This window comes from Anser anser (assembly GCF_964211835.1).
Source record: "Anser anser genome assembly, chromosome: 2".
NCBI classification, from domain to species: domain Eukaryota; kingdom Metazoa; phylum Chordata; class Aves; order Anseriformes; family Anatidae; genus Anser; species Anser anser.
Window position 1 is genome coordinate 135,113,878 of NC_139721.1, and position 251,540 is coordinate 135,365,417.

Below are 251,540 nucleotides of genomic sequence, written 5' to 3' on the forward strand. Positions count from 1 at the left end.
GGAAAATATTTTGTATATTCATTGCAATCTGACTGAAAGCAGGTTCTAGTTAAATACTGCCAAAAGAAAAGTATGAGAAACATTTAAGTATTATTATACTTAAATGTTTTTGTCAGACAGAAAATATTTGGCCATATTGGTTTCTTTTATACAGATGCAGACTTTTCATAGTTTTTGTCTGTTTGTTTGTTTGTTTGTTTGTTGTTCCCCCCCCCCCCCCCCCCCCCTTTCTTTTGGTTTTGGTTTTGGTTTTCTTTTGGTAAAATTTAAACACAATTTTACTATAAATCCATTGCAGACAGAAAAACCATACCCTGAAATCAGCTGAAGCTTTTCCTAAAACAAAAACAAACAGAAACAAACAAACAAAAAAAAGCCTGCAGGTGAACAAATGTAAGGGGTAAGGTTATGAAGATATTTGCAAGGACACAAAAATATGAATCATAAATAAGAGGTCTGAAGGGTTACTGTTCTGTCCAGGAAAAATTGAGGAAACAAGGAGCTGTGCATACAGTCTGTGCTGTGGAAGAAAGGAGTATAGTTTATCCACTTTATAAACTTCCGAACTAACAACTGGAACTTTTAGGCATCCATCATCCCAAAATAATGCATTGCAAACAGCTGAGAATATCTAATCCTCAAAAGAATCCTTGGTGATCTCCCACTTGCAATCCCATTGGTTCCATGGATCCATCCCATCAGTTGCATGGTATACTTGGGACTGGTGCCTGGTAACACAGGGAATATTCACAACTTACAGCTGCCCATGGACTTTGAACTGCTGTAGAAGGGATATTTTAGTGGCAACACCTGCATCCACAAATTGCAGTATATTTCAGATTTATACTTTTCATTCAAAGACTTATCTTTGCAAGTATTTTGTAGTTCTCCGTAGAGCATCAGAACTAATAGATCAGGGAATGAGTGATTTGTTAAAAATATTCTTCCACTGAGCTTTATTAGTTGTCCAAGTGAACCTATTTTGACACACGGTGACTGCTTTGCTTCATCTTCATAGTTTCAGTGTGGTTCTGGGCACAGCGACTGAAGTTCCATTGAAAGGAAGTATATGTTTGATTCATGAATTTTGATGTTACCTTTTAGAAAGGGTGAAAAAGGTGTTAACTGTACTACCTTCAATGGCCAGGTTTGCCAGCTGTTATTCTGATAAGGTCTGGTTCCATATGACATCAGCTTGCTGGATGTTTGGCTCAAAAAGAACCAAAGATTTTTTTTTTTTGGGGGGTGGGAGGGGAGTAATAAGTGGAAGAACGAATTTAAAGATACTGCCTTCCAGTATCGATTATTATAATTTAATGTTTTTTATATAGATTTTTTTTTATGTGGCAATGTGTGAAAGTTAGAACTGTATAATTTGTGGTGTTTGGAATTTTTTGTATTCTATTTATTTTCTGTTTTAAATTTGTACATAATATTAAGGTACAGGAGAGAAACAGGAAAATACATACATTGAGTTTGTTAGCTAGTGTATTGCTTTATGTTTTATGATGATGTCCTTAATTGCTTGACCACTTTTGAAAATTCATGGTAATTTGATATCTTTTTCACAACATGCACACAAACACAAATGTTCACAGAGGTCTTTCTAGAAGGAGACACCAAGGTGAAAGCTTTCTTTTTAAATAACAGCTAGAGTGAGGATTCATTGACAGTTTCATTTGGGAGATTCTAGACTGGCCTATAAACAGTCACTGTCCTGAAGATGGAACAAGGATTGCTTGTGTAGACATAAATTGTAACATTAATTTAGCTTGTAGAAGAATTGGAATCAAGTTCCCAACTCTTTTATTCTTCCACTTTTATATCCGATTATTTTTGTTGGCTAAAATATAATTAATTTTGATTGAATATCATATTTAGAGCCAAACAATCTTTCTGTTCATTTCTCAAAAGACACCCTATACTTTTACAGCCCTGCAAAGCAGTTCATGTCTGATGGAAATTTTTCTAGCCATCTCTGGTCAGGGACATCTGGGGGGGAAGAGTTATCTAATCTGTTGAGAGTAGGTGGGTATCTTAAAATAGAGATTTTTGAAGATTCTAATGAAAAAAAAAAAATGTCTTCCACTGATATATGCCTTCCTTTGTAGGTTCAGAGGGAGAAAGATGAAGATTCAGGGAACAGTTAATCGTATTAGCAGTTCTTATAAATGTAGCTTGAGTTTTCCTGAGCAAGGCTGTAGTGACCACAGTAAGTTGTATTTGTTTCTAACAGTATATTACTTTACCACTATTTGCAAATTTACTGTTTCATACTTTAAAGGCTGCCACTTGGTTCATCATGAGACTTACTCATGCATGGAAAATAGTGTTATGTTTCTACCAGTTACTAGACTAATCTTTTGCAGACCATTCAACAAATATATATATATATAATCAAGAGCTGTTTTTCCCCATCTTTAATTTGTATGTATTGCAATAGTTTTTATAATAAACTATTCTATATATTTTCAAAGCTGATATGATAAAGATAAGCTTTAAAAAAAAAAAAGAGGCAAAACACAGAATATTTGAAACATATAAATATTCCAAAACATATACTTTCTCTTCTGTCTTTTCCTGTTTCTAAAAAGGCACCAAATTTATAACAGCACATGCTAAGCCACAGTTACATTTGCAAACTTTGAGGGAGAAAAGTGGTCAATAGCAAGGTACAAAATTGTCTTGACGTGGATAACATCGAATATCAACAAAATAATGACCCTTCATGATGTCAAATATTTTGGTAACTGAAAACAGTATAAAAGCTTGTCCATTTAAGTGAACAACAACAACAGCAACAACAGCAACAACAACAACAAAACATTGATGTTCCTGTGCTTTGTATATTTTAAATAAATAAATAAATGCTTTACTTTGTGACTGTACCTCATGCTTTTAATGAAAACTTCTGAATTACATTTGGAACCTGTTTAGAAAAAGGCAACTATTCACCCAGCTAATTTCAAACATGAAAACTATTGACAATAATAAGAAGAAAATTTCATTTGAGCATGACAACTATCTTAAATAGAGAAAAAATAATAAAACTTTTCTATTTGGAATATTTCTAGTTTTCCTATTAAACATTATCCACATTCTCTAATGGAGGATTCAATTTCTAGGACAAAAGAGATAAAACATTGATACTAGTAATGGATTTTAATCTGAAATGGAATGAAGAAAAAATAGAAGCATGCATTAAAATATATTAATGTTAGTGTTTGCATAATATCCATAATATCATAATATGTTTTTAATGTATTTAGGAAAACTGGAAACAACTGACATTAACAGCAGATAATAAATCCTTTTATTTTGTACGTCCAGATATAATTTACATGCTGTGATCATTATGTTCCTTGTCATGCATTTGCAATGAAAATAACAATGAAATAAATTAATCTAACACTCCTGAAGTGGGCACTACAGTACAGTCTCTCAGTGGTTTTGATCCTAAAAAGTACATCACACATCTAGCCAACAAATAGGACACAGTATCATAAATACTAGCTTATACCTATGAATTCTCTTAACACGTAGAGAAACTGCCAATATGCCCTTGGAAAATATATTGTATTAAACATGTCGATAACCAACTCTATCAACTTAATGAAACAGATGTTCAGGATTTCAAGTGGATTGAATGACACTGATAACTTCATTCACAAGTAATAGTCAATATAAAATATGATTTTCTTAATAGAGTAGAGCACTGTATTGATAATTAAATAAACTTTTAATAATGAATCTGTCACAGAGCAAGAAGTGCTATGAATCATTCATAGTTACATGCTTGAGGCAAAAAGTGAAAAATGGATGATTTTTTTCATTTTATTTTCTGCCAGATTTGCTCTTCCAAATTAGCTAGTCAAACCAGCTGAATAATGAGGTCAAATTTTGACAAGGTTGAAACATCATGGGTTAGGGGTAATAAAAAATAAATTATTTAAACAAGAAACATTAATACTCAGTAAATTATTCAAGATTCTTTTCTTGTTTGTTTGTTTGTTTTTGTTTTAAGGAAACTGTGATAGAGTCTACAAAAGTTTTCCATTGCAAAGTTGGAGTAAATATCTCTTAGTATATCACTGTATCTGGTTCCTCTGACTATTCAATCTTTCCACAGTCCAGTTCTCACTCTGTTTGGCATCAATGCTTGGGCTAAGAACTAAAATGCAGTACAACTCTATTATGATCCATCCACAGAGTTTTCATTTGGGAATATTGTAAGTAGGCATAGGTGCTGCATCAAATATATTGTGATTGTTGATATAACAGGAAAGCCCTGAGGCTTTTGACAAGTTGGCCCTCTAAGATCCTTCAGCCAAGCACCTCAAACAATTCCATGCAAGAGACAGCCCTTTCCCTGAAAGTTCAGTCAAAACAAAGCATACTGAAAGAAGAAAAATGTAACGCCAAGTTTGCAGATAACACCAAACTGGGGGAGACAGCAAACAGGATCAAAGCCAGAGCTGCTATTCAGAGGGACCTATACATTGTAGACAAATGGGCCACAAGGACCTGATGAAATCCAGCAAGGGCAAATGCTGAGTCCCAGTCATGGGAAAGGAGACTGCCTTACGATGATACATTCTAGGGAAGGGGTCTCCTGTAGGGCCTGAGGGTTAGCAGAGAGTGAGCTGCGCATGAGCCCACAGTGAGTCCTTGGAGAAAAGCAGACCAACAGAATCCTGAATCATACGGACAAGACCATAGCCAGTAGCTTGAAGTCTTGAGGAGAGTGATTATTCCCCTCTAATCAGCATTCGTTACAACACATCTGGATTCTGTGTCCAGTTTGGGCCCCTGGTATAAAGCATTGATCAACTGGAGCAAGTTTAGAGGACAAGGTCAGGTCTTGAGAATGTACCATGTGAGGAGAGGCTGAAAGAGATGGGCTTGTTCATCCTGGAGAAGAGATGACATGGGGGCAACTAACAGCAGCCTGTCAGGGCCTATGAGGCAGTTACCAAGAAAGCTGAGACATTTTCCACAGTGGTGCATGGTGGCTGAATGAAAAATGAGAATAGTTGAACAAGAACAAGTTGAACAAGAGAGGTCCAGCTTGGACATATGGAAAAACCTGTCAGTCTGACAGGGAAGTCAGTTTCAGGGAGGCTGTGCAGTGTCTAACCCTGGAGGTTTTTTTCAAGACCTGGCAGGATCCTGAGCTACCACATCTGACTTCATATGGGACTACGCTTTGAGCTGCAGATTAGACTACAGATGTGCAGATGTCCCTTCCAGCCTGAATTTTCTTACAATTTTATATGACTTTGCCAGAACCGTGGAATCAGTTAAAAAATAAATTAAGATGTTAATCCATCCCTTGAGTCTACAACTAGATCTTTACCATCTTTTGTGTCATATTCACTGGACTCACTGTTTCTATCCTGCCTGGACTGATTACATCCATAGATCAGCAACAGATGAGAGTTGTCTGTGCTATTGGTGAGAGCACAATAGAGTTACACTGGATGAATGAAGGGACTAGTTACCAAACTCCTTGATGCTCTGAATAGTTGTGCTGTCATCCTCCACAACTACACCACATGGGTTAGTTTATATCTTAATTTGGATAACCTTCAATTTATCAAGTATCATGGTTATTATTTTAGTTAATGGCACTGCATGGTTATAAACATTCTCATATTTCATTGTCCTGTCAGACTCTGTTTTACTAGATGAAAATAAACTTCCATCAATAAGCCAATGAAGACTGAAAACAGTCCTAGAGACTTCTTTGGAGAAGGCACTTCTCCAAAGGAGCTCAAGAGCTCCAGACTCTACTCTTCCATGTTCCCATCTTCATCTTCTTTAGAGACAGCCAAGAGCAGAAAGCATTTCTATGTTGTAGCCTGCATACAGTATAGATGTATATATTTTATAATATTTTAAAACTAGTTTAAATTACAAAGACAGATAAATTATTTTATGTTATGCTTCATATTACTATGGCTAGTCTTCTTCCAGTTAACTCACTGACAGATGACTTTACCATACTTACACAATACTGCAAACTGCAGGATAGGAACAACTTTGTAGATAATTGGCGCTGATGATCACTAGTATTGGTTCATCAATGAAGCGTCAATTAACATTGTTGCACAGCACTGCTTTTTGTATGTTCCTGGAGGTTTTATACTTAGTTTTCCCTGGAAGTGCAAGGCAGGGTTGATAATTTGACACAGATATACTCTAGTCTGTCTCACATCTTTTCTCTGCTATGATATATTTCTTCAGTGTCTTTATTCAACAGAATTTTCTTTCTTACAATCAGGTACATATGGTGAGCAATGCAAGCAATTCTTTATTATACTCATGTTCTCAATTAGTTCTTCCTTACTGAAGAAGTAGATCCAGGACAGTTTTTCCTCTAGATGGATTTTCTACTTTCTGGATCATAAAGCTGTCTTCTCTGTATTCTAATAACTACTTCCATGCTTTACTGTCTTCATTACCTAATGGGCTTCAAAATGGTTATTGTTAAGTCCCTCATGAATATAGTATCTTCTGGTTTTTAACACTTCAGTGTCGATGTAGGAATTTTCCATTTCAAGTCCAATGACCTATAACAAATGCACATGATCATTTCTTCATTGTACACATTTATTTTTTCCAAATCATCCAGTAACAATAACTGGTACTGTTCTGTTTTTATTATTTTTTTTTCTAAATAATAATTCAAATATTTTATTTCAGCCTTTGTTATATATACATAATATATATATTTTTTAATTTTCACCTAATTATATGTTCTCTTCTGTTTCTTCCTCGGTTGCTGTCTTAGCACTTTTCTTTATACATATTAAACCTTTATTTTCTTCTATTATTTCCAAATAGCATAGGGTGTGTGCAGCTAAAAGTTTTTTGTTGTTGTTTTGTTTTGTTTTGTTTTTCCTTTCACCTGAAAATTAATGATTTTACTTTATGGGCTTTGCCAGAAAAGATAAAGATCTTTGCCATCCATTTGTATTAGTATTTTCTTTTAGGAAAGCATGTTCTGTGTATTAACTAAAAGATACAGTAAGACACGGTAGTTGCTAGGAGATTTTTTTCACTACAACAGCAGAACAAATAGTGATTTGTCTGAAAATAATTTAGAGCTACCCTGAGGCTGCAGTAAATTATGCATCTTCTTTTATTCACAGAATGTCTTCGAAAGTCTTACAAATATCTACTGAAGATACTTTTTTCCACCTGATTTTTTTTCCTGTAGTGTTGCATATCTTTAATATAGAGTAGTAATGTGTTCATAAGAAAAAATAGCACACTTTACTTTTCTCTAAGCTAACTTCTACAATACGTATGATATCTTCATAAACACACTCTATAAAGTAGCCAGCTTCTTGTCATACATAACAACTGCTAATGTGTAATCATTGTTTACGGACAAGGTGAATGTTGTAGGATGTCTATTCCTTCTTCCTCCTCATCAAGAGTGTAAGGGACATTTTACAGAATCACAGAATCATCTAAGCTGGAAGAGACCTCCAAGATCACCGAGTCCAACCTCTGACCTAACACTAACAAGTCCTCCACTAAACCATATCACTAAGCTCTACATCTAAACATCTTTTAAAGACCTCTCAACCACTTCCCTGGGCAGGCTATTCCAATGCCTAACAACCCTTTCAGTAAAGTTCTTCCTAATATCCAACCTAAACCTCCCCTGGAGCAACTTTCGCCCATTCCCCCTCATCCTGTCACCACGCACATGGGAGAATAGACCAACCCCCACCTCACTACAGCCTCCTTTAAAGTACCTGTAGAGTGTAATAAGGTCGCCCCTGAGCCTCCTCTTCTCCAAACTGAACAATCCCAGCGCCCCCAGCCGCTCCTCCTAAAACTCGTTCTCCAGACCCTTCACCAGCTTTGTTGCCCTTCTCTGGACTTGCTCAAGCACCTCAATGTCCTTCTAGTAGTGAGGGGCCCAAAACTGAACACAGTACTCAAGGTGCGGCCTCACCAGAGCCGAGTAAAGGGGGACAATCACTTCCATAGACCTGCTGGCCACACTGTTTCTTATACAAGCCAGGATGCTGTTGATCTTCTTGGCCACCTGAGCACACTGCTGGCTCACATTCAGCTGACTATCAACCAATACTCCCAGGTCCTTCTCTGCCAGGTAGCTTTCCAACCACTCATCTCCCAGCCTGTAGCGCTGCTTGGGGTTGTTACGCCCCAGATGCAGGACCCGGCACTTGGCCTTGTTGAACTTCATCCAGTTGGCCTCAGCCCATCAGTCCAGCCTATCCAGGTCATCCCGCAGAGCCTTCCTACCCTCGAGCAGATCAACACACGCATCTAACTTGGTGTCATCTGCAAACTCACTGAGGGCGCACTCGATCCCCTCATCCAGATCATTGATAAAGAGAATTGGCCCTAGTACTGAGCCCGGGAAGAATGAGGGTTAGTTTTCAGAATTTTTACTTTTAAATTACTTGTTTATTTTTAAAACCTGTGCTGTGAAGTGTGGAAAACTGGAGTAAATTTTCATTTTTGTGTTCATTAGGTCCTTTCCCAGGGAATAATTCTAGTGAACTCCCTGTGTCTTTGTTTCTTATTATCCAAAAAGCAACTTCTTCAAAGAGAATTCTGAATCAATGTCTTGTTGTTCATGTTGGTCATAGAGTGGAACATCCAAAACTGATCCAAAACTATCAGAACTGGTTTACTGACATTGTAGGCCTCTACTAAATTTTCCGGAAATCTTCTTATCCTAAAGTTTATAAAATGCTTTTTTTTTTTTTTTTTTTAAGTATAATATTGTCATGTGCACATGGAATCAATTTAAACTGGTTCAAAAGGAATGGCAAACAATCAGAACACTTGCATCGGATGAAAGTGTAGCTTCACTGACACAATGAGAAGACTGAACATGTATTTTTGATGCATGTGGGCTATGAAGTCTAAGAGACTGAGTATCCAGACGGACACTCTAAAAACTGTGTTAAAGATGGTAAAGACTTACAGTAAGAAACCACCTCACTTAAATGATCAAAGGATATATCAGTTATGGAAAAATGCTCTTTTCACCTCATACTCACTAGCTCATATTATCCTCAAGCTCATGACAAGGCATAGAAGACTGGACAAAACCAAAAATTTAACTAAAACAAATTATTTATTTCAGTCATAGATTAAGTCCAGTAAATGATACTTGACACAGAGCAAGACAGTAGAAGACAAAGGAGATAGCTTTGGGAACTCCAATTTCAGAGGGCAAAAAGATCTTAAACTAGTTCAGCAAACCTTGGAGAAAATTCAAACCCGTAGGCTGGTTAGAGGATTCCAGTATAAGACTTCTTTGTAATTTTTTTTTATTTAAAGGGAGGAGACAATCATTACAGCTAAAGCATTCAGATTTTTTCCCCTGCTGGTTTGATCTTCTCAATTGACCTTATTTAGATTCTTCAGCAAGATCATCAGTTCCAACACATATAAGGTTGGTGATAACACAGCTTCAATGAATGTGGATGAAGAAGATGTAAATATAGAGCATTGTCACAGATTGGCTTCTCTCCTAGAGGAAAATAAATAAATAAATAAATATATAGATAAATAAAAGTCATCTATGTATGGAGAAAGAAATCCTGATCTATGTCTTCAGGACTTGCTTAACTTCTTAGGCTTGTGGTATTGGTTTCTAAATCCAAGAAAACTTCCTCTGACCCTGGGAGTTCAGTCTTGCCGTGAAAGAAGTTCGTAAATATTAGCTATTTTTAAGGGAAAAGTTCTGGTAAATATCACTCAAAGACCTGAGCACTGAAGAATTGAGCAGGAAATTAGAATCTTAGCCTGTGGTCACTCTGCATCAAGAAAAAACTGAGATTTCTCAAGGGCTTTTGTGGAGAAAATAGAATCTCCTCAGAAGAACCTGAAGTAGCTAAGTATTACTCTTTTGGAACAACGCAGTTGCGAGTTCAAGTCCTTCTCATGAAATAAATAAGAGCAAAGATCTGAAATCTGCTTTTTCATACTGCCAGTACATGGCTATCTGCTGGCAGTGACAGGTTTACTTTTTTCTAGTTTTGACAGAAGTTAAACACTGAAGAAGAGAACTCTTCCATGTTAAAAAACAGACAAAAAAAAAAACCAAGGAAGCAACAACAACAGCAAAACATATATATTCATGTGGAAAATTCCCTTTCAATGTATAAGCATTTTCTTAAAAAATAAAAATAAAAAATAAGAAAATAAAAGAAAAAAATCTCCTTTTCTAGTATAATTTTTATACACTGTGTTACTTAGTTTCTGGATTTTAAGACCAATAAAAGCTGTCATAGTATGTTATAAAGTTCCTCTTTAATACGAATCCTTAACACAAATAAAGTCTAGAGCTAGCAATAAAAGATACTTCATCTATAGCTTATTAGAGGAAAGTAAAATCAGTCATAACTCCAATTTTCCTACATATTCAAACTAACCCATTACGTGGACTCAACATGAACATTAACTTTTAGCTTTTCCTAAGCAAAACTGTATCATCTATTGTTCTTTCTGTATTTCTAGGTTATAGAAATAGGTCTTGTTTGCTTCATGTATTTTGTGATAATGTTTTACTGAATTTTGTTTGTCCTTTATTGTATCTAAGAACATGTTTTCTGGAATGTAAATTTTTCATGTTTCACACAACTAAGAAACTTCGCAGGCTCAGAGGGGCTTATAGCAGCAGCTGTTTTGTGATATGTTTTTCTTGCAATTTTTACAAATTTGAAATTTAAGAGAAGGGCTAAGTTGATCCAAGGAAAAAAATTCAGGCAGTGTCAGGAGTTTTCCAAGTTAGTGGAAGACCTGCCTCTGTGAAATAAAAAGTTTTGAGCATGGGCTGAGACATCCTTCACCTTGATTTCCGACACTCAAAGAAAACAAGAAAGGTTTTGGTTGTTAGCTGCTGACAAATGTAAATGAAGTTTGGTGTTTTGTTATTAACTGGATTGATATATCCTGGGTAAAAGCACTCTTGAGCACTCCTGTTAGGTAGTGATATTGGGTGAAATAGCTGTTTTGCATCTCCCCAGTTATCATTATGTTAATTAAGTTAATAAAGTTACAGCCTCTAGCTGTAATCATATTCCTGTGTGTATATCTTATTTGCCTGAGGTGTTTGAATCAACATACTAGTCTTATCAAGTCTGTCAAAATCCATATTTTGTTACACAAAATTACCAGTTTAAAAAGAAAGTTTGGAGGATTGGGATGTATTCAGTTACTGACACCTTGAAACATTAATTTTTAGGAAATATACCAAACAGAAACTTACACAACTTTCTAAGTACAATTGCTGTCCCCACATGTAAACTCCAGTTATAATGATGAAAATTTTTTTACCATACACAGGAGACTGCAGAAATTCATATTTCTTTCTAAATAATGTTTCATAAGTTTTTATCACATAGTCATCACAGTATCAAATTTTCATCATAGTAGTTCATCAAATGGAGTCATCTCCACTTATTTAAATGAGATTTTACTTTTCTATATCTTGGTGATGTTTTGCCAAATTTTCTAAAATCTCTCATAGTTTTCAGAACATTTTTCTCAATTTAAAATATTTGTTCATCAAATAATAAATTTCAGACCTTATCTGAGATCTGCTAAGGTAAACGGAAAAGCTAGGGTGGGTTAGAATCAAATAGAATCTAAATGAATCAATCAAATTGAATAGTTTAGCTTGGTTCAGTTCAGCTGCAAAGGACCTACAATGATAATCAAATCCAACTCTCTGACCCCTTCAGGGCTAACCAAAAGCTAAAGCATATTATTAAGTGCATTATTCAAATGCCTCTTAAACACTGACAGGCATTTGTCATCAACCACCTTACTAAAAAGCTTGTTCCGGTGTTTGACCACCCTCACAGTAAAGATTTTTTTGCTAATATCCAGTCTGAACCTCCCCTGCTGCAATATTGTGATGATCCCTCATGTTTTATGGTTTACCAGGGAAAAGAGACTGGCACCTCCCTGTCCACTCCCCTCCCACCCACACCCAACCCCCTGTCCCCTGGAGGTTCTAGAGAACAATGAGGTCACCTCTTAGCCTTAGCTCTCAGTCTACTTTTCTCCAAACTAGACAACTGAAGTGTCCTCAGCCTCTCCTCACGTGGCATGACTAACAGGTCATTACAGGTCAAAGCTTACTTATAAGCTTTGTTACCCTCCTCTGGACACTGATAAGTACCTTAACCTACTTTCTACATTCTGGAGCCCAGATCTGTACCCAATATTCAAGGTGAGGTTATACAAATGCTAAATATAGTGGGAGAATCATCTTTTATTATCAGCTGGCTATGCTGCATGTAATGCACCCCAAAATGCAATTTGCACACTTGGCTGCCAGGGCACACTGCTGGCTCATGTTCAGCCTACTGTAGACCAGCTCCCCCGGATCCCTTTCCACAGAGCTGCTCTCCAGCCATGCATCTCACAGCCTGTGCCTGAGTCCATCATTGTTACTCCATCTCAGGTGCAGAACCCAGCATTTATCCATCTTCACATCTTTCCAGGGTGTCAACAGCACCTCCCAGTTTACTGTCACCAGCAAACTTGTGGAAGCTGCATTCAATATCTCCATGTAGATCACTGATAAAAACGTTGAATAGGACTGGCCGTAGAATTCCACCCTGAGAAACACCATTAGTGACCAGCTACCAGCCAGATGTAGCCCCATTCACTACAACCCTTTGAGCTCTACATTGGAGCCTGTTCATCACCCAGCATATCATGAGCCTATTCATATCTCAATTGAGAATTTGTTTAGAAGGGTGTTGTGAGGGAAAGTATCAAAGGCCTTACTGAAATCCAGAAAGATTATACCACTGCCTTCATGAGCCCATATTGACTACCCCTGATAACAGCTTTTTTCTTTAAACGTCTTTTGATAGCACCCAGGACAATCTTCTCTGTAACTTTTCCAGGTAACTGAGACTAGACTGACATGTATACAGTTTCCTGGGTCTTCTTTCATGATCTTGTTGTAGATAGGCATAACATTGGTTAGTTTCCAGTCGGCAGAGACCTCCTAAGACCTTTAGTAAACTGTTGAGAGGGATCCAGATATAACATCTGCTTTTGATCAGACTTATAAGCATTTTGGGTTTTTCTTGAAAGAGAAATGGCATCATATTTTTCCCTGAAATATGCTCATTGAAGATAACAGTTACACCAAGCTTGATGATGTATTAAAAACTTTGGCACAGATATATATATATATATTTTTGCAGCTAATGCTTTCCTTTTCCAGTGTGTATCTGCAGACAGTTTAACTATATGCTAAAATTTAAAGATTCTCCAAACTACTATATCATCCAAATTTTGCCCAATAATTTCATTCTCAAAATAAATTTTATTTACTAGTCCACAAAAATGTATGATGATTTTATCAGACTGGATCTGTTTAATTTCAACCAGAAATGCTAGTATATCAGGAAATTTTAGCTCAGTCCAACCCACTTTCAAAGCTGTCACTGACTTGGAAGTTCTCTGTTGGGTTGACACAAAGTGCATGAAGTCAACAGGCATTTTCACTTGAATGGTAGCTAGGACACTGCATGTATAATGATGGTATCAGCACTCCCATAGTGTTCAGACTGTTTTTTAACAAATTTTTAACAAATTTTAACAATTTAACAAACTTTTAACAATTTTTAACAAACTCATCAAGGATACCAATTTACAGATGTTCTCATGCTCTTTAGCTTTTAAAGAACATAATTATGGTGTGACTGTGATGTTTATTTTTAGTTCTCACTTTTGATTTTCTTTGGGTTTGAGATTTTTGAAGGGGTTCTTTTTCCCTCTGGTTCAGCCAAATTAACAATGTGAGTTCTAGTACAAATCACAAAGTTTTGGTATTTATTTCACAGGCACCTCAAACAAGATTTTAAAAAGGAAAACCTATTAGGAAACTTAATCATTTGTAGTAAAATTATGTTAGCTACTACTCGGCAAGATTGTTTTAGAACTAAGGCTTTGAAGCCTGTCACAGGTCTTAAAACTAAAATTGCTTGAGTAGTTGAGGAGAATTGTATTAAAATGCAAATTTCCAGCTGTTAATATTTCTTCAAAAACCAATAATCCCTCAAGGCCACCGATATGTCAAATACTTAATGGAAAAATATCCCTTAGGCAGAATGGCCTTTTTAAGTTGACTTTTGATTAAACTTAAAATACTATATAGAAAAAAAAATTAAAATCAAAAAGGGCTATAAATATAGTACTAGACTAAAATGTCATAGAGAATGCAATTGGAGGGGCAAATTTAAGGTCACTAATTTTTAAGTAATTGTCTACCCTTTATGAGGATTAGCCAAGGAAATAATTGCTAATATAAGGTACACCTTATAGCACACGTTTACAAATGGGCTTTGGAGAAACAGGGAAAGTAGAAACTAATACTTTTTCAAAGTAATACTTATGTCTACATGAATTTAAGGTATATTTGGCATGTATACTACTGTTGAACACTTCTGCTTCTATACTGCTGTACGAAATCTGGAACTTGAAGATCAAAATTATCAAGTAAAAATACAACAACAGGTCTCTTTCCCTTGCATCAGCTTTGAGGACTCTTTGTGTCTCTGTCAAACACAGGAGTCAAATTTCCTTTGAAAAAGAAAGACTAGATCGAAAGTCCAAATCTGCTTCTATGAAAAGCAGTGATAAAACAATAATGTAGACAAGAGATCCTGTTTTGCATACATTGAGGTACACTGTGACTGAGTACACCAGAATTTTGTGGAAGATAAATTGTCATTTAAATACTGAATCAACCTTAGGATGACTAGCTGTTAACAACTTGAAGTACATAATTCCTAAGTACTGTCCTATAAAAAGTATTTATGGAAAAGAAATCACAAAATATCTTTTTATTGATGAGCATACTCTGTGACATCTGTGCTACTGCAATATCAAATTTTGTGATGGAATCTGTGGCAGTAAGGTGAAAAAACATGACAGATCCACATTGCTTGCAGTGTCAATGGCTAAATAGATTTTTTAGTAACAAGAAAAGGCAAATCTAGATGCCTGAAGTACAATCCAGTCTCAATTAATCTCTAGTGTACATTTGTTTTTAAATAGGAATTAGACAAGTGTTTTTCAGATAACAAAATCATATATGATCATGAGAAAACAGCAGCTATATTCTCAGCTAATGTGAACCAGAATAGTAATACTGATATATCTTGAAGATATGAAGAGCTACATCAGCTAAGAACATGACATTATATTTGGTCTTTAGAAGATGTGGTATGATGTTCTTAGTTTGTAATATAATTCCAGAGAACATGCTTTCAGTACTACATCTGTTTTACAGTCCTTCAAAATATAATCATCTGTAGAGCTTTGCTTTAACTTTTGAGACTCCAGTCACCTGTGCATTACTCTGGTGATTGTGAGTTACCTAACTGCAGTGAAATTACTCAGGAAAACAAAGCATGAGGCAGGGGCAATATCAGGCCCCTGTTTTTAAACAGAAGGAATGTTAAAATCTGTAGTTTGCACAGAGAAAAAATGTCAAACATAAGCTTCCTTCCTCTTCTGCAACAAGCCCTGAAGAGAAAATTAATTACTGGAGATGGTTTACCTGATATTCTAAACAGAATGGGTTTGTTTCAGCTCTAGAAGATGCCAGAATGCATGAATATACTCCAGAACCGCAAGACTCAGGCACCAAGTTGAAATCTGGATTTCACAGTTTTTCTTAGAATTCTGTAGTTTCTGGATTTCATTTGTCACTTACTAAGGAACATTAGCAGCATAAGACTCCATGTTCAAATGGAGATGCAAGCATCTGAGAAGGACGTTTGACAATTTATATATCCAACTCCAGATTTTATGTGCATCTCTGTATTGAGAACTAGAGCTTCCTAAAATGGCTGGGGAAGGAAGAAGATGAAGTTATAACAGCAGGTGTGGAAAAAAAAAAAAAAAAAAGAGTAAGATATAAGCACCTATCTTTACTAGAGGGCTACAGGATCTGTATATCAAATCAGAAGGGGCTCTAGTTCTTAGCAACCCTGGTCTTTAACATCCCAGAAGAATTACAAAGGTACCCTGAATCCTGTACTATCCCTGATCATTTCTCAGTTGCTAAGGAAGCCAGGAGTCCTAGATCTCATCTTAAAATGTCTGACCATCTTCCTGTATAATCTCAGATCCTCATACAGGATTTTGGATTTTAGTTTCAGTTTAAAGACTATACATTTTCTCTCAGTATATAATCTAGTCACTTAGAGAGGTACTTCAAAAAGAGCACCCCTACTTTTGAAAACCCAAGGATTTAGTTTTGATGAGCACTCAGAGCAAATAAAGTAGAATCAGATAAGAACAGTCAATGTGATCAGCAGGCTTCCAATTTGCTAAGTGCCAAGCTATTGTCTGGGAAAACAAATTGAAGTCTAAAGAAACAAGAAATTATATTTTAATTTTTCATGTCCTTTATAAATTCTTGCTCTTTTTGCCACAAAGAAGTTTCTTACTGGGTGCTGAGGATGCCATGTTAAACACAATGACTGGTCTTGATTATGACCAATGATCACATTCAAATCTGGGCTGTGACCAACAACCAAAATGTAGTTGCTGACATAGTGTATCAAAGCAGTAGAACTCAGAGCATCAAAATAGCTATACAAGCAGTTTCATATATAGCAGCTGCAGGATGAATAGTAGCACATTTTCAGTTTAACAAGTCTGTGCTAAAGAAAGGGTAGAAAATGAAATATAATTAGAATGACAATAAACAAAGTTTATTTCACTTACAGTATTTACTTTGGAGTTTGTTTTATGAAAAATGTCAAGTGCATTTTGACCTAATTCTCTGACCTTGTCTTAGAAATTAATTTTACCAATTTATGTTGAAGTCTTAGCTCTATATCCAGCCAAAGTACATGTACCAATACCATATAACTACAGTCATTTTTATCCCAGCTTCTCGTGGCATTTAATGATGGTTTGCTATAAATTCATTTTCAGTTGTTTGTGAGTCAGACTTAGCAGCAAAAAAATAGTTGTTATGAGCATTGTGAAGCTAAAGATGGAACCACATTGTGTTCTGTATTCAGTTCAGGGAGTTTTATATTCCTTTCTCTCCACTATTTCAGGACAGAAGCAAAGAAGGTCTCTTTCAGGGTTGGATGCATTCGTAATTAACAGTTGTCACACTTTCATTCATTAAACTCTTTTTTATGTTGTCTTGTTAATCATTTAAACTCATGAATAGGTGCTCTAATACAGCATATGTAGTGGGGTTACAGTTTTATTTCACAGTCACAATCATTTTGCCTTTGTTTATCTGGCAGGAAGTTCTGACAATCTTTTTAAAGTCAGAGGTCTTGCACATTTATTTAGTCCATTTTCTGATATTTCCCTTTATTTTCCCCAGGGCCCATTAGGAGATGAAATTCTGTTTCAGCTAAGTCCAAACACCTTTATTTCTCTGTTCTCCAAATAGTGGTAAAATTTAATTATTATTTAGGGGCCTTCTTACACTTAAACAGACAATTGAGCAGTCATTCTTATTTTATTTTTTTTTCTCATTTACTTTTCATCTTTGAAAGGTGGATCAAGGTGGATCTTGTCTTTTTTTTTTTTTTTTTAAGTTTACTAAGAAAGGTGCTTGACCATTCATTGACAGATTTCTAATTATTTCTCCAAAGAATAGTCTTGTTTGGGGTTTTGGTTTTGCTTGTTTTGGCTTTGTTGCTGTTGTGTTTTTTTTCTGTTTTTGTTTTGTTTTACATTTAAATGTCTATTTAATTTGTTATCCAGTCATAGTATCAGATGAATTTTTCATATTTTGCCTTTTTTTTTTTCTTTTTCTTTTTACTATTCACATCACAAAGGAATCAGGAAGTTGTTACACAGTGGTGTACATTTAGACACATGGTATTTTAAACCACAAATTTCAAAAGAGACTTGTTATCTTAAATAGTTTAAAAACAATTAAGGTTTTTATCAGAGAAGCAGAGAAGGAACATGAATAATTAAAAAAATATAACTTTCTGTAAAGCATATCCCAATAATGTATTGTATAAAATTTAAACCCTTTAGTGTTCTTACAAAAATTCTTTAAAATAAGAATTGTATGGACTTCTAACTTGAGGTTTTATCATCAAAGAAAGATAAAAGTAAGAAAGAAAAAGCCTAGTAACAGATTTGTATTTAGTACCACAAAATAATACTTCTTCTAAATATCCCTTTTGAATTATTGGAAGTAAAGGAGTTTTTCATATTTGGTCTGTTGAGTCATTTTCAGTTTGTTGTGTGGGTGATGTTATACTTATCTGTGAGACCAAGTATTGTCTTAATAGATGAATTCTTTTCTTTTATATAAACTTATTATTTACTTATCTTTTAACAAAGGTTGTAAATAGATTTATAACCTGTTATTGCTGACTGCCACAGTTTTACCTTGGTCAGACAGCCACCAAGCTGCTCTCTCACTTCCCCTCCTCAACTGAACAGGGAGAGAAAATAACATGCAAAAAAGTTTGTAGGTCAACATAATGACAGGGAGATCACTTGAAAGTTTATGTCATAGGCAAAACAGACTTGACTTGTGGAAAATTAATATATTGTCAATTGAAACAGATCTGGATGATGAGAAATACAGGTAATTAAAGCAACACCATCTTCCCACACCCCGTTTTTCTCATGCTCAACTTCACTCATTCATTCCTGACTCCTCTACTTCCTCCCTACATCAAGGGATGCAAGCAAATGGGGAACGAGGTTTACAGACAGTCCATAACAATTTTTTTCTGCCATTCCTTGTTCCTTACTTTTTCCCTGCTACAGCACGATCATCTACATGGGCTGCAGTCTTTCAGGATAAACGTGCTCTGGCACAGGCTACAGTTCCTTCAAGAAATATCCAAATGCTTCAGTATGAGGTCCTCCATGAGCAGCAATATGGCTATCTGCTTCAACATGGTTCCCTCCATGTGCTGCAGGGAAATACATACTCCACTGTGGGCTCTTCCATGGACTGCAGGTAAGTCTTTGCTCTGTTGCCTGGAGTGCCTCTTTCCCTCTGACTGGTGTTTGCTCTGACATTTCTCACTTATTTTTTCACTCTCTTCTGCCTGCCTCCTCTGCCTGCTTGGTGTTTATGCCTTTTTTTAAATACATTTTTCCAGAGGCAACACCACCTTGATTGGTGGGCTCAGCTGTTTCCCAGGTGGGTCCACTGCAGCTGGCTGGAACTGGCTGTATCTACCACAGGACAGACCCTGGCTTCCTACCACAGAGGTCTCCTGCTGCCAATAATTTGCCACCATCACACCATACACCAGTTTATCAGAGCTGGTTACTAGATACTTTTGATATTTTATTCAATATACATGTTTAAAAAATAAATTATATTTTATATAAATTTTCCTGAAACAAAACTGTGTGATTTATAAAATTAAATCAGGAAAGGAGTTATAATAGAAGTGTTTCACATCTGTAGAAATATGGGCAAGTTTAGTAAAACTTTTGTGAACAACAAAGTACTATCTTCCTGGGCGTTTTGTTTTTACATAGGTGGCAAAGTATAAGTCTTTCAGCATTCCCCTATTTAGGCTGTATATCTCAATAGAGAAAAGACTGAACAATATTTTTATATCATGATATTTATATTCTTCAAGTATTATTTGTAAAACTGAGTGTCTCTTCAAGTCAGTAACTACACAAGCAAGAGCTTAATAACATAATTTTCCCCAAATAAATTAGAATTATTTTATTAATAAGTGTTTTTGTATCTCTGTTAAGATTTACTTTCTATATTGGTTTCACACCAACATGCTAAAACAAGCAGCAGCTTCTTGCTGGTAATGAAAATAGAGGCAATGATATTGGATGGAGGAGGTTACAGAGGGTCATATTCACCATAAACAGATGTGTCAGAAGAAATCTGATTCATTTTCAACTTGTTGGTAAATGAAGAACACCCTTTCATACAATTTGCAGACTAAACAGCAGATTTAAAACTGCGGTGTCATAGGCAGACACTCTATATATGCATTTTACTTGAGCATGTGAACAATGTGGCACCAAAGGGGCAAAGATGTTCACTATTGCATGTATGAGGTATCCAGGTAACAAGAAATTTAAAGAAAAAGGTGAGCACAAAAGACTGTAAATACATATGATATATCCAAGAAGGATACTCATAGCTGTTTATGAAACAATTGTTAAAGACTAACAGTTATGTAGATGCAGTCATAATAACTTGTAATATGTCAGAACCAGCGACCAGCATATAACGGGGGGGGGGGGGGAAGGTGGGGGGGGAAGGTGGAGGTATGATCGATTTCAGTAAGTTTCACTTTAAAGCCCAGAAAAGGTCTGTTTTTTCAGTAGGTTAAGCACTCACATCATATCGATCTTCCATTATATAAAGACTATATGAATATAAGAATAATATATTATATGAATATATTATATTGTATATACCTATATGTAGATATATTCACTTGTAATAAACTTCATGAAATTTCTCCATCAACATATTTGAACATGAAAATTTTAAAATTTTAACATCCAACTATTTTCAAAATGCCAAAGAATTACCTAAGCGTCAATATACAAACTCATAACAAGTCTGCTGAAATATGGGAAAAAAAAAAAAAAAAAAGTGTTTCAGAACTATTTTCTTACCCCTCCTACTGAGAGCAGAGAGAGAGCTCTTCAAGCTAAGTTAATCTACCAACTGTGCAAGATGCTTAGTCAGCAAGAGTAACTTATTTAAGTTCCTCTTACATTATATATAATAATAAATGTTTCATTTCTCTCTTTACTCGAACACAGTGTTATCCCCTGCACTACATAATCTTGGGCCTTCAGAGAGAGAAACAAGAGATACCCTCTCCTCTGAGTGTTCCTTCTGTGCTGGGAGATGAAAAATATCTTGGAGAGGAGAAAAGAAAGTTCAGACATACAAAATTTCACATAACATAATCAAAAGTGAAAAACTTGAGGCATGAGGCTGGCAATAGGAAATCTCTTTTAGGAAGCATGGTATGATAAAGGCATGTTTACCAGCACCAGAGGTCCATCCAGACCTCTCCATTGCTAACTGAAGGGCCTGTTTTCAGAGTGCTCTTCAAGAACCAGTTGTGACAGAAAATTCCTCTCAGTCCCACTGATCCACCTTCAATTTCCATGATCACATTGTCAGTTCTGATGATGATCAAGACTGTATCCTGTATCTTGCATCCTGTATCTGTACCTATATCCTGCATCCAGGAAAAAAAAAAAAAAAAAAGTGCACTCCCAACATCTTCTCCTTTGTATTCTTCATATAGTCAGCCCTCTCTGAAAAAAAAAAAAAAAAAAAAAAAAAACAGGCATCTGACTAGGGATAAGTTGTGTTACATGGGCAGGGATACATCCAGTATCTTGGGACTTGCCTATGTGAGTTTTATCAGCTTTATATTGTTTCATAAAGCAGTCACAATGCACAGAGACAGAACCTCATTACTGTTCCCCGCAAATCAGAGGCACAGATGGTTTTGTTATTCTCATGTTATGTGCAGCATTTGGGAAGAAATAAATTGGCAGTGTAAGAATGTATTTCTACAGTATGTAACAAATTATGTAGAGAAATTCTCATATAACAAAATTCCGCAACCTTAATATTCTTTTTAAAATAACTTTTTTACTTGCTTTTCATTCCAGTTACTCAAAGATTCTTCTAAGAGAATTTCAACCAAAAAAAAAAAAGAGGAAAAAAAGAATTAAAAAGAAAGCTAATGAATATGATGTTTAGTATGTTGTCAGACATTTAAGGTTCATGCTGCCACAACTCCCGTTAGCTGAGAACAGCAGTAGTTATGAGAAGTAATGAGTTTGCCAGACATTTTGAAAATCTCTCCTGCTGTGTGCTATCAATTGAAAAAGAGGGAAACAGCGATGGCCAACAATTTAAACACAATGGATTGACCATAACTGGCACCTAAACAACAATAAAGCAAATACCAATGTCAGGATCTGGCCAACTATCTTGTAAGTACCCTGAGAATGACAAAAGCTGTTGTATTTTAACTTTTGCTCAAAAATAAAAGTTCAGCTATGGATTCAGAAATCACCAAATAATTCATTAGAAATAAACATATTTTATTAGAAATGTAAGATAATTTATGGCAGAATGATAAATATTAAAGATTGTGAAGCATATTTTCATTTTTTTTTACTGCCTAATTGAAAGCAGAGATTGCATTTCTGCTGTGAAAGGTTGCAACCAGGATTAGGAAAAAAAAAAAAAAAGTCATAACAAAGTAGAACTTCATAGCTGCCGCCATGCTGCACAGTTTGGTCATCTGATATTTTCTGGTAAAAGAGGTATTGGACATCAGAATTTCCGCTCCAGAAGAAGCCCCCGCTTTTTGAAGTTAATTAGATATGGAAAAGTTATTTTGCTATAACTTTATTTTTAAAATAATCCTTTAGTTTTGCCAAAAAGGTAAAAAAATGAAGTCACAACAAATCTTATGTGTCATTTTTTCCCTCCTTTCCAATGAATAACATTTAATATAATGCTTCACCATTATGGAATTGACCAAATAAGTGTCACTTGAGTTCAGTTCTACTATTCAGCAAGAGCAAGTGAGCCTGGAGAGGGCTATGAATCTGTTCTTTATTCAGGGAATAAGGCTCATTCAGGGTGCAGGGCTCATCCATGATAGATAGGAAGGGCTCATGCACCCCACTAAGATAGACAAAGCTCAGTGTCTGAGGCTAAGCAAGTCACCCCAACATCCTGATATAGCCAATGGAGAGAAAAAAGCCACCTCTAGACAATAATTTAGCTCCCTAAAATGGGCATAGATGGATCAGATTAATCTGGGGTACCTATTTTTTTTTATAGTGCCTATAAAGAGTCTCAAGTGTTTAATTCTGATTTAAACATCCAATTTTGAGTCATCTAAATTCTGTGCAAATTACTTTTTCATCATAATTCAATCTCAAGTATTTTGCTACAGATATTCTTTTTCATTTCCTTTGAGATAAAAAGGTAGAGTTTCTTCCTAAAATCCAATTCTGTAAGATTATGCAACAGCCTGCATTTTCAGACAGAAGAATCAGGCCTAAATATATGTTATTTGTTTCTTGTTATATCAGTTAAGTTATGCAATAAAAATAAATGTAATATTGATTAAGTTTGACAATGCATCTCTGCTTATCTGGGTTAAGAGAAATAACAAGTTTCTGGCTTATTTGGAGACTACAACAATGAGTTGTTGCAAAATATCTTTGGGGAACTGGAAGTCCACAGTCCACAGCTGATCCTCTGGTAGCCCCCCAGAAGCCACTGGAACTCATCAGAACAATGCTACTAGGAGAGTTTTTAGTTCACAGAATACTATCTTGACCAAATATTGAAATATATATTGAATATCTGAAATATTTAGCTATTTATTTTTTATTTTAAACTATTAAAAAATAATGGAACAAATTTATTTCAAACTATGAAAACAAGAATTCATCTGTTCTGTGCTCATCATGTCTGTAGAAAAGCTGTGCAAAGAAGCCTCTAGACTACATGGATAATGCATATAGCTTGCTCAAGGAGGCCATGATGGATCACAGGGTTGAAATGTCTGTCTAACAGAAAGAAGCACAGAGATCCAAAGTCAATACAATGGGTAAAACTCACCATTGGATGTAACTGTAATCCCAGTCTGGTCATACAATGAGAAAACATAAAACATGGTTTTGTCTTGTCACATCACTTTGGTTGACACATACCTTCCTGTTACATCGTATAAAGATGTGAGCTTTCATCACCCAAGAAGCAGTACCTGTTGTGCTTATGTGCGCAGGAAGAAGGAAACTGCAGCTCTATACAGGCCACAAGGAAGCTCCTTGTGTTGCAGCACTGGAATGAAACCTGGGGTCTGACATTCCCAGATAATTCTCTGCCTCCTTAGCACACTGTCTAAGCACCACAGAAAGACTGCAGCTTTTACCACTGGAAAAGGAGGGCAACTTACAGCAGGAATGTCAATAGGCTTAGGTAACACAGTGCCACAATACACAGCCATGGCTATAACCTAAACAGTGTGCTCAGAGGGGTAATTACGTGAATCTACTCTGTTAGATCCTTAACAGGATCCTGTTAAATCCTTATTCAGTTTCATCTATGCGATTTTTTTTTCTCTGATACTGAAATGCTTCCATAAAATAAACGTATTTATTAAATATCTATCCAAAATTCCACAATGATATTATCTGGAAAGACTTATCATCTACCATTTTAAAGTGAACAGAAATACAAACTTCTGAAGTAGGTGTATTGCTGTCAAAAGAACACAAGAACGAGACAGAAAATCAAGAAAAAGAGAATGATCTGTGTTTAGAGAAGCAAGCAAGCAGAAGACTTTGGAGTCAATTCCTTAATCTGCCACTGACTGTCTTTACGTCTTTATATCCTTAGAAACACCAAATAGCATTTCTTTATATTTGTTGGTCTTTTCTGAGGGGTTAATAATGTTTTCTCCCTATCTTACAACATTATTTCACAAATAATCCGTGTGAGGCTGAAGCACTTGTATAAAAATTCAAAGAAATAAAACAATTAACTGTCCATTCTAAACATTCTAAACTTCTCCCTCAACTCTCTTTCTACTGGAAAATAATAATAATAATAATAATAATAATAATAATACAATAATTAATAATAATAATAATAATACAAACATGTCTATGAAAAGCATAGTCTATGAAAGAGCATTCAATGTAGACTCAACACCATATTACTCTTATGGGTTCCTCTTTTCACTGCCATAACGCCTAACTTTTCATTTACGTCTGTCCAATCCCCACACTGCACAAAGCATAACCACTCAGTGATCAAAATCTTCTGAACCAGCTTTAACATTTCTGTTTCACACAACTGATTATACCAACGTTGAAGCTTTTCAGATTGTTTTGGTCTCAAATTCCTCTTCTACATTTTTGCTTCTTTTCTTTTTCCTCCTCCCACCTTTATATCCCATTTCTGAGCCTGAACTATATTCAGATACCTCTTGCAATTCAGGCTTCACAGTCCTCTCCTAATTGGCAAAAGCCTCCTGGGAGGATGACTTTCTAGCATTCTAACATCTTATGATATTGCTGTGATCTTTTCTGTATAAGAGCTGCCAGATACAAATGATTCACGTTGAGTTTGCCAAATGAGATGACTAATGGGAATGGACAATGATCTGCAGATGGACCATTTTGTCTCATTCTACCCCATGCATGTGCAGATATATCACCATTTAGTTTACTGCTATTTTGTGGGGGTGGCAGGAGTTATTTATAACAATTTTGTACATTCAAACTAGGAAATAATCCTCCTATTTTCAAAACCATTGTCTCCCAGAGATTACATATCCTCAAAGTCATATTAAATCCTTGTGTAGGGTGTAAAGGTTTTTTCTAATTAATTCAATTTGGTTATGCAGATTTGGTTCTGTCTACGTAATTTTTTCACATAGCATTTTAATCTTACTTCTTTTACAAAGAGATTAGACCAGAAATTAAAATAAAATCTATGTGAAAAATAGGATGGTATCAGTCTTGCTTTAACCCTAACAACTACATCCTCTGTAAGCTAACAGGTGCTGAGCACACTAAAGTTCTTAAGTTGAAAAGTGACTGCATAAATTATGCAAAACAATTCAAAGTTTCTAGACATCAAGAGGCTTGCAGACTTGAGGTGTGATTGAAGTGTTATAATGATCTTTTGTCAGTGGGTTAGCCTGGGTCTGAAAAATAGACTAGCTGATTGAAGGACTTGACCTAATGATCTCATTCTTTTATCACTACTCTGTCCTTGTTTCCAGTCCACTCTAGATCTTTGTTCTCCAGTTCTTACTGGATGAAATTTTTCCCTCAACTCCACTTATGTAAATGTATTTCACTGAGCCTGTCAGTTTGGGTGAGATCACTTTTTACAGTACTTTACAATGTTCAGCTGACATGACAAAGCTAGCTATAAGTAACACAAATGCCTTTGGCACAGAGATGACATGGAAAATTCCAGATGAGTTAGATAAAAAAATGTTTGACTTAAATAACAAATCTTTAAGCAAGTTTAGACAAGATTCCAGGAAAGAAAATATGTCTCAAAAACTGAGAATTAAAAATTTGGCTAAATATGGCTATTTAGATTTATCTTGATTTTGTTATCTGATAGAAAGTTTCATGTGCTTTAGATGTCTCAGATCAATCCAGTATAGAAATAATTCTTATGGGATTGGTAGGATTTTTCACAGACTCTATCAATTATTTTACAAATAGACACTGTTACTATTTAAAATCTGTGCTAAAGGAACAACTGAGATTCCTGTTTATGACCTAGACCATGTTGTACTTGCCTTGTGAGAGATCTTGTGTGAGACCCTCACACCTGGGGAAAAAAATAAAATAAAATAAAATAAAATAAAATAAAATAAAATAAAATAAAATAAAATAAAATAAAATAAAATAAAATAAAATAAAATAAAATAAATAAAAAACCCACAATGCTTTATTTCAGAAAACCAGCAAACATTCTGTATATTTACAGGGTAGGTAAAGAAGAATTAGTATCCAAATCAAAACTATAAATAAAAGCTAATTTTAATGAACCAAAATACAATACACCTTTTACCTTTTGTAAATTAGTCTATCCATAGTTGTTAGCTTTGTTATCAGAACAGAAGGCTATTCTGATTTTCACAAAATATATGTGAATGGCTTTATAATAATATGCATGTGATTCTAGATTTTGGTGTTCTTGCAGAAAATGTAGGCTTGATTTTAAATGATTAACAGGAAAGTTAGTGAAGACACATGATTTAATTTAGATATAACTGAAAATGGCTTCTAAGTATTATTATTTATTGTTCCTAGGGATTTAATCAAAGTTTCCCCATGAAGCCTAATATTTGAAACCAATTTACAACTTACTAGCTCTTCTAAAATAAAATTAATCAGCAGAAGACCCATTTTTATATTTATTTATTTTTTTAGCTGAGAGGGGGATTTTTTAAGGGAAAATTCATCCAATACCAAAAAGGTTTGCAAAAGTTCTGCATTTGCTATTTATGCCCTGTGTTCATGATAAAAGTGAAACTCTCAATGGTGCTTGCTCAGGAGACTTTAACCCAATTAAAAAACCCTTGACAAAACAGGCTACTGCATTTCAGACTCAGCCTCTGGAGAAAACATCAGGGGTAGGGACAGGACGACATGGTCAATTAACACAACTCCAAATGTGTTAGCCTGGATCTAGAATGAATAAACTCAAGTGAACTAACACAATTAAAGAGCAGAGACTCTTTATTCTTTCAAATTCTTCCCAAAGACTAAGAAGATGACCTACTGCCCAGCAGATCTTTTCAAGGAAGACAACATAAAAACTCCATCCCATTTTTATCCATTTATTCAAGTCAAATCTGAAATCAGTTCTTCAGTGCTGCACTAATCCATTGAATCTCATGTTTCTTTTGCATAACTTTTTATTATTCAAATTATTTATATATGTAGTGAAATGTAATGCCTGTCCTGATCTCTTCAACAGGCTAGCATTGTACAGAAACCATATAACTCTTATGGTGTTGCTAGACACCTGTTATAATGAAACTTGTTATAATGAAACAAAGGAAAGAAAGGATTTTGACTTAAGTTCTCTTTTTCCTTAAATCATGTTTAATCCCTGTCTTGTTTTCAGTCCTCCAAAATAAATACAGAAGACATGTATGTGCCTCTTTAGTCTTTGAGGCCAAATTAGCCAACCTCTGTTAATCTTCTGTAAGGTAAACTTTTGATATATTTGCTCATACTGTCTTCTCTGTACCTTTTCCAATATGATTTTATCTTTCACAAACATTAAGAATTTAAATGGTATTCTTCGATTAGAGATGTTGATTCTTCTATGAGGTTTTCTGCATTAAACAACTTCACTAATATTCTTAACTACTCAAAGTTCAACCTATGCAAGTCAAAACTTCTGAATTTTATCCAGTTTTCGTCTATATTCACAAACCTCAATAAAGTTCATTTCAATCTTTTCCTGTTTTCTGTTTTCCTTTGTCTTTATTCTTTTATTATTCTTTATTATTCTTCTTTATTTTTATTCCATATATGATTATATAATAGTCTTTATAATTATTATTCTTTATTCTTTTATTTTTCTTTATTTCTTTAAAATAGTCTGAAAATCTTTTATAAAACATACTACCAAGACTGTATCAACAAGTCAGTAGTTTTTTTCATAATTATGGTACTATGCTTGGAAATATATTCTCAATTGTCCAGCCAATTTTTATGGATTTATTTTATGCTTGGAACTGAAAATTTTCTTGTGTTGTTGTACAAAACACACTTTCTCCATCTCTCAGCAATTAAGACCTGGATTCAGCCTTTTCCTGTGTTTTTTCCCTTATTTGAGCTATGGATACAAGAGAGTTTTTGCAGATGGAGACTCCTCTGAATGTCAGGCTCCTCTGAGACTTTTGTCCAGACTGTTTCCAGAAAAGAGTGTGCTCCTTTAAAATTATAAATCATAAAAGCATTTTTGTTTATCTTTCTGTTATTATTGAATCATCTTCTTTCAATAACTCTCCTAAAATATCTCCATTATTTACCAAAAATAAATAACATGTCACTTTATTGGTTTTGTTATTACTTGGTTAAGAAATCTGTTATATCACACACAAAAGTGAGTGGGTCCTACTACCATCATCAGCACTTTTTCTACACTCTATAACTGGAAAGTTAACCTTTCCTAATGTTGCCATTGAAGGTTCTACCTTTAGCCTAATTTGGACTATTCTTTGTAGGTACTTTACTCTTCACTATCTGAACTTACATCCAACCATCTGATTAAAAGTCATAACTCACTTTGAAAATTTCTTTGACCACAATTTCATTGAAATTCTAGATTTCCAAACACAAGTGGAATATTTTTTAAAAGGTATTCACAGACCAAAGAAGCAACAATAACTTAATATTCTTTGAATGGTAAAGCCTCATACCTTGTACAATTTGAAGAATCAGCCTCAGCAAATTTCAAATGTGAAAAGAGTGACCAACACAAGAACTGCATTAAACAGTGGGTTTGCACAATATGATACTGGTGACGTCAAAAACAAAGTTGCCCCGTGTAACGCAAGGATAGAATAATGCAGATGGAAAGAGACATAAATGCAAGTACACTTTTATAGCATTAAGTAAATGTTATAACTTGTACTGGATGTTAATACACAGCAGCTTTACAGGGATTCATTTAGTCAGGTGTTTTATCAACCTGTTAAGTGCAAAAAAACTGTAACTGCCCAGTGCTTGTGAGGAAACACCTTTCTCACTGCTGAAATCTGGCACCTCTGGATTGGCACAGAGCATTTTTACGTGTTTGTTTGTTTACATACTGAAATGAAATGAACTGTCTAGACATACACACACACACACACACACACACACACACAAAAAAGCTGAAACTTCCAAATTATTTGTAACTACAGATTCACAGATTCACAGATTTCTCTAGGTTGGAAGAGACCTCAAGATCATCGAGTCCAACCTCCGACCTAACACTAAGTACTCCACTAAACCATATCCCTAAGCTCTACATCTAAACGTCTTTTAAAGACCTCCAGGGATGGTGACTCCACCACCTCCCTGGGCAGCCCGTTCCAATGCTTAATAACCCTTTCGGTAAAGAAGTACTTCCTAACATCCAACCTAAAACTCCCCTGTCGCAACTTTAGCCCATTCCCCCTCGTCCTGTCACCAGGCACGTGGGAGAATAGACCAACCCCCACCTCTCTACAGCCTCCTTTCAGGTAACTGTAGAGAGCGATGAGGTCTCCCCTGAGCCTCCTCTTCTCCAGGCTGAACAAGCCCAGCTCCCTCAGCCGCTCCTCGTAAGACTTGTTCTCCAGACCCCTCACCAGCTTGGTCGCCCTTCTCTGGACTCGCTCGAGCACGTCCATGTCCTTCCTGTAGCGAGGGGCCCAAAACTGAACACAGTACTCGAGGTGCGGCCTCACCAGAGCCGAGTACAGGGGCACAATCACTTCCCTCGACCTGCTGGCCACACTGCTTCTTATACAGGCCAGGATGCCGTTGGCCTTCTTGGCCACCTGAGCACACTGCTGGCTTATATTCAGCCGACTATCCACCAATACTCCCAGGTCCTTCTCGGCCAGGCAGCTTTCCAGCCACTCATCTCCCAGCCTGTAGCTCTGCTTGGGGTTGTTGCAGCCCAGGTGCAGGACCCGGCACTTGGCCTTGTTGAACTTCATGCAGTTGACACCAGCCCATCGCTCCAGCCTATCCAGATCCTCCTGCAGAGCCTTCCTGCCCTCGAGCAGATCGACACACGCACTTAGCTTGGTGTCATCTGCAAACTTACTGAGGGTGCACTGGACGCCCTCATCCAGGTCATCGATAAAGATATTAAAGAGGACCGGCCCCAGTACCGAGCCCTGGGGGACTCCACTAGTGACCGGCCTCCAACCAGATTTGACTCCATTCACCACAACTCTCTGGGCCCGGCCATCCAGCCAGTTTCTAACCCAGCGAAGCGTACGCCAGTCCAAGCCCCGAGCAGCCAGTTTCTCGAGGAGAATGTTGTGGGGAACGGTGTCAAAAGCCTTACTGAGGTCAAGGTAGACCACGTCCACAGCCTTTCCCTCATCCACCAAGCGCGTCACTTGGTCATAGAAGGAGATCAGGTTCGTCAAGCAGGACCTGCCTTTCATAAACCCATGCTGACTGGGCCTGATCGCCTGCTGGCCCTGCAAGTGCCGCGTGATGACCCTCAAGATAATCTGCTCCATGAGCTTCCCCGGCACTGAGGTCAAACTGACAGGCCTATAGTTCCCCGGGTCTGCCCTGCGGCCCTTCTTATAGATAGGCGTCACATTGGCTAGCCGCCAGTCAACCGGGACCTCCCCCGATAGCCAGGACTGCCGATAAATGATGGAAAGCGGCTCAGCCAGCTCCTCCGCCAGTTCTCTCAGTACCCTTGGGTGGATCCCATCCGGCCCCATCGACTTGCGCACATCCAAGCTCCGTAGCAGGTCGCCAACCATTTCCTCATGGATAGCGAAGGCCACATCCAGCTCCCCATCCCCTTCCACCAGCTCAGGGCACTGGGTGTCCGGAGAACAACCGGTATTGCCGCTAAAGACTGAGGCAAAGGCGGCATTAAGCACCTCAGCCTTTTCCTCATCCTTAGTAACTAGGTTTCCCCTCGCATCCAGTAAAGGATGGAGATTCTCCCTAGTCCTCCGTTTCGCGTTGATGTATTTGTAAAAGGATTTTTTGTTGTCTTTAACGGCAGTAGCCAGATTGAGCTCCAGATGAGCTTTGGCCTTTCTAATTTTCTCCCTGCACAGCCTCGCTACATCCTTGTAGTCCTCCTCAGTGGCCCGCCCTTTTTTCCAAAGATTATAAACCCTCTTTTTTCTGCTAAGCTCCAGCCGCAATTCTCTGTTGAGCCAGGCCGGTCTTCTTCCACGCCGGCTCATCTTTGGGCACGTGGGGACGGACCGCTCCTGTGCCATCACGATTTCCTTCTTGAGGAGCGCCCAGCCTTCCTGGACTCCTCTGCCCTTCAGAACCGCCTCCCAAGGGACTCGGCCAACCAGCGTCCTGAGCAGCTCAAAGTCAGCCCTCCGGAAGTCCAAGACAGCAGTTTTACTGGTCCCCTTCCTGGCCTCGCCAAGAATAGAGAACTCTACCATTTCGTGGTCACTCTGCCCCAGACAGCTTCCAACCACCACATCTCCCACCAGTCCTTCTCTGTTTGTGAAGAGAAGGTCTAGCGGGGCATCACCCCTGGTAGGTTCACTGACCAGCTGCGTCAGGAAGCTATCTCCCACGCTCTCCAGAAACCTCCTAGACTGCTTTCTCTGTGCCGTGTTGTGTTTCCAGGATATGTCCGGGAAGTTGAAGTCCCCCACGAGGACAAACGCCGACGATTTTGTAACTTCTGTCAGTTGCCTATAAAACTCCTCATCCATCTCCTCATCCTGGTTCGGCGGTCTATAACAGACCCCCACCAGGATGCTAGCCTTGCCGGCCTTCCCGCGGATCCTAACCCACAGGGATTCAACCTTATCATTCCCAGCCTGGAGTTCCACAACATCAAAAGGTTCTCTAATGTAGAGAGCCACGCCACCACCCCTTCTGTGCTGCCTGTCCCTCCTGAAGAGCCGATAGCCAGGCATTGCAGCACTCCAGTCGTGGGAGCGGTCCCACCACGTCTCCGTGATGGCAACCAAGTCGTAGCCTGCCTGCTGCACAATGGCTTCCAGCTCCTCCTGTTTGTTACCCATGCTGCGTGCATTAGTGTAGATGCACTTCAGCTGGGCCATCGCCTTCTTCCCCGGCCTAGCCATTGTTTCCCCCGGCACAGCTCCGACAAGCCTTGTTTGAGCCCCGTCCCCCTTCTTACCTAGTTTAAAGCTCTCTCTATGAGCCCCGCCAGCTCCTGGCCTAGGATCCGTTTTCCCCTTGGAGATAGAGACCCATCTGGGGCCATCAGGCCGGGTGCCGAGTAAAGCTCCCCATGGTGAAAAAACCCAAAATTTCTATGCTGGCACCAGCCTCTGAGCCACCTATTAACCACATGAGCTTTCCATGTCCTCTCCGTGCCTCTCCCTTCCCCCGTAGGGATGGACGAAAACACCACCTGCACTCCCGCTCCCTCCACCAATCGTCCCAGCCCCCTATAGTCCTGTTTGATGGCCCTGAGGCTTCTCTTTTCAACATCATCGCTGCCAGCCTGGACTATCAAAAGCGGGTAATAGTCAGAGGGGTGAACCAGGTTTGGAAGCTTCCTGGTAACGTCTCTGACCCTGGCCCCAGGGAGGCAGCAGACTTCCCTATGTGTGGGGTCAGGCCGACAAATAGGGCCCTCCGTTCCCCTGAGGAGGGAGTCGCCTACAACAATCACCCTTCTTTCTTTCTTGGTGGAGGCAGTCCTGAGGCGTGGAGTCAACTTCCTCACCTCAGGCATCCTCCCGGGTAGGCTTCCTACCTCATCCTCACCCACCAGTCTCTCCAGCTCCAGGGCCTCAAACCTATTGTTCAAGGGCACCTGGGAAGGCGGCGCCGGAAGGGGAGGGCATCTCCTGCGAGGTCGAGCAGGGACCTGTCTCCATTCCTCCTCAACTCGCAGGTCCCCTCCCTCTGCCCGATGGCAACAGGGCAGGGGGTCCACCCCCCTTTGGGGCGTCTCACCCTGGTCCCTCTCGCTCCGGTCCTGCAGGGAGTCACTCCACCAGTCTATCTCCCGCTCGCACTCCCTGATATCCCTCAGCCTCTGCACCTCCTCCTTGAGCTCTGCCACCATGCGGACCAGGTCGTCCACCTGCTCGCACCTCACGCAAGCAGTCTCCCTGCCTCCCGCCGATGGCAGCAAGAGGCTCATACACTCCCCGCATCCGGAGACCTGAACTGCCGCATGTTTGGACGGGCAGTCGGTCTGGGTGTGCACTGACTTCCTAGAGAAAGCACCGTGCCTGGTGGAGACCATTACAGCCCAGCTGACAGGAGAGTGCCGTTAGAGGAGTTGTCCCTATGGGCGGGTGTGAGCGCTCCGCCCTGCCTGCCCGCGCCAACTGCCTCGCTAACTGCCGCGTCACTCCCACCGCGTCACTCCCTGTTTGCCGGCCCTGTTCGCCGCGCTCCTGGTCGCTCGCGCTCCCTAAGGGATGCCTTTGAACGGCCGGGGGGAGGAGCTGTCGCTGACGCTGCTGGCCCCGCCTACGCCTCGTCAGCCTCCCTCACGAGGGCTGCCGGTGCCTGGCGGCTCCCTCACGTAGGCTCGATGCCCGAAAAATAGCCCTGCCTGTCCCGATCCCGCGCTCCGCTGCAGCACGCGTCTGCCCCGGAGCCGGTCGCCTCGGCAAGTCCAAGCTATGTGTGTGTGGCAAGCCATAAAGCTGTTGAACTTCTTCACCTTTATCCTTCAGTTTTTCTTCTCCCTGTCTTGTTGCTTATTGCACTCATTACGATCCATCTCAGAGCTGATCCTGACCTCTTCAAGACAGAGACTGTTTTCTCTGTGTATTTTCTACAAAGTGAAAATTGTTTTGGACATCAAATAATTTGTTTCAAATAATACTTGAAAGAACTATGAATTGATTTGGATAATCAGCTTGTCTCTTAGTGGATCAGAAAGGAATAGCTACATTTGCTGAATTATCATTTTAGATTAAAATCTGAAAAGATTTGACTAGGAATCTGACGTACTCTAGTAGTTTGCAATTTGTCTTGCAATGCTCCTGGAGAAGTCTCATAAAGGAACTGTGGTGAATGCTGCCTCTTGCATCTAAAGGTTTTCCAACATGGAGGCTGTAGGTCTTTACAGACCTGCGATGGTTGTCATCTCTTCGGGTATGGATTTCACCTCTTTCCAATGACTCAGAATAATATTATAATGATCTCTTTGTTGCTTCTCTGTGGCAATCATAGCTGTCAGTTATGCTACTCTTTGTAATTTCATGGTTTTCATGACCATAAGTAGCAATAAAACAACGAATTCTCCATTATAACTAACCTAAACTTCTTCCGCAACTCTCTTTTCACTGAAAATAAATAAATAAATAAACAAATAAATAAATTTTAGTAGTATTTGACCTTTCACTTTCATCTTTCAGCACAGTACGTCCAATGTAATTATGGAGATGATATGTAATCTCTTAGCAATCAGGCATACTTAGACTCTACAATAACAAATGATTTTTTTAGTCAGATAATACTAAATGTTTTAACAGGTTCCCCTAAAAAAATGTCATGACTATTCATGAAAATTCAGTTTATTGTCATTAAAGGAACTGGGTTTGTTCAGCCTGGAGAAGAGATGGCTTCAAGAGTAACCTGAATACCAGAACCTACAAGGAAGGCATCATGGAGGGCTTGTTGTTTCAATAAGTTGAAGCAAAAGAAGTTCAGCCCGGATGAAAAGGTTTTTTACCATGAGGAAAGCTAAATAACTGAGTAGTTTGCCCAGAGATGTTGGTCAGTCTCTGTCTTTGAAAATTTCATTACCTGACTGGATAATGTCCTAAATATCCTGGACTAATTTCATAGCTAACAAAGAGCAAGACTCTTTCCATCCCAAATTTTCCAATGATCCTCTAATCCTATGAGTAACACAAGCAGGGAAAAAGATATTGAACTATTCATGTGCTTGTATTGCACTCATAATTCCATGTAGATACATTGAACACATATTCCTCTTTTCATCCATGGAGAAACATCACTGACAGTATATGTGAACCAATGAAATTCTTATTCTGCTGACTGAATATCTTGTACAATACCTAATATAGCAGAGGGCCAGGGATCAGGGAGTTTAAGTGCTCAAGTGGCACAGGTCATAAATAGTGATATTAAGCGTACTTTACCAAGGTATTTAAATATTTTGGCTTATTTACAATAATATAGGACATTTAATCATTGTAAATGTACTACTAATCAAAGATAACCTACAAAATTTCACTGTGTTTACACATATTTCCTTGTGCTCTACACATGCACCAACACACAGCATATGACATACAGAAAACAATTAAAGCAACCATCTCATAACCTATAACATAGTGACTTGTCAGGATGCAGCCACAGGGATTTTAACATAAACATACAGCTAGAACTACTCATAAATATAAATTTCAACCTTTCAATGGCTGCATTAGAGAGATTTAGAATAAACAGTATCTGCAGAAAGTGTCAGTACTGTTGAAAGTTATTTCGTAAACCTTCTTATCACTTCTTAGCACGGTGCAGAGGAAAAGCTCTTCACCCTCTTCCTTATATTCACTTATCCAAGTATCCATGTTTTAGTGAAGAAAGAGATGTCACCCCTTGCGTGTGAGCATGTGTGAATAATTTCTGTAGGTATCTATGTTACTATCTAGTTACTGGAGAAACAGTAACTGGAAACCAACAGGCTGAAGAGATTAGAAGGATGTACGGAGAGATAACGTGATGGTCTCTCAAGAACTGGTATGCTTCGGTGACCAGAGGTCCTGTTGAATCTATACAAACTTAGAAACCAAGAACACCAAGGACTGGCCAAATCTACAAGACCAGCAGTACACGCTGGCATTATCAACAGCTTGTGTATCTTGGAACATATTCATGAATTTGATGGCTGCAAAGACTATAGAACTGTGCGCATACCTCATAAAAGAAGGGACCCATTAAGGGGCTTTCCAAACACCTACCTAGAAGTCACCAATGTAAGAGATTTTAAAATTTTTAAATGGATTGATCTTGGAAATCTAGCCCAGATGAAAAAGTAGCAGGTGATTAAACTTAATGGAATGGAATGATTTCAAATAAAGGCGATGATGAAATATAAATATCTTGATTCCACTGTGATTGGTAATGCCCAAGGACACATTTGTGGAAACATTTTTGGTCCAGCTTTTCTTCACAGGTCTATTAAGATTAATCGATTACACAAAGAAGGAAAACATTTTTCAACATCTTCAAAAATTGAATATGTCATTTTATGTTGTCCCAGATGTCTCAATTTACTTACTGTTTCCATAAACAAGAGATGACATTTCTTGTCACTTAGAGACAAATTATAACTTTTAAGGTGCAAGATATGCACAAATTGCCATTTTGTTTTACTCTATGATTTTTATACTATTGCTTTGATTTGTAATGTACTGCAACTTCATTTGCAGTTTGTACTATCTTTCTAGGGAGATCAATTAAAGATAACCAGACAAATTCTTGATTATATTCAGAGAGTCAATTTTAATATTACTTACATAAGGGGATTGTAATCTTATCACAGATGTAATCTCTCCAGTTCTTTCGCTTACTGGGAGGTTTAAGCACTGTAATTCAAACCAATGTGATATGGAATATGAGCAAAGTCCAATTTATCAGTGTTCAATCATATAAACTGAATAAATATCAGTGCAATGAAGAAAAATCAAAACTACAAAAAAAAGATTTCCATTAAGTTTTCCAGAAATACAATGACATTTCTGAGAGTATATTCTGAGGCAGTACATCCCAAAGCCAAAGCAGAGAGTGAGAGAGGAATCAAAATAATACCGGTTTCAGACAGAGGAATATACAATAGCCTGTTAGATTCAGAATGACTTTATGTTGTCTTTATATTCAAAAGACAGAATGACATCCTTGAAAGAGCAGAACAATAAAGTAACTTGACTTCACTAACTGCACCCTTCACTGAACATGGAAATGTCAGCTACTTGCCTTTTGTATAGCACTTCATGAATGGTCAACATCAATAACTCCCAGCACTGGCCACAATGTGGATAAGACCCTCACCTTACTGAAAGTCAGGCCTCTTATCTAATGTATAATTTTAGATGTATACCTTGAGACTTTGACTGAGTGTAAGACCTAGTTCAGCTTGTGTGAATTTAAAAATAAATAAATAAATAAATAGTTAATTATTTGGGTTTGATTTGGGGTTGGATGACTGGGCAGGGAGTGAAATAACACCATTTTCTGTGCCTTTGGCTACATTTTTGTAAGAGAGTAAGTGACTTTGCCCTTGCAATAAAGAAGCCTATTGATGTCCTGGGCAGTATTGCCAGCAGGCCAATTGACCTGATCCTTCTTCCCCTCTACTAAGCACTGGTGAGGCCATACCTGGAGTGCTGTGTCCAGTTCTAAGCTCCCCAATACAAAATAGATATGGAGCTACAGGGGTCCACTGAAAGACCACAGAGATGACTAAGGGCACTAAGGCATCCCTGTGGAGGGACTGTTTGGACTATTCAGCCTAGAGAAGAGAAGGCTCAGGATGAGTTCATCAGTGCATATAAATATCTGTAGGGAGGCTGTGGAGAAGGTGGAACCAGGTTCTTTTCAGTGCTGCCCAGTGACAAGACAAGAAGCAAAGGGCACAAACTGAAACACAAGATGTTCCGTCTGAACATAAGAAAAAAAGTATTTTTACATTGAGGGTGACCAAGAACTGGCAGAGGTTGCCCAGAGAAGTTGTGAATTCTATATTCATAGAGATATTCAGAATTTGCCTGGACCTGGTCCTACGTAACCTACTGTAGGTGGCCCTTCTTCAACAGAGGGGTTAGGCAAGATGACCTCCAGGATTCCCTTCTAACCTCAATCGTTCTGTGATTCTAAGTCTGTGACTTAGGTATCTCACATCTCTTTTGGAAAGTAACTGAAACATATAAGGGCTTTCAAGACCAATTTTGGCAAATATGGGACTTGTGAAACCAGGGAAGTGGGAAGAATGGCATGGTGAGAGTCACAAGGAAGTGAACTCACAGAATCACAGAATGGACAATGTTGGAAGGGACCTCTGAAGATCATCTAGTCCAAAACCCCTGCCGAGCAGTATCACCTAGAGCACATTGCCTGGGTTGACATCCAGGTGGATTTGAATATCTCCAGAGAAGGAGATTCCACAGCCTCTGTAGGCAACCTGTGCCAGTGCTCTGTCACTCTCACAGTAAAAAAGTGCCCTCTCATATCCAGCCAAAACCTCCTGTGCTTCAGTTTGTGCCCATTGCCTCTCATTCTGTTGCTGGGCACAACTGAAAAGAGACCGGCTCCGTCTTCTCGACACCCTCCCCTCATACATTTATACACATTGATGAGGTCTCCCCTCATTCTTCTCTTTTCCAGGCTAAACAGGCCCGGTTCTCTCAGCTTGTCCTCGTACAACAGGTGCTCCAGTCCTCTAATCATCTTAGTAGCCCTCCTCTTAACTTGCTCCAGTAGTTCTATGTCCCTCTTGTACTGAATACTGTTACTCACAGGTCAGTAACACCATACTTTGGTGGGCCTGCAGTGCTTGAGTTCAGTTGCATTCCAGCTGACAGGTGTAAGTTGGCCTCTTGGAACCTCATAAAGTTACGAGGTCTGTGTTCACTGAGAACAGCTTCTGTGAGCTGCAATGATCTGAAAGCCAAGTGGTGCTGCAGGCCACAGGCAACTTCATACTTACCCCAAAAGGAATCTGAACTGCCTCCTAAGAGCATATTCCTCTGTGGCAGCATAAGATTTTATATGAATATTTGGGCACAATTTTAAAAGGATTTTGGACATTTTTTAATTGATCAGACATACTTCCACTGGTTCTAGGTAGAATAGTGCCTTGTGAAACGCTCAAATTTGAATAAGCTACTATATAGGCCTTCTTTATTCATCACATAGAGGTCATGGGAAGACCAGGTGCAGGGAGTGGAAGGACTAAGAAGCTGAATCTGGTAGCACCCAGACAGATAGCTTGTGCCACTGTGGATCCCAGACGAAGTCAGTCTTCTCAATCTCTCTTCCCATGTTCAATACTTCTTTAAGAAAAAGCTGGTGCCACTTTGTTGTTTGTGTAGATGTTCCAGGTTTTGGAGACTTTAGTCAGGCCCTCCAGCTACAGAGTTTACAGGATGGCAAGCATTAGGCACTTTATATGATTATATATAACTCACAAACTAGACATTCCCAGCTTCTACAGTAGTCTATCTCCAAAGCTTTAAGGATGGAGCTAGTGCTCTGAGCAGCCCAGCAGGGAAAGTTGCAGCAGTACTTTGGTTGCTTTGATGAAGCCAGTTGCAAGGGACTATACACGTAACTGAATTAGACACCTGGGAGATTAGGCTGTAGTTATAGCTGAGAAGGCAACAGCAGTGCCAATACAATGAATCTAAGCAACAATCTGTTGTTCAGGGAGTCTGAATTATTTTGAAGGCCCTAGGAAAATGGCTCAAGGAGACTGAGGGCTACAGCTACACAAACATTACTTGTGATAGGATGTTTCATAGAGGTACTATGCCAGGTCTTGAGGTAGTCAAGTGGGTTCACGTCAACGCTAGTAAGTGTATCTTCCCTCTCAAAATGTGATGTTTACCTGAACTAAGAACCCCACTGAGACTGGCATAGCTGCTTCTAATAGGAAAGAGAGAGATCTTTTTTGCTCACAGCTGTTCAAAACCCCTATGTCTCTCAGCAACTTATGAAAATTGGACATTAGGTTCCCAAGTCATTTCATGTGGATAAACATGTCATAACATGTGGATTCATGTCATAACATGTGGATTCTAACTCATCATTCCCAATTTCTAGAACAAAAATAATAATTATTCGACCAGTAAGGAACACGTGGCACTGTCAACTAGTGCATTCACTAACTTATGTTCCTGTGAGACGTGTCTCACAAGACTTCAGGTCTCTCACTTCCCCAAGCTACAACTCCAGAAATATCTTTTTTAAAGAGTTTTGCAAAATGGTTCCAAAACAATCTCATTAGATACTGTGGAATTACCTTCTGACACTTGCATGTGTTCTTCCTGCTTGTAGGAAAATCGTGAGATGCTACCACCCAATATAAGATTTTAAAATTGTAACAGTACTTCAGAAAAAAAAAAATATACATATATATATATATTTCTAAATTACAGTAAAAACTAATTTTGCTTACATGTTCTCCATTTAGAAAATCTGACATGGTTTAAATTAGTCTTGAAGTAATACTAAATGCCCCATATTTATTTAGTAGTTTTAAATAAAATTTGCCACCCAGCAGGGCTAGCTGCAAAACATAAGGCTTACTGGCTTTTTTTTTTTCTTCCTAAAATGAGATTTGTAATTCAATTATATACTCATAGGGGGAGAAAATGGTGTATGTTCCAGGCTGCAGCCCCCATTGTCCACATGTGCATTCTCAGATCAAACAGATCTAATAATTCCTTGTTAAAGTCATCATTTCCCATTACATGAGCAACTGTGGCTGGTAAAAGGTAATAGTTACAGTGTGTTACACAATTAACACAGTGTGAAATGAACTGAAATATATTTTCTAAAGAATATTTTCAATGGAAATGGAGTATTTAGACTCTATGTATCAAAAGTACAGATCCAAATGTTGGTTGTGGTGAATGTTTTTACAAAATTGACAGCGTGCTTACTCACAGCAGTCTTCTACACATTACACAGTCTTCTTCTACACATTAACATTAGTATGTTGTCTAAAGCTCATCAAACATTCTTTAGGGCTATGAAAAAGAAAGCTTGCATTAGATGAAAATCACTTGAAGTTGTCTGGATATACATAAATGACAGAAATGTCTTCAGGCTTTGTAATGGCTTCAGCCACACACACACACACACAAAGTGCTAAAAATTCAGATAACCACAAGGACTGAGATGTATAATAATGGCAAGTTTAGTGTAACTAAAATGAATTTTGAAAAGAAATAACACGGGAAGGGAAGGGAAGGGAAGGGAAGGGAAGGGAAGGGAAGGGAAGGGAAGGGAAGGGAAGGGAAGGGAAGGGAAGGGAAGGGAAGGGAAGGGAAGGGAAGGGAAGGGAAGGGAAGGGAAGGGAAGGGAAGGGAAGGGAAGGGAAGGGAAGGGAAGGGAAGGGAAGGGAAGGGAAGGGAAGGGAAGGGAAGGGAAGGGAAGGGAAGGGAAGGGAAGGGAAGGGAAGGGAAGGGAAGGGAAGGGAAGGGAAGGGAAGGGAAGGGAAGGGAAGGGAAGGGAAGGGAAGGGAAGGGAAGGGAAGGGAAGGGAAGGGAAGGGAAGGGAAGGGAAGGGAAGGGAAGGGAAGGGAAGGGAAGGGAAGGGAAGGGAAGGGAAGGGATGATGAAAAACCATGGTTGAGCAGTTTTCTGAGTTTTCTACACGATATGTGCCAAATTAACCAAGTATAACTCAAGTAGTCAGTGAACCACAATATCCAGCAGTTCATAGATGCAGAAGTTTCATATCAATTCATGAAGAATCCATCTATCTTAATAAATAAACAGAGCAGGTCTGGTGACAGATATCTGATCTGATGAAAAGTTCCATAATTCGTTTAATGTTGTGGAGTATTTTTCACTCCTTATTGGCTAAATGCAACTCCATGGAATTTAAGGCAATGCAAAAATTTGATATCTCATCTGGGCAATGACACATTGCTGGGAAATGGCAGAACGTGCTCTGGAAGAGTGTTTCAAGTTCTGTTCTTCAACTGCACAAATCTTTAGAACCAACTTTCTAACGAGATTTATGGCCAGTGTACATTGTCAAGTGGTGACTGTTATGCACCAGCTCCAAGCGTGCTCCAAGCCAGAGGAGATGAAGCTAGCTGAGATTCCCAAGTCATTTAGACTGTGTGCTTGCTGACTATTCTAGCTTCTCATACAAATGTATTGGTATGAGCCAGTATGACTAGCTTAGAGCACCAGCAAGTTTATGTCCAAGTGACAGCCTCTGACCATGAAGACAAGTCCCACATATTGTTTTGCTCAACAGAGCAAATATCTACCCTTGAGGCAGCCTGACAGGGTCTTAGATGCTAAGAAGCACCATGTTAGCAAGGTGCAGAAATATCACTAAACTTCTCAGAAAGGTATTTCAGAAGACACCCATATACTATGGCTGAAAGAATCAGGCTGAATCTGTAATATGGGCAGTAGAGCTTTTCAGGATCCCTTAGTGCAACAAAACTAAGTTCACCTTCCGGTATGGGTGAGATGAGGCCAACTGACAGACCAGAAAGACCTGTCACATGAAGGGGTACAGAAAATTGATGTGGAAGCCGAAAGAGAGGGTCTACCTGTACTGTGTAATGGAGCACAGTATAGAAATTCTCCATGTAGCTATTGGAATAAGATGGTGGGCTTTACCTATTTTACTATCTTGCTCTTGTGCTGCATTTCTTTCTCATTGTTGTTCTTCTATTTTTCTCAAGTGTTGTTTTACTATATACCCCTATGTTTGTCCCTAAGGTTCTTATTTTACAAGCCTACAAGTTATCATGTTTGATAACACCAGTTTAGCGCGTCCTTATTGTACACATTTTCCCATAGCAATAGTGTGGCAGAACTTAGATGGTTTTGAGACACTAACCAGTATCTCTATATCTTATTTTCCTCCTCTTCCTCTCTAGTCTTCCTTTTTATCATCCACGATACCTGCTTTCAATCTTCTATATCAGTTTACCTTGTTTTTCTGACAGGGACTGTCTGTGTTTGTGGCTGACAATGGCTAAGATCACAGATCTCATTATGCAAATATTAAGTAATAAATAGTAAGTAATAAATAAAATTACATAAGGAAAATGTCAAAAAACAACAATTCAATTCTTCTTTTTGCAATGGTCTTGAAAAGACACAGAACCTTTTGTAGGAATATTTTTCTTGAAGCATCAAGACCACTTTCTTTATGTTTCTTGGGAGTGAGATAAAGAGATGTTTTGTTTTCAAGACGAAAAATATCAGCCATGAAGTAATCTACTGACTAGATCTTGCCTTTCAAAGATAAGAAAGACTGATTAAATTGTCTCTTCCATCTCATTGGGAAGATTCAGTAACGTTACTCTATAAGACACACCATTACATAGCCTGTGACATCTTTGGGTTGTGTCAGTATTCAGTAAAATCTGGACAGAAAATCCACTGACTGCAATGTGAATCTTATCTTGTCGCAGATTTCAGTGGGCTTGAAGTTAGGTATCACATGAATAGTGAAACTTACATTTAAGACTGCCCCAAAACTGAGTACTTCAAATCATGTCAGTGGTTTTATTTAAGCAACGAATGGCAGGAAATACAGACCAAAAAATGACATAATGGGACAACTGTAAATACTTAGAAGAGTTAAGTCCTTCAATGCTTTAAAGTGACTTTGTAACTATGACCTTTGCAGAAATGATGCAGTATAATGTTCCTGGACAGTGAAATGCTAGAGCATGATTTCTTATTCCAGAGTTGAAAATGCACACAACAGAAAATATCACTCTTAAATCAAGCAGACTGCACCCATTTGTGTATGATGTCCAGCTAAGTTACTTCAAATGATTGGCAGACAGAGTTTACAGCCAAATCTCTTATAACCAGCAATTTATTTTCAGTCCACAGAACTTCCAAACTGCTCTGTGATTCAGATTGTCCACACATGATTTCTTTCAATACAAGTGCATTTGATAGTTCAAACTTACAAAGAAAAGATTGGCAATAATGATGTTCTTCAGTAGCTCTTTTGAGAAACTTCAAAACAATGACCTGTAATTGTAGATGAAGAAATGTTGTGATTTCTCAGCAGAAGGGCATTTCTTCAAGTGGAATATCTGCAACAAAAGCCTTTATATAATTCTTTAGAGTAGTGGTGAAGGAGATGGTAGGAAGTATAAGAATCTTCATGCAGGGCATGCAAAAACAGCTACCGGTAGGAAAAGGAGACATCTATCTTCTCTCCTTGAACAGCAGGAAGCAACGTGAGTGAGAAGAAATTGGATGGCTGCAAGAGTTGATTCGGTGCCACACAAAGGAGCTGTGTGGAGTTCACTGTCTCCTTCCAGTATCATAGCCCTTGGAAAGGTGAGGTTCCATTCTATACCCTACTTAGGAAGATGATTAGCAAGACTAATAATAACAGAAATATAAATAATGAAGTAGTGGAAGGACCCACCTCTGACAGCATGTCTGCAGGAAATGAGCCAATTTATTTGGGTCAGGCTGTGAAGCAATAGAGAATAATTGGTATTTCAGTTCTAATAGTGAGCAACACTGCAAATAAACTCTGAGGATATTGACTAATCAGTAAATGAGGAAATGGGGGAAGACACTGTCCTCCTTTGCAGTTTAAATAGTCTTTCCTTTGTTTAATTAAGCTGTAGAGGTTAGGTTCACAGAAGCACCTTGAAGCCCGTCAAGTTTGCCCTAATGACCACTGAATCCAAAATTTCACAAAATTCTTGCTTAGCCAATGTCTGGTCATACAGTCATAAGATAAGATTGAATGGTTGGAAAAAAAACAGGCCAGGAGAACAAGAAACAGAAAACTTTTTTCAGAAGCACTCTGCAGAAACTGGTCCAGTGTTAAAAAAAAAAAATTGCTTCCCCAGTTCCAGTCCAGGCTCCGCAAATTTGTAAATACATTTTGTTTTGTTTTATTTTTTAACAGCAAAGCTTGAACAGACTTCACTTATGCTGCAAGATTACCATACCTCCCTCCAACCCAAAAATGTGCAATTGCATTACCTCAGTAACGTTCTTACATTTATACCTAGCACAGACTTATATTAGCACAAGAGAGTGTGTTAATGACGTGACATTGATTCATCCTCATATCTGTTATGGTGAGAACACTGGTAAAGTTTGTCTCTGCAGGCAACGAACCAAAAAGACCTGCCCATTTGTTTCCACATGAACATACTCTATATGTTATAATAGCCACTTTGGAACCAGAGGTAAACACAGAGCTAACAATTAACAGTAAAATAGTGTAAACAGTAGCTTTAGGTGGGTTTTGTCTTCCAAATATTTGCATTTTAAGGTTTTATAGATGAAGATCAAACTCAAGCTAAATGACCTACATTTAATGTTCAAAATTAAACAATATTTGTAAAGGTTCAAATCCTTGTTTTGATTTAAAGGTTAACTTATAATGCAAACTTGCATAGCTTCTGTTAATCATATGATGCATATTAAAATGTAGGAGCTTGTCTAAGAATGACGTAAAAGCCATTTCCCCAGACTGGAAATTCTGGTCCAGGCAATGCTTGTATTTGTAATACAAACATACTAACGGGCCAGAAATAAGGACTACTTCTAATTCATTAGGAACTGTCAGCGTAAATCCCCAAAAGACTACAGATACCCTCCTTTGGAGAATTACTTCATTTGTTAATATGAGCAAGAACTAGGCCTTTATTAAGTGTAGATAGGTCCAAGAGAGACAGTTTTCTGCCTTGACTTTACACATGAAAATCTACTTAAAGTTTAAAGTTGCTGATCTACTTTCCTCCCAAAAGAAGATAAGTGATAGAAGTATTTCATTCCCTTAACACATGAAGTCATCTCTTCTGGTAAGTAATCTGGTGAGTTTCCTGTTTAGTGCCCAAATAATCATTTATTTAAACTTGTGTGATTGCAGTCTAAAAACTCTAAAATTGCCAGCTTGGTTATTCTGGCAATGTTAAGACCCCACCTGTACCATCTGGTAATCATTTACAGTATCATTAAAGACTACGAAGAGCTGATGTTGTAACTTTGAAAGAAAACAAAAAAAAAAAAAAAAAGGAGGGGGTGCATCACTGAAAACAAACAAACAAACAAAAAAATCATGTTGATAAATGGGAAGAATGGTCTGAAATCAATAACAGGAAATTCAATAGAGACAAGTGTGAAGTACTACACTCGAGACTTGTCTACACAAGCAGGTTAGTACAGCAAGCTAAAGCATGAATTTGCAGTATACTTGCTGCTACATACTAACTTCGTGCTGACACTTGCTAAGCACTAAATACAGCACTGTGTGATGCTGTTTACTCCACATGTTGCACAGAGCTGGCATTAGTGCAGGCTACAAGTATCCACAGGGGAATCTGGCAGAGAGAAGCCAGTATGCTGTAGATTTGTACCCCATCCTACTGTGATTTACCAGTGTAAATAATCCCTTAGACAGAAAAGTCAAATGCACAAATACAAAATGTGGATTTACAGGTTAGACCACATTACCGCATAAGAAAGTTATATTATAGTCAGTGTAGAAAGAACAGCAAGCAGTCAGTGACAAATGATGAAAAATAACTGTGGTTTTAGTATTACACACAACACTACTGCTAGTAAATAGATAGAAGTAGAAAAGAATTTTTCATATTGTGTTTTCCTTACTGTTGGTAAGACTTCAGCCAGAATAGACTGGTTTCTTTGGTCAACCTAACAAAGGGAAACCTTTGAGTTGACTGCATTTCTCTTCCACAAAGACAGCAGATGGAAAAGACCTAAAACTGGAAGATGAAGAATCAATGTCCGCTAAGAAAAATGTGGAGAGCAGGATTAAATTATGCTTACCCAAATATTTAACCCAAATAAATTAAAAGTTCTGTTTATTTGCAAATTTGAAATGTGAAAGTGGAAATTATGATAACAAAGTTAATTGCCTTATCTTGGCAACTAGTTATCAGATGTTTAATGACATATAAGAAAAGCAAAGGAAAGGCAATATAAGGACTTTTTGAAAACATTAGTATTTGGTGGAGAATGAGAGATAGTAGAAGGAAGAGAATAAGCCTACAGGTTAGCATTGCAACTGTATGTTAGTCTGCTAAATAGAAACATAGAAAAATAGGAGGAAAATAAATGGAAATAGTGTGTATTTACTATAAATGGTGTGAGATTATTTTACTGATTTGTTCTACCTCCAAACAAATCAGTCTGCCTTCCAGTGGTATTTAGACATTTAAAAGCATCATTCTATACTGTAGTTCCCAGCCCCCTGAATAAAATGCCCATTTATTTTTAACGCAAACTTAAATCTTTACCTAAGGATTAATTACAAGTACCACTACAGTTTGTTAATTTGCATTTCTAAATAAGTTAATACAATCATGTCTTTAGCTCAACTTTAGTAAAATACATAACTGTATCTCATCTGATCCTATGTGCAAAACAAAGTAACATGGACCACTATTTGCATGTGATCTAAAACAAGCAAAATAACTGAACAAAAGGTAGAGTAAGAAAAAACACAGGTGAAGAGGAAGGGTAATATAATAGGCACACACACACGCAAAAAAAAAAAAAAAAAAAAAAAAAACATTCAGGAGTGTTAACCATAAACCATTATAATTTGACAACACAACAGCAATCTAAAAATAGGTCTAAGTAATTTCTAAGTTCACTGGGTGGTTCATGCACTTGTGAGGTTAAAAATGTGTTAGAAAGAGGCCTAAAGAGGTAAAGCAGCAGAAAATAGCATAAGAAAGAAGCTACTTAGGCATCTGAAGACTACTAGTTCAAAACTCAAATGGTGACTGAGAAAGACCACTGGAAAGCAATATAACTAAGGCTTGCCATTTTTATTAGAATTAATGGTGGAAAACTCATTAGAAGTCATTTTTTACAGTTTGAGACTTGAGAGAGACCGTTGAAACTATGCACATGGAGGAATTTCTTTAAAAAATAAAAGATGAGGCCCTCTATCTTTGGGATTCTAACTGACGTCCTGAATTCATTTGTAGTGTTTAACTGCAAGAGATGTTGAGGAAATAAGATTTGTTCTAAAAAGATGAACAGAGTTATTTTGGAATGGTTAATGAAAGACAACCGTACAGATAATATTTATGCAAGCTAGATTGAGAAAATTTGTGTGATTCCTATGAACAAAAGAAATGAATGCTTTTAACTCAAAATGAGCAAAAGCTTTCTGCAGGGATCTAAATTAAATACTAGCTTAATCTGTGGGGAAAAAAGTAAAGACTTGCTTTATACTTCCAGAGAAATGTTAGAAAATTAGAAAATAATACTTCCCATGCTACAGAGAGATATTATGTAAAAAAATGTTTTTTCACTGTAAGAGTTTTGATCATGGCCAATACGTAAGATGTTGGTATGCAGAGAAGAGAGTATTATCCCAAAATAGGGGTGGAGTTACTACTGAAAAACACTATTGATCTCTGAGAAAAACACAGTCCAAAGTTTGCAACAAATCGAGTTAATTACTCTTGTTTTCTGAAGGACTAGAACTAACATTAAATTTCATTAACTAAAGGTTTCCATTAATTGCTTTCAAGTCATGGAAGACCCATTCAGGAATTTCCTTGTTAAAGTCTCATTGACACACAGATTGTGGCTACTGAATGTCTGCATTTTTAACCAAGAATAACTTACATGTCATTAAGAAAATAAAGACAAGTGCACTTAATATCACATACCTATATACCAGTCCCTTTCAAACAGTTATGAATGAACATCACACTTGGAGGGTTAAAATGAAAAACTGCTAGGTAAATGCCTTTCCTAGAGCTTTGCATTAAAAATGAATTTTTATTATTATTATTAATAATAATAATAATAATAACAATATAATTTCATAGAATCATAGAATATCCCAAGTTGGAAGGGACCCATAAGGATCATATTGTTATTATTATGATGAAGAAGAAGACGAAGAAGAAGAAGAAGAAGAAGAAGAAGAAGAAGAAGAACAAGAACAAGAACAAGAACAAGAACAAGAACAAGAACAAGAAGAACAAGAACAAGAAGAACAAGAACAAGAAGAAGAAGAACAAGAACAAGAAGAACAAGAACAAGAACAAGAAGAACAAGAACAAACTATCATGACATCAAGATCACCACAGTCCCTATGAGTCAAACTTTATTATTTCTGTTTTTTTCACCATCAGCAATAATTGTTCTGTAATCTAAGTGTAGGTGGCAAAATGGAACTTAGTCTGTTGTCTGTTGACGATAAAACCCACTTGATTTCAGGAGGAGTATTACATATGTCTTAAAACTCCTATATAGATTTCTGCTCAAAAGTGGTGTTATTAGACATTTTTCTCACTATAATTATTGAAAATATATCTCTCAAAACTAGAGAGGGACTTATCATATATCTAAACAGAATATCCCCACACATAATAGTGGGCAGAGAAACTGAGCAAAATAATGTTTTATGTATAGATTCAGTATATTTGAGGTAAAGACATACTTTATAACTTGATTTTTGAATGTTTGCATTTTTATACCATAGCTTTATTAGTACTAATTTAGTACTAGGTGTTATAAATCACTTACCTTAAACAATTTCTCACTACTGAACAAAACACAATTATGTCCCCGTGGTATAAAATACTTTTTTGTTTGTTTTTGTTTTTGCTTTTGTTTTCTTCAGCAGTGTTTAAAGTACTAACAGAAGTGAAAGATTGTTGTTACATCTAAAGATTCACTGGCACCAAATTGTCTCCTTGTGTTATAGCCTCAGTCTTGGCAAGGTTCAGATCTTCTTAAGAAGAGCAGGGTTGGAAGGCTGAGGCCATTCGTGAGTACCTGATAACAAAGCAGTAATATTATCTTCACTGGTCTACATGCAACCCCCCTACACAAAGTTAAATACAATGTTTAGCAAAATTTACCATCCGATCAGTCCAGAATATTTGGAGGGAGCATGTTGCAATTGTTGGAACTTCTTTGCAAAAATTTCCATCTTTATTTCCAGGACCTCCCTGCTCTATGACTAAACAAAGTACTTACTTCCACCCAAGAAATTCAAAGATACTTCATAAATATGGCATGATAAAAATCACCACACTATTGGACATTGTAAGAATTAATATGACTTTTTATTCATTTTCCATATCTTACCTCATTTAGGTTGCCTGTTTCTTATAGTCTTTTGCATCTTATTTTAAATTTGCAGTGACCTAAATGAGGAATTGAATGTCTCATGCTATTTATGCATTTGCCAATTCTAGATTAACTTAACTCTCTAGGATGAACAGATTTGTAAGTACACTGGTCTTTCCCCAGGAATGCAGTAGTTCTTCCATAAAAATGGACAAAGTATCTTACTTTTTGGAATGGCTAATTTTCACAACTTCACCAGTGTATTTCACCTTTATGAATTTTTTTGGTCCCTCTACTTCCCATTACCAACAGACAGAAATTCATTTCAAAGATCACTAAAGCCTTCCTCATAGCAATACCTCTACTTGCTATAGGGCTGAGGTACACTTTGAACAAGGAATAGACCTCACACAGGCTCCACCTTCTCAAATCTTATCTTTGACAATGGGACTGAAGCTCTCAGAAATAAATTTCATGTGAGTCATTGGTTTGCTCCTGATCTAAAGTGCACCTTAAAAAACAAACAAATGGTTTAAAATGTGTACCATGCAGTGTACATCAGCCTAAGCTGAAGTAGGGACCTAAGCCCTTTGAACAGAATTAAAATATAAACAAAATTTAAAAAAAATAAAAAATAAAATTAAAATCACAGAAATATTAACATTCCAATGAGAAAACAAACTTCACAAAACAAAGTGATCTCTTAGTTTGGGTAATGACAGAATTTCAGCCAATTCATAGGGATTTTACAAATTAAAAAAAAAAAAAAAGAAAACAATGTAAAGATTTTATTTTACCTATATGGTTCACCAACCCTTTTTGAGAGATCATGCTATGTATATTAGACTATATTACCAGGTGTGTACTACCTAAGTGAACGTAATATTTCCAAAGTCCTGCAACTTATTGCACTATTTAAAGTGATTTTAATCTTAATGAGAGCTCCTTTCACAATCAGCAACAAGTGTTAAACTTATCCATAGATACTGACTTTCTCAAATTTATCTAGAAAAATAATTCATATGTGAATTTTAGCATAGGTTCAGTAAGACTGCCAATTCCTTATTAATAGGAAAAAAAAAGTTTTATTAGGCAGTAGTCTGTGCTTCCAGTGTCAGATACTTATGGGTATAGTACTTATACATTAAAGCAGTAACAGGGAAAATCACCAAAGGACTTTATTATGCATTATAATCAAGGTTTCAGCTTTTGAATACTCGTACAAAGTGATCCTGTTACTTCACTTCTCATGAATTTCAGACAGATATATTGGGATCAGAAGTTTTGAAAAGGGTCAAGAATGCTTATATTTCATTGACATATACAGAAGCATTGAAAAATAGTACTTTTTTTGAGAACTGTTCATACTTTTTAAAAAACTAATTTCATAAATTTATACACATATGATTTACAAGACATCTGCAGTACACTGTTTTGAAAATTGGGAGTTCTTTGCATCAAAACTCTTTCTGAGTATGTAAAGTAGCTACATATTTCTGTATTATAACGAAGTTCTTTGATGCCGCCATTTAAGGTCTTTGGAATGGTAGACACATAGTTACATATGGTTCAGGTGGTGAAGAGTAATTCTTTAGATAAGATGCCTAAGCTTTAGGTAGCTCTTGCTGTCCAAGTAAAAGCGGCTGTAACCCTTGTTTTCATCCACAGTCTTTGAACACACAGTTTTCAGATCAGTCTGTGAAATTGCTATAGGATTCTATGTTACAGCATAGGAGTCAGAGAATGTATGAAGATGCAATGATTTAATCACAGTAACACTGCACTCCAAGTAAACACCTTAGTGTAGCATTACTTAAATCTCTAGGCCAATTTATACCAGAACACTGCAAGACTTCCATTCTGATCTCCTACAGATGGAGTCTGAATATTACTTAGTTCAAAGGTATAGTGAATTTCAGCAGTTTCTGGCATCATACTTTTTATGTAAGGGAAACTTTGAAAGATAAGAGTTTTTGTAAACATGAACTTACTATTTTGTTTACTATCCATGCAAACGTGGGGAAAAAGGGAGAAAGGGATAATACATTATGAGTGACTTCATACGGAGGGAAGTATTTTCTGTCCTGTGCTGAACTATTTTGATATAATTAACAAGTTAATGTCTTTCAGCTTTTTAGCACTGTTTAGAACTTTGATCTGGGATAACTGCAGTGTAAAACCACCTGTTTCTTGTATCCCAGATTCCTTGTCTCAAAACACAGATGACGATACATAAGTTCTATTACTGATCCACCCAAGGCAAGTTTAATATATTGATCTTTACTCAAATGACTGATCCATGTACTTTTGCAACATGAATAATTGGTTTCATTAAAATATCCACATTTGTGACCTCTCTATGCAGTGAAAATAAGACACAAAGCATGCTTTAAATTAAAAATAAAAAGCACTTTTTTCATCTCTTAAAAATTACTACCTCAACCTTCTTTAATCCTAAAAATATACCTTTAGAGCTATACATCTTTATTATGTCTAGAAATGGTGAGCTATAGTGAGGCAACATTTGCCTGACCTAGGGTTCTATTAAGGCATTGTTCATGTACAAGACCCAGATACCCTTATGTACATTGTTTAAGTGAATTAAATACATTTATGCTTACTGAATTCCTTTCTCACCTAGAAAAAACAATTTCTTTCAAACAGAAAATATTTCCCAAAGAGACTGAAAGAACTGTAATGAACTAACAGCTAATACCACGTTATATGTTATGATATTAGATCACTGTTTCACAGATAACCAAAAAAACTCTTCCAAGTTCAAGCTCAAGAGGATTTATGAGGAACAGCAAGTTATTCTAAGGCTTAAGACTAAAAAATATCATGAGTGGCTGTGACAGAGGCAGATAAAGTACCAGCTACCATAATCGGAAGAATCAGAACCATTACATGATGAATGATCCCATTGTGTATTGATGCTTCTGGAAATGTTGGTATACATATATATAATTATATATATATATATTTATATATATGATCACAATATAAATACTTCATGTTTTTTATGTTTTTTTTAAATAATAATAATAACAAAGCTGTACCAGTAGTAGTCATTCACATCCACTTTTCAGAAATATAAATGAGAAATCACACGCGTAATGCTCAGTCGTAATATAGATTGCTAATCATATTTAGCACTGGAATTCTTATACTATTAAATGAAAATTAGCACCCTATTGAACTAAATAGTAAAATCCCAGTGATTTCAATGGAGCCAAGATTTTACTCTTAGTCATAGCACAAATTACTTGTGTGTTTTATGTCCAGAATAATTACTTTCCATACAGCACAAATGAGGAAACATTACTCATATAATCACAGAGCCTGTCAAAGAAAAATAAATAAATAAATATACTGTAGCTCAGCATATTCCTGAATGAGATCAGAATCTGGACTGTATGGCTTGGACCATTTCTTTCTCCAAATCTAAATAAGATCCAGCATCACAAGGTTGTTTTGGGAAAAGTCACAAATAATGAAGAAATAATTCCCACAAGCATATTGGTTCGAAGGAGCCAAAGCATTAATAATATGTAAGTCTCCTCTCCTACTTGTACATCATTGGAAAATATATACTTGTCAGTAAAGTTATCCATTTGCTTTGTTTCATTCTCATGTTCAAGTTCTGCATGTTTCAGCAACAGAGGTCCACAACTGGAAGTTGTTTCAACTTCTTACTTCTTGAAATATTGATAGAGTGTTTATTGGGACTTTGGAGAAGTTGCTCATGATATTGTGCATATTTGGAAGCTGACCCATATCTGCTTTCACAGCTTTGACAGAAGAGCAGAACCAGGGGACAAGGATGGGTGGGGGAAGGAAGCATTGCCAGGAAGGATAATTCTGAAATGCTGAGTTCTTCTTTGGGCAGCCTTCTTTTAGGGATGGACTTGTTATAGTTGCTGGTTATCTGGATGGTGGGGGTAAAGTATGCAACCATACACACTAAAAATATAATAAAGACATGAGCTTTTTGTTCATAGGAAGAACATTCCCTCATTCCATAAAAAGGGATCTCTTCATTCCATAAAGAGAGAGCAGTGCCTCAGAGGAGGCTAAATTAAGGCAAAGTTTCCCCACTTCTAAGCAATAATGAATCATTTTAAAAAATGCCCTGCTCCGGTAATTTCTCATCTGAGTGGGGTTTTCCACTCAAGTTATCTAGACCCTTCACAGTAATGATATCTGCTTGATAGGAAAAGGGCCTGAGAAGTTTTTATATCTTCTTCATATATGTCTACATGTATTCACACACACACGCACTCACGTGTATATGTACCCACACAAACATGCCCTCACACAGAGTTATAAATATATATATGTACATATGCAAAGAGACAAGACTGAAAACCATGTCAAATGTGGAGTATTACCCACTTTTCAGAACCATTTATACTACTATCTACACAATACATATTGAAACTCAACTTTAAGATGTTTTATTTTTATGTACATTTTTTTGTTTGTTTGTTTTTTGTCTGGAAATAAAATATCTAAATACAGACAGACTGTAATGTTGTATATGTATAGCTTTCAACAATACTTTAGCTGAATAAATGCTTTGTACATAGTTCTGTCTTTTAATGGAGTTTACAGCTACATTGATAAAATGGATTCCTCATTTCCTTGATTGTTTTTAACCAATAACAAGCAGAGAGACAATTACAAGTTAATATTAATAAGCAGCTCAAATAACACTGGTTAAATTATGTACAATACAAACCATTCATACAAATGAAGACTAGGATATTGAATTTGTTACAATATTTTATAATAAAGATAAGACAGCCACTTATAACTTACATGTTCTCCTCCAGGCATCTTCCTTCCTAGTGATCAGTTGAAGGGTTTTAAAACAGCTTAGCTTGCCTAAACTCAACCAGGTTTAAAGAATCAGAGCATAAAGAGTCAGAGAAACATGAAACCAGAATGTCTGCCCACATGTAAATTCCAAATGTTTGCCCATCTTTACTAGTAACAGGCTCGTTCCATGGAAAAAGAGCCACCTAACGCCACCTCGAATGTGCCTACTGTATGCTGGAAAAAAGTCACGATGTTTTGTTGTGTTCATATAATAAGGAATACTGAACGCTAGACACACATTTCTCCCATTTTAACAAGTATTTACTCCTACAGTATTATTTACCAGTACAGCTACTCCAAGCAGTAGAATGTGTGAGTGGGGATTATTGGTTGGCATGTATTCAAAGGACTTTCAAAGAGATTTCCATAACAGTCTGTGTTAGAAACCATTCTCTGTCTAGTTAATCCATTTTACTTGATGATAGGTTATCTTGAAACCTTAGATATCAGACAATGAAATCTCCCTTAACAGGAATCTCAATAGATGTGAGCTGAAAAGAGTGTGTGTCTCTGTGTACGTGTATGGTTTTATTTTAAATCCATAGTGATTTACAACTAGATTGATACATGGAGCTGACTGGGTAAAAATTACATTAGATTGTTTTCCACTAACATATTTGCAGCCATTTGACATCATCAGCAGCAGGTAGACACATTCCAGGCAATAGATGTGGCCTTCCTCCTTGAGGTTACAGCCCTGTCATATGACCTTTTTTATTCCTCAGGCTTCAGTCTCAGATACGTGTTCATCCTCACCCTGAAGGGAAGTAGGGTGTGTCACTGTGGTAGTTGTAATCAGGACACACCTTCTGTACTAGTTTATAATCTGTACTATAAAAGGAAATGTAAATACAGATTACTTTAAAGGGCTTGGAGCAGAGCCATGACACATGGCTCTGGGTCTGCTCCTGATAACAGGTTTTTGAAGGGTCATAGTTGCAGAGTGTGTTCTTGGTAGCCTTGTCAACCTTTTCGTACTCAATTCGACAGTTAAAGGACTTGGAATCTTTGGCATCAATCACTGTCTGTTGTGCCAAGTCAAATTCCACTATTTTTGTAGGGGGCACTAGGCTCACAGATACATTCCCTTGACCAGTAGAGTTATGCCTGAAGTAAACGCTAAACGTCCCATTGCCATGGTCAACAATTTTCCCCGTTATTAACAGATTTAGCTTCACAGTCTTGATGTTGGAATGAAAATCTCCCCAGCCAAACATTTTCTTAAATTTCCCAGTCTTGACAATGGGCCGTCTCTTTGCTCTGGGCCGAGGCTCTTGCAGGTCTGTGGAGTTCCTCAGCCAGTCCCAGAGATCTTGCTCAGAATAAGTTTCTGGGGCATCATATCGCAGGTCCAAATCTGTATCATTTTCCTTTCCACGAAAAGTCTGTGACAGCAGTCGGCTGATGGACAAGTCTTTGTTACTTTCTGTCCATATGTGCTTTAGTGTGGATTTGGAGCTTCCTGATTTTAGAAGTTCTGTTTTTCCTCCGTTTGTTAAATTTGCACAGGTAACCTGAAAAATAATGAAGAGAAGAAGAAAGAAAGGATATGTTGAGATATGTAATACAAAATCCATCATTTCCACATGATACAATGAGCAAATTTCAAAATCATAAGAATTTATGGGGGGGAAATAATTATATTCTCTGTACTCGGGTAAAACAAAACATAAATGTCTCTTATCCACTTCTTTCCAAGTAGTTATTATTTAATTCTTTTTTGGCAATCTTTTACACTGGTCTTCAGAATTAATTCTGACCATTCATTTAATTCTTCAGCCTGTAAGTCACCTCTGTTATGATGCCTTTAAGTGATGAGTAAGTAATGAAATACTGCAAAAACTAAGATACACAGCCATGTCATCCTCCACTGTGTATGGGGCTTTCACTGGCCACTTCTCATCTCAGAGTGAAGTACTCTTGCTTGAATGTTCTCTCTGCAAGTGGATGTGTTTTCCACCATCAGAGGCACATCCATTTTTCTTTGCTGCCCCTGGAGTTCACTGTCAAGGTCCTGTCTTGCTGGTGCCAACTTGACCATGCTCAGAGTCCATGTTATTATAAAACAAGTAATAGCAATATAATTTTCCTCCTTTTATAAGAACACATTGGTCTGTAGCCTTGACTGGGACCTTCAGTAACAACTGAAGAATAAATAATGGGATGAAAGTTTTAATGAGTTGCTTTGACAGCAATAAACATACTGTAAGTTTTACCTCAATTAATGCAAGAGGAGTCACACTCATGCTCCTTTACAGATTAACTACTGATTTGCCTTGTCTGTATCTAGTATGACATGTATTTCTCCTTCCTCACTCGACTTCTTTCTTCACACCTTCCTCCCCAAACCAGTGGTCTCTGCAAGACAGAGAGCCATTTGCATATTTTCAAGAAAAATATGGCCACCTATCTGAAAGTAGTAATAAAAAGAAATCTTAAAAATCACATTTTTATTTTGAGAGAGAGAGAGAGAGAGAGAAAACCCTGCACCGAGATCCTAAAAATCATAAACCTCAGAGACTGTTTTTCACAGAATTCAGTGTCAGAACAATTTTACCTTATTTATTTTCTATTTGCCTTGTTTGTGTGGAAAACAGAGAACAGATGCAGCTTTACACCTGTCTGACGCAGCACTGATGGAGAGCTCTGATGGAAGGTAGAAGGGATAGCTAGAATTGGCTGGGGACGGCAGGTTGACAGGAAGGAACCTACAAACTTTTCCCTTAAAAACACACAAGACATGCTGCCACATTTTTTAATATTTGAACTGGTCTGAAGAAGCCATTGAGTTTCTTATTTCCCTTTTCAAGGCTACATAGCACATTCTGAAAATGTCTGCTTTATGACTCTTGTGTTCTGGCACTGAGTTACACGCTTCTTTCATATCTTCAGTTATATCTTTCTCTTCACTTAAAAATGAATTAGGTGTATTCCCAATCCAAGAAACACAATGGAAAACAGCTAGTATTTAAATTATTTAAGCCATGGCCCCTTCTTACTGGTACAACTGCAAGTATATGTCACAGAGGTTATCTATTACATGGCCTTTTCATTTCTTAACAATCATGGAATTGAAGCATATTTTCAACACTCTTTCAAGGTCAGTTGAAGGCATACACATAAAATCAGTTTAAGCTTTCTCAACACCCTAATCAGATATGAGGTATGCCTCCAAACTTTTACAGTAAACAAGTAGGTAAACAATTCTGTCACATCCCTTACTATACCTCCTCAGTGCACTTCAGGTTGAGGGGACAGTAACAATAATAGATAAAATATGGGTTTTCTATAAGATCTCGCCAAAGGGATGACTTTCTCCTCCTTTGTACTGAAGGAAGGATAAACATACTCTAGAATTTTGATAGACAGTTTGTAGATGCATTTTAGCATCAACACAGTGAGCCAGGAGAGAAGCTGTAATGAAATGCACTGATTGTGTGATGGTTAATGAAGCAGCAATGAAGATGTCACAGGGAGAGAGAAAGAGACTCAGAATGTAATTTTGCAGTGGCATATGGGGAAGGAGTGCAAAATAAGAGGAGAAATGTGGTTAAAAGAAAAAATGTGCCTCTCTAGTAAGAATCTGTCAACCTGGTACGAGTCTAGCAGTTAGCTAGCAGAGCTAATATACCTGCAATCTGTAGGTAGGACACAGATTGCTAGCCACTGTATATTTCTTTCCTTAGAGCTTGCTTTTCCTTTGTTTTGCTTTCTGCATCCAAGGATTTACATTTCATAGGATTATACTACAAGTTCCATGTAACAAGATGTAACAGTATAAAAACTACTTAAAAAGAAGGTCTGCTTTTTTCAGCTGTGTAAAACTTAATGCTGAGGAAAAGAAGTATTTTCTGAAAGAGTTGCTGACTGATCCAATATATTTGTGTTCTTGAAAGGCAGTATATTTGATGGAAATGGATGATTCAAATCCCATGCATGCTGTACTGCTTCATACCTGACCTAACAAATACAATTGATTGTTACTGTCATTGATTTTGTAATACCTAAAAGGCTTCTGGTCATGCAGTTAGCCCTGAGACCTCTACGATTTTCAGTGTGGGTAACTGTCTGCTTCCATGATTAAAGGCCTGAACCTGCCCTCCCTAGTCAAGTGTGTATGTAAGCACTGGAAAAAAACAGCCCATGAGGGTTAATAAAAAAGCTCTAGAATTCATTGCTCTTCACTAACATTTTCCAGCCAACTGCATTTTCATATACTGTTAGTCTACTATGTACTATAGAAAGTAGCTATATGTATCCTCAGAGACTTGCATACCCAATAATACAGAGCATTGCTGCGTAATAGAATTTCTGCAAATACAGCAGTTATTTTCACATGAACTAATCTACGATTTTCTTCTCTCTCTCTTCTTTCCAACCATAAGTCGGCAATAATACAAGAAAGATTGTACAGATCCATGAGATTTTGCACTTACTCATACAAAAAACAGCTTAGACCCATTTTAGCAAGGCATGAAAAAAAGTGTTGATTGAAAATGTCTGATAGAGTTGAAACACTGAGCATCCAAAATTCTATGGTGGCTTTTGTGTTCTTCTTTGAGTATACATGTATATAATTCAGAAACATGCAGCTGCTCCCTTACCAACTAATTCACCGTAACAAGAGTTGTCTTCTCTTCCAAAGCCAACTGTCACTCCCAAACTGAAATGCCTTGCCCTGGATTATTTACCTTCTTTACAATAACAGTTCACTGGAACTGTTCAAGTCTATACAGGATTGGGATGAGTATGGGTATTTTTCTCTATATTTAGATTATATAAATTTATGGAGTTGACAAGTAACACATTTCACTGTACAAAAATAAGTGCTATTTCAGTTTCTGTTGGTTGAAGTGTTCGGGGTCCAGACTTTTACAATGTATATGGAACTTTCTATGGTAGTCTCCCAGTCTTCATTGGTAGCTTTAAGATTTATTCTGATGAAGTAACAATGATAAAATACACATGAACGTTGAAAAATTTAGCCCAGTACAGTGCAATATATCAATGTTGTAAAAGGGCTGAGGAGGGGTATTTCCTGTGCCAGCATACCTAGAAGTGAGTGATTATGATGTCAGCAGTGTACATATAGAACAAGAGTAAGGACAAAAAAATATGGGAATACTTGGCCAATACTACAGATGTCACTGGAAAAGCACTCACTAAGACTAGGAGACTGACCTTTTGTTCCAGTCTTGTATTTTTAATGGAAAGTACAAATTTCCACTGCCTAGTAACGCTTACTGATCTCAAAAAAAAAAGGCACAGGAAACTGATCGTCTGGTAACTTTTTCAATGAATGACAAATTGCTATCCCATTCTTCTTGTGTTTCTAGGCAAAAGCAAAGACACTGGGCTCAATATACCAAAGCATCAGTAAAAAAAAAAAAAATTGATCCATAATTTAGTTTATGTCCCATTAAAATAGAATATTCCATTCATTCTGTATCCTCCTTTTTGAGGCTGAAGAAATTTTCATGATGAACTTTAGCTTCATTAGATGTGTTTTAACGAATATGTGTAGCTCATTTAGGACTTCCTAAAGGATAGGTAGTTGTCTCAAAAAGCTTGATGTTCTCTTTCAAGACTAAACTCTGAATGTTTAGTCAGGTCAAATTTAAATATTTGAAACAGAGAAAACAAAGTTGGAAAGTCATATCAGGAAGCCATCAAGGTCTCAAGTGGTGATTTAGTCCTTCTTCTCATCCGAGGTTAAAATATACCATAGCTGTATTAACATTAATTTAGACTGATAAATCTGAGATTAAAAAAAATAATAATAATTCAAAGAGGTACAGAATGCCACTTGATTTCTCACTCTTTTCTTTTTATTCTAGCTCTATTACAGTTCATTACCTATAATTACAGTATTGGCTTAGAAATTATGTATTTATTCCTCTGAATGTATGACTACTTGAGGGCAAATGAAAATGTAAACAAACAATCTAATACTCAAGGTAGAAAATCTCTCTCTTCAGGTAAATAACTAATCAAAACCAAGATCATTTTTGCTGGCATAGCACTGTAAGAATTTGGCATCACTGTGTTTGTATGTGCTCTGTATACAAGAATTTGGAATTTTCTTTCTTCTGTCAGATATCTCTGCATTGATAGAACAGTAGTGATGTACATAGCTGTAAGCTGGACGATTATCAAGGCAGGATGGCACTCAGAATTTTTTTGCTGAATCTAGTTTTCCTACTTTAATCTTGTTTTATCCTGTTTCTTCCTGTTAGGTGGAGGAAAATCTGGACCTAGTTTACTACACTGCTTTGACCAATTTTTATTCCTATACTTGTGTACATACCATACAAAGTCACTAGTGGCATGGATCTATTTTATCTAATGAATAATTTCCAGATAAGTCAAAGCCAATATTCTACAGATATTTGACCATTCACATAGAAACTGAGAATTAATTTTGATAGAGAAATGTTTGTAACAGAGGGAAATAAAACACAGTGATGGACTTGCAGCTGTTACAAATGATTACAAAAATGATATGTGAGAAAGGGAGGACGAAAGCAGAATACCACACACAGTACTACTTCATATAAACAGAACTCTCTGTTTCTAACTTTCAATTCTTTTTGCTATATGACCAGCAGAGAATAAGCATGTGGACTGGTTGATCAAAATGTGCAAACTCAAATGAATCTGACAAAAGGGGCAGTATGTCTTAATTTACTGTGTCAAAAGAGAACACAGAAATGACTATGCAGGATCAGACCAAAAAGTCATTTAGAAGTGTTCTGCCTCCAAAAACAGCAATGAGAAGCCTCAAGAAGAGCAAGAACAGGTCAAACATATGATAGTCCCTTAGATTCTCCCAAGCTACCAAATATTTTTAGTTTCCTCAGCTATATATTATTTCTCTGTTTTCTTTTTCAGTAACTTTCAGTAGTCCTTTTCTGCACTTTCATGGTAATTTTGAGTAGATTTACCCGAGTTTTCAGAAAAGCTTGCTTCGTGCTATTTCAATTCTGCATATTTCTTGTTTTACTTTTGATATATTCTGTTTGTTTCAAATGACTCTTGCTAGAAAGAAAACATGGCTACCTGACCACAGCTCTTTCACACAACAGAGGTTATGCAGGACCAGAAGCTGATATAAATTCACCTAATGACAGCTGATATAAATTCAGTGAAATTTAATACCATTAAATTTGAGTGCCCGTATCAGTTGATGTCTGATTTGGATCTGACATACAAATAATCAGAGGGTAGTTAGAAAATTCATACCCACAGAAAGATGAGGGCACTAATAAACCAGTGGAGACACTTCTTTATTTGGGGATATTATAATTCTTAAAATATGTTAATCATTAAGTATTAAGATATTGCAATGGGTTGTTCTGCAAAAGAAAAATACTTAAAATAAATTACAGCTTTACAGTGCTCTTTTACACAATGTAAGTTATCTGTTGTAAATAAGTCTGAAAACTAATAAATTTCAAATAATTTTCAATAAATGTAAAGGTGACGGAACACCTTCAGTGGTTGGTTTCCAATAAGAATACCTCAGAACCATGATTTTGTTTTAGTTTCATTTCCTCTCCCTTGCATTCATGTTGACTATAGTCACTGCCACAAGCTCTGCGAATGTTAAGAAACAGACTGAAGAAAGGAAGTGGCAGACTGCCACCATAGTTTACAAAAGTCTCAGAACATATTCTGTACTAGCCCAGTTCATGATCTAGAGTGGGAATCATCTCACTTACCACCTCACTTGTATGGAATTTAGGTGGTAGGTACAAGGTATTCTTCTGGGCTTATTGCACAACTAATACAGAGAGAGACACAGAATGAACTACATCATCTACCTCAATTAGCTATTGATGGACCCTCAAGGATTGAATAAATGTCCATCATCTTGTATGCCTCAGGGTATGCAAGAAAACACTGACCTACAGGTCATATTACTTATGAGTTTGCCATGGAGAGAACACAAAGGCTGCAGGCTGGAAGAAGGTCAATGATTGCTCTGTCAGTACCCTTTATGAAATGCTCTAGTCATGTCCAAGTCCACTGCTCCCTACACCATTAAGGAGGGAGGCTAGTGCTATGCTACTTGTACAGCAAGGTGTGCAGGCTTAGAATCATAGAATTATTTACATAGATTTTTTTTTACATAGATTTACATAGATTACATAGATTACATAGATATTTACATAGAAACATAGAATCATTAATGTTGGAAAAGACCTCACAGATCATCTGGTACAACTATCCCCCTACTAACAATATTACCCACTAAAACACATCCCTAAGTACCACATCTAACCTTTCCTTAAACATGCCCAAAGACCGTGACTCCGCCACCTCCCTGGGCAACCCATTCCAGTGTTTAACTACTTTTTCTGAGAAGAAATTTCTCATAATTTCCAACCTGAACCTCCCCTGGTGCAACTTGAGTCCATTCCCTCTTGTTCTATTGATAGTTACCTGTGAGAAGAGGCCAACGCCCAGCTCCCCACAGCTTCCTTTCAGGTAGAATCATAGAATCAGAATCATAGAATGGTTTGGGTTGGAAGGGACTTTAAAGATCATCTAGTTCTGAGCCCCCTGTCATGGGCAGGGATGTCACTCACTAGATCAGGCTGCCCAAAGTTCCATCCAACTTGGCCTTAAATACTTTCCATATTCCAATTGAATGTTTGCTAGTATTGTTCCTCCTTTTAGATACAAAAAATTTCCTATACAGAAGTTCCATTTTGGAGGGAGTATAGCTATGTATTATTCTGTTATCTTTGGGGTTTTATTTGACAAAACAAATAATTTTCACTGGTGTTTAAGTCTAAAACATAACTCTCCTTGTGTCTTTTTTGTAGACTAGTGACTAGAACAAATGTTTTATACACAGGATTTTTAAAAGTGTTTGGTGATTTAAAGACACAGATTGGCACCTGAAATCCATCAGACAGGCTGTGATTATGAAAACATTTCTTCTAACAGCAGTGCCCTAACACATTTTTCTCTTTCTCCTTTCTCTCTGCTTTGCTTTGGCAGTGCTGTCCTCTCAGCTGTGGCAGCACAGCTCATTGTATACTCTTTGTAATGACTTTCTATTTCCTTTCACAAAATTCCAGAGTGGAAATCAAACTTGAAGTTAAACATTAAGGATTTTCTAAGTGGATGGAGAAACCTGGACACGTTGAACCAGGAACCAAATCCACAGAGTCACAACAGGAAGCCATTAGATATCAGCCCTAAGAAATGTTCTTCCCTTTTTCTGGAAAGCAGAGGTGAATACAGGCACTGCTGTCACTCTTGTCTTTCAGAGATGAGATCTCACTCTTTTTCTTTAAAAATGTAGCTCCCAGAGGAAAAAAATAAAATAAATAAATGCCATTGTCAATTTAAGAGCTTGAGAACACCAGAGTCAAACCAAAAGTCCATCTTGTCTTGTACCATGCATCCAACATTGGTCAAAAGGTGATTTTGTTGGCAAAGAAAACAAAGAGGAAAATATATTAATTCTATCAGAAAATCTTCTCAATCTTAAAATACTTGAAGATCACAGACTTCTGAAGTTGGAATGGTGGTTAAGAATTCAATAACCTTCAACAAATATTACTTATAGGAACTGGCCTGTCTCTCTCTGAAACTCTGAACATCTGAAACAATCTGTGACCAGCAGTTCCACATCTCAAATTCCAATTGTCTGAGGAACCCTCTCCTGGATGCTAAGGACAGGGAGAGCTGTAGAAGTTTAAGGATGGCACTAGGGGAGCTTCCAGGTAAAGAAAATGAAGTGTTGTCTGAGTTAGAGGTACTTCCAGAACTAGGAAGCTCCAAAGGCGATAGTCAACAGAGAGTATAAAAACATGTTGTAACTGTGTTACTTAAATACATTGAAAATGTATGAACTCTCTCTCTCTTTATCAGCCAAATCCTGACCACCACTAAAGTCAACTATAAAACAAGAGTTTTACGGGAAGAACAGAAGGATGAATATAGCAAGATAATATGTAGTTTGCTTTCATTTTCTTGCCTAGTAATATAATTAAGGCAGATTGGATGCTGTTTAGCATGTAAAGCATCGTTTCTCTTTCAAATTAGAAAACATTAAATTATCCCATATAGTAGTCTGTAAACTGAAGGACCAACTGAGTTACAATACCCTGTGAAAATCTTCACATTACCATTTTACAGCTGCTTTTTGCCTTAGAATTGCAAGAATTCAGCCCAAATATTTCTAATGGTGGAGATGCAAGTGAAATTATAAAGATTTGGAAAATGATTGAAATATAACTGTATGAAATATCCTATTAACTCTTGCCCTACGTTTTACATTTTTAGAAAGAATTTAAACTAAACTCTTGAAGCCTGCTGCCTATGTTGTCATTAAAGATTTTTTACTTCAGTGGATTATGACTTTTGAAAATTCACCCCAGCTCTGTTCAGCAGGGGATTAAACTTCCATGGAATAAATTAAAGTAGGTTGAAAATGTCTAACAGAGTTTTAAGACCCCTGTATTATACCAGTATCACAGACTGCTGCTAACTTTGAAATGAAAGTCTAGCTAGGTAAATAAATTTTGTCAAGGATCTATTTCTCTCATTCCACATTCCTATAAGCCTTCTTTTATTAATATTGGTTTGCCATTTTCTGAATACATGTAGAAAGTAATATTAAATAAAATTAGATTTAATATGAAAGGCCACAGAGCAACATTTTAATCAAAATTTGCATTGTATTTTTCTTTACATATAACACACTGAAGAAAACGTCCATTTCCATATTGTTACACATATCTTCTAAAGAGAGTGAAAAAGACTGTAATGTGTTCTTCACTAGTTAAATGGAGGATATCCCAGTACTATATCATGTTGTCAAGGTTTTGGCTGGGATGAAGTTAATTTTCTTCGTAGAGGCTCACACAATGCTAAGATTTGGATTTTTGATGAAAAGAGTTGTGATTATACACCAACGCTTTTAGTTGCAGAGCAGTGCTTGCACTGAACCAAGGACTTTTCAGCTTCTCATGCTGCTCTGCCAGCAGGTAGGTTGGGGGTGCATAAGGAGCTGGGAGGGGACACAGCCAGGACAGCTGACCCAAACTGTCCACAACATATGGTATTACACTCAGCAATAAAAGCTGAGGAAGAAGGAGAAAGGGAGGGACATTCAGAGTAAAGGCATTTGTCTTCCCAAGTAACCATTACACGTGATGTACCCTGTTTTCCTGGAAGTGGCTGAATATCTGCCTGCCAAGGGGAAGTAATGAACAAATTCCTTGTTTTGCTTTGTTTGCATGTGCAGCTTTTTCTTTACATAGTAAACTGTCCTTGTTCCAACCCATGAGTTCTCACACTTTCACCTTTCTGATTCTCTCCCTCTTCCTACCTGGGTAGAATGAGCGAGTGACTGTGTGGTGCTGAGCTGCCTGATGGCATTAACCCATAACAAAACGGGCAAAGCCACTTTGCACTATCAAGATGTTCTATTAATATTATTTATTTTCTACATCCAGTTTCCAATAATTTACTGCTAATATAAAAGTTTAATAAAATTAAAATTCTCCCACGTTAATATTACCCAAATAGTTTATTACTGCAGACATCATATTGTTCAAAGAAAAGTGCTAGAATTATGATATAATTGAGCCATGTAGATATTTGTGGGTGCATTCTGGAAACTCATATTTGAACAAAGATGTCTCACAAGATTCCTCTGAGTGCAAGTACACACTCTGCCAACATCAGTGAATTTGTAAGAGGTTCTCGTGCAGTACAAAAAAGGGATTGCACAAATATGTGAAATTCTACTGCAAAACTATAGTTTCCGGTCATAAAAATTGCCTTTTGTTCATTCATTTATAAAAAAAGCTCTGTACTTTGGTAAGGGTATTTATGAAAGTACAGGAGCTGTTCCACAGTCCAACAGGAGTTTGGCATATCCCTGCTAACATTCATGCCTTCATCTTCAGCTTAAATCCTTACCAGAGATGCATAATATCTCTCCAGAAGTCCTCTGTAATCACAAAGACAATGTTTTCTTCTCTTTGAATTTCAGCCAGAAATAGCAACATATTCCCTTTCTAAGTGTGTTTGTTTAATAAGCATTGATCATTCATTCATTCTGTCAGTGGATATGAAAATTTTCTAAAATCCATCTCCAAGAAGAGAGGTGAGTTCCTTTGATGATTTTCTGATAAGGAAGGGAAAGACTAAACAGCTATTCTATTGCAAGGGTACTCAATTATTTTTATTGAGACGTACATATCTCAATATACATTCTCTTTACATTCACTTTACAAATCTCTCTTACAGAGATTTGCTCAGCAGGAAACAGCATGTGGTCAATGTCTCTACTGGACAAGACAAGTGCTGCACATTGTTTTCCTGGCTATGACCTATGCAAACATGTTCCAGTGTTCCCAAAATGCAGAAGTGTGGAAGAAATATGGAAATATAAAATTGGCAAAAATTGTCTAGATCCAAATCTGATCAGGACTCCTCCATCAGTGTACATTTGCTCAGCTGGGATGCAAGAAGACCAAGTAGCCTCAGAAAAAGTACTACTTCTTTTTGCATATATTGCTGGCTTTTCTGTTACTCTGGACACAGGTAACATGCAACTCATTCCATTAAGAGGAATAAAGTTACAGACCACTAGAAGGAGATACCATATACCAATTTTTCTACTTTCTGTAAACTAGTAATACTTTGTTAAGTATTTCTTTGCAGTGATTATCTCTGAACTTTTGGAGGCCAGTTTTTAGGTCTATGGTATTTTTGAGTTGATCTAAACAGACATTGTGAGGGAGCTCAGCACAGCCAAACAAAACTGAATACCCAACAGAAAATCAATATTGCCTATGCCTACTAGTTGTCTTTTATTTTCTTCCTACAATAGTATCATACCTAATTAAAAGTGAAAACTAATATCCAGCAGGATTAATCAAATTCCATATGCAAATATCTGGCTCATGTGAGGCTTGGTCCAATTGCTAGTATCATCACTAAGGTCATTAATTTAAATTGAGATGAGTTAAGAGTCCTATGGGGATTGACATATAAGTTGAAGGAGGTTATTCATTGCTAAGTTTTTCATACTGAAATGAAAACCTAGGAAGAAAATATGTGAACAGTGCTTTAGCACATCGATTCCTAGGATAATGAGCAGTGCTGTGAGTTTGTCTGTGGAGGACCATGAGTCCTCTCCTGCAATATAGAGTGGTTCTGATACATTGCTTTAAATTCACTTTAAGATGTACTGAAGCAAGTTCAATGCAGATAGTTCAAGGTCTACTAGGCTGATATCTCTGGGATTCTTTTATCCTTGCTGACTTCTGCCAAGCACCTTCAAATAACACAGAGACATTTTTAATCAAAACTTGAGTGCAAGTTTCATAGACCCTTCAGAGACTCTTTCACAGTCTTTAGAAAAGGACCAAATATTTCCAATTAACAGAAAATATACACTCAATTTCCAAACAGAAATACGGGAGCTCTAGAGCACCGGTTATACTAGTGCAATATACTGCATTCTCAGCTCATCCCCTCAAGCTAGCTACCTCAGCTAGCTCCAGTGTCTTGATCCATAACTGCATTTCTAGGCAGGGTGACTAGAAGAAATGTAGTCTTTTAAGGCAAGTTATTATGGTGTGCTCAACATCTATGAACTTTCTCTAAATGCTGATGGCTGAAATATTTTGAGTAGTAACAAAAAGACTGCAGAGTAATAAAGTAATGATGGCATTATATTACTTTTCATACATAAAGAATAAAAGTATAAAATTTATTATTCTGTCCTTGTACCACAAGGACTTCTCAGATATGTAAAATAATTAAATTGGCCAATCAAAATGGACTTAAAATAAAGGGAACCTGCAACATGTGTGGCATTCAGAAACTTTTTGAGTAATAATTAAAAAAAAAAAAAAAAAGAGTCCAAAAATTAGGCTGTAATCCTTACATGTTTGGGCTTTAATGTTTAATCAAAAGGGTGTTTTCATATTAAAGTATAAGAAACTCAGGTTTCAGCAAAAATCAGGCATTAATGATCCCAAATCTGGATGAGTAGAGAAATGCAGAGGTTCTAGAAAAGAGCAGAGTAACAGGAACTTTTCAAACCAAGTTCCAGAGCCTTCATCTAATTAGACTGACACTTGGAATCCATTCTGCTTTGACCTCAGACTGTTCTGAGCATCACCACCTTGACAACACTGAATTCCTCAGGCCAGTTCTGCCTGCAGCTCCATTTGTACAGACTCTTGCATGAGATTTCAATGGAGTGACTTAGACAGGAATTAAGTTCTTTGACTTCCAGAGAATAAACGTTTCTTCAAAGGCAGGTCAAGATCACAGTATATTAATATATTCCTATGTCTGTCTCCTCCTCTCCCGCCAGCCCGAAAAAAAAAAAATAAATAACTTTCTTCTATTGTCGCATTTTTTATATCTGTGCAGCTGAACAACATCAAAAAACAGTTTAACCTTAGCAAGCAAATTTCATTTGTTACCTGCCAAATGCCGATACAAAAGATAACTATGAAAACGCAATAAAATCCTCATTCTAAGGCAATAGGTAACATGCCTTTGCTATAATATACTTGCTAAATAACATTCAATGAACTCATAAAAGCATTTAATTTAAATATAAATGCTTTGCAGTTCCATTTTTCAGGGAGTAAATGACACTTTTGCTTGTTTCTTTGAAATGCATTTGCAGAAAAGACATTCTCTCAAAATCCACAGTTAGTGTTATATATTATCCCTATTACTGCAATACTCATGGACTGCCCTGTGGTTAGAGCTGGGATGTACTAGAAACTGTAAAAATATATAGTCCCTGCCCTAGACAGCTTTCTCACTGAAACAGTATTGGCAATGGCAAGGCTAAAAGAAGAAATACTGGTGATGTCTTATCAATTGCAGAGCTAAGAGCTAATACAAATCTCTGCACGTTTCTTTCAAGTATCACATCCAGGATGTCCCCCCAAAAATGTTGATTTCAGTAAGTGGTAGAAATATAAAATGCCACCAGATGTTTTAAACAGGATACAAGTTCTGGGAAAAAAGTCATTTCAGAGGGTATTGTGTTATTGAATTCACTAGGTCCATGTCATTAAGAAGCCTGAAACCCACTCATAGGGCATTAAGAAGCCCCATTTTTTTTCCAGGAGCAGGGACACCTGCCCTCAATAGTGAGACATTTGACTTGTTGCTCTAATAAGAACTGCAATAAAAGTGATCATTTAAATAAAATCTGTACTCCAAGATGTGAATCCCTCAATTCCCCCTTCATCCTTCAGCTGTCAGTCAACAGCACTTCTGGATAGTTCATAAACTACCTAGTGAATGAGAAGAATATTTCCAATTTTTTTAAATGCACTTAATCACATTCTAATGATATATTACCCATAAATTTACTGAAAACCAGGAACATCTTATTCACCTGGTTCAAGCAATTAGTTTTTTAAGGTGTTTTCTTTCTTATTTTGCTGTACAGTTAACAAAGACATGGGACTGTTGGACAGCAAGAAAAGTCCAACTTATACTTATTACAGTACTTGCACACTGAAAAATTTTTGTGCACTTATCTTAGGGATATTGTTGCTAACATACGTTTATAAAATAGTGAAATCCATTAATACCCTGGATGAATTAATAAAACAGATGTTCTAGTAATTTCAGAATAGTTTTTTTTCTATGGAGCACAGTATATATATGTATTTGGTCTAAAGATATCATGTTTACAAAAAAAAAAAAAAAGACATTCTGTCTTTTTTATTTGCAGGATAATATGAGAAAGCCAAGCTTTTTAATTCATAGTGTCTATATCACGGTAGTAACCCTAACCAAATACCGGAAGCCTAAGCCCCAAACCAAAGCCATAACCCCTTCATTCTAAACCTGTAACATTGAAACCCTCACTTAAACATAAATCTAACCTGTTTGGTGCACAGGAGGTAAAAGAAGAGCACAGGCTGTGAGGTTCTGGAGTGAACACACACACATATGTATGCACATAATTTATCTATGATACACTTTGTCTAAAATTACTAATGCATTTCCAAGTATCATCATGTACTTTGAGTAATACAGAAACAGATCCTTTGCCAACATTGACTACCACTTAATTAATTTTTCAGCAGATTCATGCCTGATAAATCCAGCTGAGGATCTGACCACACATATTTAAAATTATCAAAAATATGTCATTAAGTTGCAGGTCCTTCTACATTCACATCACTTAAAATAATATTCAACTATATTTGTGGTCCAAAATTTTATTTAATATCACTCAGGATAAAAGATTCCCAAATACACCAACAGAATATAAAAGGCTCAGGCAGATACAGCAATTTTCCGTCACGTCCTTCAGTCATGAAAAAGACGGCGTTTTTTGTTATGGGGAACTGCAGTAAGGGCTGAGTGGCAGTCTCTGTGCCTGTTCAAGTACTGCTCATTCTAATCAGACTGCCAGCAAGGAATTATTAGGTATTTGGTGTTTATGACGTAAAATATCTACTAGGAATTGGATTTTGATCATAACTTCATTTTATATCTGTTTCACAATAACCAGTAGAATAAAAAGTGTTAATCACTGTTGACCTTTGCTGGATTTGAACTAGTATTTTGATTGCTAATCCCTACTGAGGGACTCTGAAGTACACCATAGAGCCCCTAAGGCATGCAGCTTGACCCCTTCTGTTCAAGTTGGTTTTAACCAACAGCATCATCAAGAATATGCTTAGACTTGCCAAGGCTAATTACAGATTTGGCCATAGTTTTCAGCTGAAGTACAGATGAAACTGTCTAACTAGAAATATTAAAAAAGTATGCTGGGCTCTAGGTGATTCTAAATGAATCAAAAAGTAGCTCCAGCAAGAAGATCCTGCAGCCAAGAAGATTTAGATTTTGCAGACTCATGCAACTGCACTATCAGTTTGCTCCAAAGAAATGCCCAGCTCCTGGCAATTAGTATTCTTAAGGGGCTGGATTGAAATCTGTTAGTTTGGGCTTCTATCAAGATCTTCCCCCAGATGGTAATACAATTCCAAACCAGCTGAGATTCACTTTGTTTTGAATTTCATTGTAAGAAAGAATTATACAGCAAAGAGATGAACAAAGGTTTTCCTTCCTCAAATTTCAAACTACAACATGAAGAGAATTTCTTTGATTTTTTTTTTTCTTTTCTGAATACGATTAGCTTATTCTAAGTTCCTTATCTTCAGATCTAATCTTTTTCCTTGGTTATTTTCAAATTTACATTCAATTATGTTTCAGATGAATGATTACTGAGAGAAGTATAGAGACAATATGGCCTACCTTGCACTCAGCAACCAAACAGGTATTTTAGTAGTAGAGCATGTAGGCCTTCTTTCAAAGCTTAAAACTGGAAGAACATGGTCCACATTGTATTTGTTGTACAGTACTGACAGAGCCCTCATTTCCTGCACTGTGATCCACTAAATAAATAAATAAATAAATAAATATATTCCAGGCTAAATACAGATCACAATATTTGTATGTCTTCACTGCAGTGAATCATTTTCTGTATGAATAGAGTTCAGGCCAGTGCTTTGCAAATCCATTTGGAGTTGAGTAAGGACTTCAGCAGATACTAGGTAGTTCACACAGAGGGACACATTAAAAAATACTTCCTAGTTTGATGGGCTACCAGCCACTCAGGTTGCACTTCAAGAGACAAAAAGAGAACACTTGTTTTGCAATGTGCAAATAAAAGCATTTTATATTATGAGCTGACTACATTTCAGTGGAGTTATTCTGGAAATACACCAACATCACTGAAGTTCTAATCTGCTCCAGGTAGTTACTGAATAGTCCAGTGAATATCAGCTTACTGAAATGGGTAATTAATGTTTGTCAAGACTGATAATATTTTCCCTTTTTTGATATCTTGGTAATACAGGTAATACAGATATCTTGGTAATACTTGGTAATACTAACAAAAATATTTTTAAATTAATATTTTGGGCAATTTAAGTCAGGAAAATAAAAAAAAAACTCCTTTTCTCTTAATTCCTGCCCTAAGGTCTCAGCAAGAAACGTAAGTGAGTTCCTAAAATGGAAAGCTGACTGGGAAAATGTGTTTTGTGCTGTATTGGAAATATTTCCTCAACTAGGATTTTTCAAACTTTCATACAAATTGCACACCCATCTCTCTCAGACCCTTCAAAGGACAAACAAAACACAGCAAGAGCCATGAAAAAGACTCAGGACTTTTGAACCATTCCCAGCTCTCCTCCTGTTGCCACAGCTCGTCCAGGAAGGCAGCTCGCCAGCTTCCACAAAAAAATCCCCCGCACAAGGGAACTAAGATATTGGATTGACTCAGTCAACAGGAACTTGTGACCAGCATGCCAGGCCACCTGTTCTAAGGGGGATCAAGCCATGGAGGGGGCTGAATTCAATTTCCTTAACAATTCTCTTTACATGGCTTCGCAGCATTTATCAAATCTCTGCCACCTGAAGGAACTCTCATTGTGTCTAACAGACAGAGGGAACAAAGCAGCAGAATGTGCGTTCTCCCTTCCCCATACAAGAATGACACTGGAAACCCCTAAGTAACAACTACAGATCTTGAGATGGAAATGCAGGTTTCCAGCAAATAAGATGAGGACACTTCTGGCAGATTTAAAAGAACTATTATAACAATTCCTTATTAATTTTCTGTGAAAATCAATGAAAACTTCAGGGGACTGAAAAAGTGAAACATCTATAGTTATTCCAGGGGAAAATTTCTATCCATTACTCTCATATTATTTACCACAATCAGGCTCAGATATTTTCAGGAAAATAAAACCATTCACCAGAAAACCCTCTGTTTCTTACTTATCAATATATTCAAAAGACAAAGATCTCAGCAATGTATCAACAGGAAATTATACCACATACAAACACATATGAATACTTTTTTTCCTTTACTTTGCAACTAGAAAACAACAAATATTTATTTCAGTATTTGGGGAAAATATTTAAGTAATTAATTGTTACTATTGACCATTTATAAAATGTAACATGAAAAATATATTGTGAGATGAAGTTTATAATACTGTGGGAACACAATATACAAATAATATTATGCTCAGATACATCACTTTTCCTTGAAGATGTCAAAGTATTTTACAGTAGAATCAAGTCTGTCTACAACATAAGAATTATTATAATCATTAAAAATTATAAATGGTAAAAAGAAAGTACTTAAAGTTACACAACTTGCTCAAGGGAATCCAAAACTACTCTAAATGTCACTTTGACTGCAAAATTGCGTCAACAAAAATCAACCTAAGAATAAGCAAGGCCAGTTAAGTTGAATATTTGGTGAGGATATTAATGTAAATGTGATCTTAGCTGAAAAGAACAGACAGTAGAATCTCTGTAGCTGGAATCAATTTTAAGCTAATAAATATCTGCTTTGATCAGAGATTCAGGAAATAATTGAAAGGTTAAAAACAGAAAATACAAATGACTAATAGCATATTTTGAAAGGAAATGTGAACAATGAAATCTAAACGATGCAAAATTTTTTGTTGTTGTTTGTTTTTGGGTTTTGTATTTTTTTTTTCTCCAATAATCTACCTGAATTGAGTATAATGAAAAATGAGACAAGATAGACAAGAGGACAAAGCTGCCCAGTGCTGGTCCATCACTGGCAAAGTCATAGAGAGAAAGGAAGGTCTATAGCTGGTTTGGGCCCATGTGACACTTTCTGGAGAAGGAAGCTTTTTATTCAGAAAAGAAACAGATGTTTCGGCAGATAGCATAGAAAGAATCCTGTAAGAGACTATAAACTAGCCTTGAAGGGAAGAAAAGAGTGTGGAAAAAATGTGAAGTATAAAACAAAAGAACAAAAATGACATGGATAAAATAGAAATGCAGAAAAAAGACAGGGCCTTTGTTATAACTGAAAGGAGAAAGTAAATGTGCTAAACTCCTTGTAATTTTTGTAGAAGTTTTAAGGAAAAAAAAAAAAAAAGAAAGAAAGAAAGAAAGAAAGAAAGAAAGAAAGAAAGAAAGAAAGAAAGAAAGAAAGAAAGAAAGAAAAAGAAAGAAAGAAAGAAAGAAAGAAAGAAAGAAAGAAAGAAAGAAAGAAAGAAAGAAAGAAAGAAAGAAAGAAAGAAAAAGAAAGAAAGAAAGAAAGAAAGAGAAAAAGAAACCGATTTCTCATCCACTGACACAGTTCATTGCAGCACGAGGCTGGGAGATTAATTTTATAACCACAGACAGAAATCAAATAAAAGGAACAGTCAATGCCCTTTTTAAGCATCAGTAGAAAAAAATCACAAGCACACAGCCAATATTAAAATGCAGCCAACGTTTATGGCCAACATTTAAGTAGGTTTGTCCTGGAAAAACAGAAAATAACCAACCGTGTAAATGGAGACAGGCATACTACCATCACCTTCCCCTCCACCCAAAAGTTTTCCTCTTTCATTTGTTTGTGGTAAAGAAGTTTCTTCTGAGCCAAACAAACGTGCTAGAGAAGACTTTAAACTGAAACTTACCAAGCCAGTTTCTGTGAATACCCTCTGCCTTGACAAAGAGCTTTATCAAGAAACTCCCAGCCTGTTCCATTCTGAAATCTACTGCTGATGGACAATTACCTTTAACCACCTTAAAAAATATCTTCTTTAACTCCTAAGAATAGCCTTTTCTGCAAGATTTGAAGGAAGCTGCTATCAGAGTAGCAAAAACAGTTAGTCCCATCATTTGCTAAGAGACAGGTACCAGCTGAAGATATTATGGCATGTCTTGGTATAAATATTTAAATTGCAATGCAGCGTAGCCTTCATGCAAGGTGCACTCCGAGCTGTGTATCTCCTGTGCTCACACTGGTACTTAAACAAATGGTCAAAAAGGATTCAGATCATTTGTATGTCAGCTCCTCCAGGGTAAGAGCCTTATACGCTTGTCCTTAGCACATAATAAATTCAACATATATCGAAGACATTTATGCATAAAGAACAACAAAAAATAATCACAGGGAAAAAGCAGGAGTATGGGTTGTTATTGCAGAATATTCAAGGTCACACATTAGCTTCCACTGCAATAAGTATCCAACATCCTAAAATAATGCTAGTCAGCCAGCAGGGATGCAGCTTAAGGTACAGTTCCTGAAGATGTCTTTAAGTCAGAGTCTAGACTTAGTGTTTAAATATTGTCCTGAATAGCTGTTTCTATGAGGAGAGACTGCAAAATTTAATAATGCCCTACAGTTCTCATATGCTGTACAAGAGAAAGAATTAAAAAGGTACTATTTCAATGAAAGTGTTACACAATTTAATCCTTTTGATGGTAACCCCTGCATCAAGTCATTAAGATGTGCCATTTCTTGAACAGCAAGAGGTAGAATATGTATATAAAAACAGGAAACCATGAGAAAAACTATACTGAAAGGAATGTACAAGGAAAAGCAGCAAGGAAATGAATATAAAGTCCCAGTGAAGCTGACAGAAAGAAATAAGAAGGTTCATCTGGACAGAAAATTGACCATACCATTTTTTGCATTCCATATGTGTTTCCGTCAGTGGCTCCTATTTGAAAAGTTCTTAGTTTCAAGTCAAACCCAGATTTTCCTGTCTGATGGGCATGAAAGCTCAAATTCACATCTGCAAATTAACTATGTTCTCTATGCTTCATACATCAGCTGTTATGTGCAACATTATTTCTGGAATTGTATCTTAGCTTACAATTTGACTATTATGGTACATCAGGGAGAAGAAAGTGCACCTTGGTCTGCCACAGCTATATTTTTATTGACTTCACAGTCCTGAATGAGGAAATCTCTTTTTGTTAGCAAACTAAGCAGGTCTGACTTGGAAGATTTAAAGGGCACAGATATGCATCAGTGATCAGGTGATGTTTGCAATGAATATGGGATGGCAAAAAGTATCTACTTATACATCTAGGAAGGTACTGCGACTATTTAATAGCAGCAGGAGGAATTTTTATGCCAGAAATTTTAAGGGGTAGCAGATTTTTACTTGCTTTTTGTCTGGAAAGACTTTTTTGCACTCTCACCATCACCCCACCCCAGCATTTCCAGACTGTTATTCATAACTGAGAAATCGTACGAAGTAGTCTTGTCAATGGTTTCCACTGAGTCTGTTGTTTTCAGGTATTCTGATATGATCGGTCCTCCCTAGGAAAGTCTATGACATACCAGTTTATTTCTTCCAATTCCAATACTATGAAATAGACAATAAAGCAGGATCTTTCAGCTTGCTCTCTCTCACTCATTCTCTGAGGCATTTAGCAAGGTCTTTCCTCTTCCTCCCCCAGACTTCTCAAAATCTTCTTTGACACTGAAAACTGGGTTTGTGTCTTCTGAGAAACAAATCCTTTCCTGGTCTGATTAAAAATCTGATGAAAAGTAAATCTCCCTTGTTCTGTAAAAAGGAAACAACTGAAGTCAGTTCTTACTGATGGAAAAGCCACAAGTCCAAAATGCCAGAAGACAGATGGACTGATCAAAAAGACAATGAAGTCTTTCCATTAACTTTGATAGACTTTGGGCTTAGGTCATTAATCAGCTCTGTTAAGAATTTGTAGGGTCTTGTAGGGAGTTTCTGTACTAGAAAAACAGAGGCAGAAAATACAACCTTGACATTTCTGTTAAACAAGAAAAACTCAGGAGATATACTCACAAGCATACTACACTTGCTAGACTATAATAATAAGTTTTATATTTAAATACAGCAGATCAATGACAAATTAAGTATGGAACTAATGTCATTTGGTCAGTCAACAATTTTTTTTTTTGACTGGTTGTGGTCCTGAGCAATGATAAACACATTTTTTAGAAATAAGTGCTGTGGTTACAATAAACAAAGGTATGTATGTTTTTCTTTGCAGAATTATTAGCCCATGCTTATTGATATTTACCTTCTCAATGCACCAAAACAGTTGAGATATTTTCATCTCAGATTTAGTGATTTTTTTAATAGCATACTAAAATAATTTATATTCCATCATTATACTTATGTATCCACATTGCTTTCTTTGCTTGTTCTTATTACACATAATGTAGGAAAAATGTCTACCATTCCTTTGTCTTGATCTTCCTCCTGATTAATGTTGATTTGTTTGTGGCTATGGTGAATTAACAATTTTTACATGTTATTTTACATCTTCCTCCTACAATTCTCTTACATTTTTCTAGCTGGTATGTACAAGTCAGTTCACTGAACTATGTTCCTGAGTTATCCCAGGCAAGCGTGAATTATTTTGCTTACTTCCATTATAATGCCAGATTCTTCACAGCTGCAAATCATTACCAATTCTCATCATTTTACTCACCTATGCTTCTCCTTCTTTGTATTGCTCTAGTAAACAAAAATTACCATTATGCTGATCCTTGCAAAATGGCTGAAGTCATTTGCTTTCATTAATGTTTGCCATTATCTGCTAACTCCAAAGCTCTTTCATCTCCTGAAGTTAATCATCTTCCCTTATCCAAATAATCTGAACATTTCAATGGCTGCTGCAGTTGACACTGGTATATTTATTCCAAACTGGCACCAATCATATTGTGGTTCTGATGGGTGCAGAACCTTTGTAGCACCACTGAACCCTGAGAACATATTTCAAGGAATCACAGACTCTGAAAAGGAGGCCCCTGGGATTTTTACATGCAAAAAGATGTTTTCTGGTCAGAAAAGCTTTTAAAAATCTGGTCTCTGTTTTAGATCATTCTGTAACCAACACTTCTTAGAATCAATTGCATTTATGTCAAAGAAGCATAGAATCATAGAATGGTTTGGATTGTAAGGGAGATTAAAGATCATCTAATTCCAGTCCCCCTGCCATGTCTCTTGTCTCCCTCCCTTAGTTAACTTTTAAGCTAGCTGAGGTAACAAGACAACTACTTGAAATAGTTAAATATCTTCCTTTTAAGATTTTGTTATGACTTTAATCAAATTAATACTTTTCTGAAAGTGAATGTTCAGATCTCACTATCCTCAAGAGCAGAACTGATGTTTAAATATCAATAATTTTCTGTTGCAGTTTCTAGTCACCACTTTTAAGTCTGCCAAAATCCTCCCTCTGTTAAAAGATGGGTTTGATTATGCCTGCTCAGGTGCTTGTGTTTTGGATCTCCAGGACAGACTCTTTCTGGTCCTGGAGCTTTGGTAATCTTTAGACATTTTAATATCCTGATCATCTGTTCAGGTATGGCCTTGATTTCCCTCAGCATTTCTTCTTCCTCTCCTAGGAAATTTACATCAATGTTTAGCATCTGTCACCCTCTTTTGAATGTTAAGGCAAATAACTAATTTAATGCCTAGAATTTCTGTCTATTAATTATACTGTTTTTATTTCCACTACCATTATAGACTTTTTGTGCAAAGTACTTTAAAATGACTTCACAAAAGAGCTCAGTACATCATCTCTCATGTTGACTCTTTCTATAGGCTTAGGCTTAGACACAAAAGGCACATATTTGACACTTTTTTCTAAAAAAGCTACAAAAAGAAACCTATTGTGTGTAATTTTTTTTCCCAAATCTTCCATTAACTACGTGGTCTCAACTATAGCATGTTGTAATGGCCTCCATCGCCTGTATTAATTCCCTGATTTTCAGGAAACCTATCTTTTTTTGCAAGCATTTAGGTAGTATAACTGGTCTTGCAACAGAACTACTAATGGCAAGGACTATGTAAAATTCAAATTAATCAGCTAAAGTTTTTGGGAAAAAAATAAAAAATAAAAATCCCAGGATAGCATAAGTATTTGGCCAATAAAAATAGACAGAATTGAGTTTCTGTCACTAGTACCATTGCTCACACTGTATTTTTGTATGGATGTGCATGCATTTGTATAAACATGTATGATTTAACTCCTTAAACTTCTTTCATTGCCTTCATTCAGACAAAGTATTTAGTTTTCCACATTAGAAAAGAGGGGCAGACTGCATCCTTGACACAACTTCTTCTCAACACCAGACAGTGCTTCCCTTTTACCTGTAAAAAACTATCTCACATACTTCTAGAAACTGATATCACATAGTTTCCTTTATAAATGTCAATGTTGTAACTAATGTTAAATAATTTCTCCCACTGTTCAGTGTAAATTTCATAGATGTTTCCACATAACATCTTTAAAGAACGCCCATTACTATTCACCCCTATAACCAAAGGTCTTATCCAGCCCATCATAATCCACCTCATATCTCCACTATTTTAACATTCATTCCTTTGCTGAACTCTGATCCCCTCACGGAGAAGCAAATGCAACAAAAGAATCGGCTTCTTTGACCAACCTCTGCATATAATTTTTTAAATAATCAGAAATGAACTGTTTGTCTTAATCTTCAAATTCTTTCTAATTTTTATCCTGCCTATCATCTCCAGTGTGTTCTGTCTCCAGCTAGACCATAATGTTGGCTTCCATTACCCATGGAATTGACAGATATTTTTAAACAAAATCCTCTGTGATTTTTTTCCAAGCATCTGCCACATAACCTCATTATCTTCCTTCAAATCCCTCATTAAAACTCTCTTGCTGTGATGCCTACAAAAACATGAGAGAATGTTTAAGCTAATAATGAATTGAGACACTTTCTCTCATACTGACCAATGTTGCTTCATTGTCCTTGTGCTCCTTTGGCTGTCTGGATCCATGTGTTTTTTCTTATATTTGAATCACAGGCTCCCCATGAGGTCCTAGTTTATGACTTAGGGATCTTTGGTACTGATAATATAAATAATAATCAGAAGAAAAGATTTTTCCTTCTCATTATACATTGTTAGCTCCTGAAAACACGTTCACACTTCCTTTTTGTGTTAGTTTCTAGCAAGTAATTGCAGAAAGTAATATAATCTCAAAGTCCTCTCTCCCTTTTTGCAAGGGAACTCACAAGTGAAGGACCAATTCATCCTTTATTCAGAAAAAAAAAAAAAAATCTTTGAAAAGGAGAACTATGGGTTAGAAGAAAAAGCTCGTGTTTAAACATTTTTTTTTCTATAGATGACAGAGAATTTCAACACAATTTTTTCTCCACTGTGTTTCTGCCCCTTAGAACAGAACAGATAGGATTCTCTTCATGGAAAGGATGATATCTTTTCTTTGAATTAGCAATTTCCTTGCTTCCTTCCCTGAACACCATTGGCTGCTGGGTACATTCCAAGTCCTGATGTTCATGAAGTTACACACTCTTGCTCTATCTCTTCCCATGGAAAGGCAAATGTTTTCCTTTGGGAAGGAAGAGAACCATTTATTTTTCACTGATGATAGAGAACAGAATGAAAAGCAAATTATTTTTTTCATTACACATTTCACAGCCCATCATTTCACAGCTCATCATTATTTCCATGCTCAGGTATTGAAGGTTTTTTTTAATCCTCTGAAATAAACACACCCAAAGCTGATCTGCACCTACATTAAAAGGAACCATTCTTCTGAATGGGCCTCAGAGTGACAGCAAGGGCTGATGTTCCTAGTTTAGTTTTTAAGTCTTCTACCAATATGAAATGCCCTTAACCACTTCATTTTCCCTTTTACACTTCGTCTCTTTCTTTCCTTTTTACCAGACTTCATTTAACACTCATGCATTGCTCAGGGAATGACCCCTGTTCACAGGCAGGATAGTTATTTTTTTGGTCTGACACATTGTTATTGTTGGCAGTATACAGAGTTGTATACTTTTTATATATAAATATATTTATATATTTATATTATATATATATTTATATATATATATTTATATAAAAATATTTATATATAAATACATTTATACAACTCATTAATGTTGTTCAGTTGATAATTGTCTATCACCTGCAGAAAAAACTTCAGCATTTTTCTAACAAGAGATACATAGTGTTCAAAGACAAAGCATATTTCTACCTATGAAAAAAATGTAAACATTTATACACCTATAAAATATCCACAGACATCAATAAATGATACAGCAATTACTAATTTTTGCATGTAAATAATCAGTTTTGATGCGTATTTTTACATGTAGACAAAGACACAAGAAGTCAGACTTCATGTTGCTTAGGTGAGACAGTTCTCAAATCCATAGGATGTTTTTTTCCTCCATCGTATTTTGTAAACAAAAATCACTAACAATAAAATTGACAATTTATATTAGTTATGTTCATGAAGGATTAAACTCAAAGTTCTGTCCTTTTAGTCAATCTGAGACCTCAGAAAATGGTTCAATTATGAGAATTTAAGCAGTCATAGCGATTTAGTAGCACATTAATTCCATAGCACTTCCATGGGTTGCAAACCTGAAACTGCAGCTCAAGTGCTAGGCATGGCCAGAGCTATACAACTCTGATGAATATATGTTATAAAAGAATAGATTTTCACTCCAAACAATGTACACAAAAAAGTTTGCGTGTTACAAACACAGCTGAGCTTTGACAAGTTGAAGGCCTTCATTTTCACTCAAACACTTCTAGCAAACTTTTTGTCTTAGTCTGCATAGAATAAGAAAGCTACACAAAGTGAACTGTTCTACCTTAAAATGTTGAGCCACTTTAAGAAGAAACTCAGATGCTCTTGGGAAACAAAATGAAACAACAACAACAACAACAAAAGATTGAAAAAAAAAGAAAATGAAAAAGAAAAGAAAAAGAAAAAGAAAAAGAAAAAGAAAAAGAAAAAGAAAAAGAAAAAGAAAAAGAAAAAGAAAAAGAAAAAGAAAAAGAAAAAGAAAAAGAAAAAGAAAAAGAAAAAGAAAAAGAAAAAGAAAAAGAAAAAGAAAAAGAAAAAGAAAAAGAAAAAGAAAAAGAAAAAGAAAAAGAAAAAGAAAAAGAAAAAGAAAAAGAAAAAGAAAAAGAAAAAGAAAAAGAAAAAGAAAAAGAAAAAGAAAAAAGAAAAAGAAAAAGAAAAAGAAAAAGAAAAGAAAAAGAAAAAGAAAAAGAAAAAGAAAAAGAAAAAGAAAAAGAAAAAGAAAAAGAAAAAGAAAAAGAAAAAGAAAAAGAAAAAGAAAAAGAAAAAGAAAAAGAAAAAGAAAAAGAAAAAAAAGAAAAAGAAAAAGAAAAAGAAAAAGAAAAAGAAAAAGAAAAAGAAAAAGAAAAAGAAAAAGAAAAAGAAAAAGAAAAAGAAAAAGAAAAAGAAAAAGAAAAAGAAAAAGAAAAAGAAAAAGAAAGAAAAAGAAAAAGAAAAAGAAAAAGAAAAAGAAAAAGAAAAAGAAAGAAAAAGAAAAAGAAAAAGAAAAAGAAAAAGAAAAAGAAAAAGAAAAAGAAAAAGAAAAAGAAAAAGAAAAAGAAAAAGAAAAAGAAAAAGAAAAAGAAAAAGAAAAAGAAAAAGAAAAAGAAAAAGAAAAAGAAAAAGAAAAAGAAAAAGAAAAAAACATAAACAAGAAACATAATCTTCCAGAATTTCCCCTTTTGTTTTTTCTGATTTTCCTCGGTGAGTTTTGATCATTTTCCTAATATCACTTTCAATGTGTCTTATATCAATATCAATTTCAATCTGTCCCTAAATTCGAATAGACATCTTCACCTGCAATTGTGTTCTGATTCAGCAGGAAATGACCTTGTAAAACATCACGAAGGGTAATTTAAGTGAGCAGAAGAAATATAAGGTAACAGTATATTAAGATATTAAACACTGGTTTATATTATTTGCATAATAATACCAATACCAAAAAAAAAATACTGAAAAAGGAAAAGCTATACTGTGGATCATATAACAGATGAAGTTAAGGAGGAGAAACAATTATATGATCTACAGTCTATGGACCAGATTTAAAGTTATGCACCATTTACGAAGTTCTTTTGAATAATTCACTCAGGGGAGAAAAAAAAAATGCTGTCCAATAAAGCACAAAGCTTTACAGTTCATTTAAGCTATGTTTCTTTATGCACAAGTGGCCATATCTCCATTTTGCATCCAAGGGTGCACAATCACAAAACAAGGTGGACTGTGACAGAAGGGGACATGACCTGTTCCAGTACACAAAATATATGCATTACCAGTGCTCATTTAGAAAAGGAAAAGTAAAATAGGTGTAAAATGACAGACTGCCTGATGTATCTTTAACTTAAAATAAATGCTCGTTACCTTTGAAGGTTTTATTCTTAGATTTGCTGCAATGGAGACTCTTCTAAAAGTCTAAAATCTAAATGAAAATATTTTTAGTCTAAAAACTAAATGAAAATATTAATTTTATGAACAAAGAATTGGCAGAATCTTACCATGTGCTTGAAACCACTGAGTAGAGAGGAGAGTGAATCAGCTGATAGATGCCATGACAGTGGCATCCTTATTAATTTTCAAGAAAAAGGAAATTTCAAGGAAAAGTGTAGTGATATTTGTATATTGTAGTACGTATGTATATGTATATATGTATATGTAGTATATTTGACAATGGCCTAAATATTGCCGAAACACTCCATTCCAAACTGCTGTCTACATTTTAAGAGGACTGCTGATACAATGTAGTCAGTTCACAGAAGAGCCTTGAGCATGCTTAGCAGAACAGATCTGTTCATAGCTAAATACTTCAGGAACTCAATATTTTTACAGAAGATTAAGAATGATTTGATCTACAGCTTAAAAGGATGCATACAGGAAACAAAAAAAAAAATTAAATGGCTTCTTTGATCTACACTAAAGCACAATTTTAAGCACACATCTGAAAAAAAAATCAGACAAAAAAAATGCAGATAATATGAATAATATCCTTCAGCTTCTGAAAAGACTAGGGATTAGAAACATGGAACTTTTGATCTTATTTAGGCCAAAAATCCCCAAACTGCTATAGAGCAACTACATTGGAATTGTGCACACTTCATAGCCTTCTCAGACATAGGATACAGTGAAAAACAGAAGAATATACATTCACAATGGATGAAAGACTACAAGACGTGAAATGGGAATAGTTAAATATGTTACCAACAGAAATAGCTTTAAGGCCATTAGTATATGCAATTAAGATTAAAAGGAGATAGCTCAGCAGTGACTTCACCACTATATCTACTTTAAAGGAAGAAAAATAAAGATTAATAGATGATCAGTGCTTTGAGTATTTTCAACATCTGTATGGTGTCTTAACGTTTTTACAGTCTTAGCATGGGAAATGAACATGTAAGAAAGAAAATGAAATAATATATGTTTTTGTGACATTTTAACTCTGTTAACTTAAACAGACTTTGTAAAGGACCTTTATAGAACTGTTTTCTCCTCAGACTGTTCAAAAACATTAAATAGTACAGATTGGGGTTACTATCAGCTAGACCTGTCTTACTCTTACTAGGTCAATCAAGTCTTTGTCTCTTGGCATCAAAAACCTGGAGGGAGGTAAATGTGAGTCATACCACTGTCTTATAAGAGAAATGTCTCTTAGAAATGTCTCATAATGTCTTGCAAGGAAAAAATGACACAGTAGAGAAAATGTGAATGATGAGTGCATATACAAGACATTGTCTTAGATAATCCAATTTGTGGACACAGATGTGATGTATTAATTCAGACTATATTATTTTTTTTCTGGAGTCCACTATATTAAATCATAAAAGTGTTGATACCAAAAAGAAAGACATAAGAAAAAAATGAAGGACAGTACAAAAACACAACTTCCAGAAGTACATCTGCATCCTGAAGACTGCAAATGAGTAGCTTAAAACTATTACTCAATGTGGGCATCGTGCTACTATAATCAGTGTGATATTGCAGAATATGTCAGGGCTCAAAGAAAAGCTGCAGGTCTACAAAGACAATACAAAACTTCAGGGAGAGAATGAATTGAAATGAATTTTTTAAAAAACTTGGGTATCCTTCATGGCTTTAGTACATAATTAACTACATCTGGAATCCTATGTATACTTTTGGACCCCTTGGTACAGGAGAGATGACAGCAAATGAGGGAATCTGGTGGAGTGCTCTGAAGATGGTTAAGGGGCAGAAGCATATGATGTATGAGGCTGAAAGACTTGAGTTCAGTATGGACATGAGTCTAAAGAAGGATCTAATCCCCAGATTTCTATTGCTTAAAAGGGAGATACAGAGAGGATGGAGACAGATTTTCCTCAAAAATGTTGTTCAAGGACAAGAAACAACAATCACAGAGAAATTCCTGTCAAAGATTAGAATAAAATTCCTCACCACAGGAGTAGTCAAGCACAGACTACAGTCTCTGCAGTCAGAAAGACTGTAACATCTCAGTTTACAATATGGGACTGAACATTGCCCTGATCAACCTGATTAACAACAAAATATTCCTTGCTTCAAACAAGAGGTTGGACTAAGTTAAAAACAAAAGAACAAACTGTGGTTATACAAGGCCTCCTTCACATCAGAAATAGGAATACAAAGTTAAACACAGTTTGAAAACAATTAGATACATTAACAATCAGCTAAAAAATTGACCAAAAAAAAAAAAAAACTTAATTGACATTAGTTTTAGTAACAGTTTAGATGATAAGGTGAAAGACAGAGGTAATTGTTACCTGATTATTATCTAAGAAGCACGATGGAACAGTTGGTGTAAAAAGGTGACAATTAATATTTCATTAAATCTGTATCTTTAAGTCCTGGCTTTTTAGTATCCAATTACATTAGGAATTTTTCTTCCCAAAAATTTCTTTTGAATGTCAGAGAAGGAAGAATTATGTTTTGAGAAGTATTCCCCCATCGGAAAATAAGTGTTTATACCCCCTCTTTATTTATTTATTTATTTATTTTATTTATTTATTTGGTAGGAGTTCATTTGAGTATAGATTTGTTGTTCAGCTTTACCACTCATTTCCATGAAGGCATTTGGTGCGCTAGGTAAAATATATTCTATTCTGGGAAATTCAGATACAAGATCTAGTGCTTTTTGTGGTTCCTTTGGATGAGATATTTACTATGGTATGATGGACAGCATTGGCAAATTGTACATTTGTTCCTCAGACAAGTCTAGACTGATTCACAGCATTAAAATTTGCAGAGAAATTTCTTCTGATGGTTGAGTTTAGGGAGGCTTAGACTGTGCAAGAATTTTACAAGGGTATCAATGCATGAAGGAAAGAATATCAATAATGAGAAAGTCTGATAAAAGATAAAAATGGAAATGATTTTATTACAAGGAATGAAACTACAGAAATATGGTGTGAATACTTAGACAAGCTCCATAAACAGAATGAAAAGGCTAACAACAAATGGACATTTTCCAGACAGCTGAGCCAAATTTTTGAAGAAGAGATTCAAGAGGCAATCAGAACTCTTAGGAATAACAAGCACCAGGTGTCAACAGTGTTGCTGCTGAAATGTTAAAAAAGCAGAAGCTATAATCTTAGATATCTCATCCAATATTTTTTTTATAGGAAGGTTGGTGAAAATGCCAAAAAAAAATGAAGAAATCAGACGTATTTCTAATTTCAAAAAAGGAGACAAAATGTAAAGAGACAGTCTGCTTTCCCTACTCATTATGATTCATAGAATTCTAGCTTTAATGCTTTTATATAGATTTTGCCCTTACAGACAACAAACAATAGGAAAATGCCAGTGTTTCCAGGCATATATAACATTTCATAAATCTCATCTCCATGTATCAGATATTTTTAATGCTTCAATGACAAAGAAAGATTTTAGTCTGTTCAGCATACATATTTAAATAAATTTCAAGAACTGTGTGGTAGTATTTTTCCAACCCGATTTTTGTACTGAAGTGAAAGAAGTGCCTAATAAAATTATTAGGGTGGTACAATTCTTTGTCATATGATTGAAAATAAAACTGTGGCATGGGAAAGCTCTATGCAATTTGCCAGCAGTATGGGATTAAAACAGGCAAAACTAAGCATGGAAAAAGTCTGGTGAGAACCTACAGGAAGTTTATGAAGAACCTAGGATTAAATAAATAAATGAGGCTTAGGCATATTCAGCAGCAAAGCAGACAGTCAGAATTCTGGGAAGACATAACAGTCACAAATCTTTTGGAAAACGATGCTTAAACTGTGATTGTATAAGCATGCAGAATGCTGACCTAGGAGGAGGCAGAAAACTATGACAAGCACCGCTAGGTATCTTTAATGTCAAGGTGACGAAAGAGGAGAAACAAGAATCTGAGCTTGATTCATCACAGTGATATTCAAGTTTTATCACTGTTGGCCTTCACTGAAATTGATAGTTTCATGAGTGTAATTTCAATAGTGAGTCAGGCCGAGTATGAATTCAGTATTAAGTTGTGTTTATTCATTGAGTTAGAGCTTGTTATGGTTGTTATTTATGGCCTGCCCTTGGAGTCATACCTTGTTTGAGGTATGTTTCTGAATTATTGTCAGACTTGATATTGTATTTCATTACATTAAAATTTTGCTGATGGACGATTTTAATATTCACGTGAATGATGCAACTGTACTTTGCCTTTATTCTGTTTTGATTTAATTAAAGTTACCTACCTGAATAATTTTTGCCTTCCCTTTTGCTTTCAATGACCATTTAATGTCCCTCTTGTTTATTTAATAATTATCGCTCTAGGCAGACTTTAGATCCAGTTAGACTGAGTACTTTTGTTATCAGTTTTGATTTGACAAATCATATTGTTATTTCAAAATCAGCAGATGGGGCACCAGATCTCTTATTGGAGATTAGCATATCTCTAGATATAGACAATTACTTATTCTTATTCCTTTTTAATAAACAAGTTTTTAAGTTGAAGAAAGCTGCAAATTGGAGTCTTTAAGGTAAATAGGTTATTGGCCCTGGAAAAGACTTATATGTAGAAATCAGAGTTATCTTGTAACATTTCATTGTTATGAGAAGTTCTGCAAGGTAAAATCTGCCCCTGCTCTCCTTTCAGAGATCATTAATAGCTTTTTAATCAAGAAAAATTAGCTGAACATAGTGTCATTTATCTAAGGCTATATGATGATCTTTACAAATGTTTCCTGAATAGTGTCTTCACTGAAATAACTCTCTGCTGGTTATTTTATTTATTTGCTAATTTCTGCCTGTCTTAATGTCTGTCTACTGTGTTATGAAAATTATAACTGAATATTACAGCTAAATTGAGAGGCCGTTAGGAGCAGCAGAATAAAACTCATCTCTCTAGTCCCTTCCTAAAACAATTGTTGACTGTACAGGTCAACTTACAGAATACTATAACAGTCAACAATTGTAGTTTTTCTTGGGCCAAAAGGAAAGAAAAATTACAGAAACCAATTGTGCACCAAAAAGATTTTTCTAATCCTTCAGTATTTAGATCAGGAATTGATCAATTAAATCTCTTATTATTCAGGATATATTTTAAGAAATATTGTTTTAAATACACATCTAAAAACACAGGTGTTTTTTTTTTTTTTATATATAGACAAAGTCAACTGCACCTGTAAATGAATGGTTTATGAATGCTTAAATGTATCTCATGAGAATCAGCTCACTGGAAACAGGAAACTGTTTAAACATGGTATTCCCAGATATGCCAAAAAAAAAAAAAAAAAAAAGTGTGGCTTACAGGATACTTGTTCAAACTGCCAGAGCACAGCGATGAGGCTAAGATGGAAGGAATTCAATGCTTTAAACAAAATCCTTACAATCATTCAGGGATTTATTTGTTTTGATTTGATTTTTTTTTTTTTTGGATGATTTGAAGAGTAGAACTCTTCCTTTACCCAAAGATTAGAAATTCAAAGGTATAATTCAAACGTATAAACAAACACAATACAAATTATGTAAATGTGTTGTTTGCTTAACCTAAATAGATATCATCACTGTCTTATTACTCTAACTTGAACTTTAGGAAAGACTTGATAGTTTTCACTTTTTTCTTTACTTGAATTAAATAAAAAAAAAAAAAAAAGAGACAAGACTGATTCTACAGCTTTTTCTATCCTTACATGTATCTCTATGGCACCACTTTCCATTATTTCTTTGTTACCACTATGCATTTTCATTATAGTGTTGGATATTTATGGCTGGGTAGTAACTCTAGTTATAGCTAAGGACAATTGCAGCTGAGCTATTAGGAGTAACTACTTGTTTGTTAGAGTTTAATATTTGATTTTCACCCATATACTTCATATTTAGATCATGACTGCCTCTTCATTGATTTTTTATTCTTTCTTTATAATTATATTGCACTCATATCTCCACATCATAAGATCATATCACCTGAAGGTATAACTTCCCTAGAGAGACAGAAACACAAGATATCTCATGAATATACTTACATATTACTGTACACCCACATATGCATATGCAAACCAAATAAAATAAGTATAATGTACAAACAATATTGTTTCAGAAGCAGTATTGTACCTGATCCCAAAAAAATATACTCCCAAGAAAAAATAATATCGTTGGTTTGGCTATACATAATAGTCCCTATATTTAGGGAGATACAGAAGTTCTTTAGTGTCGGACTTTGAAATAAATAACAAGTAGGCAACTCAGGTGAGTTAGGAACACAACACACCTCTGCTCTCACGCTAATCATGGAGTGAGCCAGGTACAAACAGATACTCTGGATCATGCATCCGAGGAAATGACACACTAGACATTTTCTTACCACATGCCAGAGAACACAGGGACACAGCACCTTGCAATGGCTCACTAACTTTGGACAGGCTCCAAACATTAAGCTTGTTTTAGCTTGTCATCAAAATGTCAGCTGAACTTCCAATGAAACTTTCTTTCCAGTCCAAAATTTTGCAAGACTCCTCTCATTGAAAAAAAGGATGGCACAGCACACTGTTCCCCTATGAGCTCAGCCAGCTTTGCAGCTCATTACAGAGTGTTTAAATGTCCTAGCCGTCCTGGGCTGATTTAGCAAATAGAGGGAGCAGTGCTTGGACTCTCTGAGCACATGCTGTAATTTCTGGCTATGGTTGCAGTAGAGGACTGGAGTGAAACAAAACAGATCATTTCTATGTTCCATGTAGCAGGCACTACTTATAATCTGATCCTACTAGAATTTCACTAAAATGATAAAAAAAAACTCATATATGATTGAGTTCCACAGGTTTCAGTTAGGTTTTTACACTGAAGTGCTTTGGGGTTTGGACAGTGAGATTCAGCTTGGGATTTCAAAGCTGTTACACAAGGGAAATGCATGCATGAATCCCAAGAAAGAGAAAAGACTAAATTCTAAGGGTACAATTCTGAATCATTTATAATGCATTTTCAAATCCTGGAAAGGAAAATATTCCAGCAGATTAAGTTAACTATATAAAATACAGCACTTCAATATCCAGTAGTCTTTCAGGGCACAGCTCTTTTCTATTTCTAAATCTGATATAGAGGTTAAAGTTGTTGCGTGACAAATATAACACTGATATGGTCATACAGATAATTATATAGAACCACACCCTAGCGTTCTAATATTGATGTCCCTCCCCCACTTTGCAAAGATCCCAAAATCTTCAGTAGATTTCACTTCACAGCACCTCCAAGATATACAAAGTGCTCTTAACTTGCATGCACAAAATTGCACAGAGAATGATGCACAAAGTTTGTCCAGCTATTGAGACATCTAAAGAAGTAGATTCTGGCTTCCCAGAATTTTTAAAAATTTCTAAAGCCTCTGTACACTAAGATGTGGAGAAGGTGTGTCTTCAGAAAGTAAAAAAATATGAACACCTACACATCTCTGAGAATTCCACTGTACTTAACCATATCTTTAACCACATAAAAAACATTTCCTTGATTTGAAAATCGTTTTCAAGACTTCATGGAAAGAAATCCTCATTAAACAAGAGATAGAAGATGTAATTTTATGGATATTTGGATAGTGTCCTTTTCTTGAGATGCTTTTCCTTCATAGAGTTTGCAAATGATAGTTTGCAAAGACAGGCTCACACTAGAACTATGTAATCAGGAATGTGGAGCTAACAGAAAGTCATCATATATATTTGAGATACTGCAAAAGTGTCAAGCAGATTCGTTATGTGTTTAAACATAAGCATCTTGTGCCATTTTAGACACACTAAATTATTCAAGTTATCAGATACCCTAAAGTGACAAAAAATGTCTCTATGTAATTAAATTTAGACACTTGAATATTTCTCAGTGTGACTACCTGGACAACAAGCTCCATTTACCCCATATTTGTCTGCATTCTATCTGTTGAGGTACCTAAGCTAATCAGCTAGCTAGGCTGTGACTTTCATCTAAACTATAGATATTTCCAAAATAATCAAAATAACTATGAACTGATAAGACTTTCTGCTCTGATTCTTGTGATTCTTGTCTTTTCAAATGTTTTTATCCTAATCTGGGTCCTGATCTTGCAACTATGACAGACTGTATTTCCATTCTTATGGAGATATACAGCAGCTTAATTACATCTCTGCACAGTCATTCAGTCACAGACTTGGTCTTCTCAGCTTTATAAATTCTTATGTGTGAGGAACAGATTTAAGGGCTTTTAGATTTAACAATTAAGAAATCAACAGTTCTAATGATACTGTTTTTCTGCCCCCTTCTACTCCTCCTCTGTCCCCCAAGAAAGGATAAAATTATATTGAAAATTCATTCAATGTTATTTTATGTCACTATTTCAGCTGAAGAAATTCATTTTATTATATTCTGGATGTTGCCTCAATAATAAATCAATTGTAAATATGTTACTATCAGTTTCTGGCACCAGTATATATTTTGACTTGTCACTACACATTTTACCTGGTAGAAACAGTTTCATCCACTGAAGGAAAAATAAATAAATAAATAAATAAATAAATAAATAAATAAATAAAAATGAATAGATAAAGTAGGTTGACCTGCTAACAAAAGACTGAACATACATCTGGCAATGCATCTATCTTATGAGCTCACTAAAGCTCTTCTCTAGATTCAAGATCAAACTCTATAGAGGAACATATTACAGCTAAAGAAGAACCACAGTGCTAAGATGAAACTGGAGTAAACCCTGGAAATTTATGCTGAATGCCTAGAAATTTATGCTGAATGCCATTCCTAGCCAGACTGCCCAACAGCCCAGTTGTAAGGAACATTCATCACAGAAACCATTTTTAATTATTTCAGCCTCTAGGAATGTCAGTACTACTGTTTGATTTCCTGCAGAGACAGTGCACCACTCTGTAACATAAACAAAACCCTCAAATCTTGGGATTAGTGCTACTGTCACTTAGCTTTTTAACTCACACTGAAGAAGATGTACAGAAAAGTCTTACTTGAAGGTATCAGCTGCATAACTCAATCGGTGCATAGCTTTAAGTAACCAACCCCTATACACCTATTATCAAAGGCAAGAAGGAAAAGAACATTTTTCTATGAAACAAGGCAAAAAGATGTTTCAATAGCTAATTAGATGACAAAAAGTATTTGTCAATGGGTGCTCCTAGGAGAATCCCTCACTAGCACAGTCTTTGTTAGGTGTCTGGAGACCCCTACTGAACCAAGGAGGCATCTGAACCAAACGATCTCAGGATTTAGAGTTGCAGCCTATGCAGAAGGGAAGGCCAATTGTCATAGCGATAACTGAATTACAGATAAACTTCATATAGATATGTAAAATAAGAGGAAACAGAAAATGCAGAGGGTACATGTTATGGCAGGGCCACTGTCTCCAAAAATCTTTTCCCCCAACCCTGTTTTACTGTCCTCTAAGAAACATTTACACAAGATGAAGCGACTCTATGCAGAACACTGTTCTTTACTGGGTAGGCTCACTTGAGATCCCCATGTAGTCTTTCATCCATCTGTTTCTGCCCAAAACCACTTCATTAGTTCAGCTGTCTGAAGCAGCCATTTGCAAAATTTCTTTTAAATTCAGGGCATACATCAGAAACAGAAATGAGCAAATGTTTAATAAAACACTTGGGTTGAGGTATACAAGATAAGAAACTGACTAAGGCCTTGATGGTGGGTATCAGAGGTATGCCGCTGCACTGAGAGATTGGTTGGGAATCAGAAGAGTCTGGATGAAAAGGGAAGGTACCTGCTCCCATAGGTAAAGCTCCAGGGTGGCTTTGAAGACACTTAATCACAGTCCTAGATTTGCAGCTAACTTCATGCCCTCAGGCAATTCATTTTGTTTCTTTGTGCTTCTGTTTCCATTCCTGTCTTCCCTGGAATCTATTTTGGGTTGTATGCTATTTAGGATAGCAGCTGTTCTTATATACTTACTAAACAATGAGGCTCTGATCTCACAGGAGGCTTCTAGGCACTTCTAGAATACAAATAACAAAAAATCTTAATTTAGTAAATATTTATTGAGTTCTCTCAGGTATTATAACTAATTACTGCCTTTTTCCTTTAAAGAACTAATCCATCACTCTGCTGATGATAAAAGACCTTTTCAAACAATGGATTTATAATCTATCTATTTGGAGAAATAATTTGTTCTTATTTCTTTCACATCTTTTTATGCAAATTGTTTGCTTCCTTGTGGGACAACTCTAAAGTCTCTAAATTGTCTGAACCAAATAAGTATTGAGCAGATTCAAATTCTGTACAATATAAAGATGCAGAGAGAGATTTTCTATTTCTAAAGAAATTATGTACATACAGAGTCTACATTCCACTCGTAAGTCATTAATAAAAGAGCTGAACTACACAGGATAAGACTATCCAACCAATTAATTTGTCAGTGATATATTCATAGTAAAATTTTTCTATTTCTGAACTTTGTGATTATAGTCCAGCAATTCTATACAATCCATTTCTATCCAATCTGTTTTTCAGTGCTATACCATAAAGTCTAACACACTTTTGGTAGACTGACACACTTTTAGGAGTAGTTCCTCATTTCAACTGGATCACTTTGAGAAGCTAAAGTGAGATATTCAAGGACTCGTTTGCAGAGTTAAATGAGACCTCACAGAGCACTCTCCAGAAAGATCCAGAAGTTTGGCACTCTACAAAAGAGGTTTGCCTACCTCGACACTGTTTACTTCAGCTAGTTTGAAAGGGCTTACTCTTAAGCACTGGAAATATTCCCATGAACTTCAGCACTATTCATCACAGACAGATGGATAAAAAGCAGACATTATCCATTCTACTAGAAATCATAGACTAGCCAAACAGCAAGAAATGTTTACCTTTTGTCTACACATTTTTAACCTTTGCCAAACATGGGATACACCTATATAAAAACACAGAAACTGATCTCAAGTTTCAGTTCTACAAAAATAATCTCTTGCAATGTGACTGAAAAGGAAATGCTATAAATAAATTATTTCAATATCAATTTGTCTTGCAGAGGCTTAAAAACCTATTCTGTCTATATGCAGCAATTTGAAATAGATATTATTCTGATATTAACATGCTGGTATACCTTTGGTAACTGGAATGAAACTTTGATCGATTCTCATAATTAAAAATTCCTTTAGGGTAAAAGTTTAAGGTAAAATTTAAGTTTAAAGTTTAGGGTAAAAAACATTAGTGTAACAAAGGCTGATGGCAATTCTAGTTTGAATTTTAAAATGTTAGCAATCTTTTGTAGACACCTCTATATCAGTCCCACTGGTAAACCAGGCCAGTCTGCAGAAGTTGTTGAAAAGATAAAATATTGGAAAGTTTACTTCGTTATTAGTTTATCCTGTTCCACAGATATCATTCTTCTCGGGGACCATTATGGATATTATTCTAATGACAGAGGACCGCAAAACCCTCTTTGCTTGGCATATGCTGTGGTCTAATCATGAACACATGGCTAGTAATCACAGGTCAGCTTATAAAATATAAGATTTCGCTAACTGTTTCAGTCCTTGGACTATCAAATAACCAATGTTCCCAACACCTTATCCATTGATTCCATATAAAACTGCTCTTAGTGAGCAAGGGAGTGTGTAGTAGTGGACTGAATCTCACGGATTATGAAACTAAACACAATTTGGCTACTCTGAGTTGTGTGACTTTCATCATTTCATGGTATTACTTTCTTTCCCATTCTGGCCATAGGTAGCCCAGACTGCAAGCTGTGTGTGGCAGGTACTCTCTCTTACTCTTTTTGTACGTACTTTCTAGTATGTTGTGACCTCAATTTCATGTGAAGCTCTTGGGAATGTCTAAAACTCAAAATGTACAGAAACAGTAGCTCCATCAAAGCAACTCACAATACCTCCAGAGACGGGTTGCATAAACATAAACCTAAGGGACTCATTCACCTCCCAAAATTATATGGAGATGAAACTGATAAAAGTGATGAAACTCCATCCAGTCACTGGACTAAGTATCTGGATCAATTACAGTGTTTTGTCACCGCTGAAGTCCATGTGAAGAAGATTTAAGGGAAAAAGAAAAGGCAATAGGAAAAGAAAGAAAATAGGCATGGAGAACGGAGATAAAAGTCAGTGGAGGTCCTCCAATGTCCAGGAATATGTGTACTGGAAATGTGGGAGAGGATTAGTCTTGGTCAAAAAGTTCAAGCACCACCGGAGAAGGGCTGTAGTACTGAATCATAGAATGGCTTGGATTGGAAGGGACCTTAAAGATCACCTAGTTCCAAATACTTCTCGTGCAACACTTGCTTTGGCTACATAAGATATCTAAAGACTGAGACTTCTACATTCTCATCTTGCTTTAGGGAAATTACAGGTTTTGGTCTTATGCGTAGTGTTGGTATTTGGTTTCAGATGATCAGTTTTTGAAGCTCAGAGTCAAATAGAATCATAGAACGGTTTGGGTTGGAAGGGACCTTAAAGGCCATCTAGTTCCAAACCCCCTGCCATGGGCAGGTACGCCACCCACTAGATCAGGTTCCTCACAGCCCCATCCAACCTGGCTTTGAACACCTTCAGGAATCCACAGCTTCTTGGGACAACCTGTTCCAGTGCCTCACCACCTTCATAGTGGTGCTATCTAACCCTAACATCTAATCTAAATCTCTCCTCTTTTAGTTTAAAATCATTTCCCTTTGTTCTGTCACTATCTGTCCTTGTAAAATGTCACCCTCCATCCATTTTATGAGCCCCCTTTAAGTACTGAAAGGCCACAATAAGGTCTCCCCAGAGCCTTCTCTTTTTTAGGCTGAACAACTCCTGCTCTCTCAGTTTCCTCATAGGAGAGGTGCTCCAGTCCTCTAATTATCTTTGTGGCCCTCCTCTGGATCCGCTCTAACAGATCCACATCCTTCTTGTGCTGAGGGCCCCAGACCTGGATGAAGTATTCTAAGTGGGCCTCATGAGGGCAGAGTAGAGTGGGATGCTCACCTCCATTGACCTGCTGGTCTTGCTTCTCTTGATGCAGCTGAGGACACAGTTCACCTTGTGGGCTTCAAGCCCACACTGCTGGCTCATGTTGAGCTTTTTGTCTGCCAGAAACCCCAAGTCTTTCTCCACAGTGCTGCTCTCTGTGAGTTCTTCTCTCAGTCTGCACTCATGTCTGGGATTGCCCCAGGACAGGTGCAGCACCTTGCACTTAGACTTGTTGAACTTCATTAAAATCAAGTGTTCTCAGGCTTGTCCAAGTCCCTCTGGATGGCATCCCTTCTTTCTGTTGTATCAACTGCACCAATCGGTTGCTCTTCCCTTGTCAACTGATGCAGTCACACCATCATAGGCCACCAGACTGGTCAGGCACAATTTGCCCTTGGTGAAGCCATGCTAACTGTCTCAGACCACCTCCTTGTCTTGCATGTAGCCTTGCATTGCTTCCAGGAGGATCTGTTGCATGATCTTCCCAGGCACAAAGTTGAGGTGCACTGGTCTGTGGTTCTCCGGGTCTTCCTTTCTACCCTTTTTAAAAATGGGAGTGATGTTTCCCTTTCTCCAATCACTGGGGACTTCACCTGACTTCCATGACTTTTCAAATATGATGGACAGTTGTTTAGCAGTTACATCAGCCAGTTCCCTCAGAACCTTTGGATGCATGTCATTGGGCCTCATAGACATGTACCTGTAAAAACGTCCAATTAATCAGTTCCACTACAGTGCTCCAATCTCCTGAACTCCTGTTGATTGCAGTGAGTGTGCAATCACTAAAACAAGTCTTAGAGCTCCTAAGAGTATACCTTTGGGAATCCAAACCGATACCTCTGAATCAGTTTAGCATAGTTCCCATGCAAATCTAATATTTATCCTATTCAAAAATACAAATTCAAAAGATAGACAGGATTGCTCTTTTAGCCACGTGTGTTCCTGTATCAGCATGGCAATTACTTGTGCTTTTAGTTCTGTGCCTACTATTACAGGGAGTCTGCAATTATGTCAATCTATTAAAAACTAGGACCAAAGGTCAGAGGGTTTTCCATGACAATAGTATTAAAGTTTAAAAAGATATAGAATTTTTATGCATCTTCCCAAGTAGTACAAAAACATTCAGTTTAACAGAGACAACAACAGATAGTAATAGGTATAGTCTTAACGGCTTAATGACCACTTCTAATTGCTATTGGACCTGTATAATATAAAACTGTTCTTCCAAAATGATGCAAGACCAGCAGAGTATGAAACAAAAATAAGTCCTACCATTTCAGCATGAAGCTTGCTTAAAATATCTTTTTTTCCTCATTTGTACAGAAGCCATCACCAGGTGGAATGTTTTCTTGACTGCAATGCTCAAAGGTACTCATTAAGTCCAGGGAAAAAAAAAGAGATCAGATGAAATCTGGACATAACCTTCACCCAAAACACTTCTAAAGTTCAGGCTTATTCAGATAAGTTGGGAGGAGGGATTGTTTAAACAACTAGCTGGTGTTTTTGTGATTATACTACTCTGTTTCAGGTTGGCTGGCTGGCTGTGTATTTAACATAGACCACTCAAGCAATTTGTAATTTTTTGTTTATCTTCAGAATATTTTAAAATTAAGATGGTGTCATTTGTCCTATTGTATAGCTAAAGGATGGAGACACACAAGACTTGATACTAACTTAAGTTCAGTAATGACTTATAATTTAGCTTCTGTAATTGATTGCAGAATCACAAACCATCAAGAGTGGAACCTCTCAGACTGAGTAAAGGTGGCAGAACTGAATCCAGATTTGTCAAGACTAAAACATGGAATATAGAGTTCTTAGTGTTTTAAAAGAAGAAAGAATATTCTCCAAAATCTTGAGTAAATTATTTCAATTGAGCAGATGAAACCCACCCACTAAGGTCCTCTCAGACCTGGGTTAGTTGGGTCTTTGTACCTTTGTTTTACAATAGGTATCCTAATTTTCCCATCAACAAAAAGATTCCCTCTCCACCTTTGGAGCAAGCAGGACATTGCTCCAGGACAAGGACTGTGAGAGCCTGTTCTCTACCTCTGAAGCACAGCATCTCAGAGCTACTCCTCAATTGCTGCAGGTACTTAAAATTTTAAATTTAGAGTTAAATTACTTTCCACAGTGTACATAGGACATCCGAGAAACAAATTCTAAATTCCTGAGTCCTGATGATTTGGTTGTGAGATCGTCTTTTCTGATTGACTCCAATTCAGCATTGAAAGAAACTCTTAGATGACGTCCAGCTGAATTTATTTAAGGCCTCTGCAGAATTTAAGCAGCCTGATTTAAGATGCATTGAAAACAGTGGGGAGTGATTTCCTACAGATCTCAGTGGCCTTGATATTTCAGAGCACGTGTGCTCAAACAGCCTGTTTGCAAAAATACAAAAGTACTTTCCAGATGCATGTGCTCCATATACTTTTTTAAGGTTATATGTTAACTTGAAAAAAAAATAGGATATTTGTAGAAGTCTTGTTGTAATTTCAAATTCCCATTCAGGCTGATCTATGGAATTCCCCTCTTGTTTATGGCTCTTTTAATGCTCCTCTTTATGGAAGCCATGAATACATATGGATTTGCACCAAGGACCTCATGTAAGTAGCTCGACGTCAGCTGACAAAACAGCAGTCTGGTTTAATAATATTTTTTTCTGCAGGTTTTCTCCATCTGCTTTGCACCAGTTACAGAATATCAGGTCAGAAAGAAGGCTTTACCTAGATTTTTTTTGCAGAGATTTTATCAATGCCGTGTTCAGAACAGTTTTCCTGATCTTTATTATGTTGTTAGCCCATCATACAAAAGAAACAGTTTAAAATATGTCACAGTAGGAGCTGTCTTAATATAAAGTGTTAGATCACTGATGGTAGGTGTGAAATATTCCAGAGTTGTAATGTTTGAAGGCTTGGTATAGAATTGTTAAATAAAGCAACATGATTTTATTTTTTTATTTTGTTTTTTAAGAAATAAACAAACATGAAGGAAGGGATTACTGCACGTCCCTGTTAATACAAACTAAGCCAAAGCCCATGAACATATTATGAGGGTAGGTGCTATAATGACTACCTTAGAAAAAGGTCTGCTTTGTGCTTTTGGTTGTTTGTTTGTTTTAAAATTGGGTCATAAGATGTCAATCCTAAATCTCCAGGCAATTAACAAGAATAATTTTTACACAGATAAGGAGCAATATGAATATTCAAATATGATCTATTAGAATTACCCAAAAAAAATGTATTCACAGATTACTGTAATCTTATCTTTCAAATTTGAAAAAGAAAATCATAAAAATCAAAATCATTCATAAAGCTTCCAATGATGAAATAGAAGTCCCTTCAAAGGATAATAACAAACAGTTCACAGGTTTCTTAAGCTATACAGATAAAAATACCTTTAACCTTGCAAAAATTTGAGATATAATATTCTGATGCTTTTCGTTCCCTACACTGTTATGATATATATCAGGACCACACAGAAAAACTTCTGATCTATTTTTTTTTTTTAATGCTTCAGGTTTTTTAAATATTTTGATCTTCATGTTGAAAAATTTGCACACTAAATTTGTACATATGGTGATAGTACACAGCCACATCAGCAATATAAATTAATTTCCCTACATACAATATATGTCAATTTCTATTTTTGTTGTTAATGATGTTTCTGGTTATTGCAGAAAGGCAAAATGTGTATGACAGCAAGCACTGTGGCTTCTAGTCCTCTGCAGTAAATATACCTGGAATACAGACAGAAGTGGCACTCAGCCTAAACATCCATCACTACTGTGATAGTTTGAAATGCATCTGGTCCTTTGGAGTATATTTGCTGTGATTACCCAGTTCAAGTATTTTCCAACTATTGTATGTGTCATCAAATGACAGTAATGAAAATAACCACAGCCATTATTGTACGGTTTAAGACTTTGCCATCTGTTGAATATTAGCCTTTGCCTTTCCCAAACTGGCATGCTGTTGTGCCAAAATCGGCACATAAAGAGTGTCACCGTACTACACTTGTACACATTTGTATAACTCTTTTGTTTTTACATATCCTAAGAAGTTCCACAAAATAGTGTTAATAGAGTCAGCAATCAACAAGGGAAAAAGTCAGACAGAATAAATGCAGTTCAAGTACTGACGCCCAGTCACAAGGGAATGTAGAACTGGGAGCTGAGTCGGTATTCACCATTGTAAGCTATGGATGCATGAAAAGTTAGTGCAACTCTGTCAAGCATGTGTTAAGATCTGGTAGGATCAAAGAGATCCTAACAGAATTTTTTTACCTTACAATCAACATAACTTGATACACTGTAAAGTATCCTAGCTAAAAGGTAAGGTAGAGTACAAGCATAACATACTGCAGAACAGTTAATAGACTATTCATAGAGCTATCCTTATAAAATATTAATACTTGCCCTCATATACAAGATATCAGTTCTGTCCTGGTATCTGAATGCCAGGTATGACTGCCTAGACCTCAGACTATAAAAGTTTCTCAAGTCTTTGGAAGACTTAAGTCTCTTTGAAGATAAAAATGGACAGAAATATTCTGATACCAGTATCTCCTTCCCATGTCCAGTCTAGAGAGTTCATCAGTCACAAGACTGATGGATTAGGCTATATCTTCCATAAAAATATGTACGTTCCTACTGCATATGTCATGCAAGAGATCATTCTAAACAAAATCCTCATGTATGCATTATCACTTGCTCCGTCACAGATGATTAGGATTATTTTGTAAAATTCACATAGTATTTCCTAGTAAATGTGAAGTTTTAATGTTGACTACTTCAAAGATGGTATACAACCATTATTTTGAAAAAAAAATAATAATAAGTCAAGAAAAAGCACTGCACTAAAAAATTTCAAGAGGAAATCCAATCAGTGGAAATGAAATCTATGAAATATAAAAAAACAAGCACCAAAGAACTTGTGAGTATTTCTTGTCTGGGTTAGATTTACAAGAAAGGGAGACAAGAAAGAGAGACTTTTCTTAGGATTAAAAGATCTTTGGGAACATTTATAATAGTCAGTTCCTGCCCACTTTCTGCCTAGAATGTATCATCTGCATTACATTCAATTTCAGAGGTTATTATTTTGGAAAAGATGTGACATTATGCTTTCATTCTCCAATCTGTAAACACAAGATGAATGGAAGATAATGTCTTAATCCATTGTCTTCGGCCAATGAGGCCATCTTAACCACTGTAAGCCATCTTAACCACTTAATTATTTTGCCACTGTAATGAATTTGATTAAAGAAAGAAAAAAAAACGTGTGAAGGAGGTTCTTACATAACTTTTAATATCAAAAGTTCTTATTCATTTCTGAGAAGTCAGGTGAGACATGAACAGGCACAGAAAAAAGAAAAAAAAGTATCAGCTACAACAACAAAAATAATGAGGAAAACAAACATAATTCCACAGTTTGCAGGGCACAAAACACAACCTGACTTTTCCTGAAAAATGGCTTCCTGTTCTGTACTCAGCTAATCAGAGTTGTTAGTCTTTTATTAAAATAAAAATGTAGTAGTTTAGAATGCATAACCCCATGAAGAACCTATTATTGCTAGAACTGTTGAAAAACAAAATAATATAGTATTCCAGTAAGCACTGTGGTCATTAAATACTTAGAATTGTTCTTTCAGAAGCAAAGCTTACATTACTCTACAGTTTTATCTATAGAGGAAACGTACCTTGAAGTGCAAATGCTGTCCCTGTGTTTGGAGACCTGTTGATCTAGCAGTATATTGACTGCCTATAGAGGAAGAAGGTTTACAGCAACAGAAATCAATTTCTGTAGATCTAATTCAGTTTGCTTAATTCAAGGCACTAGATGACTCTCCTGTCATCTTCATAACCCTGAGTTCTTAAATTACATAGACTGAACATCAGAAAATGGATGCATTAAAACTTATGGAACCACTTCCATTTTTTCCTCTTGATTTTTTTCCCAGTTTCTTCTCAGCTTGCCACTATGTCCACACATTTCATCGGTGTTTTCCCTATTATCATTAGATGAATTTTTCATTTCAAAAAACAGATGAAAAGTCTAGAAGATGGGAGAGGGTAGCATGGTTCCTTCAGTGCATCATTTATGGAACACACGACTTTCCATAATGTGGGAGAAGGTTCCTCTGTCCATTGGGGAGGTTACAAGAGAAAATGAGCGAGAAAACAACATTCAGAAGAGCTGATATCCTGAGGAGTAACATGCTCAGCCACTAATATGGTGAAGACTCACTTTTGGTTTCTTTTCATACTCTCACCACGTTAATTAACATACTATGAGATAGTAGATGTGAGTAAAAGCTCTTCCTCCATCTATCTTACAGTTTATAATCAGAACTTCCACTACTGTAGGGAAAAAAAAAAAAAAGAAAAAAAAAAACTTCTCAGTTAGACTTACTGAAATATTTAGCTTACTGTGAAAAAAATTTTGGATTCTGTATATTGGCATGTTTTTAAGTACCACTTTAACAAAATATGCCTGAGTAGTGTAATTCTTTGGAATTAGATGGATCAGAAAAAAGAAAAAAAAATGCAGGATAAACTCAGACCCTATAATGGAAGCAGGACAACATACATCTTGCACTTCACCATAGCTCTGTAGGAACTGTAATCAGGCTAAGTGCTCTAAAATGTAGCTGCAATTATTTGCAGATGAAAAATTCCACCTACAGATATTTCTTGAATCAAAATTGAGGATGAAGAATTAGAGGTCACTGTTAAACTAAGAGCATTTTAATGTAATGTTTGTCAAGGTTGTGTCACTCAGGATTTTTGTAGTTGCTTTTATAAGATAGGGTAAAAATAAATTCTAACATTCTGCACACAATTTCTTCATATTCAAATGCAAAGCCATTGACAACTCAAAATGTTGCCAAGCAAAATAATGCTTCAGGCCATCTTCACTGATAGAAGCACAGCTGGAATGAGAACCTTCACTGAGAACTCCTCTGGAGCATAGGAGTACAAAGATTGGAGTAACGGCCACATAAATGGGCAATGGGCAATCTGCTGTGGTTTCTAAGGATACAAAATTGGACCAAATTATAGAAAATTATAAATCCAGACTATTCAACCATCTGTGGAGTCAAAATGCAGAGTACTAGGATTAGACAAAAAAGTTCTAATAGTTTCATTAGATTTTGAAGATGATTTATGTTTTGCTATTTCCCGCAATTCATATGGGAATAACCTAGAGCTTTTATCTCAGGTGGAAGGACACCAGGCTCTAAGGCAGAGGGGAAATATGATAGAAGCTACAAAGTAGAAAACAGGAAGCAATGAGAGAAGTCCATCTGGAGAATGAATGCAGGAGGTGTGGGGGAGTTATTTAAATTATTTATACTGCTATTCTGAAGAAGCCCATACTCAATGTTTTCATAAGCAAAATTCAGTTTTGTGTTATTCCAACTGTCTCAGCTGGTTACTAACCAAAAGACTAGTCCCCTAATACAGACCCAGACTTTCTGGAGACCAAATTAACTCCTGTTAACTGAGCCTGATCAGCATCCATACCCTCATTTGAGTGCAAACACACAATATGTGCAAGACAACCAGGGGATCAGGCCCAGCCAGCGTGAGTTCATGAAAGCCAAGTCCTGCCTGACCAACCTCATCTCCTTTTATGACCAGGTAACCTGCCTGGTGGATGAGGGAAAGGCTGTTGACGTAACCTACTTAGATTTCAGCAAAGTCTTTGACACGGTCTCCCACAGTATTTTCCTGGAGAAGCTGGCAGCTCATGGCTTGGACAGGTACACTCTTTGCTGGGTTAAAAACTGTCTGGACGGCCAGGCCCAGAGAGTGGTGGTGAATGGAGTGAAATCCAGCTGGCGACCAGTCACCAGTGGTTTTCCCCAGGTTTCAGTGTTGGGGCCCATCCTCTTTAATGTCTTTATTGATGATTTGGATGAGGGAATTGAGTGCACCCTCAGTAAGTTTGCAGATACCAAGCTGGTGGAAAGTGTCAATCTGTTGGAGGGTAGTAAGGCCCTGCAGAGAGACCTGGACAGGTTGGATCAATGGGGAGAGGTCAATGGGATGAGGTTCAACATGGCTAAGTGCCAGGTCCTGCACTTTGGTCACAACAACCTCCGTGCAACGCTACAGGTTTGAGGCAGAGTGGCTGGAAAGCTGTGCAGAGGGAAAAGATCTGGGGGTGTTGGTCGATGTTCGCCTGAACATGAGCCAGCAGTGAGCCCAGTTGGCCAAGAAGACCAACGGCATCCTGGCTTGTGTCAGGAATAGCATAGCTTGCAGGACCAGGGAGGTGATCGTCCCCTTGTATTCTGCTCTGGTGAGGCTGCACTTCGAGTACCGTGTTCAGTTTTGGGCCCCTCACTACAAGAAGGACATCAAGGCCCTGGAGCATGTCCAGAAAAGGGCTACAAAGCTGGTGAAGGGCCTGGAACACAAGTTCTATGAAAAGCGGCTGAGGGAACTGGGATTGTTTAGTCTGGAGAAGAGGAGGCTCAGGGGAGACCTTATTGCTCTCTACTACTATCTGAAAGGAAGTTGTGAGAAGCTGGGGGTCAGCCTCTTCTCACAAATAACTAGTGATAGGACTAGAGGGAATGGCCTCAAGTTTCACCAGGGGAAGTTCAGTTTGGAAATTAGGAGACATTTCTTCTCAGAAAGAGTAGTCAGGCATTGGAATGTGTTGCCCAGGGAGATGGTGGAGTCACAACCCCGGGAGCATTTAAGGAAAGGTTAGACATGGTGCTTTGGGAAATAGTTTAGTGGGTGATATTTGTGGTAGGGGGACATTTGGACCAGATGATCTTTGAGGTCTTTTCCTACCTTAATGATTCTATGATTCTGACTTGATTATTTCCTCATTTCACACCAAAATCATTTTTACCAACATATAAATAAATGAATAAATAAATAAATAAATACTGATTTCACTATAACTTCTTGAATAAAAAAGCAAAGCTTCTATCAAATAATCACTGTGATCCCTATTCATTAGAAGTAAACCAAAAACCCATAAAACAATCCAACAAATCTGCCATACAGTAGGACTATGTGAAAACAGGTAAAAATCTGAACACCTTATTAGCATTAATTCAACGGCCATGAGCAGTGACACGAAACCAGACACACCTACAGCAACTGTTGCAAAAATTATCCCTACTTGCTTAGTAAATGCAGAGTTATTAAAAATAAATATAATAATAAAAAATAAAGATAAATATGCTTCTTAATTGTGAAAGATCCTGAGGCCCTAAGAGACTCAATAAATCAATCACTTAATCCATACAATCAGTAGGTATGGTAGTTATTGCTCATTATGATGTAGCCTTCTCTAAAGCCAAATTAAGAGAATGGGAGTAAGATATTAAGAAAGGAGATGTGTCTAGTAGATTGACACATGCCATTGTGCTACACTAGATATATTAAACCATTCAGATAGTCCTTTAAGGATAAACTGGTAGATGTTCAGAAAAAATATCTACACAATCTGATGAAGATTTTGAAACAGCAATCATTGATTTCAGTATGAATGGTAATAAAGACTGAACATATGACCGATGTTCTATACAAAGTCAGCCACTGTAGAAGAATGCAAGAGGTAAGGCACTTTAACTCTTTCCAATAATGACTGAGAAAAAAATAAATAAATAAAACACCAAAATTCCTTATAGAAATACCATTCATCTAAAAGTAAATAAATAAATATCTTCTAACATTAAAATGGCTCAGTCTGTTCTGCCAAACTGGCCTGAGCACACAAACTTGCCATAAACAGACTAATAACTATTTTTTACTAGCAACAGGCCTTGCAGTAATGACTTAACAAAAGTCATTATTTGATTAAAGAGGAATGTAATGAAGCACAAGAGCCACAGCTTCACTAGAACTGAGTACAAAGAGTAAGGAATGTGTAGTTTATCCACCGGCCTAATTTAAGAGGCTGCTGAAGTTTGCGCAAGTCAGTCTCAGGTTATCACTAATTCTACAAGCAATTCTCAATGAGGCAGTAAACCACCCATGTCTTCTGAGCCACTCTTGCATTTTTCCTTTTAATCCTGTCACATCCACTCCTTCAACTCTGCTCTAAAACTGCAAGTTCTGTATCCTTTGAGAGACAAGAAATGATTCAGAGAGGGGTCACAAGGTACGAAGGAGTCATTTAATATGGCTTAAGCCAGTCCAAGACTGTCCTGCTTTTAAAAAGAAAGATCCCTTTTCCCATGGACACAGACTGTTGTTCCATCCTTTTCATCAACTCTAACACCGGGCTGATACAGCCATGCAAAGAACCACATCAGTCTACTGGTCCAAAGGAAAACTACTTTTTGAAGGACTGTTTTTCAGTGTAAGTCATCACAGTCACATACTCACTAGTGCCAACACAACAAGCGGAAAGGATGGAGGGAAGGGCAAGTCCACCTTTTCTTTGTACTAGTCTTAGACTAGCATAAGCTGAACACAGCTGCCTTAGAAGAAGCACTGTTATTTAGAAACAGCTCAGTTCTCAGCAGAGCAGGGAAGTTAGAAGACACTGTTAATTGGTAGCTGCAAGCGTTTACACTAGCCAGGGGACATTTTCTGGCAGAAGCTCAGATTCTCCAGGACAGAGTCTATATTCACAACATCAGCCAATTATTAGAATTTTGTCATTCCCTAACCTTACGGAACTGTGATCTGTGGGTTTAGCAGCAGTTCATATGCACGGGAACGCAAGAGGTTCTCCCAACTTCAGAAAGCTTCAAATAAGGGTGCTTCCATCATACCAGAACAGTCCTTCTTTCCAGAAATGAGGATCCAGAAAGAGGCAGAAATTGCGTGCTCCTACAAACTGTGGAATGTCAGCAATTTTCCTTCTCTGAATAGTTCTGGCAAATTGTCAATAATTTGAATGTAAGAGACTTGTTGGTGTTTCAGCAGTCAGGGTCAGTCATCTCTTCGAAAAACTTGGACAACCTCCAGTAACACCATCCAGAGCAAAAAGGAGTAGTGTGTAAGCTAGAGACTTGAACTTTCTGGGAGGGGAAGCTATTAGGTCACTCTGTGCCTCATATCACATCTGCAATGGGAGGACAAGTATCTAAATGGCTAACTGAAAGCCATTCAAACTCCTTGCACAGTTATGAACTTGAGCTTTTCAGGTAAAGTCTGAAGGAAAATGAAGAGCACAGCTATGGCAAGCAATAAGACTTTTGCATGTTTCATTACAAATGGCAAAATTCCTATGCTTTAATATGGAAGCTACTGCTGGAGCTAGTCGAGGAGTAATGGAAATAAAATATCCAAAATGAGTGAACATCTGGGCACCCCCAATCAATCAGTCTCAAGCCAGTGTCAAGAAAGCTTTCAGTGCAGCAGTTATCTTGTTTATGCAAAACATCAGTATCTTCCAAAACAAACTCTTCTTGCAAAAGAACACAAAAATGTTTGACTTCCTTTAATTATCCTAGCAATTAAAAAGTAAAATATTGAAATTAACAAGAGAACATTTTGTGCTTTCTCTGTTCCCAAATATTTCCCTGCTTCTCAATCGTTTGGCTTTCTTTCCCCCCCCCCCCACAGGTATGTAAAGTAATCCTTCAGACATACCCCTCGACAGAGATCCTTTTAAGTGTCAAGATTTTCAAAATCTCATTTTCCAGAAACTTTATAGGAATACGTTTTAACACTTGGCTATATCACCTCAGATTAGAAATTTGGTAGAGATGGACCTTAATTAATATTTAAATGGAGTATTACACAATAAAGTTGTCAGTTTTAGTCTACAAAACAGTCTGCTACATTGGGACTTACCAGAGATGAGGCTTCTTTTTTAGCCAAGCCAGCAGTTGAAATTTCCACATTCCACATTTCTCCTAATTGTGCATTGTGTTTGTAGAATGACAGTCTAAAAAACTGTCAATATAGGATGAATAGAATGCTATGGTCAACAGAATAGAATGCTATGGTCAACACACGATACTAAAGTAGTGTCTGCTTAATATGCTAAAGATACAACCAATGGAAAGAAACATAAACTATTGATTTTGAAGTTTTTCATCTATTCAAATTGGTCTTTGGCTAAATATAAAATTGTTGTTCCTCCCTGCCCCCCAAACTGCTTGTTTTGTTTTAAAAACATGCTTAAGATAGGACATTTTAGACTTTATTGTTAGGCTATTTATCATATATAACAATGGTGATAATGTGCAATGAGTTAGAATTTTCACCATCCTAAATCCCATGTTGCAGAAATTATTTGAAGTCAGACGTTTTGGCCAATTGCTCATCATCTCCACCACCCATGTGGAAGATTCATTCACCTCACAGGTTCTAGCTCTGTCCCTGTATCATAAACCTGCATTTTGTAATCCTCTGTCAGAGGTAGTTCATGAACTCCAAACTGTTGGAGACTGAAGATGTTTTCTGAGGAGGCATCCCTGTATGCTTTTTTTCTAGGCATCTGCTTTTGGTCACTGTCTATATGGGCAAACGTTACAGATACAGGTGTACTTTAAGATGTCCAGCTTATGTCATTTTGTGTCAAATCTAATAATTCACACTAATGCCTGTTCTTTGCAGCAATCTTCACTGCACCATAGCTGAAAGATCACAAACAGAGCTGTTTCAGTAGTAGAAAAAAAAAATTATATATATATATATAGAAAAAATCCCAAGAGCAGCCAACCTGTGCCAGCAACTATCAGTAGAAATAGACAGGTTAAATATCTAAAGCCTATCCCAAATGTCACATCAAGAGTTAATCTTATTTTTTTCACTGAAGTGTGACATCACTGCAAGATGAGGGATTTCTAGGAATTTTTTCTCAGTTTACCTCACTTTGGTCTCATCACACTTATAGCATATTAGCAACTAAAAATTCTTTATTTTCAGAAATGGAATACATTTAATTATAAAGACTACATAATGATTTGTCTTTCTGTTGCAGATTTGTGAGGCAACTTGCAAAAAGCAGACATTGGAGAGTTCAGGCTCAAAGACTGGTGCAGGCCAAAGATAAAATGGGAGCTATGCAGAAGCTGTGCTAATGCTTTCTGCTCTATAAGGGGAAGGCTCTTTCATGTTCCCATGTCCCCCCTCTGAAGTACCACAGAAAATTTGTCCATAAAGCCTGCTTCATTATGTTTTGCACTGAGATAGCTGAAACTTATTTTTATTTCTACTCACCATTAGTTGTCTTCAAATATATTTTATAAATGAGAAGTTTCTGACAGTCAAAGCATATGTTTCTTTTATGGTCTGTTTTTATTTACTTCAAGGTTTTGCTATGACAACCCTATTGAAAGATTTTCCTACCTTCCTAATGTTGTAAATGTGAAAAGAAAAGCATACTCAGAATATTAATCAAGCCCTAATTCTGTCTTTAAGGTCAAACAGAATATTTGAAGTTGGTATACCTGACAAGGGATTATGAGTCACATCTGCACCTTAAAAACAGATTTGAGAAATGCCAAATTATTCCAGTTCTAGCTGCAAAGCCAGGAGAAAACACCTTCACACAGAACATCTCATTTGTTTTAAATAGTTTACTCAGGTATTAATTTTCCAGTATGGACACAGGGTATACAATGAGTCTAACAGTTTCGACTTCATTGCCATAAGTCTTGTGTTATCATAACTAAGGTCATCTACCATTACCTACCAGTAAGCAACATCTGAGAATGTATGAAACGCTACAAGCAAAAAATAATAATAAAAAAAGCACTATCCCTCCCTCAGCACAGCATGCGAGAACCTGCCTTGCCTACTTGTGACACTCAACAGCTTTAGGGAAGGTATAGCACAATACATTAATATTTCATTATCTCTGTTTAGCTTCATTTTGGGGAAAGAAAAATTCTGCATGTTGTTGCCCTGCTAGTCTGTTACTCTACTTGTACCATTCATTCATTTTACATGAATTCTATAGAATCAAGGTGTTCTCCTTCAGAGAAGGAGAAGCCAGATCATTAAAGCAGAACGTCACTGGATTACCCATTCATATCATTGTGGTGGAGGTTCCTTGACAAACAAGAGCATCTGATACCAACTGATACTGGGAACTAAGAGTAGAGAATGTCATTTGTAGAGAAACTGTTCCCAAAAATTCGATGTCCAAACTTCACTTGAGAAATTAGGCAATACTTGTACCATGCAGTTTATTAGTGTATGCTCTGCAGCCTACTTTTCTTTCCATTTCCTCACTGAGATTCCTGCACTGGGGAGCAAAGAACATACTTGTTTCTCCCTCTGTTCAGCTGGTAGCATGGTACCACCATATTGATCAGTGAAGGAACAAATTATGACTGGTCCTTCTATTGGCTTCTTTCAGGAGAAGGATGCATTAGTACTAATGCTCTAATCTCTTTTGGAAAGGAAACAGGAGATAAGAGCCTCCTGCAAGGAGAAAACATAGGAAAGGTCATATTTTTATAGCAAACTGAAGAGCAAATATAAGCATAGAGGCAATTTTGTGCCAAATCCTATTTTGAGGGATTTTTTTTTTTTCTCAAGCAAAAATATTATCTGATTTTTTTCTTCATTTTTGTTCTCAGTCCAAAACTTACCACCTTTCATTATGAATAAAGTAAAACATGGCTGCTTTTCACGAAAAACTGCCTTTTGTGCTTTAAAGAAAATGTCCTTGTCATTTTTCGCATACTGCTTAGTCCACAAAGAGTTATTTTGAAAACTTAAAATGCTGTATATGTATAGTCAAAGGGGAATATTTCACACTTGACTGACTTTAGAAGTAGTGGATAAAAAACAAATTCACTAATACATAAAAAACAAATGTTTGATAATGCAAGTCACTATGGGCCACATCTGGCTTTGTGGCTAGGTCTATATGGAACATAAGATTTATAAAAACCCCAATTTAATGCCTGAACGCCATAGGACTACAAGTATGCTTAAGGTAATAAAAAGTCAAGGCTTCACGTACTGATCCAGTCCTGAGAAGTCAACAAGAGGTCTCAGAATATTCCTTTAGGTGACAAACAGATAGAAAATGCATCCTAGGAAAGCATTATGCATAACATAATCAAGATAATTTCCCTGTCTTTTCAGCCCTTGTGATCGAACCTCACCAGTACACATTATGACAAACACAGATGTAGTCAGTTTAAAGGAAGGAAAGCACTCTTTGAAAGAATACTTTTGCGATGTTAGGTTAAGAAATTCACTCTCACCAAAACGTCAAGCAATTAAAATTTGCATCCTTAGCAAATGTAACATCCACACTGCATGTAGGCTTGCAAATAGCTGCCAAAGGAAGTGTTAGAAAAATCTCTGCAAGATAAAAGGGGACTAAGTTAAAATTCCTGTGGGAATTATCATTTTAAATTCTTGACTCCTTTATGCATGTACATTCTTATCATGACATTGCCCAGACACACTTTTTTGCATTTCATACTACATTTCCACTACATTTGTAACACTCTAGAATATTTCACCATGAATGTAAAGCACTGGAATTCTAATACCTTGTTCTTATGGAAAAGGCTTACCGGAGCAGAAGCCGAGCTGTATTAATTTATTGTCATGATGAAGGGGCTAGTGAGAATCAGAACTGACACTAACTCTTTCTATTTTCTCCACTACTTTTTGATTGCAATCATTGTGATGTCTACAGATGTCATATCCATAACAGGCACACCAGAATTTGAAGCAGTTTACTGAGGCTAGAAAACAATTCTGATAAAAATGTGCTGCTCCCAGAACTTGGCATATTAGAGTGTCTGAAAAGATGACCAAGGCTGGCATTTTGCCTGTGTTGCCCAGGGCTATAGAAGATTGGCACAAACTAAAAATAGTTGAAAAATGATCAACTGTGTTTGGTTTTATGAGTCACGTTTCTTTTAAAACACAACTTGCCTGTCAGACCACAAAGGCCTAATGTGACAAGGTGATGATGATTTGAGAAATGGTGTTGCAGATCATATGGGTTTTATATGGTTTGAAAAAACTCTGCAGAACTGGACTTATAATGTCTGTTGCTATGTAAAATGTCATGAACAAGGTGGAATTTTGAAAAGACCCAAAGGAGTCAGAAGATCAAATCTCACTGAAAATCCTACAGATCATCTAAACGGTCACGGAGGAAAACTAAAAACAGATAGGAGATTAGTAATTGATCAAGTATTGTAAATGCTGTGGTCTTCCTATACTCAGAAAATTCAAAACTCAAGATACAAGCAGGCCGAGTAATAGTACAATACATAATTTTCCCCAGTTTTTTGAAGACTCTATCCAGCCTTTTGAAAAGATGGAAATGAATTTGCCCCAAAACTCGCAGAACCATTTGGAAGGATGCACACAAACATACACAAGGTTATTCATTTACTGTGGAATTTTTAAATCATCTTGCTTCTAGTTTTTATGCTTCTGTAAGTCATCACGGACCAAAGGCGTACAGGCAAAAATGTGTGCAAAATGTTTACTACCAAATTAATTACAATTGTCTAACCAGTCAAATGCAATAAGTTCATGGCCAGTATCAAACACAGCATTTTTCAGAAGACTATGTTTTAATTAATTATTCTAGGATATCAGGGAAAGGTAAGCACAGGGCAGATTTCTATCTGATGTTTTATAAATAGAAAAAGATGTTTTCTCTGAGTTTAAATGATTACTAATTGAGAAATGTTTACAAACTTTAGATCTTACTACAGAAGGAAGAACTTAAACTGTACACAGAAAGCAGTAGGTTAATCTATCTTCCAACATTTGCAGTTTCTGCTAGTTTCTTGCCCAGATTTTTACCTAAATTCCTTTGAAGCAGACGATCAAATTCATACTGTATAATCCCCAAAATTCAGGGTAATTTTAGTTATCTTCATGTGGATTTTCATAAAACTGCCAGAAGCTCCTTTCAGGTTCTGTACATACAGATGGTGTAATTGCTTTGAACTAGAATCTGATGATCTCTGGCACCTGAAGGAACTAAAAGTATAGCAAAGCTTTCAGGGACTTCAGAGGGGTAGAATCACAACCAAATTCCCTATCTATTCCGATAGGATTTTACATGGAATTAATTCAAAATGAAGACTGTAGACTACATAATCTCCCCTTTGGAAGGTTACTGTATGTTTGAGGAGGAAGCAAGCCATACACGGTAAAAAGCTGCTTCTATAAACCAATTATAACAGGAGCAGGACTATATCCGATGGACGTTATTTTCAAGGCCTTTGCTACTCAGCTGTGGAAGATTGGGGGTTCAATTTTTTTATTATTATTATTATTTATTTTTTAATCTGATACAGATGAAGTACTGACTTTCTCAAAGAAAGTAAACAAGAAATCTATTTTGGCAAGATGAATTTTTCTGAGGAGCCAATAAAACTTCATTTCACAAGCTTCTTTCAAATGCTGATACCCACATTTCTAGTTGCTGGTAGTTGGGCAGCTGCCGAGTCATCACAGTGACTGACATCTTTTTCTTTTCCCCATATACTTTTGACTTTAAAAAATGCTTATTTGGTGCATCACTAGCAGTTTTCAATACACTGGTTACTGTGCCCTACAGACCTCAGAGTGGAATTAGACCTTCTCCTGGCCTATAGAGATAGAACCTCCGATTATTATTTCTGCTGTATCGGTTTCCCCTGTTTCTTCCAGAACAATATGGTGTTGGATGCTGCAAAACACAGACCCCACTGAATTGACTCCTACAGATTTTTTCCCTGCTTTCTGCAGACTTTGTGGCACATAACGATAACAAATAGTGTACTACAGTATTGAGAGAGAAATAGTTCTCCAAAACTTTTCATTCATATTAGCCTTCTCTCTTTTTTTCCCCTTCCTCTCACTCTCTAAAGGATACAGTTGATATGTACATCAACCTTTCTTTTTCATTATGATAATAGTAACAAAAAAGCCACAGAAATTTATAAATTTAGCAGCTCTCACCTGAATCATCATAACACTCTATGTACACACTCTACTTTAAATCCAACATAGCAATACTTAGCTTAGACTTTCCTCTGAGTTTTACTGTAAATCCCATTATCTTGCAATTGATGTAGATTAAGAACACACACATCAGCTGTGCCTATTGATCAGATGATTTCAGTGACTTCTGATCATTACAGCACATAGGATCAGGACTGGGTCCCCAGGACTCAGTACAAAGCCTCCAGACAATTGTCAGAACTTTATTATTAACTGAGATAGGACCTAAGAGAATAAGAATAATTAAGTATGAAATGAACATGACAGTTTTTTCAATGAAAATCTTTCTGCCATCTTGTTCTCTTGTTTTATGAAAAGCCCGCCGGCTGCATTTATCAACACAAGTGTTAAGGTTATTGCCTCCTAAACCTTCAGGCTGGGGCCCAAAGGACTAGCTCAAAAATTTCAGCAGTCAGATTCCTGCTACACCTTTCCTTGCTTCACAGATTATACCATGCCTTCAAGTATGTTTGCTGAGATATCACTCTCAAACACTGGAAGGAAGAATTTTGAAAGGCTTTTGAGAAGGCTGTGAAATCATTATAGAGAAGTTCTCCTGATGTTGTTGGCAAATCTAATGTGTTTAGATCTTTAGATCTTTTGACACAATCTTTATGTGTTACATAGCTGCAGGCACTGAAGGTGAAACTTGATCTAACTAGAAGAGCAGTCAGATAGGTCTGTTAAAACACACTTTTGCTGAAATCAGCTCAAATAAAGCAGTTGCCTGATCTCTTGAGTGTAGTGGATTGGTCTCTTGAGAAAGGGCTACTTTTCAGTCCAAGTGTCAAGTATCACAACTGTTCCTTTCTATAACTTGTTGTTGTGGCTGGACTTTAACTCTTTGCTTTTGTAAATGATGAATGAAGTCATGCACTAATGTTCTCCTTAACAGGTCTCTTTGTAAACCTCTTTTACCTAATATAAAAAGAAAATATGAGAGCATTTGATCCCGCTTTACCTCAGTCCTTTAACAGCTTGTGAAACATTCCATTAATAAATTAGAGTCCCATTAATTGCTGTAGAATGGATTCATCAAAAAGGAAAATCCTTTTAAAGGCTCTAACCTCAGGAAAAAAAATGCAGATATCTGTAATAATGATTTACATGCCTTAGCATTAGACAATGTATAAAGTATGTGATTCAACATGAAATATCCATAGCCTTATGGACCATGCAAGCTCTGGATGCTGGTTCCTCAGCAGGCAAGCTGACACATTCAGATGAAAGGTCAAACTGAAGTAGAAAGCAAATACCAAAAATACCTCAAGTGTGAGTTGTGAATGAACTCCTTGCTTCCATCTGCCACCACCCCTGGTCTCTAGACAGTCTCCCCACTGAGAGCCATGTGAATTAAATGACTTTCATTTTCCCTGCTTCCCTCCTCCTCTCTTATTTCTTTGTTCTCTTTCCCAGTACTATAACCTATACTCTGCTTCTTCACTGGTTTCTTCTGATTCCTTGCCCCTTAAATATGCATAGATGATGATAAACAAATCCACCCAAACTGTAGTTTCAAAGCAGAAAATCAAACTCAGTATAATTCATGCTGATTCCTGTTTGTCCTTGTTGACAATAACTGCATATTTCTGCACATCAAATAAATTTTAAATATTTGGTTTTTCACTATCATTATTTGGTTAATCAGCAGAGGTTATATTTGTCTACCCATCCATTCATATCCATGTAAACTACTTAGCAAGAAAACTGACAACATTTATGTTTTTAGCACGTTTCCTGTACAGTACCTATACCAGCATCTCATTCATATTTAGCAGGAAGACTTCAAAAAGGATTGAGAGTAGTTGATCTCAGCTTAGAGGAGTGCCCATTAGCCACATGCTCATGTAGAATATGTTAGAATGATCCAAATCTACTGTGCCTGCAAAAGTGGACTAAAAAATGTTCAGGGCAGTTCATCCTTTAAGATGCTTTAGAAGTATTTAAAAAATAGCAGATTTCAGGTAGCATTTCGTCTGTCCTAGGTCCTAGGTGAAAAAAGGAAAACTGAAGGCAGTAAAAACTAAAGTAATACAAACCACAGCTCATGAGAGATATTAAATATTTGCCATAGATTCAGTTGCAATTTTTGGTGGAGGTTGGTTCATATCTAGCTCTGTTTGTCAAAATCTGATTTTACAGGAAGGATTTCCAAAAATAAATGCAAGAAAATATTACTTTTCTCCGAATACACACAAACATTTAATGTATTTGTTCTAACTAGCTACTGTGCATAAATGTGCCTGATTATTGTGCACACAGTTGCATCTGTACAGGTGATATCAAAAATCTGGTCATGTACAAGGCATGCTTTAAAACAGATGATTAATTACTTTTAGAAGTGGGGTTCTCTTTCTAAGATTAAAGGAAATATTTAAGTTAGTTGAGATATCTTATTACTTCTCCATAATATACAGAGCTTTAGGGAAAGATTAGGTTTATTAAGTCAGACTCACAATGCAGGCTTTCAACACTGCCATTTCCAATAAGTACACATTTGTTTAATATTAAAGTTCCTTTTCAAAACAAAGTAGTTAAGCCTACCCTCACATTTATACATCTGCAGTTTGTTTGATAACTTACAACATAATTACAGGCTGTCCTCCCACTAAATGCTGTATTCAGACTTATGAAACAAGGTGGTAAAATATGCACTGGAGTCTGAGTACTAAGCCCGTAATTTACCACAAGCACTAGGAAGAAAAGAAACAGAGGGGAACCCTGCTATTTAAACTGCTCAGTTATCATGTTTCCCTCCCCCACATATACAGTAGAGTATAACCCATTCATATTTCAATTTTACATTTCCTAAACTGTCATCTTCTTATGTTTCAAGTTCATTTGAAATGCAATCTGTTTATCAGAGTGGCAGTGAATGCTTTTGCAGATCAAGAGAGAGATGTCTCTCCCCACTAACAAATAGGTCTGTAGCAAATGGGTTGGTGAAATAATGCAGGCATTGTGGGGTTAAGCAAACTGCCCAGAGAATTATGGAAGGGTGAGTTTCGCAGCCCCTTTCTTACCTCCTGTGTTCAAGCAGTGAGAGTGTATCCTCCCTCTCTGCTGGAGATGCAGCTAAAATAACTAAGTAAATTCTCAGGTAGAACTAGAACACGAGGAAAAGGAGCTTTGGATGGCTGAGAGTAACCTTATTTCAACAAGGTTTCTTACAGACGGTGACCAGCCCAGGAGACATGCAGAAGTGGTCAGGCTCCAGCATCCTGGGGTGCTCACCGGCAGATGCCTCACCACCACCCTCCTTTCTTCAGGGCTGCTTGCTCAGGCAGACAGCAGGACTAACCTGGCACCTGGGCTTTGCCCTGCCTTGCTTTCCAGCCCCAGTTTGCAGGGCTCTTGGAGAAGGAAGCTCTTGCACTCCCTTTCCCTCAGGAACTGTGAGCCTTTAGCCAGGAACATTGCTTTCACACAATCACATTCTCTTTCTATTTTATTTTTCCTTTTTTTTTTTTTAATCCTTTTTGTTATCCCATCATACTTAACCAGCAATCAGGGTTCTGAATGGTGATTTTTCAGTGATATGTATATGTACAGCTCACTGCGCAGCAAAGTGTTCTCAGCACAACTCTGTTCTGTAAATATGCCAGCTCACTTGGTGCCGCTCCAAAATACATTTTTCTCAGCCACAACCTGCAGTTCTAGAAAATTATCCTTGTTTTAGATTTTAAAAAATGAAAGTCACATCTTCACATACACTATTTACTAAACACATCCTGTACTATACAAAAAAAAAAAAAGAATGACTATTAAAAGTCATATTTATTTTTCACTGTTTTTCCCACCTTCCCTCCAAACCTGCACCATAAATATCAATGAAAACGTATTCACCTCTGATTCCATTTAAAAATCTCTAAGCTATATTTGGCAAGTTGCAAACATGAAAAAGTTCATCTGCTGTGAGAAAATATGTTGTACCAGAATAACATTTTAAAAGTAGGTGTCTGACTTTCATAACTGTAGCAGATTTAACAAGGAAGGGAGATGTAAGATACCAAAAGCTGGGTGCTTTATTGTCATTTGTTTGCTAAAGCACCTCCATAAAGTGAGCCTAGGAAACCTAGGTCCACCCCCAATCATTCTGAGGTATTGTGAAAGGCCAGGAACATTAAAAAAACAGTCTAACCCATTTGCTTACTAAGATTCTTCTTAATACTATCATATTGCTTTCCTCAGGATACTCACCTCAGATTTTGCCTGAGCTTTCAAAGACAGAGAAAAGGTGTTTTTCTCATGCCAGAATCCAGACTAGTTTTGTTAACATGCTGGACAAGCAGAAAAAGATGCTAAAGACACAAACTACCAAGAAGCTATTGAAATCTGTTGAAACCATCTCCACCAATTACACCTAAAGTTGCAGCCTTAAGGAGACTTCAGCACTGCTGTAAGAGAAAGGATATGGAGGAGCCTGTCAAAGTAATTTATTCTTAAAAAATAAATTAGACTTATTTTTGAAACAAAGTTCCTATATAAAGTACACTAAATCTAGAAAAGTGTACCTTGTTGTTATGTGTGGAAGCTGGCCACTTGCATGTCTGAGTGCATATATAATCTTAATCATTACAGGTACCATTTATGCTTCTTTCCCTAAACTTTTCCCTAGCAAAATGTCTCCCTGAGCATACTGTCAAATATTCCAGCTGTTCTCTTCTTTCCCCATCTATCAATTATCCATAAAATATTCTTCAGTGAAGTGGTGAAACAGATGCTGTTATTTATAAAACCCACCTAGCTTTATAGAGACGTTTATAGATGCTGTCTATGACACAGGTTTCTATATGGGTACCTAATTCCTTTAGGCTTTATATCATTGCCTAATTAGCATTTGCCAATAGTCCAAATAGCAATAATATAAGAATGTGATTGGTGATATCCAGAAAAGGAAAGGAAACATTATAACTAACTTCTGAAGACATTTCCCATCTGTGAACTGACCTACCTGGCATGAAAATAAGAACAGGAAGGTACACAAAACACTTCATTTTATGATCGGTCTTATTATCAAACTGTTCATTTTGTCCCATATAATTGAGTTTGCTATGAGGGAGAGAATGATGCCTACTGCTGGATTCACAGGAAGGTCTACTGAAGTGCTTTGATGACGGGCAGTATTTTTTTTTCCAGTTCCTGCCAGCAATAGCAATCAACTACTGACAGATGCACTATGAATCAGAGTTAAATTACTAGGTGGCTGGGCACTATATTGCCTGTTGCTTCTTCAAAGTTCAACAGCAATGATCTTTGGCATAAGAGCTCTCATTTCCACAGCTAATGCACTTATTTGGGGTTTACTCACACTGCTCTGTTTCATAGCAGCAGCATCAGTGCTCCATCAAGGTGAATTCCTTGAAAAAAATGTGATGTGACAACAAAAGTGAAGCTAACTTCCCATTGCAGTTCTTTGATCTGGGAGCATGAAATTAAGAGGTCTGGTCCTATCATAGCACTCCTCTCCACTCCCAACCTCAAGCACCCTAGCTGGGCACAGCAGCACTTCTTTCACAGCCCTTCTCTCCAGACATGGCTCTTTGCCAGAAAGATGGTAGATGAATTCCTACAGACCAGAGAGATTGCTCAATTATTTACAGCTAATGATCACGGCAAGGGTGGATGTTATCTCCATGGAACAGCCATATGTAAGGCAGAAGAGGTCAAAAGAACACTGCTGCAAAGGTAGCTAATGGGAGGACAATGTTACCTCACAGCACCCTGGGACAAAAACTTGACCCAGAGTAGGTAGGGAAGCCAAGATCCTACGTGGCCTCTATGTACGGAGAGGGAATTGCAGTGCTGGTGAGAGAAAGGCATTGAAATCCTGCACCAAGCTTCAGTAAACTAGTCAGCTACCAACACATTAACAAACTGGATTCAAGATTAGGGAAACTGCAACACTGGGGAATTACATATTACTTGTCCTATTCCAAATCCTCTCTTTTGCCATTAGGAAAGACTTCCTTCTTTTAATGTCATTATAATAAATAAATCTGTATCTCATGCAGAATGGGATCATGTTCTTGAAAGTGATATTTTTACATAGTCACTTCTCAAAACAGAACTGCACTAGAAAAGAGACCCTATAGTTATATACTCACACTAATAAAAAGCAATATTTGCAACCCACCTACTGACTTGCCTGCTCACGATGTGCATCTCATAAAGAATTAAATTGGGTTAAGAACATCATAATACTCAAGAGAGAGTTTTCAATAATTTCAGATTCTATCAGTTACAGTAGAAGCCTGAATGCAGTTAGACCTACAAAAATACATGCACAGGCTACATCCAGTAATACTGAAGTTTTTCATTCAACATTAAGTTACGATTGAGGGTGTTAAAGAGCTGTTAGGGAAGGAAGCACCACCACAAAGTATTAGTGTTGAAAGCAGACTTCAAATGGATTACAACAATTGTGAGAAATAATAGAACATACCAGTCAACAAGACAAGGATAAAGACAATAATCTACACTACAAATGCTCATTCAAAACAAGACTAATCAGACCATTGCCAATACTTAACAACCAAACTATTTCAGGCAGTGTCAGCTTCCCAGACAGTCACTAATGCTGACTGACATGCAAAGTGATTGTGGAAATATCAGACAATAGTCCAATTCCTGAGGTCGTTACTCATACATTTAACTCTGTTGTTACTAGGGCAATTTTTTTTATTGAAATCAATCCATTCTGACACCTTGTTCTGAATGCTTGTTGGACTTGGCAATAATAATTCCTTCTGCTTCTTTTCATGTGTTATCCCTTCAGTCTCGATCCTTTCATCTGTGTCCCCTGTAGGAATGATGTGAAATTGGTACCCTATTTCCAATTACTGAGACATCTGGAGATGGCAGTGAAGAGTCACAGCAATGAAAATATAACAAAGGACCTTAAATTTAAACTGCAGTTTGACCTAATAATTACAGGGAAGGCAGAATATTATGATTATAAATGTATAGTCCAATAATCTAGTAGTTGTTTTTTTTCTATCTGATGTATGTTTAATTCAACTAAATGCAATATGTTCATTCTTACATAAGTTTTGTATTTAAGTAGTAAGATTTAAATATTTATGGAAACTCAGGATTTGAGGGGGATGTAAACATATCTACCACTTGAGGAACGAGTTAAAAAAAATCCAGGTCTCCATTAAACTGCTCCTGCAGAAATTTTACATCAATTGAAATTTTAGTCAAGTAAAGATGAGTTACAAAATATAGATGTATAGATTTTAGAACTCTTTTTATTATTATTATTTTTTCTGCAGAGAAGGAAAATGGCTTATTATTTTTAAACTCTTATGTAAACAACTCCTGCAGTGTGGTTGTAAGAAATGAATCATGGAACTTTTAAATGATGTTTAAATTCAGGATGATAGAGAAATACTGACCACAAATACTTTGGTATGTTGTGTCATGTATTATAGTGAATGCCACAGTCCCAGCAACTTGGCAGAACATTTATGTTCTGTGTGCAAGACGGGAAGATCAAGCACATTTTCTCATGCCTCTGAGATAAACTCTCTGTAAATCTGTATATGAGCTATATTGATTTCTACTAGCAGAAGATAATATCCTGGGTGTTTCTGGTTTGTAGGCAGCCCATTGTTTGTAGGTAGCTTTCCTTTCTTCTAGCCCACCTGGTCACACACTATTGCTGAGTGTCATCAAATGAGTGCTTTGCTCTGCCACTTGTCAGCTGCAACCTACTAGGCGTGCAAGATACCCTGCCTAAATTCTCAGCAACTGTTTCCCTTCAGAGTGAATGATTTGAAGGTTCTTCGAAGGAGGGAAGAAAGACTGTTTTATAAACCCATATCATGCTGTGCGACAAGCTCACAGTTTTGTGTCATGCAAGCCTTAATCTCTTCACAACCCGTCTAGTTGCATCTTAGTCTGTTCTCAATATCATCACTCTGCTGAGGGATCTGGATTTCTCATGATTTAATCATATTTCCTGTCATCTCAGTACAGGTTATTTCCCCTACATGTTTATCATAGATGCATACTTCAAAACGTCTGCTAAAAACAAAGTGACAACATCGGCAAAAGGTTTTGCTTTACTGAGTGCAAACAAACTGCCCTGATGGGCATTCTAGCAAAATGACACAGTCTTTTTTCTAATCTTTAATCCTAATGTTTGCCTTTTCAGTGTGGATAGTTGTTTCCTCCCTGCTTATCTTCTGAATCAGATACTGACAGTATGTTTTTATACTACATTACATTTTCATAAACCATGTAAGCTGAAAAGTTGTTTGTGTCAAGATTTTTTTTTGTCATCGATTATTATAAATTATCATCCACTGATATTCACAAAGCATTTTTTGTGTGTATCCTTGAATATACCTTCAAAAGCAATCATTCTCTCTTGTTCAGAAGTATGAAAGTCTTTCAAGTACATTACCACCAAAAGAGCACACATCCTTGGCTCTGTGTGTGGTTCCTTCTTTGTTTTTCATTGTGGTTTTATTTGAATGTTTTATTGATTTTTTCCCCACAGATCCAAAACCATAAAAACAGGAAAGAACGTGTACTTGCAAGTGACAGAAAAGGAAAGGGGTATTGAGAGCCCATAACAAAGTCTGAAAGTTGGAAGGAAGAATCCTAATGCAATGCCATGATACAGCTACTGAGTCTCTGCTTGTACACAGGGCAATACAGATGAGAATGTACCTTCCTCAAATTTAACCTCACTTGTAGGAGGAAGAGCAAAGGCCAGGTCAACCAGTAAGCAAAAAGCAAGAGGAAAGGAAGGGAGACAAAACCAAGCACATCACTGAGAGCAAGCTGGCCCCTGAGAAACAAAAAAAGCTCATCCTTTCCTCCAAATAGGAGGGAAACAGGTGAAATATTGCCCTAAGGTCTGCTTGAGAAGGGGTGCAGCTACACAATGTTTACTCAGACATTTCACAGGTACACAGTGCTGCCTTCAGTAGTTCATTGCTGTGAAAGCATTATAGCACAGCTATCAGCCTAACATAACCATTCACAACCAGGCAGACTAAGTACTTCATACATCACTCTGTCCAGGGCTTTGCCTTTAAAACCCATTATTCACCACCTCGAAGGCACCTCAGTGTGTCCTAGTCAAACTGGTTCCAACATTTATCAATAAAAGCAGCAGCTGCTGCCACGTCTTGCAGTTACTTGGAACTGTAGCAATCCACCTGTAAGGAAACAGTGAGAAAAAAAAAAAAACAAGATTGCCTCAGATCTGCACTGCTAACAAAGGCAAGGCCGTGGTTTAGTGAGGCCAATAGCAGGCTCGAATATACCAAATCTAAATGAATGTGACATTAATTTCTCCTGTAGCTCTGTTCCATAGTTAAAGCTATAAGCAAAGGTTCTTATTCATTGTTTTACTCAAGCAAATTCTCACTGCAGTCAGAGGAATCTATCCAATGAAAGACCAGGAAAATGTGAGTAGTAGCCCAGAGGTTTAACTCTACTTGGTTTATTTCTAATCAGTCTCTTTTAAAAGGATAATTAAAGCCACTTGACATGTGACTGGTGTATATGTGCACCAATCCAGTATGAGAAAGAAACAAGATAACCTCCTCTGTTAGAAAACAAAAATCATGAACCAGAAGCCGTGATCTCATCAGTGTGCCCCGATTATAAAGAAAGTCTTTCTTCTCTCCACAAAACTAGACTAATCCACAGAGCAGCATTCAAAGCCCACAGCCACAGCGGCAACGTGCGCAGACCCTGCACCCACCTCCTGACTCAGACCTCCTCATCCGCTGTCTCTGTAACCCATCTTCCCTATCCACACATCTGCAGACACCCCTCATTGCTCTCCCCACCTGCCCACTGACCCCCTCCCCTCCTTCCATACACATGCACAGCCATTTCCTCCACCACTGAGACTTGGATTCTTACCCTTATTTATTCGGTTCCCTTTTTCTGAGCACTGGAGATGACCACATAGGATTGGCTTTATCACATTGTTACTGCTGCTTTTTATAGTTACGGGACGCTGGTCTCCTTGTGTAATGTCAAATGCAGTTTAAGGATTAATGGTATTACATTTCCTTTTCTCTTGACGGTGCTAGACTGTTTTCTCTGTATTGTTACATATTTACAATAATCTCTGAAGTTTCTGCTGTGGAAAGTACAGCACCATCAGAAGCAATCACCAGTTAGTAGCATGACTTTTATACTGTGATATCAAATGTGACTTTAAAATAATGATAAAATTTTAATGTTTAAATCTTTTTTTTTTTTAATAAACATTCAGAGGGCATTTAATACAGCTTAAAAATAATGGAATAGGTCACCTGGAGGCAAAACAGTCTGAGAAGCTATCCACCTATACAGCAAAATGTTAATGCCCTTTGAAATACAAAGGCAAGGGAGTTGTTCTCTTTATTGCCTAATGTTTTGCACATTTTCAGACCCAGGTCCAGAAGTATTTATCTTTCACCTCAAAATCTGATTGCTGTGCTAATGCTATTTAAAACTAAATGGAAGAAAATTATATTCTCCACAAGAATTCAATTGATTCTTTTCTTTGGACAGAAAAAGAAATAGTAGTCATTTTTATTCACATAAAGTCCTGTACAGAAACCTCTGTGTGTAAATCACATTGGTCCTCTATAATTTATTAACTATTGGTTACAGCTGAGATAAATGCATGGGAACACTATGTATGTAGTTGTAAGCAATGTCACATTTGGATTTAGGACTCAGACCTCCTGCAGCATTCTAGAAATCATTACTCTTTCTCCAGTTCACTCTTTTTCCTGCAAGTCTTTGAGTTTAAATGAAACAGGAGTACTGTTCTCAGGCACAGGAAGAGTCAAATTAATTCTTGGAGTGAGCAAAAAAAAAGAGAATGCACTACGCAGCTGTATCAACCTTATGCACAATGTTTAAAGTGGCATTTGAGGAATTAAATGTGCTGAAAAATTCAAGAACTATTCAAGTATTCAGTGACCCATAGGATGCCTGGGTCAACATGAACACTCTTGACATAGAAGTCCAGCATGTTCTCCTGACTTCTGAGAACCAGCAGTCCAAAGGAGATAGTTTGATACCACAGACCACACTAATTCTCAATTTTTTCTCATACACTATCTTGTGATCTTCCCCATTGTGCTGATACGATGCGCAACATAATACAGGACAATATGATCGATGTACTGATGCACAGCTACAGAGGACCTCAATGAAAAATGTTAATATTCGTGTATGATGCTCAGATATCACCTTCCCAGATGAAGCAGGAAAGTGATTGAATGCAAATATCTCATTCTATTGTGCCCTTTTGATCATTATCAATAGTGCATTTTGAAATCCAGAAAGCAATTTGCAAGATTTCTTTTCAGAGAATTGTTAAAATTCTCTGGACAAAAATCATGGACAAATATTTTAAGCTTTAGCACATTATTGAGATCCAAAACCATATTTGCTTTCATGAAATATGGGCATAGAGCAATAAGCTTTATTTTTATATGCAGGTACCACCACTATAGTTCATATAGTTTATAAGTAAATAGCTAGCTGAACACCTATTTGTGAGTTAAGTTTACATGCCCCAGTTACAAAAAATGTTGCATTGAAATTAGGTACTTAATCGCATACTCAAAGCCTTGACTTTCTGTTTGTAAATCTGGTCTTTATTGGATTTTCCCTGGATAACAGATTCCCAAAGTACCTCAGCCTTTGTATTGCATAAATTTTCTTTCCCTTCCCAATCTCTAACTTTTATTACACCTTCTCTGGGGTAAATCTATCATTTGCTATCTCAAAGCATGTTGCAGCTCTCCTGATCTTTCTATTTGCAAAAGCACAAAAATCATTTTGTAGAAGGAAGAGTCCCTTGATCCCCTGATGTGGAAGAAATTAGAGCCTGCTCTCATGCCCAAGATATTTAAAGTGGGACATGTATGTGAAAAAAAAATACCTTGCTCTCTCACTTCCTGGATACACATGCAAACAATAGACATAATGCAAGCTGCAGTGACTTTTTTCAAAGCAACAGTAGAAGTTACTGGCTGAATCTGGACCACAACACAGGCTATCCAATTTCCTCAATCAGAAAAAGTCCGTGTCTCTCTGGACTCATCACTTTACACATGCATTCAGAATTGGGCTTCCAGAACTAAGAATACCAAACTGCCTCACATATTTTCCCACCTGATGATAAATGCTACAGCCCCCTAGGAACAGATCTAGAATAATTATATTTCATTTCACCTCACGTCAGACAACACGTTAGCTTAGCACATTTTAATGGAGTGGTGCACAGTGTCTCTTTTTCTTAATGAGCCCACATTTTGATGAGAGACTCTAGTGGTTTAAGGAATCATAACCATAATGAAATCCAAGGTTTTGGGTTTTGGTTCATTAGGCAACAAGGATAGCTCTTCAGAATACTTGCTTCCAAAAAGGAATACAGATGCCAAGATTTTATATTCCTCTGGAGAGTTTTTCTGTGAACTGTCATTACTGAAGAAATGTACTGAGGGGGAGTGGGAAGGGAAGAAGGATTAAAGAATTCATCTATGCCACAACGCATTTATCCATCAAACAGGATGAAAAGTTGGTTTTTCAGTCATGGAAAGAAAAAAATAGTTCATGAATTGTTTTTGATAATCTTACACTGTCTAAAGAGCAGTTTCTGTTTCCAGAATAGTAGATATCTTACATAAATTCAAGGTGCACACACCAGCTGACAGTTAAGTGCACACCTTTCCACAATGTATCCAAAAAATACAAGCACCAGATATGGCCTGCATGCATATCACCAACCTTTGACAGATGTTTTCCCAGAAGAAATGAGAACTGTAACTGCACTAGGAGCAGACAGCAAGAAAAAGGGGAAAAATCAGTAATTTTGCCATATATGAACCCACAGAAACTGTATTTCCACCTCGGAAGGAAAATATGATTAGAAAACATTGAAGGGACATTTAATGCATGTTCATATCAATTCTCCTTACCATTATAATTTGCATAAACTAGCAACAATCCTGGTAAAAGAAGAGGATGGAAAGGTTATGGATTATCTTGCCCAGAGATGGTCTCTCTGGGAAGGTAAGCCAAAAAGCCGTACATTTTTAAGGAAGGTCAAAGCAAATCAGACAAATGAAGGCAGGATTTTATCCTCCAATGTGCTCATATCCATATTGTTCCCAGGAGGTAAGCCATACACTTACCAAATAAATGCTTATTTGAAAATTATTAAGTAACGTAGGAGAAGAAGAAAGGGGAATTTATATACTGCAAAATAAGCAATATGTCTTCCATTAGCAGTAAAGGAATATTATGAAATCAGAAGGAGAACTAGAAGTCCTGGACATATTTTACTATTGCAGAAGGTAAAAAGTTTGATCATTGAGTCTTTAAGAGTATCTTTGGGAGCTCTGTTCCTCCTTACACGTGCATGTCATGGACTGCACAAAAATCTCACAGAAAGGAATATGCTAATACCTTCAATTTGTGAAGAACTGAAAATGAAATACAATAGATGTAGTCAAAGCATTCATTTCAAAGGTTAACATTCAGACCGTACTAGTCCTCCCAGACGTAATCACTGAGCAGAAATGATGATTAAAAGTCATAATACATACTTTTTTTTTCCCAAATCCCACATTTGACTTTGATCAGAGTATCAGATTACAAGGCATGCATAATCAACAATATTGTAATTAAATTGCATCAAAGACTGCTGACCTTTTGGTGCAATCTTTAGGGTAAAATTCACAGTACACAAACGTGCTTTAATCTATGTAAAACATTTATCATGCACAAAGAAAGGTAACTTTTTGACATCAACATAATTAGCCCTGGCGTATTGACTCTGCATGTCAGCCCTTGGCTGTGAGCTAACTTGTGTGAGATCTTGACATAATCATGTTAAGTGCTGCCAGTTTGCGTAGCTGCCATGGATTAAACAAGAAAAATGGTATCAACAATGTAGGCGTATGTTCTGTGCCGCATTTTAATGAAGCCATTTGCACTAAAATTGTTGATATTTAGAATTTGCTTTGTTTTAATTATGTAAACAATCAATATTATAGAATCTTTGTATTTTTTTTAATAGACCATTAATTAACCTATTGATTATTGTGGAGAGTGGAAGAAACATTCTTCCTGAAAATGCCTTCACTTTTCTAAGCTTTTCTTCATTCCTTCCAAAATGCTGTGATCTACTGACAGAAAAATGTTTGCCATTTTATCATATGAATAAATAGCCATAATAGCTACAGCATAATTTACAGATAATTTCAGTTCTCCTTGAACCAAGGTCTGAAAGCTGCTAAAGCCACCTAATAAAAGAAACTTACCATCAGACAAAATTTGGATTTATGTACATAGGAAACACGTTTTAATTCCTCTCAACTTTATCCAGAAGTTACACACTGACAGCAGGAACCTCTAAAGAGCTTTCAGCTTGGCCTGTCCCCCACATTTTAATTTGCATATTTGATATCCTACAATCACCTTCTGAGATCTTAGTGTCATTTCTGCTAGCAATGAGAGATAAAAGGATGTACCTTTTACATTCTTTATGTTTGATAGAATTAAAATATTGTATCTTGGCATCAGTAGAAAATTCTTTTAAATACAATACTGTGGTTTTTAACACATGCAATGTTTTAACTTTCCAATTTTGATTTATTTTATTATTATTATTATTATTCTAAATAACACAACATTAATTCTTATTTCAGCATAGGTCTTGGAGATTTGATGATCTGGTGTAAGGCAGCAAATTTTACCACATAAAAAATAATGATGAGACACTATTCTAAGGCACTAAGACAAAACTTCAAGCTTGTCCACTATTTATATCATACAAACACCAAAGTCTGACAGCTGAAGACAGTTATAACGTAATCATAAGATACAACCTCAGTATCAGCAATAACAATGTGAAAAAAACTATTGTTATCTGTTATTGTTATAAAATACACTTACACATGTAGATTGTTTCTAAAATGAGTTAGGAATTGGCCAGCACTAGAATTTTAAATATGCCCACATCCCAGTGCATTGTAGGGTGACTAGTTTTGATTTCCTAGATCTGAGCCTACTCTAGGGTCCTCAACCAAGCATTAATTTGGACATGAATTAATTTTCCTTCTGTTTAGGACCTCATTAAAGTGAAACCATATGTTTGCCAAGATTTAAGCACAGGAGAATAGAATATTTTTTTTTCCCATAAGAACAGCTGCTTTCTCATTTCTTCCCCCATTTGTAAAACAAGACTTATAAGGGGCGACTGTGGGAAATGGGGTTGTTTAGTCTGGAGAAAAGGAGGCTGAGGGAAGACCTCATCAGTCTCCCTGAAGGGAAGCTGCAGCTAGGAGTGTGTTGGTATCCTTTCTCAGGTGACAAGTGATAGGACCCAAGGAAACGGTCTCAAGTTGTGCCAGGGGAAGTTTAGACAGATTATCATGAAGAGTTTCTCCATTGAGAGGGTGGTCAAGCATTAGAATGGGCTTCCTAGGGATGTAGTGGGGTCCCCATCCCTGGAGGTATTTAAGAGACATGTGCATGGCACTTAGGGACATGGTTTAGTGACAGGACTCAGCAGGTCAGGTTGAAGGCTGGGCTTGATGATCTTGAAGGTCTTTTGCAACCTAGATGATTCTATTATCCTAAAAAATCTAATTCTGAATCCCTTCAAGTAGGTGGGTTCTGGTAATCCAAATGCATCTCTAGCCTTGACTGGCTGAGCCTCTGCTGTTCAGGTTACAGACCTCTGGATCTGAATCCTGTCATAGCAATAGTCTTTAGAGTTCTTTTCCATATAGATTGAAACTACATGTATACAAAATACTCTTATTATGATATTAATTTTCTTCCTTTAATACTAGATATGAAAGTCAGTTAAATATTTCAACAAGAAAGCTGCCCAGCAGTGTTGGGGACGATAAAAAAAAAGTTTGTTTAAAGTATGTTAATAGGAAAAGGAGGAACAGAGCAAACACCAGCCTGATACTCCATAAGGATGGTCACCTAACAAACAGGGACATAGAAAAAGCAGAGATATTTGATGTATTTTTTGCCTCCACCTTCAACACCAGTGATGGGCTCTGGGACCCTAGCTGGCCTGAGTTGGAGGACTGTGACTGTGAGAGTGATAAAAATCCAGTTAATCCGAAACTTGTGCAGGATTTGCTGCTCCACCTGGGTGCATATAAGTCTGTTGGGTATGATGGGATTCATCCCAGAGTACTCAGAGAGCTGGCTGATGTCATTGTGGGACCTTTCTCAATTATTTTTCCATGGTCTTGAGAACCCGGAGAGGTCCCAGTTGACTGGAAGCTGGCAAATGGGGTCCCAATTTCCAAGAAGGGCAAGAAAGAAGATCCTGACAATTACAGGCCTGTCAGACTCAATTCAGTGCCTGGTAAAATTATGAAGATTATCCTGGGAGTTATTGAAGAACACCTAAAGGGCAACACAGTCATTGGTCAGAGCCAACACGAGTTCTCTAGGGGAAGGTCATGTCTAACAAACTAAATTCCCTTCTATGACAAGATCACCCTGCTAGTTGACCAAAGAAAGCCAGCCGATGTAATCTTTCTGGATCTCAGTAAAGTTTTTGACACTGTCTCTCATAGTATCCTTATGGGCAAAATGACCAGAATACAATTAGATAAAAGAATAATAAGATGAATGAAAAATTGTCTATTGGGTCCCAGATGGTTCTTGTAAATGGGGTTACATGAGTCTGGTGACCTGTCATCAGTGGGGTTCCCCAGGGCCTCTTCCGAGGGAATGGCTTGAAGCTGTGACAGGGGAGGTTCAGGGTGGATATCAGGAAAAGGTTTTTCAGCAAGAGGGTGATTGGGCGCTGAACAGGCTCCCTAGGGAAGTGGTCACAGCACCAAGCCTGCGAGATTTCAAGAAGCATTTAAACTACATTCTCAAACATGTGATCTTTTTTTTTTTTATTTTTTTGGGGGGTGGTCCTTTGGGGACCCAGGAGTTGGACTTGATGATCCTTGTGGATCCCTTCCTACTTGGATATTCTATGATCCCACGAACAAAACTGATCTTTTTAAAAAGGAGAAGCAGATCATCTTAATAACCTGCCTGTGCTCTGGAACATGTGAAAGGGGGAAACTGTATAGCTCTCTATCACAGAACATTTTTATAGAAATTTGTTGTGATCTTCACATATAAAACAGTATTCATTTACCTAAAAATTGGTATTTACTGCCATTGGGACAGCCTAGGGTAGCCTGCCTTGCATCCAGCTGCCCCCCCTAGAAAGGCACAGGTATATTGTGCCACCTCTGCCAAACCCAAGCTGATATCACAGACATCTACAGTGTTTCAAATAACACTTAGGTGTGTTGGGTTCAGCAACTGAGACCCTCAGCACAGTTCCAGTCATATAAGGTAGGATTCAGCTCAAGATTAGTATGTATATGTGTTTGGGTGTCTACATGCATACTAGATGCCCAGGCTCCTATTGCAGTCTATGGAGAACTAGTGAATATAGGCAGTTGAGTCCAGGCATTTTCTAGATGATCAGCTCAATGCATCTTCAGGCTCCAGTAGCCATGACCACTTTGTGCTCAATTCATTTGTCTAAAATTGATACATTTGGCTGTCCAGATGCACAAATGTGGTAAAGGTGACATAAGACATGGGAAATCCAAGCCCTTCTAGACCTAGAGCTTGCAGCCAGGGCAATATGAGTTTCCAATGGCACTAGATCACCATGTTTAAACAACTGAATCAAGCTCTGTTGATTATACTGTGAATGGAGACTTCCAGCTCATATACAGACACATACATTTAGATATCTTATCTGGAACTAAAGATAAAAATGTTGTCCTAATGACAAATTCCTCTTCTAGGGCACATTTTTCCTGTTACTCTCACCAGTTTAAATTAGAATGAGCACAAAACATAAATTAAACTATTTTGATGTACATCTGAGAGAAAAATCATTTGTTTGACTTCTTTTTCTATTACTTTCCAGTAATAGTATAGATTTTGCAATTCTGCAAATCATAGGCTTAGTTTTGCCAATCCAAGCATCAAATCAAACCCAATGCCTGATTAAGACTCGAACTTCGGAGACGTACTTCTACTACTCCTCCTCCTTCCTGCACAGTATCTTGCTCTGCTGTTTAGGGCATTATCTGAACAGTCTACATACCCTTAACCAAGTATCTGCAGTGAAACATTTTTGTTCTGCTTCTCCCATTTAGTGTACTTCTGCTTATTCCTTAGCAGAAACGAATTTTTCAGGAGGAGCTGTAATGTGTCTTCCTATTTTGTATTATGTTTAAAAAAAACACTTGTTTAGCAATCTTCACAGTACCAAAATTTAGTCAAATTTGTTTCATTTACTTTTTGCATTACTGCACATGTTATTGGTTCTGAGAACTAAATTTAATTTGTTTTCAAGTATCTTAGACATTTCATCACTTTAGTATTCCTTTCTTTCATCATGAACACCAGACGTATTTGTACTTGCAGGCCTTACAATGTATCATGGAAATAAAAAACAGTAATTCTTTCTGCTCCATAGAGAGAATGTAATGCTTAAAAAGAAAAACCACTGTGAAAATGCTTATTCACCTTCTATGCACAGATGTCAATTTTTAAAATGCGTATTAAGTTATATATAAATAAATATTATTTGTCAGTTTATCCTGAGGTTCTCTGTTTGTTTCTGGCTATACCTTATACACCAATTTCTTCAGATTCTCTGATGAGACATGCAATCCCTTGCTCTTCCTTCTCCAAGGTTTCAATGAGCTCTAAATAACACAAATAGCTGACAAGAAACAACACGTATAGGTTTCAAAAACAAGGCTAGGCAATCCATTTATTTTTTCTGGCAATGTATTCTGTAGCAGAATGAAAGGCATCACTAATGAGCAAAAGCTAAAAAATCATCCTGATTGATCAGCTCCACAAAAAAAAAAAAAATCATTTGAGTTGTGATACCACTGTGATGTGTTTTAGGGGATTCCTGTAACTTTCAGAATTTCTCATGCATCAATAGCTGAATCTCTTGAAGTACAATAACACGAGGAAGTTTTCCAGAATGGTGTCTTACCCAACCCTCTTTTTTCCCAGTTACTTTGCTTAACTGGAAAATACTGAATGTTCAAGAAATTTCTAAGTCTCCTCTGTGTTAACCCCATTTTTCCTTAACTCTGTGATCTGTACTAGAAAAACAGTAGCATCATCGGGAACCATAGCTTTATATTAGTGGTTCATATCCAGTATTCCAGACTAATTTTAATTTCCAAGAGGCTGATTTTCATATCTGACTTCAAAACATTCTTCATAAATTGCTGATTCCTCCCTCCCTACTGTTGTGAATCTCATGGTATCTTCTTTTTGGAAAGCTTAGATATCAAGCCCTAATTGTTTGTGACTTGTGACTTTTTACCACTCAGTCATTTTTTCTGACTTGTGTTCAAACAGGGAGAAATCAACAACCCAAAATTTCAGTTTTTATAAACCTCATCTGCACTTTAGGCACCTATTAGTTTTGCTCCTGAGTGATCACGGAGAGGTCTTTTTCATATGATAGTTGCTTAATACCTTATGAAAGTTTTAAATATTCCTTCTCAGTTTGCCAGTGCAGATGGGTGTTTTTGTGTCTGTGGTTCAATCTTGGAGTCACTGATTTAATTAAGATCACAGTTTTCCCCCACACTCCAGTATCTGATGCTTAAACAAAGACATTGATTAACGACTGATGCATGTACCAAAAAGTATTCACTTGAGATTTTCCAACTTTTTCCTGATTACCATTTTGTATATGCTCCATTAATAACTGGTCTACTGCACACTCTTATTCTACAAAATTGATTATCCAAATATCTAAATATTTTAAAGCAGATATTTCTCAGTGTTTTATATATGTATGCTTTATGGTCTTTATAATCGTGTAGACTTTACTACAACCTGCATCAGATTTGCCAAAATTTCTGGTCTTCTATACATTCCCATTCAAACTTGCCTAATGTGTTCATTTTGACACAAGCATGCCAGCTATACGTTATGATTTTATAGATCAGGTTATTTCTGATACACTGCCGAATGCTTATCAGAAATGCAGTTAAACAGCATGTATGGCCACATCTTTATCTATTGATTCAGTAATTCACTGAAGACTGCAGGCAAATATGTCAGATGTTGCTCTTTTTATCATCATTCCTAGCCACCTCTGTTAGACTGTGAATTCTTCTAAAAATTTCAACCTGCTTTCAACATGCTTGATACACTCTTTTGGAGGCTTATGATTAAATCCTGCATAGCAACTGTTCCCTATATATTCACTCACTGTCAGGAGGTTAACTGGTAGATCTGCATTCACCGTATTTTCTCCCAGTCCCTAAAGCCTTCATTCCCTCTGCAACAATAAACAGAGACCTCAAGAGAACCACAGTAAGTACACATGACCCTCACTTCCATCTCTGTATGAGCTTTCTGTTGACTGTTCCCTAACCACTACATGCAGCAAAGCCACATGTGTTTTGCTGTTATTCAGACACTGTATGCCTGCTGAGGGAATGGAAATGATTGGGCTGCCTTTATAATAGTTATTGTCAGGCAAAGCCCACTGGACAAAGCACAATAATTTCACCTTATAAAGAATAAACACTACTATTTGTGTAGAGAGAGGAAAGGCAGCTATCCCTGAATGTTTTTTTGTATTCAAAATTCATAGCAAACCTTGTACCAAAAAATTGTATCAAATCTGAAACTTCTTGTAACTAACCCTTGTTTTATGAGGTTTTCAGTCATCTGTCACAACCTTCAGAAAATTGGTTTACCTATATTTATTTTCAGACATGAAGGAAAAGAGGATTTAATTTTAACAAGTTTTAAAGAAAAACTTGTGAAGACAAAAATAGTTTGCCAGCAAATAGTATGCTGTAACTCAGAAATACTTTATGTTAAATCCTTAAAATACTAGATGGCAAGTTTTACTATTTTAGAAGTTTATTTTTACTATTTATATGGGGTATATATCTGCATGAGAGTACTGTGGTCTCCATGAGCATATTGTTGCAAAAGTCAATTTCAAACTTATGAGCAGCCACATTGGGAAAATATCTCATTTTGATATGTATGATATTTAATACTTTATTGATAAATGATTATTTCTAGAAAGCATATTACAAGACCTCCAGCATTCAAGGTTAATTTGTTTCATTATTCCTGTGGTCAGTAAAGATAAGTGGATACACATATTCTAATGCACAGGAGGTGTTCCTGTCTGCATTATCTTTTTCAGTTACTTATGTCTGAAAATTCATTTTCACTAATATTTATTCACTATTATTTTTCATGTTTCTTTTCTTTTACTTTGATTAAATATGATTCATTCCTGATGGGAAAAGAAAAGAAAAAAAAAAAGAAAAAAAAAAGTAAATCTCAGTGTGGTGAAATAATGTACATTGAAAGATATTCAATTTGTGTAATACAGTTTTGGACTAGAGTGCTGACAAATTTAGCTCCTCAACAGAATTCTTCAAAATTGGCTCATTCTTTCCATGAGATTTCCACTAGATCTAAGAAAGTATATTTCCTCTTCCTACACTGAACACAGTACAGTACAATTCTCTATTGAAGAATAAGAAGAAAGTGTGAAGAAAAAAAAAATGGATAGCAATGAAAGTTTTAAAATTGAATATCATGCATTTTGACAAGGTCTGTAGACCAGGGATAGCTGCTGAAATGAATATGAAGCTCACTTCAGAAAATTCAGAATTTGAACAGTACTTTAACATTAAGTAAATTCCATTCCATTGAGTAAAGTCAATTTTAAAATTTGAATAATTATTTTTTTTCTTCTGACATGTCTTATTTTGTCACCTCAAGAAAACTTAAAGGAATCTCCAGCTGAAGACCATCTAAACTGCAGTATGTTCTACTGCAGTTTACTGAAACATATTATAAAAGCAGAAGGTCTTCTAAAGTGTATATACAGTCTGATATTTCCTACCAGTCTGAAGGGATGATTTTTCAACCTTAATAATCCTTGATATACATCACTTCTCCAGAATGCATGAAAAGAAATCCCTTTTATACCAACAGCTAGTAACTTCCACGGAAAGATTTATGTGCATTCTTCTAAAGCAATATCTTGTTTCACACTCATAAACTAATGTTTGTCTTCTAAGTAATATATGATTAGTAGATATTATGCCAAGAACAAATGTACTGCATGATACTATCATAAATCTGTAAACTTCAATCCTTGCAGAGTACTCTACCAGAATACCTTGCAGCAATCAATAATATGTTTCACACTATCTTCACACTATCAATGAACAGCATAACACAGTGAAAGATGCATGGAAGTTTTCCCTATACCCAATAAATTATGTTTCATAGACAAATATTGTTTGTAGAATGGGCTGCATCACAAACAACTCCTGGGAACTATAAGTTCAGGATCATTCCTATAATATCTGCAGATATATTTATGTCAAACCTGGAACATAAGGTTCCAAACCAATATGATACCTAGACAAATTCGAACAAATGCTGTACCAAGAGCATTTTCTTCAGCATCAACAAACCTGACTTACAGCACACCACAGAGTTATACTAACAAATATATTTTCAAGAATGATCCTAACTGCAAGTAATAGTACAGCTCTTGAATGTAAATGCTCTAATGCAGTGGCAACAGCAAACTTATACACACTCTATGGCATTTATACTCTCTATCCAAGTTAAATATAACTTTTCCTAAACTTTAAGTGACTACTGGTGGCAAGGTTTCTTTATAGCACAAGTTAACAAAACATTTGTAGCTGTGTAGGTAGTTCAGTTGAGAAACATCACTTATCTCAGCTACTGATAACATATCTAAATCACCATGCCTGTTTTTTTTAGAAGTTACAAAACACAGCCTGATATAAGCTCCTGTTAATTTTTTCAGCTGTTTTCCACTGCATACAGGCAATAGTTACACTTACAGAAGATCAATAAGCTACTGACAATAGCACGGAAAGGGAAAGGGAAAGGGAAGGGGAAAGGGAAAGGGAAAGGGAAAGGGAAAGGGAAAGGGAAAGGGAAAGGGAAAGGGAAAGGGAAAGGGAAAGGGAAAGGGAAAGGGAAAGGGAAAGGGAAAGGGAAAGGGAAAGGGAAAGGGAAAGGGAAAGGGAAAGGGAAAGGGAAAGGGAAAGGGAAAACAAGGGCAGGAAATAACTTACTAAAATATCACCGCTGAAATGCATGCAACATTAAAACATTTCTTGCTCTTTGTAAAGCTACATGAAGGAATCAGTTCCAAAATATCAACTTCATTTTCAGTACTTAATGTGATTTATTCTCTATGAGGCATCAACCAAGTTGTTAAGATCAGGCCTAAAGGTTGATCTATTGTTCTTTCTGCTTGGTTCAGCCTTTAATCATGTTCAGATCTCCAACTGTGGTCAAGAAAGAAAAGGAAAATATATTTGTTTATTGTTTTTCAGACAATTTCCTCCAGCACAGCTGCCTGAACACTTTACAAGATTCTGGTTTCATTTCAAGTGGCTTAAATATTTAAACCACCAGACCAAAACTTAATATTTTTTACTTAATTTTGCACAATAAAATCAGGAGAAGAATAAGAAATATTGGCCACTATGAAAACTATTGCAAGATTTTAAAGTTTTTGTTGTCTCAAATTGAAATAAGGAATCAAATTTTTGAAATGTTTCTGAAACGGATTTGTTTTTCAATTGTATTCATGAATCATATTTATTCACAAAAATGTTTAAGATAACAATCAGAATTTAAACACCTTTACTTGATATGTGAAAAATTTCTAAGCAAAAGTTCTTTCAAAGTAGAAATTGTAATGCTGTGTTTCAGATGTGTATCAAAACAGGACTTGTGAAAAATTTTGGAGAAATTATTTCCATTTTTTTCCATTTAAAAATTTATCAGAATTACTACACACGTGGGAAAATAAAGTGCTCAAACAGTATTGTTATGCAGCAAGAGCTTCAGCATGTTTTTCAGACTGGTCCTAATTCCTAGGCATACTTTTAAAGAGTGAGCATTACCCTCCAAAACAATCACATTTTGGACGCATTTTCATTTTCAAATCAATAAATGTATTACTATGTCGAAGGAAGGCTTGCTTTAGATAAAAGCCACTACCTCCCTATCTACTTTGTTGACAGAAGAGCCCTGGAAACCCAAGCTATATGTCACTGTTGCAAAAGGGCAAGTAGGAATGCACCGGTCAGTAGTACTGTTAGTTGGTGGAAGAGGAGGCTTCATCATGGCAGCAGTTACTTGTGACAGCAAGATTGGTAAACCCAGTTCTCTGTAGCTCAACTTCCCTCTTGCTCTGTCCCTTTTAACTCATCCACTGTCCCTCTACTTCCTGAAGAAACAGGAAGAGCCAGAGTTTCAATCTTGATGCCTAAAATCTCAGTTTTGCTTAGGCCTCTGAGAACTATTCACACAGCTCACATGTTTTGTGTCTTTCCTGAGATAGACTGTGATAAACAGAACATTAACTTTTGATGGAATATGGGCAGACTTCCATCAAATCTGAAATACACCATAGATGAAATTTAAATTACTCAAATCAGGAAAGCCATAGAGAAAACCTGACCTAACCCACATAGGTTTCAGGGAAAAGTCTCTGGTAATTATATATGTATTATTGAGGAAACTCAGAAGTATCCTTTTTACTGAGCTGACTGCCTAGATAAGTCACCTCCTATTAACAATTCAGACAGATGCACTAATGTCTGAAACCTCAGAGGAACCTAGATTTCTATCCATACTCTTACAAAACTTAATTCATTTGTACTGTTTTGAGTTGTGTGAAAAGTCTCCTACACACTAGATGGATGTTTGAAACATTTGCCTCACAAACAGAAGCCCAGCTTCAACAGAAGAGGCACAGAGCACTTTTATTCAAAAAGGTGGTGTTGAAGCCCCTAGCTAGAATGCAAAAATCCATGTAGATAATGCAAGTGAGAGCTCTCATGTCCCCATTAACAGCAAAGGAATATACTTTTTTATTAAATATGACTCTGCAAATGAGAGTTCACTGTTTTGCATCACAGAGATACCTAAGTGCACACAGCGGTGCCAGGCTGAGATTCCTGGTTTCATGCAGGAGTGTAACTTTTGACATCCCTCTTTTTGGCATATCCTACCGAGTAACTTAACAGTAACAACTACCCCAGTGTTTGCCACATAATCTTTTGTGACTTCCAGACTCAATACCAAATCTGGGTCACTGTATGTGTGGCCAACTTTAGCTTTATGAATTAAATGGTCTCAAAAAAAAAAAAAAAAAAAAAAGCAAATACCAAGGAGTGCAGAAGCTAGGACTTGGATAACAACTTGTCCTACATGGTGAAAAAGGTATTACAGCCCAGGAATGTCTGGGACATGTAAATTGTATTAACTTATATATTGGCCTGGTGCTAGACTGTTGAACAGAGAAAATACATTTTCTATAAGAAGGGGAGAGCAGATAATGGAGATACTCTGCATGTTTTCTTTTCTACTGAAAAGTATTATTTATCTGAGCATATTTATTGTACATTTAATTCCATTTTTGTTTGCACTTCACAGATATTGCCTACCAGCACAGATGTCCTATGTTGAAAAACATGACAATTTTGAAACGCAATTACTCGGCATATATAATGTCAACAGATGTTTTGGAAATATGTCCCATTTCCACACTCAGCAGGCTTTCACTACTGTCTCCCACAAAATAGCAGAAGCTTCATGAGGTTTATTATGGTTTTGGAGCAGCCATCAGCCATCTTGGAGGACTGTTGTCTATGAATTGTTGTAGTAGACTCAAAGATCTTCAGAACAAATCCCTTTGACAACCAGGCTGTCAATGCCAACATGACAACTACTTTCGGGCACTATAAAACTACTTTGTTGGGACTGATACAAGAATAAGTGCCATCTAAAACTTATTTAATCACTTCCCTTTGTGGGAAAACTCATTTACACTAGGACTCTTTATGCTACCTTAGCACAGTAGAGCAGTAATACAACGTATGCAAATGTGGAAAAAAAAAGTCTTTCATGTTGTGTCCATGCCATCTCTGAATAATCTCCCTAACTTAAGTTCTCTGACCTTCCATATCTCACTGTTTTGTTGTCCCTCTTAAACTATCTTGTGTGAAATCAAATTATTAGATTCTTACAGCATGACAAGTAATTTTTGGTGCTGAAGGCATCCAGAGAATGCACTGTAAAAAAGGTATTCATAAGAATGATACTCTGTTAAGGAATAAACTGAGAATTTCCTCTCTTTCCCTGCAAACTGGAAACTTTTGCGTGATTTATCTTTACTATGGTGTAGTCTGAGAGTTAAAACTCCTTTCTAATCCCTCCTCCACATCAGAGATTACATGAATTACAAAATACAGATTATTTCCTCCTCTTTTCCTTGCTTTCATCCCATAAACATCTATCATGTCAGTTTTGTTGCCTGATTCTCTCTGAGGAAGGACTAAGGCTTCCCCACCTCCAGATCATTACCACCCAGGCAGCAGTCTCTGGTGCTTGACACTTATGTTAGGTGGGCATGGGCTCCTGTATCTCCCTGGTCTTCTGAGTATCCTGATGTAGCCAAATGATGACCTATACTAACGTGATTTTAAAGCTTGTGTGAACTCTGAAATTAGTTTGTAGAGTGTAAACCAAGAACAGTCTGAAAGAACAGTTGTTAAAACAATATATTTTTTACATATGAAAATGGCAATCTGTTTTTGGATGTGGAAAAATAATATGATTTTTTTTTAAACTCATTAAAAATGCATTCTTAACAGTAACTGTAATTAAGTAATACACAAATAAGCTATGGACAGCAGATAATGTGTAGACATTACCAAGAATTTAATCATGGGGCATAAAAGCAGAGTAGTTAGAGAGTCCTCATATTGTGCTTGAAATGAGTCAACTTCCTTATGGACTAGTGCTGTAATCTCATCTGCCTTTCCCCCAATATACATTCCCCAGCCACTCTGTGTGAATGCAGACAAGGTCACAGGAGTAGGGAATTCAAGGACAGACAGATAAGATACTAATCACATCACCTTCCTGCCTCTTATTGGTATGCTTCAACCATTCCAGCTCAGCAAGCCATCCTTAACAGGAGCTGCAGCCTCAAGCCTGAAACAATGCTCATTCAGTGATGATAGTTGAGGCCCATCACTTGCTTTCTTTTTCATAGTTGCACATTTCCAACAAAAATCAAAAAATACATATAGGGCTTTCTCTTTTCATCCCATGCCTCACTCACATACACAAATGATGTATACAGATATGAACCAACATGTGCCTATTTTTACTGTCCCTTACTTTAGGACGGTAAATAATTTTCTGATTTTAATATCTCTGATATCTCTCCCCAAATATGAATTTACAAGAGCTTTTAAAATATTCTACCTATAACATTTGGAATCTGAGATTTCAGAGCACGTCTGGCAAGTCAAAGTATTTACTGCAACATTTGCAGGGGTGTAAGAGCATCTAATTTTTCACTGCTTCTCTAAAACCGATGATCTACAGATACACCATTAAGCTGGCTTCAGCAGTATACAGCATCCAGTACAGGTGAGAAAGTGAGAAAAAAAAATCATAAGTGGCAATTTTTAAAATAACCTGCCCACAGAGGTGATGTTTTCCCAGGTTGGCAAACATGCTGGCATCTGAGGGCTTAAATCTCTGATTATTTTTGTGTTTGTTGTTCCCTATTTAATGCACTATGTATGTTAGCATTGTCTGCACAAATGTCACAAGTTAATTATGTTTAAAAGTTTTTCCTTGTATTGGTTTTAATTGTTGGCTTTAAATTTCAAACCAAAGTCCTTTTCTGATGAAATCTTTAAAAAGTAAATAGAAGCCTCAGATTTAGCTTCTTATTAAGAAGCTAAATTAGAATTCTTATTAATATCTGCTATCTTGTATCATTGTGTCCTTTTTCTTTTCTAATGTTCAGTACTTCATCTCTTTTCTCAGATTAAAATTGTTTTATGTTTCTAACCATTTTCACAGTGTACTTATGGGCCTATTCTAGTTTATATGTATATGGCTTCAGCAGGAGCATAGAGTTAATAAAGTGATGACATTATATCTTTCTATTTCTTCCATGCTCTATTATTTCTCTTCTGCTGATTATTGTGAAGATTTATAGGGAGCTGTCCAAAGTAGTTTCCAATACTTTGCTTCCAACTCCATGGTCCTTAATAAATCGGGCCTAATTGTATCAATGTCACATCTGGCATCTCAGCTGTTCTTTCCAATTGGACTAAGTCTCACCTGCAAGAAAAGGAGTATGCTTTATTCTTTGGAGTTTAGAGACATACCCCAAATCACCCTTTTTTTTGGACTTAAGGCAAGTAATATATTATTGATCTCTTTCGTTTTCTCATATGAAATACCTTGGTCAAGGTGCTGGTAATGCAATAAATGTAATAATCTGTGATCTAAAGCTAGTATTTCTGTGGGCATGTCTATGTATTAAGAAATTATATGTCCCCAAAGATTAAAGAATAATTCTGGTGTAGCACTACTCAATGATTTGATGTCTTAATCTATTAATTTTGAACATTTTTTTTTAACATTGTATTGGTACATGCCATTCCTCTATGTTTCAGGAGTCTCATTACCAAAATACCCAAGCAATCAAGTCCACCTATTTATACTTCTCAGCTATGCACAAAGATGTATATGTTTTATTTATTTTTTTGGCTCTTTTTTATTTGTGTTTTGACATGCCATTAACTTTCCAGGATATTCCTTTGTGAGCAGCACCTGTTCCTCCTCCAGTTCAATTGTAATTTTCCTTATCTCATATGACTGATGTCTTTGGCAGATGTCTTTGTCTGACCTGAATACTCCTTAGCACTTGTCAGGCTTCTCCCGCTCCTGCTTTATATAATCTCCCTAAACACTGCCAGTTTCTGTGGTAGCACTTTATCTCTGTTGTGGCAAAGATGAAGCAACACTTTCTGCAGATACTTTTTGTTCTTCAAAACGTTCTGTGGTTCTACGTTGATTTAAGTCCCTCGTTATTACATCAGTTCTCCCACCACAGATCTGAGATTTTGAATACTTCCTCTACCCTGCATGTGTTGCTAAACTTAAATATATTTCATGAAAGAGTAGCTTACTGGCATACTTTTTTTCTTGTTAATTTAATTTTAATTTCTGAAAAACATATGTCCCTTCCCAATCCTGACATAGGTACAAGTTCTGTCTCTGGTCAGAATAACTTCCTAGGTCTTGCAATAAATTTATTGACATATTGGAAAATCATCCCTCTTGATACCTGTCACAAAAAACTTCCCTATTCATCACCTAATCAGTAAGTGAATGATTCAAACAAATAACTGATTTTTCCACTGCCTAGCACATCTCCTAGTAATTGCATGAGTGACAATTTCACCACTTTTTGAGAGTCCGGTCTGAAAACTGTTATGACCATTGAAATCTTCCACAGAAAACAAATTATAAGAAACAAATGAAATGTGAAAATTTTCCTTCAAAAATCTTTTTTTAGGAAGTCCCAATGTATTATGACTGATATGGATTTTTTTTATTATTTTTTTTTAATATTTGGCATCATTAAAATATTTTGAAACCATCATACATAAGGAACTGAATTTTTACTGATTGTGCCATAATTGTCCATTTGCATTCTTTTGTTTTTGTACAATTTTCCTGTGTGGTAGTTTCCCTCAGGCTAGAGCACAGGCAGCTAATCATCCCAGTAGAAAAACTCTAGATTAAAAGATTTTCAAGTCCATTAAAGAAGTCATAATGAAAGTGTTTACATTCAAAGTCAGATCATAGAATTATAGAAAGGCTTGGGCTGGAAGGGACCTTGAAGACCACCTGCTTCCAACTCCCCTGCTATGGGCAAGGATGCTGCCCACTAGATCAGGTTGCCCAGGGCCTCATCCAACCTGGCCTTGAACGCCTCCAAGGATGGGACATCCACAACTTCTCTGGGCAACCCATTCCAGTGTTTCACTACCCTCTGAGTGAAGAATTTCTTCCTAATATGTAATCTAAATCTCCCTTCTTTTAACTTAAAACCATTCCCCTTTGTCCTGTCATTGTCTGCTTGAGTGGGAAAAAAAAAAAAAAAAAAAAGTTGCTCTCTGTCTTTTTTATAAGCCTCCTTCAAGTATTGAAAAGCTGTAATAAGGTCACCTCGGAGCCTTCTATTCTCCACGATGAACAACCCCAGCTTTCTCAGCCTGTCTTCATAGGAGAGGTTCTCCAGTCCTCCGATCAACTTCATAACCCTCCTCTGTACCTTCTCTAACAGATCAACATCCTTCTTGTACTGGGGGCCCCAGACCTGGACGCAGCACTCCAATTGGGTCCTCACAAGAGCAGAGTAGAAGGGGGACAGTCACCTCCCTCAACCTGCTGACCACTCCTCTGTTGATCCAGCCCAGGATGCAGTTGGCCTTCTGGGCTTCAAGCATGTACTGCTGGCTCTTGTTGAGCTTTTTGTTCACCAGAACCCCCAAGTTCTTCTCTGTAAGGCTGCTCTCCATGAGTGCTCTTCAGGTCCTACCATTACAAGACCTAGCTTAATGCTTAATACTCAAAATTGCATCTCTCAGCCTCTCAAGCGTTTTCTCAGGGACTGTCTTTGAACAGACAGTGAAATGGGAAAAAAATAAATAAAAATAAAAAATAAGAAAGTTGCTCTGGAGTCAAAGACACCATTAAAATTAGACTAAATTGGTTTACTATTCCAAGTTACGCTGACATTTGATGCTGTAATTTGTAAAAATGAGAGAAGAGGTATCATTGACAGGAAAAGGGATGAGGGGTACTGAAGGAGAAAGAAAAGTGTGAATTGAAGCTGGGGTAAAGAGTCTGTAAAAGACAACATTACCAGATTTCCCCTATAGCAGTAATCTTATAATATATAAATCACTGGATTGTTTCTCCTGTAGAGATAATCCTGATTTTTTTCTTCCTCTGTAAAGGCTATATAAAGATTCAATAAAAGTAACTCTCAGATAAACTGTAAGTGCTTTTCTTCACAGGTCATTTTTTAAAATTTCAATTTCTGATCCTTTTTATTTTCTGTCAGATATCAACAGAAATGAACCAGATCTGAGCTGTTATAAACATCATAGGCTGTAGAGAGCATCATCAGTACAGCCCAGTTAAATGGAACTACCCATGAATATCCCATAGATTTTGTTCATCTGTTGTTACGCTGGTTTTTGATACTGCATCAGAAACAAATTTGCCCTCATACATGTTCTGAAATCTAACTCCATCACTTCACAACTAAGTCCTGATGTTGCAAAGAACCAAGGGCCCTCTGCAGCCCAGGGTTTTCAACACCGTAAGAGACTCGCATTTTCAATTATCAAAGCTATAGTCCTCGGGCAACATCATTCTCTAACTCAGAGCTATTATATCCAGCAGTTCTTCTGATGAACTATAAGCAAGCAGCTCTGGAGTCTTCTACACAGTGGGAAATTTAGAAGTAGTTTCATTTCAAATGATTTCCTACAAGTAAAAAGACATCAATAAACACAAAACTGTGATTTTTCGATTTTCAGAAATGACCTAGTGAACTGAGGCTGTGAAGCTAATGTGCCCCAGTTATGGAGGGGGAGAAAAGGGGGAGAGGGGTGGAAAACAGATAAAACTTGATTATAATAAAAGGTTATGATTTAACCCTTCTGAACACCCCATTTTAATACTCAGTATACTAGTCGGCACCTGAAAATAGACTGCAATTTTCTATCCATTGAGCTAGATGTTTTTAAAGATGCATGGATGGAAGCATGCCTTAAAGGTGAAAAGGAAGAACACCACCACAGCAAGTATTTCCAAAGACAGTGCCTCTGGAGCAGGAGAAAAATATGGTTGTGTCATCATCCTCTTCCAATATACAGGATGTATTTACTTTGTGAGGAGCCTGCTGTACAATGTGAGACATGTCAGTCAGCGTGGAATGCAGCTTTGATGGTACCATCCCTGCTTAGCACTTCCCCGAATTGTGCTAATGAGACACAAAAACCCATTTCCACACGGAGACTCTTGACCAAATGCATTTAACTAGTATCTCTCCTTTCCATTTCTCTGCATCCTACTCTCCTGATTTATGACCATAAAGACAAGCTCTAGAGTGAACAGAGTTAGAGACGTGTTGCTTGACAGACAAAATGGGGACTTCTTGACAGACAGGCAGCATTCTACAGATTAGATTGTACTTTCTTGGTTTGCCTTTTTCTGACAGTCTCCTCCCCTTAGCTTCATTCCTTCTCTGTCCCTCTTAGCATGCTCAATCCCCTTCATTGTGTTTCACTTCAGTGTACCATTTCCCTATATTTTTGCCTTCTATTTTTCTTGTCAACCCCTTATAACTCTGCTCTAGAAAGTGAAAAGAAAAAAAAGAAAAAAAAAAGAACATATATGTTGCCACCTTCCCATTACCTGTTAAGACCCTTGCATCTATTCCTATTTTCTTCTCTTTAGGTTGTAAACTTCACAGGGCAGGGTTCATATATGATTCATATGAATGCAGTACCTAAAACAAGAATCATTCTGCTGTGGAATGACAGTAAATTTTTCACCCTCTCCCTCTCCAAGACAAAAAGGAAAGGAATACAGGAGCTTTATGTGAACCATTAGAAAACACTTTCTAACAGTACAATACACTAGTCTTGTCTTCAGGCTCCACCGTAGCATAAGATGATTACTTTTTCCTATCCCAAAGCATGCAGTTATGCCAGTAGAGATGCTATAATTGTGCCTTGCCTCCTCATAGGAATACAAGTGGAGGAAAGTCTGCGATTCTTTCCTGCCTCTTCTGTAACCATACTGAACTATACACACTGAAGCTCTGAGGTAGGAGATCTCATTTTTCTCTATTAAAAATGAAGCTGACAGTTTGAAGACGTGGTCTGAAATCAATAGGATGCAATTCAGTAAGGACAAGTGAAAGTGCTACATTTATGTAGAAGTAATCAACTGTACAAATAGAAGATAGAAAATGAGTCAGTAAGGAACAGTTTGTGGTCTATAGGGGATCACAAGCTGAACAGAAATCAACAATTTCACCTCCCTCTGAAAAAATAAAACTATTGCCCAGGTAGTATCATTTGTCTGTAGATATTTCAGAATTATCAAACAGCTAAACAATGTAACATCTGCACTTATAGGCACTGTGTTTTAAGAAAGACGTGAAACTACTGCAGCAGCTAAGGGAGACAAACAAGGTGGATACGAGAGCTGAAAAAGGTGATCTGCAAGGAAAGACTGGAGGAAAAAAAAGAAAAAAAGAAAAAAAAAAGGCTGTTCAGTCTGGAGAATGTAACACTTAGAGGAAATGTCATAACAGACTTCAATAGTATCCTGCTGAGGAATTGGAATCAATTGTTCTCCATGTCCATGGGGATTACAGCAAGAAATAATGGAATGTGGAAACTTTAGATTAGGCATTAGAAAAACTTTCTAACATGAGGAGAGCAAAGCATTGGAACAGATTGCCTGGAAAGACTGTAAAATCCATATCATTGGATTTTTTAAGAATAGGTTCCAGACATGTTTTATTGGATTCTGTGATAACAGTAGTAATAATAACACCTTACGCTTCTCTCTTGTGTTTTATAACAAAGAACCCCAGGGTGTAGCTATCTTCTAAGTAAAACATGCAGACAGGGAAAATTTACATTCTACTTTTGCAAGCAATGAAAACAATGTCTCTAAGTAGCTGAGCCTGAGATGAGTCTCCCACATACTGAGCCATAGGCAAGCCCTCAGAAGAGGATTGTGCTAGTAATTTGTGGTCTCATCTGCAGGCAGTCATCAAGCCATGAAGACTCCACTGAGTACAACTCAACTGATTTACCTTCAGAAGTAGTACAAAGTAAATATCTATAACCAAAATTGACATAGCAGACTCCCTTTGTAATCAATAAAGAGAAGCAGATATGTTTAACCAGCGAATCACTTAGCCTGATAAGGTTAAAATAAAATAAAATTTTAAAAAATGAAAAATAATAATAATAATAATTAAAAAAAAAAAAAACTCTACTTTATTTCATTGTCCTGGACTGCAAGTGGATGCAAGTGGATGATTAACCAATTAGGAATCCCAGCTTTCTGTAGTCTCACTTTGTACCCCACAATTTGAAATAAAGTTATCTGACATGATATTTCTGCATATAGAAAAGTATGGTTGTATTTTGCCCATCCCGAGCACATGGTTATTATGGCGTGTATTCTACATTTAGGAGAAGAAGCAGGAAACATTTCCCTTCTGCACTAATTTTAACACATTAAGATGATGGCTCAGTCATAAGAAGATGAACTGCCTAACTAAGAACACATGATAGATGATGCTGGTCATGGGACTATGATCTACTCAGTTCTCTTGTGATTCCATAATTTACAACATGATCCTGCAGTGTATAAAGTGGAAAGGATCTCTTCAGATGTACTAGATGAATATTGTATAAAAGTCAATTCTAGTAATAGCTTTCATATTGCCTTTCCCCCAGAAATCAATCTCTTTTCACATTAGATTTGTTCCTCAAAGATGAAATCTCCCTCCTGGTCTGCTCCCCAGACTTTTTTCTTACTTCAGAAGCATCAGATCTTTAACTTCAAACTGTCTCTCACTCTTTCTGCGTCTCTTTCTATTTTTGCCATCACTCCTAGCAAGATGTCTTTCACTTAACTGTGTTAAAGGGTTTTAGAGAGCTCTGACTAAACCTGAGACAGGTTGGCTTGTTTTGGTGACATCTTCCTCTTGGGATAGCAAAGCAGCAATTCAGGGGCTATATTAGCTGAGCATGCTGCTAGGGGCGTTCAGGCTGAGGACAGAGGGCTCTGCCCCTGACTGCCCATGGTGCAGGCAAGAGGACTTGGTCTACAGCTGCAGGGTGAAAGGCTTCCAGGTCAGCCATGGGCACCAGGCACAGCAGCAGGCCAAAGAGAGGTTAGCAAGGATTAGTAGTGTTTAATATGAACTTCAGGGAGGTGCTGAGCTGTCACAGTTTGATTCTAAATATCTCCTACCTTATGTTATATAATTGTAAGTGCACTCCATTAAAGGAGGTGACCCATCTATCTAGTGCCCGGCTGCTTAACAGTCAAGGATATCAGTGAGTCAGAGAGTTGTTAATTTGAAGACCATGTTTCTTCAGAGATTATGATTCTTTTCTTTGGGGGGGGGGGGGGGGGGGGTGGCAGGAGGAGGCTGGGTTGGGTGTCAATTTATTTATTATGCCATCACCCTGGACTGGGATGGACTTAGGAAGAGTAGGGGGAAGCTTTCATTCGGTTCTTACATGAAACCTCAGGCCCTCCAAGGTGTCTGCATTCAACAAGAGGCAATGTCTGAATTAGGATTCTGCTGACAGTGCTTTCTCTTCCAAACACACCAGCACAATCACAATGCTTTCTTGGCTTTGTTTTAGTCCTGTAGTTGGAGAATTGCCATTACTGGTCCCTTTGGCCACTTTCTGTCATCTCCTTCAAAAAAGCCAACCAGTTTGGTCACTCTGAAGACTAGTTTGGCAGCTGTCAAGTTCCAGATTATACTTCTTGAGCGCTGGCATCTGCATCTGTGACCAGCCCTTTCTCTAGCCTCTGCCCTGGCTTTGTTCCCAGCTGCGCAACAGCCCTCAGGTTGGTGCAGGGCCAATCTGCTTCTGGACTCCTTTAGCATCCTGGTGGCTGCTTTCCTTTGAGTCAACCTTGATAAGAGAAAATATGTTTCATAGTAGTCGCTACATTTGCAAACAAACTCAATGGGCTGAATCTTGTACTCAACAGAAGCACAGATAACACTCTTCTAAACACACCTGGGAATTGTTGTCTGCCACAACTTGGCTGAGAGATGTACAAAGGATTTGTATTTGTGCCATTGAGTGTTTACTTCAAAAACAAGGTGGAATTTTTATACCTGCCTTGTTTTCTGATCCATTTTCCACAGATTTCTGGTATACAATCATACAACTGAAAGTAGTAAAATTAAGATTCTGGCAAGTTACCAACAGATGCATAGTAAGTAACAGACTGTGAGAGTACCCTGAGCCTGGATGAATCACAAAGTAATACTAGCACCTAAACAACCATTGCATGAATGCAGACCAAAATCACAACTTCTCATTGTTATAAACCCTTAGAAAACTAAGTCCAAATTTTGCATTTCAAATAGGAGACATAACTGACAGGACACAAATTAATATGAATAAGGACTTGGTAGGTGAAGACCATGACTGACCAAGAAATCTTGTAAAGGATTAAATTCTATATCTTATATGCAGCCAGTGGAATTTAAAAAAATAAATGTTCAAATCTTGTCTGGTAACCTAGGTGTCAGGCGCTTTCTAGGTCACAAAGACAAGCCCTGCCTGAGACAAAGACTTCAAATGATTTAGCCTTAACATGTTCTTATAGGCAAAGTCTAGCTCCCAAAACATACTTATGGAAATATGGTAGAACTTTCAGTCATTGAAATAGGCAGTATGGACTTCGTGTTTTTCATCTAGATATGATGTTTAGCATGTAAATATATGGTTTGTCTGCTTTGAGGTACACTCAAGCTGCAAAGTGCATGCAAAGCACCCTAAGAATGCTCCCTTGCCAACAGATCTGCTCTGTACAAGGGGAATCATGACAGATATGGAGCTGGCAGAAGCTGCAACCCTGTTTCCTGTGGCAGTTCCCAGGTCCACCATCCAAATCCATTGCCAGAATGCAATATAATAGTCAGGAAACTAGGAATGGGAAAATAGAGGGACTATGACAGACCAAAGCAACCACTTTTCTGACCCCTGTCTCTGTGAAATCTTAATATACTGTAACTAAAGCATTACTTCCTATCACATTTAATTTCCCAGACAGGAACTGTAATTATCTGTCCAAGAGCCCTTGTTGGCCACACACTGGTTGGTCACAGTGAAGGTTCATTCCTGCAGTGTCATAATCCCATAGATCAAACGCATCAAATCTCAGTGACAGACAGGACAATGTGCCAATGACCAAGCGCAGTCTAATAAACTGTTTGTCAAATTGAGAACACCATCTGAGTGGCCTGATCCCTTCTGTGACTCTCAAGGTAGACCAAACTGTGCTTTGGTGTAATGACAACGTGGGCCTCAGCTGATAACCACAGAACCCATCACTTTGAGATACAAATGAATGAAAATGTATAGAGCCAATAATTCAATGAATAAAGGGTATTTGCTGTACAGCATCATGTATATAGCATTATCTTTTAACTTACATAACTAAAAAATACTTGAGCAAATGCAATTATTTTGGTCTCATTCCAGAAGCTCAAAAGGTGGCAAAGGTACTCAGCTGTCTGACAATTCTTTCATTAATAGTAAATCTTCAAACAGAATAGTGTTGCATATTCTCCACAACGCCCTCTCCAGCGTTCCCAGGGTAGTGTGCAAAGTAAGTCAAAAGATTATGGAAGAAACATGACTGGATTGTGTCAGGCTCTGGTTTGTCTAATTTCTCCTTGGGAGCTTTTTGCTTCAGGCTACTCTAGCTGAATTTCTGGCCTCAGAAAGATCACAAATAGCCCTTTTAGGCCTTCACTGAGCAAAGCAATTTCAGATGAATCCACTAGTCCTGCTTATAATTCTGAGATTTTTTATATCTTTTATTCTCTCTGCAAAGAATCATTTACATATTAGATAAAATACTTTTAAACTTATGTGGCTATACAGTCAAACTGAATTTGGCAGCATTTCATCAATTAAAACATATATTTAGCTCATATGAGTTAAAATGCATAGATAAGAAGAAGAGCAGTAAAGACTCTGATGAACTAATACAGACATCACATCTTATCTTGTCTTTTAGAAACTTATCCAAACCTACATTAATACTAATTAAGGACTTATTTCAGATCTTCTAACTGACCAGAAGCTACAGAGTTCACTTCTCTAACGGCTAGATGATTTACAGCCTGAATTGGCTCACGAGCCATTGCTAGCCATTCATTCTTAAGACAACATTGTTCTCTAGATGAAGAAACTGCCCTTTGTGTTCACCCCAGGTATACACAGAGCAGAAATACCCCTTGCTGCCAGGCTAAACAAGCCATCTTTTACTCTCTTCTCCAAAAACTACCTGTCCCTTCCCAGAGCCATTTTAGTAGCCTTTATTCTGTACACCAGTATTTCCTTTCTTTCCTGAATATGAATGACCAGAATTGCACATAATTTTCCAGATAAAGTGCCAGTAATATCATTTCACATATCAATAGAAGTACCTCTACTGACCTGCCTCAGGAACATTTGACCTTTTTCATGGCTAAATGCTGTTGGCAGATGTTGGTTAATCTATGGTCATTTGATTCAACCAAGCTTCCTTTCACTCAGCAATTTCCCAAATATGATTTCTCCAGCTTATAAAATAAATTCTTGTTATTAGTCCCCAAATGCAGTGGCTGCTCCTAAAAACATTCACTTCACTATCCTTCCTCTCTTTTTCATATGAAGAATCAAGCTCACTCACACTGTATCAGCTTTTCAGAAAGCAGTGCATGGATTCAGCTTCCACTCCATAGTTGGACTGGACCACTTCTCTTTCTTTTATTCACATAATCTCAATATTATAAAGCCATCTTTCTTACAACAGTGGACAAAACTTTATAGTACACACTACAAGAAAAAATCTTACATCAGCAAGGAAATTAGACTAGTTGATTTGCTGCCTACTGCAGTGATTTTCATATCTTATTTAATACACATTCAAGCTTCATCATCTGAACAGTCTTTTTTAAAACAATTTTGTAAAGCTATAAATGATCATATAGACGGGGAAACAAAGTGGAAGCCATGACAAGACTTTATCTAAACAAGTAACAATGGTGGCTGCAGAAATTACAGCTTTAATCCTTGCCCTGAGGAACACAATAATAGAACATCGTTGACTTCTCTAAGACTAGGTTTTCCCAATCATATGATTAGTATAACAAAAGGCATTTTAAAATTAAATTCAGATTCTGGTTTTATTTTCTTAATCTTTTTTTTTTTTTGGTTGTTGTTTGGTTGCGGGGTTGTTGTTTTTTGTTTGTTTGTTTGTTGTTGTTGTTGTTTTTCCTGTATGTGCAATGACATTATTGTGTTTCATTTTGCTTTTATTTAGTATCAGTTTTGGTTTTCCAGAACTGATGGTTTAGGTTTATGCCTGGTTCAAAACTCACCAATAAATAGAAAGAGAAGAAAGTATCCCTAGAAGTCTCAGAAATTATGCATATCTCTACTTTGAATTAGTTTAGGCCAATTTGGGCCTGAATTATATTGCTACTACTCCTTTAACAGGCTATTTTTCTCATTTTCAATAAATATTATTTTGTCATGCCCCACTATGGCATTCATCAACTACAGTGAAAGCACAATAGGCAATTAACTTCTGTCAAATCCCAAAACAGGGCATTTATGTCAGAACAAGGTTGAACTATTTACTGTAATCATATAATAGAGAAGCTTACCCTGCTACTCAGGTCTCTGCCCAAAGCAAATTAAACTCTCCTGAACTCTCATTCTATGAATACACAATGTTTTGGTTTGTTTTTTTTTTTTTTTCACATAGTACAGCAAATTGCTAAAATACTTGCTGCAGTTCAAGGAATGTGAACTTTGAAATGGAAACTGTCAGGTCAGAGACACCATTCAACTATTCTTTATTTGAGGACTTTCCCTGAGAGAAGGTGATGAGATATTGAGTAACAGAGATTTATTCTTGCAGAGAGGGTTATTCTGGTGCTTTTGTTATACAGGTATTCCCCCACCACCTGAACATTGAAAGGTTTTACATAAAATCCACTCACTTTGTTTTATATCATTCTTGAGGGTATTTTAGTGGTGTTTTATATACTAAACTGCAGCTCTCAAAACCACAAACTAAGCCAAGTGAAGTAGTTTTTACTGTATATCTCAGAGAATCCTTGGTGGACTGTTTATTCAGAATTGGTTTTCCTTCCTATATGCAGTGGGAAAATATTTTAAGAACTAGATAGATCCAGTCACAGAATGGACGCAGGCTGTGCTGGGCAACCACCACTTTCAGGATTAGCAAAGACTGTCAGACATTTTAAAAAATAATAACCAATTCTGCCAGGTCATTTCAGCCTTCTCCTACAGCTCCATTTGTGTGGATCAAAGAGACCACTGAGCCTGAGGGACAGCAAGATGGGACTGGGCCTCTGAAAATCAGCAGGGGCAATATGAAAAGATAAAAGGCTCCGTCACATAAAACAGTGCGGTAAGGAGTAGAGTTCAAGAACTAGGTCATTATTAATCAAATTATAGATCAGGCCCAATAACCACATATTTCCTTGAGCTTGCACTCAACAGTCCTTTTGTAAGATATTCACAGAGTAGGATCAATACCTCTCTGGAGGTAAGTGGCATAAATTATGTCTCAACATATACACCACAGGAGTTTTACTGTGTGTTGTATACAGTAATTGCATTTTATAGATGACTGTGGAAGGCTTCAGCTTCCATTGATTTTTATCATAAACTAAAAGGTGGAAAGAAGAAAAGAACAGCACTTTATATGAAGAAGCCAGTCAGCTGAAGCTGCAAAAGAAAATGAAAATTTGGCATAGTACGTGTGATCAATTCATGTTTCATGCAGAATTGAAGGCAGATATTTGATTCAGAGCAGCAAAAATCTTGAAATGTACCACAGAAATCCCTGTTCATCTAATTGTAGTCAATTGTGCTATCCATCAGCAGGGTTTAAGACTATAGGAAGTCTTTCTAATTACAGGCACTTTTAACTCTTCTTATACCATGAATGTTGTCTGAATCACTTACGAAAAAAGGTAACTGAAAGTTGTGTTTTCATTCTCACACATAATATGACCACATCTGCATTCAAATTGAGGTGAGGGATATAATTTAAGATCATCTTTATGTCTAACAATTGTAAATTTCAAAATGTTTTTTTTAGAATATTCCTTTTCTAATTTCTTTCTTTTTTCATGTCCTTCACAGCAAGCAATTCAGAAGAGATGTTAATGCAGCTTAACAACTCTTTACCCTTTTTCAAGGCCAATTTTGCAATATGGGCAAAATGATTGGAAATGTAGTCCTGAAAAAGCTTAAACCATCTGCCAGGGACTCAGTTAAGAAGATCCACGCTGTTTCACAGCCAAAGATGTGGATAAATTATGCCTGGCTAGAAATGTCCAAAGCATGTGGGTTACCATTCAAGCTTATTAGGATGAATTACAATTTTTTTATTGTTCATTACCCTAGTAAGATAATCTTTTCAAATTATAATATGCAATAAGCCATGCAGGCTGGAAAGCAAGCCAGTGGTAAACACTGGTAATAATGATTTTTAGAGTGTCATATCCTGATACATCAAAAAAACATGTAAATATATGCACTCAAATGCCTATTTGTTTGCCTATGTTAACACACTATTATCTATATCTTTTTTTTGCTTTATAAATTTTATGCACTTTATATTACTGCTCTTGTTTAATCACCTGCCATAAACTACTTGTTCAACACTTTATTTCCAAGATGTATTTTACTAAAAATGTTAAAGATCAAAAGGTTGAGGTAGCTGTGATTAAGTTATATGGCTTATGCTACCAGACATAAAAATAGACTGAATGTTATATTGTTATTTTAATACCATCATTGTTTTTATGGACAGTTGTAATCTCAACACTTTTAAACAAGGATTTTTCCAAAGTTTTTTATAAACACTTCTAGTCTAAAACCCTTTAAAGAACATAAATGTTTCATGAAGCTTTTATCACAAATACAGAATTGATTATTAGCTGAGGAGAAGTCTCTGGGTATTAAACAAAATCAAGTTAAATCAAATTTTTTCATCTAAATGACTATGGTATGATTTTCAAACTTCCACAGACATTGTAAATGTAAAAAGGTATGTGAAGATCTATGCTTATCATATATGTGAAGCTTATGAGATATATTTGATAATTAATAGTCATTTTGTGCACAAAAGGCCATAAGTATTATTTAACCATATGAGATTTTGTCTGGTATTTCCCTCCACAGCTATCCAAAATTTTTCACAAATCCTAAAATTCACCCCTTACATGCTTCAGAAATAGCAAATTAGCACTAATTTCACCTGGGAAAGCAAAGGATCTCTTGGCCAAACCTGTCCAACTAAATTTAATATGACCCTAAACATCTTGGCTTTCACAATCACAAGTATTTTTTTTCCAATTAGTCTCTTATGGGTCAAAATAACGTAATATCTTATTTTCTCTCACTATTTTTACTATCCAGGAATGGAAGGCAATGATGCACCTGAAACAGACCATTTAGAAGGTGAAAGCAAATAAAAAAGAAATTATCTGAAATGCTGATGCAATTAAAATAACTCGAACTTCTATTCTTTCACCTTCTTGGTAAAAAATTTCTCATGGCTGAGATCAGGCTCTTTTAGGAAAAGGAACAGAGGATAATGAAGGGGCACAGAATGATTCCTTATCATCCTTCCAGAAGCAATTCAAGAAAGTGCCTGCTGTAAAACAACGTGGTGTACAGTGTACAGGCACCCTTACAAAACCCCCAGTGGGTCCTTACTGTCCACTTAAAGCAATGAAAAGGCCACACATTTTGTACAAGTGTAATCAACTGAAAACATACAAAGATTGCCTATTCCAAAAATAGATCCTATGCATCCAAATTTCTCAACAAAACCACCTTGGCATCCACATATCCTGAATGGTCTTTATTATATTTTTACTGGATAATGAAAGCAATGTAAAATCCATTAATACAGCAAGAAACAAACAAACAAACAAAACAAAGCAGCAGCTGGCACTTTAGGTGCTGTTCAGGTGCCAACACAGCAGTCTGCACCAAACAAGATTATTTTGTGTTTGTTTGGCTGGTTATATTCAGTGGAAAATAGATTGCAAACAAGAATAGCAGCTTTATCAGCGAGACTGACTATAAACTCCTTTAGGCTTCCTGCAGAAAGTCACCTGAGCTGATTTTTACTCGTACTATTTTTTTTAATTATTATTTTTTTAATACTGGCAAAGCAAACAGATAATTTTGCATGTCCAGTTATGGTTGCTGAGTATCTGACAGTCCCCCGGTTAAGTGTGTCTAATTCACAAAAGAATGGGCCAAGTGACATCTTGGACTGAATTTGAACTGGTGGCCTAGATAATGGGTTAGCTCAAGACATTGGGAAGAAAACAAAATGAAAAAAAAAAAAAATGAAAGAAAGAAAGAAAAAAAATGTATATGGTTCCTTTCCCTGATTTTATTTGAGCAAATCTGTGCATCCTTGAAAGGTTGTCTTGTTATATCTTTAAGCTCTCTCCTTCACTACAGTCATGAAGTGGCTGAGTTATCATTTATCACAGTGGGCTAAAATTGTCACAGCCTTGGTTTGCTGTTCAGGGAAACAAAAGAAAAGTTTTGACACAGCCATAGGCTATTGACATAGCCTTGTCCAGTCCTACTCAGTATATGAATTTTTCTGTTGTGAGAAGAGCTAACAGGCTCCTTCCAAGTAATGGAAAAAGGGATTTAAGAGATGTATGAGCCACCTCCACCCTTACCTCTTGCCAGAAGTATAAGAGGAATAAACTGGTCAGTAATAAATTGTGAAGCATCTCATCTTCTGTGCACAGATTAAAATAGGAAGGAATAGAAAGGCAAAGATGGAAAAAATGGGCAGCATCCTAACTTGTCAACATACACTCCCCCATCTTAAACCCAGGCTTAGATTGTCCTTTGGTCTGTTCTTGGAGTAGGGCAAGTACAACTGTCCTGTGTATTTTCCACCATTCTATGGCAGATTCTAGAAAAGCTAAGGCTTTTTTCCTAAGCCCTCTCAGAAGTCTCAATTGTACATTGCCTGTAAAATGACTAGATATCAACAGTAGCATGAAAGACCTATAAAATATCTTCTAAGGGATAGGAAAATTGTATTTGGAGTAATTTACCTCAAATCTGTTTTTCTGTGATGTAGTACAAGTCTCATCTGCCCTAAGTCAAGCTTTGAACTACACCAGTGGAAAAACATTTATAAAGCAGCTTCTTGAACAGCCCAATACCTGCAATTCTGTTTCCTGAACAGCCTCACTTCTATTCTTCTACTTATCTGCTATACACAATAGAGTTTTGGTGTTACTTCTACTTTTCTTTTTTTTTTTTTTTAAGAAAAAAAATCACTTTCAGAGAACACCAAATGAAAGACTGAAAACATCCAGTCAGGGAATAATTGTTAAAGGATGAAAAACAAACCCATTTTGATGTAGTCTTTCATATATAAATAGCAGTATTTAAATGTTGACTGTTTTATGATCTCATGTTTTTGAAGTTCAAAACAAATCCTGAATGCAATGCAAATGAGCTCATTATCTCACCTCTGATCTTTATGTATTTAATTTCTTGATGACCTGTTTTATTTTTCTTTTGCCTTAAAAGCAAGAAATATTTGAGAGACAGAGGAATATTTTTACATTTGTTTTATCTCTCTTACACAGATCTGATTACTAATCACAATGAATAAATGACATTTAAATAAGTACGGGGTAGACACAAAAGACTGGCTAGTCAATACACCTCAAAGAAACAAGGTGTCACTATGCTGCACAGAATAAATAAAATAACTCTCAGGTAAGTTTTGAGATGTTAATAAAGATAAGCCTCTATAGCATTTAAATTATATTTTCTTAATTCACCTAATGAAATGAAAAATTTAAAAAAAAAATAATTGATATAACTATTTAGTTTAAATTATATAGCACATTATATAGTAAAATGCTTGTTTTAGACATTGAATGATGAACTTCAAAAGTCTCTATCAACATGAATGTATCAGTCTGCTGCTTCTCGTTAAGCTTTGGTCACAGCACCCACATTCATCTCATTGTGTGGGGATTCACAAATGGAACCTTACTACTGAAAGCACTTACGTGCAGTTTTTGTCAGTAATTGAAAAGTGCTGAAGATGAAAGAAACTGACCATGAAACATCAAAAATATTGAAGTGGAAACCATGTTGCCAACATCTAAATGTGAGGATCTTGAATTACACACACTTACAAATTGCTGCAACAAGGAAACTTTAATTTCCAGAACAGATTGGAAAAAGCTTGCACTCATACGCCTATAGTCACCAGCAAATCTTTTCTGTTTCTTTTTTCCTAGTATAACACACAGGCTGAGAGTTCTCACACTGAACTGGTAAATTAAATAAAGATCTACAATAGCTTCTGGGAAATGCAGTTTACATCAGGTGTTATCTGCTATTCACTGAAATCTAAAGTATGTATATGCCACTAATGGCTGTGATTTAGCCCGCTGAGATTCATTGCCCACCTCCCTGGCATTCAAGTGCTATGGATATTCTCAGAGCCCAATAAACAGACATGGTTAAGTACTGTTCTAGGTGCCTTTGGGAAAAGGGAACAATATATGTGGGGGGAAAAATGTAGAAAATACATATTGACAGTCAATGTTCTTGGTCTGTTAGGTTAAGAAGGGTTTCTACACAAAACTGTGTTTTCATGACTACCTTGGAGTTCTTCAGACTACTACAAGGTGGAATGCAGGTATCTATGGAGAAGCAACATCTCACATATGATTCATATGGTCCTCCTATGACCCAGAACTCACCTGCAGGTGCTAGAGTGAGCTCAGATGCAACCTTTGGGGTAAGAAGAAAGGGACTTGCAGAATCCTAACTTTGCCCAGCCTACACCAGCTAACAGAGTTCACTGACCATGGTTGTATGTTGCACCCTCTTTCACATGTTCTTACTTAGGGGTGGATTCAGGTTCATAAAAGTTCATTTAACATAATTGATGATTCATTCAAAAGACAGTTCTTCCTTCTGACGACTGCTTTGTTCTAGCACTGACATTTGCTTCATATAACATGATTGTTTCAAACCAATAGAAAACCACCTATTTGCTTGATTTGTTTTCTTTGTGGGGGGAGGCAGGGAGAAATAGGTAGGAAAGCAGTTACAGCTCCCTAACTCTTTGCTTTGACCCTGCCATAATTTAGACCAAAATAATCATTTGTGGTAGTTTTTCACCACTTCATTAGAAATGTTTATTTCAAACTATATGTAGTTTGAAGTACTAACAAAAACATTTTGTAATCTCTGCTTTAATGTACAACAAAATATATCACTTAGGGACAAAATATTATTTGATACCTAAAGTAACATTCTATCTTTTAAACTGACTAAAGCAATAAAGTGACGTTAGTGAAGAAACATTACTAAAAAGTAGTATAATACTGGATATACATTGAATGCCTTTGGAAATGTATCAGTTGACCTTTTGATATTCAATGTTAGATACAATTTGGATCTCTTAATATACCTACATCTCATCTCTGAAAAGCCAGTTAAAGTGATGTTTTATGACATAAGGGATGTATTTCAGGAGTCTCTCTGTGGTTCTTCACATCCCAGAAACAAACGGACCATCTGGCACAATAACCTCTGTACATGTAGTCAAAGTACACAAGTTTGCAACAGCTGAACAGAACAGTATGGGAAAGGTTGCTTGACAATTTCTCTAAGTAGAGCTCAAAATAAGAACATTCGTTTCTCACATTCAGGAGCACATCATTAAAATGAGTAATTGGGAATAAAATAAAAGGAAAAACCCAAGCCACATGACAACAGCACTGCTACAATGTATGAAAATACATTTACTTTTTAATTGGCCTTTTACTGTCAATTTGAATTGTGGATATGTGATCCAAAATAGTCACAGCATGCCTATGTGAATTGGCTAATGAGATGTCCACTGACTGCTGAGCCTTTCAATTAATCAAATAGCTGAATACATTGAAGGTAGCTAAATATTCTTCTCTCTGGTAATATGTTAAAAACCCAACATTGTATCAGACGTTTTCACTGGAGATTAAAATCTGAGTTCATGTTGGGATAGCCTTCAAAAAAAAAATGACACTCGTTTAACAATTCGAACATCTGCTTAATTATTTTTATTACCCTCCTATATCTTAGGAGTAATATACTGAGAATTTGACTTACAAAATAAATTATCTTTAAGACAAAGAATGGCAGACGAGAACTGTGGTTAAGACACCTGGGAGAGAAGTAGGTTTAAATCCCAGTTCTGCCATATACTTTTACGTTTGACCTTGACCATGACATTTAGCTGTCTATCCTTATTTTCCAAATCTACTCAATAATTATTGGTGTCAGAGGACAAAAAAAAAAAAAAAAAAAAAAGAGAGAGAGAGAGAGAGAGAGAGAGAAAGTGCATCTTTCTCTTTTCAGAAATTTAAAGTTCCTAAGAGGGTTCCTCTAGACCCTCCACTTTAACAACAAGTTAGCAGCCATGGAATCCCTGTAAGGTTAGTGTTATAAAATGAGCTAAAAGATGACCAACACATCTCAAAGGCATATATGACAAGCTACTATAAAGAAACAGTTTCACAATGTTTCTATATAAAAACATTCTTTCACATATGGAGGAACTGTTCGGGAAGCTTTCCAGCCTCCCTGTCCTAAGGGCACAGACTACTCCTAGTATATACAACTTTTTGTCTCATCTTGTGGTTTTCCCCCACATCCCCGTTATTTATGTATGCCTGTTGCATCCAAACCTAGCCACAGCCTGTAAGCTGTTAGCAAAAAGACCGTCTTTTCACATCTTCTCTTTTGAAACATGTTGATATGCCAAACTAAAGTCTCTAGAAACAACTACAAATTAGTGGCTACTAACATTACGATAATAACAATGATTTCTGCAAATTCCAGTGATCAAAATTGTGAAGGGAAAGGCGGGAATTAATGTTTTCATTAAAGACATCATTAGCTACACATTATATTCACCACATACAATTGCATACAGCTTCAGCCTTTCTCCAGCATGCTGCTGGGCTTGTGTTGTGGTTCATTTCCTGGACAATTCTACAATTGTGCTCTGCTGGACACCTCCCAGGCAAATGAGAATATATTAAAACCAATGGATCTTGTTTTTCCAGCATATGAGGTTCCTTGTGCCTCTCTTTGGCATTACTTTTTGTTGAAGAAGTGATCTGCTGCAGCATACCCAACCTAAAAACAGTACCTAAATAAAAACATAATATTGCTCACACTAAACTCAATATTGATCAGTAATGACCTGATGAGAAATTGTGGTCAGTTGACCCCAACTGGCACCTAAGGTCCCAACCAGTTCTAACTCACTCTCTCCCATGGGACAGGGAAGAGAATCAGAAAAGCAAAAGCAAGATAATCTCATGGGTCACAGTAAGGACAGTTTAATAAGTGAATGAGGGGAGAGGAAAAAAAGCAAGTGATGCAAAGGCAATCTCTCACCACTTCCCACCATCAGATGGCCCATCCAATCTCTGAGATTCAGATATTTTGGAAAAGTTCCCCTAATGTTTTATTGCTAAGCATGGCATTACATGATATGGAACATTTCCCTTATGTAGTACAGAATATCCTTTTGACTAGTTTAGGTCCACTGTCCTAGCTGAGTCCCCCTCCAACCTCTTCACCCCCTTAGCCTTCTCACAGGGGGCAAGGGGTAAAGTGGGAAAGAGAGAAAGCCTTGACTCTGTGTAAGCCCTGTGCAGCAACAGATAAAACATTGGTGTGTTAGCAGCACTTGTTTGGTCAGAAATTTAAAAGGCAGAACCATAGATGCATACTACATCATGTCAGGTAACAGAATTTTATTATTTTTTAGACTCTTCAATGACATTCTCCCCAGCTCTCCCTACAAAAGCTTCACCCTATTTTCAATCACATAAACTCTCTGTTTTACTCCTTAATACAACTTCCACATATGTAACACAAGTATTTCCTGAATATTTGCATAATATAAGATTAAGTAATGGGATCTCCTTAGACACAATCATGATAAAGTGCCTTTGTTTCAGTGGAGGAACAAAAAAACTTCTATTAACCCAGCACCCTTCCAGCAGGAAATTTCAGTATTCCTAAGCCAAATTTATTCCAGACTAAGGACTGAACATCCTCCTCCAGGTCCCAATTATTAAAAATCTCAGAACTACAACAATGATGAGACTTGCTAAAAAAATCTTACTGACGAACCGACACAGGAGAATAGTAAGTGTGAAGTTGCTCAGTTGACCTCAGTAGGTCAGTACACTTCAGCTAAAGAACTGGCTTTATCTGATTTTGTCTGACATAATAGCAAGGTGAACATGAAATATTGTGTCACTTGTTCTACTGGTATAACTTCACACCCAGGAAAAACCTCCCCAACTGTTCACCTTGACTTAAAGCCTAGAGCAAGTCACCAACAAGTAACAAACAGGAGAAGAATTCCTCCTACACCAGCAACAGACAAATTAAGTGACATAAGAAATGTTCACATGAATGACGATAATATTGATTTAGGTAGCTACGTGTAAGTCTGTACATTTGAGCCAAGTGTCTAAGTTTTCATTGCAGCTAATAGGTTTAGCCTGCAGGATCAGTGGAACTTCAAGAATTTTTTTCCAAACTGAAGCAAACACCAATAATTATTTGTGTTAGTCTAGTTGCTTTAGCCAAAACTCTAGATGACAAAAACCTGCATTTCCCATGCATTTTAACTCTGTTAGAATACTTTAGGTTGCCAGAATGACAAAAAGACACTAGGCTTTTCGTGGTGCCTTCTGTCTCTGAGTCCTGATGGTACCAAACATGAAGCAGAGCCACTATACTACATGAGCTGCTCTGCTACCATTTGGGAAAACAAGGGTAATGGACCCTTGAAGGGGGTTTGGGAGAGTGGCCAATGAAAAAGCAGACAAAACAAGTTTAGAAATCAAATCTGTGATTCAACTCACATTTATGAAATAGGTTGGTTTCCTAGCTTATCTAGTTCCTCTGTTTCTTGCCAATTCTTTTTCTTTGACATGTTAGTAATATTAAAGTTTCATCCTGCAGTGCTGATTCTGAATTCATCCATTTTTCTTTTAAGCTTCTCATTCTGGCAGGAAGGGCTACTGGCTTGATCTTCTTTGAAGACAGATTTGCTTGTTGTCACAGCTGATTTAGAGATTCCCACGACATTTGGTTTTCCTTTTGTTCCCATATTGCAGATGAGCAAAGTTTTCCCTTTGGAGACACTGACAGGTAGAGCTAATTTGCAATTCCCAGTAATTGACCATCTCTTAAAGACTAATGATGTAGTTCACACCTAACCAGCCTTGAAAAAATGCACAAGAGTAAAGCAAATCAGAAGAATGTACATTTCAAACCTTATTAAAGGGCTTTCATCAGCAATTCTTTCTTAGGCTTTGAAATGTCTCACTCTCTTCTTTGTTGATGCAATTCATAAACCTAAACAGTTGGGTCAATTAATCATATGTATTAGATGCTTTAGTACACAATTACTACACTTTCTATGGACTAACAGCTATAAGATATATAAGAGTTATTTTGTTAACCAGAATAAAAATTCCAAACCATGCTTATTTTTATTCCTCTTCACTGGAATATAAGAAATCTGTTGCCAGTATCTTTATAATATATGGATTCTCATAAACAATTTGTGTACCGTGTTCAGTGATTGCCATATGTTGAATTCCTGGATAAAATGATATAAAAGAATACATTCAGCTGGGGTCTCATCACTTCTGATTGTCCTGCACTGGAAGACAGATGACTGCTCAATGTCTTTCTTTCTCTTTTTTTATTTAGCCGATTTATTACTATTATTCAATTTGAAATTTTGGAAGGTCTAATTTACATTGGTATCTCATGTTACCATGCAACTGAATAAAAAATAATTTCAACTTACAAAAGGAAGAAGGAAAATTATAAGTGGTCACTGTTAAACAAACTGCAGCTCAAAGAAAATTAAGTGCATGCTAATTAATGAGAAAATCCTTTAAATAAGAGAGTCACAGTAGATCCTTGAGGATTATTATTACAGATTTCAAGAGTGAGTGCTACACTAGAGTTAGAAATGTAAATACTTTTTTGGATCTAAACCTGATTGACTTGGAAACACTTGAAAGTGAAGCAAAATTATACATTGTATAAACAAATTACATATTTTTAAAGATTGTTCAAGATTAATATAGAAATTTAGAGCAAGCATACTCGACTTCCTGAACACTGAAACATTTTTTTTCTTTTTGTGAGAGTTAATATGCTTTTTTCCCCATGCTGGAAAAAATAATCATTCTTTTTCTGCTTTTAGTTTCAATTTCAAGATATTTTTGTGGATGCTGCAGAGATTTGCTGTAAATTGGTTCTACGTTTTACACAAGCTATAGGCATTTACAGAAAGTTAAATAAACAGCATTAATTTTATGATGTATCAAAAAAACTTCTGTCACTAAGATTGCGTGACTCAGTAACAACTCCCAATTACCAACATAATGTATTTAATTTCTGCCATACAATATCAATTGCTTTATTAATTATTTTCACACATAAAGCTTAGGGCATTATATGTATATAATATTCCAAGGACTTTCAAATTTCCTATATACCTGTAATGAAGCCTTGGACACCAGCCACAGACAATAAAATAACATTAGACTTAGAAAGTAAGCAAAAGAAATAGACTGGAAAGCGTTAAACTGTAGTGGAAAACCAAGACAAATGCATGGATGTGAAACAGAAACACTAGGAGGGAAAAAAAAAAAAAAAAAAAAAGCCTTGAAGAGAGAAATAGTAGCCAAAATAAAAATAAAAAATATATATAAAAATAAATTTAAAAAGTAAGGAGAAAGTCTTGGGAAATTTTAAGAGGAACAAAATGACACTGAAGAAGAAAAAAATGAGAAATTAGTGCAACAGAAAACTCCAGTAAAAGACTGGAAAAAAAAAATCAAAAATCTAAAGGAAAATGGGTAAAGATAAAGAGGAGAAAAATACAGAACTATATTAATGACACGCTTGTTTTACTGATTTCTAATTCATCAGAGCTTCATACTTGGTTTATTTCACCAAAAAGAAATAAATAAATAATCATGAGCATACACCTTCTACATGCTATGCTCCTGAGTTTGGTAGCACTTCTGCATGTGCGGGTACATACAAATATTTGCAAGATTAAAGTTTTAGTTTCCCTCTATAATGAAGGGGCCATATTCATCTGGAAGCACCATTTCTGGTGACAGTGTTCCAATCCTTTCTTGTGCAGCACAACAACAAAAAAACAACATCTCTGGATCCAGCCCACATTGCTGTGGCACCCAACACTCCACCATGGAATCTTGTCATCTTCTGGCAGCCTTCTTGGTGATACACCCACCTGAACTACATGAAAAATATTTCATCCAGTGTGTTTTCCAACAAAGTTCCTCTCTCCAACAAAGCTGGGTAGATGACCATAATACACTACTCCATCTGCATATAGATTTTGAACTTGCTCCAGTCTGTTGGCAGCTATTTCACAATGCAGATACAAGAAGTTGATTCTGCTCAGCAGCTGTGCAGGTATGTTATTTACTCATGACTACCCTCAGACTACAAATCTTTTTTCTCTTACAAGGAGAGTTCTCCCATATTTCCAAATTTGACATGAAGAAAGCACACTAACCAGTGTGCTTGAAGTGTTACTTCAAGCAAATTTGAATCCAAAATTGCTAGTGACGCTGCCTTTGGGACAATCACAAAACACGTTAAATACTGATCTGTATTTTCCCTAGTAAAAGTATTTTCCTTCTGTATCTATCATAAGAGAAGTTTCCGAAGTGGAAACTTATCAAGCATGGGGGTGCTCAGTGCAATACCCCAAATTAAATGCCATTCATCTTTGTGTCAACGGCACAGCAGGTAACTAAAGTACAATTTCTCCTCTTTTTGATCTACTGAGGAGTTGCACCATGAAGTATTCATGAATAAACTATTCATGAGTAAGCAGCCTTCTTTACTGAAATTAATTTTCCAGGAAAGTGTTGTTTCAGGCATCTCCTCAGCAGATACTAGCAACCAGTAGAAATGCCACAGTTGTTGAACACTGAACACTTAATCTAATACTAGGATAGAATCATCTAAAATAGGTTTAAAAACATTCTAAAACAGAGGCAAATACTTCCTATAACAGGTGCATACTGAGTCATTTAATGTGCCATGATTTATTTATGAGGATTTTCACCACAGCAAGGAAAAATCTTGGTTGAAAAATAAATGAAAACCAGCATGACATTAATATGACCAGAGAGAACCTCTTGCTCTTGCTTTTGGGATATGATCAAAGGACTCATTTCTGCGGGTACAGTTCTGAAAAATAATTGTGTCTGACAGTTAGCATATGGCCCTGATCCTTAGTTGTACTTGAACGGCATTTGCCCCACCAACAGTGCAAAGCATGCCTAAAGACAGCAGTCTTCTCCTGCAGGAGCTACTGAAAAAGGGGTTCCCCTTTTTCTAGACATGAAGGTGGAAAACATCAAGTCCATCCTTATAGCCTGAGTGAAAGAAATGAATGGGATTAAAGACGATCTTTTATCCTGGCCTTTAAGTAAACAATACCTTATGGGGGGGACCTTGGGAGATGGACAAAGAAGTCAAGGCAACATGCAACCTCTAAGAGCATTCCCTTCAGTATATTAAGGCATTGGAACAGGGAGGAAGAGTAAAACTGGTGCAAGACAAATCAGGAAAAGGCCAGGTCACTCACACTAATCCAGAAGCTGGGGAGTTACTCAGGTTCCACAGATGTGATAAAGCCTAGATGAGTAGGAAACTGGGACATACACACTTCAGAAGCTTCTGACTATTTGCCCTTGATCAGCGAATAATGTTGTCCTTAGCTGCATATGCCTTCTAATCCTCCTTGACACATCCTTGTATCAATTCACTCAGCAATCAAGTCAGCACAAAGATATACAAGAGGAAGGTCCACGATGCAATGCTCAACATAATACACTTTTCAACACAGTCTGCTAAATTCACTGTAGGTGACTATCATGTACCATTCTGTGCCACACCTTAAAGTAGAAATCATTTGCTCTTCCTTCTCAGAGCTCTTCCTTACAATTAACAATCCCATTGATCACCCCAAATTACCTTCTTTCTATTTGTACCTACCCACTGCTGAAAACAGCACCAGTCTCCTTCTCAACATAAGCAAAAAAGAAATGTTTAGATTTGTTCCCAAAGTTCACGGCTATGTTTCCAAAACCCTATGAAAATATCAGGATTGTGATTTATTGTCACTGGTGATAAAGACATACTTACATTATTGAACAGTTTAGTAATTCTGTTTTATTACTTAAGAACTGTGATTCACTCCAAGAGAGTTAAATTAATGGTGTATAAATAGGTTTGTCACATCTTCAATAATTTTCATGAAGTGTTTTTACTTTAATTTGTGAAAATAAAATTTGTACACATGATCAAAATCAATATTTTTTTTTCTCATACCATTTAGTTTACATGCAGATATACAGTATGGGGAGGGAAGATCTTTTCCACTTCAGTTACTTCACCTGGGACAAGGAAAAGGGAGCAACATTTATTGAGAAGCAACATTTTAAATGCAGAAATTCTTCAGCCTACAGCAAGTTTACTGCATTAATTTCCCACACTTCTAAATGCAGTTCTGTTTTAACCTCTATATTCTTTGCTCTTATGAATACTGTGAGCATCTAGCATGTCCTGAGATTGAGTCCTAAGTACTTTACAGCTATGCTGTTTCTGCTTTTAAAGTTCCCTTTAATAAGCTGAAGTGAAGGAGACAAAGATGGATCAATTAGCTGCAAATGATATTTATATTCATAAACTGTGAATACTGCAGAAACAGTCTCCAAAGATTTTATTCTCTTAGCTTTTACAGTGGACATGTTCCTTGTCTTTATTTTCAGCATCTTTCCCAGTACAGATCTTTAAATGCATAGAAATACAAATAGATATTCCATGTAGGTGTGCCATGTCCACATGACAAGATTGGTCCTGAAAACTGGTTATTTTTCATCTGTTCCTCTTGTGTTCAAAAATGACAATATACAGAAGCAGCTTGAATTCCATGCTATGAAAAAGCAAGCTTGGTTTTTTTTTAATAAAAATAAATAAAAATAAATAAATAAAAAGACTCTAGGGCTATCTTTTATCTGCAAGGACTACTAAAGTACCAAAATAGAGTATAGACTTTCCTAGATTGTCCTAGATTTGAAAAGGTACTTAGGTAAATGATATTTATTCATTCCAAAAGCACCAAACACCCATGAGTATCTATTGCAGAAAATGGGAGACACCATATTCCCACCTTTGAAAACCTGAGTTGTTTAAACAGACTGAGGAATCTCATTTTAGGCTCAATCATGGTGAGCAGCTGTTCCTTAGTCTTTTATTTGCTAGAGAAGCACTGACCTTCATTTATCATTTTGTACTTCAGATAGTCATTTATGCTCACGCAAAGTGTGACACACTGCTGTTTTTCTAATCATTGTTCTGGCCAAAGGGATAAGTCAAAATTAGTGTTAAACAGTAGAAAATCAGATGCACCTATTTAAATGTAGTTAAAGATACATTTCAAATAAATCTATAATGTACTTAATGTAAAACACATTTGAATTATTTTTTGAAATAGCATATTTTCCTATTCCATTGAATTTCCCCTGTGATATGCCACTCTTTGAACATGAAAACAGGGAAAGAGCAATAAGTATGGTTATAGACTGGAACTTCTTTATAGAAAAAGTCAGCTGAAGCTTCCATTCAAGCTTTGAAATACAGTTACTGTCCTATGAATTTTTTATGAAACTTTGTGTGTTTCAGAATTCCCACAGTGATTTTAGAAACCCACAGAGGTAGTAAATACTATGCAGATCTTCTAGGTGAACAACAAATCAGATCAGAAGTAGAAGCAGCATAAAAATAGAGTACCTAACTTTAATTTGCGAGCCACTGAATAAAGAGTAATGTACATTTTTAAGGAAAAGAAACTGACTGAACAGCCAAAGAAAAAGGTAAATGAAAATTAAGTCCCAATGAGCTTCTCATTTTTCAGGTGGCCAATCTCAAGCTTAAGTTTGTCACAGAAAAATGCTTTGGGTTTTTTGTTTTTTGAGCTTGCCAATTTTATTTTCAATCAACTGAACCAGAATATTTAATCTCAGGAGTAGAGGCAGATGTCTCTTAGATAAGACACCTGCTTCCTTTAAGTTAGAAAATATAGTCAAATTGCATTAAATTATCCACCTGCATGAACATATTCTAGCTGCACAAAGGGGAGTTGTTTGCAAAGCATTGATTATACTTAACTTGCAGCAACTCAGATACTTGTTACTGCTTCAAGGGATGGTTGCAGAGATCAGAAGAATCAGATTCAATGACTGTACCCTGTCTCAGAATGCGGTGCAGAAAACAGTTTTCCTTGCTTGACCAAAGGAGACTAACATCACATGAAGTACGTTCACCACCACCTACATAAGCACAAAAGAACAGGCAGATAGGTGAGACCAAAGGTCTAATTTCAATACCAGCTGACAAAAGGTACCTAGGGAAGAGTATAAGAACAAAACAAGTCTGTAGTGACATTTCCCAAGAATACCCTTCTAGCTTCTAGCCTCTTGTGTCTCAGGCACCTCCTCAAGACAGAACATACACTTTCTGGAAAACAACACCCATTGTCTCACCTCAGGTGACTCAAGGAACAGAAACCCAACAGCTACATCTACCTCAAAATCAGGAATGGGCTCATTTGTGCCCTAAACTCACCAGCTTTGGCAAGAAGCAGTGCTAAAATCCTGAAAATATAGGATCCCAAACAAGCATAAAGGGCCAAAACCTCCTTTGCTTTACGCTGTTGTAAATCATAAGTTACTCTGTGTATGTTGCACACTTCTGAAATGACAACTATAGACAAATCCAGCCTAGCAACTGACCTGTCTCAGTGATCAATGCAGAGGGTAGGGAGAATCCTGGGTGATCCTCTCCATTTTATACTGTACAGTACCCATAGCCAGTATTTATCAGTAGAATAACGATAAAGAATAGTTATAGGTTTCCTTCAAATGTTCCCCTCACAAACCTTGTACTTCAGTTCCTGATTCTCCTGCGCAGGACCAGGAACAGCTGAGCAGTCCTTCTGTATGCAGTAAGCCAAGGATGCAGGTTATTTCTTTTGCATACTGCACATGCTGTAGTATTAAAAAGTATAATAGACTTTATGTTCCATGTTCACAAAGGACGTGCACTCAGAGTACAACATATGCACTTCACTAGCCCATCCAAAAGAAAAAAAAAATGCCATTTTGATAATAAAGTTACCAAGTCTTCTCCCCCAGACCTCTTAGCAGAAGGAGGAAATTGCGACTATTGACAAGAAGTACGTAATTTCCTCTTGATTCCTATTCATAAACTCCTCATGAATGTTAACACTGTAAGTCTTGTGTATGATTGAAATTAAGATTTTTGCATGGCAATACTTGCTTCCTTGTACAAGCTTGACCTACAAAGGCTTTCAGGTTGTTAGAGTTGTTTGCATAAGAAAGGAAGCTTCACTTTATTGTGAGCCATGGCAGCCTGGTAGGCCGATAAAGCTTCACCCTAGACTGTTGTGTTAACTTCTTTGTACTTCTGATCTCCTTATTCATTTGCTTTTTAAATAACAGAGAAAAAATAGATCAGATAGATGCATAATTTACAGTTACACTCATTTTCTGTCATGCTTATTGCCTAGTGGCAATCTCTCTTTGACTTTCAAAAGAGTAAGATGGAGTCTTTCAGCCTTTCAAAATGTAGAATTTTGAAACACGTTCTGCTTTAAACTGTGGTTATTGTGCAATGATGATTATTTTAAAAATAGAATTGTCATTTGTTGTCTAAAAGAATAGGACTTCCCATAAAATAAAGGCCAAATCCTGTGGGAGAAAAAAAAAAAAAAAAAAAAGGAAAAGAAATCACAGACAAAAGTTAGAACATTGATGTAAGTCCTGTTAAAAGAAATATAAAGAGATTAGCTTTAAGTGAGCTTTAAGGTCCTACAGCCAATGGGATCACATACAAATGCATTACCTTTATGTAACTGCCAACCAAATTCAGTAGTTACACCCCAGATGTGGTACAGTGCAAGATCCATTAAAATCAGTAGCCCATGGCCTTGGAACTGAACATCATGGTGCCTGTTTTCTGTGTTTTTTGTTTGCTTGCTTGTTTTGTTTTAAATTCAGATGTGCCTGCATAAATCCTTTAGGTTTCTCTTACTGAGGGCAACACATACTACAGCCCTGTAGGCATCTATTCACATTCCTGTCAACCTTGTATGAGCTCACACTACATATATCCTGATGGGTGCCAGCCCCTCATCTTTCCTCCTACAAGCCTCTGTCTACAGCTTGCCATGCGTTTGATAACTTCATCGTGGGACCAACCACACAACTTAATAGGCCCTGCCTGAATCTCACCACTTGTTAACTTAGTACTCAGAGCCAGAAGAAAAGGATACCAGCCAGTGGAGGTGGCTATCAGATTTACATCAGGCATTTGTAGCTTGTAGCCCAAGAGGGCAGAGTAGCAAACAGGCACCTACCTTTCCAGGGACCCAGGGCAGAGCATTTCAGCAGACATTATTATCTATTTACATCATTTTTCAATTCATGCTGGGATGTATTGAGACGCACCTTTTTCCTACTAACAAGATCCTGAGTCAGAGGCCACCAAGGATAGAGCACACAAGAAAAGATTGGACACAACTTTCTTGGGTACCCTCAAAGATGGGAAGGAGTAGGAGAACAGACACTAGCAAGGCCAAGGTTCTTTCCCAAGTCAGATAGAGAGGAGATGAATCACATGTCAACATCTCACCACTTTTACTCCTCTAAAAAGCTTTATTGTTTTTCAAGACAAGACTTTTTTTCACCTCACTCCACACTTTATTCCCTTCACAAAGAATGTATTCTGATGGCCCTGCTGCCAGGACTGAGCACCCTGAGTGCTTTTCTGTGTTCTTGGCTCATCTGGAAGGCAAAGATGGCATTTACTGCAAAGGATTTTGTCCTTAGCCCACCCTGTAATATTTTGAAACGTGGAATTTCATGGGTATACACCTCAGCTGTACGAGTCCTAACCTGAAAGCTCTGTCAAAGGCTGGCAATGTTAAGAAATTCCTCTCCTGGCCTGGACTTTCACAAAACCAGGCAAAATTAGTTGTCATTTATACATATATATATACATATATTTATACATATCCATATGCATGTATATATATGTTCTTTATATATGCTTAATTTTCATCCTAAAAGGCATAGAGCTCTACTCACAGATGGCTAGTCTGTCCTTCCAGGCAGGTGTCTAAATTAAAAATGGTTATCATCTGACCAAGCAATCTTACCCAGTAATCTGGATTTTAAATAAATAAATAGATAAATAAAGCATATGAAAACATGTTAAGATATACCATCTTTGTTCCTGGCCTCTGCATTTGGCCAGCATTTTCTTCCAACACTCAACATCAAAGCCATTTCAAGACTAGCCCCGTACTTGAGCCATCTTCACAGGCAGTCCTTTTCCCATGTCTGTTCCCGGGACAATTATCTGGCTTGACAGGATTCATTTGGATGGCTTAACCTGTGGGCAGGGTTCTTCCTCCACCCAACAATGAAAGAGATGATTAATCTAACGTATCCCAAAGCAAAGTAGATTGCCACATAGAGTAGCAATAGATGGGTTTCTAAAAAGACCAAGCAGGGGAGACTGTGATAGAGCAGAACTTGGGACAAGGGAGTGATGAGGCCAAACCAAAAAATCACCAACAGGATAGCCTTTCACAAATTACACCTTTTTGATATTTTAGGATTTTTAATTGCTGGATGCATAGCCCAGGATGCTAATTCAGAAAATGTTCAAGAGTAACAGACCAGAGTAATGACTGAAGTAGTGATGTGGCAGCCAACCTGTCAGTGAGCTTTCTGTATAGCAGGGGAAAACATTGCTACTTGATCAAGTAGGAGATGTGTCTTTTCAGGTGTGCCATTCACATTTTGTCCCCTGAATGACTTTATGCCAAAGTGGATAAACTAATAAGGGATTTTTTTCAAATACATGCACAAGAAATGTATTCACTCCCTGCAAAAGTGTTCTTTATTGTACCAAGCCAAAACATTCTATATAACTGGTGAGTGCTTATAACCCAAGTTAGCTAGGGTTAACAGCTAACCAACAGCTAGGCCGGGAAGGAGACAATTCCTTTCAGGTCACACAGAGCTGCATCAAATCTCTCTCCTTTTAGCAAATGAAGTCCTCAAAGCCCTGGGAAGGAAGGAGAGAAGCCATGTGGAGAGAGCTGGGTGGTCTTCACAGTAGGAACAGGCAACCAAGCTAGTGACTGATTTTGCTTTACCCAAGCATGGGTGCAGACTGGCAATGGACAACACCAGTACGTGCATAACTAAAGCTAGGACTACTCCTAGTGGTTGACATGAGAGGTAGGAAAAGGCAAGACCAAGCAGAAGCAGCCACAGACCCATATGGTAACCGTGGAAAGACAGAGCAATGGCAAACTTACTCACATGTTTCATGCTGACCACCAAGAACCACTGTAATTGTCTGATGTCCTCCAAGGGCATGAAAAAGTAGAGAAACACAGACTGTATCTTCCTCAATACTTAGCCAGCATCATACACAAACCTATGCAAGGCAGAAATATGTTTTCTTTCTCATCTGAGAACCCCAGACACATTGTGCAACTGTGGGAATGAGATATGCTCTAGCTGCAGCAGATAGAGTCTCAGATGGGACTCAGTGAGATGTAACCAAGGTCTCTCCTCATAATCTTGTAACAAGCAGTGGACAATCAGCGCTCCCCAGCACTGAGCAGGGTTATTTTGTAAAACGCACCAGAGTTTGCATTGAAAAACAAATAGCCAAACAGAACTGTGACCAAACAGCAAGTGAAATTGACCTATTACCTTCACTAAAATAGGACAAGGTCATTCCACAATTTTCACTGCTATTTCAGTAGCTTAAAATTTATCATAGTCTTAGCATTAAAACTATATTACAGTTGGTTTTACTGATACCAGAAAAGTATTTACTCCTAAGTGCCTAAGGGCTGAATTATTTCTCAGTAACCACTGTAAGTTAAAAACAGTTAGAAAACCAACCCCCAGCCATTCTCTTATCCTACATAAGCCTTGCTTTGTATAGCATCTAAATCCTCTGTGTGTCTTGCTAGAGAGCAAAGACCCTCACCTTTTGAACCATACAAAATCATCATTATCCCTCAATCAAATTCACATCAGTAAGCTAGGTAACAAAGATGTAAAGTGATATAAAATAATAAACAATTATCTTTGTAAGTTCTATTTTCTAGTTCAAATCCTCAGGCTACTGCCTCCAGCTGTACACAGTTCGGGCACTAGCTTGTCATGTGACTTTTGGTACTGTTCAGGTGTTTATATTTCAAGTTACAGAAGAGAAAAATGAGACAGTATTGTATTAATAAGTGTATTACCAAATGTTTCAGATATAAATTTTAAATATGGTTTAAGACTAATATACAAGAATTTTCCTTAAGTTTGTGTTTAGAGTTGAAGGAAATAAGGTTTTGCCTAGAGAAAAGGAGGCTCAAGGGAGACTTTATCACTCTCTACAACTACCTCAAGGGTGGTTGTAGGAGGATGGGAGTCAATCTCTTCTCCCAAGCAAGAAGTGATAGGACAAGAGGAAATGGTATCAAGTTGTGCCAGTGAAAGTTTAGGCTGAACATTAGGAAAAAATTCTTCACTGAAAGGGTTGGAAAGCATTGGAACAGGCTGCCCAGGGAAGTGGTTGTGTCACTGTCACTGGAAGTATTCAAAAGACGTGTAGATGTGGTGCTTAGGGACATGGTTTAGTGGTAGACTTGGCAGTGCTAGGTTAACGGCTGGACTTGATGATCTTGGAGGTCTTTTCCAATGACTTTCCAATAGATTTTATGATTCTATTCTACTCAGTGGTGCTCCTGCAAGACGTGGATCTCAACCCAGAAGAGAATGGAAACAAATATTTAAACGTGTGAAGAGTGACTGCAATCTGTGTTGCATATTTAAAATTAAGCATATGCTTTGGCATTTCTCTGGGCTGGCACTAACAAGGTTTCCATTTCAGGAAACAAATGGCATCAAGTAATCCCTCTTCATCACCGTAGTAAACAAATTAACATAAAACCTCAGCCTGGATTTATTTGCAGTGATACAACTGACACATGTAAATTGCCTTTTGTTCTTCTATTACCTTCAAAACTATGGATCAAATATATAAGTAATATGTAAAGACTTGCAGAGAGCTCAGCTATTCAGGCGAGGTCAGACACAGTAAAATCAAAGGATCATACAATGGCTTGGGTTGGAAATTCCAACCCCCCTGCCATGGGCAGGGACACCTCCCACTAGACCGGGTTGCTACATTTTTTGACATCTAAAGGCCCACTGCACAGCTCTGCTGATACTAAGAAAGTTAACTGTTCACCATTCTTTGGCTAGGTCTCTATCAACAATGATGATCTATGAATAGCTTTCTAAGGCATCATGAGGAATTCAGCTCTGGTGCTTTTAAATCCTTTTGAGTCATATTTCTGTGCTCTGGGGCTTTTATTACAGATGAGTTAGTTGCAAAAACACGTAATATCCCAAAACATCAATCTGAAATGGCATAATGAGAGCAGGATTCATGTTAAAAAAAAAATCAATTACTGACAAATCAATATATCTTTCTGCTATTTCTGTCTCACTGTTTTATTCTTTCATGAGGTCTACAACTTCAATTAAAGACTAAATGTGTTGAGCTATCATACCATTAATTGTTCTCAATAGGTGGAATATTCCTACTTACATACGAATGCCCTTGTTCTGTTACAGATAGGACAACTGCCTCACACAGAGACATTGTTGCTATAGTGTGAAGTCCCACTCAGCATCCAACATTACTGCTTATGTTGAGTGCCTGTGGCTAAAGTCTGATTAGCAGAGAACTTCTCTCTATCTCCAATTTTGCTACCAATTCTCTTGTAGTAAGTCAGACAAGCAATGCAAGTGTTTGGAGTTAAATCTAAAATCAGAGGTGCCCAAAATAGGTAGCACCTTTTACTACATAATATCTGGATTTATGGGTTTTAGTGGGGGGGGTTGCTTGTTTGTTTTGGTGCTGCTGGTCATTTTGTTTTTATTTTTTAAAAAGCTCCGAAATCTTTGAATGAAAGACTTTCCTAAACTTGTCTGATGGCAACAGGGAAAATGCCCGGATACTTCAAGTAATGAGGTTTAGATCAGACTATGCATAGCATAGACAACTACTATTCTTTTCTATTCACATTTTTTTGCATTTTATAATATATTGGGAATACAGTTTATAACTCTTGAGGCTCTTGTACTTTTTTCAGAAGGGCTGACAAAGAGACAAAAATATAAATAAATAAAAACAAGCTTTACTTCTCGTAACCATGTAGTAATCTTGGTTATAGTCAGCACATATTCTTAGATTTTATTGACCTTAACAGGAGACTCATTTTAAATGTATCCATTCTGAAAAAAAATATTTCCTCTTGGTTAATAAACACATGAACTGTTTCTTTTAGACTCATAGGCTTGCTTCATATTTTCCTTCAAGCTGAGACTTACTGTGAAATCTACAAATAAATGTTGACCTCATATCTCTTATTGTACTTAGAAATACTTCTGTAAGCAAGGATCAGAAAAAGTGGTTAAAAAAAAAAAAAAAGCACACTCCAAGCTAGAACCATTTACATTTGTGCAGAGCTTCAATCATACTAATCGTCCATTTAAGAGACAAGACTTCTTAGCTCAAATACTGACATTCCAAATTCAACTACATATGCTCAGAATTAGGGATGCTTCATGTCCCACCACCTCAAAAGATACACTAACCAAGCATATAGTTGTCTACATATGGCTATGCAGTTGTGCTCTAAGCAAGAGCAATAACCGTGTTCTCTATAGTAACCCTTTGCAGAAATTTCTAGTTTATGAGATGCTGTTCCCCACTACCACGCATAGTCACAACTCTTTCTGTTTGTAATATTAGAAATTATATTAAATGCTGCCACAGAAAACTTAAGAATATTTTTGTTTTTACAAAAATATTTTCATTTACTTCTTAATGTCTTCACTTAATACTAGAAGTCAGATCGTGTTATAGACCCATATGTATCCAAGCATGAGTGTTGGAAGTGGTTTTGATCATAATTGCATCATAGTAAAACATCCTTGTATCTAATAGTGGTTAGACATCACCAGCTTTCAACTAGGTGGAAGTAATCTCATGGTAATATGTATTCAATGCATTCCGTTTATTACAGAAAAAAAAAAAAAAGCCAAAACTGTTCATATAATCTGGTGTCTTGATTCTACCTATGGCCAATATCAAATGTGTCTAATGAAGATGTAAATAATGCAGTAGCAAAAAGTATAAGAATATTGTTCGTACTCCAATGGAAGGAACAACTATTCTCTATATTGAACAAGTGTAGAATCAGTCATGTGTAGGAAAGTTCATATTAGCATTTCACATTTAATAGTTTGTTTCCATCTTAAAGCATGACAACTTCGCTTTCAGAACAACAGATCTGCTAGCCAATAGAGGAAACAACAGCAGAAGGTATGGACAGTCACATATGGCCAGATCAAGGGAAACATACGGACTTAATACCTGCTGAAGTTCTGGCCAACAAATATTCCAGATACCCAGAGAGAAATCTGCAGGCACCTGGGTAGTCTGATTTGTGGTAAACAAACGTCACACATATTCCCAGGTTTTATGATTTAAAAAAAAAAAAAAACTATATCATTTAAATTCAAACTGTTTTTATCCATTTCCTACACCAGCAGCAGGCACAGTGGCTCTTGCTTGTTTTCTTACTTATGCCAAATATGTTACAAGGATGATCTGTGAAAGAATTGTGTGAGATAAGCACATAAAAGTTAAAATTAAAGCCAAGAGAGAACCCTTGAACTCTTTTGCTAGTCATTACTCCTGTTTTCTAGTATTTAGTCTCTCCACTTTGCAACTAAGACTGTAATACAAGATGTTTCGGCATTTTAAAAAACTTCTGTGTTTGATACACAGTTATTCTGTAAATAAATCTCCCACAAAGTGCTTAAAGGTTTACTTCTTACTTTTTAGCAACTAGGTATAAAATATTGGGCTATAAAATGCTTACAAAATTAGATTACTGGAAGTGAATAGAACACATTGTTATCTGCTGAACCAATGATGGGTCAAATGGCAGTTTGAATTCTTGTGGTGAATATGACTGTGACCTTCACATATGCCATTGACAGAAAGCAATTTTATTTACATTTTTAAATCCACATAAAGGTGAAAGATGGTACTGCTACAAAATGAAACATTAAATTTTTTTGTCCCAAGGCATAACTAAACTCTCCCAAGGTCACATATAGCCTAAAATGAAGCAAGACTTTCTCAGTTGTGCTACCAGTATATTTCACTCAGAACTGGTAGCACTGTTGATCTATTTTCATTTATCAGTTGAAAAAAAAAAAAAAAAAAAACCTCTGTGTTAACTCTGTATTTTAAAATAAGAGACTGCTTCTTTCGTCCTTTAACTGCTTCTGCAGACTGATCACTAATTATGTTTGGAGCTGCTACGACAAGCTACATGTTTCAGTTGTACAGATTAAAAAGGTCTACCCATCGGTGGCAGGGTGAAAACACCTTATTCTAAAAGAAATTATCTTCTGGACCAACAGCACTACGATGTCTGTACCTCTACAACAGTACATTTAGAAAATAATGAAACCTATATATAATTTGATACAATCTGCATATTTAAGTATTTAAAGAACAGCTTTTTTCATTCTGTGTTTACCAAATGTGTCTAGCCACCACTTTTAACCACTTTTAATTTAAAAAAAAAAAAATCCATTCCATTCCATACCCCGCATTACCTTTGCTCTTTCTAAGCAGTTCATGACGAAAAGATATTACTAAAAGTCTGGTCTGTAACCACTACACAGTCAGCACTGTTATAAAAAAAAACATAAATAATAACTGGATTCTTCCAACCATTCTATTTAACACTTCAAGTTTCTCCAAAGTAAAATATTGTGTGTGGTTTTTTGCTGTTTTTTTTTTAAAGCAAAAGGTATTTATAGGATAACACCATTTTAGAGAATACTGTCACACAGTGTCTAGGAAGGTACATGTGTCTATAAATTATAGGTGTTTCTGGTGGCAATGGTTATGATTAAGTTTACCTGAAACTTCCCATAAGACCTTTTTTTCAATTGCTTATAAGTTTGCTGAACTTTAACTATTTGAAGTAAAATTTTCACTGCAAGGTATCTGCCTCAATATTTGTTAAGTCTTTGTGGAAATTTTTACAAAAATGGTTTAGAGAACAAGATTACAGGAAAAATATACCTTGCTTTGACAAAACAGTTCTTCTTTTAGAAGTCCTAATGATGCCTTTATAAAGAATGGAAAATTTTTGACGTGTGGTAGTGCATGGCCTTTTTGTTGGGCATATAATTTTTACAGTTCCTGAAATGCCCATTCAAAGTCAGTCTAGTTTGTTGGTGGTGGTTTTGTTTTGTTTTTTTAAATCTCAAGTCCAAGCTATTATTTTTCAGAGCCTTCCCAGATTTTAGAGCTAAAATCACGAGTATTCTTTACATGCTTCCACCCTCAGAGCTATTGGTGTGGGATAGCCTATACATGTTCCAGCTCCACAAAATAGTGTGTTTTCTCAAGCCCACAGAATTAGATACACAGAGCAACAACATCCCTGCAATCCTCATTCCTGGTGTCGTGTGCCGATGAAATGAGATGCTGGAGCCTTGTTCTCAAGTCCTCTTACTGAGGGTTCCTGCCAGTGAAGCACTGAGGAGGAGGCTAGACAGAAAGAGTAGTATTTAGAAGATAGATTTTTTATGGGAAGTAATAGACATAGTTCTGCTACAAATCATTAAACAAAGCCAATTATAAGTTTTTGTTTGTTTGTTTGTTTGTTTTAAAAGGACAGGGAGAGAGGGATGGAAGTACCTGACAAATTGTTAGCTTGTTTCAAGGTAACAATATACACCCACAACTGACCTTGAATATTGCTTTTGGGGAAAAAATCATGTGCCTGAGATCCTGAAGGCATTTAACAGCCTTCTGGAAGTAAGTCATTAGCTGTGCCATGACAGACTTGCAGAGGTTTATTAAAGTTTAAGAACAAAAATTGGACTTAGATGTAGTTATGAAGATAAAAGAAGTCAAACAGATAAAAAACAGGAAAGTACATGACTGCTTAAGCTTAGTATTAGCAGTTTTCACAGATTCTTCAAGTTAGACCCAGAAGGTGCCTATAATCACCACAATTAAGTGCTCACACTTCTCCGTCTCAGGAAATAACATGTCCCTAACCTGGAATTAGGTACCCACATAACACTGATGGATATTTTCTGAAAGCATGATTTACAGAAGCCACAATGCAGGCCAAGCTAAGCCACCAAAGGAAGGTGAGGAATTAACTTCAACACTTTCTGATATTTCCTAGGCATGCACTGCTCCTATAGTTAGCCACCTTATTTTACTGTTACTAATATGCCCATGGATAGAGTAGGCAAGAAAATGTAACCTCAACTTTCTGGTTCAACCACTTCTTTCACAAACATTTACATTGTTTCATTACTGTGCTCAATGGCAGTAATACTGCATGAGCAAAAACAAAAACTAGATGAAGAATTCAGTTTTGACCGAAGCCTGTGACTGAAGTTTGTCTTAGGTTTGTGTGTAACACTGGCTCGGTCACTATTGATTCTAGAAGCTGTGTAAACAATTCTTAAATAGCCAAGAATACAACAGAGGCCAAGGTTTATGGGAAAATGACAGACAGAAATAGGCATCGAAGGAGCCGAACCTGTAAAAGATCAACAATTGGGACCGAATGAGTCTTTATTTAGTTTCTGTTGATTTCTCTGAGATTTTATTTTGAATTCTCAGCAAGAATTTGAGCTAGGATTGCCATTTGATTACTGTACTCATTTCTAAGCAACTTCAGTGACTGATTCAAATTTTAGAACCAACAGGCTTTCATTGAAGATGAACGCCCTGCTCATCTTTATGAGAGTTAATAACACACATTCCCTACAGTTCCAAACAAACCGTCTAGCAAAAATATATATATATATATATATAAAATAGAGGTTGCCATAGTAAACTTTCCTTAAGTATTAAAGAGGTCGAACCATGTGATTTTTTTCAAAAATAGTAGTTCCCATATCATGTTTACTTGATACTTGTTTACTTGTTTTTACATGAAAACAGGGGTAAAAAAAGCATAACCTCGAGTTTAACTGCTAGAAGTCACTTTTGTGTTGGCATTCCTACTAGGACTTTTAAGTAGTGATACATTTAACATCCTTAAATAACCCCCAAATTTTTTCTGTTGTCAAAGAGAAAGATCTCAATTAAAAAGATAGTTGAGGTTGTTTTCTGTTAGGCTGTCTTTATGACAGCTTTTTTTTTCCTAAATATAGACTCAGAAGACATTGGAAGTTAGAATAAATTTATCAATGCAATTTCACGTGGGAAAATTTTCCATTCCCACTGGACATATTTATTGGAATCTGACTGTAGCTGGCCACATTAATAGCAAACAATTTATTTGATTAATTGACCCTACATTTCTGTTCATGAAATAACCTCTCCCATTTTGATTTCTGCTTTTTTTATTCATGAGTATTCAGTGAATGTTTTCAGCATATTTTATGCAGGAGTTTGTTTGGGAGCTGTTTGTTTCATCTAATCACAATGATTTTTTTCTTATTATTTTAAACAGGACATGGCATGACTTGAAGTCTTCAGATAGCATTGCCTTTGTTCCCTACTTGACTTTGCCACTGTAAGTGCAATATCAGGAACAATTCTGATACAACTGCTGAACATCTAGAATTATGCTTGAAGCTCTGACCTACCAAGAGATGCATGAATCTATACAGAAGCAATCCTCACATAAGCATTCATCAGAAAAATATATATATATATTTACACAGATATACATTGAAAAAATGTAGAGAATGAAAATATAGGAAAATTAAAAGGTTCTGAAGATCAAAAGCTTCTATAGCTGAATACTCATGCTATTATCCCTCAAATGCCAAGCTATATTCCTGTTTTTCTCTGTTTTCCAACACAGAAGGATCCTTCATGCATTACTTCAGCCACCACATGGTTAGCTGCAGTTAAAACATTAAAAAAAGGACGGCATGGACCATAGCCCATAGGTTATGCAAGCAGATCTCTAGGAAACCAGAATTATGAGATGTACAAGCAATGAGGTTTTTTACTTAATAATTTATTAGCATAAATCCACAGTAACTAGACTTTTCTAAATAGGCAGAAGAGAGAAATATTTAAAATATTTCTAAAGACTTTTGAGATGAAAACAAAAAGGCAGAGCATAGCTGTATTTACTGAAATTCCTAAAAATTCCTAGAATTCATGGATTAATCTTAAATCAATCATGCAATACTCAAAGAGCTCTAAGTGGCTGTCTTAGTCTAACATCCCCAGTAGTGTACAGAGTTGGAGTAAAAACTTAACTTTCATAATGGCCCCTTAGAGCCATCACATTCCCACCAACAAACAACTTTTCCTGACAAATACATGAGTATTTGCGTGATATTATCTGAAGTGTTTTAAAGCCCAGGAAGTTTAAAACTTTTCATGAACAATTGAAATGTAGGTGCTACTTTAGGGCACATAAAAATATATGAGCAAAATTGAGTCAGGGACATGTCCAGCTAGATGAATTTTAGCCTGAATCAACAGGCTAGCGAAGTCACAGCTCCACCTGTTGAGCTAAAGCAAATCATCCACCCACAACAGCTGGCAGCACAGATTTTTATTTTTTTCCCCTTTTTTTTTTTGCCAGACATAGATCACTAATACTGTGATACTTGGCTAAAACAAAACATAAAGGTTTACGTACAAATCACATAGTCATTACTCTAGGTGAAGGAGTACCGTAGCTATTGAGCCGTTCTGACAGAGAACAAAAGGACCTGGATTTAAAGGAGGGGTCTCGTGGCAGACCAAAGACAGGACATCATTCTTCTTGGTAAATTTACTAAAGCACACCACAATGACAGAAACAATGTTAGAAATGAAAGAATATAGAACCCACTCAGCTCTTTTTGACTTCACAGGAAATTTGCTCACACCAAAGACAATGAATACCACTAATGAAATACTTACATCTCACATCTGAAATACTTATATATTTAGCTCTACATACATGCTCTTCTACATTTATTAAAAATGTTCATTTCTTTCTTCTGTGCTAGCTATGAAAAGCCACTGCACATAAAACAACACAAGCTAAAATGTAACGAAATATTGTTCCCAAGCACCTTAAAAAAATGGAAATCAAGCTAAGAACATCATTTTTTGACCAGAGAAGTCAATGGCAAAGTTCTCATGAGTCTGAATGGTGTGAGCAATCAACATGCAATATTTCTGTGGAAAAATAAATAAGAGTAATTTTATATATATATATATATATATACACACACATATATATATATGTCTTACATGGTCATCTTTAAGGTACATATATTTTTCTGAAAAGAAAAAAAATCTTCAGTGGTCTGCAAAGAAAAGCATACATCGATAGCAGTTAGACTTCAAATCTAGATCACAGATAGAATACTCCATACAGGCCACACATGGCTTCCTCAGATAGTCACCATTTGCATATCTTTGTAATTTTAGAAAACAGTAAGTGTTGGTGTTTGAACACTCCAAAAATACATTCACCAAAGAAATATAAACAAATAATGTATTCGAAAAGCCTACTTTGGGTTTCATTTCAAAGATAAAGACGTTTTGCAGACTATTTATAAGAAGTTGAATTAACAGTCAGAATCAGTCAGCTCATGGTTTCAAAAATTCAGAATTAAGCAGAAAAAATATATTGTTCAATAACAATTGGATAATTGTTATTATCAAATTACTTATCATCCAATAATTATTGTGAAAAAATAATAAAGGAGATACGTTTATGATAAGGGATGATAGGTAGTATAACGCTTGTTTGTAAGAACAATTCTTTTATAAATCCTAAGTAGCCTAGACATAAATTCAGCAAGTTCTCAGCAAAATTATTACTCTGTGAGATTCACAAAGATGTTGCTGCATGATCTTTTCTGGCATGGCAAAAGAAAATTTTGTAACCTAAAAGCAGAAATGCAAAATCCATACTGCATTCAATTTCTTATGATCCCCATTCATTAAAACACTGAAACACATGAGCGAGTCTCCTGTTTTCAGTTAAGCTTGTGTTTTGCTTCTAAAACATAGTCACAAACCACTGGCATCTACCTCAAAGTGTCTGGTGTGACCCCACAATCTCAGAACATCCCATAAATTGTGCAGAAGCAGTCCTACCTCCTCTAATCCACTTAGTCACACATTTCCATATTCATTTGGATTGCATTACACAGAAAGACTGAACCATATCATTACAATCTGTTAACCCACCCAATAACTTTTCCAAGACTCACACACTGCTCCTAGCTAGCAAATATGTGCATTAAAGATGCAAGTACAAGCTACATTCTGATACCTTTACAATTCTGTGGAACAGCATGTTATTCCAGTGACTAGTGCTAGTTGAGGCAGCAGAGCTTCTCACAGAGGAACCAGGTACACAGCAAGAGAAGAGTACCACCATTTGATTCACTATAAAGAAGCTGAAAATACAGCAGGTAATTCATACGCAGCACTTTTTTATCAAAAGCTAGATAATCTTGTTCCTTACTCACTCCAAATAATCACACAGCGAAGTGGCTTCATAAAGTTAAAGATATCCTTTGTACTCAAAATCCCAGATTTTTATAAATCTTTATAAATTTTTTATATTTGTAGGTAGTGTTACTAAAGGGTCGTACTCTTGCACTTCTGTTTGCAGTATGTACCACTCTACCATCTACTGCAAGCAGGCCAGTGAAGAAAATGGGATTGTTTGTGGCAGCAGAGAAAAGAAATAAGTAGGAAAATAAAATTGTGGATCTTGTAAAGGTAATATATATCACAAATTAAGGCAGCAGAATGGAACTTATCTTTTTTAATGCTCAAGGTTTTGATGCACTATTTATTATGCACATCTTTTATGTCACATTTCTGTATTTGTATTCCTGCTTATTGCCCCGCTCTTTAAAGATCTGTGCACTGAGCAATTGTCATCCATAAAGCTACAATATTATTGCTATGTTTTACCTAGCAGTATTACTTTAAAAAAAAAAATCATCTCAATGTGCAAAAGCATTCCCAATGCAAATATTAAAAAAACACTCTGTATGCAATACAGAGTAGCTGCAGTAAGTGACAACAGAAGTTACTCTAAATTAGAGTTGAATTGCAGAGTAACATTGTGATTTTATACAGACCAATATTTTACAATATTGCAATTGACTGTGCAACAACTGTGAGGGCATGGCTTTAATATTATTCTTATTTTAAGACCATGCCTTCTTTTGAAAGGTCTCAAATGCTATGGATGAGATTGTAAATATATAAAATTAATGGACTGCTTTTTCATAAGTAGTTTTATATACCTGAAGGCCTACAATAACATTTCTTGACAAAATAGCTTAGCAAGAAGAATTATTTTTCGAAAGTTCAGTCAACAATGGCTTATAAAAATGAGTGTTCTGATAAATACTCTGGTACAGGTGGTCTGAACTATCCATAACAGAAATTCCATTAGTTAAAATTTTTGAAGAGCCGCCAATGACACTTTAAATTTGAAGGGACATCTGAATAATGACAAGCAATCCTCAGTCATAGAAATTACAGTACAGAATCCGTAGTCCTCATACTAGTAAAACATTGATTTACATAGGAATGTTATCCTGTATAATACTGACGGATAAAGCCATACAATCAGCTCTATAGTAGCCTTTGTTTCTCAAGTGTTCTCAGCATGTTGCTAGTGTGTTGCTTTGGTTTTTTTTGTTCCTCCCTCCCCCCCTTTCTTTTTATCCTGTGGCTCATGCGTCTCTAAGATAAATACAGAAAACACTGTTCCAACAGAAAATTCTTTCCCACGTAATACAGGGCTCATGTTGTGGGGAGGTTAGTTCCCATAAGACATGACAGTCACTAAATATTTGTAATGTTACTTATGTTATTTCTGACATAGGCATGCAGCGTGGGGGAGAATCCCTATACTCATGGGACCAGATCTAAAACTACTGGAATTGTCTGAAATCACTACTGTGTTCAGTGATTTCTGGATTAAAGCATCAGATGTTTTAACTAGGAAGGCAAGTAACATCTTCTGGTTTTCAACCAAATAAGCTGCATTGCTTAGATTTTAAGTATCTGTTTACTTCTCTTCCTAATTTATTACATAAATTGTTCCAAGAATGGAGGTTACTAGATCACTTCTTTGCTAATATTATTTTGGCTGTCAGCTCTACTGCTAAAATAAGTCTGACGATCCTACACATCTTTTCCCAGCAATGAAAATTTAAGGAAATATACAAAGAAAAAGCATAGTATAATTTACTTATAAGTTTCTCAAAAGTACAGCAAAAAGCAGAGTGATCAAATAAGCACACAAAGAGAAACAACTGGGATGCACGTAAAAAGAGACAGCCAGGCTCTTCATTCCTTAGATACGTTTGCAATAAATGAGTCTGTGAGATTTAAGGAAAATAGGGCACTAGTATTGTTATCATTTGGTAGTCACCCAGAAAGCAAAAAAGCTTTATATTTCTCCCGTTTAAGCCATCTGCAGATGTGGGAAGAGCAGGTAATCTTCCCGTGCACTGGTCAACCTGTCATCTAAGTGACAAAACAGCTAGCAGAAGTGATACCCCAGAGGACACTGGCAAAACCAGCACATGAACAGACAGGACAGAGACCAACCAGCAGACAAATCATTTTACAGCAGACAAAGGGGCAAGAAAGAAAATACTACTAAACTACCCCTTGGAGAGAAAGAGACAGGGCACCTAGAGAGATGAATGCAGTGTGAAAAGCAGATGAACGTTGCTGAGACATTTGTCACTAGCTGGACTGCGAGACGCTGACATTAATGAGGGTGGCGTGTGGAAGATAAAAGCAATATCTCTGAAGCAGACAATACAGTTTCCAGGCACCATGCATGGGGACATGGTGTAATCAAAAGGGACTGGAAAATGGTCACATCAAGCAAAAGCACCACAATCACTACTGATATTCATGAGAAAATATGGATCAGGAATAAATGGCCTATGGTTTTGTCTGCAGGGTTGGTGGGGATTGTAGGTTGTTTTTCCTCTCAGCCCAGTCAATTCCCATCACATTCCGTTATTGAAGGGCTCTCCACCAGTCATCCACTTACACCTTCCTTGTCAATGGCTGGTGTTTCACTGACAAGTGCTTTTCAGGCAGCAGACCTCTAGAGGACAGCTCTGTCAACAGCAAGTGGGGATTTACAGGGGTGGAGGATCTTACTTGAGGATTATCTCCTCTTGAAAGCAAGGAGGGAGCTGGGAGATACCCTAAGCTCTGGCTGCCAGGCCACAAGCAAGTGGGGTGAGCCAGATCTGTCTGCCCTCACAGGTGTCCCAGAGCACCACCACCCTCAAAATGACATCAACACTTGACGACTTATGACTCTCTCCCACTATAACACAGGAGATGGGAACCGTCACTATTAATTTATTAATTAATCATTCCTTGCTCTCATGCCTCAGTGTTAGTTGTGTCCCACAGTCCATTTTGATTCTGATGCTCTCAGATGTCCCTGATCTCTCCCAAGAAGTAGAGGATGCAGTGGCCCTGGGATGGTACAAGACAAACCCAAGCATGCCAGAGCAACCTTCCTGATCCCCAGAGGCATCCTGCTGGGAACCTTAGATAATTAAATCCAAGATCCCATGCCTGCTTCCCTCCCCACTCACGTATTGCTCCTCTAGCCAGTTTATCCACAGAAAGCTAAGAGGCTACTTCACCACTAAAAGAAAGCCAGACCACAGCAACAGCTAATATATCAATCTGCTTGGCAGCCCATCTACTTCTTCCCCCAGGAAAGCCGATGCAGGCAGCAAAACCCCAAGTCTGGTGTAAGTTTTGGGTAAGGTCTGCACAGTACTGGCCCAAAATATTGACTAGTCCGGGACAAGGTGTCGGTGAAAAAGAGAAGTTTGGTCCGTGAAAGAGGAGTTTGATCGGTGGAAGAGGAGTTTGGTCCGTGTAGAGCAGTCACCGAGGGCCCGGCCGCGCAGAGCAGGCGGAGGGGCGGCTCCGGGCGCTGTCCGTGGTGCTGGCGCCGCCGCCCCGGAGCACTCCGAGGGGCTGCACGGCCAGGCCGGGCCGGGGATCGGGGCCGGGGGGCGGCTGGGAGAGGTGAGGCAGCCGCGGAGCGGGGCACCGCAATGTCAGCCTTGCCCCGGTCCGTCTGCAAGTACAGGTCTGCTCTCCTCGCGGGTCTTGCGCTAGATTTCCCTGGCTCCAAATACTCCGACAGAAGGGGGAAGAAAAAGAAATACTAACAACCACGCGGGCTACTCGTGCTCTGAAGAAAGTTTTCCTGGACGCGGATCCAGGAACGAACAGAGAAATGGGAACACGCACTAACGCGACCGGGATGAGGACAAGCTCTTTCTGCTTCCTCTTTCATGTTCCGTGCAGGCAGCGCAGCTCCACGTGCGAAAGTGCTCTTGTCCTCAGCCTCCTGCAGAGTACCGAGCACCTCCCGATCGTCCTTCAAAACCGTCCCTTTCTATCTCCACTTCAGTTTAAAAATCGAAAGAGAGGTGGGAAGTGGTAGCAGAAAGCGGACTGAATTCCTCCTTTAATCGCAAACAAGCCCAGCAAGACGGATTCTGGGAAAAGAAAATGTATTACAGAGCAGTGACCGGTGTCATAGTAGTTAAAATAGAAGAGAAAAGCCTCTCACAAAAATCAATTCTTATGTAGATGAGGCGACATAAGCGCCTCTCTCTCTCTCTTTGCGGGCTTAGTGAATTTCTAATTAGCCCAAAGAAGCCCTAGAGGAATGAGGAAGAAAGGGCGGGAATATTGGGATATCTAGTCGTAACAAATATTGCCGTGCTGTGGATTGTCGCCTGGAAATACACTGAAAATGAGGGGACCCAACGCTATTGTCTCAGTCGAGTTATTTCTCTTGACCTTCGGCTTTGTCCATCCAGGCTGAACAAACTTCCTGAAATGAGCATCGCTCCTGCTCTCTGCCAGACACACAACTTCGGCCTCTCTAGGTCACAGAAACGCACAGAGGATGAGAGGCCGTTTCCCCTCCAAAGGAAGGGCACTCTCGGAGGTTTAAACAACAGCCAGAAAACCGTGGGGTTAAACAATAAACTAGTTAAAGTGCTGTCCTGTTGAACAGAGAGCAGTTTCCACTGCATTGAGAACCCGCCAATATATATCATATCAATAAAAAGGAGCTCTTCGAAAGCTTGCATAGTAATTGAGATTGGAGATCTTTTTTGATATGGGTTGGCATTTCCTCATATCAATCTGACAGAGCCAACTCAGGAAATTGCTGGTAATATTCATCTGGGGAGCACTTTCATTAAACGTAATTCATTCGACTTTCACAATAAATTGAGTGACATCCTTACAGCAGAACCTTTTTATCCTTGATGAAGTGCTTGCCAGCCTTTGGTTTTTCACTTTATTGTCACATTCCTTAAAGCAGAATCGTCAACATGTCAATCTGCTGCATGAAAAAATGCTAAAGCTGTATTTACAAAGCACCCAGGAGGTGGTTTAATGCTGACTTACAAGAAGAGCGAGTTGGGAGTTAAACTATCTGATAAATCACAGCATAACTTCACCAAGCCCAATCGGGAGAACAGAAGCCAATCCTAGGGAGGGAAGGATGGCTCACACATTCATTTTCTCCAAGTGCTGGCTATTCCGAGCAATTGGTTTCTTAACCTGCTTCACCGCACTTTCCAAGACGACTGGGAAATTGGCTTTTTGTTAATTAAAATGGCGGTTTACGGATGCAGGGAAATATTAAAGAGCTTAAAATGGATACCTCTAGGTACCGACATGGAAGCTGTAGCTATTCAAAGGGAAAGGGATATTGGACTGTGCTCAGGTGCCTCCCTAAAAAGTGAAATCTATTCCAAGCGGCTTTCTTCAGAGATTTAAGAAGTGTAAATAGTATGTACTAAGCACCAGAAAATATATATATGTATCAGTGCGGGAAACCCCCTTCAGAAACTCCTACCACGGTCCTTGATGGTTAGGAAGGAAGAAAGCCCGCAAAAGAATGAGCTATCTTCCGCTTAACAGAAAAATAGAGCACAGGTAAGTTTTTTCACCAGTTGCAAGTGATTCGAGTCCCTTTATTATTCCTGTGCTTCATCTTCCGAAAGGGTAACAATTTCCCCTACACCACCGCGAAAGGGTCTCAAACTCCTTTAGAGAGGGGGAGCAGATCGTCTCAAGACTGTGTAAAGTCTCTGGCAGAAAAAGCCCTGCCACTTCTCTCCCTCTCCACCAAGCGCTCTCCCCCCCTCCCCGCCTTGGACGTGAAAATGAAAGAAATGCAAGAAATCGCTTAGCTGGAAAATTTTTTAAAACAAAAAACAACAACCGAATGCTTTCAGCACCAAATACCTCTGAGAAAATACTGTGGGTGGTGATTATGACAGGACAATGCCTTCCCTCTCTTTTGTTTTTTGTTTTCTTTTATCTTCGCTGCCTATAGAGGTTTCTTTCCTCCCACATCAAAGTAGGACACAATCAGCAACTACCTTTAAAAATGAAAAAAAAAAAAATCAACTTATCTTCGCCGGCACGGGATAACTCTTCACGTTCTCCATAGCTTTCATTAACAGGGGTGAAATGACCGCAAACAGTGCGACACGGAGCGAAATTAAATGTACACAAACTCTGGAGTCACTAACCCCCTGTTTACCCCTTCAGCAAACACCGCATCAGGTGTGCCACCGCTGATGCACGCGATTTTAAGCCGCTGTCATTCAGGACATTTCTGCCGGAGCGCTCCTCCCGGCTGTCAGGAGGCCTCCAAACGGCGAGGAGCAGACCTTAAAACCCCAGCCCGGCTCGGGGAGGAGGTCAGCAGACTGTTTCCAAGCCCCTTTGCCATCACCCTGTAAGCCAACGTGCCGGGGAGCGCCGCAGTTGGCTGACAAAGCGCCGCGCGGAGCTGCGCCCCCGCGGAACTACCTCGCAGCCCTTGTCGGGAGGGGGGGGGGTGAGAAATCCCCCCGCGATTTGCTGCTGCTCCGCTTAAACGCTGCACGGAGGAAAAAATCCCTGCCAGTCAATGCTGTTGTACAGCCTAATTTCCAAACCCGCCGGTGGAGAAACTCTGTGCTGGGAGAGCACGGCAAGCCGAGGAGGGGGATGCTCGCCCTCGCAGCGCGAAACTCGGGTTGGTTTTAGGTTCACCCAGGCGGTGAGCTCTAGCCCAATTAAAGCAGGGTGAAACCCGCAAAACAAGTTACTCCTTGCTTGCACCGTGCGGGAAGCTCCCCCCGGAGCAGGAGGGGGCAGAGCCCGCGGGCACGCCGGGGACAAATCCTGCTGCCGCCCGGCGGGGGCTTGCCGGGGGCAGGACGGGGCCAGGGCTGCGGCCACCAGCCCGCAGGTCCCCGCCCGCCCAGCGGGTCCCCTTGTCTGCCTGCCCTTAGCTTATTTGCCCCGGCCTTTTGCCCGTTCTTGAGCTGGCCCCCCGAGATATAAGTGGTCAGGGTCCGTGCCGCCTTCGCCAGCAGCTTTGTCGCAGGATTCGCAGGTGCTTCTGCAGCATGTTGCTTCTACCCAGGAAAAAAAATAATAATAGTAATAATGAAGAAAGAAATGAAAAGAAAGTGCCTGGCGTTTTATTGTCCTGTGGTGTCGGGCTGGAAATTCACCGGCAACTAGGCAGGAATTAAACGGGAAGGTTCCAATTAAGGGAATGGTGTAAAACCCCGGTGTCCTTATAAACAGACAGAGCTGAAACCTTAAAAATAAAATAAAAAGTCTACAATCTCCGGGTAGCTTTTTCTTTCTTAATATCTACGTGCTTTCCTAATGACAATTTTGAGCTCGACACAGCGCTGTTAGTTAAGAAAACATTATTCGTTAGAATAGGACTAAGATGCTCCTGAAAGAAAAGCAGAGGAGATTCGGGGTAAATACGACCGAGCATGACATTTTGAACACTTTCTGCTGCTCCCTAAATCTGAAGAAACAAAACACCTGCAAGCCTGTAAAGGTTGGCTCCTAATTCTACCAAAGAAATACAAAGTTATTCGTTTAGGCCAAAGGAAACACACTTCCAGTGTAAGTCAAGTGCAGCATTTGCGATATGCTGCACAGCTCGAAACAAGGAGAACACGCATGTCTCGCATGTCTAGCTAATGTTCTTATCAATAAACATAATAGGGCGAGCCAGCTCTACCCCAGCAAAATTCTCGCTCGTTTGAATCGGCCGTGACCTCTATAAATTTCAGGCAATAAGGCTGAGTGGCATATGGCTCTATTAAAAGGGGGGAGAAAAGCAGAAGCACTTTATTTTTTTTTCCTCCAAGATTTCATTAGGAAAAGGTTTAATGGTGGAAGACGGAAAAAAAAAAAAAAAAAGAAAAAAAAAAAAGAGCAGTGGTTTGCTGGTTGGAGAGGAATCGCAAGCCGGCGAATGGGGAACTTGAAGGCAGCCCAGCCTGGCTGCGGCTGTTCACTTTCTCTGCACAGCGCCTGGCTAGGGCGGAGGGGAAACATGTTTTCCCTCTGTGTTATCAACCTCCCTCAAGGAGGATCCTTTAACAAACTCAGTGGGAAGCTGTTGGTGTTGTCATTTCATTTCCCCTTCCTAACAGGCTGGGTACCGAAAATCCTACTCCTGCTTGGCGCTGCCCGAGCGATGCTCAGGCGGAGCGGCACAGGGGGCTGCACCTCCGCTGCCCGAAGCCTAACCAAAACTTCGTGCTCCCCGGCTGATAAGCAGTTCATCGCCGCGCAAACTTTCGGATTCACTCCCTAAATGCAGAGCATGGGGAGAGGGAGGCTGGCGTAAACGTGCGAGTAGCGACTTAGGAAGACTCGGGCTGGGCAGGGAAATCCTTTGGATCCCCCTCGAGCGTTTTGGCAGAAGACGCAGCCCAGCCGAAGAGCGCATCCCCTCCCCCTAGCCTGCCTTTTATTCCCGATTTTTTTTATTTTTTTACCATATTCGCATTGTTTCGAGGGAAACTGAAAAAAAGAAAAATCGTCTCCTTTTCTCTGTAACGCCAAGCACTCGGAACACACACACACATACACACACAAAAAAAAAAAAAAAAAAAAAAAAGCATTCAGGTAATGAAGTCTGTAACTAAACGGTAATTGAATCAGCATAATTTGCACACTGAATGGTTTTCAAATGCTCCCAGTTTACAATTAAAGGAGAATTAATGCGCTTGTTGTTCAGACTGCGGCGCATTAGAATAAATCCAGCACTGTTGTTGTAATGAGTCGGGAGCAGTTTAACTGCCAGCAAACACATTTAAAATTTAACGCGACGTATCGATCTCGCTCCGGCTTTTTGATAGATTATTCGCCGCGCACTTTTCTCCCCCCACACCCTCACCCCCGCCAGTAAAACCGCCGGGGCTGGCAGGGAAAAAGGGAATTTGGGGGGGGGGGGGGGGGGCGGGGGGGGGATACCGAGGGAGGGCTCGGGCCGGCCGCGACCCCCTGCACTGGGCTCTGCGAGGCCGCGGGAGGAGCGCGCAGGCGGTCGGGTCTGGCCCCCCCCGATCCCCCCCCCTCGGTCCCCCCCCCCCGGCCGGGATCGGCGGCCCGCAGCGCCCCCAGGCGGCCCTGCCGCGGCAGCGCAGGGGGTCGCGGAGAGGAGCGGAGCGGGCAGCGCCGCCCCCCGCCCCCGCCGGCCCCGCAGCCGCAGCCGGAGCATCCCCGGAGCGGGTGTCGGGGTGTTTGTGGCTCCTGGAAAAGGGGCTCCTTCCTTGCCCTCCGCCGGGGGGAGGATGCTCCGCAGAGCGCTCGGCTGGTGATGGCGCAGCAGGCAGGGCTGCGAAGTGGCAGCCCGCCGGGGGTCGCTCCTGGGGGTTTTTAAGGGGGGAGAAAGTGGGAGCGAAAGGAGAGAGAGCGCCGCTGTTTGCTCGCGTTCCCCCGGCTAATCTCAGGGGAGATTCGCCACGGAACCAACGGGACCGCACGCGGAAAACCCGCGCAGCTGCGCTCGTCGCTGCGCGCTGCGCTCCCGGGCTGCGCATCGCGGATGGGCACGGTGCTGGGGGGCTGCTGGGGGGCTCCCTGGGGGCTGCCACCCTCGGACGCGGGCAGGGGCAAGAAGTTGCCTTCTCTCCGGAGCCAGCCAGGGAGCCCCCCCCAGCGGCGCTGCCGTGCCCGCGCTGGCACCGGGGGGCCCGGTCCAGGAGGTGGCACCGGGGAGCCCCCCGAGCCCGCTGTCCCCGCGGGCAGCAGAAGTTGCGGGGCTGCCCCCCCTGTGCCCCCCTACCGGCCCCGGGCTGCCCGGGCGGCGGCAGTTGCCGTGAGTTTGCTCGTTCTCCGCCGGGCTGCTGCCCCCTTCCCCGCCGCGCTCCCCCCCGGCACCGGGGGGCACTCACCAAGTAGAGGGTGGGCTGCAGCAGAAGGACCGCGTACCAGTACACAGCCTGCATCCTCGCCGCTCAAACTTCCCCCGCGCTGCCTTCGCTGCCTCTTTGTTCCTTCCAGAACATAGATCCACCTGACATCCACTTTACAGAACGAGCGGAGCTCTCACCAGCCTAGACAAAAATGAAATTATAGACCCCATGACCACAAGACAAGGTTAGGCTTGAGACAAGGGGGGAAGAGAGGTGCGTAGGGAAGGGGGGGCGGGAGAGAAGGAGGAGATGGGGTGTGTGGATGGGGGTGGGGGGGAACAAAAAACGATTAAAATCGAGTTAATCCGGCGGCAGAGCAAAGTGGTCGCGCGGTCCGGGCAGGCTGCGGAGCGCCCTGTGGGCAGCGCTGCCCGGCGCTCGCTCCTTTTGCCGGGCTGGGGAGCCCCGGGGGTGGGCTTGGACGGCCCGGGGATGCCACCGCCAGCCCCGCCGCCCTCCCGCCCGCCTCCCTGCGCGCCCCCGCCGGGCACCGGGCGGCAGCCGCCCGCCGCGGAGCCCCGCAGCGCAGGAGCGCGGAGGAGAGGGGCCGGGGGCGCAGCGCCGGGGCTCCGGTGGCTCCAAGCCGGGACCCCCGGGCAGGCTCCTCGCCCCCCCGTCGCCCCCCGCACGCCCACCTCCCTCCCCTCCGCCGCTCCTAAAGCGCCCAAAATGCTCGCCCCGGGCCGGGGCCGCGCCGCGGGGCGCCCCGACGGGCTCCGACCCCCGACCCCCGGCCCCGGCCCTCTCCGCCCCCGCGCCCCGCGGACAGCCCCGGCGCCGCGGGGGGGCCGCGGCGGGGATACGTACGGCGTGGGGGGTCCGACGGCGGCCGGGGCTCCGCGGGGCGCTCCATGGGCGAGCCTAGAGGGGCCGAGCCGCGCGGCGCAGCCCGCCGCCCCTGCGCATCTCCTGGCCGCGCTCCGCGCCGGGCCGTCCCGCGGCCGCTGGGCATCCGGCGGTGGCGGGGCGGCTGGCAGGCTGTCCGTCCCCCCCTCGCCTCCCCTTCTCCGCACACAGCCGAGCAGGACACTTACGGGAGGAGGGAGCTGCCCGGGCTGCCCGCTCGCCTTCGGCGGGGGGCGCGGGCAGGAGCGGCGGCAGCGGCGCTCCGGGGCGTCCAGGGCGATTTGTCTCTATTAAAAATGCCTTATCGGCGAGGGAGCGGCGAGCGCCTGCTCTTTAACTTCAGATAAAATCTATCTGCAAAGACCTTGGCCGAGCATCTCGGAATAAAGCGCCGGAGCCGAGCGCCGTCCGAGCCTCACTGCTTGGGGAGAGAGAAAGAGCGGCGGAGGGGGGAGGAGAGGGGGGGGCTTGCCTGGCGGAGAGGGGAAGGGAGGAGGGAGAAAGGGGACTTCAGCGGCGTCCCATCCTCTCCTCCGAGCGGGGTGATGAATCAGAGCCCTCCCCGAGCGGCGAGAGCCGCCCCGCGCCGCCCGCCCTGCCTGCCCCGCCGGGCTGCTCGCCCTGCCCAGCGCCGGGAAGGAGCCGGCCGGAGCCTCGCTTTTTTCATTTCAGTTTTTCCGCCTCCCCCGGGAAGGCGTCCCGTGCACCGCCAGGGCTGCTCAGCCCGGAGCAGAGCCGGCCAGGGCTGCGGAGCCGAGCTGCGGGATGGCAGGGAGGGAAGGAGGGATGGAGGGATGCTTCTCCCCGCCGGCAGGAACCTGTAGCTGGACAGCCCCGCGGAGGGAGGCTGGGGAGGCTCGGCCCTGCCCCGTGCCGTGCCTAATCCCGCCAGCTGTCATGCAAAGAGAAAGGTCTCATCGACCTTGTTTGCCTTCTTCTTTACAAGTCCTGGGGGTTCTTCTCCTGCCCTCTTCCATCCTCCCCAAACCGTATCGTTACCACTGTGACATTGGGACAGGGTGAAGGGGAGGATGCCAACAGCACAGGGTTGCCTTACCAGATCCCCGGCCTCAACAGCAAAGCTCAGATTTATCACCTCCCAAAGGGGAGCCAAGAAGCAAGCCAGAGTGCTGTACAGAGCAGGAAACGAGAGAGAGAGACAGAGAGAGAGAGAGAGAGGGAGGACTTCACTTGTCCTGCCAAATCCTTGCTGCTCTCAGAGCATGTCCTTGTAATTAACATTTGCAATCTGAGGCTTCAATACCAATCTGTAAGATACTGTATTAAGTCGGGGGTCTGAGTCTGGGATGCTGTAATAAGAGGGGAGCAGGAAAGGGAGGAGGAAGGTAATGAATACTCCATGGAAGAGCAGCACCACAGCTTCCCCCATGGCCATCGCTGCTCCAAACACCTGGAAGATGGACACCTCCATATGTCCCCAGCACCATCCCTCTGTTAGACATGTGGGACGCTCACGTCACGGCTTTGAACAGAAGCATGCAGCCTGCGAGGAATCATACTGTCATCCTGCCCCTCCAGACAGCCTCTGCAATACCATGCAGGCTGAAGCTGCCTAGGGACTTCTTGTTTCCAATGGGTAACAAATCAAAAATCACAGCTGACTTATCCCTCCTGCCAGCTGCCTCCTTCTTATCTATTCCACGCTTATTTCCCCATAAGTGAGGGGCTTTGTCTGCATTTATTAATCAATCTGTAGATAGAAAGATAAACGTTACTCTTTTAGTACAGAACAAACTTGCCACAAGCTGAGTGGAGCCTACTGATGACCTAGGCTATGGATCTTTGCAAGAAGCCACTGATATATATTTAGAGCCAGCATGGTTGCTCTTACCTTAGATAGGAGATTGCAAGGTTGATATGGAGGAGGAAGAGCAAATGAAAAGTCTGACTGATTTCCACAGGTCACATTCCTGAGGAGGCCAATGCTTGTTTGAGAAAGAAAATCCACTCTAGGGCCTGTTTAACTTGATTCGGCCTCTGCAAGGTTTGATCATTAATGTCTTCATATTGGAGGTGACAAGAAAGTAGTCCTTGGAGAATAATTCTTCCTCCAGCTGGGCAAAACAAATGTCTTCCCCAGTCTTTCTCACCCAGATCCTTGTGTCTCATTTAGGGGAGCACTGCAGAGGAACTTTGGGCTCCATTGGCATCACGAGAATGGCTCCTCTTGACTTCAGCCCACTGAAATCTCCTCCTCCTGTGAATTCAGTGAGATCTACAAACAGTCTGGTCTGCATGCTACCTACCTGATGCATCAGAAGGTTCTTGAGGTAAAGGTCTTAAGGGGGAGGAACCTGTTTTCTATCGTGTGGGGGCTGATCCAAGGCTTCAGGGAGGACTTCACACATCGGCTGACCTCCTCAGCCAAAGGCACCGAGAAAACTGAAGCTCTATTTGGACTGCTTCTCTCCATTGTCTCTCCAGAAGACAGGAACAAGGATCATATGGAAGCCTGGATTGATCTTTTTTGCTAAAGAAAAAAATATAAAATAAAATATAAAAAGCAGGCTACAATGTATTCCAGCTGTGAACATTTTCAAAGGGAATGCACTGCTTATCTGACATTTAGGATTTTTCGACATAGTCATTTGACTTTTATCTGATTCTGTAATATTGGCAGAGCAGCTTAAGTGAAATATTAGATTTTTTAAAGTTAATTTTAATTTCAACCATTTGGATACTCTATGTAATCTTAGCAACAAGGTCCTCAGCAAGGTAGTGTGAGCTAGTGGGACTTTAAAGAATCACAAATTCTGGGTTTACTAATGGACTTTTAAAAAGTCCAATTAGAATTTAAAATGCAATTGGGCTATTTTTAAAGCTTTGAAATATATTCTGACCTTTAGGTAGCTTCCCTGTTATTGCGAAGAAAGCTTCCTGGCTTGCAGAACTAAAAGGGTCACAGGCAGAAAATCCAAAGACAATGGCAAGTGATTAATAATTGCTAGAGGTTCCAACAGAAGATGGGCGCATGGTTTAATTGCTTGAGGCACTAGAAGAAGATACAGTGTTCTAATGATAAATATCAAGTAAGTGGACTAAATTTACTGTGCAGTGTAGCTAACCTCCCTGCACATGGGCAGTTATGTATGAAGTAAAACTGGTAAATAGATCTGAATCCTATGCAATACAATTCATAGAGCATAAGTGTTTATTCTGGAAATACTGCTTGGGGAAGAAAAAAAAAAAAAAAAAAAGTAAAGAAGAGAAACCAAAGGTGGGCCAAAGTACTAAGGGCTGAAGCAAGCCTTAGGAGGTGAAAACCGACACAGCTTAACCACCATTTTTTAGTCTGCTCTGAACCAGACTTCTTTTCTCTGTTTCATTGTTACAATCAATGCCTGGGTCAGGAATTTTGGTGAAGTCATGGAAGTTTTGTCCCATCTCTTTAAAGGATATATTAAATTGTTAACAATGGCTGTCTTCAAACAAAAAAATCGGCCTGTGCTATGAGCAAATATCATCTCATCTATATGCATGTTGAAGTACTATTGAACTCAAGTGGAGTTGCATATGCACTACAATGACAGATTATGGCCTCCACAGCTTTTCTATATTTGTACTATACAGTACAGGCCAGATGCCTCATATCACTCATGTAAATAATCTTACTGAAATGTTCTTCATACTGCCAACCGTTAATTCATCAGGCCCTCTCTTTTTATTCCTTCCCCTTTTCATATATTAAATAGATTTAGTTTGGTTTCAAGGAAATCTTCATGTACAAACACAGTATTTTTACTGTTAGTATAAATACTACAAACAGAGTCCCTTGTCATATCTTACTTCCATTTCAAGGTCAGAATATGACTGTATGTACTATTCATATATCTAAATATAAAAATATCTCTGTGAGACTTTTATTTTTATTGCATTGATTTCTGCCTACTTACAGTCAAAGACATACTGTGAAGTGGTGTTACTCTGTATTCCATATGGAAAAATACAGGAATACTCCAACCACTACAAGGGAAGTGTCTTGAATTCATGATGTTTTTAATTATTTCTCCTGTCATTGTGTCATGAGGAATCATACAATGGTGGAGTGAGCTGTGGCATTCAGCATCAAAGATGACTAAAAGGTAATGTACTAATAGTAATGCCTGGATCACTCAGTGCTTCTGTGATATAAATGTGAGCAAGCCTACAGGCTTCACTGGACTTATTCCAGGTGACACCCTGTGTGCGCACACATACTCAGGATTTTTCCCAAAATACTTGAGATAAGGTGAGACATAAATTATTGCCTATATGAATAAAATTTACAGCCAAGTTTATCTACAGGACTGGCTCATTAATAATGCCTTTAAATCCAAGGGAAAAAAAAAATCTCATGAATCATGAATGCAATAAGTAAAAAAGCTTTCTAATCTTCTTTGCATAGGGAGCTTCTTTTCTAACATAATGCGTATAATAGAGATTTGTATTTGCATTCACATTTATTTCATCCATTAGATCTTGACAACACAGGAAATCAAAGAGTTTTAATAATACCCATAAGAAAAGAAAAGAAAAAAAGAAGAAAAAAAATTAAAGTAATGGAAGGTGTCTGTACTGAACAAAGAGTAATGTTGTCCAGAAAATACCACAACTTGGGTGATTTTCCTAAAGACATAATTAGATTTCAGAAATACTGTAGGACTAAGTGATTTTTTAAATTAAAATCCAATTATTGGAATACTTCATGATGGCCACTCTAGGGATTATTAGCTGACAGCAACACTTGTTGAAATCGTAAAACTTGATAACAAAAGTTTTATTAAAATCTCCTGTGTGTTTTTTAATTGCACAGTAACCCAATGTACATAATATCAGCTGGAAAGGCTTTATGCCAAAGAGCTAAAACATGAGAGAGTTAAATTGTCTTAAGGTAGAAATTGATCTGAGAGACAGTTTTTGAGGCCGATTGTCTTCACTTTCTGAGAGGAATAATGTAAGGAAGAACCTGAAGGCTTCTTGAATTTCCTGCAGGGCCAGAGGAAGGACAGACAATCACAGCTGAAGGCACCATCAAAGCAACGGCTCTTGGGCTCCTGGGAGCACATCGCTCTTCAAGGCTTGGCCAAAAAGTGCTTTGTACAAGCTCTGAGCATCCAGCGCAGAAGTCAGCTCCACAGAGAAAAAGAGGAAAAGGCAAAACTTCTCCCTGAGAGCCTGGCAGGGTAGGACATCCTGGCTCTATATCACATGTGCCTTAAGCAGGAGTCAACTCCCTGACACAGCATTATGGCCACTGAAGGGAGATCTCATACTGTCTTTCTCTCACTCATTTTTTCTCAGTCACACCGCAGCAGTTGCTTATGCTCAACTGGGCCAGGTTGACCATCCTGAAGACAGAATTTACCTGTTACTTTATGGAGCAGTTGCTGCATAAGGGCAGGATGTCAGGCTGTCAACATCTCCAAAGACTCTGAGGGCAGCTCCTTCCTCACACCATTCCCTCCCTTGAGTTTTGTGCCAGGAACGTTACAGCATGGCCAACAGACAGAGCCCAGAGTGGTGCTGGGTCTTCTGCTCCAGGCTCACTTGTTCATGGGAACCTGGACTGGAGCTACAGCTTCTATGCACTGCAATAAACAACCCCACAGCTCTGTTGACATCAAGGGAAGTAAAGGTGGTGAATGACTGGAACTGCTGATGTCAAAAAGAAACCTTATTCTTTTTTTATGGAGACAGCTGATAAAGGGGCAAATTATCTCACTTGGAACAGCCCGAGAGCTGAGCTCAGACGCAGGACTCTTCATGCCAAATGCTGTTGCCACTGGCTGTAGCTAAGATGAAGAGGGCTCCTGGGTGAGTTTTCAATGAGATATGTGCAGCTCTAAACCCTTTCCGACTGTTTTTTCCTTGTGGATGGCTTGTAATCTACCTACCACGCTGATTTGGCTGGCAACTCATCGGTGGCAGAACATGAGTGAGGGTGAGAGTTTACCTTTCAAAATGACATAGCTTAGTATACTTGGTTTTGTAAGGCAAGATGAGATATTGGGGAACAACTCAGAAATTTCTGCCTTTCATGTTTTAGACCCTTAAACTTGATCTAGCAGTCTATTCTTCTTCAGACAAATGAAAGTTTTGAGACTTCCTGCAAGTGAGGTAGAATTGATCCTTTGTGAAAGTTCATGTTTGGATACTTCTTGCATGAAAACGTGTCAAATCTCACCTTGTAATAACAATACAATAATTAAGTGCTTTTGCCTAGCCAAGCCTACGTCTGCTATGAAAACAAAATGAGATATTTTAGACCAGAATATTCTGAAATCTTTATTAGAAATGGACAAATCTTGGAAGAACTTTCACCTTTGATGAAAGCCTGAAGTAGACTTTTGTCTTTGCTTTACAAGGGGAGAGAAAGCTTCAGGCAACTTATTAAAGAAATTGCAGAAGAAATGAAATTCCTACTTTTGCATGAGCTGTTGCTGAGGTATGAATACTTGGCTGCAAAAAGACAGCTGTCAGAATCACCAGTATTAATGAATATATATTTTGAAACAAAGGAATGTTGATTTGTCGAGTTACTTTGTTGTGCTGATGCAATAGCTGTACTGCACACAGACGCATTTCCATTTTACTCTTGAGAAAACTTTACTAAAAAATATTGGAAAGTAAAGCCAAAAATCAGATGAAAGAGAAGTAACTGATTCCTTTGGTTTACATCATTTAATGTAAAAAATCATACTCTCTGTCAAAGGTTTATAAGGGATGCCGGGGGGGGGGGGGGGTGCGTGGGGGGTGTTAATTACGCTGGATTATTACAATCTTCCAGTGCCACCTTGTGGCTTAGCGTAAGACTGCAAAATGCATCCAACATTAAACTTCACATTTCCCAAGCATAAACACCCAATTGCGCATGTAGCAGTCCATAAGTTAAGATAACAAACTGCGAGTGGGAAGAGAGTTTTTCATCCTGTGTATTGAACAGCATTTTTCTCTGGTTACAAACAACGTACCAGCTTTTGCTGGTACAAAGTTGCACCCATCAAGCCTGGTGCTGACATTTGCGTGTTTCTCAAAGGACATGCTCCAAAGCATATTGCAGACAGACTCTGAGGGAGGCTCTCCAACAGGCTATGTCAGAACTGCTTTAGCGTTGCTCCATGTCTATGCCATGTACTTTAGTACCAAGTATGTGCTTTTTGGTTTAAAACTGCTGTTCTTACTTTACCGTGAGTGTATCACCATACACGGCCTTACCACATGTGGGCCACTATTCCAGTGCTACACCACTCCCACTTCCTAAACCTACTAGGACTTTCGTTGCTGCAATCTGAGGCTTCGTTATTGAATCACACTTTCAGTAATGGGATCACTGTTCCTGAGCAGAGACCTTAGATATTGCTACAAGAGCAACACCTTGCATAAGTATACATAGTACCTTGGTGAGAAGGGATTTGCACCAACAGGTAAGTGGACTTCTTAAAGCTGGAAGTGAAGAAATACACATCACCCAGAAATAAAATTGGCCCATTTCAGGTGGACATAACCTCTCTGAACAGGAAAAGAACACCTTCGAGAAGGAAAGGTGTACAAGACAGCAGCAACAGCAGTGACACCAGCCTTAGCTGCTGGCTGGCTCACGCTCAGCTGTGAACTGTGTTTCATGGGTAGGAGAGTACAGTTCCCACGCTACCTCACCCCACATCCTAGAGAAACTGCCATTTTCATCTGTACAAGACTTGGAGACCTGGCAAAGACATTTAGAGGACATCAAAAATTAAACCAAGGGGAATCCAGTTGCTTGTTTTCAAAAAATCCATACAACTCATGGAAGGCAATTGTATGAAAATAATCTCTAGGTTGCTAAAGTTGAATTGACTACTAAGATCAAAATCATTCCTGGATAATTATGTCTCAAATGATCTTCCAGTGCCAGTCAACCATTATATAACAGCTCTTAAATTGGGATTCCTGTTTTGGAGAATGAACCATTTAGCCTACTGACAGAGCCATCTTTTACGTTTCAGCCCACACTCCTTACAAATCTGTGCTGACAAATCTGTTGTTTCGTGTCATCTGTCGATAGTATATATTATGCCATTTTCAAAGGTGCTGAGCTTATGTACTGTACCACTCATAAGATAATAGGATCATAAAACATAATTGTAAGAAGCACATTTCAGGAAGATTCATCTTCCTCTTGAGGATATAAGATGTGTCCATGGTTTTATATCCACACATAGATTTAAGGAGACTATCAGATGCTGACAGAGGCCTGATTTAAACAGCAATGTTAGAGCAAGGTGGCCATGATCACTCCAGCTCCCCAGGTAAATCCAGCCTTGTAGATCTCATTTTGTCTCACAGATGTGGAGGACAGTCTCAGTATGAATGTCTAGACTCTTTCTAGCCAAACGCATGCTAACTAAGTAGGCATCTATGTGCACATCAGAACTTGGATGCAGTATTTTACCAAGTTTGGATATCTCCAGATTCAGATATACAGTCTGAAATTACTCTGCAATAACAACAGACTGTTTAGAATAAAATCTGCATTTCCAAGCTGATTAGTTCAAACACAGAAATAGTAAATTTGGGTTCTAGAGATCAGAATTCTAGAATTTATATGTCCCTAGTCTTAAGGGGAATTACATTTCAAGTTAAGTGTGTGTGTGTGGAGGAGGAAATTATATAGTTAATTATGTTTTAAGCGCGATGAAATTTTGAAACATTGCCAGCATGGCAGAGTGCACTGAGATAAAACAGATGTAAGGATCTCAGTTTTAGAACTTGTTCAGTATAAGCCCTTGTTGACTAAAATTTAGTAAATCCTGGAGCTTGGTAGTTTAAACTCTGACTTTGAATTACATCCACAGATTTAATGAACAATCTTTAACTGGATCAAGTATAAAGCTGGTCAGAGAAAATGATAAATAGGTACCTGTTTGTTTCCCATTTGAGTGCTGGGCACTGCAAAGATAGATTAATTACCCTTAATTAACTATCTCCTTTGTAGAAGCTTGAAGCAAACTGTCTAATGAGGCCAAAAAGAGTGGAAGCTACTTGATTCACTTAATGTGCAGGTATCGTCTGCACAATTATCTGCCCTCTAAGCAAATGGGGTGCACTCATAGCAACCCAGTTCCTGCTACTGGTAAATTTGACACATAGAAGGAACCTGGGGAGACAGAAAACTCCGAGTGCTCACAGAGACATCATAGCACAGTGTTAGCTGGGGGAAAACAGCACTTGTGCTACTGAAGACAAAGCAAGTTTTGTGTAAGGGCAGCATCCATCTGAAGAGGACTGAACATCTCCAGCAAATGTGTTCCCTGAACCATACAATATCTATATATTCTCTTGAACTAAAGATATCAGTCTGAGGACAAGAAATCTAGCTTACACTGTTAAGAAGATACCCTACAGAGATTCAGTTGTCAGGCACACAGATAATCCACTTTCTGATGCCACAGAAAACAGTACAATGATTTGCCTGCCATATGTAACAGGGATGGACTTCTGAAGGCATCTAGTCAGTTTCTTACACAATACCAAAAAGGATCTGGTAGCTGTGGACCATAATAATATCAATATCAAGGGGAGAAGCAGAAAAGACAAAACATGATCTTTTAGGCAGGGGGCTAAATTGTAGTCTGAAATACCCCCAGAACCATGCTCATAAACAGAGAAAATATACACCTGAAAGAATGGTTGAGCAAAGACAAAAGGGTAAATTTCTGAAACTCTCTGGAACAGACAAGATCTACATCAGAAGGAAAGCAAAGCCAAATGAGAACCACGTCATTGGTTCATTCAGAAAATTATGCAGAACTTTTTAAATAAAACTCAAGGAAAAGCAACACTTGTGAAAAAGCACCTGCTCTTTCCAATCCTCTGTAATGTTATAGCTCTCTTTCTTTTTAAGCAAGCCAAACGGCATTCCTCTTCACAGAATCCACAGCTCTGTCAAGACACCTTCATGGGGTGTCTACTGCCATGATATCTGAAGGGAAGCTCTCTTCCCTCTGTCCCTCAGAGGACTCATAAATTCTCATTAAGAAAGGATTTTATGAGTGACAACCCCTAGAGGCAGCACTGCCTCATCTCCATGATGACATGCCAAGATTAATCAAACATCCAGAGTAGCTGTATTTCCCAGTCCATTCACAGACAGCAGGTACCCCATTCTTGACTTGAGGCACAGCTCAGAACTGTCAGCTCAGTGCCCACTTTCAAAGTACCTTTAGATAGGGTGGCAGCTGGAGCACCTGAAGCTTTGGGAGGGTATTGATAAACAAAACACGTGAAAGTACAGTGCTCTCGGGAACTAACTGGGAAGGTCTATTCTTTGCCCAGAGCCCACAGTTAGGGAGTTAAGGAAATAACATACAAGGATTCCTTGTTTGTAAGGATTTGTAGGGAATGAATGACTTCTCTCTCCTCATTGATCTGAATACACTGGGGAAGGACTTCAGCTCCTAAATTTCCATTCATTTGACATTCCCTCCTTCTGCTCCAAGATACTGGTGTTTAAATCAAGCAGACTTTTTCAGTAGAGTGGAAGGATGGGATCATATGCGTGTGATAAAGCATGGCCAGATAGCTGATAAGCATTATTAGGACTTTGCTAGAGGTACTCAAAGGTCCCAGGGGACAGCTGTTGTACAGAACAGTGTCAGAGGTGCCTGCTCTGTCCTATCCTCAGGATTGTTTTAGAAAAAAATGTAGACATGGCCCATTTTGATTACATACCAAAAGACAGTATTGACTCAGCAGCTCTAAGAAGTGTCCTGCTTCAAAGAGACCTGCAAAAAGGCTGTAATATATTCTTATATTACATGCACAGTGACTATGCCCATAGGAGCAAAAGAGTTCAAAAAATTAACATGAATTGTATTTGACTTGAAGAAAGTGAACAGCTTAAAACAGAGAAAGCAGGAAAAAAAATAACACATTAGTTATAGTAAACAACAGGGTGAAGAAAGCTTATGAAAGTAAAAAACAAACAAGAAGTTTAATCCAAGTGAGAAAAAAAAATCATAAACCTGGGAAGTTAAAATGACAAAAAAAAAACTACAAGGAAGCCCAAAATATTTTTAGAAGCAATTTGCTGAAGGCGTAAAACTGTTTCATAGAAAAATCTTTTTAAACACCTCAGAGGTAGGAAGCTTGCCAGCTAGTTAGTCAGGCAGATACATGATCAAGATGTAAAAGGAGTGCTTATGGAAGATAAGGCTGAAAATGTTTAATGAATTTTTCCACTAGTGTTCAGGGTGGAGGATCTGAGGGAGGCTCAGGAAGCACAGTATTTTATATGGGGGAAGAATGTGATAATCTGTCCCAGACTGAAATGTTAGAGGAAAAGACTTCAGAACAAATGATATAATAAGTTGTGACAAATCAGGTTCCAGGACTAAATAATGTTCACTCAAGAGTCCTAAAGGAATTCATGTATGAAACTGCTGAGCAACCAACTCCGTTTTGTAACTTACGTATACCAGCCTCACTGCTGGAGATGTTAAGGGTGATGCCAATTTTTTTACAGAGTTGTTGACCTGAAACTAGGAAATCTGAATTCCATCTTGGGGAAATTGGTGGAAATGATATTGAAGAACAGAATTAATAGACCCAAGAATAAATACATTATGTTGGAGTTGGGCCCATGTGACTTCTGTGGAGGGACGTCATGCTTCATATATCTATTACCTTTCTTTGAAGAATTGATTAACATGTAAACGAGGATACTGCAGATCATGAGGAGTAAGTGGATTTCTTAAAAACTTTTGCCAAACTCTCTCAGTTAGGTCTTTAAAAGCAGTAAGCTTTCTTTGAGCGAGCTTGAAAGTCCTGTTACAAATTCATTTTTTTTCCAATGGGGGAATTTAGCCATGGGTCTCATAGGGATCACTGTGGACATTTTTGGTGTTCAATGGATTTGCAATGATCTCAAAGGATCATGATAGCGATGTTCCAAAATTTACTGATTGTACAGATAGGAAAAAAAGTGAAGACGGCAGTGAAGAAATATTTCATTTACAAAGTGGCTGGCATGCAAAATGATAATAAATTTAATGTGAAATTCAAGGTCAGAAAGGTAGAAACTTATTTAAACATGTACTCTAAACTAGCTATTTGCACTCAGGAAAGAGGTATGTGGAAAGTTCTCTGAAACTATCAGATTGACAGTCAGTGGAAATTGTACAGACAAATTGATCTTTAACATTTTTTGAAGATAAAGGGCAAACAAGTCAGAAAACATGAGTACACCATTCACAAATTGTTACTATGTCCCCGTTGTTGACTGTGCACAGGTCTGATCACTGTATCTGCAAATGACTTTAACAGAAGTAGGAAGGCTGCAGAGAAAGATAAGAGCAATCACCACTGTGCTGCAGTTCCCACATAAGGAGAGCCTCTACAAACCAGGCTCCTCTGCTAGCAAAACCAATGGCAAAGAAAGAAAACGATCTGGAGAAGGTAAGCAGGCAATGATTTTTCACTATTTCTCTCAATACAAGAATGCCTACCCAGTGAACTGAGAAAGTAGTACTTTTAAAGGAAAGTGAAGGTCAAGATGTAAGTGAATTCTGGAGCTTGAGACTGAAGGACATGCAGGTTGTACATCTGAAAGGATGGAAAAAGACAACTTCATGGAAGATAGAGCCAGTAGATGCTATTAAAGGGTGACAATAGTCCAGTTGCTCTCTCTAGGTCTGTCAATGTTTAAATTGCTGGTTACCTGAAGCTGGGAATTTTTGTTCTTATACACTTCCATATTACCTGTCAGAGGCAGACTTTTGGTCTAACCAGAGTTTTTATCTATCTAGCCACCTTTAAACCACGGGAACACAGATGCACAAAATACGACTAGAAGAAACCATTTGAATCACAGGGTCCGGTCCTTGGCAGGACAAGCCTCCAACAGCAGCTACCTGGCTCAGAAAGGATCTGCTGAACAAGCAGTCTCCAAGGGCCATAAAAAGCCACACTTAAAAACTAAAATAAAAGGAGAAAAGATAAAACTGCAGTGACTTACCAGAAGAGAACACAGGAGATTGAAGGGTTCCATCTTCTCCTCCATCCCTCCCAAAGTAAAACAGAACTGCAAAAAGCAGATGCCTACCCAAAAAAAAAGTAATAATAATAATTTTTGCTGAACTACTGTGGGTGAAAAAATAATCTCTTTTGAATGAAAATGCATCATTTTTTTAATTCTTCTATTCCTAAAAATACAGATGCCTAGATGCCTAGATGCTGTTTTTGAAAAGTCTGATGTTACGTTTTCCTTTCTGTATTGCAATTTATGTTTAGGTGCATCTGAGTGAGTAGGACTCTCAGAAGGCAAAAGAGGTGCCAATTTTTGTAAAGGAAATGGAAGTGCTGTTATTCAACTCTGCTATACGATCACTAAATCTTAAAGCTTGTCTCATAGTGGAGAAGCAGTGAAGCAAGAAATTGCTAATGCAAAGTGTATAAGAGAAGATCCACTAGAGCAGGATTCAGGCCTCATCCCAAAAGCCACTGTTGCAAAGGAAAAAAAGAAGAAATATGTGGGCAGTGGAGAGCACTATGAAAATAAAACAGCTTTTTTAAAAAAAACAAACAAAAAAAAACTTACTAGCCATTTTAGTACTGTATTCAAAGTTTAATCGTGTTATAATTTTGAGTGCAGTGTTTAGACTTCAATAATGCACACAAGTGACAGACAGCACAGCTCCCCAGAATCTAAACCACATCGGTACATTGATTTAGGAGTGGGAGAATAATATAATTTGTTTTAAAATTGGTGATTATCTACCTGAGAAGACAGGCTGGTAGTAGCACTTCAGATTTGAAGATTTGTAGCTGAAAGTTGCTTGCTGTCCCTATGGGGTTCCTTGGGACCCTGCAGGCAATGCTGGTGGACAGTCACTAGTGGGATGTTTCTGCAGATTCACTCAGAACATGTCATTCTTCTATGAATGAAGAGAAAAAGCTTTTAGATCTCTGTTTAATCTAGAGCTTTTAAGCATCTGTTTTAACTCTGCTAACTTCAGCATTACCATGTATCAATGGTGCTGTTAGTACTCTTTAAATTATGCACATGTTTAAAATGTTTTCAGGATCACAGTTTGTATTCCTCCAGGCATGCACCCAGCTGTGTCTGGCAGGTATAGGCATGTAGAGCTATGTTATATGATTGATAACTGAAACCATGTGGCTGCATAAGTCTTCCCAGTTTAAGACTATGAAACAGTTCACATGTGGACAAATGACATCATGTTTTCCTGAGGTGCTGTAAAACATAATATTCCCAACCAATATTGATTTCACACTATTTACTCGATCCAGCTGTTGTAATTTCTGCAGTGAATACTTTCATCTCTTCATGACACTGCAAAGGCATTTCTAAACCCAAAAGGTAATCTTCCATATCCCACATTGTCTCTGGTGTCTTCTCACAAAAGAAAGGCTACGAATCCTTCTACAAACCTACTGACTTGGCATATGTGCTATGAACAAAATTGTACCTACATTTTAGATAAACTATAATATCATCTGGGTTTTATGTATTTGCTTATTTATGGAAAACATGGAATCGTTTGCAAAAGTAATTTGCTGAAAATGTAGCCTTCAGGATGTAGCTGCAGCCGTAATTGACAGAGCTGTAAGCATATTTATGTGTGTGATACCTATATGGCAATATTTTAACAGGCCTTAAATACACAGTTATATAGTGCACAGTACTTCACTGTCAGCTGTGTGAGGTGTTAATGCATCTTAATATTCAGCATGTTCAGAGATTCACAACTATTGAACAATTCATTCTCACAGTAATAGCTGAAGCAGAGTTTGGTTATACAAGGGAACAGTAAATTGGAGAATGTAAGGGATTGAACATATTGTAACCTTCGGGGAAAAAAAAAATCTCTAGTTATTCCACATAAAGCTATGATGAGCTCCAGCCTCAAGGTTAGGCTGTGCACTGTACTTGTTGAAAGCAACTAACCTGGTACATCATTCTGTCAATAGATGCTGCTATGGATCTAATTTCCAAAGGTTTTGCTGGGTTTGTGATGCAAAGCAAAATGCTTCATATTCTTCACATCCCCTTGTGCTCTTTGGGCATGAACCAGGAGCCTTTACTCTCTGAGGGACTGTTCAGCTGATCCCTCTTTCTTAAATATTGCTAACTGTATGGAGAGCCAAATATGCAAAAGGGATCTAATTTGGGCAGTTTCCATAGCTATCATTTCTGATGTGGGATTCATCACATCTACGTGTAACCATCAAAAAATTTGGCCTGTAGACTTAGCTAGCTGTCTAGTTTTCACAGAGGGCTAGGGCAGGAATCTCCATAGGGCAATTCGTCTTGCCTAACTCAGACATGAAGCTTTAGAGCATTTTGACATTTGATTTAGATTCCTGGCACCAATTAGGTACCTGCTTTAGTGAGACCATATTGCGCTTTGAAGATGCCATCTCTCTCCACTGGCTGCAGAAGGGGGGCTAACATAGATTAAATTCTATATTTCAGGCAACCAAAGTTAGAGAGAATGAAAACCATTTCTTGTGTCCTCTAACCTGCTGGAATCATTAATTGTGGATTTTAAATGATGGTATCGAGGCAGCCCTTTGCCTGATGTTGCTTTCAGATACATTATACACTCACTAAAATGTTAACCTTAAAGTTCAAATTCCTTAATGTTCAAAATCAGAAGCTATTTTCTAAAAAAAAAAAAAAATAATAATGTCCTGGGATACAAGACTGAAATCACCCTTGAAGGTCAAACTAAATCTACATAATACAAATACAAAATATGTAGGTCATCTACATAATACCATTGTATGTATATAGGGAATGAACCAGTAGCATTTACTGTCAGAGAGCAGCAGTTATTTCCAAACACAGCTGAGGTGCTTCCAGCAGTGAATTGTTCACATGCTGCTTGATGTAAATAAGCCCTTTTTACAAGCTCCCTGGGGCAGGGATCTATTCCTCCGAGAGGCTCACCTCAGCCACCTGGTTAAAAATAAACGAATAATACAATGCACAAAGACATCGGGGATACCTTTGCCATTTTAATTCCAGGCAAAACAATTTTTCTTTCACTGTTTAGCATAAAGATTTCATGGCTGAGGACTGTGGCCATACACCTACTCTAGATGCTTCTTTTGGCTGCACAGCACACCATGCCCTAGACGTCCCTGATTTCTGGATTTCTGTCTTTGGCCATTCATTACTTGCTTAAACTGAGCTGCCCTGGTAGGCATCAAAATGAATGGATGACATGAAAAACAGTCTGAATATGGTAAAGAGCAGAGCAGTGGAGCACTCATTCAAATTTTTGTAGCATTTGGCCTCTTTCAGCAGAGGAATAATAGATTAATAGATTAATACTCACTGTGTAGCTCTGCTGGCAACGTTCCCTCCAGTTTTAACTGCTGCCTATGAGCAAACCCAGAAATAAAAGACCAGTGTACCATTTGGTGGAGTTATGCCCACTTCACTCATCCATTGTCCTCATTAGCAAAAGGCCTGAAGAAAAATGACTCCATTTGTATTAATTTCTTAACCAAAATTCCCACTGGATACCCAGCTGTCAGAACATCCCTATGTTTCAAGGCATTCAAGCATTTCTGAACCAAGATTTGAGTTTTCCTCTGTGTTAATTACAGGAACAACATGCTGAGCTGATCTTCAGTCAGAAATCTCCTTTTTGCCACCCAAGAATGTGTCACGTACAGCTTATGACTGAAAGAAGTGAGAAGTCACAGCTGCATTTAGCACTCACATAAAATTGAACTTGCATTTTTGAGAGGGCATTGCAAAAGAATTTGAAAGATTCTCACTGGATCAAATACTGTAACAATAATCTGCAGCAGTAGCATAACTTTGAGCTTCTCTTGCCCTAACTTTGTGTTTTCTTCTACTGGGAGGAGGAGATCCAACATTCTGAATTTCCCAGTGATCCTGCTGCCATACTGCTGCCTAGGGGTGAAAGAAAAAGAAAAATGAGATATGAGACCTTTTCCAAATGAAGAGGTAACAGCGATGAGATGTGACGGGACACAGCCCTTGCAAAGGAAGAGACTGGAAATGGAAGAAGCAAGTGAGATGAAAGCAAAAAATTATTTATAATTGTAAACAGGCTCATTGTAAAGGGAAGTGAAAAGGTCGTTGGACTGGAATCAGTGACTGACAAAGATGAAAAAGAATACGGTGTGATGAAAGGATTCCTATTATGTACAGCAGCGGGTTCTTGAAAATGGAAATACTGTACTCCTATGTATCAGATGATGCTAGTCAAGCTGTTAGCAAAAGACTGTATGAAAGTGACATTACTCAAGGAGAAACAGGTTTTTAAAAGTGAATGAAAAGACGAGAGCAGGTACGGAATTGCTGCCAAACTGTTTAAAGAACTAGTGAGTGATAGGAAAGTGTCTGCTACTGTATGCCCTTATAAAAAGTTATTTGTTCATCAGAGCACACTGCAAAGGCAGCCATGAAGAAAGAGCTGCAAGAAATCACAGGGCAAGACTGTGTTCACTGTTCCCAAGAAAACAAGTTATTTGATCCACCGTTACCAGTAGGGCAACCTGTGAGAGGCTTGGCAAAAGGTGTGGGTGGGTGTGCAGTATGTCTCCGATGATGCCGGTGGTGAAGAGAGATGTTGGCTTGGAGCCGGTCATTATGCAAAACCATGGAAAGAAGGTGTGCCAAACTGCTGAAGAAAATCTCAGGGAGGTGCAAGTGTCTGCATGGGTTCAGATGTAGTGCAATATCTTGTCACAGGGGCTGCTACTGAGGTGTCTGCTTTGAAGAATCATAGAAGAATCATAGAATCATTAAGGCTGGAAAAGACCTCCAAGATCATCTCGTCCAACTGTACCCCCACCGCCAATATCACCCACTAAACCATGTCCCTAAATAAAATAAACCATGTCCCTAAATAGAGTTCAGTCGTAGTCAAAGAGAAGAGCAAGAGTAGCAAGCAATAAGTGTAAGAAAGTAAGACAGCAAAAAGGAATAGTAAATAGTAAGAGAAAAAAAATTGTAAATGTCTTTGGAGAGTTGTGCAAATGGCAGTCTTGCCTCTTAGAAAGATTGCTGGTAAAAATGTGAGGCACTGGTAGGTGAGATCAATCAAATAACTGTCTGAGCAGATGAGTGGGGAAGTGGCAAGAGAGAGGAAGTGTCAGCAGGCAAAATGTTGACTGCAGGAGAGGATACACAGACCACCCAGGGCAGCCTGCAGATTGCCCTCTTCCCTTGCCTCCTCCTGGCCCTACCACAGAGCCTCAAAGGCGGACTGAAACCACCTCCTCTCCTTTTTCATCCCGCAGGAGGGGCTGCCAGAACAGCAGGTGCTTCCATGTGTGCAGATCCTGTCACTTACTCATGTAGCTCTTCATGAGTCTAAGTTTGCCTGCATGTTTCTGCCCACATAAAACAGAGGAGCCAGACTTCGAAGACAGATTTTCGTCTCAGCAAAGCTAAAAGAGTGAGAGATGCTAGCTCAAACGATGCCTGAAGGTACAGTGAGATTAGTTCACAGTGCTGAGCCTCAGCTGGACTCTCTGGAAGCTGCAGCTGCTGGGTAGTGTGGCTCTGAATATTAATAGGAAAAAAAATACAGAAATGTCACTAGTATTTGTGCCTTATATAAAATGTATTACTAGTGTCAGCTAGTTATTTCTGTGCTGTACTGAAAGGGCGGTGACATCCTGAGACCCTCTCTGTCCTCTGTAGGACTGAAACCTGTGTGCTTTTCTTTTCACCTCTGACTTAGCTTCCCATGGTGTTTCCAACTCAGAAATGATCTGAAATACTCCTTGTTTATCTTTGCACGGCTCTAGGGTGTTCTGTCCTGACCACATACAATCTAACACCTTCAGCAGTTTCTCAGTGTTCGGAAGTTATGTAGAAAGTACTGAAAGGAACCTCCTGGATCACTGGCCACAGATGGGACAAGTTGAGCTGGTCAATCCACATTTCTTCTACAGGCCACCAGAACCACAAGTGAAAGCATTCTGCCTCCCTGGCCTCTGCATCCTCATGGCAGACAGCATCAGGGTTTTCCTAGGGATGCCATAGGGCTGTCCCTCCAACCCACAGTGCCAGATCCTGTCGGCATGCCAGGGAAGTCAACCACTGGACGGTGTGGTGTAGCACGCATCCCAAGTTCTCCCTGGAGGCATACAGCCCCAGAGCTACTCCAGCTGTGATGGGGGTGGAGGGCAGCAAACCTGACCACAGCCTCTTGCCTGACTCTGGGGGTACCTCTGCTGAGCCTTTTCCCTTCAGGTCCAAGCTACCACATAACAACATCCTTCCACGTTATACCTTCTGATGACAGCACCTGTTTGGATTCCCTGAGTATGTGTGTGATTACCTGGGAACAACCAAGTGTCAACCTATAAAACTCTTAAAGAAGTTAATGTTTGGTCAATATGCTTTAAAAGACCTGTTTAGTTCTATTTATTGCAAGTGACACCTGTATAAAGCGAAATTTCAGATTATACTCATTCCTATTTTAACTTTCTGATTTTTTGTTGATCTTAATTAGAAATTTCTTTTGCCTTTGCAGTTCTTCTTTCTGTATTCTTCATAGAACATATAATAAAATATGCATTACTGTAAACTCTTGGTTTGTTAAGTATCATAATGATTTCAGGATGATTGGTTGTGACAAATTCAAGATGCTCTGTGCTACAGCTATCTTGAGAGGGCTATAAGCATTAGCTGGCATTCCCTAAGTGTATTTCTCATTACATCCCATCATTTTACTGTCTTTCAACAATGATGTCCCTTGTCTTCATTCCAATGTTGCCTTGGGGATAAAGTAATGAGTCCTCAGACTATTTTCTTCTCTTTTTCTCTCTAAAGAGAAGGCAAACAAAGTACCAGACAGAGAAGAAGATAAAGTAGCTCACGTAGTAGGGAAGAAGAGAAAGAGATGGGACTATACGTCAAAGAAACTGATGATTTGATTCACACTGGGTTCGGGCACCACTTGATGCATCTGTAATAGATACCAGCTTGGTATATTCTGCAAAACTCCATCAAAATCATTTTAGGTTTCTCATGCAAACTGGCTCTTTTTCTCACTACCTCAGCTGCTGGATTTCAAGCATCCCCTCTGAGCACCAGATCACCGGCTCAAAACAAGAATTCTATCAATTAGAGAATGCTGTAATAGACCTTGGCATTTATGAGATAGAAGGAAAGATGGCTAAGTTATTTTATTTTACACTGACAGTTGCTGGAGACATTTCCATGGTTATTACATCCTCAGCAAGTTCCAGTATATAATATTGAAACTGAATTATGGATAGCACACATCATTTTCAACACCTTTAGCTTTCACCTTGAGGCAGTCCTGTGAAAACCATACATCTTGGACTCTCCACCGTCTTAAACATGGCATCCTGCTCTCTGCTTCAAGGCTACATCTCTGTTCCTTAGCATGTGGAGATTATCAGGACCATTCATTTTCTTCCCCTTCTCCTGGCACATCTCCTTCTGCATCTCACTTTGTAGGCAAGCTGAAGGCTTCAAGCTGAATGTTCCTCCTCAGCATAGAGATCACCTCAGTCAATGTTTTAGTGCCTAGGATCTCAGGGATCTTTATTTTTATTGTCCAATGGGTATTTCAGTTTCCACTTCTTTTGTTCAGGAAACAAATAACACTGGTTCTTCTCTATGCAACTCAGAAATCAATACCTATTTGAAATTTCCGCAGTTATCGGTGCTGTTGTTCTCTTTAAAGTGCAAAACATTTCACAGTTTTTGTACCCTAGCCATACAAAGCGAGGCAGAATATTCTGTTTAAAAAACATTTCTTCCTGCTGGGGATGCACAGAAGCGTTATGTGTGATACAACACACACATTCTCATCACAGCCCCCCACAGCCCAGCAGATTTCCTGACCTAAGAAACTCACGTCCTGGGGAGGCTTGCAAATAGCTGTAACCTGGTGTGGGAGGCTCAAGGGCCACCCATAAACAGCCAAGCAGATTGCCTGGGTTTACTCAGGGAAGTCAGAAATAAATGCATGATTTATGGAAGAGGTCTGCAGAAAAAGAGGTAGTTCAAGCTCGGAACATAGCTGTCGTGGCACCTGAGGAATCATCTACAGAAAAAGACACTTGGTTTCCTTTCAAACTTATCCACAAAGAAAATATACAAAGCAGAGTTTCCATAAAGGCATTTCATCCTTTTCACGTGTCCAAAGCACTGCTTTAACTGCTTATTAACAAATTATGTTGTTCAAAGCTAAGGAAGCCACAGACACTTCCAGCAGAAGTATATAAGCATGCAAATAAGAATAAAATATCCTGCCTCCTCATTTCTCCCCCACAAAATTGCATCTTGACTGAAATCCTGATTTCTTGAAACCAAACACCTCTGGCTGTAATTGGGGCAGAATATCCCTTGTTTCTGCTCCCCTGCCGTGCCCCACCCAATGCCACCAGGCAGGCCCTCTTGGTCTGCGAGGCTTTGCTCACAGGCAGCTGTTTGCACAGCTGCTTCTCTCTGTAGCAGCACTGAGTAATTGCTCTGCAGCCGCACCTCCACGACAGCTCTCAAAAAAGACAAGTGCAGCATGAATGCAGCAAGTGCTTAATCTTTGTCTTCATCTTCCTTCCTTCCAATTTCTTCCTTTTCAATCAAATGTGACCAAACCATACATTATTGTCCCCGCTGTCATTAGTTTACTTTTTGCTTAACACCTTTGGGACTCTTCAGGGCTGTAACGTGCTATTTCTCATTCCTCCATCCTCACCTTGTACCTTGAGTGCAAAAGCCCATTCCCAGATGGGGAGAGTTGTCCAAATAATCCCAGGACACCTAAACATTCCTAATCACTAGAGAACCATGGATAAACAGGCAGATATGGGTTGTGAGACTCTAGGGAAAAGGAATAAACATTTTTGGAAGATAACCTTTCCTCTGGCATATTTCTGCGACGGCACTTTTAAACATCTGCTGCATCCTCCTACCTTGCATTGTGATACTGTCATAACTCATCAGCAGTGCCTGGGCAGTATTTGCATAGTGAACCCCTAAGGAATAACTCGATTCCTCCAAGAGGAAAAATGGTGATTTGGTAGCTTGCATCTTCCCCTCCAATGCTAATTCTCAGGCTGATATCTCAGGACGATGTGAGGAGCAGTGAGCTGCAGAGGATTCTGCCTTCCAGATAACATGTAAATCCAAGAGTCTGCTACTTGCAGTCACTGACGATACTATGCCGCTTTCCTGTAAGGTGTATTATTTCCTTCTACTCTGGGTGAAATCCCAGCTGTGAACCTTACATCCTGCCTATCTATTTGCTCCTTAAAAATAAATTGGATAGGATGGTTTTCATTTCCTGTCCCCTCACTTCTTCTGTTGTTTGGCTACAGGCAGTTAAACAACCACAGTGTTTCACCCTGGAGGTGCCTGTATGTCAGTAACGGGTGAAATAATCCTTTTATGAAAAGATTTACCTGCCTCATAGGAATGTTGTGAAGTTTAAGCCTTTTTTTTTTAAGAGGATTGAGATAAAAAACACCATGGGGATACAGATGACCTGCATATTTGCAAGGAATTGATAAATTTTGTATGCAATTAACAAATACCATATTTTTTGAGATTTAAATTTCCTTCATCATTTTTGAGCGGAAGGAGTTGGTTTTGATTAAGCAAAATAAAAGCAGCTGAAAGATAATCCAGACAGGGAAGAAAAACCAACTACAGTGCTTTTCTTTAAAGGAAATAGCTCTCTCTGCCAGGCAGGATCTCTACAGGATGCAGAAAAACTATTGTGAAGGAAGGCTGTCATATTAATGCATTTTCAGGTCTTTTCCTCTAGCCACTTTCAAGACATGTGACTCAGCTGTATTTCTTTCTATTCAGCAAAACCGGTGCTTGCTTTGAATACCAAAGTCAGAAAAGAAGGGAAACACAGAGAGATCTCTGTCAGCAATCACACAGGCAGTGCATTTCCTGATGAAAACGACGGCAGAAGCCCAGATTTCATTGGTACCTTACACTTCCATTCCTACTTCATTGAGTTTTGTAGATCTGGAGACTTGCCATCCAAGAAAAATTAACCCCTTGAGGTGAAACAAGGGAGTGTGCTTAAAATCAGGTGTTAACATTGATTTCAACAGACTTAGTAAAGAGAGGACATGTTATTCCATGAAGCCCTGGCAGAGGGAGACATCAGAAATGTATCTAGTTATATTAGAGGATCCTCTGTCTTGGAAGGATAATGGCTATTATTAGTCACTGTTTCTGGCAGCATGCAACGTGATTGAGAGACTTTTCAAGCAATAGAGACCAGTCCCTAACCTTACAATCCTAAATTAAATACCGAGTGGGAGGTAAGGGAAGTAGTACAACGTACAGAAGAGTGAGTGCTCCTTAGGACAGTTGGAACTTGTTAACGTGAATCAGCCAGGAAGTCTCATAAGTAGCACTGGGGATTATCTTGAGAATCCTCCAGTCTATTCTAGTCATAGTGTTTGCAGAAACTAAATGCTTTACTCATGCTGGATTTTGTCAAGTACCTCCTGTGAAAGTAAGTATACACACTGTAGAGAGAAAATTAAGTGCAGACTATTCTCATTTATTTTCAGGAGAATTTCCCAACTTGCAGCTTAATGAGACTTCACTGAACAAAACCAAATTCTTCCTTTTTAAACTCTCCATGTAAAGTCTTAACTTCTTTTTTTTTTTTTCTTTCCAAAAGTAAATATACTAACTATGGCCTGGCCTCAAACATCAATCTACAAATGTTTTATATTAACCAGGTGTTTATTTTGTTCACATTATCTCATCCCCTTCTTCCCTGGATATTTGAGGATTAGCATATGTTATGGACAAGATCAAAGAGATCAATTTACTGTTTGTGAGCTTTATTCAGGAATTATTTGATTTTTGCAAACACAACACAGCTGTTGTGTATGCAAAAATGTACTTAATGGTAAGTAAAGAAAAGATTTCTGTGGAGTCTTTTGTTTGACAGAATTCACTCTTCCATCTCTTACAAAAATCAATTAAGATGAAAATGCAACTGGACTGTGTATATTTTTTTATTATTTTTTTAATCAATAGACCCCCGTGTTCCCAGATTCTATTGAATTAGGTTTTCAAAGCTCTTTTGTTCTCACCTGTCTATGAAAAATCATTCACAGCATCCTGGATCTCGGTTCACAGTGTCTGCCTGAATCCAAAAGGTAAAGTACTCCATCCCCAGGGAGGGCGCCAGCTGTCTCATTGATTCAGCATGGCTTTTGGATGATTCTGAAGTAGCACTGGCATAATTTCCAAAGAGAGGTGTATAATGAGGTAGCGCCATGTTAACCATTACCAGGGAGAAGTAGAACATCTGGTCTGGAACAAAAGAGAAGTCCAGACCTGAACTATCAGCATCAAAGCATGCACTTGTGGGGTAGCATATGCCAGGATTCACTGCCTAGAAGCAACAGATTTAGGGATGAAATGGGATGTGAAAATAAGAGTAAAAATAATAAGGAGAAAAAAAAAACATTTTCTCATGTATTTCTTTTCTAGGATTTATGTTCTTGCTGACTCAAAAAGTACTGTCACAATTCTTGTACGCTGACAAAAGAAGGGATATTCAGAATAAGCTTCACTTTGTACAAATGCATAGGTATTTCCTATACTTTTTTTTTTTTTTAAATCTAGCTGTCTTTACTCCTTTCACAGACTGAGCTGCCACTTTGATGTAATCCCACTAAAACCCCAGCTCAGTGCAACATTTTCTACCCTTTGCAGGTTCCAGTTGTACAGCAGGAAGTCTGGAAATGCCAGGGAGACCCCAGTCTGTCAGCTGGGAGCAATCTCCCCATGCACTTCTCCCACAGTCTGGAGGGCTGAGGATGTAAACAGTGAAAATTCTTCATCAACAGTTGGTGGAGATGGTGGGGAGTGTTTTAAAAACAGAGTCAGAGGGAGAGAAAAGGAAGGATGTCATCATAGGCAGCCCTTGCTAGCAGGTGCATTCACACCAGGAGCTGGCTCTGTTCTCCACTGATTCAATGAAATCTCTGTCTATAGCAGCAGGACGCTGGCAACTTTGTCAGGGGTATACAAACGCCTGGGTATGTATGTGCTTTTTTAGGGGGCAGTGAGAGGGGGGAGACTTTTAAGAAATCTGGGGTTTATATGAGAGAAAGGGCGGGGGGGCAGAAGAAGCATTTTCCTATCATAAGAAATAAACTGATCTCTCCATCAGCTTCCAGAGTACATCTCTCTCACTGGCTGCACTGTTGGGTACCCTGGTGAGCATATGGTACCTTCACAGCTCCCTCATCATCATTCTGGACATCTTCCTTACTGGCCTGAGTTGCCTCCTAGAGGACTGATAGTAGCGGATCTGGCCAAGTCTCCTTGGTGCCAAGTCCTTGTGGCAGGTATTTCATAATGAAATTCATCATTCTCTCTCACATTCATGGAGGGGGGGTGTCTCTGCCCAGAGGTTTTCTGTTTGCTCTGGGGGATGTTAGGATTCCTGGCATTGCTCTGTTTCGTGACCAGCAACACGGCTTTTTAGTTGTGCACCAAGACTTTTGTCCTTTTGCCTGTTCATCCTTGGGAACTTAGCAAAGCATTGTGCATTTGATTGCAATGTTATTACAATGTTAAATACAGAATAGTTAAATCTACCAGGCACTCTGTAATCAATATCTCTACCAATTTTCCGGCTGTCCCACCAGGGTGTTCGTAGTATGGATTCAATATGACGGACTTTAAATGACATAGCAAAGAAAAGTACTGTTAGAACATAAGACTTCTGTGACCCCTTCCAACCTCAATCAGGACTCCCCAAACTCCCTTATTTCACATTGCAAGGAGTCAAATGCACATCAGGAAGTAATTAGCTCCTAAATCAGAACACCAATCCTTCATCTTCACCCATTTTCTTGTCTTCTATTCACAAACTGCTCCAGGTAGTTTTCTACTATGAATGGCCCATTGCTCTTCCTCTACTCCCCCATCTGCCCCTCAGAGCAATACATCATCTCCTTTCCTAATCGTCTTTTTCTATCATACTTTTGAACTGCAAAATGTTCTGTGCCCTTTTCGATTTGCAAGTCCATATTTTTCTGTCAGACCACTCTGCTCACCAAGTCTTTCAGGCCCACCCCTCTTTATATACCCCCACATGATTGCTGAGGGCTTAACATATATGCTCTGTTTCTCAGTTTAGTGTTCTGAGTCCGTATCTTTATTATTGGGGATGTGAACTGTGTAAAATATCCACTCTCTTCATCCCCTGATGATTCAGATTGGCAGACCTGTTGGTGCACATTGTGCTCCACATTCCAGCCAGTGTATGTGTATATTTTTTGTTTGGACATTGAAGCACAAAGAGAGAAAGGTATTTCCCCCAAGTTTTAGCTCAATGAGTAGCCGGAACACTGCTGGCATGTGCCTCCACAGCCAGGAGCTGAAAGATACTCCCAAAAGCCAAGGCACGGCTATAGCCAGAGGGGTGAAAAAAAAAGACAAAAAATAAAAGATAAAAAGAAAGAAAGAAAAGAAAAAGAAGAAAAAAGCCACTGCATTAAAACAGGCTATATAGGCTACATAAAAAGGTTCTTTACAGACCCATCTGTACAAAAGTAAGTGGCTGATCCATTTCCCTATAACACTTCTGATATCAGTAGCCTGACAAGTTACTTGTGGGGAGGGGGGAAGAAATAACTTGTCATCAAAATGAACTCCTTGAGTATTTCCATTTTGGTGTAGAGAACATTTGATAGAAAGAGGCACTTGTCATCTCTTCCTTAAACATAGTCTTCTGCCTCTTTTGTTCAAGCCACTGTAAGCGAGATAGCATATGCACAGGGAGTAAATTCTTCACAGGCAGGCATCTGGATCAGTATATTGAAATTGAGTCTATTTTTAGACAGCTGATGCTAGCTTCCCCATGAAACTGCATATTTGTAGTTTTCAGGCTTTCTGAAGTGGATTTTTGCCATAAATTGATTGTAAGTCATTTTGAGAGCATGGGAGGAAGGGCCTGCTCCAAAGTCTATTGAAAATATATTAGAGTCTTTCTATTGATTTGAAAAGCTGAAGATCAAGTCAGCAAGGACTCATTCTGTCCATGTAAAATACAGGAAATTTGCATTAGAAATGCAACATAAATGTATTTCTTATGCAAAACTCAGCTGAACAGTACACTTCATTGCCTATCTAGCAAATTCCACAGCTGGAAATATTGTTCTCTCTTTTATATCCTTATTCTTTTTATCCAAATAGTTAACCAGATATCTGGGGTTTTCTCAATTGTTTCGTTAGGGGGATAAATTGATGACAGAGTCTGTGATTGCTCTGGTACAACCCATTTTCTTTACCAGGAACAAGCATAAATCCCTGATGCAGCAGGAACAAGCAATAGAATGTCTTTTTTTTTTTTTTCTTTCAGCATCCTAAATCTGTCTTTTTAACAATCAGTCTGTCCCAAAAGCTGCTGCTTTTTGCTTTGGCTTTCTTTCAGTCATGCCACAGTTATTTCTCTGTCTCCTGCTTTTCTGGTCCTTTCTGCTTGTTTTTCTCACTGCCATTGATTCTCTGTTCTATTCATTTGATCCTCAGACTCTGAGTCTGCTTTCCAGAAATTTGAGGCTGCTGGGATTTGCTGTCACTGTCCATAGTAGCAAACCCATTGTGTCCCCTACTTCACACCTACTATCACTTTTTTACTATCCACATTATGTGTCCAAATCTCCATGTTCTTAGGCGAAGTCAAATACATAGAAAATTCATTTTGCTAAGTCTGCAAAGAGTGTCATCCAAATCAAAATAAATTGCATGTTGATCCACTTGTTCTCAGTCCACAGAGACTCACTGAAGGCTATATGTAGATCAATAGGTTCACAAGGGGTCACATGAGAGCAGAATATGGTTTGAAATCTCTTCAGGAAATATCTGAGTAACCAACCAAGCCATTCCTCATTTTGTGAACTTGTTTTACCTTGAATGACCAAAAATTGTGAAGTAGATGATATATATTAAATTATTACCTTTTGTGAACAGTGTAACTTAGCTAAGTCACACACTGTTAGGACTGAGAGAAACTCAGTGCCTGATGTAATCCTATTATATAATATTTTATATATTATATAAAATAGTTCTCCAGCTCAAGCATTTTTATTCCTTAAAGTTTTGAAATACATGCAAAGTCATGATGTATTCTTAGAACATATTTTAGTAAACAGGTGTGGTATCTGATCTTGAAGGGAGCCTGGTAATAGAAATTCCTAGGATTTATTCTAGGATCAATCATCAATTTATGGAGAGTTTTGGAAACTCTTTATATTTGAATTTTTAGTTTTGTGTGATGGCCTGGAGAATATTTTTCAGTAGACTTTCAAATTCCCATTATTTTATAAACTGTGTTTATGACTGCAGTTTTCAACATGGAATAAATTATGCAAAAAACAGACCATGTCTGACAGTCAGAAATAATTCCTGAGGTCCTTGTATTGCTTCTCCCTAGAAAAATAATAGAACTCACTGCCTTAGCTATTAACTCCTAATAACTTCAAGCAGCAAGTTAAAAACTGGATGGAGAATGGAAACAACATAGAGGAAGGATAGAAGAAGAAGGTATTCAAAACTAGATTTTATAGGCAACCCCCAAATAAAAGTAAATAGTTCAGGAAAGAGGGTCTGACAAGGAGCCCAGAAGTCCTGAGAACCTTAACCACAGTATCAATGACCCTTTAAAAATATTTTTTTTTAATATTTTAAACAGTGGAATTTTTTTCAATTGTTCATAGTTTTCTTTTTTTTTTTTTTAGATCTACAAATCTTTATTTTCAATTTCTTTCATTATTTGTATGCTTAAGTTCTTTTGTGATGGCTGAGTGTGTTTTGCTTCAGCAGCTGCAGAGCTCTGCAGAGTTAAATAGCCTGTCAGGGCTACCTCAGGAGGGCTCTTCTTCTAAACCTTCATGAAACCAAAACAATTTCAGCTGAATATTATCAGGATAAAAAGTTACAACATGTAAAATCTATTTACCTAGGTCTTCTACTGCCCAATGGAAGGTTGTTACCTCTAAATCACCATTTAAAGTTGGTCACATGTTCTCCCTATTCTTTCTCTTTACCTTCAGAGAAGAAATGGATTTAATTATTTTTTCTAATTAGCTGGCATAAACAAAAGTGATCCCTATCTGAGGGGCTCACATTTCTGCATACACTAAGCACCCAACTCCACTCCCAGAGTCAGTGCTGTTACAGACCTGGGCCTACGAGCCTGAGTATACGTGAAATCTCAGTATAAAAGATTTGACCAAGGTCATGCAGAAGTCTGGGATGGAGCAGTGGACCAAAATTCTTTCCCTGAAAAGGTTTCTTCCCTTCTACTGCACCTGGAACAGCCCTGAGGACCAAAGCACTACCTATTCGTATAATGAATAACCCTTCTACTAAAAATTGCTCCAGGCACACTTGGCAGCAGTAGCATGGATAAGTGGGAGGGCTAAGCTAGCTGATAACACTTGGTAAACTATTAACCAGCCCACACATGGGCTTGAAAGGTTTGTATGTGTATATATTAATCTTTCCTGTAAACACAGAGGACAATTATGGACACAGTGGCTAAACTGCCAGTGTTAATAGATTGCTAACCCAACACAATTACTACTGCACTACTCCCACAGAAATCTGTCCTTTCTGCTCAGAAGGACATCTTAGTTGATGGGGAGTGTCTGTGTATATACATGTGTATATATTTGGTATTTGGTTTGCACTGATAAATACTAGCAATATCACAGAAAAGTTCTTCGTGACACCTAATATGGAAGATCATCTTGGGGAGTGTGGGACTTGCCCTTACTTGAACGTGGCAACTCCAGCATGCAGAATGCATGGAGGCTGCCATTTGTTGGCAATGGTTGCAACAGCAGCTTCACAGTCTTGTTCAGTGGCCCCAGGTTAAAGAGAAAATTTCACCTCTGCAAACCATCCGTACTCCATCCAGATAAAGCCCCAAAAATATAAAAGCAGAGCACCTCTTAGCATGGGTTTAAAAGTATCAAATATCAAAAAACCCATGCACAAATGAGTATGCATGTGTCTGCATCTGTGTAGTTGTCCTCTGTGTCCTGGAAGAACCAAGGTCCCAGCAAAACTATCACATCCCTCTCCAGTTTCTCTCAGTATTCTGTCTTAATGGTTGTATGACATTGCTGGTGGCTGTGGAAAAGGTCTCTGTTCCACTGCAGAAGTACACGCGTATCAACTCTGAGAAATGTCATTCTTCTTTATATCAAAACGCCTGGCTTCCTTTTGCAATAAAAGGTGCTACATAAGGCGAGATATGACAATCTGAGCAATAAAACAAGAAATCCTAATCTCTTCATGCTGGGCACAGAGAGAAGTTTATTGAAGCACTGGTTTACTGTAGTATGTTATCGAATTGTGATAAAGCAGATAAAAAGGGAATGGAAATGGAAAAGTTATTAAACTAATTGTATCAGCAAGAGTATTAATTTAATTTATCTCACTTTATTATTGCCATCAAACTCAAATGCAAATCCTAAAGTGTGATTTAAATAGATGATTGAATTTAGTTTGGGTGGAAAATAAAGGCTGAGAAATGATAAATGCTGTTTCATTACATTAATTTCGAAAAACAAATCTTTCACCTAAGTGATCCTTTGATATCCTTTTTGTTTTCTAGTCTTGCCAGGAATTGTTAAAGATGACACTTTAGAGAGACCCCTAAAGAGGACTAGGGTGTACAATTTTGCTTTACTGTACATGAACATACTCGCTTGACATTAAATCTTGGGTGTTTCAGTATATACTTAGAAACATATTGAAATCAGAAGACATAGTAACCTCAAAGAGAAAGGTGAACAGTTCTTCTGCTAAAAACAAATAAATAATATGCTCTAATTCATTTTAAAAGTGTACTAGGGTATTGTGAAGCTAGCATAGCCTCAAAAGTGTTAAAATTTGAAATAAATAGTGGGCTTTCCATATTTCCATTTCAGTCTATGAGATTCTTTCTTTAGATTTCATCGTTCTTAAAGAGTTAAGGTTGGGTTGGGTTTCCTAACACTGTAAGTATTTAAAAGCCCATGTCTAAGGGAAAGCACAATAAGCCAGTATATTCTCATGGATTAAAGCAAATTCCAGGGTGTCACCTAAAGTGTAAATACTGGAATCTGAGATTTTTATCATTCTGATGGAGACTATATCTATAATATATACCACAGTTTGAAGTTACTTGCCAAGTGCAATTAACTCTTTAAGAGACCATTTATTTAGAATGACTGTGATGCTTCTGGTACCCAAGTACCTTGCTCAGAGCACTGTGCTCTGGAGATATAACCAGAGAACTATGGTGAAGCCTTCAGTCATCTACTTAATCCCTCTACCTTAGTTTAGGTGGTGACAGAGTGGAAGCAAGCACGGAACTGAGAATTTAGGCAAAAAATATGAGGTAAAAAATATGAGGTAACCTTTATTAAGTATTATGAAATTCTTAAATGAGAAGAATTAAGTTAAAAAAAACAACAACACAAATAGAAACAAAATTCAAAATTTATTCTGTGAATTCAATCTCCTAATTCAATATTAATTTTTCTTCTTTTCATTCCTTGTACCTATGACTTCTCATCTCTAGCAAGTTATTTCCAGAAATAACTTCCTATGGATTTATGTCCTACAATTGGTTTCTCTGGTGTCTCATTTGCTATTGGGACCACGCTCAAACTGCAGCCTTTTCTTGGAGAAAGAGGAAAACAATTCTTTCTGTCTCCACCCAGCTACATATTTTATAAAGTGAGTGGAAATTTATCTTTGAGATTACTGTTTTTCTCTCAGACTAATTGGAATAGACCAAGAAATTAAGTGGTTATAAGAAGATAAGTGGATGGTAGAACACATGTATCCACGCACACATTAATCCAGCAATGATTGCAGTAGCCTCCTTTCTTTGGGAAACTGAGTCGAAAATGTTTTAAATAACTTCAAATAGTAGAATAAGAAAAAAGATGAATAAACATCCAGAATTGCAGGAAAGTTGATTCACTTCTGATACAATTCGGACTAAGGTGTATTAGACCAAGTCTTAGAGCATCAGTCCGGTAAAATATGTAACACTCATTCTTAAGGTAATGCGTTTAAATGGACTTCATGCCTAGAAGATTTATTAAGTTGCAGTCATACTTTGTCCTGAAAGTTCAGGTTCAGATCTTATGAATTTCAAATAATAACTAAGTCAAGTGTAGTCAATGTTTATTATTATAGCTGTGAGCAGCATGGTAATCAAAACTGTGGAAATGTCTGCAGCTGTACCCACAACATCCCTTCTGCAATGCTCCCTTCACTAAGGAAGCTGTTGATCTAAGTAGATTGTTGCCTACCATGCAACATACACAGAAAGAATAGGGAGTAGAAAGCAAAATATCATTTCGGCTGCCATTTCTCTAAGTTAATAATCATTGTAGGAGCACATGTTGAGTTTTAGTATTAAAACGAAGGGTTTCATATTACAGATTATAGGGAGACTTATGTGAACAATGTGGCAGATATAGACAATCAAAGTGTCTATTGAGGCATGGAGCTGCAATACAAAAGCAATCAGTGCAGAAAGCAAGGCAGTGACAATACAATATTAAATCCATTTGATAGGCAAACTATATCTGTTGAAATTTCTCAGGGTGAATGAGTATAAAACTCATTATCAGTATTGCAGCATGTCCCATGGCACCACTTTATTTATTCAAATTAAGATTGGAGAAAGTGAGTAAATACAGCATCCCCGTACTCTAAAAATTCTTTGCAGATAAATCCTTTGCTTATATTTGTTCTTTGCACACTTTCCATGAGTCTCTCATGCAATGTTCCTGCCCAGTGTAGGAAAACAAGCTTTATAGAAAGTACAGAGCATACGCCTGTGAAGTGTATTTACCATTTAGAATGGTCGGTGAACACATTCAGGAGCTGAATGATAGTGGAAAGGACTGAATCCTTAATCTTGGCTTTTATCATTTAATATTCTCAGTTGAGTATCTCAGATGTCTGTGAAGCATCACAGACTACTCAGTCATGCTCTTAAATGATGAGTTATTTGGCTAGCAGAGTCCACCCAGTCACACTGTATGGCAACTTCACATCTTGACACAAATGTTTGCTTTTTACCAAGTTCTTCTCACATACCAATTTTCCCCCAGAACCCATGGATCCCAAGCAGTTTGCAGCCCATTTCAATCCATGTCACTGGCCAGCATCTTGGATCCTAATGTAGAGGGATATTCTCCTCTCATTTGAATACATAAACTAACATTACTGAAATATTTCAAAAGCACATGACCAAGTACATTTATACATTTTTCAAGACAGCAGAAGTTTTAGACATCACAGTGTCAGTGATCACCAGTGTTTTGGATTGTGGGTGTTTAGATTTTTGACATCAAAGCCAACACTACCCCTGATACTATATTATCCAAAGCCCGAAAGATCTCAGCACCTCTATGTGGGGATCTATAATTTCCAGTTAGGTTTGTATCAGACTCGCATACAATAATTACTACAGTTTGCACTGTAGTGAAGAGCTAGTGAAAGATTCAGACTACGCTTTCTTTTTATTTTTTTCTCTTCTCATCCTTGCTATAATCTCTGTAATTGTGATGATAACAGTCTAAACTACTTTGCCCTTTTCATTGTTGAGTAATTTGATTAGAAAGTAATTCCTATCCTCAAGCTCAGTAACCTTAGGGAAAAGGTGAAACAGAGAGGTCATTCAAAATACAGAGACTATCAAAAAAGGTTTAAATAACTGAATCATTAAGATTCTATAGCCTCCTGTCCATGACAAAGATGGTAATGAGAAGAGGAAATAGCATTCCCAATGTATTCATTGGGAAAATTACTGTAATGAAACTTAAGCACAGGAAATAATGCAAATGTAGCCTGTTCTCATTATATGTGAAAGATTGACATTTTTGTACCCCTTTCTTCCTGTCATTGTTACTGTTGTATGAAAATCAAACCATGCTTTCATCTTAAAAGACATATTTTACTCAACATACAATACAAATGTAGCACAGAAAATTGTAAGAACAGATAGACAGTCAAGTGGTCAGAGTATTTATTTACAGTTCTTGCAAAACAGGAAACAAACCTTATGCTCAAATCTAAATGCAGTATTTATCATTCGTTATGACTGCATTCATTAAGTTGTATTAAGTATAGAACAGCTTTTGGAAATATCCCCAGTTTCTATGCGCAACCTTTTTATGGATCACTGAGAATGGATACTGATTCTGAAGATCTACAAAACCCAATGCATTCTGTAAGAAAAATACCTTACAGCTTAATTTATGATTTAGTATAGAAGAACTGAAAAAGAAACTTATAACTATCTGTCCAGGTAATAAGGCTACAGCTATCACCAATCTGCCTGTTTCATTGGCTATCACTGAAAAAATACTGTTCCTGACATTAAGATTTTCTTTTTACAATGAATGAATTGTTCTAAGTTATTCCACTCTAACTTAACTTAAAAATGAAGAAGCCATTTTTCTCCTCAGATATTCCAAAGATAACTCATGCCCAAATGTCAGCCAAAGCCTAGTTCTGAAAACTGTACCTCCAAAGGTGAACATCTTGAAAAATAACTAGCAACTTCAAAAAAATCCCAACTACTACAAACAGGAACACATGAATAAGATTAAAGGCAGCAGTCACCAGAAGTCATGTTAATTCATTTCATACTGTATGGTTCCAAAACACTATAAATACTATATGTACTGTTTCTCTAAGTAATGAAATGCAGTCAACAGGAGGAAGGGTAGAAAATTTAAAAAGTGTTTTAATGTTACATAAACAAACACGTCACAACAGCTAGATAGATACCCAAAGCAATAAGAAAATAAATAAAGAAATAAATAAAAAGCATATAATTGTGCTTGCTTCATAACTACAGGAAATACCAAAGATCTTTAGCAGTTACAAGTATTTTTTTCTGATTTATTTTGACTATTTTCTGTAAAATTCAGTTAAACTGGATTTTGAAGCCATCAATTTAAAAGGGGTTTTGTCCAGTCAACCTTCTTTATCTTCAGTCTAATTCTGAACCAACAATGAGTATAACTTCAGGTAAATTGAACCACTTGAGCCTTTCTGATGATAATCAAAACTGTTCCTTCTGTACTGACTAGAGTACAAAGATCATTATAATAAAATCTACAGCCCTGAATTCCTTTCTGATCTAAACCAAGGCAGCTATAACTGCACCAAACTAAATCATTTTTCCTTAGGAGACTTCCATAAAGATGATTACTCCAGTTACCCACAATACTCACGGACTTATCATCCACAATGCAAAACAAGTAAAATGTCACTGATACTTCCATAGCTCACTCTCCTTGTTGGCCTTGATCTACACTCTTTAAATCACAGAAAGAAGACAGTGTAGTGGGGCACAGTAATCCTTACTTCATAGAATTGTACATGAACAGTATGAACTCAGTGCAGGGTGGAATACTGTATGCAAATTTTTCATAATTTCATCTAAAAATTGATTAAATGAACAGGCATGTCATAAAATAATTCTTTGTGCGGAGGCACTAACAGACAAGAAGATGCTGCTTATTCTTTAGACTCACCTGTAGCGATGTGACACTTGACAGCTTGGGATTTCTTTTCTCTTCCCATCTGGCTTGCTTCCTTTAAGCAAAATTCCAGCACTCCGTGCCTGGTGGCCCCCGCATCAGTAAACACCCTTGTGTTGCTCATGTTACATCTTCACTTGACATAACAACAAATGAAAGTGTTCTTCTGTATATCCATTTCTTTTCACATAGCTTTGGCAACCGCCAGCTGGAATAGGAAAAGACGTTCTGATTTCAATTGCTGACAACTAATATGCAGAGAAAGCCAACCAGTGCCAACAGAAAAGGAGCAGGACATTACAGAAAACCTGACTGTTAACACCAGCATCCAAGGCCAGGCAAACCACTAAATAAGATTCAGATCTTGCCCTTTCCGGCCCCAGCTGTCACCAGGCATTGGACCTAAACAATTGCTAAATTCATGTTTTTCCTCACTGTCTCATAGTCAGCGCTTCTGCACGTGGATAGTGCAGTAGTTGTCAAGCACAGACCACATTGAATGCATTCTAGAAAGAGGAGAAAAAAACGGAGAAATGAAAACCAAGTGAAAAGACCTGGATATTCTTCATGGCTTCAGCTGTTCACCTCTTCTCCTATCCCAGAGGTGAGGATTATGAAATAAGGAGATAGAGGCATACAAGAGAAATTTTGAGAACTGCTACTAGAGTATACAGAGGGCATGCAGTATAACATTTTCTTTGTGTAAAGTCATGTCTTGTACTGGAATACTGTTTTTTCCCCGTTTGAATTCATGGCCCCTGCTGCATACATGTGTCTGTCCTTGGAAGGTGCAGGTGACAATGTGTAGGTACACCTAAGGACTTGCAGAGTTGGGAGCAAGGGTGTAGGAGTTGTCATGGACAGATCTGATGTGTGAAAAAGTCATGTTTTGATTTGAGTGACATAAAAATCCTCTGTGACTCTGATAAAATGCACAGAGTTTGCTGCTGATCTCACTTATACTAACTTCTGACTTCCTAAAACTTCAGTGTAGCGAATTCCAGGGCAAACTTGTCTACAGAAGAATTTCAATGTATACAGAAACTTCTTTCCAACACTTCACATGATATTACCAGACATGTGACAAACCCTGGATGGAGCATTTATGACACCTGACATCTAGAGCCTTTCCATGCCTTTTCAATGACAGCTGCTGAGAAGAAATAACATCCTCCAGCTGCACAACTTTATCCTTCCCTCACTTGTGAATTGAGACATTTTGCTTTAAAGTGGCACTCTATACTGTACTCTTAAAACTGCAATTGTCACTTGATGAAAGGAAGCCAAATGCTCCATCAGTGACATCTGACAGCAAATAAAAATCTCCTTCCTAAGGGCATAATGGGCAGGATGCAGCCATATCGTTCTTTCCTCTTATTAAATCACACTATCAGTGGGATTAACTATCAGGCAGTAGACACAAGGGCTCCACGAGAATATACAAAACAAGCAGGGTACAAAAGACCAGCGCATGCCCCTCCTCAGAACCAAGCACCGTGACATTCCATGAATAAATTAATGTGATTAGTCCTCCAAATAAAGCCTAAGGAAAACAGTCAGCACTAACACAAGGCCAGGTACCCTATCACCTTAAGCTTGGCCTTCACAGTGGGGTGAAGCCACAGGAGAGGAAAGAAACAGCAGTTCCTCACTAACCAGATTCACTTGCAGGCTACATTTTAAAGAACAACAAAAACATATACACAGTAATTGCCAGATAGTTAAACAGGGATGAAAAGCATGACCAGATGAACAAAAAGTTTGAGCTTGTTCATTCTTTCCTCCCACAGCTGCTGTCTGACCACGATCTCCTTCTCAAATCTAATTAGCAGGCCAAATTAAGCCCTCATGTTACTCTGTTCAGTGGAGTTTGCATGTGGCATACATTTGCACTAATGTGCTATGCTAGAGATTTTCTTAAGTGACTTTCTGTTAGTATGCAGATGTTAAAGAAATCTGATTTCAGAAAGGGCTTGAGTGCCCATACACTCAGATATTCTCTCTGTATAAGGACTGAGATGTCAAAGGCAATCCAGAGTGAACCAACTAGTTGCAGCTCTACAGGGGCTGTGGTCCCCATGTAAGACCTACCAGGCACATATACCCTACAGCATCTTCAATGACAGGTGTGGTTAGGAACCTTAAAAGTTCCTCATAAGTCAAATCAAGAGGTTTCTGACTCTCATGCATGTTGTATGAAGACACAATGACCATGAGTTATCCTATTTTTTCAGCCTAAAAAACAAAACAACAACAAAAATAATGCTAACAGAAATCAAATTAAAAAATAAGAGCTTTTTGTTACCTTTTAATTTCTCTTTTATTTACACTTATGATGCTATTTTTAAATTATAGATCAATTCCAAAGGATCCTCAGGGGGGCTAACAAAAAGATTCCCTATTGAATACAAAAAACTGCAATACCAAGGTCAGTACTCCTGTCTCCTACCCCATTTGGTCAAAGAGAAGCTGCTTCATTGGGAGAACCTCACTATAAAAACAACCTGCCCCAAGAGACTATCCATGTCCCTGCTACACCCTCCCTGCAGTAAGGCTGACCATATCTCCCCTTCAGCATAAGCAAGAAAACATGGGAGTCAACAGAATCCCTCTGTTCTTATCTGTCCTCACTGTTGAGGAGTAAGGGGTCATCCCTGCGAAAAGCCCCCATTTCCTTTATTCAGTGATACAGCTTGGGCTGCTAAGACGCAATGTTACCGTTTCTCTCTTGCACAGAAAAGGCCAGATTCTGTGTTGCATGGGATAAGTGATGAGTGGATTTGGGCTTTCCCAGGCAGACATCTAGTGCAGACCTCAGACTAGAAGTGTCTCAGATAAGAAGGACTTACACGTGGGGTGAGGGAGGAGAGGACACACATCACTGCGCTATCTCTGACTGCACAGCAAGGCTGGACCTCCCCGATGCTCCAGTCAAAAGCACCATGCAAATTACCTTAACTGACCCCATTTTATTCACACAGCATTTTATTCTAGAACATACATCCTGTGAATCCCCTTGGCAACTAGCTAACAGCCAGCAAAATATTCTCTGGCAAATGCCCATTAAACTTCACACAACGTTCCTACACCAAAGAGGCTTTATCTCTAGTTTGTAGTCTCATTTTTTTAAGCATCCTGCAGTACCAGATAAGCTTTATAAAAGCTGTTCATTATTTGATGTTTCCTTTGTTCAGAAAAAATGACAACAAATAAATTTGGGGAAAAAATAGGCACCACTTTGATATTTTCAGTGGTGCTATTCAGAAGACAAAGAAAAGATACATTTTTAACATCCTTCCCCAGAATATTAAAGCCCTGGGTTTTGCCAGGGAGATGATTTGGGTATAGAGAGCTTCATTATCAAAGGTCTCAGCAGTTCTTCTTGTCTGTACTCTCCCCAGCAGCACCCAGGATGTCACAATCGCTTTCTGGAAAACCAATTTTGATCTTCCACAGAAAGCTATTAAAAGTAACCTGGATCTTACGGATATAACACTGTAACCTAAGAATTTTAGAAAGCTGGTAGCCTTTCTTAATTGTTTAATGGAGGTTTAGCACCAGGTATTAGCTCCTGGGCAGAGCTGTATGTCAAGTATGTCATATGATTTGTTACTGAAGGATGAACATTACTGTCTGTTGTCACATTAGGAGACAGGCTCGACCTGGGCAATACTTTACTAATAGTTTGCAGGCTGGGAGGACTTTGAATTTTAATCATTTTAAACGATTCATTTGTGTTTTAGTGCGGATCCAGGTTCACTTCACATCCTTGGGCCATTGCAGACACTTTAGCCCCCTGAGTTAATCCTGTGTTCATTCCCCAAAATGAATATTCATACCATTCAAATGCATTTTTTAATTAACTGCACCAGCAGCATTATCATTATTGCACCTGAAAGATTCAAAGCCAGATCAGAGAAATGTTGCCACAATAGAATTCACTAAATTCTGCTCACATTCCCTTCTAAGGCTGATCACCTTAAAGTAATGAGAATAAACTGTGGGATAATATAAGACAGATCTAATTAAGATAATGAACTGGAGATTATGAACACTGCTACTCTGTGTCTGAAGAATTTTAATATATTAGTCTAACAGAAGGTTAAGGATTTACAAAAGGAAAGATATAGAAATATACAATGTGTTTTTGTTGGACAAAGCTTGAGATTCAGCACCTAAAATGGATAAATGAAAGAAGGATAGAAGGAAATAAAGGTGCATATTTCAGGAAACACATATCATAATTTATTTTAATTAATTTACTTAACACTTGCATAGAACACAGGATGAGAGAATTCTCCCTACAAAGTGTGGAATAAAAAGAAATTGGGCAGGGAAACATTATGACAAGCTGAGAGGCACTTATAAGGCTATACTGTGGAGTTTTATCCTAGCTTCCATCTGATATGGCTATTATGGCCTTGGATGAATTTTTCTTGTGGGAGCAGCCTAATTAGCTTGCCAGCAGCAGCAAGGAAGGGAAAGGGAGGAAGGCAGACAGAGAGGAAGGGGGTAAATGAGCTGTTAGGTAAAATAGAGTTGATATCAATAAGACCCACTGTTCCTGTGAAGCTTCATCTTCCAAAACAAGGCAGCAGAGAGACAAATGTTTGAGGTTGAAACTAGAACTCAACAATTTTCTGCAATCAATAGCAGATTGTCAGAAATCATCCTTCTCACATTTGCAGAGGTACATTCTTCAAAGCCAGTGCCTGGGAACTGCTGCCTTGGAAAGGTACCCCCAGCAATTTCACTGTAATTATTCTGCCACAGATAAAATTTCACTCCAGAAAGCATCACTATTATTTTCTAGAATAGAAACGTCGGTTTACAAGCATATTCATTACAGAATGAATGAATGAAGAAAAAAAAAAAAAAACTAGGCCAGGCTGTGCTGAGCCAAAGCTGCATACCAAGTGGACACCCATGTCCTCTGTTGAGATGGGAACGTTGGGAAAACTGAATTCTTGAGGGGTACGTCAACAGAGAGGCATGACTGCAGCACAGGCAGGCATAAGCAACCCATCACTGACAGCGACAGCAGCATCCCTGCAGCTGCACAGCTTCGCTCAGACTGTACCGCCTTGCCCACAGCTGTAGGTAGGTGCTGGGCTGTGAAGCCTCAGCTGCAGCCGAGGGTCCGCTCCTTACACCCAACACAGGTAGTGCAAAGCCCGGGCCCCCATGTCCCGGGAGTCCTGGTGGTAGAAAGAGGGACAGAGCTCCCAGAGCTGTGTTTTATCCGTGTTGCATGATGTCACCGTAGACTAGGAGATCCTTTGGTGTGCTCCAGTACCTGTGCAGGTATAAACAAGTGAAAATGTCCATGGTGTTGTTCTGATTCATCACAGGCCCCTTCACAGAGCTCAACTAGCATTGCTAGAGGCAACAGCAGGCACCAGACCCTGCACTCAGGAGGATGCAGGGTCTCTAGCACAGACTGACCACCTGGGTGTAGGTGGAAGTAGTCGGGGACAGCCAGCCCAAAATGCCATTTCATGTTGTGTTGCTATAGCAATATGATATAAGGACAATGGAATCAAATTTTGCCTGATTAAAGACCACAAGGTTTAGTTTAGAAAAATATCATTTGATAGAGAGAAGTATCTGAGAATAAAATGACAGTAATCTCATTCCGGTCCATTTCTACTGCTCCAGACAGGATGCCATGGACAATATGTAATGGCTCCAAAGTTCATTTCCAAAAGTACAGTTCTCACTGCTGCTTCCTGTCCAATTTTCATCTTGTTCCAGAAGCAAAGATTGTACTATAGATAAGCATAATTGTCATTGGCTTCACTGAAATAGCAATGTTATTTCTCTGTACTTAGGAACATACCCTTTCCTTCGAAAAATAGCCATCTATGGATCTGGAGACAGAGAAAATCAATTTGTTGGAGCTTTCCTTCAGATTGCTCTACTAAATAAATAAATAAATAAGTGATCAGCCTTTTCTCCCTGCAGCACCAAGAGACAATATCCATAACATATTCTCTACAAAGAGGAAAGCCTGTCTGTGAAGCAGACAGATATTTCCTGGAGGTTTATTCAATGCTTGAGGTAAGCAAGAAAATAAGGACATAACCAGCCTCACTGCTCACACTCTGAACACCAAGCACATTGCTTTTACCCTCACTTCTCTCTTATTAGCACAGTATTAAAAATAATTCCAAAGGAAAACATTCTGCTGTGCACACTCGTCCCCCTGAGGAGAGGATGAGAGAACAAACACACACCAGCTGTTCGTTGTGCTGCTCTGTGCTCTACTGCATGTCACTCTGTTTCTTTGGTCATGAGCTCAATATAAAACCCCAGAAGAATAAACTGGAAATCAAGACTGTCCTAATATCACTGAGCAGAGCCTGAAAAAAATCATAGCGAGAACACTGAAGCAATTGCTCAGAGGTCTGTCAGCTGTGTACTACACATCAGCTCACCAGGAGAGGACAAATTAAATGAGAAGGAGTCATCTTTACTCCTCAAATTTTAAAATAGACTCTTAGGGTATGTCTTGTAAAAAGTCAGTAGACTTCAAGGGTGGATAAGCCTGATCTTTTAGAAAAATCTGGTTTACCCAAATGATTTGTACTGACCAAGGCCCTGCAATAAATTGTTAATAGTGACCCAATACATACACATTTAATACAGGCATTAAACGTTATATACCTCCTATATATACGTTATATACCTCCTATATATATATATATAATTTTTGTTAGACAGTATGGTGTTTGTTAGACAATATGGTGTTTGGACAACAAGCAAGGTGGAGAATCAATAAGAATTTAAGACACTGCTTGGAAAACACTTGGGTGATGCGAGATTCCTTATCCTCAGGACAGTCTCAGCCTGCCAGTGATCACACAAATTGTCCTCCATGTACTGAGAAGATAAAGCAATTCTGAATGTATATAAAGTTACTATCTCTATACCAGGAAAAGGCACCTAGGAATACAGGGGTATGTTTAAGCAGATATTGTCTGGATGGGGGTTGAAGGCGGCAGGTCAGTCTGCCTTTCAGAAAAGGAAACAGAAATTCATGAGGACAAAGAGATTTGTTCTAAAATCTTTTTCTCTAACTGCTGTATTATTACTGCTACCTTGGAAAAGAATCAATCTAGTCACTAAATTCAGTCTAGCCACTGTTCACAGGAGATGAGGACTTGGTCAAAGTGAGGGAAAATCACTTGATTTTATCGCAAGAAAAGTTAAAGATGCAAAAGCTAAAATATGATATCTGAGAAAAGAGAAAAAAAAAAAAAAAAAACACAAGTAAATTTGGCCTTCCAAATTGTTACAGATTAGTGAAGGAAGCAAGGAAAGATGTAAGAGAGTCTTATTTTCCTGCTTACTAATTCTGACAATTTTTCAGACAGGTAATATAATTATAGCTTGACCATTTTTGATGTAGCTCATAATCATCATGGAAAGATGAGATAGCGCTTGTCATCTCTGATTTGCAGAGCTAAAGTATTTTTACCAGTATTTAAAGGATTTGTTCATTCTGTCCAGGATTTGTTAGCTTTAAAATAAATAAATAAATAAAAATTCAAAGTGATCTTAGCTCACACAGATACTAACTTACCTCTTGAATTCTGCCTCCATCTTCAGGGAAGAGAGAGAATTCCTTCACAAATGGAAAACAAAGACCTAGTTGGAGTGTCACTTGAAGAAGTGATTTCTTCTGATTAAACTGGAAATAAAATAAATTATTTGTTTTGAGAACACATTCTTGACTCCAAAATTGTTGTATTACCTATTATTTCTCTTTTGCTGTCAGTGCTTATGGTCTTTTCAATATCACTGGATTTCAAGGATATCATCATTTATAGATATTTTCCTTCCCCAATATTTAAATCAATAATTTCAAATACTCTTTTATTCTCCATTATCCTTCCAACTTTTGTGGCCCTCAAGACCGTATTTCTATCCCATGCATATGCATAGAGATGAAAAGATCAACAGATACGAGCTCATTCAAATCTCATCATCTGTCTTATATCCAATGTACTGTACATTAATGGAGCATTAAAGTTTTTGAGTTAAATCAAGGTAAAAAAATCAGTTATGATGATAAAGACTGCTATAATCTAGCAATCACAATTTTAACTGCTGCATGAATACAAGAGTAGGACATACGATTTGAATAACAATGGAAATATTGACAAATATTGAGTAAGGGTGAAAGTATAACATTTAATATGGCAGCTGTATTATTCTTAAAAAGTGTTGGAAAACAGACACATCACCTGACCAAGAACAAGTCCCGATTTTCTCACTACTTCTATACTGATCTTTAGTTTGTTCTCACACAACCAGACTCCAGGTGCTGAAGTATACTACCTTAACAATGTTTTGAAGGCCTTTGTTATTGTGTTGTTCTTTTTAAAGTAAAACAACTTAAGGAATACTCATTTAGCAAAAAGACCAAAAAGTATTCCAACCAAAAAAATCTCGAAGACTATGTCACTCTCTTAACATGGCTTTAACTTAGCAGCTGCCAAGACAATCCGCATCAAAATCACCAGGACAGTGAGATGCAATTCTGACCTGGCATGACAAGTGTGGGGAGGAAAGCATTGTCACTCTGACACAGCAGCCTCTGAGCAGACAGCTCTTAAAAGAAAGTTTCCAGAAGTCTGGACTTACATTGCCATTGTAGTGATGTTTCTGGATGATGTACAGAAGACACTGTAGTTAAAATGAGTCATTTTCTGCACGTGCACACACACACACACACACAATTCTCACTCCTAAAAACTAAAATGACCTAATAAAAAGTCAGGTATTCTGGTTTTGAATTCTTTCTCCTAATTATTTACTTTCCGGCATGGTTAGACATCCCCAGAGACCTCTAGACTCATCTCCGCTAGGGCCAACACATGGAATAAAATCCAAACACAATCTAAAAAGCTTACAATTTAGGGACACGTAAAAAGAAAAGCATCTTATACCTGAGACTTAGAGGGATTAAACAGAAAAGCCTCTTCTTTACTCTTATCCATCCTAAAGGGCCCTAAAAATCCCTTACAACAAGTCAGTTTTCCTCAGCAGAAGCACTACAAAAAAAGTAGTAAGCCTTGTTCCTAACATCCTTTCTCAAGGTCTAGCGCAAGAAGCATGCTACATTTTGGAGTGAGGACAAGAGGAACAGCATTATGGCTATTTCAGACATGACATTTCTATTTCATGCAATCCTATTTCACGTCCCCTTAGGACACTGCAGAGGAACCACAATTCGAGCTGAATAGATTACACCAGAGCTCTCACCAGACCCCAGGGCAATCCAAGGTGAAAGGAGCACAAAAGTATCTTGAAGTTACTTTGGTCTATCTTCCTACTAGGTCATGACTTCTGCGCTCCTACTCTAGAGACACAGCACAGAATTTCACTCTGTTTTACTCAAAGGTTTCAGTTCCAGAACTGAATTCGGGTGTCCTGAGTTCCCACTCTGCCTGCTTTACTCTGCAAGAGCTCAGACCAGAGAAGAGAAGTCTCAGGGGGGTCTTATCAGTGTGTATAAAGGCCTTGATGAGTGTGAGTAAAGAAGTCAGAGCTAGAATCTTCTCAGTGATCCCAGCGACAGGACAAGAGGCGATTGGGACAAACTGAAATACAAGAAATTCCATCTAAATGCAAGGAAAACCTCCTTTATGGTGAGAGTCATCAAACACTGGAACATGTTTCCCAGAGATGTCATGGAGCCTCCATTCTGGGAGATACTCAACACCCAGCTGGCTATGACCTGAGCAACCTGCTCTAGCTGACCCTGCTTTGAGGAAGGGCTTGAACAAGACAGTTTCCAGAAATTCCAACTTCAGCCACTCTGTCCAGGCAATAACCTTACGGTGACTTTATTGTCAGGAACTGAAAGGTATGAGCATCTGCAATGCTTGCTTCAAAATATATGCTTCTCTAAGGGAACACAGGATGTGCTGACATTGAGATGCAAGCTGAAAAATGCAACTAGGAGCTGCTCTGGGATACCAAAGTAATTCAAACCTGTTAATTAAGAACTGCTAATGAAGAACACAGTGCTGGATCAATTTCTTCAAGGTTTTATTTCTAACTGCTCTAGCCCAATTCCCAAGGGTCTCTGAGTGAAAAATGAGCAGCAGAAACTTGGAACTAGAGGACTCCCATACGCTTCTGTGTGTCTTTAGCAATTCTCCAGCTTTAATGCTCAGTTATACACAGGCTTTCTTAGGACTAATTTCCACTATAAATTAATGGCAGTTTGGACATCCTTTTCTTTGGCTGGTGAGGAAAATGCAGCCCGCTATATTTTTCCCTTCCTGTATGGCTCCTTGCAATGTGAACTACAGTTTCAGTGGTGCCAGGCCATGAAAGGCTCACACCCCTGTAACAATAATAATTCACTGTGGGCCACTTCATCCCATATGCTTCTGTCCAGTAGCTCACGACTTTGGGAGCCAAAACCCCCAAGTTAGCAGAATGCATCAGGTAAAGAACAGAAATTCTTTCCCAGAAAAAAAAAATAACCAACATGGTGATGTTGTTGGTTGTCCTAAAATGGCACAGTTCTGCAGTGGCAGATGATGAACTTATCAGAATTTTTTGCACAGCACCAGGACCATCAGCTTCCTTCTTACCTTTTTTTTTTTTTCCACATTCTGTGGCATCAGCTTGTACCACTACTGTTCCCTCACCTTGACAAGCTGTCACAGAAAAAAATAATAATATATATATATATAGGAACTATATGCAGGCCACTATATGTATTTTACGTGTAGAAAAAGGTTCAAAGGTTCAAATCTTCACTATGGCTTGCCTCCATCTTAACAAAGAATTCCTGCCTTTCACTTTCATCTCAAACTGGTTATTTCATGCTAGCAAAATTTGAATTACATCTAGTACTCACATCCTGGATCTCCATGTCCTAGAAAAGCAGGACCAATAAGAACACTTAACGTAGCCTTACACTGGGATCTGTGAACCCCATATTAAATAAAAAATGAACAAACAATGCAGTCTGTCAGGTCTGCCTGCCACAGATAGGAGCTTCTTTGACACTGCTGCAGAGCTAACAAACAGAAGGGACATTCATGGCTTGCGTGCACTTCTCAGGGGCCCCCGACTCGTTTCTTTGAAAAACCCAAAGCTCTTTGGATCTCTACTGCACACATAGCCTCAGTGATGCTCAGTTTCTTTGCTTCCACACTGATATTTTGCAGATTTTTAATAACCCCTTAGTAAACAAAGGAGTGCTGTTTCATACATGTTAATAAGAACATAATGTTAGTTCAGAGAGCAGGAGGCACACTCCTGCAACGAAGCCAAAACTTTGCCAAAATACCTCGGTATTCCCATGAGCAGGTGAAATACTTGAGAACAGAGTAATAACAAAGCCATATTCACATGTGAGGACATCTGAGCATACATGGCATATAATGAATATGTGTTTAAGCATCTGAACAGAGTGCCTCTGCATAAAATGCTATGAAGGTATTAAGCCAAGAGAGTCATGTGGCAGTGACTCAATAAGAAAGATAAAGTGACCCCATTTAGACCCCAGCTCCCCCAAAACCTTAGCTTCAGCTGCTCAGGCTTCATTTACATTACCACATCTTGCGCTTCAGCTATTAACAGCATACTACATTGTGAGCGGGCTTTTGTGGGGGCACAAAAAGAACGAGTGGTCACAAGGAAACCTTTGTGCCTCTTCCACGGTTGCATAGGAGCTCCAGTCCTCGCTATCCACAGCTGTATGGGGAGGTTCAGAGTTAATAATGCCAGCAGCAGAGCACTTTTCAAAGGAAAGTGGAGCAGAAGGGAGGGCAGCTAAAGATCTGCTCTCTTTCTCTCACAACGGCTACCAAACTAAACAGAGGGAGTTTATGCTGTGTCCCCACAAAGGAGACGTACAAACTACTTGTCATTGGAGAAAGCCTTTCCACAGCACCGAGGCTTTCCATCTGCCCTTGAGAGCTGACAGGCACGATGCTTTCAGGCATTATCCGTGCTGCAGTGCACCTGCAGCTCACCCATGCTTTTGCTGTGCCCTTGCTAGTGCCTGGAGAAAAGGTATCATACAGGATTTACGTATGTCCTGTTGCTGGATTTATTTATGGTGTTTTTAAGCACTGGGCATATGCATGACGCTTAATAAGACATAAGCTTCAGATAGCCTCTGCCTGGAGGAGATTATTTGTTACATATTCATTCTCTGACTCAAAAAGATTGCAAAGTATATGTTTAAAGGAATGCAAGAGGCCTTATTCAACCTTAAATCAGACTGTCCATCAGCATGCCTAACTAGCTAGATTTTCACCACTGAATTTTTCCTAAATATCAAACTTTATGAATGAGCAATCTGGGAAGTTAGAACTGAAAGCCCAAATTCTGAGCATGTCTTCTTTTTCCTTTTTATTTTTCTTTTCTCTTTTTTCTTTTTTTTTTTCTCTTTTTTTCTTTTTTCTTTTGTTTTCTTTTTCCTTTTTTCTTTTTTCTTTTTTTCTTTCCTTTTTCTTTTCTCTTTTTTTTTTTTTTCCCCCTAGGGGTGTGCTTATATTACGCAATATCATCTATAAGCCCTACAGAATAATTGCTCACAGCCTATAGAAAACCAAAAAGGATAAATCGAGAAAGGGGACGATGCTGGAACACCAGAGGTCCCCTGATGCAGGTAGAATGCAGAGGGCTGGCTGAAACGGAGGAGGACGTGCCCTGCCTGCAGAAGCTGGGCGGCGGGCAGCACGGCCGGCAGGTGTCAGCCTTGCTTTGCACAACCCGCGCATCCCCGGCTCGCAAGCCAACGCTGGCAAATTGGTTTGATCTGATTATTAATATTGACAGTAATTTTCTCGTGAGGAGCAACAGTCGCACAAGCTAACCGTGTTATCGCAGAAGCCTATAGGCAGCGGTATTTATATAGGTTCCAGTGTTGAACGAGCTGTTACCGTAGCAACTGCTCCATCGGCTGGATTATAACTGGGCGAAGGAGGGGACAGGAACAGCGTCCTGATGAGAAATTCAATTAATGTGCTGCTGTTCGCAGGCAGAAGCTAAACAGCAATTCCTCTGAGTGGGCAGTCACGTCTTACATGCGATGTTTTCCCCCAAAGGGGAAACGCTGTCCACTTTATGCCTTCTTCACGCTTACCCCTATGCACGTTCTCAAGGCATTCACTTGCGAATGACATTTATTTTCCTCCTACAAAATTCTGTGCAGGTTTCCATTCAGCATATCCACACCACGCAGATAGCATTTTGTAATGCCAGGTGTCCTTCTGCCATGTCGCAACATGCAAACAAAATATTTTTATGACAGTGTTTCCTTTATTAAAAATGCATTGAATATATCTTTTAAGATACAGCTTCACAATCAATCAATCAATAAATAAATAAATAAAAACGCTGTTACTCACTCAGTATGCTAAGGGGGGGGGGGGGGGGGGGGGGGGCGGAAGAGCCCAGTCCTTGTGCAATTTAGTTTCTGAAAGGCTCCTTATCTCCTGTTGTGCTGTAATTTTCACAGCACTCTGAATTCACAGGCAAGCTGTCAGTCACTCTGCTGGGTGCAGCACCCAACCCTGTTCATTTCTAATCTTATTTCTTCCCTCATGATCTTTTAAACCCCACCTGTACAGTCCCACCCACAGGAAGCACCTGTGGGGAACAGTCCAGCGAAGCAAAAATTGTGTCTGTGGAATACTCCTAACTCATCATTTTCTTATCTGCATTAAATCATGCCATAATTTGATGTAGGGATTTGTAGTCATTTCTTCTGAGATTCTCAAATCATTTTTGGCCTACGCTCATATGAAAATGTCCTTTTGGTCCTGTACTTTAAAATCCTTTGATCTACTTCAACCACAAAAACCTTCAAATGCTAGCTAACATCCAAGCTATCTTGTTTCCATTTGAAAAAGAAATGCAGTACCTGACTCATCCCTTTCATAACAAATGAATACAAAGAACATCAGTAGGAAAATATTGGAAAGGTTTCCCACTTACAAATTTCCCAATCTGTCATTCCAGCGAATCGTCTGCTTAAAATAAGCTTTCCCCTCTCTCACAGTACTTCCACCCAGCACTACATTCACAGATTCCCTAGGTCTCTGCTATTTATCTTCAGGCAGACATCTGCACCAAACTGATGCATCAGTCCCTGAAGTTGTGGTCAGTTTTGAGGCAAATCCCTTCGGCTGCCCTTCTTATTCTACTTGTGCCTCGTCCAGTCTAACTCCAGTTTCTACTGCTTTATCTGCCATTAAAGAGAGTGAAAATCGGGGACTTCCTCACTTAGAATAAGGCAGAAATAACTGTAGTAATGCACACCCAAAAGCATCTTTGAGGTCAGCCAGTGAGCACCACAACAAAGAGCAATACCCTTTCACACAGGATATGGTCAAACTTGTTCATAGTAAGCACACACCTAACATGAAGCTTGCTACTGTCACGAGTAAATCAGCGTCAGCAGATACCTACGCGACCTCTGAAAATATCCGTTTTTCCTTTGAGATTGTGTTAGTGTTTCCTTATCAGTGCAACTCTGTGAATTTGGAAGGTTTTCCGTGCAATCAGAAGGAGTAAAAATAGCCTTTAAAATTATCTGTTAAATTGTGGTTGGTGCAGATTGCAGTTAGGTGGGCTCAAGGAGCATGTGAGTGGCAGATTATACTAATAAATAAGCCACTGGACTGAGACTCGGATGGATGAAACTCGGGAGACTTGTCTCTTATTTTCAGCTTTCTCACATATCTGATGGGACCACAGAAACTCACTTCCTTTCCCTATAATTGTTTATATTCTGCCATCCTTTTTCTGTCTTGCCTGCTAAGATTATGTAGAGACAGAGACTGTCTTTCATTTTATTTATATCATGTTTATACAGAAGGGAGTGTATATTGTCTGGATGTCTGAGTACTCAAGCACTACAGTTGTGCTGCTAACAATTACAACAACATTATTAATAAATCATAGATACCATGGCAAATGTCAACTCACTGAAAATAGCTTTGCAATATTTGTCATATAAGCAAGGCCATCCATCTCAGGCTTTATTGATCTTTTTTTTTTTTAATAATATTGCATTAAACATTTCCTGAAATCAGAAAATTTTTGGCCAAGTTCCTTTATCTGTTCCATTTACCTAACGAAAGAACCAGGCAGAAATATCTTTTATTATTAAAGAAATCATTTCAAAATATAGTCACACTGAGATTCCATACAGGGAATTGCTGTTAGTATGTTAAAATGCAATAAACAAGTTAATTGTCATATTTTAATGTCAATGCAGTTTCACTATATCTAAATTTATGGACCTTAGAAGTGAAAGAAGTTGATTTCAATGACACTAAAATATACATGGGTTTCTTATTAGTCAGGTTATTATGAATGTATGTAATTTGATATGGAATTGTACACGATGTAAGTCCAGAACCAAAGATGAATCAAATCAAATAGGCAATTCTGGTGAAGATAAAATATTTTTTTCTGCCATGTTGGCAATCATGCTATTGAATTATAGGATAAATGTATAAATCCTAACTACTCCTTGTACATATTTACACCACGCAGCTGAGAGGCTGAAAACATGGAGGCAACATGGCTAAGTAACAGAGGAACCAGAACAGTATCAGGATGCTATCAGGACATTGCCTCTGCTTTAATTGGTCTTCTTTTACGAACTTGGAAGCAAGGCCATGCCTACAGGATTATAGCACAGTCAGACATCAACAAATATCCCTCACTTTGGTGCACTACAGAGTTTGCATAAGTGCAGGCCAGCACAAGACTGAGCATTTCTAGTAAGATCCACTGTGCTTTCTAGACGTACATAGCCAAAGAAATGGTTTTATTGAGATGTTGCTATGGAGTACTGGCTTAATAACACAGACCGACTCTTACTAACACTTCCCAATATTTATCAAAAGAAAAATCAAAACTGTTGTCTTGTTCTTGTCTGCTGAGAATGCTCCACAGAAGATAACACAAAGCGTCTGTAGAAATTCAGGCACTGGTTAACAGGTCCCGTTAACCAGCTGCTTGGAGATTTTTGCTACATCATTTCAGGCCAAAGATCTTTCATAATCTACTGCCATTTCCTGTGCTGCAATTATGAATCTTACATCTTAACACAACCTACTGAACACAACCTACTGCTCCACCTCTCTCTCTCTTTTTTTTTTTTTTTTTACTAGATGTTTTACAGAATTTAGTTTCCAGGAATATGTCAGTATCTGTGAACCAGATTCTTCACCTTGGGTAAAGTTATGTAGGTACGGGATGTTTTCTGTGGCACAAATTGCAGGGAGCCTTAGATTTGTCCTGGGAGTTGATTACCTAACTGTCCTTTGTGCCTTAGAAAATATCCCGTGGGGCCCCATATTTATTTTTCTAATTATTTAGAACACTTTGGACCTGAGCCAGCAAGGTTCTTTAAGAGGCACTCAACCACTTTCTTCATGTAAATTGCAAACGTCTTTATATACACAAAGATAGTGAAAGTAAAGAAAATGGTTTCCTCTGGTCCAGCCACAATCCCCTCTGAATTAAAAAAATAAAAAATAAATAAAAAATAAATAAATAAAAAATCCAACCAGAAATAGAAGACAGCTAATTATTTTTATAAAGCTGTAATTTTCAATTTTCTCTGTGCAGTACCTTGCATGTGAAAACCCAAAGCACTATACTGAACTCGTGATTCCTCTATGACTCTGTGATCAATAAAAATTATATGGGTTTTATATTTTGGAAACACAGTTACAATTAATGAAGACCAGAGAAGGGGAAGGGGAAGTGTACAGAATACTGACCAAAGTGGATGAATGGGTGCTCTCACAGTACAATATTAATAAAGTCAGTAAGAGCAAAAGCAAGTTTCATGGTAAGGTGGAAAAAAGTTTAATTTCTGTTTAATGTACATCTCTTCTCACAAAACCAGACAAACTGGCAAGTGGCATGAGGAAAGGGCTAGACAAAATCACCAGACGAATTAGAAGGCTGATGGATAAGCCAAAGAAATGGCCCTCTCCCTGCACTAGATGTGTGACCAATCACCCACACTATCTCAAGAAGACTGCTGCAGATTTACAGGGGGACTGGGGGAGAGCGAAAGAAAAAAAAAAAAAAAAAAGAAGAAAAAAAAGAGAGAAAAGTAGTTTTACAGAGAGAGACTGAAAATACTAATATGGGTTTTCTTCAAAAGGAAACAAGGAGAAGAGTGACAATAAAAGGAGCATCCATTCTACCTCCTTGTAATCTTACCCATGTCTACACACTAGTGGCATCAGGGTTATAATGGTCAATGAGAATAACAGATAAGTAGAGAGAAGAAAACTTCATGGTTATGGTCTTAAACTGAGGGATCAGGGATTATGTAGAGGTCTACACGTGACCTCCAACTAGCTCCCATATATTGTTTTGCACCTTCCCCTAGTGCTGGCCATGGTTAGATAGAGAACAGCATACAAGCCTGGTCTAGTAGGGCAGTTTCTTTGTTCCTTTAGCCAATGGACAATGGACACGTTCTATGCAAATGTGAAAATGGTCAGGATTCCCAAACCTATTAACTACAGTCCCTAAAAGGAGGAAATTGCAATTACAACACTACTCAAGTCTGACTTTCATTCCTGAAAACCGGAATGTGAAAGTCATTCATAATGCATTCTGCTTCCATGTTCAGCACAGTCATTCCTTCTAGCTCTTTATCTCCAAGTTGCCTTGGATAAAACCTGCAGGAACTAAAAATAACGGCATTAGCTCATCACCACATTCTGGTCAATGAGTTGAGTAATGCGGACCTTACGAAACTGTACATTTAGAGCTCTTTCAGATGAGCTGCATAACACAAGCCATTAAACATAACTCTATTGATCTAATTTCATTATTTTCAGCAGACTGGAGTTTAGAAATTATGAGCTTCCCTAATGAATACCAACCACAAGAAAAAAAAGGCTATAATTTATTATAGCTTACTTGAAAATGCCTAAAATGAGATGTTTGTCATTATGGATAAGGGTTTACTGTAATGTAAGTCTATGTTACTGCAAAATACTCATAGCCTCTATTTTTTTCAAAGAGCCATTATGAAGAAAATTGATTAATTCCTTCATGCTAATACCCTATTGCTTTCTAGTGATAGGGTTAGAAAATTTTATCTTCCTGGAAACATATAAAGGACGATAAGTTTAACAGAATAGTATGTCTGCATTTGTTTGTTGAAATAGAAAAGAGGACTTTTTAATGTTGTCATTAACTAAGCCATTTCTTCAGAACAGGTGGAGAGAACTAGCCATACAAAGCAAATATTTCCTTGCCACACAACAGCGGTATTTCTTCTTGGCAACAAGGGCCTCATGGACTCTCCTTCCTTAGCCACAGATGTTGGCTGCAATGCACCTAATCTGCCTCTTATCCGTGCCAAATACCAGGACTTTCATTGAATTGTCACTGAAAATTAGTATAAATTTTACAAAAGCAAGACCTACCGATCTCTTTGGGATTCACCATGGCAGACAGACTTGCTTGATACATTAAGGACTTGTTGACTGTTCTGTCACTTGATTACTGTAGCTTCATGGGTGATATTCCAGCTTCAGTTAGAGGCATACCCGAAACTCTAAATTCCATTCATTTCACATTGACAGCAACGTAACGGAATTTGGCTTTGATATGATGAAGGAGGAGCAAGTAGCAGTGCTTACATGTATCTACAACACTGAAATATATGCATTTTTATGACAAAGCTTGTTTTTATTCTGTGCTTTAGAGCAACATATAAGGTT

General features: G+C 38.1%; 1 protein-coding gene across 6 annotated transcripts; it reads right to left on the reverse strand.

Annotated features, from left to right (window-relative positions):
• Positions 1-51,122: 51,122 nt before the first annotated feature.
• Positions 51,123-232,975, reverse strand: NXPH1 (neurexophilin 1). 6 transcript variants are annotated; one of them, XM_083825168.1, is made up of 7 exons: positions 232,783-232,975; positions 210,947-211,103; positions 210,185-210,267; positions 199,458-199,681; positions 196,324-196,485; positions 57,155-57,296; positions 51,123-56,452 (listed from the first exon to the last, which is right to left on the reverse strand). In XM_083825168.1, the coding sequence occupies exons 6-7, from the start codon at positions 57,182-57,184 to the stop codon at positions 55,691-55,693; spliced, it is 792 nt and encodes a 263-aa protein (XP_083681294.1). In that variant the 5' UTR covers positions 57,185-57,296; positions 196,324-196,485; positions 199,458-199,681; positions 210,185-210,267; positions 210,947-211,103; positions 232,783-232,975; the 3' UTR covers positions 51,123-55,690. The 6 variants fall into 6 exon arrangements, with proteins under 6 accessions (XP_083681294.1, XP_083681290.1, XP_083681292.1 ...); XM_083825164.1 differs by lacking the exons at positions 57,155-57,296; positions 232,783-232,975 and adding exons at positions 199,043-199,408; positions 221,293-221,870 and having other exon boundaries at positions 199,506-199,681; XM_083825166.1 differs by lacking the exons at positions 57,155-57,296; positions 199,458-199,681; positions 210,185-210,267; positions 210,947-211,103; positions 232,783-232,975 and adding an exon at positions 198,248-198,484.
• Between the last annotated feature and the right edge of the window lie 18,565 nt (positions 232,976-251,540).

What these genes read in the sequence shown, in the direction of transcription:
- NXPH1 (XM_083825164.1), bottom strand. Translation starts at nt 196,377, where the DNA reads ATGCAGGCTGTGTACTGGTACGCGGTCCTTCTGCTGCAGCCCACCCTC. An exon ending in TGCAGCCCACCCTCTACTTG is followed by an intron (nt 56,453 to 196,323) that starts GTGAGTGCCCCC and finishes ATTATTTTTCAG; the next exon opens with GTTACCTGTGCAAATTTAAC.